At 47.5% G+C, this 285480-nt stretch overlaps 2 protein-coding genes and 2 long non-coding RNA genes across 20 annotated transcripts; 2 read left to right on the plus strand and 2 right to left on the minus strand.

The window, feature by feature from the left end:
- Nucleotides 1-1502: 1502 nt before the first annotated feature.
- Nucleotides 1503-133692, plus strand: LOC126538740 (globin-like). The gene is made up of 3 exons (XM_050185475.2): nt 1503-1882; nt 129617-129842; nt 132107-133692. The coding sequence occupies exons 1-3, from the start codon at nt 1737-1739 to the stop codon at nt 132248-132250; spliced, it is 516 nt and encodes a 171-aa protein (XP_050041432.1). The 5' UTR covers nt 1503-1736; the 3' UTR covers nt 132251-133692.
- A 20676-nt stretch (nt 133693-154368) lies between these two features.
- On the plus strand, nt 154369-210307 carry LOC126538731 (uncharacterized). Of its 10 annotated transcripts, XR_011896054.1 has the most exons (7): nt 154379-154510; nt 157945-158232; nt 160510-160594; nt 168349-168425; nt 169690-169741; nt 170623-170747; nt 175247-175351. It is a non-coding gene; the product is annotated as an uncharacterized lncRNA (long non-coding RNA). The 10 variants fall into 10 exon arrangements; XR_011896052.1 differs by having other exon boundaries at nt 154369-154510; nt 160510-168425; XR_011896053.1 differs by lacking the exon at nt 168349-168425.
- LOC126538689 (uncharacterized) lies at nt 161803-216181 on the minus strand. Of its 7 annotated transcripts, XR_011896062.1 has the most exons (5): nt 216069-216181; nt 210314-210478; nt 197778-197918; nt 184970-188552; nt 161803-163418 (listed from the first exon to the last, which is right to left on the minus strand). It is a non-coding gene; the product is annotated as an uncharacterized lncRNA (long non-coding RNA). The 7 variants fall into 7 exon arrangements; XR_011896063.1 differs by lacking the exons at nt 210314-210478; nt 216069-216181 and adding an exon at nt 200565-203883; XR_011896064.1 differs by lacking the exons at nt 210314-210478; nt 216069-216181 and having other exon boundaries at nt 161803-162153; nt 163316-163418; nt 197778-200513.
- A 5684-nt stretch (nt 216182-221865) lies between these two features.
- Nucleotides 221866-257690, minus strand: lic (dual specificity mitogen-activated protein kinase kinase lic). Of its 2 annotated transcripts, none has more exons than XM_050185458.3 (9): nt 257327-257690; nt 243159-243222; nt 242314-242479; nt 241498-241617; nt 238310-238426; nt 237226-237405; nt 229816-229893; nt 225907-226046; nt 221866-224637 (listed from the first exon to the last, which is right to left on the minus strand). In XM_050185458.3, exons 1-9 carry the CDS (start codon nt 257349-257351, stop codon nt 224478-224480), a joined length of 1050 nt encoding a protein of 349 aa, XP_050041415.1. In that variant the 5' UTR covers nt 257352-257690; the 3' UTR covers nt 221866-224477. The 2 variants fall into 2 exon arrangements, with proteins under 2 accessions (XP_050041415.1, XP_050041417.1); XM_050185460.2 differs by lacking the exon at nt 257327-257690 and adding an exon at nt 246167-247212.
- Nucleotides 257691-285480: the final 27790 nt, after the last annotated feature.

Raw genomic sequence — 285480 nt, forward strand, 5'->3', positions numbered from 1 at the left:
GGATTTAAGAAAATAAGGCAAGAGAAGGGGTGGGTGCAGTTTTTTCCAGAGCCTAGAAAACTTGCAGAGCTTTGCCTTAGAACTAATCCTGTTGCTAAAGGGCGTAGTTCTTGCAGTATCAATCACAAGAAAAAAGTATACGGATTGTTTGGAAGATGTAGTTTACAAGATACCCCTGCTATGCGGTCTGTTTTATGTAGGACAGACAAGTAGATGTCTTAATGTTAGACTGCAAGAACATAGCAATAAAGGGCGAGAAGGGTTCCTTGGAGGCCGTTGCACAGAATGCGGTTGTGTTCCGTTCTTTGAAAGTACTAGTAGCTTAGCTAGGCATCCTACTGAAAACACTAGATGTGTCATTGAAGCAGCTGCAATCGCTCAGGTTGACACGGTCAGTAAGCCGTCAATTGCATTAAAAGATAAAGAAATTGCTTTCTTGGCACCGCACACGAATTCTCGATTGTCTTAAGATGGTGATTGTGGTTCGCTTGAATTTAGAGTGCTTATTCAAGTTGGCCTCGCGTTTTGGAAGAGGCATTTTTGTCTTGGTATCTTGGTCATATATGTTTGTTATCTGAAATAAAAATTCAATTGGAGGTCAGCGTTTGTCCTCGTTGTTCTTTCTGCCCCCTTGACTTTGTATGCTCTGTAAGTCACTTTTGCAATTGGTAACTCAGTTAGTACGCGCATGTTTCCAAGTTTATACGGCCTATAAAAGTACTATCCTTACTTCGTATAACTGTCTACTAATTTGCTATCGCAATGGACGCTTCGCCTTTCGGCCGAAACTGCGACTTTTTCCTTACGAGCAACATCATCATACTTAGTGTTGCCACGAAATCTTTCTCTATGTCAAGACGTCCCGATAGTGTCAATAACGCCAGTCCAGGTAGTTTTAGGCAACCGTACTATGTTATTCAGATACCTTATGCGTTTTCCAGGTTTTCCCAGTCCAATTATTATTATTATTATTATTATTATTATTATTATTATTATTATTATTATTATTATTATTATGTTTTTCTTTATTCGTGTGGTTTAGTTCCTGCTGCTGCGAAAGTATGTCAGTACTTCTTCGATAGGCGTAGGGATTCGGAGGAATACGTGCGTGGCACCGTTATTCCAGCTTTATAGAATCAAACCACGCGCCGCTGTTTCAGTTCCACCAACGACCACCAGACGACGCCGGCGTTTTGATGACGTCAATTTTCCCGGCCGTGACGTAACACCCAGGTAGCAGATACGACGGAAAGGAAAGAAAAAGTGCGAGAAAAGGAGAGCAGCGGCGGAGTGCGTTGACGCGCAGGCAAAGGAGATCGAAACTAAATCAACGAAAGAAATAAGAAACGAGGCCGGCACTCAACAGGCGTTGGCCGTGACTTCCCGCTTTCTCCGGGGTCGCTCGGTCGGCCGCCCGCTCGCTGCCCGAAAAAAATTCTCGCGAACGCCGCTCGACTACAAGCGCGCGCGCTTCACCGCGCCGACGTCACACGTCACGTGTCGAAAGCGTCACGCTCGGAGCGCGAACCAATGGAGGCGCCTGCCGCTTCGCTCTCTCCCACCGCGGCAGGCAGCGGTACGGCCGCTGTCCAGGAGGAGGCGGTGGCGTCGTCGTCTGCATCATCGCTTCGGCGTCGTCTGCTTCTCCGATATAACCCGGGCCCGCGATCCCGGGCGTTTCATGGAGTACGCTCGCTCTTGGTACGGGTGGTGGTGTGACGACGAAGACCGGCAGCATGGGCAGCATCGTGTCGAGTCAGCAGCATCTGGACGTGGCCGACCCCAAGACGGGCCTGACGCCCCGCGAGAAAGGGCTCGTGCGTGACACCTGGGCACTGGTGCGCAAGGACGTCAAGGCTAACGCTATTGCCATCTTCCTCACGTAAGCTCCCCCCTCTTCTGCTCTGCGGTGCCTCGGCGCCGTGGACCTTCGTTCACGCGTGCCTCCAGGCGATCCTCCGATTCGGCCGTGCTCGTTTGCGAGCGAGCGCCACCGGGAATCTCGATTTCATTTTTTTTTTTTCTACCACTCACTTTTCTTTTTTTTTACTTCTTCCTGCAAAGAGCGTTCAATGCTGGCGGGGAGCTTCGAAACGGGGATGCCCTGTCGACGACGACGAAGAGCGGCTTTATTTTTGTCTTTGTTTCAGGTGTCGAGTTCTTTTGCAATATCGCCATCACCGTAGCCGGGGATGCCTTTGTCTTTGGCGTTTGTTGGCTCGTCGCGACGAACTGTTGCTTGGGTGCTCTTTCTTTCGATTCACCTTTCTTTTTTTATCTTCTGCCCTCACTTGTACGTGGAGCGAGTAAAGTCTCAGCGCACGTGTTTCGTTCCGTTCGCGACTCTCGAATGTCAAGATGTGCGCACGCGCGAGTTTGTTTAAAGCACGTGCTACGTAATACATTCGGTGCCGTCTTAAATCGCTAGCAGACGGCGCTTTTTTTTTTTATCGCGAGCAGACGACGCTAGTTTCCACTCGTCCTGCAAGTGTCCCCGCGATATATGGTGTGTACATTTGACACCTCGTTCTCGCTCTGTGATTGGAAATCCCGGGATAGGCGTCTAAGAAGATCGCTTTGCTGTTTTATCTGTCAGGATTCCAGACGGAGCTTTTATTTTGTCTTCACCGGTGCAATGACACCATTTTCTCTTTTTTGTAAATTTGCAACGCGCGCACGCACGTAGAAATGCTACGCGCGACGCCTTTTAATTATCCTGTCGTCGCTGAACGAGCCCAGCTGGAGAATTTCACTGCCCTATCAATTTACAAGACGCTTGCCAAACAAAATTTAGAGAGAGTGGTGTTAGCAGCTAGAACTGTACGATAGTCGAGCACTTTTAATGGGATGAATTTCCGGGGAAGCTGTAACTTCTCCGATAAAGCTAATTCTCCGATACGCTCTTTTTTATACTATGGGTGGGGATTTGAGGGTCTGCTCATCGCAACATACAATAAGTCCCTCTATTGGTTTCCGCACATATAGGGGTGACACTTCCTTTCTGAGTCGGTAACGGGACAGAAATTGGCTTTTCTTTCCTCGCCGATGCTTCCAGAATTCCATATTTTGTTACGGCTTATTTTGGCCATATGGTAATAATTGACAAAATAACCTCTTGCAGGAAGGTGTGTACATTTGTGTTCACGAAGCTAGTTATAAGGAGTTGCTCCAGGGCGGGTAGTACCGTCGGACTTGACATATTTACCTCAAATTGGCTTTGAAATACTTATGCATAAGGTGCGCATTAACTATCAATTTCTTTTTTTTTTACGTAAAGCTGAGTTATAGCTTCTCATAAAGTGCAGCGCCCGTTTGTAGAGCACATTTGATGAATTATCTTGAGTGCAGCCTTTACTAATCTCGTTAAACTCCTTCAAACCTGGTTGTTACTTTTAATCAGTTATTGTTGAAACCATGTAAACGGCTTAGTACAGAAGTGTGCCCGCATGGATTGCTTTCCGCACTTGTAAGACACAATTAACTTCAACGCTTCAGATCATCGTTTTTTTTTTTAAATAACACTAAAGAGCAAAAATTATTTTGAGTTGTATTAGTACATTGCCCTTCTGTTGAACAAAGAAAACCCCTGTTGTATAGCATCATCCGCTGCTATCAGATGTGACTATAACGCTCTTGCAAGTCACCGTGTTCGAATGTTACATAGAAGCGTAAGGAACACGGACATAAAACTGGCGAAAAAACAGCTAGTGCAAATGCAAAAAAGAAAAAAAAAAGAGAAAGAAAGGTATTTCTGGAATATCAAGAAAATTTAGCATACGTTATTGCAGTTGGTAGGTATATGGATGTCACGACTTTGTGCTTCAGCGCTCGAGGTCGACGGTTCGATCCCGGTCGGGGTTGGCCGCGTTTCGATAACGGCGAAATGCAAAAAAAGAAAAAGAAAAGGAAAGAACCGCTTGTGTATTTAGATTTAGGTGCACGTTAAGTTACCACCGGTGGTCAAAATTTGGCGTCTCCCGCTACGGCGTGCCTCGCAATCGGACCCAGGATTCCGGCACGTAAGATCCCAGAATTGAATTAATTTAATTCCAATTGAGGGCGACGTCCTGCGCTACTCGGCACGTCGTCGACTAGTATGCGTGAGACATTTGTGCTGACAGTGTTGGTCGCTCTTAGTGCTTTCAATATGCGTCCCGCGTTTCCATCATTCATAAGGGACCAGGTACATTTCCCCATCCTTGTGAGCCGATTTTGCAAGCGAGTCGGCTAATTGCTCGTCTGCTATTCAGCGGGTCCCGGGACCCGCTTTAATGCCACTTCGTTCTTTTTTTTTTTTTTGGTAGCCTAAGTTTATACTCCTTATTAACGCATACGTTACCAGGGCGTGTGGTTGGTTGTCGCGAATATTTTCGAGACACGCCAAAGCCGATAAGGAGCCTATACAAAGTAGTCGCTTTTTTTTTGTGTGTGTCTCGTACATTTTGATGAAACACGCGGCTTGGAGGATGGCCACTAATTCGGCTATTGTTGGCTGCGACGTGCGTCGATCCCAGCCGGAAAGCGGGCTCAACCTGTAAGCACGGTGTAGCGTAAGCTGCCGTCGCACTTCCTTTGTTTGCAGAACCGTACGTCCCTGCAGACGAGAACACATCGGTCCCGATACTTGTCGAATAGCTGATGCAACGCTAATGGTTTCGCTTGCTAGCGCGGAAGCATCACGTTTGCTTTCAAAGGCCTTCGAGTGGCGTTTCTATTTTCAGTGCCTGTATAGAAGGCCTACAGTGGGTATAGCGTGAGGTCTGGGTGCCAAAAAAAGAAAAGAAGAAAGAAAAGCGGATGGTGGAAGTCGTGATTTATGCTTTCGAAACTTGGCGCGTGTGTGTGCACCCGGACGGTTCTCCATCGGAGAAAGAAACGGGTGCTCGGAATGCCGAGCAGCAAGTCCGAAGGAAACTGCCGCGGCATGTTTCCAGGCTGCGAATTACGCCAGAGTGCGTCTCCGGCGCTTGTGCGATAGTGAGCTACAGTGTATTAAAGCGGAAAGTTGGGCGAGTCGGTGTGCATTCATAATGGTATAACAGCGCGAACAAGACAACGACGATGGAGTGGAATGACACAGGACGAGCGCTGTCCTGTGTCCTAAGCTATGTGACAAGCTATACAGTGACTGGACGTGGCTTGCGGGAGGCGCGCTCGTAAACATGCCGAGCCTGTAACAGCTGTAACCGGCGAAGGGACGTCGCAGGCTCTAGCTCGTTCGAAGCAGGTGCGGGGTAAGCGCTTCTCTGCCGGACAAGTGCTGGTGAGCGTGCGGTTTCTCGATCCGCTCCACTTCGTACTATAAATAGCTGCTATTCTGCGGAGAACATTTGTTGCAATTAACTTGGTTCTCCTGCAGTGCCGTCAAATAGCGAGTCCGTCGAAGTTGGCGGTTTAAAATCACGCGGAGAAAGTGTCCGAAGCAGCTCGCACTCCGACGACCCTCTGTCGTATGACCGAAATATCCCGCATTTTATTTCTTTTTTCCCTCCTGGAGAGGAGACCGCCAATTTCGCATGAGATATGTTCATGCCCCGCTCCTTTAAAGTAATCTCCTATTGCGTTTGAAGCTTCCTGTCAGCCGCTACTCGACGACCTCTAGAGACTTGTGCGACGTCCAGATGCAAATCTCATCAACATGCATAGATATCTTTGGCGAAAGTCCCGCTTCTTACCGTGCTATTACTGCATTGAACAGAAGGGCGACTTACTACACTTCCTTCGTTTGTTTTTAAAGAATCGCAAGCGGTTGCCAATTCCTTCAGCATTGCGTCGTTTCTTAACGGTTCATCGTATCTAAATATATGGCCCTTCGTCCAGACGGCATTGCGAAATCGAACTACCGGCCGATTTCTCGAGCGCGTTTCACGACGCTATAGGAACAGCGAAACGTAGCCGCGGCGCGCCAGTCACGTTGTTCGAGTACGCGTCGTGCGGGTTCCCCCATCAAAAGTGCCGGCCGCTCTTTGTGCGGGCCCGTTGTTTTGTGCGGGCCCGTCAGTCACGAATTACGATGGGCTGTCAATAAAGCTGTCAAAGATACGCGTACGCATGACATTCCAAGGTTGCTGCACACCCGACATAAAGTCGATGAGCTATAGGATGATTGGTGGTGCATTTGCTAGTGAGTATTAGTGATTACAAAGTAATTCAGTGTTGATTTAATTTACAGTCAGTAACGTCGCGTCTTTTTTTCCCTTTTCTGTTTTTTTTATTCATCAAAAGAATTGAACGAGAGGCTCCAAGAGGATGCACAAGTTATTCATTGCCTGCAGGCATTACGAGGAATACGAGGAAGGAAATGTTATTCCTCCGCCATGGGCGACGTAACGCGGCGCGTGGACATCTCGTCAAACATGACAGGGCTCTTAGTAAAAAAAAAAAAAAAAGTGATCGCGTGTATAGCAGTGCTCTGCGCGCAGAAGTGAAACTGCGTCGCACTGGGTAAGCGGATCTTTCAATTTACCGCCAGCTCGTGTGTCCGTGGTATTTTTTTTTTCTCGCCGCTAAACTCGACAGAATTGAAAAAATATATATATATGTGACCCACACAAGCGTGTGTGCGTCTTTACTCCAGGGGATGTTTAACTCCATTTCGTGCTTGGCGCAGCATAGCTTTAGCCGCTTTTGCGCCATTAAACCACGTTCAACTAACTCCATTTCCGAGAACGCCCCCCTCTCCCAACACGCACGCGCGCAGCCCCTCTCCCCTTCCCTCTAATAGATCCTAATCGGAGCAAACGTGCTTCAGAGGAAAGTGATGGTAGTGTTTATTCTACAAGGTCCACTGAACGATGGAGCGTTCCCATTTGGAGAACTACTTATGTTTTGCCACCGCTTAACAACAACAACAACAAAAGAAACCCGCAATTTCTTAAAGATCATGTAAAATTAGAAATAGACTTCACACGCCTTATAGCTTCAGTAAGTTCGTGGCGTTGCTCTGAGATTAAATGTTTGACTATTATAAAATACCAATCTACTGTCAATATACTTCGCCCCGAATGCACGTCTCCTATCATTCTGTATAAATAACCACATTACTGTCCGGTATACTATATTACTCATACACAGTTCACTGTACGCCCCATCTGTCTTTCGCTTTAGTTTCTTCCTATGGCATTTTCGTGTCAAGCACTGCTCTGCGGTTGCCATGTTGCTTACCACTGCCAATAAGCGGAACCAAGGTAACCTGAAGCCGTCGAGTAGCGGCTTTTCTGCTCGGTAACCACTTACGATATCTTGGGACAATTTATTTATCTTTATCTCAAAATACCTTACATGGCCAGAACGGCATTGCGTAAAGGGTTATATACAGAAATAGAGTGATTATAAGAAGACAAAAGCAGATCCGAACGCCACCAATTAAAAAAAAAAAGAAAACAAGCGAGGTATATTATTGGTGAGCAACACGATCGAGCGAATGTACTGATCCGCTATGCTAAGCTGCACCAGCTGCGTGCGATGCAGTGACAAAGGCAACTAGTGGATGCAAGAACCCCAAGAAGGACACGCCCATTGTCCGGCGCTAATCAAATCGTGCGCTACTCCACAGTTTAACGCAAGCATCACGCAAGAGAGAGAGAGAGAGAAAATGATAAATGAAAGGTAGGGAGGTTAACCAGGACTGAGCCCGGTTGGCTATCACGCAAGAGAAAGCAAGAAAAGGCAGGGAGATTGACCAAGTAGCAGCTGGTTTGCCAGTCTACATTGGAAAAGGGGATAAGGGGGAAGAAAAAAAGAAAGGGGGAGAGGAATTGAAAGAAAACGGAAGGATTAGCGGTGCACAGTTGACAATGGATGAACTCCTGTATATCTGGGGACGCCGTGCCGGTTGCCGTTCATGACTGGCTGATACGTCACCCCAGTTTTCCCGCGCTCCCTACTATTGGTGGGATCACGTGGTGCTCTTCGCCTTGACAGCGCGAAAAGGCAGGCCTTCGCCCGTTATCAACAATGAGCAGTCAACCACAAAAGTTTACGGACCACGGGATCCCGGGAAACGTTCAATTTTCGAGCGGCCTGTGTGTAACAGTAGTCAGTAAAACCGAACATCAGAATGTTGTTCACATATACTGGTAGAGCCTGAAAATGCGAATGCAAAACTGCGTTCTGAGGTTGCGCAGGTATTCAGCTTTTTCTCAGATTTCGTATTCCGTAAAAATTTTGCGGTTAGCTGCTCCAACTGGCTCAGTTTTAAACTATTTCGCTGGTCGCTGCGTTCGCACCGAAAAGCCCACCGTATCTTTCCTTATCTCTGCACGCGCGTTCGTGCGGAATACGCGGTTGCGAGCGAAACGTACTTGTCGCGTTTTTTTCGAAAATTTCCGGCACTGTCGGGGGCCCGCGAGGAGGACCGCCAAACATCGTCGCAGAGGTCCGTGCTCCTGCGTTGTGTCACACGCCCGAGAGAGAAGGCGAGCGTGCCACTCTCGCCCTCTGCCGACGGTGCCGAAGCCATTACCATTACTCGGTGACGGGACGTCGGCAGCACGCCCTCCTGTTCGTCGTACGTGTGCGCTTGCATAGATGCCGTGGCTCGGGGATAAAGAAGCGAAAGGACGACACACGCAGCACTACGCAAGAAAGAAGGAAAAAGAAGAAAGTTGCAATACGAAGAGCACCCTTCAACGCTGCTGTGGCCACCTCTGTTGTGTGCCAGCGTATCCCGCATTTGTGCGGATTTAACGGGCCGCCGAAGATGCCGACAGCGGGTAGAGCTCTGTTGGGACGAGGAGAATGTGTGCTCCCATTTGGAAAATAAAAATAAAAAGTAACCCTCGACGAGAGATCACGAAGCATCTTCGGACCGTGAAGTCGGTGCTATCTACGGCTTTATTTCTGCAAATTTCTAGCTTCGCGCGTTTAAGTTACTATTTCTTTCCTCTTGATACGACGCGTGTAGATAAATGGAGGCTGTCAATTGTGTACTAACATCGAGATCGATAGACTGGCTCATTCACTGAGTTTGACCTACCGAACCAACATTAGGAAAATGAAAGCGCCATATAGTAAAGGGCTCTGGAATAACTTGTAACACCTGGGGTCCTAAATATGCGAATATTTAAAATATATTGGGGCTCACACTCCCGTGGATATCTTTTCTGGCCGTCTACAGAAAATGTACAGGCGTATTTCCTTTTTTTTAATTTAAAGTCTGTGCTGTATGGACAACCCGTAGACTTGCATACTTCCACTTTTTGTCGGCTGTCTAATTCTGAATACAAACAGTTCTGCAGTCTATCTATCACAATAAGCGAAATAAGATGTATTTGGTAACGATTTTTGCCCGTGGACACCATATATAGACCGTGCATAGAGAAAAAAACAAAGAAACGACGCGCCGGTGGGATTCGAACTCACAACCTCCGCTTTACGCGTGCGTGGCGCTACCAATTCAGCTACGGCGAAGACAAATCAGTACGTCCAGCTTTCTCGGGCATTTATGTGTCTCTGCTAGATCTAGCCCTGGGAATGTTGGTGCGCGTCTCGAATCTGGCAGCCTTGATGTCATTAGGTAACATACGCGTTTATTGGCCACGTGTCTGCATCTAAGTTCACGTAGTGCGTGACGTCATCAGGTGAAAAAAAAAGTAAGGTAAAAGAAAGTTTTCCGCACCTGGGTGCTTGGTCGTGGCCGTCATGCCCATGAGTGACGCTGGATAACAATCCCAGGGCTAGATCTAGTACACATACACAGGGTGTCCCAGCTAATTCCAGCCAGAGTTTAAAAAAATGCAAATGCCACGTAGCTGCACAGAACTAAGGTAATGTTGTTGTACACGAAATGTGTGCACAATATATGTAAACAGATCTGTAAGAAATCTACATATATGCCTCACGTTAACAGGAAGAAAGAGCCTTTTTCAGGCTCTTTCGGCCATTATAATTCTTTCAGCGTTTTCAGAATAATAAGTAAAAAAAAAAACGGAACTGAAATTGATTACTTGTATTCTCACTTTTTGTTTCTCGTGCGCTGCCTCTCTGCCAATAAATGGGGGAGGGCGGGCCGGTCCGTCAAGCTCTTATTTATGGCAGCTTTTCCTGTTGGGCCTCTCGCATCATGCTGAGAGCTACTTGATGCGAATGAACTTTAAATTGTTGTAACAAAAAAAAAATATTTCTCTAGTTTGTTCAGTGACCGTGCAAGCGACCCTACGCAGTAGATCGCACCCTGTAAAGGACCGTGACCTCACGGACCGTATTCACTGACGCTCTCTGTAATGCCTCAGCCTTGACTGAAAATAAATTAAACGAAATGAAAACTTGGACAAGCCGAATGCCTTAGCCTTGGAACTTGTTCTCTTTTTTTTTCTGTACCGGTATGTCAGTCACTCACAAACGAAACTGTCGTTTTCGAAAAATATGTAACCCGAGAAGCGAAGGTCGCACTGCACTACGAAAAGCACCTATGCACAAAAGGAAGTTAAAAAAAAAATAATAATCTCGAGCGGAGCACTTGTGTACCGCGAGTGTTGTCCTGTCGACGCACTGTGACGGTAGCATGTATCGCATACACGCTGCCCCACCACTGCTGCTGATCGATTTCCTCTTTGTCTCGTCGCCTATTGTCTCGCGCCGACGCTTCATTCGCGTCGTAGCGCATGTTGACTGTGGAGAGCTGTCGACGAGCTGCGAGTGCAGGGTAGAAGAGGGTGCATATATACCGCGTGTTTCTACGAAGACCTTAAGTGATAGCTAAAGTAGCCGTTTGGAAATAAGATGATGGTTCCTTCGGATACATGCCGTCAGTGGTGGCTACCACGGGTGATACGTGGTAATCAGTTTCTGATTAACAAAAACATTGTTAACTTCAAACCTTTAGTTTCAGCGGGCTCACCGTAACTGGGAAAATTGAAGCGAGTTCTCCGTACAAGCCGTTTCAACGTCTGGATCCGAAAAAAATAATGCACGAAACTGTGGCACAACGAGTTTTTGTCTATCGGAGCGATATCAGAAACCGAAACTCGGTGGCTGGAGCGAGCGCAAAGCCGCGGCCCTCGAGGCGACGTTCTGCTTACGTCACCCAGCAGCTGGCAGCCGGCGCTCTTCATTTGGCTCCGGGCTCCTCACTGTCGTCACGACGACCCCGTGCGACCGGCGGGTTGGTCGCGCGCGAAATCGCACCACGTGTCGCGCGCTTTACCCGCTTCTTTTGCATTGCTACCGCAACACACGTGAATAAGCTAGCCGAGCAACAAGTAGCAATACCGTGTATACATAGTTCTACTCGTTCTTCCCATGCACCCCTCCCTTCGTTTCTAAGCATGTGTAGGCCAGCGCGCTACGAACGTTTATTAAATTCCGTTTCAAACACGAAAGCCGACACAGCGACTATCGAAGCGCTCTCCGGAGAGGAGTGGGGGGCACCCAGTGCGCGAGCGAATGTGGCAGTCGCCGGTCCGGCGCGTCGGGTGTCTGAGCGCGAAGGCCCCTGCCGCCGTCGATCGGTGCTGGCGGGCGCAGCCTTCGCGGCCGCTCGACGGCGCGCGCTCCGCAACAGTTGGTCGCCATCGACGGGCCGCATTGAGCGGTGGCGCGCTCTCACGCACACACGCACGGACCCTTGCGAACGCTTTTTGTATACACGAGGAATTCGGCGATGCGTGCTTGCAGCCATTAGAGAGCGAGACGTGTGTCCGTCGTCCCAAACTTGGGACCGTTTGGTGTGACACGTATCCGATTTCGTAAGAACCCCGGCCACGAAGATGCTCGAGGCAAAGACTCCGCGCGCGCGCTCTGTGCGTCCTTTCTGTGACTTGCGCTTCGTCTTATATAGCGCTGGTAGTGCGAAATCCGGAGCTTTGTCCGTCGTGCACGCATGGACAGCAGTGCTCTGCGGACGACGTTTAACTTCCGTCACTCGGGTTCACCCAGAAAGCGCTGTTGTCGCTAGCTTCATATATACACGGCTGGTTTCACGGATGGCCCGCAGCGAAGTTGGTGTGGCCGTAAATTTTCGCGGAGAACTTTACTAACGCTGTCTGACGTTGCACTTGCCGTCGTAAAGGGGCCCCAATTTAATCGAGTAACTAGGTCGTGAAGTCAGCGACAGCCGCGGAGCGTTAGATTGGATAACCATATACGATGGGACGCGATTTAACGCTCAAGTCCGAAATTTGATACGTGTATTCACATTGTCTATACGGGTTTGCCACGGCGGCCGCATTCCCATATAGGCGTGAAGGAATGCGCAGAAACGTGCACGGTAGAGCAGCATTGGTCAGCGGGTCCCGATCCAAAACGCACGTTGCCATGGAGACTTAATTTTCACACCGCCAGTGGCGGCGAGAAACGTTCTGTTTTCCCTTCCCCAAGGTGATGAGGATGGGGAGCAAGGCTGACGACGCGATAACGCCGACGACGGCACGTCGTAAAGGGCGGACTGACCCGGCAGACTCGGCTTGGCAGCTTTCAACTGCGGTCGCGGTAAAACTTGCGCAGTGTTTAATATACAACGGCTCGGTAAATGCTCCGAGATTTACCGAAGTCTCTTCTTTGTCCAAAGGGCCCAGCGAAAAAGAAAAGCCAAAACAAAATCCGCGATTTCGCGTGTCAAAAGTGCAATCTGATTCCGAGGAACACAGCATAGAGTTGGACTGTGGATCAATTTCGACCACGCGCGGGTTCTTTACATATCGTCCACCAAATGCACGTCACGCGGACGGTTCCTGCATTTCGTCCACGTCGAAACAGCGTCCGCTTCCCGAGTCGAACGCGCGACCTTGAGCTCAGCAGCGCAGCACCATAGCCGCTGAGCTATCGCGGTAACGCGCTTAGTGACCTAGTTTATCTAATCTTACCGTTACTATAGAGAGAGAAGGAGATTCTTGATGATGGGAAGGAAAGGTTGGGGTAAAGTGCAGCGCAGTAACTGTCTCTCATCAGAGGACGCATCACTCGGAACCGAGCAAAGTGTGCGAGAGTGTTACAAACCTTCCGTTAGCAACAGCTTCTTTTTATTTCTTAAAAGTGAGCGCTAAAGTATGCTGGTACATAAACTATAGGCCAGCTGACATTAGATAGCTTAGCAGAGCGTTGCTTACGCTACGCGTAAGCACAGGTTGCTGCACAGATTGCATTGACTTCGCTTATCTAACGAGCGCGTCTCCCAGAGGCGGCAGTCACGTGCTCTCAACTGGTCTGCAAAACGACAAAGAAAGCAACTAGACGCACCCTGACGCTCCGCAAAATCAGGTTCCTATGGCGGAACGCGGGCAGCGTTCTACGTTCCGATGCCGCTATGAGAGTTGTGCGCAGGCGCATCAGTGCTTCCGATAGCGTTCTGCTGAGCAGCTGTGCAAAATTTGTTATGATACGCCGGTCTGAGCGGAGCGCACCGTAAACGCTCCGCTAAAGCTCTCTACTGTATTGTTGCTCGCGTTTCCGAATCGCGAGTGCAAAAAAAAAAAAGAAAAAGAAAATTATGGGGTTTTACGTGCCAAAGCCACTTTCTGATTATGAGGCACGCCGTAGCGGAGGATTCCGGAAATTTTGACCACCTGGGGTTCTTTAACGTGTACCTAAATCTATAGGTACACGGGTGTTTTCGCCCCCATCGAAATGCGGCCGCCGTGGCCGGGATTCGATCCCGCGACCTCGTGTTCAGCAGCCCAACAGCATAGCCACTGAGCAACCACGGAGGGTCGCGAGTGCAAACAGCAGAACGGCGTGTAGCACCTACGGCGACGGAAGCAACCTCGAAAAAATCGCGAAGCCCGCATGGGCAGCGCGCGACGGACAATATCCGAGCGGCAGCGTAGCCCGTCTTCTCTTGTCCGCTTATAAGCGGCCCTCCCGACGCACGCTCCGTACTGCGGGGCGTCGCACGGTTTGCCGCGTATAACCGGAGGCGTGATAAATCGTGCCTCCCTCGGGAACGCGACGGCGTCTGTCTCTCTCTCTCTCTCGCGAGCCTCGGTGCATCATCTCTCAAATCCCGCCGTGTTTATGTACTTCTTCCTTCTCGGTACAACCGCGCTCTTCGTCGTTCCGGAGATTCCGGGGAGGCGTCTGTTTTATTTTAGAACGTCAGCTGCTTAACGAGCTCGTCCACGTGCATTGCTTCTGTCCGCAGTCCGTTCCGCCTTGGCTGGGCGCCGGGGGTGGGAGAGAGAGAGAGAGAGAGAGAAGTGATAATGGAAAGGCAGCAGGGACGTTTACCAGCCCAGTTGGTTACCCTGGGGGGGGGGGGGGGAGTATTCTGTAAGAGTCCAACTAGTGGACTGTCCATTTCTGCCGCTGCTGGTTGGATGTGGCTCTACGAGCGAGGAGGAGACGAGCAGCCCTAGCCAATCAGCAGCAGTCGAAATGGACAGTCCACTAGGTGGACTCTTGCAGAATAGCCCCCCCCCCCTTTTCATGCACTGAGGAAGAGAGAAAGCGGAGAGGAAAGTTGAGAAGGTAACAAATATATGCGTGCTCACACGTGCTAAAAAGCCGCATATCGTTCGATGCGAAGGCACGCAATTTTTCACCACTTTTACGAATGACGACGGCTACGAAAAATTCGCGTTCGCGTTGTTGACGGTGCTCACTTGAACCTGCGAACTCGGCAAGCGTGGGTTTCCAGCAATACTCGAATAGGTGGCTGCTAGGCTTTTCACTGCTTTCACTATCACTTCACTGTTTTCACGTGCTTTCACTATCAGTATGTACCACAATAATGTCCAGTGCCTATTCAGCGCGTTACATCGCACTCCTAACGGTGATAATCCTATTGTTAGATTATTTTCCTTTTTACTGACTTTTGTTCCAGTGTATATATTGACACCTACACGCAATAAAAGAAATATTAGTCAGCGCCCTGGTTTGTCTCGTCATCGTCCTCTTTTTCTTAGCGTTGTTACCTTCAGGTTCTCTGTACGTCCCGTCTCTTCACTGGTGTCCAAGTTCTGTACTTTCGTGCTTTCACTTTAATAACGTGCGACCACCTATACCGAACCTGCCGTCCGCTGCGCAAGAGAATTAAGCCCCGGCCTGGAGCCAAAGTTTCAACGAGGACGCAGTTGTCTACGTCATGCCCGATGACAGAAAGTCGCGAGTAACCTTCGAATGCAAGTACACAAGTAAACTTATACAGAGCGCCACTATGTATGGGTGACGCAGCTTCTCTTGCAAGTTCGTTTCGGGACTCGCGTAGGACAGCGGCGCCCATTAGATATAGCTGCAGCTAAACTTATGTGGTGTGCAGACGGTAATGCCGAGCCAGGAATACACGGCTGTAGCATAGTATACGATTTGCCAAGTCGTAAAATAAAAAATAAAATGGCACAGCCCGCGATGCTATATAACCTATCGTCAAAAGTAACGGCGAGCGTTTACTGCTGCTTCGGGCACGTCGTAATTCCGGGTCGAAGCGATACACAGTAAGGGCGCAGCTTTTTTAGCTTAGAATGTGTCCCCCTCCTCCCTAAAAAAATAAAAAAAAATCGATGAAGATGTACCGAAAGGCTCGCGTTTGCGCATGACATGACAAGAACTTTATTTGAGTTTGCACAAGTTTGAATGTTGTTCTAAACGGAAAGGTCACCATTTTACGGTATAAGTCGTGGCCCATGAACAGCTTATAACCTCAGTTACTGTGTACGGAAGGCCGTTTTGCTCAGTGGTTCACCACCGTTCGAAAACTGCGTACATTCCGCCTCAAAATTCAGCTGCTGTAATGGCTACCAAAAGTGTACACACACATTCGCGCTTACCGCGAATGCGTTTTCATACCGACGTAAAATTAGGGCGCCATCGGCGACATTCTTGATGTCAAATGCTGCTTGTTGGTCATTTATGTGTGTGTATGTTTACAGCTTCATCTCGTTCGTGGTTACTGGATTGGCATTACTGGCTCTGCATTATTGGAAGCCGACGCACTGCGGTACAACTATTAACAATATAGTCGTCGCTTACTCTGTTCTTGTAACAGCCTGTCCGAGTTACTTCCATACCACAAGCTGCTTCCGTAAGCCATTGAGGCTCTTAGCATTCTTTAGTATAACACAGGCTGCGAAGGGGCCCTTTGAACACGAACGTGTATCATGCTGTGTCGCAACCGGCTATCTATCCTCATCGTCCTTCCTTCGTTATCTCCACTTTATCATTCTCAGCGGAGCAGCAGACTGGAGCACTTTTGCCTCAGGCCGCGTCCTCTTTGGTCTTTCTCGGATAAATGTCGTCGTCTCTCTCTATATAACCTGCTTCGTTATCGCATAATATCGTGAAGGTTATAGGCTCGCTTTTAAGAAACAGCGCTAATTGTGCGCTGGTTACAGGCTGCAGCAGCGGTGGTGAAAAGGACCGCGCTCAAAGGCTACAGCTTGAATGCTAACTTGAGACACCCAGCACGTCTTACCAAGAAAGCCTGGGAGCTTTCGTATTAACGCAGACGCGTATACGTACGCAAAAAAAAAAAAAAAAAGAAGTAAGAGAACTGGTAAGCTGATTCCGTTGGAAGTAGTGGTGACAAAGAACAAAAAACCAAAAATTAAGTCGACTGTAGCATACAGAAAGGAAAAAGAAACCATTAATTTCGTTTCCTGAGAAAAAATAAAAACAAACGTTTGGCTGAATCTTCCGCAAGATAGAAATAAATTAGATGTAGTCTGCATGTTCGGGCTAGTGAGAAAGTGCGCTGATGTGTCTCGTGCAAGAGGTTGCTTTTTTCATTCTGTACTTCTCGAGGCAGGTCACATGCCCGCACATCGCAGCATTTTTTTCTTTCGTTCATATAGACCACCCTATGCGGACTACCCGCGCAGACTACTTATAATCCGCTAGCGGGGCCATTAATATGCATGCAAGCTGTATACGCGCAGACACCTATAGCGTCTACCTTATACTCCTAAAACAAATTCACGCAGATTACTTTCCAGTCCCGCTTATTCTACGTACGTATCCTACAAAAAATTAATAATAATAATAACAAAGATTACACAGCATTAACTGGAAGTTCTCTGGAAGTTGAAACCGTTACGATCATTCTGCATAATAGGCGATGTACGAGCACACGAGCATCAAAGCACATTGGAAGTGCACAGAACAATACACGAAGAAAGAAAGAAAGAAAGAAAGAAAGAAAGTTGCGGTAGCAGCCGAAAAAGATATTGCGGAAAACTCGAGAGCACCCGAAGCTCGATACAGCAAGCAGTTAATTGGTATAATTTATGGCACGTTCTTACGCATAACTGCATGTAGGGACGAATGAAAAAGAGAGAGAGTGAGTGAGTAAGAAACCTCGTTTCAAGAAGCACTTGTAGACACTCGGGCGATTTTCAGAGCAAGGGAACGCTTTTCTCAGATTGTGCTTTCCAACGCCGTCTGCAAAACGGAAGAAAAGCAGACGTTCATACTTGGAGCACGGAGGTGAATCCTTATTTATTTCGCTCGCATTTTATTCTCGGCCGGCGAACGCAGAAGAACGAAGGAACCTGCAGGACGCGCGTACGCAACGACGTTTGCTTATTCTGCGATTTCTTCGCTGCTAAAGCAGACAAAAAAAAAAGGGGGGGGGGGGGGGGGGGCTGGTAAATTGAGGACGAACCACACCTTGTATAGCATAAAAAAATAAAGAAGGGTCTCTTGATATAGAGGCAGGGGTTTCGTAGTTTGTGGATACGCATACTTTCTACTTAAAGCAAAATTGTTTTTTGCGACACGAACGTATAGCTCCTCCTGCGTGGCGCACTATTCGACATGCTTTTTCCAATTTCAGGAATAAAACGAGAGTCGTAACTTGGGCCATTTTTTTTTTTTTTTCTCTGAAGGGAAAGCGCGCGCGCATTTTAGCGTGCCGTACGTTGCCGGTTAGATTATGAGGCATGCTACTACCGGTCGCTGCAGAGTGTGTAAGTAAACAATGCACGCGCAATGAGGCGTAAGATCTACTGCTCAATTAACCCTTTCCGGTGGCGTTCTCGTTCTTTTTTCTTTTGCTTATTTCGTATTCTCTTTCGGGCTAGCGAATAGGAGTTGGAGGGAAGAGGCATAAAGCTTCATGCGAAGAATCCTATAGAACAGACGCATGTTGTTTCATTTGCGCGGAAATTGTAATATACGTCGTTTCGCTTTTATTTTACTCACCAGCTAGCACGGATTCATTATGAAATCGCATTGCTGCTATTATTTGTTCTTTTGGCATTTCAAATTGTCTTGCGTACGACAGGTAGAATCGCAGCGGTTTTCTTTCTTTTTTCAGGGCTTTGAAGTGCTAATTAACGGTCGCAGCTTATTCAGTTGTGTCGCGCAATGTATTTAACGCCACAAGGTATTTTATTCTGTTTTTAGTGAACGCGTCGCTAAATGTCGGCAATATGTAATTAACGGTAATAATTGTTTTGTTCCAAGTGAATAAATATATTTGTTCGCGTGTAACGTTCCGAAGACATGTTGAAACGCAGAAAGTAGAAGTTCAATGAGGGTAACCGCTTTTGGGAAAAAAAGATAAATTTTGCTCGAGAAACTTTTTTCGAGAAGATGCGTTCGATGCCAGCAGGGTAGGTATTCTGTAAGCGTCCACGCAGTGGACTGTTCATTTCGGCCGCTGCTGATTGGATGCAGCTGTACAAGAGAGGAGGAGACGAGCGGCCCTATAGCCTATCAGCAGCGGCTCAAATGGACAGTGGTGGGCTGTTGCAGAATACCCCCCCCCCCCCCCCCCCCCCGGACAAGGTTTAGACGAAGCCACAAATTGCGCGTCATTGCCACAAAGCTCAGCTGTTTCTCATGGCGACTTGCGCAGACACTAGCGCCCTCTGGCGTTCCCGTAGTGCGGAACTCTGTAGTGATGGACGTACGCGGAAGAATGACATGGCCTATTGAACGACGTAGTCAAACTAGGCCTGTATGGTTCTCGCTATAGGGGCAGGGCGAGGCGTATACACTACAATAGCTACCGGAAAGCTGGTCATATTTATAATTTACATCTAGCCTATGGCTGTGAACTAGTCTGGTGGTGACGGTACCGAGAAGCGTGGATTGCGCGGAGCCAATCGCGTAGAGGTCACGCCAGCACCTTCGAGCAGTCACGTCCTTCGCAGAGGTGGTTCGGGTTGCTCTCCGTACAAATAAATAATTGTCCCCGTGCACATACCGTTCTTAGTTTTCGTTCTGCACTACAGTGCGAACAAGCGACGGTCCGGTCCTCCTTAGGTATGGTGTCGCGTCTGCGTGAGCATTCGGTTGCTTTGTTGTCGGATGATAGCCACAATTTTATTTCTTTGGATTTGCCCGACGGGCACAAAACTGAACCAGAAGTTCGTCTGTCCGCCGTGTGGAATTCTATAAAGATACGGAGTGGTTCCCTGAAGAGCTCGTCGGTCCGAATGTGCGCCGACCCCCTCCCCCCGTCCCCTCCCCATCCTTTTTTTTTTTTTACGCGTTTCGCACAGAAACTTACGCTACACGATGTTCCAGCCTGGCGGTATGCATGTTCTAAGCGCTGACCTAAGTTGGCCAGCGCTTAGTTGGTCAATAAACGGGCACTTATTTCAACACAATACGCTTGAGAGGAGGCGTAACGAAGCTACTGCGAGGGCGAAATGCTTGTTAGCCGGGCTTGTCGGTATGGCGACGTAATGCGCGGTAGACAGAGCAACAGCGGCACAGGAGAGACGGAACCCGAGGGGGTCGAGCTGGGCGCCCGCGAAGAAAAATATATATAGGATGCGGAGTCGATGTCTCTCACTGTCTTCCTTTTTCATTCCCGACAGATAACTAAAATAAACTACACGAAAACTAAATTTTAACAATTGGCGGTGCTTCCATCCTTTAGATATCGAACGCGAGTTTAATGCTATTGGCAGTCTGCGTTATGGTTGGCGGGTAATTGTTGATATGTTTTGTAAAAGGATTATCGCTAGAGGCGGCACAACAACCGCTGACGCATATCCAGCGATCCAAGTTGTCAGCTGAAAGAGGCTCATTGGGTCCCAACGTTGCTACAACCAATCAGCGGCACAGTAGCGCAGGGTGTCGGAATGCGCTGACGATTGCCCAGTGCGAGCAGTGTAGTGAGCTGCACCAGTCGCGCGACACTTCGGTGCGGAGACGCGGCTGGTGCGAACGTCGCTCGCCGCCCGAGACCTGTCTAGGTCGCCAGTAGCGTTCGGTCGGTCGGTCGCCAGTGTGAGTTAATGCCGCCTCCGACCAGAGCGACCACGTGCAAACGTCTCTCGTGCGACCTCCGCAACTCGCCGGTGTGAAATGCCAGCTACGAGTGTTGTCGCATCGGACGCACGCCTCGCTACGTAGATGGCCGAGAGTAACGGCGCTTGTTACACGCATTCGCCAGTGCCGCACCGTTCCTTGGCATGCAGCGCAACATGTGGCGGCGTCGATGGGAATCTAATTGGCGAGAATAGCGTACGTATATAGTGTGCGGCTCTCACGTGTGCACACCGAAGAAACGAGCAAAGCCGTAAACGAAACGAGCGGACGAAAAAAAAAAAAAGCTGTGAAAGGAGCGACACTATATAGGCGCGCAACACGGGAGACACGCGCGTGCCGGGAGTTTCTGTGTTTGCGCATCGGGCGAACAATCCATCTTGCGCGTACCAGGCCCCGTCCGCTTGAAGAGTGCGGCAAAGATAATTAAAAGAAAGGGACGGCAACCCTGCGGCCCCCCTGTGCGTGTCTATATACCTGTACGCGTCGTCGTGGGTGGGCTGCACTCGCCTGATGGATCGCTACCGAGCGCATGCATGCGGGAACGATGCCGCATCGAAAGCTTTGCGCGAGCCTTTTCTCACTTTTCTTCTTGAACTTTTGAACTGTTTTTGTCACTTTATGGGGCTTCTGTCATCGCTGTTCGTTCGTGTCTGCGCAGATGGTGCACTGATCCTTCGATTCGCTCGCCGCCTTCCAAAATGTGCACTGCTGGAGAGCTTCCATCTATGCAACTATATATATATATATATATATATATATATATATATATATATGGCTGCATACTACTCTCTCGACACGTGCGCGACGCGCACGACGTCACGTGAGCGCGAACTGAAGGAGTATTCTTCTTATATCGCACCCGCCGTGGTTGCTCAGTGGCTATGGTGTTAGGCTGCTGAGCACGAGGTCGCGGGATCGAATCCCGGCCACGGCGGCCGCATTTCGATGGGGGCGAAATGCGAAAACACCCGCGTACTTAGATTTAGGTGCACGTTAAAGAACCCCAGGTGGTCGAAATTTCCGGAGTCCTCCACTACGGCGTGCCTCATAATCAGAAAGTGGTTTTGGCACGTAAAACCCCATAATTTAATTTTTTTTTCTTTTATCGCAACTGTAATTTTGTTTTCGTTTTTTCGCATCTGCAATTATAATGACGGCGTTGCTAAACATCGTTAATTTTCTTTTATTTCGGTCTACTTGCCACTCGGCATAATGACTGATATAAATTAAGTGCATTCAAGCCCCCCCCCCTTTTTTTTTTGCAAGTTGTAGGAGTGAACTCATGGTAGCTTTCAGCGAAAGAAGAAAACTGGTGGAACGCGTGAGCGCTGATTTCTCTTCATGTGGGAGTATGCTGCGCTGAAAGCTACGCCGTGGGTTCGTAATCGCAAGTCGCCCATGCAGATCAACACCCCGTATTATGTAGGAGGGACGTATCAAATATGTTGTCTATTGTGGCCGTCGTTCCGAAGTCGTCAGGTTGGTCAGTTAGCAACGTAATCGATGTTGACTAAGCGTGTACCATACAAGTGTACCTAATTCTCGAGAACGAGTCAGTTGCACAACGGTGGTTTGGGCGTACAGCGGAATTACTATAGGACTATACTGCTAGGGAATGCCCGGCCGCGGACGACATTGCGGTTGCCTTGCTTCATGCATGTGATGATATATACATACTTGATAACAGCGACAACTTCATGAAGAACGGTCACCGCCCCCCCCTCCTCCCCCCCCTCCTGCCAAAATAAATGAAATAATTTGAGCGTTACAATGCGTGCTGGAGCTGTCGTGCTGCATAAGGAGAGGGAGCCGCCAGTGCTTGCTGTTCCCAGCTGCTCTCCCTCCCCATAGACTAACCAGGGCCGGGATCACGTAATGATCTAATTCCATTTCTTTACCTTTTCACCCTTCGTCGTTGCGCTCAGCGGTGCTACGTCTGCGTTATCACCAGTATCGGCTGGCAGGTCAACGGTGGATTGTAAGGAAGGAATGCCACGAACGCTACACGTGCTGTACAGACTGTTGGAATCTCAGCGCTGACACCCGTTGTTGCAAATGGGTCGCAAGCCCCAAGGGTAGCGTTGGCCTGGCGGCCTGGGGCACAACTGGAAGCATCCGAAGGTCCTGGCAAAGCATGAGTCGACTGGTAACAGAACAACTTGTTTATTCTAGCATCGCAAAAGAGCGGGCGGTCAGGTCGACCGAAGTGGAGAGACAGGAGAGCACGTAACTCAACGGAAGAAATCGGAGCCTCTCTCTTGGCGTCCGGGGGCAGCTGCTCTTATACTCTCGGAGTTGAGGGCAAGAGGGAACGTCTCGTCAGAGGCGCACGTGACTGGGCACGGACAGGCTGAGAGACAGGTTGAGACGAGTGTAGTGACGCATCCGCCGGGCCGGCGCCGGTCAGACCTCCTTGCTTCACACTTGGGGAGCTCCTCTCCCCGGCTGCCGCGCTTTGACAAGCGTGGGCACCAACATGCACACACACACACACACGCACACTTGAAGACACGGGGCATTGAAACATGTCTGGACTCGCTTGGCGGGGAGGCGTATCGGCGGCGCTGAACGGGCCAAAATGTCCGCCGCTTTGAATGAAGCCCCGGCGTCCGTTGCATCCGCGCCGGCTATACCGCGCGTCGTAGGCGAAACGTAACAAGACGCACACAACGTCACGTCAGAGAAAGTGCGCGCAGTGTCTGAATACACACCTACGTGCATTATGCGCAATACACGCAGGGTTATTTGCCCCAAACAAAACTCGGATGCATGTATTCCAACAACTGGACAAACAGGCAAAAGAAAGAAAATGTCGCTTACATAAATGGGACATTCTCAGCTTCCATTAAGCGCTTCCTCTCTCTCTCTCTCTCTCTCTCTTTGCCCAAATGTGTACACCGCCAACTTTGGTGACCTGACGAGAATTGTAGCGCACTGAGAAAAAAATACAACCGACGGACACGTGTGTAAACAGCTGCATCGGTATAACGCAAGCTGTCGGTAAATAAAGATGAAGACGCGTTCGCGCATGCTCGTCAAATCGTGTCGCTCGACAAAACTATAGTATCGCAGACAGCAGACGAGACGCTTCCTATCTGATGGCAAAAGGTAATTACAGCTGTCTGTGTGTCTGTATAGCACGTGACCCAGTGTTTAGATCCAGCGTTTTCAGCGGATGTGCCCGTCATCTACATTGGGCACACCCTGGGTCAAAGACGGTCCGCGGAAATCCACAATGATGAATGTGAAGGTAAGAATTGACCAACCACGGCGACTATGAGCAATGGCTAACGGACAAGGCATTTCACGAATCGCTGTCGCACTATCTGCGTGGAACAGCCTCTATGCTTACATATCGTAATAATTCTCCCTTTATGCCGTGTGAAGCTCCATGCGAAATTAACGAGAATGTACCTGGGCAGCCAGTTTATCTGCTACTTTATCTACTACTTTATCTGCTATTTTACCTGCCTACTTTGTCAATACGAATTGGAATCCACTGTGAATGGATCTGATTATACCGGAAAATTCTGTAAGGGTTAATGCTTTAGTGATTTATTGAAATGAGTGAGGAAAAGTCACGTTGGAAACAATACTGCTTTAATATTTCCAGGGCTCCATTGGAGCCGGAGAATGACCCATTTGCATGCTACATTATCTTTAGGCAGCAATTTTCACAGCTTGAATAATTCCTGGTAGTTCTGCCACTGTAGACGACGTATTTCGACACATAGTCGCAAGAACATCTCGTATATCGAGCTCCGGGATTTAACAAACAGCTACCGAATTAGCATGTGTGGTAGATCCACGCCTAAATGCAAAAGTAGCGCCTTCTTGCAACTCGCTCATAAGCACGTAGTGGTCAGAGAAATCGTATAGTTCACGTCATGTTCAGACGACACCCAACTATCGCCCGATTTTCGAGTCAACGCATCCACTATATAAAATTGCACTGGCTGCTGTCGACCTACCACGATGCGTTCTAGCGTCGAAAAGCGTAACGCAATAAACATGGTATCTTTCGCGCTTCATCTCGCGGTGTCCGTGTTCTTCATTTGCGCAAGTCCACTCATGCGGGCACTAATGCAATCTTCGTCGCACTGTTGTTGGAGTTATCCTGTCCGAGTACGGCCAGCGTGTTATCCTGTGCGACACCTCCCGCATCGTTACCGCAATACTACGGGTTTCTCGTCGCAGTACTTGCTCGGAGTTGGTAGAAGCGGCAGAGTGCGTGGTGTCGTGCAGCCGCGTTTCATTCGGATCACGTGGCTGCTAACACGCAGCTCTAATGTCGGACGACAAGGAATTCAGAGTGCAAGATTTCCACTGGAATTTGCAAACAGCCGCGGCTCAGGCGCGTCTCGTAAGAGCGCAAATTGGTGCAGATCCGACGCCGTATGTTAATCGGTGTAGACGCTACTTTGACGAGCTGCCAAGAGGCAACACAGTTGCCAAGACGCAACGCAGTGGCGCAGCCATGAGATCTTATCGGGAAAGGAGCACGTGACAACCGCCTCCCCCCCACTCTCCACTTTCCCTTTTGGCTACGTCCCTGGCGCAGCACGATCTGCGCGGTCTTTGCACCGCGTCTCGCAACCGTCCTCGACCACTGCGGATGGACTTCGCGGATGGACGGACGGAAAGACAGACGCGTGCACTTAGAAAAGCCAGAAAATTCATGCGGTTAAACAAGTGAACAAGGTGCGTTCTAATGGTTTTTTTTTTTTGTTAGTTTGCGGACATGGTGCAAAACGAACCCCTCGCCACGAGGCGGTCACGTGTAAACAGACCCTGCAAACCGCGCAGCCACCCGAAGTCCATTAGGCCGGTTGTCTGAGCGGCGCACGCCCGCCCCTTGACGGTGACCAAGCTGATCACCGTCGACATCAGCTAGGGATGCCGCAAGGCGTCGTTGAACCGCAATGACGTAAGACTATAAAGTCGGGGTGTAGTCCGAGGCGCCTCTCGGTGGACGGAGTTGCTTTACTGTGAACAGAACAAAAAAGGAAGGGAGAAAGAAAGAGAGAGAGAAATGGTTGTATACGCATATAAATAAACCTTCCATGTGCGCCACACGAAAGCTCCGGCAAACGTGCCCTCTCTGACCGACTGTAAATGAGCGCACTTCTGTTCCGCGTAATCAAACAATAAATTACGACATGAAACCTCACAGGTGTGACAAGCGCACCAACCGCTTAATGGCATAGCGGATGACATTCAACGGTTGTTTTCATTCTTTTATTATTATTGCGATAGCAATAATAATAAAAGCCTGCCAAGGGGAACTAATTGTTCACGTAGCTCCCACATGAAATCCGCTATTCAAAATTTAATCGTTGCGATATGTAGCGTCGAGGACGGGCACCAAAGTACTCATTTGCTGTAGCCACCTATTGTTGACAATTAGAAAGTCAATTACCGTAACTTCGCTAATTACGCACGTATATGCGGAAATTGCTCTGTATCAAGAGGCTGCCAATCCGTACACTCTAATGGTAAACATAACGTTACCGTGATTTATATTTTTCTCATTTTAAAAATTTGATGCCGCTAAAAAAAAACACCCTGTATACGCGAAATGCGACACGCGACGATCACCTCAAATAGCTATTCGTCGTTTGGCCCGATAGAATTACACACGCGCGATTATGGCCCAATGGTTAGTAGAGGATCGGGCTGCGCTGCTGCGCTGGCGGACTGACGTTCAATCCTACCATCGGGCCTTTAAGTCGGTCTTCTTTTAAGTGCGAGCTATTCAGCAAGGCATCAGCGCCCAGCCACGGTCACGAAAGTCGGGAACGATTCGCGAAGACTAGGAGAGAGAGAGAGTCATATGAAAAACGCGCTGTGGTCACGTGAAGACTTATAGGCGAATAAGAATAAGGAGGCGGGGGTCCGAAGAAGTGAAAAAGGTGAATACTTCGCAAGGGAGCAACATATTTGATTGCTAGTTTCGTTCACCGACTACCTTTAATTAGCTATTGGCGAAGATACCCTGCAGGGGCGTGTAGATTATTTGAGCGCTCCCTGGCGGCAGTGACGCTGCAGCCGCAAGGAATTTCCGGCCCCGTGTCCTACCAGCTTGCGATGAATATATCGACGAGAAGGGAAACCTAGCAAGGGGCCCGATTTTAATTAGTCATATCACTAGAAACCAACAAAGAATGGCGCCAAGGGCAGCAGAGGGGAAATTGTCTGGTCTTCTTAATTGAATTAAAGAAAGGATAAATAAATGGAAATGAAAGTGCTGGAAAACATTCCTGTCCGCAAGTGGCGTATGAACCCACGTCTTCGCATTACGTGTGCGTTAAATAAATAAATAAACAAATAAATAAATAAATAAATAAATAAATAAATAAATAAATAAATAAATAAATAAATAAATGTGTTCGTCGCAGACAAGTGTATTACCCTGCTTTCCTTGGTCACATTGCTATTTGACATATCTTACGTTTCTATTAAAAGATGTACATATACGATATGACAGATGAGATGTTTTTTGAACTAGTGCTGCTTTTAATGCGTTTCCATGCTTAGGGTACATCACACACTTCCGGGATATCTATCTAAACCTGGGTAACTGTGTAGTCCATTGTCAAATAGTTAAAATATCAGGCTGCTGCACTGAGGGAACCGAGTTTGAAACCAACCGTTCGAATCAACTTCAGTCACTGAGTATGTGGCAATGTGTGCATACGTGCTGCGCTCTTCAACGAACCGCTTTCCCGTCGACGTGGGTAACTGTAGATGCGGGACTGGGTATGTACCGCTATTCAATGAAGCTCTATGACGCCCACTTGGAACGCTTGGTACGTGTCAATTGGTCTGTGCTATTCTTCAATGAATCTCTTTGATGTCAACTTGGTTAACTAGGTATGTGCCACTGCGTGTGTCCCGTTCTTCAACGACAAAAAAAAAAAGAGCCCTTAAATTTCTCCGGTGCTGGACGGAATCGAACTCATGACACACAGGTTCTTAAAGGGCAGCAACCCGACGAGTTAGCAGGTGGCGTCTCAATTTGAATGTGTATGTGCCGCTTTTCGATGAACATCCTTCGCGCCAGCGCTTTAGCGATCTGTATCGTGAATACAATGGGTATGTGCCGCTCTCCAATGAACCTCTCGCCAAGTCGGGTCACTTAGCATTTGCCACTCGGCGTGCGACAAGCGAGCGAACACTTCTCACCGTTCGCACGCACTGCCCCTTGTCAGGATTGGGGGCTCAATCCCAACGTTCGTAACTCGTTGTCAAGATTGGAGTCGGGCATGAATTAGAAGGTAGCTGGCCCATGCCGTCGTCCAACTTACCCACGCTGAGGACGTTGTTGAAGGGAAGGACTGCTTCTCAACGAGAACGAGGAATATGGGTTTATTTACAGTATCTACATCAGGACGTTGTAGTCCATCAGTCTAGCATGACTGCGAGAGAAAGTGCAATTAGCAGCCGCACAACAGCGGTTTATAAACACTCGGTCCCGCCTCGATCCCAAGGTGAGGGAAACGTTCGTCCAGGCATCGTAAACAAGCCGCCTCTATGTGGAACGGCTTTTACACACACACACTTCCGCACAGGTTCACGGTCCGGAACCGACGTCAAACGGACTCCGTAGAACTCGGGGCTTACTTCAGGAAAGGCGCCTTTTATTCCCCGAGCTGACCCCCGCAGCGCGGCCGCCGTGGTGTCCATTGTCCTGCGTCTTGAACGGCGCGTGGGAAGGGGTCTCCATAGACGTTCCCGTGGCAACTCCCCCGCTCATAGCAGATCAATTCAGCGGTTGTGGCGGGTTCAGTTAAAATAGTTGGTCCGCCGATCGCATTTAGTCACAACGGCGACGAGGCTAGAGCGTAACGTTGGCGTTCCAAGAAAAGTTGCTGCCGCTGTCGCAACTGGCTGGCAAAACTTGCACTTCAGCGGGCCATTCTTAACACCCTCCGCCACGCTTCTTGTCTCGGAGACTTCGCGCGGACTTCTCGGCAGCGCCACTAGATGGCGCAGCGTGTTTAGAGAGAAGCGTGACCGAGGAGCCCGGCTGGCCGCGTGGCGCGTTTCTCGGCGTGCGCATCGCCAGGCGCGCCACGCATCTCGGACGCCATGCTCGGGCTTCGGGGCGCCGCTGCTGTGTGGCGCCGAGTGTTCTTAAGGAATCGCGAAAGAGCAGTGCCGCTGCAGTAGACGCCGTTCAACGTTAAATGCATACCGTCGACAGTTATCGTGACATGGGTCCTGCCCATTAGTTTTATTATGTGTGCGTATGTAAGTGAGGCAAGAGAGAAAAAAAGAACGCAATCTAGATGCATCGCATACGCATCGCGTCGTACGTTTGACTCGCCAAGCGATCTTGAGGTTACGGGCGGAGCTTTTGGCTTCGTGCCTAGTTTAAATCTCTTATCGTGCGTAAGTATGTGCGTACCGTGTCCGTCGTCGGGCTCCCCCTTTCCGCCCGACGGTCCCCGCGATCACCCGCACGATCGTTAGCGCGAAAGAAAACAGCCAAAGCGCCGTGCTTCGTTTAGCGAGCAGCAACGTTTGTCGCGCAGAGAAGGGCGCAGGGAAGGCAGAATGTTTAATCTGGCACGCGCGAAGGCTTGCATAGTGAACGCGGCATCGTGGGCCTTCGATTAAAGCGTGTGCAAACGATATAGCCGGGAACCGCGCTCCGATGGCATGTTTGAGCGTTGCCTCCAAGGTCGATTCTTCTTTGTCTTTGTAAAATAAACGGCGAGTGACACTGATTGCTTTGTTTTTAACAATCTGTGATCCAAGTACCTCGCAAAAAAAAAAGAAACAACTCTGCGCGTAAATATTATCCCCAGTACCTCTCATCGTGGGAGAGTCGTTCAATTAAACCTGACCTAATTAACAAACCTCGTGTGCTAAAGTACACTATTCTACAGATTTTGCTCGTGTTTCTTCTCCGGGGGGGGGGGGGGGGGTTACGTAGTGGTCGCAGCTTGGTGAGTGTAACGTAGCAGGTTGCAAACGATAAAGTAGGAACTGCACTTTGGCGCAGAATACTACGACATGGCGCATACGTGACGTGTTAAGAGAATGCAAAAAGAAGTTCTGATGAAAGCTGGCAGGTTTCATCGTTCGTTTGTTTTTGAGGAAGGACGAGCTTTATTGTTATCTAGCTTGGAACTGAGAATGGGCATCACGACTGTCGTTTTTAGTGCTCTACCTTAAAGCTGCCGGTTATAATACTGCGAATGCAGCGAGGTAATTGAAAGATGCAGCAGGCGGGACGTGTATAACCGAAACTATGTTACCATATACCGTCTTTGAAGAAAGTTGTAAGCAAAGTGCGCGTACATGTGTTACCGCATCTTGGCGGGAGAGGGTGTCAAGTTGTACGCGCAAGTAACTTAGTCACCTCGTGCAGTCTGTGCTCTTTCCTTCTGCAAGCGTCTTCGCTATCTACGCGGCGTCTTCAAGAAACAATTCTCGTGCTTGCAAGACGAAAGTTCTGAGCGTTTTCTGCTGTGCTGAGCACAAGGTCGCCGGTTCGGTTCCCGACCGCGGCATCGATATTTCCACAGGTGGAATATTCCGATTACCTTAGCGCATGCAAAGAAGGTATATTCAGAATTTACTCCATACACACATTCCACTGAGAGAGTGAAAGAGAGAGAGGTAAACTTTACTGGAAGCGTAACTTCGTATTTGAGATCCTGGCAGAAGAGCTGGCGCGGAGGAAATGTGGCCGCGACGCGGTTAGCCCACTCTGCCAGCATGACTTGACATTCTGGGTCATCCATCTTGATCGCACATCTTCCAGACCTCGAGCGCCACGCTCGAGGTCTGCCGAAGAATCAGCCTTGGCGGGGCGTTGGATGGGCACCATCGAGGTATGTGACCTTCGTCTACGGTTAACGCTTAGCAGTGCCTGCAGTTGGGCTTTGAACTCCTACTTGGAAATGTGAGCCAACCTTTGGGGGCTTAGCACGGATCGAGTCTGTACCCGTCGTAGAGTCGTGGCCTGCTCCCGGGATAGAATCGTACTCGGGAACGGATACGCCATGAGCGCATCCTTGTAGAATTGCGTGAGTTCGCGACAGGGGAGGAAGGCCCGAAGCCGGCCATCCTGGTCGAGAGATTCCATCTCCCGGTTATCTGCAACCGGTAACGAAGCACCTTACATTTAACTGAACTTCTCTCGCCAGATGCGTCAGAGGCGGAAGGTGTGTAAGACTTCACCGCATGGTGGCATGATAAGGAATAACGTGGAGGCACACAATACGATGGTAGGCACAATGATGCACACCCGTAGGTAACGTCCACCTTCCGGAAGCGCTGGCATTCAAAGCGGATCCGTGGAAGCATTAACCGGACAGCAATCGAGATAAACAAGATACGTTAGAGTATAGTTGGAAAAAGAAAGGAGGGAAGAGATTGATGGGACCAGATCCGTTAAATACTTAGGTAACTGCGCAACGGAGATTTAGGAACAGACAAACTATTAAGATGATGTACGCCAAATGCTAGATTGATAAGCATTTATGGATAACTTAAGTAGCCCAAGCAGGCTAGGTGAATATTTGTCAGCGGTCCGTTTCGAAGGGGATGCCGATATATCATCATCGTCATTATCGCTGCTTATCCTGTAAACCTAACTTGTCAAGAGACGCGTTTAATCATTGCATTGTACCAGTACTAACTTGTGGGGCGGAAGCTTGAAGGTTAGTAGAGAAAGCTCAAGAAGCTGAGGACCGTACACTGGAACGACGGAACAAAAGATGATTGGGGTAACGTTGAGAGGCAGGAAGAGAGCAGTGTGAATCAGAGACGAAACGGGGATAGCCAATATTGTAGTTGACATTAGGAGAAAAAAAAAAAGGAGTTGGGCAGGCTATGTAATGCGTAGGGTAGATAACCGGCAGAGCATCAGAGTTACAGAATGGGTGCCAAGGCAAGGGAGCGCCGTTGAGAACGGCAGAGAAGGAGTTTGTTTGATGGTAATCAGGAAATTTACAGGCATGGGACAAATTCAACCGCCATTTTTCTGTATTTCAATTTCTAGCCTTGTTTATTACCATTGATGTAACCACTCCTGCTTGGGCCCGAATAGGGCCTGCAGTATTTGTAAATAAATAAAAAGAAAAGACAGGGGTAATTGAAGATCACGGGCAGAGGCAGTCGTCCTGCGACGGTCGTAGATTGCGCTGATGACGATAATGACAATCTTGGGAATGGTAGTCAGCGTCATTTCTTACTTGGTGAGTTGTATTTCTAAAGCTGTTACATATATTTCAGACAGGAAATAGAACAAAGCTTCTCGATAAAAAAAAAGTCGGATCTTCTTAAATAATGTGGAAAGCAAATTTTTCATTATAGGTTTGGATTGGATATATCATGTGATCTCGCGCGCAGCCTAATTAGGCTTATTTTGAGGCAACCGTGGGTTCCTTTCTACACTACAGGTCTGCATGATGCTTGGTATAGGCGTACGCAGAGCACCGATCCCTTAACATCAACGCTTTGACATGGCTGCTAGTGAACAAAAAAGAAAAAAGAATGCCGTTTCTCTTTTGAGGATGCTCGAAGAAGCGGAGTGTTTTGCGTACTGCAGAGAGGATCGACCCAACATATGAATAAACTAAATATTGAAGCGCTCGAAGCAGCGGACAGGAAGAAGCTGTGTTCCTTTTTTTTTTTTTCCTTATTCTTATTTTGGCCCCGGTGTGCCGCTTAGGCGGCTTCGCGAGTTTTTCCCATTCGTATGCGTGCAACGGTTCCGAACGAATCCATTATGCGCTTGAGAAAAGTTCGAAAGATGAGGACCTTGACTTTGAATCAGTCTTCTTTGGTGCTGCGTATGAAGAAAAGCCCGTCTCTTCGGTCGCAAAGTCTTTGTGCCAATCGAAGTTGTTTGTGCCAATAGAAGTTGTACAAAAGCTAAGAAAGGAAACCGAGGGGTCCAATTTTAATTAGTGAAATCGTAAGAAGCCAGTGAACAATGACACAAAGGAGAGCATAGAGGAAATAATTGGCAATTCTTTATTGAATTAAAGAAATTCTAAATAAACGTAAATCAAAGTGGATGAAAAAAAAAACGACTGGCCGCAGGTTGCATACGGACCCACGTCTTCGCATTACGGGTGCGATGCTCTAACCAATTGAGCTGCCTTAATTAGCGCCGTTTTCCCGTCCACTTTCTGGGGCATTTATGTCTGTCTACTAGAACTCCACCTGGGAGTACTAGCCAGCACCGCTCCACAAGGCCGTGGATGTAGAGCATTGCATGAACATCCTATGCGACGCCTGCGGTAGACAGGATGTTCTACATGGAAGGAAGAGCCACGGTGATAGCAGGCGGCGGGCAGACACAGAAGGGAAAGCAAAGTCACGCTGGGAGTGCGGCTGTGCAAACCGCCTGCGTGCCATTTGACCAGAAAACAGAACACACGGAGAGAGAGAGAATACATCTTTATTGAAAAGTCCCTGCTGGCTTCGAGAGGGGAACGGAGAGGCTGGGAGGCTATCTCCCCGTAAAGCTCCCCTCTCCGTCAGACGCCGGCTGCAGGCCTTGAACCGCAGCGGCGTCCTCCGCCAGCCGGATACAGAAGCGGCTGCATCGATCTCACGATGAGGGAGTAGTACCGTGTGGCGCAGATTGGCAAAACTCGCATTGGCAAAACTCGCAAAAGTGAAACGAAAGGGATCAGTTTCGTTTACCTGTCGTACGTATCCAGCGCAACTTTTGCTCACCCAATATAAATGTAAGGCCCCAAGGTCCCCTCACCATGTCCTCGCAGAAATTATGGTTACGCAATAAATACTTACCGAGGGGACTGTAAGCCTCCTAGGGATAGACAGCTCACTCATACACACGTTCGCTCAAGGTGTGAGCGTGCGTGCGAAGCCGCTCTAGCAGTGAATAGAGCGCCTCGATATAGCAGTGCTGATGGCGAGGAGCAGTAACGTCGAGGCACCGTACGGCAGGGAAATTTTTAAGGCCTCGTCCGAGGAGCGTCTCACCGCAACAATATTTCAGTCTGGTCTAGTAAGAGGGGATGGAAATTCAGTGGCGATTAAGCGGTAAACGCGAGAGAAATGCGTTAGCATTACGTCGCACCCTCTTCGAGGCCTCGGGATCCACGATTTTAAACCGCGTTCATCTCGTCGTAAGGTGTTCAGTTCAGGAGCTCGCTCGACACACGGTCCTGCCTCTCGGAGGAGTGCGACCGACTGTGGTCCAGAGCGAACCACCACCGTTGTCGTTTATATATTTCCGCGCGCAATATTTTTTTTTTTTTCTATCGCGCTGATTTTTTTTTTTTTTTTTTGCGTTTTCATTTTGACTTCCGTTGTCATTCTTACTGTTTTCAGTGTTGTTGTTGATTGTCCTATCCTGCGTTGTATATCGCCATCCTTTTGCTTCGGCCGTCGTGGCTTGCAGTATTTCTATAAATAAATAAAAAAATAAAAGTAAGAAAAAAGGACGGGCAGCTTGAACCCGTCACATCCGGGAAGGAGGCGCAGCAGGGGTGATGCGTATGAGGCACGCGTGAGGAGAAGCAGCAGGTTATACTTGTACGGTTGCGCGGCGAACGCGTTTGACTGCGCAATTGTCTTTACCGCACTGCTCTGTGAGGAGGTAGTCGTAATAAACCTGCAGGTATCGTTTGCAGCAATATGTGCATGTGTAAGAGGCTATACACATCGATGTAGGTGCGACTAGTGTGGACTTATCGATATAGGTAGCTACATGAAACCAACGGCCATTGAAGGTGGGAAAAACATAAGGGGAAGTTACCTGTGCCCAAGCCTTGTGCCTTTATTTAAAACGTAGAACTGGTGAGATAAAGGGAAATTAAAGTGGGCGAAATAACAACCCGCACACCAACTCGCATCCTCCGCATTACGCTGGCGATACTATACTAATGTGGTCCCGACGAGGGCTATTCCCGAGTCCACTTCCTCGTGATTTGCGTACGTGTAGAACATCTCACGCTGGGAGGATTAGGCAGCGTCGCTCGTGGTCACGGCAGCGGAGGATGTAGAACGTCCTCTTAACCGCAGGTGAACACTAGAGCAGGCAAACTTATTAAATTTCGACCACTTTAATTTCCCCTTACCTCATCATTCCTTGCATGCCGGTTAAAACCACAGGTAATTTCTCCTACGTTTTCTTTGGCTTCATTGTCTGTCGACTTGATCTGATTGTCTACCAAAAAAAAAAAAAAAAAACGTCAGGTCTCCTCTCCCCTCTTTCGTCCGTAGCGATAGCTGTGGTTCACGTGTGCCATTTTTAAAGCAAGTATTGTCTTGAAGAGTTTCGACTGCCCGTGGGCGATGTTGTGGACTCGAGGACAGCAGCAGGTAGACAGCAAGAGCAGATGATCACGCCACAAGAACTCGGAGATGGCCATGAGGCAGGAGGTGTCATGCGGATCAGGTCGTTATGGTATTGTAGAACGATATTATCTCACAATACCACTGCGTCGGAATCATCCGAGTGAAATGACCTGCTAGTTTTCTTATCTATTTTAAAATTTGGATTCCTCTCTTTGAATAGAGCATACTGACACGCATCTCCTTTTTAATCCATACGCCAAGCTTCTCTGTGAAAGCCGCGATCCTGAGATAAATATGTACTGCTTCATCAGCGCCTATAGAGGGAAAACGCATAATTAGTGCTTAGAGGGTTGTTATTGCCACACTTCTTTTTACGCAAAGGGGAAACGCAGAAAGACAGATGCGCAATTGTACATACGCGCCTCAATGAAATGTTGCTGTGTGTAACTTCATGCTTATCCCCGTTTTAATAACAACAACGATATTAAGTTTGAGCAAAGGAGATCCTATTTTAACCTCCTTGGTATGCACGGCCGTTTACATTATCAAACTGCTTTAATTCGGATGCGATTTCGAGTTTGTATTCCTAGTAGCCTTTACAGCGCAATATCTTTGTTCAACACACGATCAATTTGCAAAGTCAGAAGCGCATCGTATAAGACACAAGGACGAAGTTTAGCGTGTGCTGGCCGGACCGGCCATACCCGCAGCTCCAGTAGACGCTAGGGTCGGAGTTCCCTCTAGTAGCGTTTGTACGAAAATTCTGTCGCTTCGAAATCCAAACAAGAGAGGGGTTCACGGGAAGATGGATGCTTGATGCGGTCAACTGTTGAACTATATGAAATGACGATGGAGCCAACGCGTCTACAAGGTGTCTTCGTCAGGGCAGAAAATGCAGGTGGTGCCGCCCATAAAGTTTCCTACAAAAATTACTAGAGGGAACTCTGGCGCTGCAGTCGTTGCACCACCATGGGAATTATGGGAACTACATGGATTTGCCTGATCTTCGTGCTTGTGGATTCATACGCTTGTGGATTCATACTTGTGGATTCATAGTTGCGGATTCATACGAGCTCCACTGTGGGTCATTAGTTTACGGGAGGAGGAGGGAGGGGGGGGGCAGCGCGCGCAGCTGGCGAAACGTGTCTCCCGCCTTGGTCCGTGACGTAGGCACGGTTGCGTCGCAGTGCGCTCGGTCAGACGCATCGGGGACACGCGCGACTATCGACAGAGACCCCGTCTCCGTCGAGGCATATGCGAGACGGGGGGGTTGGCGATTCCCGACTCTCTCACCGGCAGGTTCCAGAGATTCGCGTTCACTGAAGTTAGCGGGACAGTGAGCCAAATTATTTGAATCTCCCACAAAGGGGACGTCTGTGTCGGATATCCGAGGAATTTGTACGACAGCCTCCCTCACTGTGGGATTTTCTTGTCCGTTTCTTTTAACCAACCACAATCGTTGAGGATAACAGCAACGACAACCAATTCCCGGGGACAGCACAGTATGCACTCGAAGGTGAAAATGAAATATATCTCGTTGTTTTGACAGCCACCGTACTTTGCCGCTGCAGCGTGTCAGTTAAAAAAAAAAGGTTGTGTGCTTTACGTTGTTTACATGCTGTATAACGTGTACATTCAACCTCTTGGAGTCTACATGATGAGAGTGGCGCCGTGAGCTTCTTGCACGTTCGTCTTTGAACGAGCGAATTGTAGCGTGGGCGGGGAACAAAAAGACACTAGAATGCGCAAAAGAATACGCACACGCGTAACTGCGCTCACAGCGCAAGGCTTCGCGTGAACAAAAGAAGAAAGTAGGATTAACTCATTTACATCGCTGAATGCGCACACGTGGCCCTATAGTGACCACAACATAGTGACCACAACAGTCTATAGTGGCGCCATCCGTGTGCATTCCTTTGTGCATAGTCGTGTCCTTGTTCTCCGTCCGCGCTGCGTAACTCACTCCTTTCTAGTCTTGGAAGCGTGGCGCTCTTAGCACCCGCAAAACTGTTGAAGACTGGGAGATAAGAAGAGATGAAGAGGAAAAGCAACGAGGGTTAACCAGATATTAGTCTCCGGTTTGCTACCCTACACTGGGCTTGGGGGATAAGGGTTAGAAAGAGCACAAAGAGGAAAGGGTTAAAAAATATTTTAAAAAATTTACTCACGCACAGAGACACGCACACGAGGTGCGTTCAAGACTAGGAAATGCCCACGAAAGTGAGCGTCCGGAACTTGCCGTTGGCGGAGCCCAACTGGTAAAGCACCACTCGCGCGACGTAGGGGTTGTGGGTTAGGTCCCCCAGCTCCCCACCTGCGGCAAGTTGTCTTTTCACCCACTTTCGGTTTTCTTTGTTAAGAACGCGAGGTTTATCGTAAGTTTAACCGCAATCCTTTAATAAAAGTGTACCTCATTAAAAAAAAAAAAAAACATTTTGCCAGACACTTTTATTTAATTCGTTTTGTGTGTTGGCTTCGTATGGTCGTTGGTATACGTAGTGACCTTACTCATTAATCTTTTTTTTTTTCTCAAGGCATGAGCGTCGTATTATAGAGAAGAGTGGGCAGATTGGGCTAAGCAACAAACAGAGGAGATACCAAAACGTAGCGCCCTTACACACCTTCCCGAGCAAACGCTGTATCTTGAAAGCGTTGATTCGTTGATCATGACGATGTAGGTGTGCAGATGATTTCGCTAGAAAATTTCGGGGAATGACCAATTCAGCTTACAATGTAGCGTGGCTTAAAAGGCACGCCAGCCTTGAACTTAACCAACATTACACTTAACTAATGTACTAACGCTCTTGTAAAGCCTAAGTCCCCCCCTGCTCGGCAACCCCGGCCCCATCACTGGGAGTTCTATTTATAGAGTCGTGCTTTAAGCTTCGGCCCGTGTGTTCTTTGGCGCGAAGCTGTTGACGTGCGGAGCCCAGTTCGCGCACCCGCTCCTCTTGACGAGCTCGGCGCTAATTGAAAGCGCCGCGTCACCTACAGAGCGCCCAGCTGTCGTCCTTCTCTCGTCGCCTCCTGACGTTTAATTACTTTTCAGTTTCCCCGTTTTCGAATCGTCTCGTAGGCATTTCTGACACTCTGTGTATAGCGTGTTAACATGCCGAGAAAACTCGTTTCGTGTGTTTTGCTTTCCTTGCCTTTTCCTTTGTTTGGTTACCACCTCTGCATGCACTTGTCCCGCGATGAAACAGGTACGCGGCTGTTGTCATAATCGACGCTGCTCGAACGGCGAAGAATATTGCTGATGCGTCTGCACGCGCGGGCGGCACCTTTAGTGCGTTGTTCCGCTGATTGTCTCGAGCTCGGCCGTTATACCCGTTTGTTATGTGAGACGCCGCTATGCGCGCCTGTTTAAGAACAAAGGTGAAGTTTTCCCTGTCGATCCTCTGTGACGTGCGTGTTCTGGGGATGCGTTCTTGTTATTTCTGTTTAGTATGCACTGTAATTCTTTGTATTCTTGTCGTATGTCCTGCTTGGTCTTTTTTTATCAGCTTACACTTGTTCATTGATCTGTTGTCAAAGCGCAAAGCGTGGTGGCTTCTATACCGGTTATTCTCGGAGCGCACCTTTAGACTCTCTCTGCATGCGCGCGCACTCACCCGAGGACCAGGGATTCCGCGATAAAGGATTTTCTTCTCGGCCTGTCATTACCAATAAATTTTCTTCCGCCGCGCATGCGTTCCACATGCTCACCGGAACGTGAAATCCACAAAAGCGGGAGTAGCCGCTTGTCTCTCTGAAATTAGCCTGTCGCGGTCGTGTGTGTGTATATATATATATATATATATATATATAAAGCAGGCATGTGTTGCGTGCATGCATGCGCATATACAAGCGCGCGTTTGCATGTGTATAGTATGTATATAGTATAGTACAATATAGTTGCGTGTGCACCGTACGCTCACACGCGCATAAGTCTACATGGAACTCACGCGCCTGCATGCAATGCTCTCCAGCTGCACGTATACGTGCAGCTCGCGTCGGGCAGTCGCTTGCGAGACAGCCGCGCAGCTTATCGTTAACAGCTTGGCGAGAACGTTATTAACCCGTCCTATTCGCGAGAGAGGCGGATAACTATATAAGAAACGTGTAAAGATAAGAAAAATAAAGGAATAGAGAGAGAGAGAGAGAAAATAAATTGAAAAAGGAACAAGTATCGGTATATGCATCGTGTGTTCTCGCATTGCTGTGTTTTTGCGAGCTGTTATCGCCTCCCCTGCCTTTTAATGCGATAGTTGAAAAAAATAAAATAAAAAGAAAGCGTTTCTTCGAACAGACAGAAAGATAGAGAACACAAAAACAAACAACTACACAGTGTACACGATTGGGCGCGAGGTTGTATCGCTGTGGGGCGAAATTTAATTAATCGGCTATTACCGCTGCGCGATCGAGGTAATTAATTGCTCGCATGCCTCGCTCCGCTAGTGTGTGTGTGTGTGTGTGTGTGTGTGTGTGTGTGTGTGTGTGTGTGTGTGTGTGTGTGTGTGTACATATAATGTGTGTCTGTGTATGTGCATGCAGGATTCAGGGCACGGCTCCGCGCGGAGTTCATATCGGCACCTCGCTCGCTCGCAACATTATTTATTATTTCGTGTGGCCATTAGCGCTGCGCTCGGCGTTGCTTAAACGAAGCCCTATAGTGTTCAGATATCACTGCCGTTCTAACTAAATATTACGAAAAAAAAAAATGATACGGGTACACGCTCAGGCCGTTCCCGCGCCCGGTAATGTATACAGGCTTACCGGTGATCGTGGAGCGTGAACCTTTGAACTTTAAATCCAGTCTCTCGGGTCGCGGCCGGGGATTCCAGCCGACGTCTGCGACCCCCGCGCGTCTTGTTATAGTTAAGTCCAGTGCTACTGCCTGTTGTACTATATGTCTTGTATGTATTACGTGTGCTGTCGACATAATTGCAAACACGATCACGTCTCAACGAGCCGTTCCGTTGTTGCCGGCACATTCCCAGAGCATGTGTGGCAGCGTTGCTCTCCGTCCGCAAGTTTTACACGCGTCCGTTGGATATAAACGCGGATAGATATGCGGGGCTTTTTTTATACGTTAGCGAACGCGCACGAACACGTCGATGGGATTTGTTATCTGAAAGTTAGCTGGCCGCAGGGGACTTTGCAATAGGATGTAAATAGATAGGAAAGGGTTGGGAGGGGGGGGGGGGGCAACGTTTGGCATGTTTATTCAATTCCGCGTACAATAAATATAGCACGTTTTACGTGCTATATTTAACGCGTTTACAGTCACCGTGCTACAGTGAAGATAACAGCGTCGTTTTTATTTTCTTTTTGATAATGAATTTTTTAGCGACGGTGGACATCACTAAGTAGGAGGTAATCCCCATTTAACAAATCCTTTACCTGTTAATCGCTAGTTAAGTTTTTATTATTTTAATAAAGGGCTCACATCGCGGTTGTACAATCGGAGCTGCATAGGGCGTATATAGAAGCCGCAGCGGGGAGGGCTTCGGAATAATTTTTGGCGAACTGAGGTTCGTCAATCGCATCAGCCGAACTTATAAATACGCGAGCTGCTTTTTTTTTTTTTTTTTTTTACTCCGCGTTCATCGGAATTGTGGGGACCCAGCGCTGCTGGTAATCGAACTGGCTACCCGAGGTGCAGCAGCAAAACGTCGTAGCCGCTGAGGCGCAGTTGGTGCAATGTCCCTTGCAACATCACTGAGGTAAGCCGAGCGGAGGTCGAACGAACTATATAATTTCACGGGGAAGCCGAGGAGGAGTCGACGCGAAACTCAGTTGCGGCCTGTTGGATAGATAACAGACCATTTTCGGAGGCTAAGATTCTCGGACCATGGCCCCATGCGTCGCAGGCTTACAAAGCGACGCGGGCACTGCTAAGCGCTTCATGAAAGCGACTGGCCTCAGTGACCGATTGTAGGCGTGAAGTTACGGACATCCGCATGTACTCACACCGATAGCGCCCTTCTTCCCTCCCTCTCCTTTCTTCCCATAAACCCCTTCCCCTGTGTAGGGTAGCAAACCGGATGTTCGTCTGGTTGACCTCCCTACCTTTCCTTCCTTCCTTTTCGTCCTCCTCCTCCTGCTTCCGGATAAAGCACCGGCATTTGTGCAACCCGCCACGCGCGAATCTTTTCCTCGGTACGCTCTCTCTCGAGAGAGCGTCATCTTGCAGCGCGAAACCGCGAGCGCGACCCAAGAACGTGTTCGACCTGCGTCTCCAACTTGGCGTGCCACCGTTGGAACGATAGGCCGAGAGACTTTTTGCAAGGTCGAGCGATGCGCGAAACCGGCAATTAGAGCAACCGGAATGGGAGCTGTCAGAAGGAAAGGAGAACGCCGAATAGCGCAACAGGATTGGTGCGCGGTAGCCAATGACACTATATACGGGATCGAGTCGGTCGACGCGGGTATACCGGAGATAAGTCGGACGAGACCTGCGTTCTGCACTGCACGTTGTGATGATGATAGTGACGGTAGTAGGGGAGGGGGCTGTTATTTCCAACGAGAACCCTTGTTATTTATTTTTTTTTCCCCGGCGCAGCCGTAGTAACGCCATCTGGACCAAATGGCGAGCGCGCGTCAGGATCTGCCATGAATCGCCACCGGGAATTGCGTCAACAGGTGCGCTCTCCGGCCGCGCGCGGAAGTCCGGCAAGGAAGCCCTTCTCGATGCGCCGGATGTAAACGCGGATGTCTATATGCGCCGTGCCTTTGCAAAGATTTGGACGAGGACTGGGGCCTGGCAGAGAGTGCGCTCTTACAGTGTTTTAATAGAACTTGGCACAAAAGTGTGCACAATATATTCTTCAAGACCGTCTTATGAGACGAATTTCAGTTTTGAGCGGTTCTTATTTTGTCCACGAACCCTCTTGCACACCGCCGTTGCAAATACGGTAGACGTTTCGTTTTGCCTGCGCGAAGCTTAGACTTTCTTAATAACCAGCCTGTCCACGGGAAAGTCCACGGCTATTATCAGGGAATAAAGTGCAGCGTCACAAGCCTACAGGTTGTCTACATAGACCCTCTTTACAGATTTCAAAGGAAATCTTCTGTAGCCCTTTCGTAGGCTACCGAAATGAGTTTCCGTGAGAGAATAGCGTGGAGAAATCAGCACCGCTCACATTGCCGCTCCTCTTTGACGCTGTCGCTTTGGGTGCCGCATCCAATAGACGAATAAATCGGCACCACTCGGCCAGAATCCAACTCGAAGGCCTTTTGATTCCAGAATGACGACTGCATTAAAATTTCGCCTCCGCTCGTGTATTTTATTTCTATAAACTTCTCGTACGCAGTAAAAAAAAATGTGACAAATATTCCCCTCGGATTTACATCTGCGCACGATCGGAAACATTATAACACCACATGTGCCCAGACGTCGTCGCAGGCGACTGCGAAACAGGTGCCTCGCATATGTCAAAATTTGCGCGCTCTTAAATGAACAACGCGGTGCGTCAGCAAACGCGCAAACCTGCGAAGTTGAGGCGTCACGCGATGAGACAGAGAGGCAGCTCCGTTAAGCGCAGTGCTTTTCTTTCCTTTACGCCTTCGTGTAGGCACTACTCGAAACGCCGTTAACCCACTTGTCTTAGTCAAGGCGTACGGCATAACAAACTGCACGTAATCACAATGGCAAGTTTTCCCGTATTCATTAGCAGGGAAAAAGAAACACAAGCGTCGCAACTGTGGGATAGGGCCGCAGAAGTGCTTAGCGCAGAGAACACTTTGTGTCCATCCATTCAACGCCGGCATCAACGAACCATCGCGTGCGTGTAGCTTGCGAGTGGTCTGGCTTTATATACCGTACTGTTGGGACTGTAGTCCGCGGGCTGTGTACAAGTTAAGACTTGAAAATTCGTGTGGTGCGAAATATCTAAAGGTGCGTACTGTGCACCATAAAATATTTCAAGATCTATAGAGATACACGCGGAAAAAGAAAGCAGGGACTGACTGCGCCTGGTGCATTTACCGTGCGTTTAAACGCATGGCCAGTTCAGCTAATAAAGTCTAATAATATGCTCTCTAATAAACGACAATGGGCCTTACTGCCTGACAGTAATTGCTTTTTGCTTACCTACTGGTCACAAAGGATGTAAAGAAGAAATGTGCTTTCAGCCGAAATTTATTCCTGTTGTCTGTTCGTAACCGTAAAGATCTTTACATCCTTAAGGCTAAAGGTGCAACAGGATGAACAAGCGGGATAGTTGATTGACGTTCATCTGGACAAATTTCTGAATGCGTCTCTCGGAGCGCCTTGTGCTGTCGTTTCCGAGTCTTTCGTCGTTTCGTTGCGCCCCAAAAAAGTTCTCACAATAAAGGTGTTAGCCATGAGTCAAACCAAAAAGCACCAAGAGCACGGAAAAAGAAAACTTACGGGTATTTTTAGGGCTTTTTTACGCCCATTTTTTTTGTACTCCCCTGGAAGGAGCTTTTGGTCGGCCCCATGATTAACACGTGCACCCTCAACGGGTGTAAAATGTTTTCGCTGAGCAACCGGTGCGGGGTACAGCTCTGAAGATGCGGTGCAATTGCCCCGGACCCGGCAGTGTTATTTTTCTAACCGTTTCTTCTAAAACCCTCCCGCGCGCACCAGGTACGACACCCCGCCGCGCAAACAAATGCTTTCCTCACACTTCGCCGCTCTCTCTGTGCCGGCGTCGAATAAGCGTTTTCGCGTCCCACCTTTCTTTGTGCGTGCGCGCGCGCATTCTCCTCTTCCCGAAAGAAACGCGGTCCCATAGGCACACGCATTCTCTCTGAACTGGTACGAGCGAGAAATGCATTAAGCGCGCACGGAACGAGGGGGGGGCACACGGTCCCAAAATGCAGGAAGGTTGAGCTTTCCCGCAAGGCTCAGTTCGGTTCCGTGACTCCCACAGAAACGCGGGGTAGTCGGGGTGTATCTCTCTCTCTCTCTCTCTCTCTCTGTTCTCTGTGTACCTTGAGCTGGCTCGACGATATGAGTGGGAGTGGGAGTGGGGGGGAGTCGACGCATGCGCCAGGTAAAGGTATGCATGCAAGTCGCGGTGTATATACCTCTGAAGGGCGTCGATGTTGCGGCCGCGCGGAATCGATAGTGGAATTCTCTTTAGCCTGCGTGGCAGGAGGCTGGGGGGTGGCGGCGGGTTCTAATTTAAACCCCCCCCCTCCGCGCACTTAGGGCACCCCGCCACGCGTCTCGGCCGTGGATTTCGGCACTCGGCAACCACGGGTCGTGTGCGTGTGTACAGCTACGAGCCTGGCGGTGAGAGCGGGGTCCGTTTGCCTAGTACGCCCCGCCGCAGCGAAAAGCGAACGCGAAACGGGGATGCCGAAATCCGAGAAAAAAGCTGATGTAAAAAAAAAAATTGTAAGGACAAAAAAAAAAAAAGAAGGTTGTGCAAGAATACCAAGTTGGAAATGCTGTGAAAAGCAACTAAAAGGGAAACGACTGCGAAAAAATTGGAGGCTTATCAAGGTTAAGCCCAGTGGATGCGAAGCGCCGCCGCGTCGCGCGCGACGGCGCGAACCGAAGCGTGGAGGCCTCCGCCGGGCGACGTCCGACGGCGCGATATGAGGCCCCATCTGCAGCCGGTGTGACGTCATCACGTGACGTCATGTCACGTGACCCCACTTCAGGGTCAATGGTGGCCACCGCCGGGCGTCGCGCGAAGGCCCGAAACCTACGTTAATATGCTTCGCATAAAAGAAAAGAAATTCTGGTAAGAAGGAAGTACCGAAAGGCGACGGCCAAAAATTGGCCAGAAAAGCCGTAAGGATAGGAATGCGAGAAATCGGTGAAAGAAATGGTGTCGCGTTATAAAGCGATGTAAACGCGACGCGAGAGAACCATGGAAGGCGGACGCAAAAATAATAATAATAATAATAAAATAAACATGCAGTAAATAATAATAAAATAGGAAAGAAAGGAAAGCGACAATTAAGCGGAACGGGCCATGAAATGACGAGTGTTGTCGATTTTGAGAGTACGATGCGGCACACGTGCATGAAGCGCTCACGGGGTGCCTCGACGTCGGAGCACACGACGGTAAGGCCGGGGTAACCTTTCTCCCCGAACGGAAATTTACTTCGTCAGAGTACGAAAGTCTATCGGAATATATGTAAGCAGTGTATACGGCTCTGCGGGCCTACGCTTATGACTTCCGGGAAAGTAGTGGCACCCCAGCCCTGGCCGGCCGGCTACATCCGCGGCGGTTTTGAACGCCTTCTCCTAAAACCGCGACACCTACACTGATACAAGTAAGAACGAAAATGACATCACAAATCTTGATAGTCGCTCAACAGTTAGATAGTCGGATGTCAGCTCGACAGATATAGATGCGGACATTTGACAATCGACGGCTGTGTTTCTTTTTTGTTGTTGCTCGTGTCCGTGTCTGCGCGCCTACTTTTTTTAGTCCTTTTAATATTGATTTATCTCTGCTGACGGTATAGGCAGCCGGTATGTATACCGTGCAAGTTTTCTGAGCAATATCTACTATTAGGCACAAACTAAGTGTCTTATCTGTTAAATCTATCCTGGTGAACGCTGCACATCGGGCTCGAGTTAACTATACGCGGAATGCTTTGCGTGTACCCCGCGCCTGCTAAATACGCAAACCTCAAGGACAACACCTCGACTACGGCGTGTGTCTAAGTAACGCGCGAGTGCCGACTTGCCCAACACGCAGTGGTTGCTCGTGCTATTCGCGCACTGCGCGGTCACGTGTCCACGTAAACGACCGTGGAGCGTCGTTGCCCATCCTCCAGGCGGTTACGGCTTCACCGGCCTTCTGCCACCACGGACTCGGGACAAGGTCCGGAAGCGTGAGTGGAGCCCATTAGCTCGAGTGTAGGCCTAACGGCGTCGAACGTGTGCCCGTCGGTCCTCGCAGCCCGGGCCACGTGACCAAACCGGCCGCGACCCAACGCGCGACCTAAATTTCACCGCGTCTGGCGTCGCGCGGTCTTGCGCGATGAGACTGCAAACGAGGCCGCGCATTTCGGTGAAATTTCATCGTCATCACCGTTATTACCGTCATAATTTTTCCCCCTCCCCGGTCTTCTCTTAGGTGGGCAGTGAAGCCAAATGATAAGTAAAGCTAAAATGATAAATTAGTCGTCTAGAACGTGCAGGGCGTCAATATTATCGCCAGCAAAGCTTTATAGTAATCGAGAAATTGTGGTAAGTGCAGGACACAATTACAGACTCCCTCGGGACACTCAAGTTGATAGCCCGATGACGAAGGCACTCCTCATTACAAGTCTATCACTATAGTACTCAACCACTCCTAATAAAAATATCGTTGTATCTAATTGTAAGACGAAAGAGGATGCTACTTGTCCAGTTATATCTGAGTTTTAGGAAGAAGAACCCGTTTACGTTATCCTCAGCAACGACGCGATTGGTTGAAGAGGTTTCGTTTTCTTCACCACGAGCCGCCCGCGCTTTCGCGTTACAGTATACTATAGCTTCGCTATCGCGTATAGTGTTGCGCTGGTTTTTCTGGATCGCGAAACGCACAGACTGCAAGTGCAACTGTCTTTGCTCAGCTTCTCCGTGGCCGCATGTTTTTTGTTTTGCGTAGAAAACTGCGGCGCCAACTGTCGGCACCATATTTACTCACCAAGATGGCAGTAAAGGGCGGCGATTCACAATTTTCTCGTAAACGAAGTCTTTTCTGGGCACGAAACGAGCGCTGAGAGGTTTCTGGAATGAAATTTAACCCTGTCTACTTAGTATTTGCCTTTAGTGCCACTTGAACAGCCGTGGTGGCTCACTGGATAATCCGTTCTGCCGCTTAACGCGATCTCGCGGGCTTGCTTCCGCGACCTCCAGAAACGGTAGCAGCAGTGTGTAGAAAGCGTAGCGGACTATATATAGCTTAACAGTATGTAGAGTCACGATCATCATCATCATTATGATCATCATCTCCACTACAGGGTGAAGGTGATCTCCAACTACCTCTTCCTCCAGCTGACCCTGTGTCGTGCAATTCGTTTGTAAATTGAATTAATTATCTTTTTTTTTTTACAAGCTCAATCCTGCAAGTTTTTCTGGCAAGAGTATATATGAAGGCAGCACATAGCACAGAGACTGTAATAACAGCCTTCGGTTTCCACAGCCTTTGTCCGGCAACCTGAAGGTTTCAGGACAAAAGTTTGGACGTTTCGATTATATTTCGCCAGGTCTGAAGTGCAGTGTATGCGTACAGTTACAGTTACGTTACAGTTACAGTTACAGTTATGCGTACACATGCCGCCTCGTGGCGTCCGGTGCTGAGATTGTCTATACTTTGCTTTCGTAAATTTTACTCCGAGTGCTTTAATTTATTCCTGGCGAAAGCTACCTAAAACGTCCAAAGTCGTGTGGATGTTATCGTTTAAAATAAACCACACTGGTATAAGTACTTTGAGAAAGTGTTCGTCTTAATAGCCTGTTGCAGTGTTTATAGTGTAGAAATACAGTGTCATTAATTGCTCTAATATAGCTTTCCCATTATACATTCCAACTTTCACTTGGCTTAACGATAGGATGCCGCTGCGACAACGGCGATCTTAACACGGCGAATCGCAGCAAGAAAATCATTGCGATAGCTGTCGTTCTAAACCGAAACGAACTTTATGTCTTGTCGCCACTTCGCTGCTTTTTTTTTTCTAAAAAGAAAGAAGAAGAAAGAAAATTTGGAAACAGTCCTTCGCAGACTCGGCCTTGACTTGACCTATTCTACTGTTCTCGCTTCTTTCGAAGCCTAGACTCTAAAATTCGGCCACATGGATGTCTGCTCTGCCATGCAGGAATTTTTTTTTTTTATGGGCCGTAACCGATTGCCCTACTAGACTTGTGTCGTGTCTCCGATTCCATTTATTTCTTTAGTGCTGCCCTTTTGCATGTTGACACGTGAATGCGCGCTGCTCTCGTTGCTTGCCTCTTTATCGGTCCTAAAATTTTAATTGCTGTTTGTCAGTTTGAATAAACTACCACCCCATTTTTGGTCTGTGCCACATAGTGGGCACATGAGCCGTACATTTCTTCGCTGTTGTTATCTACATCGCGATCAAGGCAAAAACACCCGATCGTATGGAACTTCCTGTCCATTTTTCGTAACCAACCAATTGTGAGCAACTACACCTGCGCGCTGGAAGCATAGCGCGGGAAAGACGATCGACAAAGACTACACAGGACAAGCGCTTGTCTCGTGTAGTCTTTGTCGATCGTCTTTCCCGCGCTATGCTTCCGGTGTAACTATGTATTACCAACCAGCCCAAGTCTGTACTCTTCTGTACACCTGCGCAACCGACTGATTCTTCCTCCTCCCCAGTAACTTTCAAACTGATTGGGCCACATCCATAAAGTTGACATTCGGCCGTGCAGAACTCGTACCTTGTTCGACTAGTACATACCACGTACGTCGAAAGAGTGACATTTCCTTCTCTCCCAAATAGCTCAAGTTCAGATTCAGATTTATTGGTTCCAAAAGAAGAAGTAACTACATGACAAATATACAGACGAGGGTCCCAAAGTGAGAGAACTGTAGTGAGACCCTCGGTTAATAACAACAACATTGATGGTGATATCAATAGTCAACAAATTAGTGTTATTATAAACAACATCTACAGATCAAATACATCATTAGACATGTCATTTACAATCAAACACGAAAAAGCACGTTATAGAAGAAAGTCGGAAAAAAGCATGGATGAAATACAAGAAATGACATGCGAGATAAAAGTCGAAGGTACACCGCCAGATCGTAGTTAGGGTATCGCAGGAAATGATGCTTAAGGTGATTTTTAAAAATTGCAGGAGAAGTACAGGATATTATGGTTGATGATAATTCATTCCAAAGAGAAATTTCAGTGAAGGAAGATGTTTTTTTGCCGTAATTTGTATGAACCATGGGTGACAAGAAATTGTTGTTAGCCGCAAATCTGGTCATATTTTTATTCTGCAAGACTTTGAGCTCTCTCTCTCTCTCTCTCTCTCTCTCTCTCTCTCGTTATTGCCGTATGTTGTGCAATGAAGTCCACTGTTTAGTACTTGCAGCATCGCTGACGTACCAATATACATCCGCATTTCTTTCCTGCCATGCTTCTTTCGACGTTCCTCTTTATAAAGATATGAATGTGAGGACCGCACCAGGAGAGCATTTACCCTTATTCTTGTCATTCTTTTTTCTCATTCCTGAACAACAAAGAATAAACCGTTGCGTCTGTTTTATAATATCCGAGAGAAAAAAAGAAACCCTGACGCTGGGGCTGCGTCACCTCAGAAAAATCCCGACACTGATAGCGTTAAGGTAACATACGAGCGCATAGAGCACTGGGGAATTGTCCCCTCAGACATTTTCGCCCGGCTTTGGAGTAGATGAGTCGTGGTTGGTGGTGTCAGAACATTTCTTCCTACATACCTGTGCAGCACACTGCAATAGCTTCAGCCGCCCTTTGCAACTGGAGCACCTTGCTCCGTTAAAGCCACGCATTATATAGGTACGCGTTCCCTTTAATAGCGGACCGCGTTGTACAGTCGCGATCAATTTGAAGGTGATCGCTCGAGCTGCGACCGGCGGGCCTTCCAAGCAGCATATCGGCCGATTTCGGAACTGCGAAGATAAAAATTGCGCTGCCTTCTTCCCCTTTTACGCTCGTCCAGGCTGCAACCGTCACCCCCAAGAGTAACTGGCCACATTTTTGTGCTTGTTAGCCTTTCATGGCAATGATGTGTGTGCGTCCCTGCCTCATGCATACATTGGCTAACAATGGCGCTTCTGTGCAATAGCTGATAAGGCAGTCGAAATGAATTAGCAGGTTATGTCGTGAAGGGGGACGAAAAGCTGCGAGTTGCCAGACGGGAGTGACAGCTGCTCAGCGAACAGCAAAAGAGAGAGAGGGAAGCTATCTGATGTTTCCCTCTTGACTGACGGTGATGACGTAACGTGGCGCTGCTCCTAGTTTCGGTCGCCGCTCGAGCGATCACCTTCAAATTGATCGCGACTGTACATGCAAACCTCGGTACTCGCGCCGGTGCCCGCAAACTTGCATAGCGTTGCAAACGTGGAACTACATTTTCTTGCGCGTAGCGCCGGGGGGCGGCGCAACTTCCATTTCCAACCGTCTTCTCCGACGCTCGGAAATGATATGCGCCTAAGTGCGGCGCTGTTTACAGCGCGTCGAACGAATGCGCGGCTACGAACGGAAGCAAATGGCAAGGCAGCGTTTTTTTTTTGTCTTGTCGTGCACGATGTGCCGAGCCACGAGTGCATATACGCGCATGCACAACTGTATGGGCTGTCGAGGACGTTACTTTTACGTGCCAGGCGATATGTGTGTAAAAACGCCATCTCGTGGTGCCGTAATTGAAGGGAGCCGGTTTCAGCGCACACAATACAACAGGTGCGCACTCGCGGCTGATTACCTAAGGCCGGGCGCGTTGCGCCGATGGCGACTTTTCTCACATACTACCTTGTTTTTGTTGTTGTTGTTGTTTTGCCCTCTTGTATGTATAGTCTCGTGAAGTTCCGACATTTTCCGCCTGGAAGCGCTTTGGTTCTGGCGCTTGCCTGCTATAGAAGCGTGGGAACCAGTTGATGGGGGCGTTTTGCGCTCGCTCCGTTAATTGATCCAGTGCCCATGGTGATTCCTTTCTCTCTCTTTTTTTTCTTCTGCAATCGCTTCCTTCTATTTTAGGAGTTTTAGGATTCTTGCCGGGTTACAGGGACCGCTCGGGTCCTAGAAGATTACTGGATGTTCGTGCGATTACAAACAAAATGTGGAAAGTATAAACCGCATAAACTGCAGTGTCGAAGGAGATGTGTCTTACGTGCATTCTTGCACGGCATGGTTGCTTGGGATAATAGCTGAAGTACCGTGTTGTTTGGCAGATAAGCGAAACAGGAAGATGGGTGCGCACGTAAAACTATAATAGCACAAAAATATGTGTTTTGTATAAGTGGTAAAGAGGGCTTCAGACCGCTTCGCAACGCGGCTAGATTTGGAAGAAAATCTTCGACCTGTGTTTTATTTTCCACGCTACAAAACAACAGACAAAAATAACACTGTTCGTGCCTGGTCTCGACAATTTCATCCGTAGGCTGACTTCGCCATTGAATATTGATAGAAATGCGAAGAATAAAAGGCCGAGAGAAAATTCAAGCAAGGCACGAATACTGCAGACACAACACAGCCTGCGCTATACAAAGAAGCTCAAACATGCAATTCTCTGATATAGACTTACCACAGGCCATGACGTCATGCATATAGCTTTCTACCGTCGTCTATCGCGAACTTGCTGGTCCTGCCCGTGTGAGTCTTTTAGTATTGAGCCTTGTATCGTCGTAAAGAGGAAGAAAAGCTAAGTCGCAGATTGCTGCCACCACGAATGGAAGTGGCTCGATGAGAAACCGCGAAAACGGATTCTTTTTTATTCAGTCCGTGAGCCTGTGCGCTAGTGACGTCATAGGTTTCTCGTTTACACCTGTGAACCTTGTCTATATATAGGCAAGCTGTACAGCGTAACGTTGCGAAGAAGCGATGACACTGCCGTCAAGTTCTATGCAGGCAAAACGAAATTCCTGAGAAACATTAACGGCTCGAATTTTCCCTGCAGGCTACCTGATATAATCAAGCTTTCAAAAATAGTTGTTCTAAGCGCCTAATAGCAAATAAGTGTCTGTAGCGATCAGTAATTTTCCCCTGCATTACGCCCGTTATTTAAAACATGCATAGGCGGCGTAGCTAAGGAGGCAAACATTTTTGGCTTGCTGTGTGCGTCGTACATGCTAAGCCGTGTGTTTTCAAGCAAACGTGCATCTTATCTACACAAAAACGAAATCTTGGCTTGACGTTCCGAAGCAAGGCGACCAAGCCATCGAGAGCGCCCAACAGCTATGACATTTGACACCTAACGTTTAGTGCACCTAACGCCAAGTGTATCGGGCCGATTCTACCCTTGTAACGTTGCCAAAATTTTATAGGTGCAACGAGGAATACTGAACTCGCGGTGCATTGAACTTCAGATAAATGAAAGTAGTCCCCTCCCGCCGCCCTCATCTCCACTCATACACAGAGAAACACCCAAGCAAAGCTTATATCAACTTGGTTGAATTGAGGCTGCTAACGACTCGCCGCGGCTGCTTAGTGGCTATGGTGTTGGGCTGCTGAACACGAGGTCGCGGGATCGAATCCCGGCCACGGCAGTCGCATTTCGATGGAGGCGAAATGCGCCACCACTCGTGTACTTAGATTTAGGTGGACGTTAAATAACCCCAGGTAGTCCAGATCTCCGGAGTCCCCCACTACGACGTGCCTCATAATCAGATCGTGGCTTTCGCATTTTGGCACGTAAACATCCCATAATTTAATTAATTTATTTATTTGAAGCTGCTTACTGAGCCTGGCGAAAAAGACAGCCAAAGATTGCTCGCGGGGACTCGTAGTGAGTGGGCGAGCAAATGGGTGGGTTGCTGATAGATGTAGCGATTGGGTGAGTGAATTCAGTACAATGGGTCATGTTTCATCCTTGACGGTCCAACAGATCTTCAAAACTGCCTTTGCTATAGCGTGCGCTCACATGTGTAACAGTAAAAGAGTGAGACAAAAAGAAAAGGTGTTTGGGTTAGAGTATTTTAGCGTAGCGTTAGCGCTCCCGCAGTTAGCGCCTCGGCCCCCTCGACCCCTTTACGGAGCATTACCGCGCACGTTCAGTTGGGTCAAGCGGTAACGGTAATTGTTGAACGGCAACGCCACGCCAGTATACTGAGTGGGCGAGCGATCGGTTAGCTACAGGCGAGCGAGTCACAGGGTCGTCCTTGCGGTTGCTGGCCTCGGATTCCGACCGCGTGAGCGAACGCGCCGGGAACGCGACCGAACACACGTCGTCGTCGTCGTCGTCGTCGTCGTCGTCGTCGTCGTCGTCGTCGTCGTCGTCTGTCTGTCTGTGTCTGTCTGTGTCTGTCTGTCTGTCTGTCTGTCTGTCTGTCTGTCTGTCTGTCTGTCTGTCTGTCTGTCTGTCTGTCTGTCTGTCTGTCTACGCAAAACAGGCGTTCGCGCGAGGAATGGTGCGTGGTCGATTGCCGGAGCGCGAGCCGTAGTCGTTCCTTTCCTCCTGGCGCCGGGAACGAAACGTGAGCGGGCGCCCAGCCAGCGGTGGCCGACCCGTGCCTACATACATCGGCGCCACGTGATCTTTGTTGTAATTGCGCGTGCCGGCTTTTAAACGTACCGAAAGTGCGGAACGCGGCCGCCGCATGCGGCCGGGTATCGAACGCGAGACCTCGCGCTCTTAAGCAGCGCTGTACGCCACGCATAGCCGCCGAGTCACCGTGGCGAGCACGGAGGCAATGGAATCGCGACGAGAGTAGGTTGTACAACAACAAAATGCTTGTGTGCCGTGCTTTGGATATGCACGTTATAAGGAACTACGGATGATCCAAAATAAGCGGCACACCTCGCCTGTAAGCCTCCTAATTTCATCTTAAATCGCGTGAGTTTAACCTTATCTCCGGGAGAACTCTAGTAAACCGGAGGGCTCGATCGACTCGATTGAGAATATTGGGGCTCGATGGGGAAAATCGAACATCAGAAAGTTCATGGCGGAATTTATATTCCTAATTTATTATTATTTTACCGCTTAATTAAGGAATAATGTAACTTTTCGTATGCTTTTGCTAGCTTAGTAAAATAATCTGCGGTCGTCTTTTTCTTTCTATTTCTGTTTCTTTTTTTTTTTGCATTCATTGCAAGGCAGGTGAGATAAATAGAAGTGAGATGGACACATTTCACTTCTTCTCCATCGGTAAACCCGTGGCTCCTGGACGGGCTTATTGTATGTGCGATCTCGTCAGTATATTTCGCACGAGCAGTTAGTGCCCGTGCTAGTGGCGAAATCGTTTAACGAATACATTAGTGAAGCTGTTTGAAGACTTCAGAGAACTTCTTGTTGGGCAAGTCGGTGTCGATTAATGCTAGCTATATTAAGGCTCCAAAGACCACACAGCACACGAGAGAAGGGGCTCTCTCCCGTTGCCTTCTCTTGTGAGCTGTGTGGTTTTTGGCACCTTGATATAGTTATCGTGTTTACAGACATTGCAGCGCATTGGAACACTTGTTTCCAGCAGGGCGTCTCTCCTTTGCAACTGGTGCGCGTGAGTCAAGGCAGTACTTTTTGACGATAAAAATGTACTGGTTGGATTTAGAGAGAGATAGAGAGAGAGAGAAAGAGAGAGAGCTGGAGGTTAACCAGATGGACGTGCGGTTGCTTACCCTGCACGGGGAAGAGGGAATGAGGAATTGAAAGAAGGCGAAAGGAGAGAGCAAGTGGCTCACGCGCACAGCAGCATACACAGGGCGACTGCAGTGACGTTCGACAAAAGCGTGCGAGAACATTGGCCCCACGTTTCCATGGCCAATCACGTCCAGCGTCCCAAGGTCGCGTGTCGCAAAGCGATCCGTGCACTTTCTTCGCCGCGTTCTTTTTTCTTTCTTTTTCTGACAGAGACAGCTTCGCCCGTCAAAACTCGGGCCTGTTAACGGCGCTTCTATTATTATTTTTCCCCCGCTTGGCTGCAACTCAAGCACGCTGCTCCGTCACGGCTTCGTTTTTGAACTCGCGTGCTTTCCAGCCGTGATTTCGTAACCGACTTGCGATCCTTTTTAACTTTCCTCTAATTGTTCCGCGCTCGGGAGCGACGTGTCGTTGCCGCTCGCGCACGTCGACTTCGAAGGAGCCTGACTCAACCTGCGTCGCATGGCAACGGCCGGAGGAGCACGCGCAGTCATCATCCTCGGCTGCGCGGCCAGGTGGTGACAATTACAGCGCGCGCGATCGTGTCTGGCAGATAGGGTAGCCCTAATTAGCGTGCGAACGTGATGTAAGCGCTGTTGGCCAAGACGAACGGAGCGACGGAATGCAATAGCGAAAACAGGTAAATTGAGACGGTGCAGCGCAAGAGAGATAGAGAGATTCCTTCGGTTTCGCTCCGCCGCCCACAGCCGCTGCGTTATCGCGCTTTTTGCGAGGGCGCGCATAATTGCACTGCGGCGCGGTCTGTGCACGTGCCTCCAGGGATTACATATCGCGAAGGGCACACGCAAGGCGCACTGGTACACGCGCTCGCGTTCTTTGTTTTTCGACGGTGTTTGTGTGTGTGTGTGTGTGTGTGTGTGTGTGTGTGTGTGTGTGTGTGTGTGTGTGTGTGTGTGTGTGTGTGGTGTGTGTGTGCGTGCGTGTGTGTGACGAAAGCTACGGCGACGGCCGATGGAAGGCGCGCGCACATTAGCGAACGACGCGGCAGAAGGTGACAGTCGCAACGGACCAGCGGCGACGTAAATTTTGACGCTTAAACAGTCCCGTGTCGCGTGAAATCCGGCGTCGGCGCTGGCGTACGCGGCCGACAAAATCGTCCCGAACCACGTGTATTCTATACTGGACCAAAAATTTTCTGTCACTAACGTTGCTCATACCTTGTCCTACGTTCTTTACCAAGTTATTCCTCGAAATCTTGAGAACGGCAGCCCACAAACAAGTACCGCGAAGCGAAACACCAACAGCGCATGCCCTTTATGCTAAATCCCTGCCTTTCCGTCTTCCCTTCTCTCTCTCTCTTCTCGGACTCAAATATCAAAAGTGCGAAACAATAATAGATGATTGGCCCACGCGAGAGGCCGCGTTTCTGCCAGAAAAGCTCCCCTTCGTGCATGGATATCGCCTCCAGCGTTTCCCGGTACACCGAGAACACCGCAACAGGAAGACCGCGCACTTCTTCCGCTTAGCGTTCGAAACAAAATTCGCATGGCATATGCACCCTAACGGCATATGCACTCTGACCGTCGTAAAGGCCCGAGTCTGGCAAGAGCACAAGCCCTGGCTCGACTCTTTCGCGATGACACATCGGACACACCAGTTCTATACACCGGCGTGGCCCGGTACCCACAGAGACGTGCCCTGGCTTTGCTCCACAGTAGGGACAGTACGAGAGATATTGTGTGGGATGGAAGAGGTGAAGATAAATGAGGCAGGGAAATGACTTAGTTTGAAGCTGTCGCCACGCGACGGCATCTTTTCGATTAAGGGAATTATGTGGTGGAGGGAAGTGTCTCCCGGTATCCCTGTAATATTGTAGAGTTTCAGTGTAGTTCAGTGGTTCTGTCGGTGCGTCGTCTGGTTGGACCCATCACTGACCACTGTGATGGGTCCAACCGGTGGCGGTATGGTTGAAGCGTGTACGATGGCTAAGGACGGTAGCAGCCTCTTCCGCCGTGCTATTGTCCACAGTGTTGAGCGTGGCCGAAGCATATCACCAACTAGCCCAAAATTCAAAGGATTTAAGGCGAGACATACGGGACAAGCTCAGACAAAGACTGGAGAAGTCAGGACCGTATGGTCGAGTACGCTCTAAGCGGAAAGGCAGAAAACGTATCCTTAAAGAACATGGGAGTCAAAGAGCCTGTATCCATTGCTCACAAATTCCTTGTAGGCCACTTTCCCTCCTCACAGACCTTTCATTTTCTCTATGTAAAGGTGTGTATACTGTCCTTAATTGCACGAAACTCTATAACAAATCCATTTCGATGGGTCGTTCCTTACACAAATTTCCGAATGAGCTTTTGAAGTCTTTCCAGGTATTAGTCGAAAAAAAAAGTGCGAAGCAATAAGTCTGCAGGGTGTAAGATTCGTCGGACGATCTCGCCGCTGCCACCATTTGTTAGAGTTGTCGGACGATCTACGAGCTGTAGGCCGATCTCACCGCTGTCATTCAGATGTAAGATTTGGCAGTCGTAGCTGTAGGAAGGAGCTTGACTCTTCGTCGGGACTTAGGAGAGCAGGATTTATTTACATCTTATTTACAGTTGAACATGAGATACATCGACAGTCTAGCGTGACTCCCAAATGGCGCCCGCAAGACGAACATACAGCAAACAGCTTACGGGCACACAGCTCACGAGTACTTTTCGAGCAGGACAACGAGCACCCTCTAGCAGCCGACAATCGCTGCTTATATGCACTCTGCTCGACGTCATAGTTCGACGTCATTGAAGATGACCCGCCCTTTTGGAGGAGGCGGGCTCTCGACTTGGAGGAGGATGAGGGCTCACACACACACGCGCGCACACACACACACACACACACACACACGCACACGCACACGCACACGCACACACACACACACACATAGGTGCAATGGTCCGGAGCCGACGTTAGAGGGGCTTCGTAGAACTCGGAGCCGTCCCGGGTGGCGCGCCCGAGTAGCACATTGTCTGGTGTCCCGAAAAATGCATGGGAAGGAACCTTCGACGGCGTTCCCGCGGCAACTCCCCCACTCATAGCAGAACAGGGCGGCGTTGTCGTGTTGCGCACAAAGGTTGCTTCGTCGAACTCGGAGCCGTCCCGGGTGGCGCTACCGGGTAGCACATTGTCTGGTGTCTCGAAAAGCGCATGGGGAGGTTCCGCCAATTACCTCCCCTCGAGAACTCCCCTGAGCTGACCCCTCGCCACGTGGCTGCCGGTTATCCGCAGTTCACTGAAGTGCGCCACCGTCCCGGTTGGATCGGAACACGTGCAGCGGGCTGAAATAGCTGCAGGCCGATCCTAACAAGGGTGTCGTGGACAACAACGGGATGCGCGGACATTCTGGTCTACGCAGTGATCACCTTACTGGTTCCGAGGCGGGCTCTCGACGATTCGTTGGCACTGCCTTTCAGGAGCGGACGCTAACTGCCTTCTCTCGGGGTCTCGTACCAAACGCGACGCAATGGCACCGAGGGACCATCCAGAAAATCACCGCAGGATGCTTCCAGATACCTGAGGGTATCACTTAAGCTACCACCGAAAATCCAGCGCCGTTTACGTGTATAGTTACGCGCACTTCACGCGGGCGCATTTGAGTTTCCGTACCGCCAGCCGTGCCATGTGCCCGAATCTACAAATCGTGCATGCACTTGGAGAGACATATTCCATACCGCTGCGACGCTATAACCACGCGTCGGATGCACCCTTCTGAAGTCTATATAGCCCGTACTATGTCAGTGACGGCTTAATTTGGGCTATAGTTATGTATACATTGCAGGACAGAGCGCTGTCAGCGCTCTTATATGCACACTTCATAATTGCCCCGAATAAATGTGAGGCCGACGGAAGTTGGCCCTTTTTTCTCTGTAGGCCAACCATTGTTATAGGACGTTATATTGGGGCCCTTGACGCGACTGGAAACTTGGTTTCTTTAGGCCACCTTACTTGATTTTTAAATGTCAAGCATATATATACTTTGCCTCATTCCAGGCACACTGTGGCAGGCGTATATATGTTTCTGTATATCGCCTCTTTTCGGGCCTCTTCAGTGAAAGAGAAACGCGTGTCGGACGGTATGCGATCGAGCTTCTGCATTGTAGCACAGTGACCCGATGCTGTAACCGTTAGGACACGACAGCCCTCATCCTTCACTCGTGCCGAGGACGGCCAGCTCTTTGAGACGTTCGGCGCGTGCGTAAGGAAACCAGCTTCACGCATTCTTCCCGCGTGTTAGGAATGGCCTGCCGAGGTGGCAACATGCAAGTTTTTCTCAGCCAGCTGCGAGCGTTTCGAGCTTCCCCGAAGAGAACCATGGAAGCCTATAACAATTGCTGCGGTGACTCATTTCGTAGGGACCTCGAGGTGCCGCTTCAACACCCCCTCGGCGCCGTTGTGACTAAACGCGATCGGCGGACCAACTATTGTTACTGAACCCGTCACCGCCGACATGGTCTCTCTGCAGCAAGAAGAGCTTCCCTAACAAAAGGGTGCTTTGCAGTACGTGGGCCCCAGGATTCGTCACAGTCTGCTGACACTCGTGGTGACTACAGGACGCAAGACAATGGACAACCGGCGGCCACGCTGCGGGGGTCAGCTCGGGGAACCAACGCGCCTTTCAAGACGTAAGCCCCGAGTTCTGCAAAGCCCGTCTCACCTCGGAGGGGGCAGTGAAACCTGGGCGGAAAGTGTGTGTCTAAACCCCCTTCCCTCAAAGGCGGGCCGGCTTTCTACGCTGACTGGTCGAACGTCTCCCTCACCCAGGGATCTAGGGAACCTGGAGTGTTTATAAGCAGCTGTTTGTCGCTGCTGGAGTGTGCTCTGTGCTCGTCATCGGGCTCGACGAGCAGTGTTCTGGGTGTGTTTGGAGCTTCGTGCTCGCATGCTGTATGCTTCGTCTTGCGTGCACTCCACTTGGGAGCCACGTTAGACTGTCGAATGTATCTCTTGTTTAAAACGTAAATACTGTAAATAAACCCTGTACGCCTAGTTCCTCCCCAAGTTCGTCTCTACGACCTTCAACCCTTACAAATGGTGGCAGCGGCGAGATCGTCCGACAACTCTGACACGCGTGAGAGCTACGGCTTTGAGACGTTGTCTTAGGCACGCTCCGCATTAGGAAACGGCCCGCACGAGCGGTGTGCTTTGCCCTTTGCAGCCATTGCGCTACACGTGGAAGCTGTCTGACATTTTACTGCGCCTTCGTGATCGATCCAGGTGGAACAGTTTCTTTCTTTAACGTTTCATCGCCGAGAGTGCAAATGCGATTGTCGTCTTAAACAAAGACCACGCGACGTTGACGTAGGTATACGTGCGATTACGTAACGCTTTGTCGCAGATGACGTAACTGTCCACGTTTCTTTCGCTTACGGCCAGTCCAGCGTATACCTGCTTAGAATCCAGCAATCGGCATCTCGCAAACTCGCATCGAGCGGCTGTAGTGTATAGTATATGGAAACCGTGCCTTTCGGCATCCCACGATCGTCGTCACCGTCGTCTTGCTGCTGTCCTCACGCACGAGTATGCTCCCGTCAAACGCACAACTACGCTCGATTTGCACAAACGTGTCGGTCCACCTGGTAACGCTTTGCGGGGACCCCGAACGTTGCTAGATTAGCCAGCTATATACCTGAGAAAAAAAATTGCTTCGCATAACAATGGTTCCCACAGAGCGTGGGAGCTGCATAATATTATTTATTTATTTATTTATTTATTTATTTACTTACTTTTGGCGCTCGACTAATACCCCTGTCACACGGGAAGATTTAATGTCATTCGAAGCGAATGGCATTCGATTCATCGAATGCCATTCGGTCTCTTGCGGTGCTACACAGTAAAATATAATGGCATTCGCAAATGATAGCGATGACGATCGGGAACAAAATTTGTGAAATTCAAAGAAATCGTGTGCCTATTAAACGCGCTTAGGAACTTTTGCGAGTACTTTTAAAACGGACGAAAAGATTTTGACGCCAATTATTCACAACTAAGAGCACTTCGATCATCACAAGCCAAGCCACAACTAAAGCCAAGCGCAAATCCGGTAAGTGTAAGCAAGCAATATAGCCGACGGCCGCGACAGACTCCTGATGCAAAGAGTAATAGCGCTTGAGCACAGCCCGTTGTGAAAATATCATCGCGGCAAAAATAATTACTCCTTTTTATAAGTCTAGAGAAATATCTTCTGACTTTGCTGATGCATGCATTATTTTTTCTCGTTGCGTGTCGCTGTTGTCTATCTGGGGTCAAGAGTATACATTCGGTTCGAAATCGAATGCGAATGAGTTCCCCTAACTCATTCGATGGCAAATGTAATTCCATTCGAATGCGATTAAATTTTCCCGTGTATATCCCGATTATATATAATGGGATTATATGCCAATGTCATTCGATTCGAATGACATTGAATCTTACCGTGTGACAGGGGTATAACTTGTTTCCTAAACAACAATCCATTCAGGCCGTGCAGTCAGTAACGTATTTCATTAAAGGCAGCCAGGACGCTGTATATTTCGCTTCCTGCGATCCACGGGTCCGCGAGACAGGCTGTGAGATAGTGACGTGTGCTGCCTCAGAATTTGTACGCAGATTTCTGTTTTGATAATCCTCTTTCGTCCTTGCTCTTTGAATCCAGTTTCCCCTTTTCCTCGTGCAGGTTAGCAAACCTGTTTTTTTTTTCTTGTTGACCTTACTCCATCTCCTTTGCTTCTGTCTGTCTCTATGCTCGCACAAAACGGTAAATGTCGAGAAATTATCCCAGAAAGCGAACGCGTTGCTTCTCAAAGAGGAACATAAAGGAATGCCCCTTTCCAGCTCATCAAGATGTCGAAGAGGTGCATGCATATGTGTATGCGATGGCCGAAGCAAAAACTGCGAGTAAACTTGCGTCTAGCCTCGTTGCTTAGCTGGAGTCGGCGGCAACGTGTATACAAAATTCACGAACGACTAGTGCTTTCACTTGCTTGTCAGTTAGCGCATACAGACCGTCCTGCGCCGTCTGTTGCCCTGGTGACAGTGTAAACGGTTTAGTTTCTCAACCTAGAAAGCAAAAAAGAAAAAGAAAGAAAAAGACGCCATTTTGTCACTATGTTGTGACGACGAGGCGGCTCTGGCACACTATACCATAAATAGGGAATACTTGTGTAGATACAGTTCAGGAGCTTGAAGTATTATAATTATTGTTTCTTTCGAAAACGTGTACACATTTGACAAGAAAAGGAAAGCGAGGAGTAGGCTGGCAACCGCCACCGAAAGGGACACAACGCCTGCCAACAAAACAACTCGTGCACAACTTGTCTTCGGAAGGGAGGTGACAGCAACACAGAAATGGAAGATGGGGAGGAGAGAGGAAAGAAAGAGCAACAGGGCAAATAAGAAAGAATAAAGCAGAACAAGCAGTACAGGTCACACACAGTAGGGCCGGTCACTGAAGGTCGCGCTACTGGAGAATTTTAATATTGAAGAAATAGTATCGACGCTGCAAACTTGAACCTAAGTTAATTATGGAAAAGTAAGTAGAGCGCGATGAGCCTGATCGGCGCCGAGATGCGCGACCACTCGGGTACAAACATTCGTCCAGTGTCGTACGCCGCAGGCCAAGGAGATGATAGAAGCCGCCAAGAAGAATGCATAGCAAGCACCTATCATTAGTTTGACGCATTTAAGGTGAATAAAGGCGTACTGACACAAAAGAGCTTTGTTTGCGTCCCCCTATAATCAGAGCAAGTAATATAATTCTTTTCAATTTCAATAATTTATTGTTCATAAAAACTGAGATCGTACGTAGAACACTCATCGCATGGCGCGCATCTGATTAGGCCTATCTCTCTATACCGTGTCAAAATTAAAATCTGGGGTTTTACGAGCCAAAACCACGATCCGAATGTGAGGCACGCCGCGGTGGGGAGCTCCGGAATAATTTTGACCACCTAGGATTCTTTAACGCGCTCAAATTAAGTACGGTAGACGAACGTTTCTTTTTTTTTTGCATTCTGTATTCCGGCCTGGATTCACACCCTCGACCTTCTCGCGTGCTCAACAGCATGAACGCCATAGTCTCCGAGCCACCGCGAGGGAATGCGCGCGGATGCAGATTTTTGACCGTGAGAAGTAAATAAGCGCTGAGTCAACTAACAGCTTAGAGATCAGCTTTATAAACGGCTCTGAGTCGTCGGCGCTGTTCTGCATACATACATAGCACAAGGATTGCCAATTCAGAGCGTGAGTCAACCAACGCGCGTATTTGCTCATGCCCATCCGTATACAACCCGCCCCCCGTCCCCCCGGGGGTCCTGCTTTGTTTCAAGCGCGTGCTGGCACGATTAGCGAAAATGTCGGCGCACCGTTTTCTCGTCCCACTTTCTCAAGGTGAGAAAACCGCGAAGGAAGTGAATCGGATGTGACCTGACTCAGGCGCGCGGCAATCCCACCGCATCCGGTGTTTGTATGACACACACACACACACACACACACACACACACACACACACACACACACACACACACACACACACACACACACACACACACACACACACACACACACACACACACACACACACACACACACACACACACACACACACACACACACACACACACACACACACACACACACACACACACACACACACACACACACACACACACACACACACACACACACACACACACACACACACACACACACACACACACACACACACACACACACACACACACACACACACACACACACACACACACACACACACACACACACACACACACACACACACACACACACACACACACACACACACACACACACACACACACACACACACACACACACACACACACACACACACACACACACACACACACACACACACACACACACACACACACACACACACACACACACACACACACACACACACACACACACACACACACACACACACACACACACACACACACACACACACACACACACACACACACACACACACACACACACACACACACACACACACACACACACACACACACACACACACACACACACACACACACACACACACACACACACACACACACACACACACACACACACACACGCACGCACGCACGCACGCACGCACACGCACACGCACACGCACGCACACACACACACACACTCGGCGGCATGATTCACGCGACGGGCTGGCATAATTGTAGCGGCTGCAGGTCAGTGCGGTCTAGCAACGTGAGCGTATATATATATATATATATATATTCTTTAACGCCAATGTTTGCTCCCACGCGCGGATGTGGGGAAACAGCGCTGGTCACCGCGAAATCCGGTTAGTTCTCATTCATTCCTGATGTCAGCTTCAACTTATATACGGCACTCGAAACTTCCTTTTCTTATTTATATTTTTTTTTCGCTCGATAGACAGTGCGTTCGCGAGTGGGAGTTGGTGAGGTTCGGCTTCACTTTTACCGTATTCTCTTTGTTCTGACAGCTAAGTTTAAAAGGACGAAGAGAATAAAGGGTTGTAATTCGCAGTTTCGTCAGAACTTACAGCCTGCCACCATAGCCTCGTATTGGTAGAGCAAAAAATTCGCCTTGATTCGGACTTGGAAATCTAAGCCATTCCAACTCCGACCTCTTTCCCAGGATCGCCGCACTAAACTAACTATAATAAGCTATAGGTTGGAGGCTGTATAGAAGGCCGCAGGGTGAACAGCGCATTCGTCGACACGGCTGACGGTCTCGTTCCACCTTATTCACAGCTGCGCGCCGATATTTTTTTTTTCTTTTTGGCATCCACTTCTCTGAAACTCTGAAGAACTGCAAAAGCTTCCATTGTTTCTCCTTCTGCGTTCCTCCTCGCTCTGCTTAAACTCTCACTGCTGCCCAAGCGTCTTCGTGAAGCGTTCATTAATTTGATCCTGACCGCGAAAGAAGACAAGCGCTACGCACGCATGCGCACACTTGGACACGTAACGTGCAGATAATGCCGTCTAGGGAAACGTAAGTTGTGTATGGATAGATGGATGGATGGACGAATGAATAAATGGATGCAGGTACCGTCAACAGAATGCTCGTACACAGCCTCTCTCTCTCTCTCTCTATATATATATATATATATATATATATATATATATATATGCGAGCGAATCATTCGGCATTTTTTTTGTCGCTCTACAAAGCCGATGTCCTCAACAGTTTGACAAGTAACAAGAGACGCCGCGCGTTGCCGGGTCAGGGCAGGCATAGATCTTACGGGAATTGACTAGCGAGACGTTCAGCTGGGTAAGACGCCAGATGGCGGGTATCACGCTTTAGTAACGCCTGCTTCGCGCGCATTCGTCTTATATCTAAAGCGCATGCGGGGAACGAGCTTTAAAAAAAGTTCATTGCTCCGAGTTTGAGATACGTAAGACGTTGCTGCTATACGTACATTACCGTAGTCGCATTGGTTTTTGGTCTGACAAGCAGCGCTCCATGATTTGTCGCCACACATTGAGGGAAAAGTACTTTCGGAACGGCGTAGATTGAAATAGTCGTACCTGCGGCATGGGAAGCTCGTATACGCTCTTTTGCACACTACAAATGGACAGGGTCTTTTCGTTTTTCGTGTGACGTTTTCTCGCGTCATAATCTTGCAGATGGTAGCCTGCTCTTAATTTTGTGTTATTACTCGTAATTTCTTTTCGCTTAGACCCCCTAATTTAGCGTTGCGGGGAAGCGACTACAGCCGGGCGTATCCATGGCGAAGAAGTATACCGTAAGGATCCGCGTATTATAAAAGGCGCGCCGTAATTATACTTTCGATCTCGGGGGGAATGCCTCAGTAAATCGCGCTACCAAAGCGCGCGCGCGAGAGAGAAGGTAGTGTGAAGAAGAAGACGCGCCTCGCGGCACAGCCGCATCGCCAACACGCGGCTTGTCTCCGCTCGCGCTGTTGATTGCTGGCGTCCGTTTGGACAGTGCTTCGGGCTGCCTCGCCGTTCCCGGTCGCTGTGCCTTCGCATTAGGCGCCACCAATAAACCTTTTCACAATTGGTGGAGGTGCGGGGAATCAAACCCCGTCGCTTGAAACCCTGGAGCTGAGATCAAGAACGCTACCACCCGCCATGACCAACAGCTCCTCCCAAGCGGCACCGACGCCACAGTCCGTCACCTGCACCGGCGTTCCACGACAACGGGACCCCAAGATCTTCAGCGGTGCAGACGAAGAAGACGTAGAAGACTGGTTTGCGTCATATGAACGGGTGAGCGCACACAACAAGTGCATGGGATGATCCAGCCAAGTTAACGCACGTCATCTTTTATCTGGCTGGTGTTGCCCAACTGTGGTTTCACAACCACGAAAGTGACGTACCCACATGGTCACTCTTCAAGACAACCTTTACGGAAGTGTTCGGCCGACCCGCTGTTCGCAAGCTGCGCGCCGAACAACGCTTGCGCGCCCGAGCACAGCAGACGGCAGAAACGTTCACAAGCTACATAGAAGACGTCGTGGACCTTTGTAAACGAGTCAACGCCGCAATGCCCGAAGCTGAGCGAATTCGCCATATATTGAAAGGCATCGATGACGGCGCATTCCAGATGCTCCTAGCCAGGAATCCGCGCACTGTGTCTGAAGTTGTCAGCCTATGCCAAAGTTACGATGAGTTAAGGAAGCAACGCGCTTCGACTCGGCGTCCTCTGGGAAGCGACGACTTGTTGGCGAGCCTTGACAACATGTACGACCCATCCTCATTCCTTCAGCGGGTCAAGGACTTCGTGCGTGAGGAAGTTGCCCGCCAACTTTCTTTAGTCCCCTTCACTCAGGAGCCCACCTCCCGTATTCCAAACACGCTCCGCACCCTCATTTCAGAAGAGGTCGCCCAAGTTCTCCCTTCCGCACACCATCAGCCGCCTGCAGCCGCGAATCTCAACTCTGCGCTGGCAGTGCAGCCTGTCGCCACGCCTCTCACCTATGCGCAGCCAGTCCTGCCTGTGGCCGCGCCTCTCACGTACGCGCAGGCAGTACGCAGGCCTCCACAGGCGTCTTTCGCGAACCAGTCCCAACCGCTGCCACCGGAAACCCATGCTGCATCTTGGACCGCACCGCGAGCTAATCCTTGGAGGACACCTGACAATCGACCTATCTGTTATTCTTGCTGCACTCCCGGACACGTCGCCCGATATTGCCGCCGTCGCCCTCAAGCGTTCGGCGACGCCTCGCGGCCCTTCCAGTACGGCAGCCAGCCATTTCGCCAATACGCCGCTCCTTCCCCCCAACCGTACGCTCGTGCTGACATCCCAGAATTTCCTTCACGTCGCTCGCCATCCCCTCGCCGACGCTCGCTCTCCCCAATGCGTCGGCGACCCGCACCACCTGACCAGGAAAACTGAACGTCGCAGTTCAAGAGGCAAGAACTGCGCCCCATTCGAACTGTCTAAGTCCTCGCGCCTCTCCTGCTAACGTGGTCGAAATTTGTGTAGAAGGTGTTCCTGCATTCGCTCTTGTGGATACCGGCGCAGCCGTTTCTGTGATAGCCGCCAAACTGTGCCGTTCGCTGCGCAAGGTGACCACGCCGCTTTCTGGACTGTCGCTTCGTACGGCAAGCGCGCAGCACGTCACTCCGCACGCAGCCTGTACTGTACGTGTGCTTATTCACGGCATTGTTTACATCGTCGAGTGTATTGTTCTTCCCACCTGCTCACATGACGTCATCCTCGGATGGGACTTCTTATCCAGCCATAAAGCCGTGATCGACTGCGCACGCGCCGAAGTTGAATTTTCCCCTTGTGGCGCACCCTTGGACGAAGATTGCGACCGCCCTTCTAAACTTACCGTGCGCGAGGACACACATATTCCACCTGGCTCCTTCGCCCTCGTACCTGTCTCTTGCGATGCCATCGCTGATGCAACGGTCCTCTTCACACCGTCCGACGTCTTCACGAGCCGTAAATCTCTCCCACTACCCTTCGCGACGCTTGACATGGCTGGCGGCTGCAGCAATATATACTTTTACAATCCCCTCTGTGCGCCTATTACGTTGCTCGTTGGCGAATGCCTTGGCTTCGTGGACCTCCTCGACTCTTCGTCTTTGGTTGACGTCCCCGGAGACTCTTTTGATGTCGACTCCGGCCAACCGTCTTCGATGTCCGCGCTTGAGGAAACGTCCAGGGATGCGTTCTCGAATGCCATCGCCGTTACCCTCACACCTGCCGAACGCGCCGACCTTCTTGATCTCCTGCACAAATTTAGAAATTCATTCGACGTTTCACAACCTCGCCTGGGCCGCACGTCGGAAGTGCAGCACTACATTGACACCGGTTCACATCAGCCGTTACGTCAACGACCGTACCGCGTTTCTGCCGAAGAGCGTCGTGTTATTACCACCCAAGTCGAAGATATGCTGCGCCGTGATGTTATTCAACCTTCGCACAGTCCCTGGGCATCTCCTGTCGTTCTCGTTCGCAAGAAGGACGGGTCTATTCGCTTTTGCGTCGACTACCGTCGGTTAAATAAGGTAACGCGCAAAGACGTCTATCCTTTGCCGCGCATCGACGACGCCCTCGACAGTCTTCAGGGAGCAGAATTCTTCTCGTCCCTTGACTTGCGTTCAGGGTACTGGCAGGTCCCGATGGCTGCTGCCGATCGCCAGAAAACCGCATTCATTACACCTGACGGCTTATATGAATTTAAGGTGATGCCTTTCGGGCTTTGTAACGCCCCTGCCACCTTTGAGCGACTCATGGACAGCACGCTGCGTGGCCTCAAGTGGTCTATATGTCTGTGTTACCTCGACGATGTCGTGATTTTCTCGCCTGATTTTCCTACTCACCTGCCCCGCCTCAGACAAGTTTTGACCTGTCTAACGAACGCTGGCCTTCAACTCAACCTCAAGAAGTGCCGCTTCGCCGCGCGAGAGCTTGCCATTTTAGGCCACGTTGTGTCCAAGCATGGCGTTCTACCCGATCCTGCAAAACTTCGAGCAGTCGCTGAATTTCCGAAGCCTCACACCATCAAAGAACTTCGAAGCTTTGTGGGCCTATGCTCATATTTCCGGCGCTTTGTTCGAAATTTCGCATCGATCATGGCGCCATTGACTCAGCTTCTACGCGGTGACGCCGCCCTCTCCTGCTGGTCCCCTGCATGTGACTCCGCCTTTGCGACGCTGCGTCGTCTTCTCATCTCCCCACCTATTCTTCGCCATTTCAACCCGTCAGCTGCAACTGAAGTACATACAGATGCCAGCGGGGTCGGTCTCGGCGCCGTCCTCGCCCAACGAAAGCCGGGCTATTCCGAATACGTAGTCGCCTATGCGAGTCGCACGCTGACGAAGCCTGAGGCCAATTACAGCGTGACCGAAAAAGAGTGCTTGGCTTTAGTATGGGCACTTGGCAAGTTCCGACCATATCTGTACGGGCGCCCATTCGACTGGGTCACAGATCACCATGCGCTTTGTTGGCTCGCCAACTTGAAAGATCCCACTGGCCGCCTAGCCCGTTGGGCACTACGCATCCAGGAGTACGATATTCGCGTCGTATACCGCAGCGGATGCACACACTCCGACGCAGACGCCTTGTCTCGTTCACCTTTACCTCCAGACTCGGCCTGCGGAACAACTTCCGCACATTCCGTGTCATCTCTCGACATGGACTCCTTTGTCACCGCACAACGTCGTGACCCGTGGATCGCTTCTCTTTTCAACCATCTATCTGGAACATCGACCATCCCTGTATCCCGACCCCTCCGACGCCAAGCAGTTCATTTTGTCATTCGTGACCAGCTGCTGCACCGACGCAATTACACTCCTGAAGGTCGTCGGTGGCTTCTGGTGGTTCCCCGCAGCCTAAGGTCTCAAATATGTGGCGCTTTCCACAACGATCCGCAGTGTGGCCACGCCGGCGTCTTCAAGACGTACGAACGAATTCGCCACCGCTACTACTGGCGCGTCATTTACAATTTTGTACACAAGTTTGTTCGGTGCTGTCTTGACTGTCAACGCCGCAAATCGCCGCCTTTACGCCCGTCTGGTGCCTTGCAGCCGCTCCCGTGCCCTGCCGCACCCTTCGATCGCGTCGGCATCGACCTATACGGCCCGCTTCCTATGACGCCAGACGGCAATCGGTGGATCGTAGTTGCTGTTGGCCATTTGACACGCTACGCCGAAACTGCCGCTTTACCAAGTGCTACAGCGCGGGATGTAGCCTCTTTCGTCCTACATCGCTTCGTGCTTCGACACGGCGCACCTCGCGAACTCTTCAGCGATCGAGGTCGCGCCTTCCTCTCCGAAGTCGTCGAAAGTTTGCTTTCGGAATGCCACATTATTCATCGGACAAGCACGGCATACCATCCACAGACTAACGGGCTCACAGAGCGATTTAACCGCACACTTGGTGATATGCTCTCTATGTACGTGGCATCTGATCATGGTAACTGGGACCGCATCCTTCCATTCATCACGTTCGCGTACAACACCGCGATCCAGGCCACTACGGGATTTTCACCTTTCTTCCTCCTGTATGGCCGCGAGCCCACGCATACCATCGACACGCTCCTTCCATACCGTCCTGACGCCTCCGAGTGTCTACCTGTGTCCGACGTCGCCCGACAAGCCGCAGAATGCCGCCAGCTAGCGCGCTCCTTTACGCCAGAGCAACAGCAGCGCCAGAAAGAAAACTGCATCGACACGCGTCCAAACACCACCTACGCTCCAGGCGTTCTTGTGTGGTTGTCGGTCCCTTTCCAAACGCCGGGGCTTTCCTCGAAACTCGTCCCAAAATTCGAAGGGCCTTACCGAGTCTTGGAACAAACGTCCCCGGTGAATTTTCTCATTAAGCCCCTGTCACCACCTGAAGACTTGCGCCGGCGTGGACGTGACATTGTCCACGTCTCGCGTCTCAAGCCCTACCACGACCCTCTACCTCCCGATTCTTAAGGCGCCAGGATGGCTCTTTTTGTCCGGGGGGAGATTGTGAAGAAGAAGACGCGCCTCGCGGCACAGCCGCATCGCCAACACGCGGCTTGTCTCCGCTTGCGCTGTTGATTGCTGGCGTCCGTTTGGACAGTGCTTCGGGCTGCCTCGCCGTTCCCGGTCGCTGTGCCTTCGCATTAGGCGCCACCAATAAACCTTTTCACAGTAGGTATATGTCAACCAGGGTTGACATCCGGCTGTCTACCCTACGCTGGGGGAAGGGAACGTCCGGCTTTGTGAGAGAGCCTTTGACTCTGTATAGTGCTATTCGTCCAGGCCTTTCCACAAAAGCACGAAAATTCACTTGTGCATCAGTGGTGAGGCGAGTTCCGTTACGCATTAGACAATTTCGGAACGACGTACGAGGTTAATGCAAACATTTCGCGGGTCCTTAATAAGCGAATGGTGCAGAAAGACGTCAACAAAGTGCGAGGGAATGTGGCGCTATCTGACCTCGGACTTGTAGACGATGCTTCAGTACCGGACGAATCTTATCGACTCCAAGGCGTCTCGTCATGCAAGCTTACGAACGCCAGATCATCCAACGGTCTCGGAAATCGGGCGGGCAAGCCGCTCGTAACTTGCGATTGGGATGAGTTTTGAGCGGAAGCTTAACGCAACATTCAGTGGTGACCACCACTGAATGTTGAGAGTTACAGTTGACTGTTGACAGTGAGAGTGAATAAGCTATACGGGAACCGCCGTTTTTGTCTGCAACGTTAACATGACACGCGGATCTGTTGATTGGAGTTTTACATGCCAAAAGCACGATCTGATTGAGGCACGCCGTAGTGGGAGACTCGGTAATAATTTGGGCCACCTGGGGTTCTTTAACGTGCGCCTATATATGAGTACACAGGTGTTTTCGCATTTCGCGCTCATGGAAATGCGGCCGCAGCGGCCGGCATTCGATCCCTCGATCTCCTGCTTCCTGACATGCACGGAGCATGCTGTTACGATCGGCCTGCAGGGGTACTGAACCGCAAACCTTTCACAGCCCGCTGCAGTTGTTTCGATCGACCTGCGGTGTTAGCGATCTTCGGAGAAGCGACCTTCGAACCTTTCCCAGTCCGCTGCGACGAGTCGTTTGGGAGAGCCAACAGTGCGCCTCCTGCGGACAGCCAGCGGCGCCAGCGAGTCTAGCCACGTTCGGCGGACCGAGTATTGTTAGTTGATTCGCTGTCGCCTTCACGGTCTACTTGGAGCAAGAGAACTCCTGGAAAAGGATGTTTTGCGGTGCTTTCTCACGGGCCCCAGAAGTCGTCACAGTCAATGGACAGACGCGGCGGCTAGCTGCGGGGTCAGCTCTGAGATCAAGAGGCGCCTGCTTGGCTCAAGCGTGTCAACCGCTGTCTACGACGACGCACTCCGCTCGGTATGTTCAATGAAACCAATGTGCGGAAGTGAGTGTGTGAACCCTCCACCTCAAAAGGCGGGTCGACTACGATGACTTTGGACGCTCCCAATGGACGAAGGTTAAACGGCAGTTTTCCCTCACCTAGGGATCTAGGGAGGAAAGAGGGTTTTTAAGCAGCCGTTGTCGGCTGTTCAGTGTGATTTTCTTTTTAGAGCGCAGCTCTTTGGCGTCCGTTCCTGGGTTTCGCGTCGTCGTCGGCGTTGTCGTCGGCCTCGTAACCAGCTCCGCCCCCCTTTCATCCCCCCAGCGCTAGCAGCGACCGACTGATACCGCTGGATGCCGCTGACGCCGCTAGAGAGTCAAGATAACGTGACTGCATAGAACACCGTCGCCGCCATGCAGAAAGAGGAGGAAAGGGTCCCCTCCCCCCTGTTCTTGTGTGGCGGATAGGGTGCTCTTCAGTTGCCGACGCGCCGGTTATTTCACGTAGGCCCCGGCACGTCGACGAATACGTGACCACCTTCCCACGGCTAGACCTGGTTCTTAGCGCTGCGGAAGCGAGGGTATCATATTGTTTGTATCGGCATCGGCGGCGTTGTCCCTGAAACCAACTCCGCAGCTGGGGTTGACTCACTATCGGCGTCAGCGGCATCAGTCAGTCGCTGCTATCTCTTCCCTCCTCCCTTTATCGTGTTGTCCGCTTGCTGCGCGCGCTTCTGCCCCCATCGTTTGCCGCTGGGTGTACACGCCGCCCCCCTCCCCCCTCTTCCTGCGAGTCTCCGGTTGTCAAAGCGCCGGCTACCGCACTCACGAAAGACGTCGTGCACTTCCTGCAACTCGCATTAACCGTCCATCGATCCACACCGATGTTAGTAGTGGGGGACTTTAATGTTGACATAAAGACAAACAGCAATTTCCTAACACTTATGCGGGAGAACATCCCGTTCCTCTCGCTCGTAACGCGTCCCACGGCTGTGACAACCTCGCGAGGCACTTGTATAGATCTCGTCTTTGAGAATCAAGCATTGGTGTACCAAGTCGAACATATATCAGTCTATTTCTCCGACCACAAAGCTTCCTTCATGACTGTCAAGAACTGTTAGTGAAGTCTTTGTTAAAGGAATACGTGTGAAAAAAAAAAAAAATTCTGTGATAGCGCATACATGTGTTGCTCGATTTCTTTGCCTCAATCTATCGAAAAGGTGAAACAGCTTATTTGCTGCGCTCAAATTTCGCATTAGGAAGTAACGTAATCGTCGGTAATTTTTTAGTCATGCTAGACTGATGCAATATAACGGTCTCCAACCTTCATGTAGATATTGTAAATAAATCCCATATTTGTCGTTCTCGATGAGAACAAGTCCCTCCCTTCAACAACGTCCTCAGCGTGGATGAGTCGGACGACGGCATGGGCCAGCTACCACTTATTTCATGCCCGACCCCAATTCTTACAATGCGCAGAAAAGAGAACGCTATAATACTTTCGCGCGTGAGACCTTTACGTTTGCTTGCGTGTGCTACTCAAAAAGGTTTCTGTACCCGGCGCAAACAATTTGTAAGTTGCCGACAAAAAAAAAAAGAGCTTCACCGAGCAGATCGTTTCATTAAATACTCCTCGCACATACCGCTGTCCCTAATCTCGCTACGTAAGTGCTGTATACGTAACTGGTCAGTGCCGCGCACCACGGCGGTCAATTGGGCAACGCTCCTACGTCAGAGAAGTTTTGCGAGGACTGACCCAGGATTCAGCCGCAGGGATGCTTTCGTCGCAGTACACAATTTGATCAGAGACACGAAGAGAGTACCTTGCTGAATTTCTAAATTTATTAATTATTTCTGTTATTTCACTTCATTATATTATTTTATCTCAGAATTCTTAACAGCATCCTTTATTCTAATCTACAAATCTCGACCATCTCTCGGCTACGCAAATGTGTTTTTCGTTTTAAACCTAACAAACGTACTTCAAGGTGCCGGCTTCTTGGCCAATCCCCCGTAGTGGGCATGAGCCAGTACTCGGGTTAGAACGCAATACAATTACACGCTGTAAGACAAGAAACAACGTCCTAGGGCCAAAAACCGGCAGCACACACTCCTAACAAAGGCATCAAACATCTCCCAAGCGTCACATAATATTAATAAACAGGTACGATACGCACACACGAACACGCAGATATAGGATGCGATGGCAAGTCTCACCACACTGCAACACACTCGCATAGCGAGCTCCGGCATACTCCCACTCCCTGCAGTAAAGCCACGCCACGCAAGAACTACTGTTCGTCCTCCATCGACACCGAGTGGGCTTTCGAACGAGAAGGAGGATTTCGCCGCGAAAAGCCGCGATAAGCCCTGTCGCGCCCTGGCACCCAATTAAGCAAATAGGGCAACGCGCCGCCCGCACACCCCCACACCGCGCGAATCGTTCGAAAGCGCTCGAAACATCCCTCCGCCCGACGCACGGCAGCTGGCTCCACAGTCAAGGCTTGTTCCAAGTGTCCCCCGCTAGACGCGGTTCCTGCCTTCGTGAGCCTTGATTTAGAGCAACTGATTGGCTTTCGACGACGAGGACACGGAAAGGCGCTGTGCCCAGCAAAGGTTCGTAGAGGAGAGGGAGGGAAAGGGGGGGACAGGCTCGGTTAAACCGTCGCTCCGAATATAGAACCCGCGGGGAAAAAAGGCTCGTGTGGCAATCCACCCTCCCCGGTGGAGGCAGTCCCATTCCTGCAGCCGCGCGTTTACTTTAGATTTGTAGCACATCGCGTGTACCTTCGGGGACGGCGTAAACCTGCCGCTTATGCTACATCGCGAGCTGTTTCGCAACCTCTCTCTCTGTTTATATATATATATACTGTGGTGCCTGCGCGCTTACGCTGCATTCGTCTGTGCGTGCATGCGCTGTCATTTCGTCTAACCCTCCCCCTCTCGCCATTCCTCCTCTCTCACTCGCATTGAGCGAGTCGCAGGGAGAAGCCGCTAATGACCGCTCTGCCAGGCCGGACTGTCACCATTTCGCGCGGACCTGACGCGTGCGGTGCTGTCCAGAGTGTATTAGCGGGCGTGTGTGCGTTTCTTGGCGTGGTGTTTCATATGTAAACGTCGGCGTCGTTCATTCGTGCGTGCCACAGTCGGAGTGCGAAAGATAAGGTACGAGAAAGGGAAGGGCCGGCAGCTATACCGGGGCGGCCGCCGAGTAGCGCAGTAATAATTGGGTCGAGTAGACCCAGGTAAATACGTACGTGCACGGACGGCCGAGTGTTTGGACGTGTACGTCATCGGTGGTTTTATATCGGGACGTGCTGACGCGGACTTTGTCGGCGGCGCGGTCGAACGGTTCGAGGCCAGTCAGCGGTGGTCGCGTGGAGGCGGTCGAAGGCGACAGGTGGCGCTGATGCGAGGGAAAGAAAATAAAGGAAAAGGGGAAAGATCCTTCTCGTGGCAGAGGCGCTCGCGATACTACTCGCTGCGACTGAACGCACTGCGACCAAGACGAACCGCGCAGCGAATGTCCACGTAAGAGCGCTGATTAGCAGCGACGTGTCTACTGAAGCGAATACACATAGATACATACAAACTTACACGGAAAAAGCAAGGCAAATAAGACGAATGCGTGGCAGAACACACGGGTGCGAAACTTGTGCCATGTCTCGATTGCCACAATCTGTCACAACCATGTCACAACCATGTCACAACCATGTCACAACTATGTCACAAAGGCGTGAAAACAGCTGGACATGACGACACAGCGAGATTAATAGTTTCCAAAAACACGCTCAAACCAATATGTCTATGCTCAGATGAAAATTAATCGAAGAACAGGAGGCAGAAGCCGTTGGAATTCGTGAACGAGGGGCTTAGCGGGGCTCCTCGATGCAAAGAAAAGTAGCTGCACCACACAGAAGGGCGCTATCTGTGCTTGTGTGGTTCTATTGCGTGCTCTGTCGCGCTAACAGTTTCCTTTGCTAAAGCAATTATTCCACGACACATCCTTGTTGAACGCAGCCACAGTACGCAAGGCCAAGACAGCGGATGCGCGAGCGGTGTGTGGAAACTATGGCAGGAGGTTCTTATCCACAGACATTTCTTTCTTCAGTGCGCTCACTGCTCTTGTCTTCTCGTACGTAGAGAATCCTGGAGAGAATGTTCGTGTGTTATTGGCTGTTTTGCCGGAGTGCTCAAATGTGACCGAAATATCTTGTTCCATTCGCGGAGCGCGTTAAACAGCAATTTCATGATGGTTACTATAGAGAAATCACGAACCATACATATGTATTCTCTGTATAGTCACATCTGCCGTGCAGGGAAGTTGGTTGGTCAGTGAGGAGATAGAGAGCTTCAGAAATAGCATCCCGAGGAATAGCGTCAGTGTTCCAGGTATGCGCAGAACGCAGGCAGCGCTTGGGTTCTTTTCTATTCTTCGTTGGTTTCTCTTGTTTGCTCGACCAATAGCGTACTCCAACTTTGGGACACCACTTCTACAGGTCGCTAACGTTTCACCGCGCAAACTGTTTCCTTGCTGACGGCGTGGCCGCGAAAATAAAGCATGGTGCTCATTTAGTTCCGGAACTTTATTTGGCTTGGTAGCGTTCACGACTCGAAGTAACCAAGATATTCATCTCGCTGGACAACGGACACAGCCTCTGTATGCTTCTTGTCGGAACCCGTAGCTGATTTCGCAACTGATTTCGTAGCTGATTTCGACACGTATAGTGTTGGGAAAGTTGTTCCAGTCTATTTCCGCGAGACAGCGTCGTTCGTTCTTACTGCAGACGTCGCGTCAGTGTTGCTACGAATCCGCCTGGACGATCCGTAGACTATCAGTAAGGACTTCGTTATTATGGCTTGTTGGTGGGCGACTTGGTTCTGGATCGTGGCGAACGTTCAACGGCGCGAAATGACGAAGTGCAAGACGAGAAGGCGACACGCTTTGGCGCTGTGCGTGGGTCGCTTTCTCGTCTTGCACTTCGTCAGTTCGCAATGTTGGACGTTCAATGCTGACTCTACACTGTTTCGCCCGTTTATGAAGGGGGCGAACGTCTGGCGTACGCGTTAGCTTCAAGGTTTCCTTTAGCTCTATGCGCCTACGCTGTCAACACTGAGGATGTAGAGGTAGTGGAACATCGAAGTCGAAACAAGTAAGTTACAAAAGGCCTGCCGACACGCCCAAGTGACTGCGCGTCCCAGCGAAAAACAGCTGTTTATGTGGCCAGCTTCAAGGGGAGGGCAGCACATTTGCATCTCCATTGTGAGTACTGTGTCGTCCGTCCGACGTCGGGACTGCACTTGCCGTTCCTGTCCTTAGACTGTAGGCGCACGAAATAAGAACTAAAATTATGTACACGGTACTAATTCTTTTCTGCTTCTCTTGGTTAGCCATCCTACCTTGGCCACAAAAAAAGAGTGGTCCTTCTCGGCACCCATTGTACGGGCCTTCCGTATATACCGGAAGCCGCAGCGTCACCCACCAAAGGAAAGTGCGCCGAACTCGAGGCGCAGAATTCTCGACAAGGACGTCGGAAGCTGCGCACGTACGGCTCCGAGTAGAGAGCAATGGATGGATATAGGCGTGTTCCTTGCGGAACAAAAATGGAGGCGGGGTGCACCCGTCCATGGTAATGAGGACCCGCGTTCAAAAGGAAGATATTCGAGGCCGGACGACTCGCGCGTTCGCTCTTGTTGTGGCCGGGAAGGGGCTCGTTCGAGCACGCAAGCAGCAATATGCGCGCCCCCGCCGCCGACAACAGGAGCGACAACTGAAAGGAAGCTAAACAAGGTGCTGCCAAGCGGACGAGGAGAAAGGCACGCGCGCATTGCACGCCTATTAGTCCTCGCTCCCCCCCCCCCCCCCCCCCCCCCCCCCTGACGAACCAACCGTAGGCAGAGGCACCAGCGAGCGTTGAGTTGCACGCTAAGCGGTGCGCGTAACTCGGTTTGCACACGTGGTTGGCTGCGTGATTAGGGCGAGGGGAGCCTCGGGGGCGGGGAACAAGATGGCGGCCCAGTTTGTAGGGGTGGAGGCCATTTTTCTTCATTGCGCAGTCGTCGTTGCCGTCTGCTCTCTCTTGTTGCGTGCCTTCCGCTCGCGCTTCGTTTGGTTTGATTCTTGCCATCCTCATGCTGGGGCGTCTTTTGTTATTTGCTTACGCTTACGAGGTCTCTGGGATCTCTCAGGAAGTCTATTTTTTTCCGGCACGCCTTCCTCACATTGCGATTCTTGCGCATCTACAGCTCGTATGCTGAAGAACCGTGAGCGCTTGCTTTTTTCCGAAAAGCTGTTAGTTGCAACAGTTGACAGGCCCGCTTCTGGGGCTGTTTTTTTCTTCTTTTTTTTCGATAATTCTGTATTTCTGGGGTACGGAGTGAAACTTTCAGGTATCGTAGTTGCACTGAGAAGTAAACGCTGGCAGTAGCTGTGATGAAGCAAGGAATAATTGAAGATCACTGGGGAAAACCTTGGATCGTCCCGCAGTGGGCATAACAAAGGCTGGTGACTGTTCTACGGTGGTCTTGCGGTACCCGAACGGTAGCCTCAGAAGACTAACGGTACAATCGAGCCCAACTGCAACAAACACCTTCATTACACAAAATGTGCCCTCTATTTCAGAAGTTTGTTATAGATGGGCTTGTCCTGGAGACCAGCGATACAGAACTCTACCAAGCAGAAGAGGCGCTTAAACGTCTCTTCGGTTTGGAAATAAATTTATTTCCAAAAATGACGGGCGTGTTTACTGGCAGAAATTGGTGATTGAGCTCGGTTTAGTTTCCAAACGACAATGGAACGCTGCAAGTTTGTCAACCTGCCTGCATAGGTCTAGATAAAGCAACTAGTTTATACAGAATGTTTAAGCAAGCTACGAAAGACCGCTGGGCCAATCTCCTGCTCGTCGTCCCTTCCCCGGTTCGTCTAAAGGATGCCGCGCTACGGTTCATCGCCTTCGTTGTAACCGAACTGAGCAGGACACCGGGCCGTTATAAGAGCATGATTCTCTCACATTCCTTGCGAAACAATTTGCTTGTTGAGAAGCTCTTCGTATTAGCCGAAAGTTCGCTCTAAGCCGGACTGTTATACGTGGGCTCGATTCCATGAGGTTGTTATGATTTGGCGTTATTTTCGTGCTAATACGTTACGTTCCTATAGCAACAATTATGTAGTTGGAAATGCGCAATGCTGAGTTCCCATCAAGTGCCGCTCGGTTCCATAACTTGCCTTTCTCATCGAGACCGCAACATGACACTTTTCAAAAACGCTGTATGGGGCTGCCAGCCGCCGGTTACTGCGTGACATAAGCTACGTTTCGGGTTGTATACCACGCATCGGTACAACTATTATAGTTAAGTATATGAGGTTTATGAACATCTACAATGCCACATTGAAACTTTTTTTCTATCTATATAATTCAGCAAGCTAACTTAGACTGCCACACGATCATTCGACCCTGGCTGGCCAGTTCACATGGACCCTTACTACTGGCAAAATTACATACTTATCGACACGTTCTTTTTATAGACCAACAGATAGATATAGATAAGCGAACGGAAGATTTTATTTCTTCGCATTTAGCATTAGTGAACATTTCGTGCTGACGTACTTTCGCACTGCCATCAGCACAAGCAGCAGGCCTCGACGAGGCCAAGCGAAGACAGAAGGTAACGAAGCGGATTCGAAGTCCCGGTGATCGTTTGTGGCGGCATGGTTTACACAAACCTTACGTCTTACTAATGCCGACTGCGTCGTCAACCATCGATTTCGTTATTCTCCCGTTTGCATGCTCTACAAAGCCAAGCGGCTCCGAGAGCGTAACTTTTGAGCGCCCGTCTACATTACGTTGCTCTCGACAAAGTGTTGCGCCACCAAGGTTTCTTCTTATAGACATCCCACGCGCCGCTGAAAGTGTGGAGGCGAAGGAAAACAGGGAAGGGAGAGATCGAGGCACGGACTCCGTACTCTGCACGAAGACAAAGACTCCCTTCACCCCCCCCACCCCCCTCAACTCGCAGGCTTGTGCATGCGCCTTTCGCTATCAATGTATTTACGATCGGGCCATGTCGTCTCCGGCGGTCATTTAGGGCAGTTTGCTTTTATGGTGGCCACTCTCCCCTCCCCTTTCTCGCCTATATACACCACCACGCATGGCACACTCTGTGAAGCTTCAGCTCTCTGCTTGTTTGTGTGTTCGGGGTCGGCCTCGGCTAAACGAGGCTTCGTTGATTATCGCCGGGCGGCCGAGGGTCGGGCCCACTCCAGCATGCGCGAGCTCCAGCGCTGCCTCAAAGTTGAGAAACAGTTCGTTTCTCCCTCCTGTGCTGTGCCTCTGCTTTCCCTCGTGGCTCAGATGGCTGTTATTGGCATCGCGATGCTTGTTATTGTTGCCGTCGCCACGGCGTGCAATTGACTGCACGGGCGGAGACTGTTGAGAAATGTGGGCGCACTGTTTTTCTTTCTTTCTATCTTTCTTTCTTTCTTCCTTTCTTTCTTTCTCTCTTTCTTTCTTTCTTTTGTGTTGCTTCTCTTTTCAAGGCAAGAAGGTTGGATGAAAGAAGCTTATTTGTCTCTGAAGTATTCAAGAGGCTCTTTCTTCTTCATGGGCTTGTGGAAGTGACGTTATCGAGGAGGATCCGCGTTCTGCCTTTCTGGCGTGCAATTAAACAAATAAGACAAATCGCTATTAAGGATGCACTCTTCCCTTTATGCGAGCTAATTGCTTGTTTCTTAGCCTGCTGTCGCTCGTACTTCTCTACGGGTGTCTGGAATAAATTAAACGCCAATGAGCGAATATGTTTTGATAAGCTTATAAGCTGCGCTTCTGCAATAAGCCTACAGGAAGTTTCTTCTTTCTTTTATTTTATGTTTCTTCCTCGTTAAGCTGAAGAGTGTGAACGGAGACCTGGTATGAACAAAAAATAAGTGAAGTATTGGTGACGACGCCACGTAGGAATTTCGGTAGGATCAGCTTGTGACGTGAGATAATGTCTGACTGAGACTAGCTAATTGTCTACTGGGAATTCGCCTCTAAGCAAGAAAGGACGAAAGACAAAAAAGCGCACAGGTTCAATGCAATGTTGGAATCTAAATGACGCGAAGTTTGTTTAAATTAGCTAGGTAGCACACGTAGCCAATGAGGTGAGAACACCCTTGTCACCTGTAGCTGCTAAGTGTTCGCATCACGGGGTCGAAGGCGATGTGTGGTGTTTGTCGAGGGAAGAACGTCTACTGCGGGTGTATGCAGAGAGAAATGCGACACACATCTAAATGAAGGCTTCGTGCCCCTTTGTCACTGCGGCACGTTCATTGTCACATGCCCAACGACCCAAATTGTCTCTAGCTAGGCCGGGCAATAGCCAGCAGAAGTTGTTGAACTCTTTTTCTAGATATATTACCTAGACATAGATATATTTGGCGAGAAAATGAAGATGAACACCGAATCTCGTGGAAGATGCCGAGGAAAGCTTCGCTTTAAAGGGACACTAAATGGAAACAATAAATCAGTTTAGACTAATGAAGCATTGTTTGAGAACTCTGCAGGCAGTCATTTCAAAATAATAGTTTGATTATTAGATGAGAAAATGAAGGTCCAAATATCAGTATTTGAATTTCGCGCCAGAACCACATCGCCGGTACGTCAGCGTGACGTCAATGATTCCAAAGTATGTTTTCGCATTTGGGCCGCGTTGGCTAAGTAAAGGTTCCCGAAACTTGCCATTTTTAATATTTGGTTCCTTTAGAACGCAATGTCGTCAATGTGTATCGCTGTATAATAAAGCAGGCCTTAGAAGTTGCCATCAAAATCCATGACGTCACAGCGAGCAGGTGCGGGAACTTCTAGGAGGCGTCGCCACCCGTATTTAGTTCTTGCGCTTTTTCTGGTTTACCAAGCGTCTTATCGTTGTAAGAGTGGTGTTCTCGCTGTTGTAGAAAGGTAATTTACTGATGCAGAAGAAATCATTTTTCACTTTAGTCTCTCTTTAAAGAATAAAAAACAAAATCGCGGGTCGTGACGTAATCGTCACGTGAGCTCTCTGTTTCGATAACGCAGAAAGCCGGGAGTAATGTCGCTTTCGGGCGCCGGTCGAGGCAGTGAGAGATGCTGCGGGGAGGGTAGCTCGCGTCGTCGCACCATTGCTCATGACATTTCATTTACCTTTATCGCGGTTGCTCCTAAACGCTCTGAAAGTTCTTGCGCTAGAACACTCTCTGGACAGTGTCTTACAGGTTCCACTGTATAACCGCCTGGTGAGCGAATATACAAAAAAGGTGGGAGATCTCAAGCAGTAATGTCCGCCTCTATCTTCCTATGTTCACAACCACACCCACTCAAGCGGGTCACGCTGAAACACTTTCAAGCGTCACTGCGGAGCATTTTCTTCACGGGTATGATCAAAACTGATTCATTTCGTATAGTAAGTGCAGAAGATGTGTACAGAGGTCGCATAATTTCATGGCGAGATTTCATTTCAGTGGTTTTCTAGCCACCGTGGGATCCCGGGCAACAGAGGCGTCGGTAACCTATAGCACCTGCGGTGCATGCCGATCGGGTGTATGTCGGTGCATGCACCCGATCCCTCCTTCAAAACAGTGACCCAGCAGTTTACGTCGGGCGAAATCGCGAGTTTATTGTCAGCGTTATTGTCACTTCCCGTAAGTCGATTTGCGCGTGATTATCAAGCGATGAGTATCGCTCCTTTTGAAATCATCAATTACGGCTTCCCCGCGTCTGCCGATTTGCTTACTTATCCACACAGTGGCATTTTCTCCTTACCGGCGCGCTTTGTTTTTCACGCCATGAACCGCTCTGTACCTCTGTTGCCCTAGTCTATATGCTATTTCACTGCCTGGACGGGTGTGCTATTCCGGCTGTTATGACGCGCTTTCCGAGTATTTCAACCTTTCGGTTCCGTCACATCACCACTTTTCTCCGAATCTTCTGTTTTTTTTTTCTTTTACGCCACAGTAGCCCCGGCGTAGTGTCGGTCAAATGCGAGCGTCAGCTTTTCCCTCGAGCCATCGTAGCTGCACGCGCTCAGCGCAACGTCCCGCGGCGTTTCGTATGTGAACACTGCAGTCGCATTTCGTGTCCCCCGGCACCGGGAAACGTGCCTCACGATCGCCGCGCCTCCACGGCAGCTCTAATGACAGATGGAGAAAGAGAGAACTGGTGGAGGACTTCGTACTCCGGCTGCATGGTTTGTTTACCTCTAACCTATATAGGGTGTCATCATCATCAGCCTGGTTACGCCCACTACAGGGCAAAGGCCTCTCCCATACTTCTCCAACTACTCCGGTCATGTACTAATTGTGGCCATGTGGTCCCTGCAAACTTCTTGATCTCTTCCGCCCACCTAACTTTCTGCCGCCCCCTGCTACGCTTCCCTTTCCTTGGAATCCAGTCCGTAACCCTTGATGACCATCGCTTATCTTCCCTCCTCATTACATGTCCTGCCCATATGCCCATTTCTTTTTCTTGATTTCAACTATGATGTCAATAACTCTCGTTTGTTCCCTCACCCAATCTGCTCTTTTCTTATCCCTTAACGTTACAACCATCATTCTTCTTTCCATAGCTCATTGCGTCGTCCTCAATTTAAACAGAACCCTTTTCGTAAGCCTCCAGGTTTCTGCCGCGTACGTGAGTACTGGTAAGACACAGCTGTTATACACTTTTCTCTTGAGGGATAATGGCAACCTGCTGTTTATGATTTGAGAATGCCTGCCAAACGCACCCCAGCCCATTCTTATTCTTCTGATTATTTCACTCTCATAGCTAACGTTATATCCAAGCTGTTCCACGAAAAACAAGATTTAAAAAAAAATTACCAGGTGTCCTTAGCTACACCATAATAGACCCAAAGGCGAAAGCCTACTGTGATCCACCATAATTCACCATATTCCCATTAATCGACCTTAATCCACCTTAATTCAATCACTAATCAATCGATAATTAACTTTGGTAATCATTAACCATCTTTTACACGCGGCTGGACATGCTTTGGTTCGCTTCTGGCCTTCCTTAGGTCACGTGGTGTTTTCTGTACCTCACAACGCGACCTTGAAACACAGAGGTGTAAGGTTTTCGGCTAAAGAAAATATATATGGTGCGAGATTTATCTATACGACCTACGGTGTTCGGTCATCAGATCTCTGACGAGCGAGCGCCGTAAGTCTTAAAATCGTATCTTGCACCGACTCCTTCTAAGCATGAAATGCTTTTAGCTCCCGTTGTCGGCGACCTTCGAGTGACCATGAGCCAAAACGCAGAGCCGTTATCCGAGCGCTCAAGCGAGAACATCCAGGAAAATTGCGCGAACAAACGAGATTATCCGGCCAAACCAGCCAGGATGTCATTAAAAAATGCGGTCTCTGGCCCCTAAGCCTTTGTACACGACCGTATTACACGCGAAAGTTACTGCCCAACAAGTTACAAGAAATATTGCTTCAGAGATCTTTCCTAATGTTTGTTCATGATGTCACTCAAGCTGTTACTTCTAGTACGCTGGCGTTTCATTTGTCATTTCCAATAGCGACGTTCAAAAGGCAGATACAGGGCGCTACAAACTTTCTTGTCATCTTTTGGCGCCGCACGCCAGCGGTCCGCTAGCTCTGAGGCGCGGGTTTTGCGTCGCCTCGAGAGATGGCGCCACGTTGGCGTCCTTCAGGCGCTTTTCTTCTTCTAGTAGGACAGTGCGTTCTGTCTCCCTAGCGTCTTTCGCTGCCTGTCGTGTGGCCTTCAGTCGGTTTTCTTCTTCAACCTGGACAGCGTCCATGCGGACCAGTGCACAGTATATGGCGTGGTGCGGTGTGGCGTGGCGAGATGTGCCGTTGCGAACATGCACTCTACCCATTTTAACATCGTGGCTAGCATCGTCTCCAACCAATCTGCTCTGTTGGTTGCCATTTCATGCTTACATCTACTCTCAATTACGGGAGAGCCAGCAATTTCTTAAATCTCTAATATCTATATCTCTATACCTCTATCTCTAAATGTCTATAACTCTAATATATAAAATCAATTATTCCTTTATTTTCACTGTTGGCACAGAAAGTTCCTTAGCACGTCACAGAACGATAAGTATTGTCACATGGTGGTGACGTTGAATAACACAGTAGGAATACTGTGGACGACAAAACTAACTTTTATTGGGCGAACCTGTGCCCACAAAACAGGCTACACTTATAGCACAACGATAGCGGCGAACACGCTCGGTGATCGTCGAAAATCTGATCAGCGGGTCAAGCGCGCCGGCTTTTATACAGCAGTCGTCGAATGTTCCAGACTAACCGTTGGGACCCGCGTGCCTTCCACAAAGTTCTACACCATTCGCGTCAGGCGATGAAATCAGATAACATAAGGTTCGGCGACAACAGACAGCGGATAGAAGCATCGACAACATTCCATAAACTTCGATACATGCAGGGGCGTCCCGCGCTGTACGATAACATTTGTTAGACGGCGAAACGTGGTCGCCCGATAAAGATAAGTACACATGTCAGTATTTACTGCACAACAGCCTCGCCAGGCTTAGCAAGGTGCTAATGCCCGCCTGAAATGTATGCGACCTACCGCGCTTTCGCATCCAACGTCGCTATGCAACGCTCCGACCGGCTGTCGCATTAAATTAATTAACTTCATTCTCGCCCCGTGACCTGATGGCTCCCCGCATTGTACTTTTCGCGCGTGCAGTATACCGCGAAGTCATTCGGGCGATCTTCTGCAACAGGCGTGTTGTACAGCGTCGGTCAGCGCATACATACATGGATGCGATTTCCCTTAGTGCGAAGCTGTCTGGAGAGCGTGAAAGATTCAAAGCGCCCGCCCCGCCCTCTGTGTTCCGACAACGCCGTTGCCCCAACGCACGAGCGACGCGCAAGAGCGAACGAGTGCGTCGTTAATGACCCACCTGTACGCTATACCGAGTCCCGCGCGGATAAGAGGTGTAGGGCCGCTAAGAGCCGAGTCTCCCTGAGGTCGTTAGATCAGGCGGCGCCGCGTCTGCCCTACTCTATAATAGATGGTGCTGCGCCCGGGGCTCGCAATCGCGCGGACACGTCGGCCCTAATGAAACGTTTAGACAGGCCCACAACCTCTCTTACAGAGAGCTGTTCCATTTGTACGAGGGCTAGCGACTGCAGTGCAAGGTGTGACGTCACGAGTCCGAGGCGGCGCTGCCGGCGCATTTTGCGAAGGCAGATGAAATTTCACAGAACCCATTGTCGCTAAACTTCTATGGAGGTAAGATTAACAGACGGGACTAAGTTTACAGAACTTTCCCTTTGGAAATATTGCTCGAAGCGACGAACAACGAATAAAAAGTAACTGTCAACGTATACGACTGCTCCTTTTTTTTTGCCTGCGCATTACAAGCATGCAGCTTCTATAGCCGGAAGCGCGATGACGTGTATAGGGACGCCATTGTCCCGTACAGGGGGGAGGGGGAGGGGGCTTCTTCGACAAAAATAAAAGCGACATAGAATCATGCGTAGCTAGGCCAGTGTGTGCGACGTGCCTCAGGTTATAAAAAAAAAAAACTCGTAGTTTCGCCCCAATGGCGAAACATTGATTGCGATTGCAAATTAGTAGACAGCTATACGAAGTAAAGATAGTAGTTTTATCGGCCATATAAGCTTGTAAATATTCGCTTACTAACTAAATTACTAAGCACGGTGTCACGCGCGCATAGGTAAATATGAACGCATCTAGCTCAATGACTACGGAAGCACGTTGTCAGAACGCTAGAGTAAGTGCGGCAGCAGCAGCGAGCGAATTTACCTTCGTGCTGTCTCTCGCTGCAATGCGAACTAAGCGTCGAAAGCACAGCGCATACGAAGCTACTGGCACTCCGCGCACTTTGTCCACATCGCAGATCGCTTTCGAGATACGGCGGCCGCGCTTTAAGCAGCAGCAGCCGCCGGCCGTAGGACGTCCCACCTCTCTATGGGCTCCCCCCCTTCCCCGGGCCTCGCGCGCGACAGATCACGACGCGCTTTAGGCCCGCCTTCCTTTCTTCCTCCCTCCCTCCCTCCCTCCCTCCCGCGCGCGAGATTGAGCCGCGATCCTCGGATTACCCTCGCAAGCTTTCACTCGAGCATACAGCGCACAGCGCGCGGCGACTGTTATCGTGTTTGGATTTTATACAGAACATCACGGCGACGGCAGAAATTTGCTTTGAGTGTCCATATAATATAATTTCTATCGCAATAAAAGAAAATCGCACACAGAGAGATATGTTCATGTTACGTAAGTCCCTTAGCTGGGCGCCTTTCAGATAAGGAGTTCACTTTTTATTTTTACTGGGAAATCGTGCGTGGCAAATGGTGATAAGTTGCAGTATGCGCACGGGTCGCTAAATGTAAACCTTTGTTTGTAGTTTTGCTCCCGCACAACTGTTTGTGGCAATGAAAGGAAAGCTGCAGGATGCGGAGCTTCGACGCACGTGTTACTGCGCCAAGCAGGCTGGCAGCGATATCGCGGTTTCTCGGAGCAGAAACGGCGGAATCGACGTACTGAACTGGCGACGGTGCCGCGTTGGGCAAAACGCGGGAAAGCGAAGCGAAGAAGTCAAATTCGAATTAGGCGGGAACGAAATGCGGGGAGAAAAATTACCGACGATTACGTTACTTCCTAATGCGAAATTTGAGCGCAGCAAATAAGCTGTTTCACCTTTTCGATAGATTGAGGCAAAGAAATCGAGCAACACATGTATGCGCTATCACAGAATTTTTTTTTTTATTTTTCACACGTATTCCTTTAACAAAGACTCCACTAACAGTTCTTGACAGTCATGAAGGAAGCTTTGTGGTCGGAGAAATAGACTGATATATGTTCGACTTGGTACACCAATGCTTGATTCTCAAAGACGAGATCTATACAAGTGCCTCGCGAGGTTGTCACAGCCGTGGGACGCGTTACGAGCGAGAGGAACGGGATGTTCTCCCGCATAAGTGTTAGGAAATTGCTGTTTGTCTTTATGTCAACATTAAAGTCCCCCACTACTAACATCGGTGTGGATCGATGGACGGTTAATGCGAGTTGCAGGAAGTGCACGACGTCTTTCGTGAGTGCGGTAGGGGCGAAGTAGGCAGCTACTACCAGCAAGATAATTTCGCAGTGGCGAACGGCAGCGGCAATTTCGGCTCGGGCGGTGCACATATACAGATCCGCCGCCACCGATCTGGCTCTCTGATTGCCACCGCACAGGGCTTGCATTGGAGGAGGAGCGAAGAAAGGAATTAAGTTCGAGCCGGCGCTTTGACAACCGGAGACTCGCAGGAAGAGGGGGGAGGGGGGCGGCGTGTACACCCAGCGGCAAACGATGGGGGCAGAAGCGCGCGCAGCAAGCGGACAACACGATAAAGGGAGGAGGGAAGAGATAGCAGCGACTGACTGATGCCGCTGACGCCGATAGTGAGTCAACCCCAGCTGCGGAGTTGGTTTCAGGGACAACGCCGCCGATGCCGACACAAACAATATGATACCCTCGCTTCCGCAGCGCTAAGAACCAGGTCTAGCCGTGGGAAGGTGGTCACGTATTCGTCGACGTGCCGGGGCCTACGTGAAATAACCGGCGCGTCGGCAACTGAAGAGCACCCTATCCGCCACACAAGAACAGGGGGGGGGGGGGACCCTTTCCTCCTCTTTCTGCATGGCGGCGACGGTGTTCTATGCAGTCACGTTATCTTGACTCTCTAGCGGCGTCAGCGGCATCCAGCGGTATCAGTCGGTCGCTGCTAGCGCTGGGGGGATGAAAGGGGGGCGGAGCTGGTTACGAGGCCGACGACAACGCCGACGACGACGCGAAACCCAGGAACGGACGCCAAAGAGCTGCGCTCTAAAAAAGGCCCCGATGTACCGTGCATTTGAAGGGCGGCAAAGAACCCCAGGTGGCCAGATTGATCCGGAGTCTCCCATTACGGCGTGCTTCACAATCATATCGTGGTTTTGGCGCGTAAGACCTTTCACAATTCTTTAAACATTTATATTAAACGCCGAGTGCTCGATTTTATGTCATGTATTAACATTACTGCTGTAGTAAAGAAGATCTGTTGTCCGTTCCGCAGCTTAAACAGGCACGAATGACGTTTGGGAGCTATATTGAGGAGCACTTTGTACCTGTGTAGCTTCACTGCCACAGAAAGTTGTCCGTGTCTCGCCACACGTCTTGTCTCCTCGAGGAGCGAGGTACAAGTGACGGTGGTCCGGATATATATATATATATATATATATATATATATATATATATTGTGCTTGTGTGTGCACACGCTTACACACACACACACACACACACACAAACGACGCTTTTCTAAGCTCTCCCATCCTCTGTCTACCACCGCCCAGTTTCCCACACTTGACGCACACTTTTTTTCCACTTGGGGCTCCTAATGCTAACGCATTAAAAAGAAAAAAAAAAGGAAAAGGAAAGGCGCGGAGTGACTTTGATCGAGGAGCACGTGGTGTGGCATGTGATCTTTGGGTCGCCTGGAGGTCGAGCGGCTGTGGTGGAACGCCCGGGAAGGACTGCGCTCCTCTTCTCTCGCCGCCGGTAGCTTCGACAGAGCGGCCTGCATCCGGCGCTGGATGGGAGGACGGCAGTCGCCTTCCACACCGACGCTCCCAGCGCTGGAGGCAGCATAGGCTTGACCAATCGGACTGCGTGTATAGTCACCTGCACTACAGGCTACAGATGCGCTGGTTAGCGGCTCTGTTCTCTACTGAATTGCACAACAAAACAAATATCCTCGCTGAAACAGATACGCGCCTTGAAGAGCGTCAAATGAATAGACTTCTCTGGTCGGTGAGAACTTACAAGGATAAAAGCGTTTACGTACGCCGTCTCGCTCAAGCGCAATTCGCATAGATGCGCCCAGTCAATTAGGTTCGCTTGATCCCGTGACGTCAAGTGGTTTGGCGTGTTTAAAACGGTTCTTCTTTTTTTTCCAGTGAACACCTTATAATTCTTTTTAGGTGATCCTAATATGAACGCTCGGCCAATTAGGATACTCTAGCTTGAAACAGCGAGCTATTATTTTCCAATTACCCTAACCTTTGCATTAGCAGAGCAAAGTCATTACACTCTGAGCAGACTCCTCCAACTGGCAACGCCCTCTTTCACAGGTGAAGGGCAGGTCACGAGTCTCGCGTCTCGTAAACTTTTGCAACCGACTCTGCATAGTCGCGCCTTCTTCCGAAAAGAAAAACATAATAAGAAGTCTGAGAATAACCGCGTCATCGAGACGGTGGTGCATTACGATTTACCGCGAACCGCCCAGAGGTGCTCGCCGGATTCTCTCATTGTTATTTCTTCCGATCGCGTTCGTGTTTACCTTCGTTGCCACTCGTTGGCGCTGTACTGTAATGCGGTCAGCTGTGGTACGGCGTCTCCGACCGAGAGCGCGGTCCGCTGAGATTGCGAGGCTAGAAGAGCATTGGATAAACAAGAGAGAGGGGGGAGGGGGGCAAACGAAAGCGAGCTGGCAGCATAAATAAGGACTCCCCTTTCGCACCTGGCCGGGACCGGTTCACTCGAACGCAAACCAGACGCTTTTTTGCATGCCTGCATGCGAGGCTGTGGCCGCTCAGCAGTCGCGGCGGATTGTAATCAGAAACTCCCGCGCGATCGCCGAAATTGCCTGGGTCAACACGCGCGTTGGAGAGGCGATTGCCTCCGGCGCGATAAACAGGGCTGGCTCGGTTATCTGCGAGTCGGTCTCTCTCTCTCTCTCTCTGCTCAACCCCGGGCAGCGGAGGGCGAACGAGTCTGACGGAGATAAGGGTTGGGGGGAGCTTCCAAAGAAGGGTTTTCCTTCCGTATATACGCGTACCAGCGCACTCGTAAGAAAGACGACGCATTCAATTGTGACATAGCTGACAAGATCTATATACTTGGATTAGAGGAGGGCGTACGCGACGGGCTGACGTCGTGCAGGTCAGCGCTCGATTTCGTAAAGACAAAGCGATTGGCTCTGTAACGTACTTGACGTTTGTGCACCGGAATGAATGAATGAATGAATGAATGAATGAATGAATGAATGAATGAATGAATGAATGAATGATGGCTGTTAAGAACGACCCGCTGAGGTGCAAGTTTTGCCAGCCAGTTGCGACAGTGGCGTCAACTTTTCCTGGAACGCCACCGCAACCCTCTAGCCACACGGCGTCACTAAGTCTACTGTGTCCGCAGGACAATGCGCTACGTCCACCACTCTGCGTCGCAGGATTGCCGAGATGAGTTCGATGAACCAAGCTTTATGACTGAACACGCCACCGCGGGGGAGTTGCCGAGGGAACGTCTTCGGAGGCCCCTTCCCATGCGCCGTTCAAGACGCAAGACAATGGAGCACCGGCGGCCGCGCTGCGGGGGTCAGCCCGGGGAATAAAATGCGCCTTTCCTGACGTAAGCCCCGAGTTCTGCGAAGACCGTCTGACGGCGGTGGGGACCGTGAACCTATGCGGAAGTGTGTGTGTGTCCCTCCCGCAGAGAGGCGGCTCGTTTACGATGCTTGGTCGAACGTTTCCCTCGCCTTGGGATCGAGGGAGGACCGAGTGTTTATAAACCGCTGTTGTGCGGCTGCTCAGTGTACTTTTCTCTCGCAGTCATGCTAGACTGATGAACCGCAACGTCCTTATGTATAGATACTGTAAATAAACCCATATTCCTCGTTCTCGATGAGAAGCAGTCCTTCCCTTCAACAACGTCCTCAGCGAGGATAAGTTGGACGACGGCATGGGCTAGCTACCATCTAATTCATGCCCGACTCCAATCTTCACAACGGGTTACGAGCGGTGGGATTGAGCCCCCCAATCCTTACATGGCTCGTCGGCCTAGCTCTTCGCTATGAAAATGTTTCCCGTGAGCTTTGTGGTTGGCCCGATATGGCAAAGACATATTTGCGTTATGTACTGGATACGACTATTGGGTCTCGCCGATATTCGTTCTGCTCTGCAGATACGCCGAAGCTTTTATCTGATGTACCATACGCGGATGTCCGATAAAAATTGACTTGATTCCTCTTATTAAAATGACGATTAGCTGTGTATATCCCAATTAAGTGTTTTTTCCCTTGAGGATAAAAAGTGGTTACCCCTATGACAGCTTTCTGCGACCGCAGTAAATGAGTTCGGAGGCGGGCACGAATTGCTTAAGTGTACCGTTATTTATTTGTTTTGTTTTTTTATGTCCTTGTGTTCCCGAGCAGGTTCCTTATCGACGATTTCCCATACCGTGGCGGCCTCATTTAATCGGACCCACGCGTCAGTTGAAGCAGTAACTTAGCGCCATAAAAACCAGAGACAAGAAAGGTGGACGAAGACAAGCGCTTGTCTTTGTCCACCTTTCTTGTCTCTGTGGTTTTTTATCGCGCTAAGTCACTGCTTCAATTATGTAACACGAACTAGCCCAACAGTCAACTTTTCCGGAATACATTCCAAGTTTTGAAAGAAGCCACGCACCAAACACGCCCGTGTCGCGGGTGCTCGCACCATGTCGAGATGGCTGAGAAATAAGGTCGACTCAGCCGTCGATGCTTTCTCTCTCGTCCGCGACGAAAGAAAACCGCAGCGCGATGCGTGTGGGTGTGGGTATCACGTGACCTTCGGGCACCCAGCGAACCTCCGATCGTATCGTCTTCGATCTCGCGCCCCACGGAAACGCACGAGGACCGCGGCGGGGATTTGAATTTATCTGACGACGTGCGGCGTTTTGTGGCGCAAAGGGCCACGTATACGGCCGCAGCGCGCCAGGACAAATCGGGCGTATATACCGCGATCTGTAGAAGCAGCTGATGCAGAAGGGGAGCGGGGAGGGGGGGGGGGGGGGCGTGTGCTCATCGCCGCGCCTGCACGGACGAAGTGTTCCGGCCTTGGGCACACTGACACACACACATGGCCCGCGCGAGTGGTTGTGTACTATACGCGCCTTGCGTAACGTTGCCGCTTTCGGTGCTTGTCGGCGGCTCTCGGGAGGACGATCGGGGTCGTCGAAGGGAGGGGCTGGCTGGGCGCGATGTGTCTCTTCGCGCGCGTGCGTGTTTGTGCGAAGCGCTCGGCGAGCATGTCGTGCCGAGATAAGAGGACCTTGGTCGGTTCTGTCGGCGTCTCGCTTTTCGGCGTGCCACGCGGTCGCTCGTGTGTGTCCCATCTGGCGACACAGCCCCGGTCGGCAACAACGGCTTCTTCTTCTGCGGCACGTGTACGGCTCAGCAGCCACGCATTCCTGCGAAAGGCGTGCGTTTAAGGGCGTAAGCTGTATTCGAAGGCGTGGCGCAATCCAACTTGCGGTATGCGCGCTTCAAGATACGCCCCGCGCGTACGAGTCGGCTGGGACTGGTATTCTTTCGAGGCTTACGATTGCATTTGCTCGTATGTTGCGGTAAACGGGTTACTAACGAAGCAAAGTAAAGCCACGGAGTTGGTTTTTCTTTTCTTTTTTTTAATTTCGCGGCCGAACCGCCGCATCGGTCCGTCAGTGCGACAGCACCGATTGCGTTGCATGGGCGTTCTCAGGGTTCGTTACAGCTGGAGGCTTTGGTTCGTTTCGTGCAGTTTCGTACAAAAGTCGCTAGGGGCAAATTGTGGCGCTGAGATCGCTCGTGTAATGGGGTGCCTCAATAGCACGTCTGCGCTGCCATCGAGGCACCCTATATCAGCGACGATGGGAATGATGGTTAGTGTACGTGGATTTGTCTAATCTTTGCGCTTGCTGCTTCGGACGTTCTTGCGGCAATATTTACTGCCGGTTTATCTTGACGAATTTACCCGGTTATCACAGTTTTCTGAACGTAGTAAGGCAACAAGTCTCTGCGCACATGAATGATCACTGATAATCGTTGCATTTTTATACGGCAATATTTTATTGAAAATTATCAGTTTCCAAAGCCACAAAGCCGTTTGAAGCCACACGGTTGAGGATCATGCAAATACAGGTATTAATCGTCATTTCCATGCCGACTTAACTGCCATGCTTGCAGCGCTCGTAGACGCTGGTTCCAGAGTTCCCGCTAGGAATCTTCATGTAGGAAACTCTGTAGTTCATTTATAATGCAGTAAAGAATTGCTTACCTATAAAGAATTAGCTATAGGCTACACCAAACGCTGTTAAAACCTACGACGTCACGTGGGAACTTTAAGGTGACGTCATCGCGCGTCACTCTTTCTTCATGCTGTTCGTGGTTTAAGTTAAGCATGCTGTTTGGTTTAAGCATGCTGTTCGTGGTTTAAGTTGAAATTATTGTTTTAATTTGTCACAGAAAGTCGCCAAGAACGGCATATGGTGTCACTTTGTAGTAGAATCTTTGGACTAGAACTGAATCTTGACCACGTAACCACAGATTAGTCGGCTGTTACTAAGTGTACCATATGTGTTTGTAGTCGTAGTCTTTATGTTATATGGGAGTTTGCGCTTTGTTCTATGCTGTGCGAATCCTACGAACAAGGGAAATGTGTGAGTGCGACATTGTTACGTTGTGTACATTTGACAGACACGAGTCTAAGTCATTACCGCGACAGTGCTGAGTTAAACAGCGTTGCTGAAAGGAGTCTGGAGCTAGGAAATCTAACAACGAGCTAATAATAATCAATCAATCGTTCATTTACCCCGACCAGCCATAACCCTAACGTCTGAGTACTGGCGCACGCATATATATATATATTAAAAACAATGAATAAAAAGAACAATCGCGAAAGGAAGCGCAATGTAAACGCAAGACAAACAGGAGGAGAAAGGCGCAGTTGAATAATGCTGGAAACTACGCCACAACGATGGCAGCGAGTTATGAAAAATATAACGATCATGAAAATAAGCATTATAAAGACACTGTATTCTGTGGACGGTTGCACATTGGTGATGACAGGCAGGAACATGGGAATGTCAATGTCTGTGTTCTCTGGTAATCTTGCGCGGTATACGAAACATGATATGCAACTGTGGAGTTCGGGGCAGGCGAGGAGTTGGTCGTGAACGGCTGGTGGCGACCAAAAGCTTGAAAACCACCGACCCTGATAAGCTTGAGTCGCCGCCAGAAATGATTCGCAGAGCGCGTTTAATCGCGCCGTAAGCATAGCCTCAGAGCCGTGAGCAGCCTGTGCGCAGTAGGTGATTCACGCGACTGCGCATAGACTGCTCAGGTGTGACCGCCGTGGTGAGGGCAACACACTCAACGTGTGAGAGCGAAAGTCAATTTGCGTTGTGCAAGCGCGCACGCCGGGGTGAAGTCGACCGTGTAACAAGTAGCAAAGCCACCATGTGCGGTTGCGGGATGCCTTTGTCACAGAGTGCAGCGAGGCGAAGGAAGGCTTGCACGACAGATGAGCGTGTTGTTTGTTCGTTTTTTTTCTTCAGAAAATTAACCAGGCATCGCTCGCCCGAGGCATCTTGACTGCACGGCAAAGTCGTCTTGCGTTAAGCTGTCAGCGACCGCGCTTCTTGGAGGCCGAGTGTAAAAACGCGGCCATGCCGCTGGAGCGCAGCAGCGTCTTTTTCTTCGAGCGTGCAGATAATTAATATAGATCTGTTATCCCTTAGGTACACTGAACTGCCGAGGATTGGAGAACAAATGTTTGACAGGAAAGGTCACCCCTGTGCGTTTCACTTCGTCTGCCGGCGCATTTTTCCTCGTTTGCCATTCTGCTCCGCCAGCAGTTAAAGAAGGGTGCGTCAACCAAGTCTGCGCGAAAGAAGACAACGTCGACGTACATGCTGCGTGTGTAATCAAATTAGGGGGCATTAAAGGTTATGCAATATTGCACATTTTCATATTGCTTGCATTATTTTTTTCGTTCCAATGGCAGGCATTATTTTTTCCCGGACGCTCTATTTATTTCGTTCATGTCGCGTTTTCTCGTCCCCCCCCCCTTTCTTTTTTTCTTGACCAAGAGGCCAGGAGGGCGGAACCCTTAGATAGTGCAGTCTATGGCGTAATGTGTTTAATTTCCGACTGTACTTGGGCTAATTACTGCCGTACCGTTCATTTTTCCTACGCTGCGACTAATTCTGCCTTCTTGTCTCGTTGATACCTAAATTTGAATACCTTTTGAGACTCGCTATACGATAACAAAATCGCTCATTTTGTTAAGAGGTTACGTGAATGTATGGCCACATCCCAGATAACGCCAAACCTGTATGAGAGGGAGAAAGATAGACGGGGTGTCGGAGGCAGTGAGGGTAGCCCGAAAAAGATTCTGGTTTGCTACCCTGCACTGCAGAGGAAGGGGAAGGGGAAATTGAAAAGCGGTAGGAACAGTGGAGAGACCAAGCACAGGAACCCGCATGAAGTTATCAAAGAAGATTCAAAAATCGAATTTGGTATTGCCGTGTGCGTTCGTGCGCTTTCCGTTGCGACGCCATCGTAGCCATCAGGTCCCCTTTGTGTCTTCGGCTTCGTCTTCGCCACATTGCTAGAAAGAAAGACTCCGCCATGTGGAGTTTTCTACAATAATTACTGGAAGGAACTCTTGCACTATAGTGTCTACCTGAGCTGTGCAAGCAACTCGGTTCAGTTAGCACGAGAATGATGGTTAATGGTACATGGATATTTGCCCTAAACATCGTACTTCTGGCTTCGAAGGGACCTTGTGACTTTGCGAGTTTCATGATCATTGTAAATGGTATGTTGCGTTATTGTCGCAAATATTCGCAGCGATTATGCATGTTCGCGGAGCTTTATTGCCTTCTGCATTCAGATAAGTGTAGATTGCTTCCGAATTTGGGCCAATAAAGGCGCATAGAGCGTAGCAAGCAAAGTCACGAGGACGTCTGGTCGACGTCAATCCAAAGTCTCTCATAGCCACGCGGTGGTTTTGGAAAGTTGATTTCCGCCGAAAAACATTTAGAAAAATGCGATGAAGCAAGACTCGGGGCGCAGGGCTTTCCTGCGCGTTTGTGTTGCTTTACACAAGACTGCCGACCGCAGGCCCTCTGCAGCGCCAATGACGCTGACAGAGTCGCGCGTAGAAATGCGAGGTTGGAGTGAATTGAAAGGTTTGGCGAGGGCGCTGTCACAGGCTTCTTCTTCTTCTTTTTTTTTTTTTTTTAATATGTGATGTTTAGGAGATGATGCCGTTTAGTTGGGGCCGGATACTCCTCACGTAGAAAGGCTTCATTTCTACTTCCGGCACGACATTCGCCCATGTCCACAACATTGGACATGTTCCTTCGACATGCCCCTTCGACTACGTCATCACCGTAGTTTACAAGCGTGTTTTCAGTCGCTTTCAAAGAATAATATTTCGAAATTCCGCACGAACATCAACACCTTTCAGTTACCAACGTCGACAGTATACGCCCACTTATTAACATGCGTATGCAGGACACGTGATAATTCGTGACGTCATTGCTGCGCTATAGCTGAATTTTGAGCGGATTAGAACACTGCTATAATGCAGCAGGAAAGTTACGGATAATTGTCGTAAATACGCACGTCATGCATATAGCCTCTTTGCGTTGTTAACGCGAAGTTGTTGAAATTCGGGCAGCCTTTTGAAATATCGTGCTGAAAAGATCCTGCCGATTGAGTTGCGCTCGCGCATGGCGGTGAAGTTCGACAGATGGCCGCAGAGGCAATGTCCAAAATTCCAGAGTATGATATTCTGTATGCCAGCAAAAAAAAAAAAAAAGAAAGAGTGCGGCGAAACGCACTTATATAATTTTGCACATCTGTAAATTTCTTTTTTTTTTTTTTAGAAAAGGTCGATCTTGAACACAAGTTTACCTCTGGAATTCCAATATACAGAGTAAGTCGGTACGATAGATACTCTACATTTGGAAGCAAGAAACCATTCCTTTGCTTTCAACTTCTGGGCCGTGTCGTCTTCTTTTTTTTTTTTTTAACACGTACACTCCTACGTAATCGCAAACAGAACATCCGCGTTCCAGAGAGCTTAACGTTCAAGCTTTCAAGAGATCGTCTTGAATGCAGCCATTGCTCTTCCGAACTCCTCGCCGTCTGGCACGAGTTTGGCCACGCCGTACGATTTATCTTAAGAATGTTCTCCCCGTATTTTTTTTTAGAAGTCGCACGTACTACTTACAACAGATCCACGATTCTTTTCTCGCGTGTCACGCTGTAGAGTCAAATGATTCAGCATTGACTTGCTACACACAAAGAGCAAAACGTTCAAATTCACGAGAGAAATTCGAACCCCCCCCCCCCCTCTTCCAGCCTCAGTAAACGAAACGTCAGGCAAGCTGACATTTCCGAAGCTGCTGCTGTGCCGGTATACACAAGCGGTCTTAACGGGACGCAAGCGGGAAATCGAGGAAGCGAGGTGACAAATAGGTTCGTGCATTATAGAGAACATCGCGGCAATGTTGTCGACTTTCCATCGCTTTCTCCGTTCTCGTGCAGTGAGAAAATTGAAGAGCGTAATGGTTTTTTTTTTTCATTTTTCTGTTCCATCTCCGCGGTGCTGACATGCGTCTACTGTATTTCCATTTCCGCGTCACGCGACCATTGAGCGGCAGCGTTCGATATGCACGCGCATTAAGGCACGAAGAATAATACATCGAGGCCGAGAAAAAGCGGCCGGGAGTCTGCGGCATCAAAAATGCAGGTTCTCAACGGGATGCGTTTATATAGATTTAGAGTGCGCGTGTATATGTTTGCAGCGGCGCGCGGGATATTCCAGCGGCTAAAAACGTTCCTATATTTTTTTTTTTTCATTTTTTTTCTTGACTCGCTTTACATAACCCGTACCTTTAATTTCAGCCCCTATACACCTACCGCAGAGACTCGAGGTACATGGCGTCCTGCTGCTGATACCGAGGTTGCGGGTTCGATACAACACCGCGGCGTCCGCGCACTCCGAAGGGGACGCGACGGACACGAAAAGCTCGCGTATTACCGCAATTTTGGGTGCGCGTTATTTCAAGTAACCCCCGGGTGGCTAAAAAGAATTACCCAGAAATCTCCTCCCCCGCTCACCCCCGTCTATATTACTATGACTCTCTCAGCCCCGGGCGTTGCATTGAGCCGTCAAAACTCATCAATCAATCAATCAATCAATCAATCAATCAATCAATCAATCAATCAATCGATCGATCGATCGATCGATCAATCAATCAATGCGCGTCGCCGGCGACACGCATAAGAGAGATACACACACAATGCGCCTATACTTCCAACAATATTTATTCCGAGAAACCGGCGCTATTTTATACACAAAGCGCTGTCATAGTTCATCATGCTGTGCAGTCGCGTTCAAGTGAAGCAGTTCATTTATTAAGCGGCGATGACACCCATTCTACACTCGCTCAATTAATAATCGCCTGCTTCAGTGATCCTTTTTGCCTTAATTAGTCGTCTTACCCGTCTGTCACGGCTTCTGGTGATCACAGAGCATGCGCGACGACGGTATTTCACATACCGCTCCCCCCTGACACTTGACGTGCTTGCTTTCGTGGTTTATGACGCAAGCCGCTGCTTTGCGGATACAAGGGTTTGTCATTATGCAGAAAGTTTCAACGGGGCAGAGAAGACCACCTTTACGTCATCTCTCCTCGCGATCTTCTTTTTTTAGAGCGCAGCTCTTTGGCGTCCGTTCCTGGGTTTCGCGTCGTCGTCGGCGTTGTCGTCGGCCTCGTAACCAGCTCCGCCCCCCTTTCATCCCCCCAGCGCTAGCAGCGACCGACTGATACCGCTGGATGCCGCTGACGCCGCTAGAGAGTCAAGATAACGTGACTGCATAGAACACCGTCGCCGCCATGCAGAAAGAGGAGGAAAGGGTCCCCCCCCCCCCCCTGTTCTTGTGTGGCGGATAGGGTGCTCTTCAGTTGCCGACGCGCCGGTTATTTCACGTAGGCCCCGGCACGTCGACGAATACGTGACCACCTTCCCACGGCTAGACCTGGTTCTTAGCGCTGCGGAAGCGAGGGTATCATATTGTTTGTGTCGGCATCGGCGGCGTTGTCCCTGAAACCAACTCCGCAGCTGGGGTTGACTCACTATCGGCGTCAGCGGCATCAGTCAGTCGCTGCTATCTCTTCCCTCCTCCCTTTATCGTGTTGTCCGCTTGCTGCGCGCGCTTCTGCCCCCATCGTTTGCCGCTGGGTGTACACGCCGCCCCCCTCCCCCCTCTTCCTGCGAGTCTCCGGTTGTCAAAGCGCCGGCTCGAACTTAATTCCTTTCTTCGCTCCTCCTCCAATGCAACCCCTGTGCGGTGGCAATCAGAGAGCCAGATCGGTGGCGGCGGATCTGTATATGTGCACCGCCCGAGCCGAAATTGCCGCTGCCGTTCGCCCTGTGCGGTGGCAATCAGAGAGCCAGATCGGTGGCGGCGGATCTGTATATGTGCACCGCCCGAGCCGAAATTGCCGCTGCCGTTCGCCACTGCGAAATTATCTGCCAGTTCTTTCTGAGCCATGAGCGAGACGACCGATGGAAGTCCTCCGTCTGCTGCTGCTGCTGCTGCTGCTAAACGAGTTGCCAGAGCAGAGGCCCAGCGCCGTCGCCGTCAGAATCCAGAGGTGCGTGCCGCCGAAGCAGAAGCTTACCGTCGCCGCCGTCGAGATGATCCAGGAGTACGCGTCGCCGAAGCAGAGGCTAAGCGCCGCCGCCGAGAAGACCCTGCCGTTCGCGCCGCCGAAGCGGAGGCTCATCGCCGCCGTCGAGAGCAGCGAGGCTGAAGCAGAAGCTCATCGCCGCCGCCGAGAAGACCCTGCCGTTCGCACCGCCGAAGCGGAGGCTCATCGCCGCCGTCGAGAGCAACCAGCAGTAAGCGAGGCTGAAGCAGAACAGCTTATTTGCTGCGCTCAAATTTCGCATTAGGAAGTAACGTAATCGTCGGTAATTTTTTCTTTTTTTTTTTCAAATTGTGCGACACGCGATGTACTTGTGGTACCGCGGCTATACCGTTAGTTTTTCTCGAGGCTGCTCCTCATTCGGTTGGCGAATGCGCGACTTCTTGCCAGCTACGTGCGCGCTTCCCACCGGGCATGTTCTTGTTTCTGTGTAGCAGAACAAATTCCGAAGAAGTCGCGAATTCACGTAAAATACATGTGACGCACAGAAATGTCTTCGATGCGTTCACATTCTTAGGGTACTTCGCGCACTTTCCGGGGGCTGTCCGTCTAATGTTTCTATCTCTGTATGTTGGTGTTCTTATCTAACAACATTCCCGCCTACCGTCGTCACCAGATAGTCAGTGGTCCAACGGGTACGGCATCGGGCGGCTGCGCTGAGGGAACAGGGTTCGAAACCAATCGTCGGGCCAACTTGGGCTGCCGAATATGTGCTGACGGGTCCATACGTGCCGCTCTTCTACGAACCCCTTTCATGCCGGCATGGGTCACTGTAGAAAGCCTCAACACCACTGCACATGACGGAACTAAGAAGTTGCTCGCATATATTTCTGGCCATGGAGAGTACATTTGTACTAGAAAGAACAGTGAAATGGTAATTGAAATAACATTATTTTGTACAGTAATTGATTACTTACTTTTTGTTTTCGAAGAGCTGTTCAGAACTGAAATTTCGCTCCACCGTATATATGAAACGCCCCACGGGCTTTGCGCTAAGTCTCCCACGCCTAAATCACAAGATTGAGGTGTCGAGCTCGGCGTATGAGAATGATACGTTTGGCTTCGCGAGCTTCACGATGCGAACGTTTACTATTAGACGCCGAAACTTGGAGAGAAACAATAAACCAACGCACTGCTCACGATACGAGGTTGCATGGACAAAATGACAGCAGCGCCGAATTTCTTCCCGTGAACCGTGGTACGAAACTCTCTCGGCAGGAGAGCGGGTCTTCTGTAGGTGGAGCGGAACCCTCGACCCCGGTGTAAAAAAAAAAAAAAAGACGTTGGCCGAGGTGAGGGAGTAGGGAAGGCCTGTCCCCACTTTGCATACTTATTGATTTTCCCCAGCGGCAGTCGCCAAGAAGCACCGGGTCTGAGCTCCTGGCACCGTGCGCTTTATGTATGCGAGCTGGTTCGCCAGCGCCGACTGCATGTGACACGCTGGACTCTGGACGTGGAGCGACGGCCAACGCTGCATGCATAGCGCCCCGGTTTCAAGAGCAGCGTGGACACGCGCCCGACGCGCTATATGATAACACGGCCCGTGGCCGAAAGGTCCGGTAATGAAAGAAGGAAAGTGGGGCGAACGATCTCTGGAATGAATTATGCGCCGACGACATCCGAGCTGCACGTCTTTTCACATCGCGTTTGTAAAGCGAAGCTGTCTTTGTCTACGTCCCCGGAGAGCTTGACGTGGCTGGATTTCTCGCCGAGTTAAGATGTGTCGATCGCAGGAAGTCGGTGCGGGAGATGGCCCTACCAAAACTGGACCGATCCCTACGGGACTGATATCGAAGACGGCGCACTCGAAACTGGGCGTAAAAAGTGCGTAATCGAGAGTCGTGACCCGGTGGGGCGGTCATGACGCCGGTGCTCGAATTGGGTCCTTGCAAAAGGGTTCTTAATGTGTTTTTTTGAAGTGAGCCGATCCTGGAGGAAGTATACAACCGAAGACGTGGTATCCTCATAACGCTATCGCGTTACAGCTCACTCGTTTGTAACATGTGGACCTTTCTTCTTCGCCTCCTTTCTCCGGGTTTTCACTTCGGTGTCTCGCTGACGAGTTGACGTAGAGGAGGGGGGGGGGGGGGGCGCACAATACACCTGAGGCGGCGTGAAAGAAAGCGCGAAGAATAACTGTGGTGAGGGGGTACGAGCAATATCTTCATGAGGGCTAGTTGGCTCATTTAGAACTGAGGTTGAACAGCGCGAATATAAGACGAGGACAGGAGGAAACAAATGCCTCACTATGAGCGCAGCCAGAAAAACGCACACGGGACGGGAGGACAAGCGCTACCTACGAGCGTTCAATAGCAGGAAGTATTTTATAGACATATCCCTCTCGTCACGCATGCGCAAAATAAAGGGGGGAACACAGCGCTATCGCAGGATGACGCATGTACAGGCGCGGCCACAGCTAGCGGGAACAAGGAGCCCGCGGCATCGCTCGGCGCTGTGCCCCACGACCAGCGCCTCGTGAAATCTCGCGGTGGTTGATTGGTTGGTTACAAACTTTATTTCTTCTATTTACAAGAGAGCTGTGAGCTGAGCCCTAAGGGCCCAGCCCTTACAAAGTCTAGGGGGCGGTCCCTAGTCCGGGACCCCCGTGGCTTCTGCAGCGGCTTTGGCTCGGGCCACCAGGGCACGTTGTTCCTGGAGGGTTGAGCAGCCGAGCAGGGTGGCCTCCCAGTCCTCTCGGGTAGGGTGGGGGTCTGGGGGGAAAGCAGGGTTAGAGGGGCACGCCAACACCATGTGGTATGTGTCCGCAAACACCTCCCCACAGTGCGGGCACTCGCCCAAAAATGCCGGGTTGAAGTGTTTCAGCACCGCCGGGCACAGTACTGTATTTGTGTAGAGACGGAGAAGCCAGCGCTCCTCCGTCTTATTGAGGCCTTTGCAAGGGGGGAAGTATCGGCCGTGATTAAGCTGATACAGCTGTACGATTTCTTTAAAGGTGATTGCCGGTTTGAATTCAGGGACTTCGTCGACGGGTGATGGAGGCGACGCCCGGAAATGAAGCGCGCGGGCTGTAGCGTCGGCTACTTCGTTCCCCTCTATTCCCTGATGAGCTGGGGCCCAAATAATGGAGCGCCGGGGTTGGAATCCCTGGTTCTCAATTTCTTTAAGGATTTGGAAGGCCCGATATGAAATTTGGCCTTGTTCTATATTGCGGCAAGCACCCCTCGAATCAGTGATGATGACCTGAGACGCTGGATCTGCAGCAGCAAGTGCGATGGCCACCTCCTCCGCGTAAGTAATATTGGGGGCCCGGAAAGTGAGACCATTAACGGGTGTGTTTTGATGGACGACTGCCGCCGTAAACCAACCCCCGTGGTGAGGGCCGGCAGCGTCCGTATAGAATACTCCTGGGCGATCTCCATATGTTCTGGTGATCCTTGTAGCGCGCGCTTGGCGGCGGCCCTCGTGAGTATCTCGTGTCACGTTGTAAGGGAGAGGGTTCACCTGTAAGGTGAGACGCCATGCGTCTGGCAGTGAAACTCTGGGTTCCGTGTGGGTTATATATCGGATGTGCAAGCGGGACAAGAGGCGGCTTCCCGCTGGTGTAGGCGAAGTCAAACCGATTGGCGAAAATCCCGGCGAGTCGTCTACTGTGGCGAGTCACGGGCTCTGCCGCCACGGGCTCTCGTGTTCCCGCTAGCAGTGGCCGCGCCTGTACATCAAAGGCGGGCGCGCGAGATTTCATAATCCTGTGACTGTATGTGCTATATCACAGGATATTCATATAGAGGAATATTGCGTACTTTCACACACGCGCACACGCATGCACACGCACACACGCTCGCATGCATGCATGCATGTGTTCAACGAGCTCCTCCACAAAGGGACTTTTACTGCGGAGAAGCGAACTAGGCGAGCGCCCACGGCTGCGCGAAATGAAAACACGCACAGAGCTGCGCTCAAATTTCGCATTGGGGAGAGTGGAGTTCGGCGTTGTTTGTGCGGACGGCTGCATGCAAGGGTCGCGCGGTGTGGTCAAAAGAGACGCGCTGTTCGACACCAAGACGGCGGCGATTTATAGCCATCGGGGGTGGGGGACCCGCGGTCTACGAAGAGCGCGTAAGCGGGGTTACTGTGTGTCGGGCTTCCGCCAGTCGGTTCGCGGAAGCAGTGCCCTGGCCTTGAAGTCAACCCCTCGTCGCTGAACCGCTCTAGGCCGAGACATTCGCAAACTGTCCAGATGCCCCAACGGAGCGTGGAAGTGCTTTCTTCGGGGAAGTGTGTCTTTTGCGAGCTTGTGAGACAAAAGGGGACTCGTTGCACTGCAAAGGATTTGTGGAAACGGCCTGGACGTATTGGAACTCCCGATAGTGTCACCTTGGAGCCCCGTTGTGTGTACACTGCGCGCACCGCAGTGTGATTGGACGAACGATGGGGCGAGGGGGTTGCTGGGGATGCTTTTATGTACGTGCGGGGCCGTTGGAAAGGATTCGGTGGAGATTCGGCTGAGAAAGAAGACCAAAATTCTAACATGTTACTCGTAGTGATGTCCGTGTAAATACTTTCCTTTCTATCGCTTGCCTATTCTATGTTAATAAACAGTTAACCCCATTCCAATCAGCGTCACTGGCTTGCCCACTGTAATGTGACTTCGCGACATCCATAATATCTTCAAGTTTCCCTCACTGACATCGAGGCGAACATCAACTGGGAGTATGGTAATAATCGGCGATGTTTTAGAGCGCAGCTCTTTGGCGTCCGTTCCTGGGTTTCGCGTCGTCGTCGGCGTTGTCGTCGGCCTCGTAACCAGCTCCGCCCCCCTTTCATCCCCCCAGCGCTAGCAGCGACCGACTGATACCGCTGGATGCCGCTGACGCCGCTAGAGAGTCAAGATAACGTGACTGCATAGAACACCGTCGCCGCCATGCAGAAAGAGGAGGAAAGGGTCCCCCCCCCCCTGTTCTTGTGTGGCGGATAGGGTGCTCTTCAGTTGCCGACGCGCCGGTTATTTCACGTAGGCCCCGGCACGTCGACGAATACGTGACCACCTTCCCACGGCTAGACCTGGTTCTTAGCGCTGCGGAAGCGAGGGTATCATATTGTTTGTGTCGGCATCGGCGGCGTTGTCCCTGAAACCAACTCCGCAGCTGGGGTTGACTCACTATCGGCGTCAGCGGCATCAGTCAGTCGCTGCTATCTCTTCCCTCCTCCCTTTATCGTGTTGTCCGCTTGCTGCGCGCGCTTCTGCCCCCATCGTTTGCCGCTGGGTGTACACGCCGCCCCCCTCCCCCCTCTTCCTGCGAGTCTCCGGTTGTCAAAGCGCCGGCTCGAACTTAATTCCTTTCTTCGCTCCTCCTCCAATGCAACCCCTGTGCGGTGGCAATCAGAGAGCCAGATCGGTGGCGGCCGATCTGTATATGTGCACCGCCCGAGCCGAAATTGCCGCTGCCGTTCGCCCTGTGCGGTGGCAATCAGAGAGCCAGATCGGTGGCGGCGGATCTGTATATGTGCACCGCCCGAGCCGAAATTGCCGCTGCCGTTCGCCACTGCGAAATTATCTGCCAGTTCTTTCTGAGCCATGAGCGAGACGACCGATGGAAGTCCTCCGTCTGCTGCTGCTGCTGCTGCTGCTAAACGAGCTGCCAGAGCAGAGGCCCAGCGCCGTCGCCGTCAGAATCCAGAGGTGCGTGCCGCCGAAGCAGAAGCTTACCGTCGCCGCCGTCGAGATGATCCAGGAGTACGCGTCGCCGAAGCAGAGGCTAAGCGCCGCCGCCGAGAAGACCCTGCCGTTCGCGCCGCCGAAGCGGAGGCTCATCGCCGCCGTCGAGAGCAACCAGCAGTGCGACGCTGAAGCAGAAGCTCATCGCCGCCGCCGAGAAGACCCTGCAGTTCGCGCCGCCGAAGCGGAGGCTCATCGCCGCCGTCGAGAGCAACCAGCAGTAAGCGAGGCTGAAGCAAATGAGGAATGTCGTACATCTCGTCTTTGAGAATCAAGCATTGGTGTACCAAGTCGAACATATATCAGTCTATTTCTCCGACCACAAAGCTTCCTTCATGACTGTCAAGAACTGTTAGTGGAGTCTTTGTTAAAGGAATACGTGTGAAAAATAAAAAAAAAATTCTGTGATAGCGCATACATGTGTTGCTCGATTTCTTTGCCTCAATCTATCGAAAAGGTGAAACAGCTTATTTGCTGCGCTCAAATTTCGCATTAGGAAGTAACGTAATCGTCGGTAATTTTTTGAATCCCAATGTTCTTCTTTTATTTAAGAACCTTGCTTGTACGCTTTATCCTCACGACATCAGCACAGGGTTTCTCAGCGTACACAAAATCTGCGGTAGTAATATGCACACTCGTTACAACAAAACAAAAGTGTTAACAGAAGTGCGCGGATCGCAAAGTTTCCACAACTACACACGTAGAAATTACACTGATGCGCAATATCATTCCGCTGCATGTTTACAAGATGCCGTACAAGTGATAATGCTCGAAGTGCAACAACTATGCAGAACTACAATAATAAAAACGAAAGAACGATAACTGTCATCTGTGTGCAAACAACGTACACTCAATCATATGCGCTCCGTATAGTCGAAGCTCCATATAGTCGTCCATATAGTTGTATTTATTTGGCCACTCAGTGTATGTGCCGCTGTGGGACGGAGCCTGTTCTTGTACAATCCTTCGGGATGCGTATGTCCCACTGTGACGCAAGAAATACAGAATCTTTAAATACTGTTTGATACGTGTCGTACCTTTGTGGTCACGCACCTGTCATCACCAAATTGTACGCATCGCCGCTAACCGTGAAGCATTTAATTAATCGCTTTACTTATAAGCTTCGCTTCGCGTAGATTCCAGCTCGCGCGTGGGAGCAGCATGTACTTTTTATTTTTAATTTGGTATAACACGCCACGTCAATTTATACCTCCGCACGTCACCGAAGGTCATGTTTTCGTGTGCATAATGCTTTCACATTATAGAACTCTCGCATCAACGACCGTGCGCTATATACTGCCAGGACCGGCTCAAACAATCTGCAACATCTGCCGGTGCAGCAAGTGCGGGTACAAACTCCGACAGCCCTGTATAGACTGTGTGATTCTATCGCATTAAAAGCGGTATCCACTGCGTATAACTTTATCAAATTGTAGCAGCTCGCTCCCAGATAGAACACCTTACTTTAAGCAAGTCGTTCACCCCGTACACGGTGTCGAGCGGCCCGGGACTGCGTCGGTATATCCGGCCATTCTATATACTTGCTCTCGTCGTTGGAGTCTCCATCCTGTTCCCTCTGTTTCACCTTCATTTTCTTTTATCCTTTTTTTTTTGTGCTTTTCCTTTCGTACCCTCTATGCTACAGACCGTCGCTATCCCTAAACTGCCAGCTCCCGCCAGCTGTCGACCGCGCTCTCGGAGGAATTAAAACGGAGAAGGCGACTTTCGTCCGCGGAGCTGGATTACGAAAGGGCTTAATTCTCGCCGGCTGGACGACGCGCGGGTGGATTAATTACGAGCTTCGCACCCGCCCCGCACGCTTTATGTGGCCCATGCGCATACAGACCACGTGACCCTTAATTCCCCACTGTCCCTCTTGCGCCGCTCCTATTATATATACCCACGTCGCCGCTGCTATACGCCCTTGCCTTTCTGCGGATTCCCTTCTCCTGCCCGCGTTGTGCGTGCGGCAAGGCTCCCAACGGGGAACAGACGATCCAGCTGAGAAAGTGCGTGTGCTACTTGGAGCCAAGATATATGTATACTTCGAGAAAAGAGAGAAAGAAAGAAAAGAGGGGGCGGGAATGTCGTCGCGCTGTCTTCTAGATATATACGTCTCTAGATGTAGCTCCGCTGCCGACCAACGTCGTCGACGTCGTCGGTCGAGATGTAATTTCGCCGGAACGTGCTACAGGCTCGCACGCGGTCGATTCGGAGCTCGGGCGGCATGGGCGCGAATTGCAACTCGCGCTCTGGCTGTATGCGCACGTGCGCGAGCTTTCCGGACAATTTCGTGTGCATGCGCGCGCGCAAGCGCGGTAGTCGAGCTTTATATTCGTGCTGCCTGCGGGAATAGCCGTCGCCGTATATATAGGCGGTGTCTGCGTGGGCAGTGTTATTAGTACGGTCACGGCGCGTTCGGTTCTCGGTCTGAGCTGGAATGTGTATCTCGGGGTCAGTGACCAACATTCGGTGCACATTATTCTTTTTTCTTGCTGGTGAGTGGATAACCGGCGGCACGTACGTGAAAAGAGAAGGTATCTCCACGTCGGCGCGTCTTCCTTTTACATAACGCAAGGAACGTGCTGCACGAGAGACCGGATATATATACGGTTTGGTTAGGATTCGTGATCGATATAACCCGTCAGGTAAATCGCAGCACTTGAATTGGAACGCATTAGAAAAGAAGGGACGGAACAGGCGACTGTATTCGTGCGAAACGATGAATCTACGCCAGCTATATTCGAAGTGCCTGTTTGAGTGAAGCGAAGTATATACGCAGTAAAGGTATAGGGAGTGGCAGCACACCTCGCAGCTGAGGTGCGCTTCATCAACGTTTAGTTTTCGTTGGCGTGGTCTTCCGGAACCGACAATAGCTCTGGGATCGGCCAAGTCCTGTTCGTACAGATCTACGGTGGGCCGTCACCGTTGTGTCGACGACGACGAAGTTGCACCTCCGCACGCTCTACATGCTCTATAGCCGCGAGGGAGCATCCGGGCCAGCTCGGCAACAGCGCACCGCGGCTGATTGTCCATTCCATTCCAACGGCGATTCAATAAATATGTTTGAAAAAAAGTTCGTCTCATACCGTTCTGCGGAACTACAGTGAAACCGCGGGGTTGCATATGTCGCGGGGCGAGGTAGTGGATATACGACGCTGTCCTTATATGACGCGGGTTCGGTTCTCAGTCATGGCAGCCGAGTTTTTTTAAGGGGGCGGAATTGTGCGGGAAACGAGTAAAGATGTTCGTTTCTTAACATTTACCCATACATTAGAGGAGAAGTTGTGGCAATTCGGGGCTCTCCACGGGGGCTCCGGCGTTAACTTCGAGACGCGATGTCGTCAGGACTTCAACGGAATCCACTCTGGTCAGGTAAAAGGTATTGTCACGAGGGAAGCAGGTCATGGCCATAATCAAAACAAACTTTTACGTCACTTCTTTTGACTACGATCAGTGTGTGTGTGTGTGTGTGTGTGTGTGTGAGAGAGAGAGAGAGAGAGAGAGAGAGAGAAACAACCTTTAACGATGTGCTGAAGATGAACCGTCAGGGACTCGCTTAATTCGAAGCGATAGAAGCGTGATACAGGGCAGTGTGATGCTGAGACAATCGCGCTTTCTCTGAAGTGTGCCTTGATCGGAGTTCTTCGCACGCACACCACTAGCTAAATTCGAGCGCCCCAATCGTATCCAACATCCGCCTTCGTCCCGTACCAACTTTCTTCGCCAAAGAGTTTTGGCGGCCCTGCACCTTGATATTCGGCTCACTTGTTGTCCGATTATTCCAGGCCTTTCTTTCCTTTCTCATTTTTCGACGATTCAGACATTTCTTTTTTTTTTTTTTTTCGGCGATTACAATAATCACACGCCAGCGCACTATACCACCCTTCCGTTACTCCTGCTTGACAGGAACTCGCCGGAAAGGCTGGCATAAAACGCTTCTGCGCTAAGCAAAAAAAAAAAAAAAAAAAGAAAGACTAACAAGCCCGCAAGTCTTTCTCGATATATATACCATCCACCGTCGACGTGCTCCCGACTCACGTCTCAAGAGAAAGAACGGGGCGGCGGGCATACAGCGTCGCGTATTTCCATGCCAAATGCAGCACCGGACTATCGGAGTGCTCGTGCCGTTCTGCAAACTTGCATACGAAAGTAGTGCCGAGGTAAACACGCGGCGGCTCACTTTTCACGCTGCGCGGACTCGGGAGACCTCGCCGCGTCGGAGACGTCACTTTGCATCGCTTTTGTGCGAGCGCGCGCGCGCGTGCGGTCGACTCGAATTCACGGCGAAGGCGAGCAGCAAGCACCCTGCAAGCGACGCCCGCGTCAAGGTGACGAGCGCCGCGCGAGCGTCTTGTTGGCGCTTAAGGCGTTGCGCGGCGGGGAACCAGACGGAGCGGCCGTACGCCGAATGCGGTGGGTGAAGGCCGTAGCTGAACTGAACGTGAATTGCTGCTAGGGCCTCTGTTATTGGCTCAAAATGCCGCCGCTGCAGAACTTTGCACTGTGGTGCACTCATTGTCTAGAATAACGTTCCAGAACGAGAGCAGTTAAAGTAATCTTTTGCGACCGCACGACGGATAAGTGATTCAATCAGCCAGACATGGTAGCGAAAGGACATGAAAGTCATGATGAACGACGCACGCCGTGGTATATAACGGGGCCAGTACTCGCCTAGCATGTGAAACTGAGAATCAACGGGATTCTGGTTACGCGATCGAGGATTTGGCAGAAACTAAAAAAAAAAAAACAAGAATGGTAGCAACGTCGGCGAAAATATTTCCCCTTCCGTCATTAGCTTTGTAAGGTAATCCATTCAGTAGGAACATCGCGGTACAGTTTGATCATCTTCGGAAGTGAGACTGTGTTTTCGAAAATGTCGGGAAAAAAATGAAATTGCCTTGCGACAAAGTTATTTCTGAGGCAGAAGGATCCATAACTAGGCGAGTTGGCACGCTTGCGTCGTGGAGGCGGAAGAGCCAAAGACGCAGCGCGTGGGAAAAAGAACAGCAGGAGAGTCACTGAACTCGTAGCTGGGTTTTGATGTGACGCGAATTAAACAAGATAAGGTTCCTATAGATAAACAACTTGCGCTTATCTAGGGACCTTAACGGCTTGATTAGGAGCGCCACTATGGTGGCGTTGCACCTCTAAAGGCGACCGCCATCCGGGCATTCTTTTACGGCGAAGGTGTTATCCTCAGGTTGGTCGGGATTTTTCGTAAGCGCGTGCTCACAGAAAAAACAGTACCGCCATTAGCGGCCGCAGCCACTCAGACAGAGCTCAAACGGCAGCTGGGAAAGGGCTTTGTTTTTGAGTTTCCGCGTTACAGAATTAAGTTTTCTCGTATATTTGAATTACAAACCAAAGCTGTTATATCTGCAGCTCGTGTGTAAGTCGCACTTCACGAATTTTATGACGCAATTTACTTTGAAAAACTCAATTGGTTCAATAGGCCACTTGCGCTTGGCGGAGCGCCTAGAATAATGAGGATAGACAGACAGACAGACAGCGGTAGCTCCATTTTGTGGTGCTTCCGTAACATCGCAGAACGATCTCGGCAGTCAACTAGAGCAATGTACCCCAGAATGCGGAAACTACGGGTGATAATATGGGGTCATCTTGAAGAACAGTTGTTCAAACTCGGTGAAGCCGAGTTTCTTCGCCGCTGGTCTACGCGGTACATAACTGTCTCCCGTGGCAAAGTCTTTCTACAGCCAGAATAATGCTCAATTCTGTTGCCTGAGTTCAGACTGTATCTGTATGTGCCCCGGGTACCTTTCATAAATTCGAGGCCGACAATAATGCTTTTGCGTGGATGCGGTAATGAGTTTCGTTGTTGTTGTTGTAGTTGTGTGCGGCAAAGCCAGTGTCAAGTAGACACCATTTATTATTTTATTTGTTAATCTGTTTTGTTTCCATCAAGTATGATGCATTACATGTGATGTACTTTATATTGTACTCTTCTTTCATACAACAGTTGTAAGCGTGCCTACGGGTCAATAAATTTCCTTGTCACCTCCCTTTTCAGGGAGTCCCCGTAGCCGTCGCGCGCCGCACCTACGTCAGGGTAGGAAGATCGTGGTCCTCCGCCCTGTCGCAGGCCCTCTGGGCAGCCCGTAGCTGCTCTGAGAGGTCGCCGCTTTTAAGGGCTGCCTCCCAGTCGGTTAGAGTTGTTAGCGATGAGCTGCGTAACGCAGGGCATTGCCAGAGCATATGGGATAAGGATGCATGCTGCACTTCCGCTCACGTGCGTGCGCGTGTGACGTACGTCGCTTGTGGTGGCAGTGCTTGTCTAAAGTCGGCGACAGCTTCGCTGTATGCATTCACTTGCCCAGGGTGGAATGGAGGATGATTTTTTTTTTTTAGACGTCGGCACCTCGATGGGGCCAGAGATAAGATCGGTGGGAAACTGTCGACGTTAGTCAGCGACCAGAGAAATGTCAGAGAACGTTGGCTTGACGTTTACTGCTCAGACCAGAGTGTAACCACGGCAGCTCTGCAGGAACGTCGGATTATAAAGTATGCCTGCGCGCAACGGTCACACCAGGGAAGGCACAACGCTGGCCCAGCTCCACCATCGATTTGATTTAGCGAATCGTTGATGGCGCGTCCACTTCGCTTCGCCGTTTATGCGGCCAAACTCACGACGCGTCTCTGGACACACTACTCTCCGCCCGTGAGTTGGCGCATGCGCAGTAGATCGCAATAAAACGTCCAATGCATGAACTGCCTTTCGATCTGCGACGTCCTTCGCTGACTAACTTTTTTGATATATAGGAGCTATAACGTATGGAGTTAATGTTACGTCAACTAGCGTATCATTTGTATGACTTCATCTTGCAGCATGTGATTTACGGTGTTTTGGCCGCGGATGCAGGTTGTGGCCTGTGGAAGATATGTAAGCCCACCGCGGTTGTTTAGTGGCTATGGTGTTGGGCTGCTAAGCACGAGGTCGCGGAATCGAATCCCGGCCACGACGGCCACATTTCGATGGGAGCGAAATGAGAAAACGCCCGTGTACTTGGATTTAGGTGCTCGTTAAAGAATCCCGGATGGTCCGAATTTCCGGAGTCCCTCACTACGGCGTGCTTCATAATCGTCGTTTTGGCACGTAAAACCCCATACCTTTAACATATGCAACGAATGCCTTCACGCTGTTGGGGGCTCGGTGCTGGCGCCCGTTATTGCGAATGGGTCGCAAGCCCCAAGGGTAGCGTTGGCCTGGCGGCCTGGGGCACTGGAAGCATCCGAAGGTCCCGGCAAAGCATGAGAAGACTGGTAACAGAACAACTTGTTTGTTCTAACATAGCAAAAGAGCGGCCGGTCAGGTCGACCGGAGTGGAGAGACGGGAGAGCACGTAACTCAACAGTACAAATCGGAGCCTCTCACCTGGCGTCCGGGGGCAGCTGCTCTTATACTCTCGGCGTCGCGGGCCAAAAGGAAGGTCACGGGATGAGCCCACGCGACGGCGGAGCATGAGCCCACGACGGCGCGCACGGTCGAGCCGAGAGACATGTTGAGCCGAGTGTAGTGACGCATCGCCAACCCGCCGACGGACAGACCTCCTGGCACCTCACTTGGGGAGCTCCGCTCCCCGGCTGCCGCGCATTGACAAGCGTGGGCACACACACACACACGAAGACACGTGGCACTGAAACACGCCTGGACACGCTTGGCGGGGAGGCGTTGCGGCGGCGTCGAACGGGCCAAAATGTCCGCCGCTTTGAACGAAGCCCCGGCGTCCGTTGCATCCGCGCCGGCATTACCGCGCGTTGTAGGCGAAACGTAACAGACCGCCCCGCCGGGGGAAGGAGATCCCGATGGTCAGGGGACTGCATCCGCTGTCCGGAGGGATGTCGCTCGATGATGCTCATAACCGAAGTCGGGCGTCCTTTGGCGTTTCTTGAGCGCAGCGCACAGAGAAGGCCTCGTTCTCACGTTCAGGTGCACACAGGACACTGCAAAGTGACTTCGGGAGAGTTGACATTTTTGTTCTCGTTTCCGGCAAGCGTTAGAACTACGCCGAAAGTCAACCGCTCAGTCAGCAAGCACGGCACAACCCTCACTAAGCCCTGCCAGGCTCTTTCCCCTTTTATACTGCTGCCTAGTTCCTTACAGTAGTTTAGCAGCACTCAGAACGCGTCCACAAATCGGAAAATTGCACTAGAAAGCACATCATCACTTTGAAACACTACACGAAAGTAATAGGTTAAAAATCCTGCCTCAGGAAGAAAAACATCAGTAACAAGCAATTTTGAGGCTGATTCCCACGTTAGGGGCTTCGACTTAAGCCATCGGCGTTACCGTTGAGACTCCCCTTTTTGTAACGCACCTCAAAGGAATATTGTTGCAAAGCGAGGCTCCAGCGCAGGAGGCGGCCATTTTTGGGAGAGATGGTCTGCAGCCATTGGAGAGGGCAGTGATCCGTTTCAATGATAAACCTCGAGCCGGCTAGGTAACATGACAATTTCTGAACGGCCCACACGATACACGCACACTCTTTCTCGGTGGCGCTATACGCCTGCTCACGACTCGTCAGCTTACGACTAGCATACAGGACGGGGTGTTCTACTTCTCCATTTTCCCGTTGGCACAGTACAACGCCCATGCCTCGCTCACTAGCATCACACTGAACAACGAACCCTTTTGTGTAGTCGGGCGATCGTAGCACAGGCTGGCTTGTTAGGGCGCTCTTTAGGGCGCTAAAAGCTCTTTCCTTTGTCTCGTCCCAGACGACTGTTTGCGGCTCTGTCTTTCTTAGAGCATCCGTTAGGGGAGCCGCGATATCAGAGTACCTGGGGATGTACCTCTGATAGTAGCCGGCGACACCTAAGAACGACCGAATATCGGTCTTCGTGCGCGGTTGCGGGAAGTCTCGCACAGCGGCCACCTTTATTTCAGAGGGGCGGCGACGACCCCGACCAATCACGTGTCCGAGGTAGACAACCTCGGCCTGTGCTAACTGGCACTTGGGAGCCTTGACTGTCAAGCCCGCATCGCGCAGGCGGGTTAGCACTGCCCGCAAGTGCGCCATATGCTCAGGCCAGGATGCGGAGAATATCGCTACGTCGTCTAGATACGGTAAAGCGAATTCTTGCTGTCCCCGCAACACTTTATCCATGAGGCTTGAAAAGCAGTATGGCGCGTTCTTCAAACCAAAACTCAAAACTTTAGGACGGAATGTCCCCATTGGTGAAATGAACGCCGCATACCTACTAGCCTCTTCTGTAAGTGGAACCTGCCAATAACCCCTGACAAGATCTAGGGTGGAAATAAACTGAGCGCTACTCACTCTCTCAAGGCGCTCCTCGATGTTAGGGATCGGATAAATTTGATCCTTAGTGATGGAATTAAGCCTGCGGTAGTCGACGCAAGGACGAGGTTCCTTGCCCGGTACCTCAACTAAAATCAAAGGGGAGGTATAATCACTCTCACCCGCCTCAATAACACCGAGCTGTAGCATTTTCTTTACCTCAGGCTCCATAATATCGCTCTGGCGGGGTGACACCCGGTACGCCTTGGATCGTACTGGCTCTGGGGAGGTAAGTTCTATGTCATGAGTAAGGACAGAAGTCCTACCAGGCCTCTCAGAGAACAGACCTTGAAACTCTTGTAAGAGCTGGTGTAGTTCGGTTTTCTGCTCAGGCGACAGCGATGCTTTACTTATTAAGTCACTAATGACTTGATCGGTGTCTTTCCTGTTCGTCACTGAGCCTAGTCCCGGAAGCTCGACCGGAAGCTCTTCGTGAACGTTTACCATCATGCACACCACTGCTTCCCGTTGCTTATAGGGTTTGAGCAGATTACAGTGGTAAACTTGCTGTGCTTTCCGCTTTCCTGGCAGACTCACCACGTAGTTAACGTCCGACAGTTTTTGAACAATCCGTGCTGGGCCCTCCCACTGCACGTCGAGTTTGTTCTTTAGCGATGTGCGCAATATCATGACCTCATCGCCCACCTCAAAACGACGGGCCCTGGCTGTACGATCATAATAAACCTTGGCCCTCTGCTGGGCCTTTGCCATTGCTTCACCTGACAACTCCTGTGCCCTTCTTAAGCGTTCGAGGAGCTTAAGCACGTACTCTACCACGACTGGGTCGTCGCCCCTGCCTTCCCATGATTCTCGAAGCATGCGAAGCGGAGATCGCAGCGAGCGACCGTACACCAGCTCAGCTGGCGAAAACCCCGTAGCCGCATGCGGCGCGGTCCTTAATGCAAACATCACTCCAGGCAGACACAGCTCCCAGTCAGTTTGATGTTCAAAACACAATGCTCTCAACACGCGCTTCATGACGGAGTGGAGCTTCTCAACGGAATTCGACTGGGGGTGGTGCACTGAGCTGTGTAACAGCCTTACCCCGCACCTTTCGAGAAAGGCTGTCGTCAAAGCGCTAGTAAACACTGTACCCTGATCTGACTGGATTTCTGCAGGAAAACCAACTCGCGCAAATATGGACAGTAGTGCATTGACTATCTCAACTGAGCTGAGTTCTTTAAGCGGCACTGCTTCAGGGAACTTTGTCGCTGGGCAGATCACAGTCAAAATGTGTCGGTACCCCGTGGCTGTTACCGGCAGAGGTCCCACTGTATCAATAACGAGCCGTCTAAAAGGCTCCGTAATGATAGGTACCAACTTCAACGGCGCCCTCGATTTGTCCCCTGGCTTGCCCACCCGCTGACAGGTGTCGCATGTCTTCACAAAGTGGTCTGCGTCCCGAAAACACCCTGGCCAATAGTACTCTTGCAAGAGACGGTCCTTAGTTTTCTTAACTACTAGGTGTCCGGACCACGAACCCCCATGCGACAAGCGCAACAGATCCTGACGATAGCATTGAGGCACGATCAGCTGATCGAACTCCACTCCCCTGCGGTCTAGATACTTCCGGTACAGGACCCCACCTCTTTCCACAAAGCGAGCATTTTTCTTGGCGATACCTTCCTTGACAATGCAGCGTATGTTTTCTAGGCTGCCATCCTTCTTTTGCTCGGCTATCAAAGCCGACCGGCTGACTTTTAGCAACCTGTTTAGTCCGTCTGACGTAGGCGCGATGAGCAAATCTGGAGACAGCTCTTCTAACCTTCCCGTGTCGGGATTTTCCTCTCCAGTATCTGGTGCCTTTAACGCTACAGGCTCAATTTTATTCAGTTCGGGCGTGCTCTGAATACCAGCTTGCTGCGCCTCTGACCCTTTCTCATCGTTCAACAACGTCGGCCCCGCAACTACCGCCTTTGCAGCGAGCTCCCGAACCTTCGATCTGGTTAAGGCCTGAACGCTAGCCTCACCAAACAAAAGCCCCTTCTCGCGCAGGAGGTGATCGGACCTGTTCGAAAATAGGTACGGGTACTGGGGGGGCAGCATAGATGACACTGCGGCCTCCGTCTCAAGTGCTCCGAAAGGTCCTTCAATAAGCACTTTTGCTACCGGCAGACACACGCTATGAGCTTCCACTGCTTGCTTGATCCATGCGCACTCGCCCGTGAACATATCGGGTTCTACGTAAGAGGGGTGAACTACATCCATTGTAGCTGCGGAATCGCGAAGCACTCGGCACTCTTTCCCGTTCACGAGGAGGTCTCGCATGTAAGGCTCGAGAAGCTTCATGTTCTCGTCAGTGCTGCATAAAGACAAAAACACGACTTTTGTTTTTGTTTCTGGACACTGCGCCGAAAAGTGACCCGGCTTCTGGCACGTATAAGAAACGCGCGCTTGCCTCGTCTCGAACCGCTTTCTGCGTTCGGCTTCGGTTGCCGCCGTCTCCGTACGTTCGGTCGGACTGCTTTCACTCGCATCCGCACTACGTGTATCCCCCTTTGCTCTCATGGGTGTGAACTTCGGCCTCTCAAACTTGGAGCCAAATTCACCCTTTTGACCGTCCTTAGCTCCGCGAGCCCGACGCGTCACAAACTCCTCGGCTAACTCAGCGGCTCTAGCCACCGTACTAACGTCTGGCCTATCCAAGACCCAGTACCGCACGTTCTCAGGTAACCGACTATAAAACTGTTCCAGCCCGAAACACTGCAGAACTTTCTCGTGGTCACCAAACGCTTTCTCTTCTTTGAGCCACTCCTGCATGTTTGACATAAGCCTGTACGCAAACTCTGTATATGACTCACTTCTGCCTTTCTCGTTTTCCCGAAACTTCCGACGGAACGCCTCCGCTGACAGCCTGTACTTTTTTAGCAGACTCGATTTCACTTTGTCGAAATCCTCTGCCTCCTCTCTCTCCAAGCGAGCGACTACGTCGGCCGCCTCGCCGGGTAGCAAAGTGAGCAAGCGCTGTGGCCACGTTTCCCGAGAGAACCCCTGCTTCTCGCACGTTCGCTCAAAGTTAACCAGGAACAAACCAATGTCCTCTCCAAGCTTAAACGGCCGCATCAGGTCAGTCATTTTGAACAATACTCGTTCTCCTGCACCGTGTGCCTGACTTCCATTACGAGCGCGTTCCATCTCTAACTCGAGACGCTTCATTTCCAAAGCGTGTTGACGGTCGCGCTCTTCTTTTTCTTTCTCTTTTTGTTCTTTTAGTTCGCGCTCCTGTCTTTTTGCCGTCTCCCTCTCCTCAATGGTCTCAAGGCATTCCGACAGCTCGTCATCCTCAGCTTCTAACTCAAGAATAGCCCTTAGCAGTTCTGGTTTTCTGAGTTTGTCTGAGACATCCAGACCCAACTCTCTTGCAAGCTCCAGCAATTTCGGTTTGCGCAACGACTTCAAATCCATGGCTGCTCTGAATGCTGCTTTCTCTACTGCCTACTATTGTCTTGCCGCAAACTAACCCGGCAGCAACGACAACCACAATTACCAGCTCTGTTTCTGACACTAACAAAAGCCTGGCAAAACTCAGAAGAAGAAAGTCCCGCACTCACCAAACCTCGCAGCCAAGAATTCAGCGCAGTCGTTCCGCTGCAGACAACCAGTCATCACACAGGGCTCGTTGCACTGCTCCCGGATGGTCGTTGTGCTGCTCAGCATACAGTCAACCGCATCTCTTCGCTGCTGGCCTCCGTTGTCGCGATCTCACCGCTGGCAACCAGTTGTTGGGGGCTCGGTGCTGGCGCCCGTTATTGCGAATGGGTCGCAAGCCCCAAGGGTAGCGTTGGCCTGGCGGCCTGGGGCACTGGAAGCATCCGAAGGTCCCGGCAAAGCATGAGAAGACTGGTAACAGAACAACTTGTTTATTCTAACATAGCAAAAGAGCGGCCGGTCAGGTCGACCGGAGTGGAGAGACGGGAGAGCACGTAACTCAACAGTACAAATCGGAGCCTCTCACCTGGCGTCCGGGGGCAGCTGCTCTTATACTCTCGGCGTCGCGGGCCAGAAGGAAGGTCACGGGATGAGCCCACGCGACGGCGGAGCATGAGCCCACGACGGCGCGCACGGTCGAGCCGAGAGACATGTTGAGCCGAGTGTAGTGACGCATCGCCAACCCGCCGACGGACAGACCTCCTGGCACCTCACTTGGGGAGCTCCGCTCCCCGGCTGCCGCGCATTGACAAGCGTGGGCACACACACACACACACGCACACACGAAGACACGTGGCACTGAAACACGCCTGGACACGCTTGGCGGGGAGGCGTTGCGGCGGCGTCGAACGGGCCAAAATGTCCGCCGCTTTGAACGAAGCCCCGGCGTCCGTTGCATCCGCGCCGGCATTACCGCGCGTTGTAGGCGAAACGTAACAACGCAAATGTGCCCCTCTGATCGTCTTTCAGTGGTTAATATGAGGTATTTCTTCTGCGTGCAACTTGCTCCATGTACTGCGACTCTAACGTACGAGGTTAGCGTTACGCCAAATTAACGCAGCATGTTGCTATTTCTTCCCTTCGTGTGACTCGCACCGTTTTCAGCCGCAAACGCTGGTAGCTTAAGTTGCTCTCGCCTCCTTCGCGTTGTGTACTATGTATGAAACGAAGTATTCGCACTTTCCAGCACTTATAGGTGGCGCGCACCTCTAGAAGCAGACGGCTTAAGGGGTCTTCAGTGCTTTTCAGCGCATTATTTGGCTTTAGAGGTGTCTTATCGAAAATGGTGAGGCTACCACGCTCGATTCTTCGTTTTAGAGCGCAGCTCTTTATGGCGTATTCCTGCAGTCAGCGTCGGCGGCGGCGTAACCGACCGATGAAGGAGCGAACGCGGATCAGCAAATGAAAGACGCGAGCCGCGAACGGCGGGTACCAATGAGAGTGGCCCCTTCAGTGACGTGCGCGCGGGAAACTGGTGTCATGCGGACCCGCCCGACCGCTCGATGCGTGTGCTCGTATCTGGTCTCAGCCGGACCGCTCGTTTCGTACTATAGTCTGCTCGCGTCAGCCCTCGCTCTAACTTGTTTGGTTTGCTCGGCTTCGTCTCGTTCGCTATTGTTTCGATTGTCATGGTTTGCGATTATCTTGTAATGTGCGTGACACAAATGGTGTAGTACTTTCTGGAAGCCGAGCGTCACCATGGATTACAGCGGAACCATCGACGAGCCATGTATAACAGCCGACGCGCTTCATCCGCATATCAGATTTTCGACGATTACCGAGTCTGCTACATGTCTCTCTCAAATTCTTTGCCTCAATGTGTCGCCAAATGAAAACGCGTATAGAGAGAGCTGCGCTCAAATTTCGCATTAGGGAGTATCGTAATCGTCGGTGAATTTTGTTGCGTTAAGCGAAGGTCTTTGACCTCGAAACACTATAGTAAAAATAATGGCAAGCCTCATAACATTTCAAATAATATGTTACAAATTATTTCCTACGAACAGTTTCGGTTTCGTTTGCTAGACGGTGTACGTGTCGTGACGCCATGACGCAGAAGTGGTCACGTGGGAGCAGGGCATCGCGAAGTTCTGGCCCTCGCTCTGGCGCGCTTGGTCATTGGCTAAGCTGCTATCGCACTTCCTCCGGCAGATCCCCGGTGCAGCGTAAACAAAGGCGAGTCTTGAACGATTCTGATAACGCTATCAAATCAAAAGCATTTCGGGTGCATACCGTAAGGGCCTGTGAAGTGTTCCCCCCAAAAGTTCGCCCGTCTTCGTCCGCAAAGTCCGCGCGACAGCCTAAGGTGGGGGAAAATGAGAATCGAGGTTTCGGCCGGAGATTTGAAATTTGAAAAGCTGCTCCGAAGCAGAAGTGCGCGAATGCAATAGACGCCGGCGTCGTCCGAGCGCCAGACGATATGCGAAAGCGACCCCTAGTGGCCGCGGACCTATCGAAGGCTTTCGCTCTTCTATCGTATGCATGGTTTCACATATACGCAAAATGAAAACTTGATGTGACGCTTCAGTTGTTTTCACGCTGCCATGGGAGGACGATTGCTCTTCGCCCGAAAACAACCTAAAAAGAAACACAGTGTGCATTGAGGCATACCCACAGTGCGGACAGTGCCCGAAGGCCCTATGGCGAGAGCGCTACACACACACACTAATATATATATATATATATATATATATATATATATATATATATATATATATATTTCCGAGCGAACGAAGAGTGCCGGGGAATGATGCATTCTGAATGAGCAGCGCACGCCTATTGTGCAACATTGAAGAGCGTCATAACGTGCCTGCAAAAAACAAAACAAGAAAAAACAAACGCAAAAAAAAAGAATAAAAGAACGATGCGAAAAGTGACCGAGAGTAATACGTGACAGAAAGAAAAGGTAATAGCAGACACCAATTCGTCGTCTGCTTCGTGCCATCTGCGGCACTGCACTTACGTCATTACATCCGTGCTGAAGCGTCATACTTGCAGCTATTATACAATGCTTACTTAGACGGAGCTTTTTTTGAGTTCGGCGCTATTCGCCGAAGGGCCAACGTGACAATATACCAATTTTGGGAAAGAAACAGGCGGATAGTCCTCCCGTGCAGACAAACAATTACAGATAAGCGACGAGGCCCATACATTATAAACCAATATAAGTGAAACGTGCACACAAGAGTGGAACGTAAAGACAGAGGTAATATTCGATAGCCTGGCAAGAGAACAGAAATTCATGATCGCCAGAGCCTCTAGAATCTATGCAAGAGTACTTTTATCTATGTGATTTGCTCACACGGGACCAAGGACCAAGGACCAAAAAAGGGGGGTTGGAGTGCATACGGCAGGCATTACGAAATGACGATCGGCAGCTTACCGCTATCTTTTAAAATAAAAGTGTGCAAACATTGCATTCTGTAGCGCTACTAACGTATGGGGCAGAAACGTGAAGGTTAACAAAGAAGCTTGAGAACAAGTTAAGAACCGCGCAGCCACGTTGTGTGTTAGGTCCTTGACCTAACAAAAATGTTAGGCGTAACGTTAATAGAGAGGAAGACGGTGGTGTGGATCACAGAGCAAACGGAGGTAGCCGATATTAAGAGGATAAAGAGGATTAAGAGGATAAAATGTACCTTGGCATGTAATGTAACGCGTAAGGCAGATAACCGGCGGACCATTACAGCTACACAATGGGTGCCAAGTGCAGTCGGGAAAGGCGAAAAATTAGGCGGGGTGATGAAAATAGGAAATTTGCAGGCACAACTTGGAAGCAGCTAGCGCAAGACGGAGGTAATCGGAGATAGCTTGGAGAGGCCGTCGTCCTGTATATTAACCACCAAATTAACCTACGGTAATTGTTCTGAGGAGTTCTGTGAGCTAAACCATGGCCTCCGATACCGGGCGGCGCAAGCTGTCCCTCAAATCTCGGAGGCCACGAGAAAACGAGCCTCGCGTCGCTGAGATGTTTTCGCGCTCAGGTGGCGACAGTTTTGCAGCCAGCCTCAAGTTGGGCCGAAACTCCCGCGTCCCGCGTTTACCGTTTAGACTCGGTGTCACGCCGCTTCCATAGAAGTGGCAGCGTTACACGGTCAAGTCATTCTAAGGATACGCACTAGAGACGATACTATAGACTACTAGCACCGCTAACTACTTGAGCGAAGCTGTACAGAATAGGTAAACGGTAGGTAAACGGAGCGGCGGCGTGCTGAGAATGGTGCATGCCTTTGTTGCAACCACCTGCACACAGTGCAAAGTCCTTGAGAACGTATACCGTTATACAGCGTGCCGCCACCGCTCCTCCTGTCACGTGCCTCTCTACGTGACGTCGCTCAGGCTACGCCCCTTTCTCCATTCGGTCGCTTTCAGCCTTCCAGTTATTACGCCGAGAGGACATCCCTCCGTACGTCGCTGAAGCTCAAGTTTTAATATACCTGTGTTAGGCTACTATGGCGGTTGCGCTGCTATGCTCGAGGTGGCGGGTTCGAACCCAACCGCCGGAACGGCATTTCTACGTGAGCGGAATTAGAAAACGCTCGTGCGCTTAAGTTTAAGTGCACGTTAAAGAACCCCAGACGGTCAAACTTAATCCGGAGTCCCTCACTACGGCGTGTCTCATAATCAGATTGTGGTTCTGTCGCGAAAAGGCGCCCGCCTCCTCCTGCAGAAAGAAAAAAAAAATATTTTAAGCATTTGCAGCGAGGAATACGTCGGCACCGCCACAAATATGAAAGTAGGTGGCCATAATTAAACTATAATAGCGCAAAAGTAGAACTGGCACATAAAAAAAAAGGATGAAGCACGGCGCTGACTTCCAACTGATTTATTATTTTCGAAACAGACGGTTTCATGCGATTCATGGGAAACTACACCACAAGATGGGTAACAAATATAATTTAAAAACAAAGCTCGTGTGGACAATATAAACAAAATTGGCACGAAAGGCATAAAAACAAAAGGCGAGCGGAGAAGCATCAAAGCAACCTTAATTGATACGCATGCTATATATGTTATGAATTAGTTTCCACGTTCGAAGTTTTAAAAACTTCGATTCCTTTTCAATGCGGAGCAATCGACGGTGTGTACGTCATTTCTCTTGCCCCCTGTCCAAGTTATAGTTTCGCGCAGTGAATTTAATCGCGTCCAATTAACTACATAGCACAAACCTTGACCTACATGTTCACATACGAGGGCGAGGGATCAGTGCCACATTCCGTGGCATTTAGCCGCGTTGCACCACGGAGCAATGAAGACCCAGACTTCGTCCTTGTTACATTTACTCTTCTCCGTAAGGTGTGGTCAGCCATTCTCGGAATATATCGTATACAGTCAAATGCATGCCGTCTTCATGCACGCGCTTGCAAGGCGCACAGCGCGGGCAACGCCTATATAGGCCTCTGAATTATTCATCCGCGCGAGCGGCACTTGGCGGTTTTCATGTTGCGAAGAGAAGAAAGAATGCGTACATCGCGCTTGCATATACACACCGCGAAGAAGGACTAGGGAAAAGAAAGCTGAGATAAGCGGGCGGCGATTCCATCCAAAGCGCATTCACTACATATACAGTCGCGCGCGGTGTGCACTTCCGAAGGAACGGGGCTCCATTCGCAACAGATGCTGCCTCGTTGCCGTCTGTCTCGTATGTATATGTGCGACCGACCGTGCAGCGGGAGCGAAATCGCGGCATCTGCGACTTCCACTGGTGCGGTTTTCTGCACGCGTATACGCTGCATGCTGCCGCGAGCGAGCGCTTTTCGCGCAGCTGCGGCGCCAGCCGTCGCGCAAAATGTCTCGCTCGAGACTTCTTTGCGTACCGCGCCGCACCGACCAAAAGAAAAAGAACCCGCGTCAACTGTCTCGCGTCGAGCTCCGCGTTCGGCGGGGATTCAGCGAAACGCGATTTGTCGGCGACGGCTTTGGCATATATGTGCGACGTCGAGGAGCGGCTCCGTCCCTCGCTTCGTCCTGTGTGCGTTATCCCTTCTTGGCTTGTCGTCTGCTCATTCGCTGTTTTCTTCTTTATCTCGATGTTTACTTGCTGCTTATTTCCGTCGTCTGCTCGTTCCAGAGCTCTTCTTCTTTTTCTTTTTTTTTGCGAGAGCTACTGACCCTCCAGGCGCATTTCTGCCATCGCCGTCGCCGTGAGGTTCCGTGTAGAGTGCAAAGGCGATAAAATCGTCGCCGCGCGCGTATGCTTTATGTGCGAGTGTAAGCAGGCGATCGCAGCTCAATGTCGCGCACGCAACGGCGGAAAGCGGGGAGGAAGTGCGCCGCCTTTCGTCGCGCGCAAGGTTCCGGGGGAAGGGTAAGCAGGGGGGGGAGGGGGGTGCGCCCGCACGGGCTGCTGTATCTTGATAGCCATCTGCGACAGGGACCCAGTGCGCCCGTGCGCTGTTTTCGCGGCTTGGTTCGCGTTGATATGAGACGCAGCACGAAGGTCACTTCGCTCGCCGCTGCTGCCGCACTTCCTGACTCCAGCGTTTTGACAGCTAGTTTCCGCGGTCGTCGAGTGAGATATGTGTTCATGTTTGCTTGCGGGCGCGTGACACCATGCTTGTTGATTAAGTTAGTGTGCCTACGTTTATAAGCTTATACGGCCGATAAAACTACCTTCCTTTATTCGCATAGTTGTCCACTAATTTGCTAAAACAATCGATGCTCCGGCTTTCGGGGGAAACTGCGACTTTTCTGTTTCCATCGTCCGCTCTTTGCTTGTTCTTGCTTCTGGTTCGAAGCTAAATGGTATCATTAAGATTCTAAACATCATCATCATCATCATCAGCCTATTCATGTCCACTGCAGCACGAAGGCCTCTCCCTGCGATCTCCAATTACCCCTGTCCTGCGCCACCGATTCCAACATGCACCAGCAAATTTCCTAATTTCGTCGCACGATCTAGTCTTCTGCCGTCATCTATTGCGCTTCCCATCTCTTGGTACCCATTCTGTCACCCTAGTGGTCCAACGGTTATCTAGTCTGCGCATTACATGACCTGCCTGCCCAGCGCCATATTTTTTTCTCTGAATGTCTATTAGAATGTCGTCTATATCCGTTTGCTCTCTGAATCGAACCGCTCGCTTTCTGTCTCTTAAAGTTATGCCTAGCATTCTTCGTTCCGTCGCTCTTTGCGCGGTCCTTAACTTGTTCTCAAGTTTCTTTGTCAGCCTCCAAGTCTCTGCGCCGTATGTCAGCGCCGGTAAAATGCGCTGATTGTATACTTTCCTTTTCAGAGATGACGGTAAGCTCCCAGTCAGGAGCTCACGATGTCTTCCGTATGCGATCCAACCCATTTTATTCTTCTGTGAATTGCCTTCTCATGGTCAGGGTTCTAAACAAGCAGATGCAACGGGTGAGATACGCAGTATATGGGAGGTCACGCATGCCAAAAGACTGTTCGTAGGACTGTATTGTTTTTCCTTACGCTTTCCAACTGTCTTGGACCTTTCCCTGTGCTTTAATGCTCGCTTGTTTGACGTCATTCGCTTTCCTGTATGCTGAATCGCTTTCTCGGTACTGTCTCATATTCAGCGTGCGCGCCCACCATCGCTCGTCGCTTTGGGGGTTCGGCTCGTGGCTTGCGAAAGCAAACGAGACAGGCGCGTGCGTGCTGAAGTTCTATCAGTTTACCAGTGTTGTTATTTCTGCGTTTTCCTTGGGCTGCTAAGCACGAGGTCGTGGGATCGAATCCCGGCCACGGCAGCCGTATTTCGATGGGGGTGAAATGCGAAAACACCCGTGCACTTAGATTTAGGTGCACGTTAAAAAACCCCAGGTGGTCCAAATTTCCGTAGCCCCCCACTACGGCGTGCATCATAATCAGAAAGTGGGTTTTGGCACGTAAAACGCCGTAATTTAATTTCTGAGTTTTCCGTTCAATTAAGACACGGCAATTGGGTGGGTTCGCGGCAGTAACGGACCTTACGGCGGGACAAATGTAAACAAGATGCGCAGCCGCGTTGCCGCAGCTGTGTGCCCCGTTTACCACTGACCGCTTTCTATGCTGAAAGTTATCCAGCAATGCTGCCGACAATCATGGGGTGGCATGAGAGTAAACGATAGCATGTCACGTGGAGCGTGTGCTGATTGTCCGGGAGAGTTATTAGCGCTAAATACAGGCGGGAAAACAGTGCAGAAAAACAGCGACGACTCGGCAAGATTGGAATCTCCATACATTGTTGATTTCAATACGAGCCTTGGTGTATAGTTAAATTTGCCTTGTAATTTGTAACGCTTTTTTTTTTCTTTCTTGTTGGTAAGTGAAGAACCACGGGACATTTGTTTTCAGTCTTGATTATTCTCTTTGTATATAATACTAGCTGCGGTGATCTTTTGTTCTTGTTGTTGCTTCTGCCGTACTGTATACTTTTTATTCTCTTAATTTTTCCCTTTGGGGGGGGGGGGGGGGGGGGGGCTCAGTGCAGGGTAGCCAACCGCGCTCATTCCTGGTTAAGCTCCCTGCCTTTCATTTATCATTCTCCTCTGTCTGTCTTGTAATTCTTTACTTCAGTTGTTGAGATCCGCCGTGTTCCTTCCTTCCTTTTTTATTTCCCTTCTTCAAACCATCAATTTTTATGTTATTACATTTTTATGCGCCAGCGCATTTATACCAGCAGCTGAGCAGTAGATAGCCCGTTATTGGAATAATAGTCTTGTGAGCTATGTTTGGAGCTCAACGTCACGATATATGGCGCCACCACAGCTACTGCTCATGTCTACGTCACCGATATTCTGTACGGACAAGCTAAAACTCTAAAGGTATCAAAAGCATGTAGCAATGTCGTCTATTTCGCGTCGCGTCTGGTGAATTGGCCAATCTAACGAACCCCAGCTGGGAAGCCTTCATGAACCGCTTTGTCTCGTGGTGGTGCTGTTTACGGTGCACACCCATGACACCGTCTGCAAAATTAAATGCGCAGGTCTGAAGCAATATGGCGGTGTTTCGAGACGACAAAACACTATACGGTCAATCCTCTGACTGTCGGTATCGACGTGAACACGATACCATGTTGATACCGTGTCAACTGCAGATATATGGGCAGCTGCTGCGGCTAACTATTAAGGCGAAATTAAGGGGCTCGTTGCATTGGCTCGTACCCAAAAAAAAAAAAAAAGAAAAAGCGGCGTCTAGTCCAGTGAAGCAAAAGAAAAAAAGAACACCTAGGCTTATAAAAAGTTCGACAGCATACTACACTACTGTAACACGTGAAGGCGAAAGCCTGCAGCACACGTGGTAATGCGTTAAGTTATGCGATCGAAGGGGTCAGACTTCTTGTAAGACATCAGGAGCCGCAGTGTGAAGTAAACGTACGGCGCTGTAGGTCGAGCTCCTCAACGACACATGCGAGCACCTAATGCACTACCTCAAGGTTCTCTCGTTCTTTCTTTCTTCCCGTCTTCCTTCCTTCCTTCCTTCTTTTATTTATTTATTCCTTTCTCTTTCTTCCTGTTTATCCTTTTCTTTCTTTCGTTTCTTCATTCATATTCAGCCATGGCATCTTTGCTTGCTTACGGGGGTATGAGCCATTCCTGATTATGATATTAGGGCGAAAGTCTTAAATGGCTCGTTGCAATCAATGTCTCATACCCGAAAAAAGCGGCGTCTAGCTTAATGAAGCAAAATGTATAATCAGGAATGAATTCATACCCCCGAAGAAACGAAAGAAAAAAAATGATAAAAAGAAAGGAAGAGAAAAACAATGGAAGGAAGACGGAAAGAAAGAGAGAACGAAAGAACCTTGAGGTAGTGCGTTACGTGCTCGCACGTGTCGTTGAGGAAGTCGACCTACAGCGCCGTACGTTTACTTCCCACTGCGGCTCCTTATGTCTCACAAGACGTCTGACCCCTTCGATCGCATAACTTAACGCATTACCACGCGTGCTGCAGGCCTTCACGTGTTACAGTAGTGTAGTATGCTGCCGAACTTTTTTTGTGTGTGTGTGATATACGACGTGTATAGTAGCTGCTTGCGCGTTTTGCGACCAAACTGGGATAGCGAGGCCCGTATATATACGGCGCCACCGCGGTGCGGTGGCATGCACGCCACGTCGATCCGTGTACCACTGTAGCCAGCCTTCTGTGTGTGTACGCGCCCGTTGCTTTGAAAAAAAGACAGCCCCCATCGCCCGGCTCACTCCGCGCGAGCGCGTCCTCTGGCCCCCAAATGGTGACGCAGGCCTTGACTTGTCAGCGCGAGTAAGCACTGAATGGGGCGGGCATTCACGGCCACGTTCTACGCGTGCCTCCCGAGGGCCTCCTTCAATCTTCGCTTTCTTCCGGCCGCTGCTTGTGGCCGCCAGTCGGCGTATAGGCCGCCCCGTGGCAGGCAAACATCCTTCCACGCGCGACTGCTTTGCTTTTCAGGGGGTGCGCTGGTGGAGTGTGGCGTCTGGTGGAGTGTTGACGTCTCGAACGGAAAGCTCTTTTTTTTTTTTTCGAGCGCAGTTCCTGAGCGTGTCGGTACTCTAGAAAAAAAAGTCGTAGTTTCGCCCGAAAGGCGAAGCACCGATTACGATAGCAAATCAGTGGACAGCTATAAGCAGTAAGGATAGTAGTTTTGTCAGCTGTATAAACTTGTAAACATAGGCACACTAAATTAACAAGCATCGGGTCACGCGCGCACAAGCCAACGCGTGAACACATCTCACTCGACGATCGCGGAATGCTCGCTGTCAAAGCGCTGCAGTGAGGAAACGCGGCAGCAGCTGCGAGCGAGTTGACCTTCGTGCTGCCCATCGCATCAACGCGAACTAAGCCGCGGAAAGACAACGCAGCGCGGACTCTGTGCCCGTCGCAAATGGCTTTACAAATACATTCGCCCGGCCGGAGTAAAACACCCCCCTCCCTCCCTACGCTCACACCGAACTTGCACGCGATGGAAGGAGCTGCGATTCCTCCCCGCTTTAAATTCCGCCGTTGCGTGCGCGAGATTAAGCTGCTATGAACGGTTCACCCTCGCAAGCTTTCACTCGCACATACAGCACACGGCGAGCGGCGACGATTTTATCACCCTTGGACCTTATACGGAACATCACGGCGACGCTTACGCCGACGGCAGAATTGCGCCTGCAGTGTCCATATAATTGGCGTCGCAATAAAAGGTAAACTTGTCTGTCGACGCTTCGGCAAAAAATGCGCTGCCACAAAGAACAACAAAACACTCGTCGTGATCGTACTTTTAATTCGTACGTCCGCGACGTATGGCTGCATGTGTGTGTCTTTTGACGGCGTCTGTCCGTACCGAGCCACGGCCGCTCGATGGTTCAAATAATGCGAGATACGCTTGGAGGAGCTGCTGTCTCAGGATACCTGAAGCAGAACATTGTTCGCACTTGCTTCTCCGTGACGCAATGCCGACGCTCAAGTGCTGCACTGGTGTGCCTTCCTCGTAGTGCAACGAAATGCTTCGGCACCACTCACTGATGTTAAACACTGTCTACAGTTCTGCCAGGAAAAAAAACTCTAAACAATACACACATCACATCCTTAGCGTTCGTTACTGCGCAGTGGCAAGTGTTACTCTTTATAAAGACGGAGCAAGAATATGCCGTTTCGGGTGTACTTTGTCCCTGGTGCGTACGCACGTTAAACGATTGACGATCCAACGTGTTGGCAGGTGTAGATTGGTGTATATATGCGCATGTGACTAAACATCTTCTCTGTCCCTCTGTGACGTGCAGGCTGTTTCAACGGCACCCCGAGTACCAGAAGCTGTTCTCCGGCTTCGCGGACGTGCCGCCGGAGGCGCTGTCCACCAACCCTCGCCTCGGCGCGCATGCCATGTCGGTGGCGTACGCCATCACGTCGCTGGTGGACACCCTTGACGACGCTGAGTGCCTGGTGGAGCTGGTGCGCAAGATCGCCATCAGCCACACCCGACGGCCGGTCACCGTCACAAACTTCGAGGTGCGCCCCCCCCCCCCCTCCCCACCCTCCTCCGTAGCGGGCGGAGCGTTTTCAAGAAAGGAAACGGAAGCAAGACAGATGACGATTATTGTTGCGTGGCAGAGATACACCCCAAAGGGTGTAACTTTGCCTAAGAGTGTAGACAAATGTACACACTCTAAAAAAAGTTTGCACCCTTTGGGGTGTATATCTGGCACACAACAATAATCGTCATCTGCCTTGCTTCCGTTTCCTTTCTTGAAAACGCCGCGCCCGCTACTTTCCTGTCGGGAATGCTTGTGATGCTGATGACGCGCATGCCGATCGTTACTGGAGAGTACCGGGCTCGCAGCGTTAAAGAAAGGAAACGCAAGCAAGGCAGATGACAATTATCGTTGTGTGGCAGATATACACCCCAAAGGGTGTAAACTTTTTTTTAGAGTGCAGGTCGGGATGCTCCCCTTGGGGAGCATCCCGTAGCGAGCGTATACAATAACTCGCCTCATTCTATCAGCGGAGAAAATCCGGCCACCAAACAACGAAAACCGGGCGAACGAGGTAAGAAATAAAGCTGTTCGCTTTTAAGAGCGCCCGCACTCCTCTTGCGCTTATGACATATTCCGAGAGGCATAACCTCATGTTTTACAAAGATAAAGCTGCTCTGTCCAGTTAGCAAAAATCCGGAGGCTTTGTCTCAGGTTTACGGATATTAGCCACCGAAATGTACTACGAAATACAATGGCACTTCTCTCGTTATTTCGCTCTCATCGTCATCGCGCGAGCGCCAAGGAACAAGACGACAAGTGGTTCGCGAATGTATTTCGTGGCACATTTTTGAGGACAGATGCCTCGAAATCAGTAGATCCGTATATACGGAGCGTGTCAGTGCCAGAAGTCGCGGACTGCCTTCAAATTCCATTCGGAACTATTACAATGAATCGATTTTTGCTAATTGGTGAATTTCTTAGGCTGTAGTGCGTTGCACAAGTAATATTCGCATTTTCTGATAATCCAGCTGAAGTGGCACTGTCGCGTCCGCGACAGTCCATTTCTCGAGCAGAAACCGAGCAATTGAGGAACGGGACGTGAGAAAAGGGGCGGACAACAGAGCCGTTGTCTCTCTCTCTCTCTCTCTCTCTCTCTCTCTATTTACGCCATGTTGTTTTACGCTATTTCAAGTCACGAACCAGCCTTGCAGCCCAAGTGCGTACGCTTCTGCAGACGATTTCTGCCTTTTATGTATAACGAATCCCGTTTCGTGGCATATAGCCGCCTTATCAGGCGTCGTTAACCATATGGTACGGCCTAATCTCGGTCTCGCACGGCTGCCCTGATAAAGACCGCTGGACGGCGCTCGCATGCAGGTACCCTCGTAGAGTCACTCTACGCACAGTAACTGCAGGCACCCTGTTCGGGAGGCTTAAGCGAAAGTGCTGCCCGCCCGTCACATCGTTCAGTTCGCTGTGAGGAGTGACGAGAAAACTGGCATCATTCTGGCTTCTCCTGAATTTGCCAGGCTGAAAAGACACATCCGATTTCACGAAGCTAAAAAAATGAAATTCTCCAAACCAACGCAAAATAATTTACTCATATAAAGCATATATATCAACGACAAGAAAGGGGGTTGACCGAGGGGCCCGATGTTTATTAGTCGCATCATAAGAGGCCAACAAACACTGACACCAAGGACAACATAGGGGAAATTACTTGTGTTTGATAAATGCAATAAGGAAACGATGGATTAATGGAAATGAAAGTGGGTGAAATAACAACTTGCCGCGGGTGGGGAACGATCCCACAACCTTCGCATTTCGCCTGCGATGCTCTATCAATTCAGCTACCGCGGCGCCGCTTCCCGATCCACTTTCTTGAATATTTGTTTCCACCACCCACAGACCTTGGCGGCGGATGTGGAACATCCTTTCTGCCGCAGGCGTCACGGGAACGTGATCTTTTTGGGTGAAGGCAACCGGTCAATAAAGCCACACATGCTACCTGAAGGCATCAATGTTGCCGCATTCGGCTACATTGTTTTTTCATCCACTATCATTTCCATTAATAAATCGTTTGTTTACTTCATTTCTTTTGCGCAAGTAATTTCACAGCATAGCTGCTGTAGTAAATAATTTAAGGTGCTCTGAGGCTTAAGTAGTATCTCGTCTAGATTTCCAAGTTTTTTCGAGGTCCAGAATCTTTGTGTATAATGCGGAAAATGAAAAGCCTGCGCTTTTCTTCCTTTGCTGGGACTCGCACTTGACCGTCCTCCCTACCCGTCTCTCTCGCAGCACACGATGGCCGTGATCGTGGACACGCTGAAGGACCGGTTAGGAAGCAAGATGACGCCGGCGGCCGTGGCGGCCTGGGAGAAGACCCTCAGGCTGGTGGTCACCGTCACCGCGGACGTCTACAAGGAGGCCGGCAAGAACTAGGCCGCACAGCGCTGCCCCTCCTCTCTCGCATCGGCTCGCAGAAGACGCGAGCAGACGGCGTCGTCACCTCTTGTATACACTGCTTCAAAGCGCGTGCAGACGCTGGTGGCTTCTTCGCGGTTGCGACCGAGAACGCGAGTCTTGGATGGTCCACGGAAACGTCACGGTTGCCGAGCTCTTGTGGTTACGCTTAGTATGCGCAGGGCACGCATTGTTACGAGGGCGTCGTAGGATCGAGTGTATTGTCCCCGCTGGAAGCACGCATGTGTTATATATAGTCAAATGGAACAGCCGCGGTGTGATGGCGGTTTGCCCCGGTCGTTCGCTATGCCGAGTCTGGCACAATCGCTTGTCTGAAGGCGTATTCGGCAATGGGTCCCGATAATGCACACTAACGTGACCGACATATGCGCATCCGACTCGCGAGACTGCGATGTGAATAGTACTGCGATGAACACGGATGAGGCGCGAGACATGCATTCTGTGTGCGCAGTAGCTGTTTCAGAGGTGTCCTCGCTTTCACAGTACAGTTGGTGACGGCCGCTCTTAGCAGCCGCGTATAGTTCTGGGCGATTAGGCTTGAAGGTATTGGAGCTGCTATATTGATGTCACTCAAAGTTACAGAGGCAGTGCACACCTAACTTTAGCACCGTGCAGGCGCCATGTTGTACGTGTCGTACGTAACCCGGCGCCTCGCTGTGCCGTAACCTACAATATACTGGGTGTCCCACGTAACTTGTGGCAAAATTTAAATATATATATACATTACTAAGTAATCAACTTCTCTAATATTATATTCAGAGCAAAAGTGTGAATGAGAAATTTGCTGACCATCCTCGAAAATTCCCGATCCAGCTTTTTTTTCTGTTGCTTTAATACGTGCTACATAAAAGATTTTTTTTTTTCGAAGTTTAAAAAAAAGTCCGCAGAACACGAAAAAATATCAGACTCCAGAAAAAAAAAATTCCAGAAAGTCCCAGACTGATCCCTCAGGACCTAAATAAAGTTCTTCATACCATACCATACCATACGAAAAAATACCGCGCGACTAGTCGCACGTATTTAATTAAGCGAAATACAAAAAAAAAAGAAAACGGAAAGGTCTGACTTGCTCCAAGCGACAGCAAACAGTATTGCATCGGTTCTGCCCAGCTACGTGGCACTGGCATATTCTTTTCCTTTTTTTTTTTTTCATTACGGTGTAAGTTACGTGGGGCACATGGTATGTGGTTAGCTACTGTGAAAATTGGTCTGGTTCATATCAGCCTTAGGCGTCAAGAAAAGTTTTCAGAATGTTCAAATTGGTGCTGATATAATTACCGTAATTTCAACTCGAGAGCACCGGTTACCTTTATAACGCGTAAACGAGCACCTTAATGAATGTTACCGTGTTCAGAGTGAATATATCTGCGGGTCAATGAATAATATATATATATATATATATATATATATATATATATATATATATATATATATATATATATATATATATATATATATATATATTCAGTCTTACAGGTCGAAGTGTGCGGCAACTTTTTTTTTTCTTTTGTCTGGAATGGTAATCTGATGGCAACCGATGATCTGATTCCGGTATATACACGTGTACCGTATCGCAGGAAATCAGCGCGCGGACAACGCAGACCAAGAGTGAAAAGACACGCCACTTCGCGTTTTCTCGGTCCGAGGTGTTCGTTCGCTGGTTTCCGACGATGCAACCACACCGGCTTTGCCCAGCTTACCGTTTTCCTGCGATATGTACATGCAAATCCCATAAGTTGGTGCAGAGAGATTGGCGAACATGTTCACGGTCGGTGTTCGAATGTAACTGTTTTGACGTTCTACGAGGATACGTGTTACCAACGGAGCGTATAGAAGTAAATTTGTGTGTGCAACGTCGGGTGCATGGAGACGGCCCTGATGAAGAATGAGCTTTTGCTACGCCACCTTTATCTCATGGAAAGCGAGCCTACCTGTTGTACGTCTTTTTTTTTTGTCTTTTTCTTCTTCTTCTTCTACTACTTCTATCGACGCACAGCATCATACATGCAACGCGGTCATCGCTATTTAGGTATCGTTCAAGCAAACAAAGTCTTCGCCTACAAAACTTATCGCCCAATAAGTCGTTGCGATTTTTTCGTTACATCCTCCAAGATGGACGGCGATCGTTGAAGATATCCGAGGTTATACATAGTTTCATCTGCCTATCCAAAAATGTAGACTGCAAGCTGCAAAGGTCATGGCAATAAAAGCTCTCGCGTAATGAAAAATAACACGTTTGCAAAAATTCCCTAGGAATAACGACGCGCGCGGCGGTTGTTTGCTTTCAAATGTACCGTGTCGCCTTTATATATATATATATATATATATATATATATATATATATATATATATATATATATATATATATATATATATATAGCGTGCCCTTTTGTATTTCCGAATACATTTTTTGCCTTGTTTCTCAGCCTTCATGTAGGTACACTCTTACACATGCAAGCAAACAACTGCACCAGTGAAGCATTGGGGCTGTCATCGGCTTTAGCAGACGCTCGTATTTACAAGCGAGAACGGTTCAGTTAGCGATCCATAAGGACTTTTTAAGCCTACATTTTGTTTCTTTTTAACCAATAAATATAAACAAGTTTCTTGAAACAGAATTTACGTGCGTTGTTTCAGTGGTGTCGCCGAATACCATTTCGTGCGAGAACTGACAGACGTAGACCTATTTTACAACGCTTTCTGCGCAGCGCGCTGTATAGGGGTCGCCACAGGCCCGCCTTCTTTGGACGTCTTCTGATTCGAGAGCAAGCGGCCATCAGCTGCCGCCCGCCACTCACGCGGCGTTCTGCCGAGAGACCGGGAACCGCTTAGTCCTGTTTACTTAAAACGTTGAAAAAGCAGAGAGAAAAACGTCTTCTGTCTGTCTGTCCTGAACAGCAAGAACTGCGACGATAGAGACTTGAAGGTGTGTCACACGAGACTTGCTGGCGAGCTTCGAACGCCTCAGATGCACGAGCAGTGCTCGCATTTACATACGTCCGTTCGTCACGCACAACCTTGCGCGCAAGGCGAGCCCGACAAGGTCTACCGCCAGTGCTGGATAGCGAATTGTCGGCGATGGCTGGCAACCCATTGCCAGGCTAACGCCACCTGGGCAGCAACAGCACAGCGATACCGCCACCGCTGACGCAGATAACGCGGCACGTTGAACTTCGATGAGCTTGCAAGTCAACGCCACGCCCTCTCCACGCAAGTACGACCGACGTACTAGAGCAGCTTCACTTTCCACAACGGCGAAGTCAAACGTGGAATAATAATATTGAACTGAGAGCTAGTTGGTCAATAATTATATACGGCGAGTTTATAATTATATGCGGCGAGGGAGGCAGACAAGGACGTCCCTTTGTTGTTTCAGTTAAGCTGTTCAGGCTCGTCTCAGTGCGATTACATATAGCCTGTCACCGCTAGTTTCCTTTCTGCGCCGGGATTCAAACAGCAGGCTCTCGGCCACTTGAAATATTTCTGTCCACGCGCGCGCGAATACATTTCAATCTGCCGCTGTAAGTAATCCGAAACCATTCCCATGTTATTTGATCAGCGCTGGCAATAAGAACGACGCGGTCTGATTCAGCCGCCGCGGCTGGAGCAGGTCTCAAACACTTATTTTCTGCGCACGCGCACACGCCTTTTCGGAACGAAGTTGTTACGCACACAGTTAACGACAACAGGCGCGCACGGCTGTATCAGCCTTACAAATATGTCCCTCTGCAAACTAGAACATAAAGAGTAAAATCAAACATCGAGTTGCCTTATTCGTCGCCTTTGGCCGATAGGCTTGCAGAGTGTTAAGATTGCAGCTAGCGCAGACAGTACGGGTAAAAGAAGGGTGTATTTGCACTGCCTCTGCATTTTAGGCCAAAGTCTGTTTTTGTCTACTCACTTGAGGCTCACCGTGATAGCCTAAATAGCAGGTTTCTGAGCCATGCCTGCGGCCGCGGCGACCATTGTGTAAACAAGCGAGGAAACGCCTATCAGAATTATGGAGCTCAATGGCGGGCGCTGTCACGTCATCAAATATGGCGGCGCCCATGGATTTGGTGCTGTAAAGGGTCTGCAGATGATCTGCGACGTTCTACCTTTTCAAAAAGCGTTTCGTGATTACCTAAAGCCTATCTTGGCTGTCGTCTTGTCTTGGCTGTACTGTGATCGGTTTATGCGCTGTGCAAAATGAAATCCTGCTCGTGCGAGAAAAATGAATGCATGAACAGATCCACGAAACTTCGATCGGCCGGAGCGCTGGCCGGAGTCTTGGCTGTTGCATATTGGCTTACAACTTTTGTTTGAGAACTTTGTTTTTAAAGGATACTTCTGCCTAGAATGGCGTATTCGCTGGCAAGCGAGTGCCACCATATTAAAGAAAAGCGCTCTGCCATGTGAAAAAGCTTCGCGTCTGGCTTCTCGGTCCAAACAGAATATGTCGCCTCTTTCGCGGTTTTCGTTTCCGCTTCGACGCCGCCGCCTAGCGGACGTTGGGCACAGCACAGACGGGAACGAGGACGCAGACGAAATGAAGAAATTAAACGTAGCAGACGACTGACCAAAGTAGCAGGGATGAGTTTTTTTATGCCCGCACACGGCGCCCCTGCGCTGTCCAGACTTAATGGCGTTATTAGCCACGGCCGGATGGGAAACGAGCGCTGGCCGCTAACGGAGAACTAATTTCCTTTGCGATGCCTCATGCGTGAATTCTTGCAGCCGGCACAGAATCGAAGGCGGAAAAACCAAAAGGCATAATCTCCCAGAACTGTACACGCAGTCTATTGAAGATGCATATATCGTCCGACTTTCCACTGTCATTTTCTTCGTGGCAACGAGACCATGAAGAATTTAATTATTTCGACTGTGGCTGCGCACTTTATTTTCATTTCCAATATGGTGTCTCTCCGAGTGTAATGTGACAACCCGGCTTATATGTGTCTTTCTTTTTCCTGTCCGCTGTGTGCATGAAAAGTTACATTTGGTATGACAAACCTACTTCTTTTTACGTTTTAACTAGCCACGTTTCTCTCTCTCTCTTTCTCCCTTACTATTAAGGCCCGATTTATTACGCAACGAACACCCTCGGCTCAAATAAAAAAAATTATTCAAGCTGTAGGCACACGGCAGCTGTGGTGAATTGCGAAGCGTACAGAACGTCACAGGAATTACCTGTCGCTTTTTTTCCGGGCAGTGGCCCTTTTCTTTTGACGAGCACAGTGATGCAAAACGAAAACATTGGTAACGCATTGAAGTTCAGCAGAGAACCATAATGTGTTGATGCGCCACTACCGCCGTATCAGGTATGTTGTAAACGGCGATAGTAGTTTTAGCGCTGCTAGCGGCATCTTGTGACGGTTTGTCCAACCACTACAATGTTCTATGGGTGTTCTCGTGTTTTAACGATTACGTTTCATGAAACTGAAACGTGTTTGGTCATTGCAATAACAGCTCTGCGACACCTGGTTAAAGGGACACCAAAGCGAAACAATAAATCAGTTTAGACTAATGAAGCATCGTTTTGAGAACCCTGCAGGCGGTCATTTAAAAAAAGTAGTTTGATTATCAGATTAGAAAATGAAGGTCCAAGTATCAGTATTTGAATTTCGCGCCGAAACCCCAGTGCCGGTACGTCAGCGTGACGTCATGGATTCCAAAGTATGTTTTCGCATTTGAACCGCGTTGGCTGAATAAAGGTTCCCGAAACTTGTCATGTTTAATATTTGGTTCTTATAGAACACAATGTAGTCAATCTGTACCGCTATATATAATTAGTAGGCCCTAGAATATGCCATCAAAATCCAAGACGTCACAGCCCCCAGGTGCGGGGCGTCGCCACCCGTATCTCGTTCTTGCGCTTTTTCTGGCTTACCAAACGTCTTAGCGTTGTAAGAGTGGTGTTTTTGGTGTTGTAGAACGGTAATTTACTGATGCAGAAGAAATCATTTTTCACTTTAGTGTCCCTTTAAACTCTGCTCCCCAACATGGCTCCAACAACGCAGCTTCAGTACAGTTCACTACAGCCTGTCCGCAAACGTGCCACCAGCGTAGCGCACATTTACGAAATGCCGGAACATCGGAAAAGCAGACGTGCTCGGCATGGTCGGTGGCACCATCGTCTCACGCTGGCGTCAACTAGAGCACACAGAACTATAAATGCGGCGACCATGTCCTGTGCAGCTGCATGGTGCAAAGGCGCCAGCAGCAACGGTCATTAGGGTACGTGAAACTAGCTTTTTCTCCCTTCTGTTAGAATTATAATGCGAGGCAAGAACGTTTCTAAGGCGCTGCGGTTGTAAAAAGCCGCCATAAGATGGCGCGTCCCAGCGCTGACACTGCTCTCCCCTTCTCCGGTGTTCCGTGTACTGTGGCAAGGCTAAAATTCTGTAATGACTGTCGCTGCACAGCCATCCTGTACGTTGACTCGTATTTTTACCCCTTGGCACCACTGACGAACGATGGCAGTCCGAAACGGGAATCAGCGCGTTTTTTTTTTTTCGCCGCAGGGTTGGACGAGGCCTACAGCAACAGGAAAATAGGATTTGATGCGCGCTGTGTGTTGCCTACAAAGCAACGTGAGAGTCAGCGCACATGCTTTGGATGTGAATATGGGGCGTATACGTGCACACGGCACTCGATGAAATGACAGCGTGGCGTCACCGGCAGGACGCTTGCGTATGGCTCGGCACCTAGCGGTGGGCAGTGAGCAAATTTGCCACCATGGCCTCCGAGATTGTCCCGCACAATGGTACGGTCCCAGTAACCTTACCACGCGCAGGAGTTACTCATGAACACTATGCCTGCACCAACGCATTTATTCTCGTAATGACAAGGGAAAACGTACAAGCTCGTGTTGTGAAATAGGTTACGAATTTTTTTTTTTTTTCCCTCGTGTGCAGCCGGCTTGCATTTACCGAACCGGAAATTTGACATCTCGTAAAAGTCTGGGGCCAACAGTGCATATAACGCGGAACTTGAAATTTCGAGTTGCAACTGCTTCTACATAGAAACGAAGTTCGTGCTATCGGCAAACATCCTTTCCGGAATACATGTTTAATGTGTACGTGACCACTGCTTCGAGATAGCGCCCGTCAGCGGGCCATTTAATTCATATCACACAGCTTACGTTTGGAGGACAATGCGAAAGGCCAGAGGAGGACCCTATCATTATATGTCTGTTTTTGTTTGCGGAGCTGTCGTTGCTAACGGCTTCTCGGGGCATTAATGAGTACAAATTAGGCATGTGTTGTTCTGTTTAGTGTGATACCGATTGTTTATTGTGCTTTTGTTGTTGTTTTGTTTAGTGCTTACCTGCTATGTTTATTAACCCACATAAAACAGCGTGTTTGTTGTATAAAATTTCCAAGACCTGTCTATACATAAAATTGCTCTATACTTGAAATAAATAATTGTTTTTGAAGAAAGAAATTATCACGTGTCCAAGTTTTTCTTTCTGTGCACCGAGTTATCATCTGTGGCTGACGGAATTTGCGAAAAGAAGTTATATACGTTCCGGGATGTATTATAGAACTACGTAAGCTTCACGTCGCTGCTAACTGCTGCTAATAGTCTGTCGCAAGAGAAACAGTGTCATACAGTAAAATCGTAGCGCAAAGCTACAAAAAAAGAAAGAAAGAAAGAAAGAAAGGAAACAAATGGGTTTCTGGGAATAGCAAGGCCGAAACAATCGACCACTCGAAGGGACACAAACCATGGCAAATCTAGTTCTGCAAGAGCCCGCAATGCAGACGAAGATTCATCAAAGTGAAACCGGTCACCCACCCGGCTGTAGCACGAAGCTACGATCGAGTTTCCTCTATACCTTGGGGATAGGATAGGATACACTTTATTGCTCTAATTTACAGAGTCGTTCAGCAGTCAGACCGAGCACTTCCATTTTCTTGTCGATGGTGACTTCCGTATTGCAGGGTTGGCGCCCCTATTCCAGGGCACCACTGGGCGTGGCTGCTCGTCGGGTATGGTTTACCAGCCCCTGTTGGAGGCATGGGTTGCCGCTGGAGAGCACACTCTACCACTGCTCCGCACAATGTTTCGTTTTTGCTGCATTCCCACGTGACATGATAAAGGGTGAGTTTTGCGCCACACCACGGGCATATGTCCGTCGTCGCGACAGTAATTGGCTCGGACTATAAGGAGATCACTTGCGCGTCGGCACGGGACTGTACGGTAACTGAGGGAGAAGAAATGACTGTTGCTCTAGCGGCCGCGGAGGGTTACCACGCAAAGAAATCCCTTACAACATTAACGGATTCTAAGGAAGCATGCCGTAACTACATCAATGGTAGAATTGGCCAACTGACACGCAGATCGTGAGGAACAAGCGAAAGATAACGGTAAGATTAGGGAAGGACTCAAAGAAGTTCCATTTGGCGATAAATTCCAGGAACTCCAGGCAACGAGTCTGAAGACGATCCAGAGAATCCCACTCGTGGTTTTTGACGGCCGTACTTATGCAACGTCGCTCTCAACGAACGCTTCGCCGTAAACGCGAGCGCCGGGCACGCTCGTTGAACGCCCTCTTGCTGCTGTCTTTGTTCGTCTTCGCTGCGCGTTCTGAACGGAAGAGGGACCCAAGAGCCTCAACGCCTTACAACGCCTGACTGTGTGTTTAGCGACGCCTGCTCCCAGCATGAACGCACGGCACGAGCGCACCCCACGTGAAACGTTGCTCTAAGGCGAGTAGTTTAGCGACCATTTTGCGAATTACATTTTAAACTTTACTGGCCGCGAACTTGCGATTTCGCCGTGGCCGTGCTCCGAGGAGGCACATCATGCCACACCGCGTTCCTCGTCGTTGCGTTCGCCTCCGCTCGCTTCGCCAGCTGCGTCGCATGCCTGATAACATGTCGGAGGATTGAAAAGGAGAGTTCGCGTGCGCCGCAACCACAGTTGAGGCGGCAGTATGGACGGCGACAATTCTGATAAGCAGGAAGAGGCCTGGAGTCGACATCGGAACGAGATGAAGAGGAAACGAATCGCCCAGGAAACAGACGAACAGCGCGCCGAACGACTGGCTAAACGCCGCAACATGGCTAGACAACCAGACCAACCTGGACTTGCATTCAAGATTAACCAACGCTAACCATGCTATGCCTTAGCTTTCACTACGTATATCCTGGCATAGCCGAGCTAAGCCACTGCCAATTTTTCTTGCCCGCACATTCGTGCAATTATTTCGTGGGGTGTTGATAGAGCTGGAGCTTGACGACAATTCTGCGGCGCAACGCAACCGGTACATGAGCTCGGGCTACTGGATACCGGAGCATTCTTTGCCATTTGCGCCCAGTCAAGCCGGCGGAAGGGGTGTCTTCAGACGTATATGACCCTCCCCCCTGGCCCCCTGCACCCCCCCCCCTCCCGTTGCTACGCCACTGGTAGTAAATATGCCCTCCAGTTTCTTTACTGCTTCAAAAAGCAACTTGGAGGGATACAGCAATCCTTCCCTGTCACAAATTTCGTGAATTTTGAGACTATGCTACTGACACTAAAGTTATGCAGAAGAAGAGAGCGGCAGTTCTCACATTTGTTGCGAGTAAAAAATTTCTGCGCGATATACCTTGCCATATAGGCCTCAGACTCTGCCCAGGCGGCGCTGCGGAAAAACCCGTCACCAGCGCCCCCATCGCAGCCTTGGCGCGAACTGAGTAGTGCAAGGAGAGCTTTCCGCAAGCGAAAGTGCATAGGCCGCAATGGACCCTTCTCTTTCGTTTCTGTTGAGGCACGGTTTCCTAAAAATCAAGGACCTGGAAAGCTTCTTCCACCCATCCACACTTCGGAAAGGAAGCTCAGCAGGGCGAAGTATGTGTACAATATAAAATAAAGTCTCAAGTGTTATTTCGGCGTGCTGCAACTCGCAAGTACAGAGAGCATCAGGTTTGTCTATAGGCATATCAGCATAAAAATCGAAGCATTTCAAATTAGTTCATATTGAATATGTCCTGGACACAAGACTTAAGTATCTCCTATATATTTATGTATTTAATCGTAATGTTTTGTCTCGCAATTATTTACAGAGAGTAAATCCTTTCATAGCCTTTTCCAGGGTAGCAAACAGAAAACGTTTTCCAAGGCAGCAAACAGCGTGCTATCATAACGAAAGTAAGCTTCCTACAGTGCCTACGCGCTGCATCTTTCTTTCTCGCATGAGCTACAGCATCGCTCAGTAGCTTAATTTGAACTTTTCGCGCAGACGCTTCGAGCAACAAGCGCGCACAAATAAATGTAAATAAGCGCGACATTCTTTTTTTCTTTACACACGTGCGTTACTTCGCAATTACTCGTCCAGTGCTCCTACAGCAACTTTATTGCTCACATTTGAAAAACGCAGTCGAGCAGGATCAGCACATTGCGAAGCGTGCTTGTTGTATTGGCGCAGGACATACAAAATACCGAAAGTAGAAATGAGCTCGCGATACAACGATGCTCTAGAACAGGATTTTGAATTCATAAACGAACCAAAATGTTTGGTTAAGCTGGCCTGCCAAATCTCTCCGTTCCACTTGTTGAGTCAAGCGGAGGCGGACGTCTGTTAAAAGGTGGAGATATCGATGGCACATAGGCAGGATGGTTCGCAACGTTGTTTTTTCTCTTACCAACGAAGTGGCGGCTGCAGATTCATGAGTTTTCGCTTGGTTACCACGGTCCTCCGTCAGGGCTACGCAACACGATTACAGAAGAACAATATTGTCGCACTTTCTCGTGCGAGCCGCTGTGTTGCAGGGAATGCAAGTAATCCGATTGCCCAACAGGTTGAACGGCCCGAATCCAGCGCTCTCGCCTTTCCCCATCATACGGTCGCGATGGGAATCGGTAAAACTGAACGTTGTTATTCCGTCCTTCACGTTCATGGCAATTTACGACACAACAGTAGCATCGATTGCGGCGTTTCTTCGTAGAGCGCGGAGCTATCGCGGTTGCCGTCGTTTCCGCCATCAGTCTGAAGAGTGAGCCAGCAAGCGCTTTATGACAGTTCGGTGGCGCGTCCGACCAGCGTAGACATTCATAGTTCTCTGTCTGGGTGTTAAATGCGCAAAACACTCGTCAAATGGACCAAAATCTAGTTAAATCGTTGTTTCGCAGTCGCTAGCTGCAAGGCAACTTAGCAAGGGAGTCAGACTTCGCACTACTCAATTACTGCCTCTTCGCGCCGGCAGGTGGCGCTACGCGTCTTGCAAAACTCCAGAGTCTGACGTCCATAAGCCCAGTGCTCTGTCGTAGTACTGTTTAGCCTTTGCTCTACAAGCATCAGATTTCCAGCTTCAACTAACTCATGAAGTGACGCAACGTCCCCTTCCTTGTCAGAATTATCAGGTAAGTGAAGTAGTGATACCAAGCCTTCAATGACCTCTGTGTTCTCTATTTGCATTGCCTACGCCAAGTTATAGAAAGACAGGCAATTCACGACAATCAAAAATTGAGACGGCGTTGAGTGATCGTTGGAGCCGCACGACTGCCCCACAATACCAAAGAAGTTCTCCAAAATATCTTGGCTTAGTCTAGATGTCAATAGGGTCAATAGGTATTTACGGGCACCTCCTTCCAAGTATTCTAACAGAGTCAAAGTGCTGCACAATGTCACACGGCGCTCACCTACCGTCGACTGGCTCAAGAAGCCGCCAAGTCATTTTGCATGCGACTCCTAGCGAGACAAAAACTCGAGGAATTCCTTCAGAGTGCTTCAGAGCAAGCATGCTGCAACTGGCCGCAACACACGGAGAACGCGTCTCTAAAGCCCATGCGACTGCAGCGCCGCCGCATACATTCGGGACCTGTCTACGCTCCCAGCTTCAAAGCAGTGCGTGGCGCGCTTCGCTGTCTGAACACACTGCCCCTATTAACGCGACAGCGTTAAGGAGCTCGTGTCGCAGAAAAGCCGGTGTCGTCGGCGTCGTTGGCCGTGAGCGATAAATCCCAGCAGGCACTTCATGAATAAAAAACAACTTGCAAGATGGGCTGGGTGGGAATCGAACCAGGGTCTCCTGGTTCGATTCCCACCCAGCCCATCTTGCAAGATGTTTTTTATTCATGAAGTGCCTGCCGGAGTGTGAGACGGAGACGTTGCCACTGAGCCACGAGTTTGATACTTCAAAGCGGTACAAAAGCGCCTCTAGTGAACGCGGTGTTGCCTTAGAAACGAGCTGTTTCTAAGGCTCAGGCGTGCGTCGCTTGCTCAGGCGCACATTTCGTTGTCGCGCCGAACGCTGCGTTGCTCGACGCTCACCGCGTCCGATGCGGGGCGCGTAGTCGCTGCGCCGTAGCGCGTCTTACACCCCTTGGCGGGTCGACGGGAACGCTATCGCGTTCCACTCTTGAAGGCGAAGCTTAAGCGTCCTCCAATTTTTTTAGTACACTGTAGCTTGGTGCCGCCGTCTGTCGGGCGCCATCACCGACGGCAGCAAAGAGCGGTGATGGCGTAATGCAACATCCCTCCCCCCCCCCCTGTTGCGTAACGGGAGATTTGAATTTCGAGAAAGCTATTCGGACCCTTCAGTTGCAATTTTCTCGTAAACTAAGTCTTTTCTTGGCACGAAACAAGCGTTGCGAGGTTTTTGGAAAGGTATTTAAACAGTCCACGTCGACTTAGTATGTGCCTTTATTTGCACTTATTTCTCAGACTCTGGAAATTTTATCTACAGATTCATAGTCAATCTGTATTATTTTTTGATAATGTATGTATTTCTTCTGTATTTCGCGCTACTAATCTGTTCAGATTTATTTGGATGACATGTTTACCTCCGTACTGCACAAGTAACAATGATTTGATATGAGGTCTCCAATGCATTTCATATTATGTACCACAGTGCTGAATGCCAATAGGAGCGGGAGCCACTTGTCAGGCCTTTGGAGCTCTTTGCTCCTACTTCCATTTCTGTAATAGAAGCAAATAAACTTTCACCTTCACCTTTAGTGTCCCTTCAAGGCGAAAGCCTTATATGCCCCATGAATCGAAAAATTCGGCGTCCGTCGTTAACATCGGATAGCAAGAAAACTCACGTAACCAAGTGATGACGGCGCGTTCCCGGTGCTGGACCTCCTGCGGCTCGCACTGTGCAATCCCCAGTGAACAGCCACAGCGACTGCGCCCCGCAACCAGAAATCCGGCCTGGCCCACTCCCAAAATTGGATTAAGGTTGGTACAAATTACAGCAAGGTGGATTAAGGCGGAGTTTAAATATAAGGTGATGACTTGTCAGACAGGTCCCCCTGCTTTCGCATTCAAATCACGACTGTCAGCTTTTTTCCTGAGGAACTCTTGACAACAGGATCAATGTGACAGGAAGAGTTTATTTACCACATTCAAAAAGTGCTTGAAGGGCTCATTTACATAGGCACCCCAATAATTCATCAGAGATCACGCAAGCTCTGCAAACACATCCGTATACCGCCTTAGGCTTGTCTGGATCACAAATTTGAAGTGCAAATGATGCACGAAAATGCAGACAAAAAGTACCACATCCGTTTCTTACTCTCTTGCCATTTAAAGAAATGTGCCTACCTGTAGCCCACTACCATAATTTAACAGCCCTGGGACCCATCTGGTAACAATTCTAAAGGGATGCTTAAGGACAACACTAAATGTGCACCAGTGTTCTTTCGAAACACTGTTTAATTAACTCAGCCAGAGAAGGTTGATTAGTAGCAGAGAAAACAGATACCAATATTTTCGTTCCTGTCTTTTCAATTTTGCGCCAAAGCAGCAGCACCGGTACGCTGATGACATCAACAAATTCAAAGTATTTACTCATATGGGGGCTGTTCTAGCGCAGGAAAAATTCTGAACACTTGCTTATGTTCAATCTTTGGGTGCTTAAAACGCAATTCAACGTTTTTAGACATTTAGGGCGCAGCTTTTAGGTGCCCCTTCCTATGTTTCGCGTCGTCCCTCGGCGTAACTGAGCAAACGGGCACAACGACGGATGAAAGAGCGAACCTGGAGCGCAGCGGGGATGAAATACGGTGATGGAGAAATTTCAAAATGGTGTCGCCACCTGCCTTTCACTTTTTGCACCCTTTCTAAGCAAGCTTCCTCTCAGGGTAGGAGTAACGGATGTGCTATTGCTAAACTGCAATTTACAAATACAGGTTAACATACCTCTTTAACATCCCTTAAATGTCCCAAAACAATGTACCTGAACTACGAGAGATTCATTAGTGGACAACTATGGGTCAATTTTGATGCACGAGGGATTGTTTAACGTGCTCTACAGTCACCTCGTGCTCGCCAGCAGGCTGCTACTTCAGCTCCGTACCACTATGACAGCTCTGTACCACCAAGTGCGCCATCATAAAACACACAGCAAGAGCACCGCTCAAATAAGCACCTGCTCTCAATTTCTAAATAATTTTCAACGTAATTCATTAACTCAGCAAGCGCGTACATGCTGTCTTGCAAAGCTATCAAAGTCCCGAAATGACACTGCAAGCAAAACCACACCCTCTGCCCCAACAATTCCAAACAGTTAATGACACACCATGTTTCCAGACGTGCGACACTGTCACACCATGACAGATGCTCTGCACGTAGCAGCTTAAAGGGCATATACTGTCTAACCAGCTGAAGGTTTATACACTGGTGAACCACGAGCGAAACTCGGTCACTATCTTCACAAAGAATGTCTTGTGGCTACCTCCACCACTACCATTGACGTTTCCCATAGACACGCTCTGCTGTGCCCTTTCCGACTTATGTCAGGATATAAAAGGACATAAGATAAACCAATAGCTTACACATGCAGTTCAATATGGACTGGTGCCACCATGAGTGGAGGCTTGTTATGTCAGAAAGCACGCAAAAACTAAACATAGGTGGTAGTCGTCTTTAAACAAGACTGTGCAGTCTCCTAGCAATGTCAAAAATTTTTAAATCATAAGTTTCAGGTCAGATGCCTGTTTTATGACTAAAAAAAATTATGCTGCATTTGAAAATAAGTGAGACACTAAATGCGACTTCTATTTGCTTCTGAAAAAAAAAAATGCACGAAAGTATCATGAAATCTACGACTTCAAAAATTCAAAACAGTGTCATCAGCAGTGCTGTTGGGAAGTTTTATCTTCATTTTCTCCACCAAGGAATGCTTGATTACCTCCGATGAAATGCAATGACAGTTATCAATTCGAGAAGGACCAATTGATTTACTCATTTTTGTAGGCTTACTTCAATGTTTTCCATTACCTGAATGACTCAATGAATGAATGAAATCAATGAATGATTTCTACAAAAGAAATGGAGAAAACTTGCAAAGCAGTTTCAAAGGGCGCTAGTTTCAATGGCAAGGTTTATTTATTTGTGCCCATGACATGCACCAGAAAGATGACCGGAAATACTTGGTATGTGTGAAAAAGGGCTGACATGACGAACTCTGCCCGCCCTAGCAATTAGCGCAGTATACACCTCAAACGAGCATCCACACACCTTCACCACTTCCTTGAACTCTACAAATTTTTGGCGGGCTAGGTACTTCATGGCCCATGCAAAACCCCAACAGCCCATTCCCTCCTTCCTTCTGATGCAAATGTCCCATTGGAAACAAGGTAAGCAAGGTGCTGAACTCGTAAAGCTGCAGCATGTTTTGACTAGATAAAAACTAAAGCAACTGCTGAGAGATGCAGCGCTTATCAGGTTTGTACAGAACCTTTTCCTTCTTTTATTTAGCTTTGGCTGACCGAGCAGAGGCCCAACATGCGCAGCTCTTGGAGATTAGGATCACCCGCCAGTAGAAAGTTTGCGCTCACACAAAATTATGCAGGCCGCTAGCAGCCCCTGGTGAGAGAACTAGACACTGCAGCAAGTCCTGCGATTGTTAACTGGTGTGCAACACGTCTTGTGCAGCAACGTCTTTTGCAGTTCCACTCTGCAGCCAACAGCACGTAGATGTTGCACTAGAAATGCACCTCATGGTGCATTTGTCTACTTCGCAGTTCTTCACTGTTTTCTCCCTAATACACACAACCATACCAGCTTCCCAGAGGTATTTAGTCATTGTCGTCAGGCGGCACCACACACAGCTTCTTTGTTTTTTAAAAAAAAACGACATAGCTATTGAACAAGAATCTGAAAGCGAGCAATCTGTCCCGGCAGGCTGCATACAAAGCAAAAACTAACAAGTGTCAGCGATCACAGCATCGCACAGACATTGCTAAAGGGAAGGCTAGCACTAATAACTGCAGCAGCTACCAATATGGCAGTCCAGCCAAAACAGTCAGAACCAATTTTTTTTAGACTGAACTGGACCTAATTTGAATGCACAAGTGGCTTATATTAACTTTCATGAATATAACCTGTATTGTTCATTCATCTGTTTTTCTTGTCTCCCGATTCATGCCCACAGATGTCACTTCTTGAATATCACCACTATCTTTAACCTATCGCGAATTCAACGCTAAGCAATGAATAATTTAACCACTGAACTAAAGATTGGTCTCTTTTTCAAAGATGGCAGCTGAGCATTAGCATTTAAAAACTGCCCAATGTCCTACTTTCAGTACGACTATTGTGGGACCCTTGCAAGTATACATATTTTGACATTTTTGTGTTATGAATAAAATATCTCCTCTCTGCCTCTCTCAAACAATTATCGCTTATTCGATGCCATGATAACTCTGTGGCAATTATTTCTGGATGAAAGGTCACTAAAGGCAAATAAAGAACAAGTCTAGATTGTGAGACTACTCTAGAAACCTTAGAATGTTATTTTTAATGCCAAAAGATGACTTAGTCGCTTAAGAAATCACTAGCTAAGGAGTCGCAGAATTCAAATCACCTGAGACAAACGGCATGGCTAATGTGAAAATCCTATGCTTTACCAACACCTGAAGCGGCAATCTGCCAGCCCTTCCACATGTTTTGATATGAGAGCTCAGAGGCACAATCCCCAAACAAAAGATTGAATGGTGCCAACAGGAGTCGTCAGTATGTTTTGTAGAAAAATACAGTAAAGTCACACAAAAGGCATTTCTTTTCATATTAAAGCACGCCATAACTGCATTACAGTTAAAACTTGATCTAACAAAACCCGATTTTACGAAGTTCCCAATTTATCAAAGAAATTTCCATTTCCCAGCAAGTCCACATAAGGTTCCATGTTGTTCCAAACCCAAATTAATGAAACCAGCTTGAATTAAAACCAATTTAACAAAGCTTTTCCAGAAATTAGTAAAAAAAGCTGCGATTTCTTTCTAACTTTGATGCAGACGAGTTTTTATCACTATCGCATTAAAACATCTAGGCACCCTAGTCGCAGCCCTAGCTTTATTTTGATGAGGCTGCAAGCCGTGGCCATGCATGAAAAAATGGACTTGGCAGTCTCTAGCGTTCTTAAATACTAGATGGCGCTAGGGGCGGCGGTAGTTGGGCCGCCCTCACGGACTTTTTACATACACAAGTGTGGGTTAGCGGCAAATACAATGCCGCGGTACCTTTTGGGTGTGTCTACATTACGATTTTAGATTTCAAAGGTCCAAAAAATCCCTTACTCGATTTTCCCCAACTTCCAGATTTAACAAAATAGTTAGAGCGTGGTCATCACTTTGTTAAATTCAGTTTCAACTGTATTATCTGTGGTTGGTTATGATATACAAGAGGGACATCATATAAATTTATCTATACATAATGCGAGTCAGTGCCAAATTTTCAGTGGAGCCGCCAATCCCGTCCAAAGTTTACGTCATTTTCTCAGTTACCAAAGTTTTTTCCTCAGCAAAAGTGATTCTTTGGATAAACGTACCACTAATATATCACATTAACTTGACTTCATTTGCCTTTAGTGCCCCTTAAAAGATTTAAATACTCTAAAAAACAGTGTACCAAACTAATTATCGGTTTCTGTATCAATTTGCACGACAGCTGTTTAAATCTTAAATTCACAGCTCCTAGCATCATTGCATGTTGCTTTTAACCTATGGGTGCCGAGTATTTTTCTGAAGTGCATCAAGTTCGATTTCTAATTGAAACATTAGAAGGCTTTAAGTTCAAACACTATTTATTGGTGATTTGCTGATGAACATTTCAGAGTCCTTAATCTGGAATTTCAAAGAAAAATGAGGAAATGCTAATTTACAATCTTAAGTTAAAATTTTTCAAGCAAAATGGCCTCTTTGCCGTCATTGTCCCTTGAAGACTCCTCATATTCAAGATAGAAGGCTTTTAAGAGTTCATAAAAGATTCTTCAATTCAGCATCGTTCAAAAACATTTTGGTAATCTACCATGTCCGAAAACGAGAGAGATGAGCAACACTGACTGTAAGCTTTGGTGCACCGTCTGTCACAAAAAAACAAATCCTACCATAAAATGTTAGTTGACCAGTTTCTGTATAGATGGCTCAACCAGTCTATGGACGACTTGTGTTCACGAATTTCCTCGAGCATAGCCAAGGGTGTCTGTTGGCAGCCAGATGAGTACTCTGGCATGCACTTAAAGGGTTAAATAAAGCAATAGAGGAAGCCAGAAGAGCACCCTAAACAAGTCCTATGCACAGGTCAAGAAAGGTCCTTGTACTGACCATGGTGCTTGCAATAGCTGAATAACCACAATGTCAAAGTTCCCTTCAACAAAATCTGCATGAAGCAATAGTAAATAATAATGACGGACAAATTTTTAGGCACTTTGACAAATGGTGCAGCAAAGATCTTATACAATGCTGTTATTTACTACACTATAACCTTATTAAACAAATTAAACATTTTTTTTTCCATTAGGGCACGTCATGCTGTAGTCATACAGCATAGTGTGGCAAAATGCATGCAGCAAGCTGTTATAGTTCTCCACCAGGCAATATGAAACAGCTGCCAATGTCCTAAATGTCAAATGACATGCATGCTAAATCAGTTGAAGTCAATGTTAGCACAGATAAAAAAAAGCAACACGCTTCAGAACATCCAATCTACCTGAAATTTAGCCACAGTGCTTGCCATAATTCTGACTCCAGCGCTACCAGCATTATCAATGCAACTATGTCAACAGCAGCAATGCTACTTTCTCAAGATAAATAATGAAAAGCCTGCAACATCAGTGAAGACAGCTGCTTTTGTTCAGTAAACACAACTGCAGTGCCAGAAATAGTCAATACGCCGATGGGCCATTACAGCTGGCAAATGACATTCACCAATTTTAAGCACGAATGACAGATACACCTCAGCAGTGTTAGAGGAAGGTCATTTGAACATGTCGGCTACATCACAAGTCATGTTATTTATGCACGCAGATAGCACCCAGGAAATCAACAGCACAAAGGAACCTCCCTTGTTCAAACACATTGCATGGCATATGGTCTTACATCACTGCACCATGGATAAGGGCATAAACCATGAAATCTGGCTCTCAGAAACAATAGGTGCCGGACCTGTATAGTTGGGCTCGTACACAGAAAATCAGGCACACCAACACTGTGGATGCGACTTTCACATCACACCACACCTGAAATTAGACCCTGTTCAAGTGCACACTGTCAACATGCAGTGCAATGTGTCCTCAACACAGCACACATTCAGAAAAACTTGAGCTGGTGGCATTACCGAAACATGGTGCTCACTTTCCGAAACGTCTTTCCCTTCCCCAGCCTGCCTGCGGTGGACTTAACCACCAGTCCCTTCCTGTCCATTTCCCCATGTTTCACGTTTCAGTTCTAACCCCACTTCTCGCAGTGTGTTTCTGCGGCAGTTTAGACTTATCAATGGTGGACGTCGTGGGCGGGTTGAAAGGGTTCGGCAGGCTAGCACAGAACTTGCACTGCGTCTCACCACCGTAAAGGAGAAGCGGGCATCGATCGTGCCTCCAGACGCCAGTTTTGTCCAGCCAAGCACGTTCGAAGCGCGCGCCGGGCAGGTCCCTGCGGGCCAGCCCTCCCCGACACACAGTCCTGGCATGGAAGTCTTGCAGCGTCTCGGCAATCTCCTCCACGGTCGGGGGCGGGGAGCCCGCCGGCAGCACGGTGACTTCGACCTCACGGTCGAGCACGTAGCACCTGATGCTGTAGCCGGACGAGGCCGACTGGACGATCTGCAGGATGCGACGCGTGAAGGGCGGGCCCGACGTGGGGCTGCTCTGCAGCTCCACGAAGCACAAGCTGCGCGCATTCGTGGACTCGATGTCCACATCATGATGGTTCCACGATGGGCTCGGCAGCAGCACCTGGTCTGCACCCAGGGCCATGCTCAGGGGCAAGCGGACGGTGCCCGTGCTCGGCTGGCCCGGCTTAGGCGTCGTTCTCGCTGCCGACGTTTTGGCCGCTGCAGTGGGTTCCGCGAAGCTAGCGCCGTCGTCCGACGAGCCGCCGCCGCTGTCTCCCGAGTCGTCTGACAAAACTTCTTCCTTGACCACGACAACGTCGTCGGGCCGCCGCCGGTAGTCCTCGCGCTTGGCAGGAACGACGGCGGGAGCCGCGACGGGCTTCTTCGTCGCCGTATGGCCAGGACCTGTCACCCTGAACGCCAGGGCGGTCGTCACCTTTCCGGGCGGGTGGTTTCCGGGCAGATTGTTTCCGGGCAGCTGTGCACCGCCAGGCACCACGCGCATCGCAACGCTTGCGGGGCTGTTGTCCCCCTGCTTCGGAATCAACGCCACCGGCATGAGCAGCAGCGTTGACGACGGCGAGCTGTTCAGCGCCAGGGGAGGTAATGCGCGGTTCAGTGCCAGCGTGGACGGTGCACCGATGTGTGCAAATGGAGCCAACGTGCTCCTAAGCATCACAGGCGCGGACGTGGTCATCGGCGAGACGGGAGGCATCGTGCTCGACAGCGTAAAACGTGCGGGCGAGGTGGTCTGCATAATAAAAGGCGACGAGCTGTTCAACGTCACGGGAGAAGACACAGTGCTCTTTGGCGTCGACGTAGATGGCGCGTTCTTTGGTGCTGACAAAGAGGACGATAGTGCACACGGTGCTCCAGCGATGAGCTCTCTAAGCGTGCGCGGTGAAGCATCCGAGTTCTTACCTGGCAGCCCAGGCTTCTGATTAACAGGCGTGGTTGTACTGTCCACTCTCGCAGCTTTCTCAGGAGAGCCTTCAGCGTCGTCTGGTGACTGATCGTTGCTCGTATTGGCGGCCGACATTTCACTCGGCTTGTCACTGCTCCCAGAGCTTTCCGTCTCGGGTGTCACCTCCAGTGGAGGGCAGAGATTCAGGGTCGGTACGGCGTCCATCCCCAGCACCGCCCTCTTGCGGTGGTCAAGCAATATGTTGCCTTTGTATTTGTATTCGACGCACCACTTCTGTGGACTCCTGACAACGCTACTTGGAAAATGCCTCTCGCAGACGTAGTAGTCCGGCGTGAGCTGCCTGTCTGTGCGTCCAATGGCTTTCGCCCAAGCTGTCAGGCGTCTCGGGTCATTTGGCGCCTTGAAGAACCGTATTCGTCTCTCGTTTGGCGCATAACGGCTCTTGCAGTTAGGCACGAAACACTGGCGGCCCATGTCATGTCAGTGAACAGCGTCAGATAAAACAAATTGCTATGGGAGGTCCACCAGCGCACAATTCAAAAGTCGCGCCAAAAGCGAGGTGCCTAGTACCGTGGCGACATCTGGCGGGTGGCGGCCAAAACGGCAACACTCCTACGCGAAACTCCATAGCACGAAAACCGATAATGCACGCGCAGCTCGACCGTTAAGCCGTTTCACTCACAAAGACGTCGACGACTACCCATGAAATCAATGCGCCGGGAGCCGAACTGCATATCGGCAGGAATCCCCGCTGCTCGTGTTTCTTTCTTTCCGAGAGAACCCGGCTGTGGCTCACGCGTGGGCTACTTCGCGCAGCGATCGATGCGATACGTCGTCCAACTCACGCTACATGTGCGTCCGTTATTTTCGTCGTGGCCAGCGATGCCCATGCTGTCTCCGTCCTCTCACGGCCAAGTTCTACGACGCTTTGTCACTCTAATCGCAGCGATGCTCTGCGAAAAAAGACACGAGACGGTCATTAGAGGAAACGCCAGTTCACGGGATTGGCCAGTCGTTTCAGCGGGTGCGAGAGAGAAAATCTGGGGGCTTTCGCGCTTGAAATTTCTCCCTTTGCCTAGGTACCACGGAGGAGCAGTTTCTTTGGTCGTTCTGTCCCTAGGCGTGCCCTGGCGTGCCGGCATGTTGCGATGTGTTGGCTGGCGATCTGAGCGTCGCGTACAAGTTTTCCTCGTGCGTCTCCTTGGGTGTTGCTGGCGCAGTGCACTGGCGCGAACGATTGTTGTCGTTTGGTCAGTGGTCTCCCGTGAAGGCGAGTATGATATGGCGTTGCCCTGTCACTACCAGTGTCACACGTATACTTCTCATCGCGATCGGCACCGATCCGGATCGAAATTCTCGACTGTTATTGGGTCTCTCGCTCATTTTGTCCAAAGAAGGCAATCACGACCGCGAAATTCGATCAGGATCGGGCGTGATCGCGATGAGCAGTGAGCCGGAACACAAGATACACACACAGCGCACACTGTCAACAATTTCATTGCGAAAGCATTGCGACCTTTGAAGATTATAGCATGGCACTAGTCACTTGATAGATATAGCATATATTACATATATAGCAAAATATATAGCATCTTCACAGTTTGCCCTGTGTGTGCGTTTTCGTTCCTTGTTTGTGCCCCTGTCACACTGGTATCTTACCGTCCTCGCGAATTTTTCCATGCGTCGAACGCTTCGAGAGGGCTCAGTTGCGCGTTATTCAATTGCCATAATTTAAATATTAAAATACTACTAACTTGTAGCGTGGGGTCTCTTTTTCACGTTTCTGTGTCTTCGTCCGCTTCCGCTGCTGCCTTAGTATGTCAAACGGCAAACTTCTGACTGCTGTTGCAGAAGTCTTGGCGTCACAAGTTGGCGGCTGGACGTAATAATATTTATTTTAAGTCCAGCACGCTTAGGCCTCCGCCACTCCAATCCTACAGGCCATCCTGCTTCCAGCTTTGATCTCCCCACTACCCCTTGGGTGCCCTGGGGATCCTGCGCCGCCTGCTTTATTATAACCTCAAGTCCTCTCCTGAGGCCTCCGGTTGCATGTGCCCTCCTGGAGCAGTGCTTGTAAAAAATCCAATCTATCGTCGCGACTTAAAAAGCGATCCGCGACAACAGTCACAAAAAGCGACAACACCAGTCAGAACCTTGCCTGTCGAACCAAGTCATTCTCACCTAATTATTTAAATGATTAAGCGACTTCTGTAGGTGTCGGTCAATGTCATATTAAGCGACTGGCGAATTTGTTCCCTTTACTGGATGGATCCTGCATCACGGCATGCATTTTGTAGCTGTGTATTCGTATAGATGTAGGAGCTCGGTGGGAGATCTATTAGTGCAGGCAGCATGCGCTAACACCATGTGGCAGATGCTGCTTGATGATTTCTAGTATATCATACCCGCGCGCAGCTATCGTGTGCGCCACAGCCCTTATAAGTTATTTGGCTGAGCCATAAGTTCCAGCTTTGCTGCGACACCACGTGAGTGCTGGTTTCCCATGTCTGTCTGTCCACACAGTTCTTTAAGCTGACAATGACCGCTGTCATCATTGATTTTCATTTTTCGTTGCCAGGATCGTGATCCCCATCTTCACATTGCATTAGTACAAATAATAAGAAAACTTTGACCACTATTGTCACCACTTTGATTAAAGTTCAGGTCCCTGCAATAATGTGCATTTCACTCTATATATATCTATACATTTCTTTTCTTGGGAGTTCTTCGAAAGTATATTTTTTTCACTAGAAGGTTGGTAACAATGAGCAACTCACCGTCATGGGCTACCAGTTTGGTGCAATGTCCCACTCATTATAAAAATCTTATAGATGGATCGTCATGTGAAGAAAACCAATTCTTTAACAAATGGTCCATTCTGCATTATGGTTCTACCTACCTGTCTTCTACAAGCTATGCATTCACATATGAAAGAACGGTATATAATGATAGTGATGAAGCGGTGTATCTGAAATAACCTTTGACATCATCACAGGAACTTGGAAACAGGTACCACATAGTGATAACTCTGATAATCATTAATCATGTCTTATACATGGCTGGACATGTTTTCGTTCGCTTCTGGCCTTCCTTGGGTCACATGATATTTTCTGTACCTCACAATGAGACCTTAAAGCATAGGCATCTAAGGCTTTCACCTTAAAATGGAAAGACGCAAAATTGATTGCGTCAATGTTGCTTCCCATGAAAATGAACTACGTGTACTTTGTTTAATTTATTCACTTGAGAAATGCACATATAATACCATCCATGTTAACATAGCAGTATAGATGGTGACTATGTGGGGGCCTCCGGGGCCCGAGCCCCCTCCGGAGATTTTCAGGGGGGGGGGGGCTGAGCCCCCCACCCTGAAAAAAAAATTGTAATCTTGGTCCCCCACTTGATTAACGGCTAGCGTCATTACTATTGTAGTGTTGATAGCTCAGATATGTTGAAATAATTTTTGCTCTTCAAAATTAGAAAACACATGACATTGCTGAACTGTGGCTGTTTGTCAACTCTTGATATTAAACAATAGAGAATCTTCTTACCGCCCTCAAATAGTTTGTGCGTGGTTTACAAGCTGGAACATACATTCAACAAACTTTCTCCTCAAAACTTAATAACCGCTTCTCAGAATTACAATATTGAAAATTGTTCATGGCAGAACAGCCCTTTTTGCATCATTTTGTGGAGTCTTGATAATAGCAATCCCTTGCTATTGAAAGTTGTAACATTCTTTTCATTAACATTGAAGTTCGAATGCTTTCAAGTCCTTTTAAATAAAAAAATAGGAGGCTTGGGACATTGTGATATAGGGCCTGTCCAGACATTTTTAAACTGCTAGAATAAGAAGTTAACATTCACGAATGTTTGTACTGAGAAAAAGGTACCGAGTTCGATTTATCTAAGCAGTGGTTCATACGCACCTCTAACACCACCCCAGGAGGAGCCAGACACTGCCAAATTTTTTCCAATATACCCCCCCCCCCCCCCTCCTTACTTTCTCCCGCACGCAAGAGGTATTCGCCAAATGCCAGTTAGGTCGGAAGAGACAAAATAGAAAGGCGTCTTTTTGCGCCTCTTGTTCATCGAGCAATGTTTCAGAAAAAATGAGGACATACAAGGCACTGTTTCCAACTAAATCTTTTATCCAAGAAAACCAATATACAGTAAACTACCACTTGAACGTCACTTAAGCAAATTATTCAGCTGTACGAACTTTTTTTGTATCCCCCATCGAAACCCCGTTCAACCCAATGCAAATGCCTTTCAGTTTAACAAAATTCAGTACAGTGGCATTTCAGTTCTGTGATCATATTCTGCTACATCATCATCATCATGATTTTTATTTTTACCACTGGATACAAGGTGAAAAAGGGAGAGCCGGGAAAAAAGCCGAAATCTCTTCGGCTTGACAAAGTTCCGGTCTCCCAGACAGGCACGGAAGCGGCTGGTGTAGCAATACAATTACGCAGAAAGTGTGGATATAAGAGTTTTTTAAACACAAATACATATAGAAATTTTCATGTTATTACATGGAAACTAGTTGTAATACAGTTGTGTCAAATGACTCCCAGTATACAATTATAATCTGTTATCTTGCATATTATTATTTAACACAGACTCAGTTGCATATATCATAGTGGACTTGGAAGCACCGAACGAGTACGGATGCTGATCAAATTTTTTCTGATCGCACAGATCGTGCTGTCGAGGACCGGATTCGTCAACGCAGGGTCTGAGCATGCACTGCATCAGGCCTATCTACTGCTACCTCCGGCTGTCTGCCCTGCTGGCTTCATCGGACAAAACAAGTCGCAGGAAGCTGTACCACGTGCACTGCACTGGGACCACCTGACCAGCACGGTAACGTCGACGGAGACATCGTGGCACCCGGATAAAAGCAGCAGCCTTTTCGACGTTCCCTTCAGTGGACTTGGAAGCACCTAACGAGCACGGATGCTGATCAAATTTTTTCTGATCGCACAGGTTAGTGACCAGCATTTAGTCTCTTCAGTTAGAGACAACGGCGTAACGTTAACGGTGCTCCCAAGTCCACAATGCTGTGTTGCTATTTTGCGGGGTTGTTTTAATGTTGTCCGCTTAATGTTACTAACATCCGGAGACGAACAAAATCCAGGCCCTTACTCTGATTCAGATAAATGTTCGCAGCGGGAACTAATGAAACACATTCTAAGAGAACAAAAGGAAACGAACAAAGCACTGAAACAACTGTCTTCAAATGTCAAGCATGTGGAGACAATAGTTGCAGATTTGCAAGGAATAATGACAGTTATTGAGAATGAAAGGGGATTATGGAAAGAATGCGAAGACAGGATAGTACACTGCGAGGAATCTTGTAAATCTACCATGATGCAAGTAGAATTTCTGGCATCGAAGGTCGATGATTTAGAAAATAGAAGTAGGCGGAATAACCTAGTAATTTATGGATTAAGAGAGAGCTCTGATGAAGATGTTAAAACACTTGAAGAAGAAGTGCACGGTATACTTAAGAAGACCCTAGGAATAGAAATTAACTCAATAGAACGAGTTCACAGAATTGGTACAAAGCAAAGCCAAAGGACACGCCCCGTTATTATCAGGCTATTCAACTTCGCTCAGAAAAACAAAATATTATCAAGCTGCTTCAAGGTGAAAAACACCCGGATTTCAATATCCGAGGATTTCTCAAAGAAAGTATGCGACACACGTGCTAAATTATGGTGTTCTGCAGTAAGTGACAAGGCGAAAGGGGCAAAGGTATCTCTGTCATTTGATAAACTAAAAATAAATGGCAACACCTTTATATGGAATGAGTGTGAGGTCAGAAGAATTGAACTATCTAAACCGAAAACTTCTGCACACGCTGGCCCAGCAGCTTGCGATGGCACGTGACAACAACGTACGAAATCTATCAGAGTGTTATCACTGAATGCGCGCAGCGTAGTCAATAAGTCAAGCCTACTTGAAAGCATAGTTGCAGCCCATCAACCGCACGTTATAGTCATCATGGAAACCTGGCTTCAGGAAAGCGTCCAGGATTCCGAAGTGTTTCCACCTTCTTATCGGCTCATACGGAAAGACAGAGAATCGCGGGGGGGGAGGTGTAGCTGTCGCAATTAAATCTAACATAAAATTCACAGTTTTAAACAGCATACCTGACCATGAAAGCGTATGGTGTAACCTTACATTTAATGGAAAAAGCATATTTCTGGGTGGCGTATACCGACCTCCGAATGCGCCCCCTGAATACCTAGACGTTATGCATGATTACATTGCACAACACACTTATTCACGTTTCAATATTATTATCACGGGTGATTTCAATTTACCAGGAATCAATTGGTCTAATCTTTCGCACAACAGCTCCGACGCAAAAAGTGCTGAATCACTATTGTTCATGTCATTTACCTTCTCTCTAGACCAGCTAGTTTCCGAACCGACTAGAATAGCTGGTCCGTCATGTTCTGTGCTTGATCTGATGTTCGTAAGCAGTCTATTTCAAAATAACACATTAAATGTTGAAAATAGCATTTCGGACCATAAAACTATTGTATTCTCCTGTCCGATTTTAGGAAACTGTGAACGCGTTAAGCCATCGATTGCTGTTATCAGGGATTACTCAAGAGCGGATGACAATGCTATCTCAGAATATTTAAACGCCTGCTTTCTGCAGGTTTCATTACTTCATGACGTAAATGAATTATGGTTACGTTTTAAGCATATTGTACACTTTTGTGAAGAAAACTACATTCCCTCCAGAAAGAAAAGAGTGAACAGAGAACATCCTTGGGTATCGCGCGAAATAATACATTTAAAACGAAAAATTAAAAGGAAGCGCAGAAAGAAAACCACACGTGACCTTCAAGATCTTGTACGCTTATTACAATATAAGATAAACATATGGCCAAGGAGCGTTTTTTCACTGTTACTCTGCCTTCTTACATGACGAATAAACCACAAAAATCCTGGTGCTACCTATCGAGGGAGTGGCACACCGTATCGCAGATTACTGCTTCAAACGAGACGTTTGTTCAGCCTGACGTCATAGCAAGCAAATTTAATGAATTTTTTCTATCTGTATTTAACAGAACTACATTATCATTTCAAGAATCCAATGCCTGAAATAGATATCGACCAACAAGGAATTCTTTGACTCTTACAAAAACTGGATGTAAAGAAACCCTGTGGCCTTGATCTTATATCAGATGCATTTTTGCAAAAACATGCAGTTTGGACGTCAAAATACTTATACGTAATTTACAGGCGATCTTTGGAAACTTCAGTGATACCTGACGACTGGCGAAGGGCCAAAGTAATACCTGTGCACAAATCTGGCTCTAAACTCGACGTAAGTAACTATAGATCTGTTTCATTAACATGTGCATCCAGTAAACATGTGCATCCAGTAACATGTGCATCCAGTAACATGTGCGTCCAGTTTTTTTTTTTTTTGTTCGAACATATTATTTATAAGGCCATAATATTGCACTTAGAGAATAATAACCTACTATACAGCCGGCAACATGGATTCCGTTCAGGTCTAAGTACTATTACTCAGTTAGCTGAGTTAACCCATGATGTAGCTACCACAATAAATAACAGAAGCCAAATAGATGCCATTTTCTTAGATTTTTCAAAGGCCTTTGATGTTGTTCCTCATCCAGATCTTATTACTAAACTAATTGCCATTGGTGTACACGAGAAAACAGTATCATGGATCAAGAACTATCTCGAAAACAGAAAGCAATGCGTAGCTGTGAATGATATTACGTCTGATTACGTCAACGTTTTTTCTGGTGTTCCACAAGGCTCGGTTCTTGCGCCCCTCCTATTTCTGATCTACATCAATGATATTCGTTCATGCGTTCAGCCGCCTATTCGTCGATGATTGCGTAGTGTACGCAACAGTGAATACCAGAGAGGATCAGGTAAAACTAGATGATTCGTTAGCTGCTGTACAAAATTGGTGCAACATTTGGGGGATGAAACTGAATGCATCAAAAACTACCAGTATCTCCTTCACTCACAAGAAAAATGTGCTTCAGTTTACATACACAATAAATCACTAAGAAAATACGAGGAGGTCACATATCTCGAGGTCACTCTTACAACGAAATTAAATTGGGAAACTCATATAAATAACATATATGACAAGGCCCTAGGTAAACTACATTTATTGAGAAGAAAACTTGGAAACACACCTCCTAGTGTTAAATTAAATGCATACAAAACCCTCATTAGACCCTCTTTAGAGTATGCTGACATTATTTGGGCCCCGCACCAAAAGTATTTAACCGAGAAACTAGAACGCATACAGAACTTAGCATTGAGATTTATATATTCACAATATTCACGTCAAACGAGCATTACGAACCTGCGCGTCAAGGCTAACATTAAATCACTGGCTCAACATAGAATGATTTCCAGATTAAAATTTCTATACTTACTTTATCACGGCTCCTATCGAATACCACAAGCAACATACATTCAAGCGCCATTCAGACTTTCTGCCCGAACCAACCATAATAAATCAATACGACACCATCCCAGCCATAATAACACTCACAAGTACTCTTTATTCCCACACGCCATTTCCCATTGGAACACACTACCCTCTAGAGCCGTAAATTGCCCATCTGCCAACGCAATTATTGACAGTATTGAGAATCTGGAATTCGAATGGTGATATTACCTGTATTTCATATGCAGCCTCTGTAGATGCATTCTTATGGTAAACGCTGTTTCTCCTGCTTCCCGGACGGCTCATTTAAACAGTGTATATATTTATTGAGTGTGTTCTTTTTTGTGTGTGCTAATGCTCTTTGTTTTGGATACACTAGTTTCACTTTATTCTTTTTTTGTACTGTATTCCATGTTGTAACCACTCTGCATGGGCCCGACGATGGCCTGCAGTATTGTAAAATAAATAAATAAATAAGAATGCAAAAGCAATATATGTATACATATATATACATATACACACATACATATATAAATATAACAAATTTCACAGAAGTTTACAATAAACACAAGTTAAGTTACCATCAGGAAACATTCTTTTTTTCAGAAATTATTTTACATACTTGCAAATATATATGTGCATCTATGTTAAAAAACATAAAAAAAGAAAATCTGCATATAGGCTGCTGCTTTCGCGACAGACATCACGGCAACGTAGCCCAGGGCGTCATCACATCCTTGAATTTTAACAAACGCGAAGACGCCCTTTGCAGCATCCAGTTTACAACACGAAACCCTGCCACGTGGTTCGGGCACAATCACTGCAGCGGAAACCCGGATTCTAGGAATAGTAGTTACAAGTGTGAATGTATAAACAAAATGAGAATATATGATAAGTTCTGCGGAACTGTTGGAGCAGTTAACAATACACATCTATAAGAACAAATCCAATATTTTAGTTTTGTTTAGAGATAACACATCAACATGTTGTTGGTTAAAATAGTTAAGTAGGGATGGTAGTGTATGTTTAAGGCATTGGCAGCCATAATTAGTATGTGAGAAAGGGATCTGCCATGGTGCCTGGTGACGATATGAATATGCACTTCTATTTTGTTGTAGAGTTGCCGGGGCTAGGAATGAATCGAGTTTTCCCAGCATAGCATTTCTATAGCTTAGTAATGTTTTGAATTTATATATGTCACGGGCTCTGATTATTCTGTTTTGTTGGAAAAGCTCTTGCGTATGCTCGAAAAAAGAAACGTTCGCTATCGCCCGAATTGCTTTCTTTTGAAGTATTTCCAGCATTTGAATATTTTGCGCTGTAGTGTTACCCCATATAAGTGAACAGTAACTGAGGTGTGAATGGAGAAGAGCATGATAAATGAGACACTTAACTTGAAAATGTAATGCACTTCAATTGCAATTTAACACACCAACAACTTTTCGTACCTTTGAGCAAACATGACTAACGTGTTCATTCCAGGACATATGCTTAGCGAGTATTATGCCTAGGGTTTTTATGGATGACGTAAGGTTAATTTTATACAGACCCCACACAATATTATCTGGCAATGTAGTAGAACTTCCCAGAGCATGAAAAATAACGCACTTTGTTTTGGTTTCATTGAGGATGAGGCCGTTTGCCTTAGACCATGCTCGAAGTCCATAACAAACGGAGCTTGCTATAGGCGTTATTTCTTTTAAATCTTTACCTGTAAAGAAAACAGAGCAATCATCTGCATACGTGACAAATTTACACATATCGCTCACTTGTACAATATCATTAATGTAATACAGGAAAAGTATCGGGCCAAGAATGCTACCTTGGGGCACACTCGCTGTCAAAGATTTTATCTGCCATCTGTTCTCATTAATTTCAGCAAACTGATGTCGGCTTTCTAAATAAGATCAGATAAGTTCAAGTGTTATTCCTCGGAAGCCATATTTTTCCAGCTTTATCAGCAGCAATTTCTGGTTGACCCTATCAAAGGCTTTGCTGAAGTCTAAGTATAACCCTAAAGTCAGAAATTTTTTGTCAGTGTTCTCTAGAATAAGCTCCTTCTGTATACTTAAAGCAGTTTCCATAGACCGCTTTTTCTTAAACCCGTGTTGACAGTCGGTTAGCAGGCTATGTTTTTGCGAAAATTTATTAATACAAAAGTTAACAATTTTTTTGAGTCTCTTTGATAGCACAGGAAGTATAGATACTGGCCAATAATTGCCCATATTATTTTTGTCACCTCCTTTGTGAACTATTACTCTCGCTACCTGCATATTACGCGGGAAAACTCCGGTTGACAAGAAAATATAAAAAATGTGCATTACTGCAGGTGCAAGTAAGTCTATGACGTACTTAATTGGCCTAATTTCTAAATCATCTACGTCTCGACTATGGCTATTTTTCAAGGATGAAAATGTTGTAATCACCTCAGGGATGCTAGTAATCTTTAGGAATAAAGATTCTCTTAATGAAGCGGCATGCATTGTATCTTGAATGTCGTGATCTATGCATCCTACTTTAACAAAAAAATTGTTAAAACGGTCTGCAAGTTCTGTACCACCTACAAAAGTGCAATCAATGTTCAACGTATCTGTTTGTGTATCGACTGAACGATTTAGTGCTTCGTTTATTTTTTTCCATACTTTGTCACTTCTGCTATTACCTCCATGGAGTTGTTAGTTGAGTTTTCTTCTCTATTAGTTGCAGGGGTGCCTAATACAGTGTTTTCACTTTAACCTCCTTATTTGCCTTTCTTCACTCTCATTTCCACTTGAGAATTTTGAACTTTGAGTGCCTATAACCTATATTAGGAAGTAGCCGCTAGCAACACTTGGGAAGCAGTGTTTCTTTATTTTAAGCATGAATGACATTGTCATTCACTGAATTTTGTGTGTAGTGCACAAAGCATCACATGGCAATAATTTCTTTGTTGAAAGAACTATAAAAGACACTGGTAAAAAATTACTGCATAATTCATTTGGGATAAGTAAGTTGAAAACCCTGTATTGTTTTTAGAATGCTTTTCTTCCCAATTGGATGTTTTACTGGAAAACATTTTGCAGCAGAAATTGTTCCTGTGTCATCCTTCCAAAAGGCACAGTAAAACTTGTGAGCCCACTTAGTGTCTGCAAAACTGAATGAATTGGTTTTATGTGTAAGATTAAATTGCCCAAATTATACAGAATTTTTTAATGTTAATTATTAAGCTCAAGGATGTAATTAATGCTTTGAAACATTTGTTCTATGCTTCCATATATGTAAATGTAAGCTTTCACCCAGTGAACACACTAAATTAGAAATATGCCTGCTATCCATGCTCTTTGCGCGTTAAAGGAACTTGCATGCTTTTGCATGTTTAGGAAATTGCCTTTCATTCTGTTTATACAGCATAATTTTCTCACCTATACTAGTAGCTACAGTGTACTGAGGTTGAGTGCCCAGGCAAGGAACCCGGAAATTTTACGGGAATAACTACCCAAAATTACTGTGGATGGATCTGGCAGTGGGAGCGGTTCAGGAAGTGCACTGAAACTTCGAAATTAATGTTCAGTGTGACCTGCAGCATCCTGGAGTGAGGGTCTGCACTGGAAGGAAACTATGAAATATGTTAGCAACTAGTCAAACATTGTTTTAACCCCAATGAGTGCTTTTAATGGTGCATAATGGGAAAGGACAACCAGTGACATCGATGCGAGCCTTCAGACTCTAAAGTTTGCTCTATGCATTCCTCTGTGTCATTTCATCAATGGCAACAGAGCAGGCGCGTATGCAGTAACTTTTTGGGGGGGGGGGGCAACCATAGGTCTCCTTCCTATGCAAATTAGGGGAAGGGTACCTTTATTATACAAATATGAATAATGCCGACCATTCACCATAAAGACACATAAACCCGAAAAGAGAAATGAAATAAGGTGCATCTCACAGGTAGGCCTGTGAGATGCACCTCTCCTTTACATGGCAAACAAGGAACCCCATCAAATGGACTCACACTGGAAAGAACCGCACGAAGAACACTGCCAAGAACAAGTAAACAAGTGAAAATGTAAATTAAAGATTTCTATAGTAGAATACATAGCAACCATGGCACATGAACCGCGCGTGGTTGTGTTACTTAGCCAGCCAATCACAAAAGCAAACAAAATCATCGTCATGTGGCCTTTTCAACAATGCGTCGTACTTGATAGATCTGGAGAGTCTGCTGTTCTTGAAGAGCCGTTTATCGGCAGAAGCAATGAGGTGTGCAACAGACATGGACAAAGTGTATGGAGTCTGAGCATTTCACTCTTCAAAAGTCTGCGGTACAGTTCATTTCACTGCTGAACCAGTTTTACTCATGAAACTTCACTGCCAACTGCACTGAAACTTGAAAACAAATAGTTGCAGCAAAGCAAGCATTTTATAATTTTCAGTTGAATAAAGAATTCGACTTTCGCCATTATTTTATTTATTTATTTTATTTACAATACTGCTACTCTCATTTGAGAGCGTGGCAGTTGGGCGATACAGTAGACATGTATATGAATATGCATTTAGGCAGAACAGTTAATTGAAAAAAGGAAGAAAAAAGAAAACAATTACCCGAGGATGGTAATATAAGAAAGAAGCTGAGTTTAGAAACAAAAATGCAAGTTTTCACATGACAGTTAATTAACATGATTCTGGCAGTTAAGAACACGTAATTAACTAGCTTATACATAAAATAGGAGCGAACTGAAAGATAACACTTAACGCGTGAAGAAATTTTAAAGTTGTGTGAAGGGATACGCTTTAAAGCATACACTTTGAGAGCGAGAAGACACGAATGGAAAAAGAAAGAACAATCTAGGCAAGCAATCAGCAGCAAATGGCAGTTATAACAATTATCTTAGCAGTAGTACAGTAATGAAAATTTATTTTGGGAACACAGTGTACCATATGTCCACATAACGACAATCAAACAAAAATGGAAAAAGAAAAGTGGGAAGTCGAAAGCAACACAATGCGAAATTTCTGACGATGACACGTGCGATGATAAATTGTTTAATTTACGCACTGCAGCTTCCACTTGTGAAGTAAATTCGGACAACGATTCGATGGCGGTTATAGCAGGATCAAGTCAGTTCCATTCAGCATTGTAAGGGGGAAGAATGAATACTTAAACGTGTCATTGTTGCATGTGTATTCTGTTAAAGTGTGCGCATGTTTGTTACGTGTTTTTCGAGCCTCAGAAAATGAAATGTACCTGGACACATCTATCTTATAGTTATTTTTTAGAAGCTGAAACAAGAACTTCAGGCGAGCGTGTTTTGCCCTGGTAGATAGCATTTGCAATCCAGACTGCGTTAGAAGATTAGTCGGTGAGTCAGTGCGTATATATTTGTTGTGAATGAACCTTATAGCCTTTCTTTGTACTGCCTCTAATTTTGTTATGTTAGTTGTTGTATGAGGAAACCAGACTGTATTTGCATATTCGAGAACCGGCCTAACGAACATTGTGTAGGCCAGTAGCTTCGTTGATGTTGTAGAGAGCTCAAGGCTTCTTTTGAGGAAGAATAGTTTGCGTATTGCTCCTGCCGTGATATTCGAAATGTGTTTATCCCACCTGAGGTCTGAGGTTAATGTAACTCCCAGGTATTTATGTTGTTCAACTTTAGTTAGTGGTATGCCGTTAATCTCACATGTAAAGTTAGATGGTCTTGTTTTCCTTGTTACGGTCATGACCACAGACTTTTTTACGTTAATTGACATCTGCCAATTAGAGCACCAAATAGCTAGAGTGTTGAGGGATGTATTAAGTGCGATGTTATCGTTATAATTAGTGATTTCACTATAGATAACGCAGTCGTCAGCGAACAGTTTTATATTACAACCAATGTTAGCTGTGATGTCATTAATATAGATTATTAAGAAGAGTAAGGCCCAAGAACTGAGCCTTGGGGAACTTTGGAAGTAACGGTGACAGTGTTAGGTGGCATTTTTTCGTAGGTTACAAATTGTGAACGATTGGCTAGAAATTCTTATCCAGGCTGAAAGGAGCCCTTTCCCAACAACACTTTCAACTTTAGCGATTAATTTGTTATGGCATACACAATCAAATGCCTTAGATGGATCAAGTAAAATCATGTCAGTCTGGCCGCGGTGATTGATAGTATATGCAAGATCGTGGATTCGTTCTGTTAGTTGGGTTATTGTTGATAAACCACTGCGAAAACCATGTTGGTAGGGAGACAAGAAGCCAATGCTCTCTAGAAAAAACGTTATGTGCTTTAAGATTATGTGCTCTAGAAGCTTACAGGATGTACTAGTTAATGAAATGGGTCTAAAATTTGAAATTTCTGTTGTGTCGCCTGATTTATGGATAGGTATTATCTTTGCAATTTTCCAGTCGTTCGGTAGCTGTGAAGTCGTGAGTGATTTACGAAAAATTATGCCGAGGTATCTACTGCACCATTCTGCATACCTTTTCAGAAAGTCGTTAGGTATGTTGTCAGGACCGCTGCCTTTTTTAGGGTCAAGATTAAGCAGAAGATTAAGTATGCCAGCGTCCGTAATGTGTAATTCGCCAATGCTTACGCCCTGTCTCGTTAGAATGGGGGGAATAATGTTATTGTCTGTAGTAAATACTGATTGAAAAAAAATGTTATATGCGTTGGCTTTCGCAGTTTCTTCCTCTGGGCTTAAGTGGGACGCTTCTCCATCATTGGTGCGAAAGTGCCTCCAGAACCTTCCGGGATTATTAGTAAGAAAGCTCGGTAACTTTACATTAAAATAATATTTTTTTGCTCATTTGGCTGCAAGCTTGAATTCCGCGATGGCATTAGGAAGTTTCGTCACCCTGGATTCGTCTCCTCCTTTAATTTTTATTGTTCTACGCAGTCTTTTCAGACGGCGCTTTGCCTGAATTACTTCTTGGGTTATCCAGGGATTATTTTTTGGCGGCCGCTTGGTTTTAGTGGGCACGTAGTTTGTGACGCAGTAGAGGACGATAGATTTGTACTTATACTCGCCTATTATACTTTAATAGGCGAGGGAAAATGTATAAAATTATGCGCTAATAATATTATTTTTGGGATTACCGCCTTATTTGCCTAACAGGAAAAGTTTGAAGTATGAATTATTTGCAGCCTCGCAGAGGAACAGTGGCTGGCGGTTATAAGGCCGTGGGCGGGGCTTCGCTGCATACTTAAGTTGCATCCGACTATAGTTTCGTTTTTTGAATTACCTCTAGAAGAATTATAGAGAAATATATATTTGCGGAACAACCACATTTCTTTTGGATCCCTCGTTTACTGCTCTACCAAGTGCCAAAACTGACTCTTATTGTTATTTGGGAGTTGTGTAACGATGCGTGGCTGCCAGTCCCGTGCAACCGCATAGAGCGCAGGACGCTGCGGCTCTAGACATGCTGCACCCACCGTGAAGGTTAGAAAAAAGCCCACATAAGCACAACAGAGAAGTGGCAACATTAGGCGGTTTGACTGATAACTGTACAAGCGTCATTCAAGACACACGGAATTGCTCCCCACTTCTGGCGGCGTTTACAGTAACGAACGGCACACGCGTTATCAGCATGATAGCATTGCCTGTTACTTTCCTGTCGGGAATGATAACGCGCATGCCGTTCGTTACTGGAAAGTACCGGGCTCGCCGCGTTAAAGAAAGGAAATGCGGACAAGCAGATGACGATTATCGTTGTGTGGCAAAAGGGTGTAATTATGCTTAAGAGTGTATGCTAGCCACCATACCCTTGGTATAAACATATCTTCTCTGTAAAAAAAAAAAAAAAAAGTTTAACACAGTGATTTTCGTCTGGCGACAAAAAAAAAGTCGCTTCCAAAGATTGTGCGCATCTATAGCCAAGCCGATCCATGCCTAAAGCTTCCCAAAATGGCCGACTGCATCGTCGAAATCGTTAATACACTCTAATCGTTCACTTGATTTTTCGTTGCATTGGAAATGCAAGCGGTTAATTTCGCCGAATGAAATGTCTCGACGCTTTTCAGCGGCCGTCTCGTGCTTCTGAAAAGAGCTTGCGGTATTGGCGTGAACAGACAGGCAAGTGGACGTATTTATTCTACAGTTATTGAACAGTTACTTATCGATACATCTTGAAGTTAGCCTACAAGCTGTCGTTAAAAGTTCCGTCTTTCAGTAGACCTTGTGCAGCGTACTCTCAGCTCAATACGAAATTCTTGACTGCGTTCTCGAGTTTTGTTTAACGGTAATGAGAAGGAGTTAGATAATGCACAGAGGCAAGGTTTTGTCTGGTCTTGCAGGAGTCCCAGGTGCTTTTTCCGCCGCGTACACTGTCGCAATCGTTACACGTCTGAGGAACCAGACTGGCGGCGCATAGGTAAAGCCGGCTGCCAGTGCAAGCCGCAGTCCCCTACATTGTCGCTATAAAGAGGAAATTTGTACGTGTACTAAGTGTACGCAACGTTTCTTTGTTTAGTATAATTTGGCGGTGCCTCCAGCCTCCGCGTGGCGGGCGCGTTTAAGAGAAAGCTTTAGCTCGGGTGTTCCAATCTAAATACATGTAAACGCAGTATTCGTTTTTCTCGGCAACCACTGCACCAAATTTGACGAGGTTTGTTACATTTAAAACAAAAGCTTAGAATCTAGAACTTCTACTGGGTACACAAAAGATTTAAGCGAAACAACTGAAGCAAAGCGGGGCATGGTGCTTTCAGTGCCCAATTTTTTTATAGAACATGTAGTTTTCAATTATAAAGGGGACTGTAATGTGATGTCTTTAAGTAGGGGGTTGTCTTATATTCAGAGTCGACTTATGTTTCAATATGAACGGGAATGAAGTATTACGCAATTCTATTAACGAAATTTACCTCTGCTGTTTAGTTTCCATATTGTGCGTAGAAGCAACAGTGCATGCACTTTCAGCTGCTCAGTTTATCTTCAATGCTGCTCTCATTTTGTAGAGTTCATCACTTGTGCATGTGCAACACATTGGCGGAGGCAATACGAACTGCATTTCTCACTAGCTGGACAAGTCGGAATGGCAATGCACCTTGGAGAACAAGACTCGAATTGTGAAAGTCTGGTGGTAAGTCTGAATTAATATATTTTCATTTATATTTGGCGTTAACTTTCCAACGCACTTTCTATCCTATTGAAGAAACATTTAGCCCCGTTTGGCCTGTTTTTTGAGGGCCTTACATCAGGCCCCCTAGCAAGTTTTAGTTTACACTGCAATTTAAAGCTTCTTGAGACCCGAATACAGCCATGGGACATAATTACTTTTCAAGCTGGTTATTATTGCCTCCAGGCATGTTACGAACATGAAAGACGTTTTTTTAATAACATAGTTTTAAATAACTGGCATCTTCTTTAAATGTCACAGTCATACGTAGACAGGCTAAGAGCTGCATCTCCAACAAGTGAACATCTCATGTTCGCTATGGTAAAAACTGTATTTCATTGCCTGAACACAGAGGTGAAGATGGAGTTATGTGTAGTAGACTGTTACTTGGCTGCTGCATCCTGGATTTTCATGCATTAATGAGGAATTCAAAACAGGCTTCAAGGTTGCTTCCTGCTGTTTGTGACAATGCAGAGGTCTAGATCAATTTAGTGTGAAATTTCTTGAAAGTAGATGAGAAGAATATGAGTGAACCACTTTCGACAGTTCCACATGCATTGGACTTCATATCCATGATGAATGTTTGGAGTAATGACTTCAGACTTCTGGCATTGCTTTACCGAAATAATCTTTTAAACTGGTTTATTATTAGAGGACACAGAATAAATTGAATGCCCTCTTACCACACCACCATGAGGTGAGCGTGACTGCCAACAGAGACACACTCTCCCTCTGCCTTGAGTAGCATCCGCAAGCGACGTTCCTTCCTCGCCTTGTCACATACTTGAGCCGAAGAACCACATCGGGTTCACGTGACTAGCACCACCCGCTTTTTTTTTTTTTTTTTCTTATCCATTTTTGTTGCGTGGCACATTTTCCACAGTGGCATTGTGCATTCTGAATTGGGCGATTTACCGAAGTAATGCGTCATGGCGAGCGACACGACTGTGTTTTGCGTCGCAGTGTTTGTTTGTGTTGCCTTGACTCTGGCTGGGTGTGGCGCTTTCTCGAGAGGGAGGAAAGTGGCGTTTCATTTGACATTTCAGCTGTCTGTATGACATGCACAGATTTGTCATGAATATCTGTGTCATGTGCTGTAAGGCTGTAAACTTAAGAACAGCATTAAATACATTCTCTTAGTGGTGAATGCAACGCATATTTATCTTTTGCGCACAAAGAAAATGTGAACAGTGTACAGTGCTCCCACTTCTGCTTCAGTCTGATAATGTGTTTTGCGTCGCAGTGTTTGTTTGTGTTGCCTTGACTCTGGCTGGGTGTGGCACTTTCTTGAGAGGGAGGAAAGTGGCGTTTCATTTGACATTTCAGCTGTCTGTATGACATGCACAGATTTGTCATGAATATCTGTGTCATGTGCTGTAAGGCTGTAAACTTAAGAACAGCATTAAATACATTCTCTTAGTGGTGAATGCAACGCATATTTATCTTTTGCGCACAAAGAAAATGTGAACAGTGTACAGTGCTCCCACTTCTGCGTCAGTCTGATAAAAAGGCCAACAAAGAGTGATACTGCACTAAATCAAGTATCTTGAAATTTGGAGACATCCTAGGGATGCTTCTGCAGCAGACATGATTGACCAGAGAGGTTAACAATGTACAGCTGCTTGCGGTGACCAAATGCATAGCACCATCAGTTTTGTGCCATGCTATAATTCTATCAAAACCGCCTAAAATTCTTGCAGCTTTTTAAGAAAGGATTAGTGGCACATAACAGTGTGCCTTTTTTTCCCTGTTTTTTGAATGTATATTTTGCTCCCACATAGCTGATGTGACTCAAAGGCTTATAGTCCTGAAAGCTTGTTTGCTTTGTTATGAATGTTACCAAAAACTTACGTGTGCAAGCTTACCTCTGCCCACACTGAACGCAGACACAGTGAGTTTATTTAGTATGGAAAGCTAAAACAATGTAGTGGCTGCACTATTGTTATGAATCTGTCGTAGTGATAGATGTTGCTGATTTTATGTAGTGCTTGTTTTCATCACTCAGGATATCACCCGAAATTCTAAGAGGCAAAAAAAAAAATGTATATAATGTTCACAAGATATGGTTATGTGACGAGTAGAGACTGGGTGATGGCAGCCGATTGAGGGAACAAGCTCGCCTGCGGATCTTGCAACCACAAGAGGTTTAAGTAGATTTTATTGCATTAAAGTGTAACAAGTGACGAGAAAAAAAAAAGCCTGGGCATGTCATCAAAAGATACCACTGGGAACAAAAGTCTATGGATCTACACGCACCGTGAAATACCCAATTTGTTTTCTTACTTGCCATGTTGGCATACACTGGTCCACAGTAAAGTTGCAGAATGGGGCAGGCCCTCCATTTCATTCCTGCTTGACAAAGTTGAGATCTCTTAATTCCACTCTTTTTAACTCCCCAGAATGCCAAGAGTTGTACCATTCCTCCAACTTTAAATGAAATTCTTACTATACTGGCTCTTTCAGTATCTACCTATAGGTCACTATCTCTGCCGTGGTACTTGCCAACAAAATGGTATTCTACTTATTGTGAAATCCTGAAGTACTGGAGACTGTTCCAATGACGAGCTTTAATTGCACCTAAACACTAAGCTTTAGTTGCCAAGAATGATTCTATTTAGCAAGAGCATGCTTGGACTATGACACAAGGATGGAGGCCAAAAAGTTACTGCCCTTCCACTGCTGCGAAGTGGGGTGCAAGCGAAACTTGGGATCTGCGGCTCTTTGTAACGCCTCACGGCGAGGGCGGCACGTCAATGTCGACCCCTTTCTCAAGTTCCCGGTGGCATCAATCAAACACTGCCTGTTCTTTGGCCAAAGGCACAACACGTGGCCTGCTCCCACTGCCATTCCTTCAACACAGCCTGCTCTTCAGCAGAACAGACCAAACGCAGCCTCCCCATCTGACTGCTGGGCCTGAACTGGTGTGGGAAACTGCGGGTGTCAGGCGAGCGAACACACCCTTTCCCTCCTCTGGAGGAAGGGGACGCCCGTGATTGGCTCATGCCTTGCGCTGCTTCTACTTACCCACCTTAAAGGCAGCGTTTGATGAACTGACAGTGGCTGAATCGGTTAGCATGGTGATCTCGCAACCCAGAGGTCGGTGGTTCGAATCCGCAGCCTGATAAGCAATTTCTATTTTTGCGCAGCTTGGGTTTTTTCGCGTGGTAACACCGACACCAGTGAGGCAATACAAGCTTCTGTTAAAAAGGTCACAAATGGTTGCATCTTATGCCAGTTCCTGTTCATGTGGACATTCAGTGTTATTTTTCACTGTCAGAAGTATCCTTGAAGAGAAAAGGGGAGGGGGGCCAACGAAGTATCAACACTAAAGAAGCAAGGTCGACGTACATGGTAGTTGAAATAAATCGATGATTAAATGTTGATTATGCTGTCATGTACGACACACAAATTGTGAGATGGATCTGGCGAGCTTCAAGCTCACCTGTCAGCACTCTCATTGGCCTGTTGAACATGTGTAGCGTTGGTAAGATTAGCATTTCCTCTCTTCAGCGTTGACTGCTGCATTGTGGCGTGGTGGAGCACTGCCATTACGAATCCCCTCACAAACTATGAGCTACCAAGCTGCACTAAGACCAGTGCACCAGTTTCACGTCTGTGCGCACTCAAGGATGACAGCACGCATTGCATGCGAACTCAGATGTGCATACATACAAATTCTTGATTACGTCTCTCATTGTACTATTACACTAAGGTACGTTTTAATACTGCATAAAATTACTGCTTAATTTGCACATCACATAGCATTAATTATAAAAAATTCAGCATGTGCATATTATAGCCGGCTATAAAGAAAAAAAGTTACAGAGCTCCTTCCAACATATCATGCTATGTTTCGCAAGCTGTTCCAACAACGAAATAGATGATTGCACAATGGTGGCCGCTTTTCATAAGTTAGCTTCGCTGGAATACATCTGTGTTAGTGGCAAAGCATACGAATTTGGTTTCGTGTCTTGGTGAACTGTGCAAGCTATTTCCGGCCCAAATTTCTTTTTAAAGAGTTGCACGCATTCATCATCATCCTATTTTAAAGTTCAATGCAGAATGAAGGTGCCTCCCTGCAATCTCCAATTATCATTCTCTTGCACTAGCTGATGCGAACTTGTGCTTTCAAATTTCATCTCACCTAGTTTTCTGTCATCCTTGACAGAACTTCCCTTCCCTTGGCACCCATTCTGCAACTCTAATGGTCCACTGGTTATCTACCCTATGCATTACATGGCCTGCCCAGCTTCATTTTTTCCTCTTAATGTCTACTAGAATATCGACTATCCACACTGCTCTCTTCCTGTCTCATTGTCATTTATCATTGCATTGCTCTTTGTACGGCCCTGAACATGTTCTCGAGATTCTTCGTTAACCTCCAGGCTTATGTGCCATACTGCATGCTTAGAAGAACAACGTGTCTACCAAGTTGACATTTTCAAATTCCCTGATTTTTTCAGGTTTCACAGAACTTTGTTTTATGTCAAGATGGGCTGACACCATGTCACCTGATGCTGTCACTCTCTGGTAAGCATGTTAAAAAAATAAAAACAATCCAGTTTGAACAGTAAGGAGTAGTGTTTATTTTATTCAAGATAGAAAACTGAAAAGAGGGGTTTGTAAAATGCACAGCTACTAAAATATCTTCGAAAGAAACTCGGTGCCCTTTTACTCTGTGAAGGATGACCAGCAAAGCTGCGTACGTGGGCCCCTTAATGGTGAACTGCACCTCTACCGCGGGTCGGCCTGGTATTGCACTACCTATGGGATTGGCCCATGTGTGGGGGAGTGCTTAAAGCCTGCTTCATCTCCGCCGCAGGTTTGACTGGCATTTCACGACCTTCGGGATCAGCCCACATATGGGGAGTGCTTAATGCTTGCTTCACTTCTGCCTCGGGTTGGCCTGGTATTGCACTTTCTTCGGGATCGGCCCACCGTATGAAAAATTGTTGGTCTATGCGCAAATGCGATCTGCCAGATCCTCACCATAGACAGCTTCACTGTAAAAAAAGTGGTCTAGCTCACGGCAAATAGAGTCAAACATTTTAAAATGCGAATAAAAAGAGATGCATACAAAAGCAAATAGCTATTTGTATCAACTGATAGCAAGCTCATTGGTATCATGCCCGAACTTTGTCACATATGAGATTCTCCAAGCAACTGGAAAGTCAACCTCAACTGTCTTGACATACTCTCAGCCTGCCCATAATGCCTCAGTGTTGCATTTCATTGCTTTAAGAGATTTATTTTGGTTTGGATGTGGGTAACCTGCATCTTAGCGTCAGCCAACACTTTGCTTTTTGAGCGCAAGCTCCTTCAAAGAGGCGGCGGCACAGTTCCTTTCCAGATCATTCCTCGATGCAATGGTCCTTCCTATTCTTGTCCTTGTTACGCTGCGTGTTCGCCCCATGGATGAAGCATCCTTTTGGTCAGTTGTACAGTCCGATTTTTCAGACTCCCTAAGGGCCGCTACAATGTCCGAAAAAAAAAATGAATGCATGTCTTTTACTGCCCTTAAGGGCCCAAATCGCTACAGGCACGTCCGTAAAAGCTCTGAAGGTCTGCCAGTACACTTATTGGGCATATAGGTGCTTGCAGTCTGACAGGAGACGGCAAGTGCACGTGAGTCTAACAATATATGTGCTGCGTCCCATACACTTCACCGCGTAGCATCACTGTGCTGAGGCAAAGCTGCGTTTCGAGGACTAGCAATATGCAACGCGCCCCGTGCTTTACGAGGATTGCAGAGGCAGAGTGGGTACCTTTGCTGACAGCGGTGAATTCTTTCAATGAAAAAGACAGCACCGAATGTCAAGAACCGTAATAGCATACCTAGGCCTAGCGTTCCCGCCATGGTGATTACAGTGGCCAGTGGATCTGCGTGTGAGTGTCAGTTCAAGGTGGTGAGATAACACGGCGGTGTTGGCTTTGATTAATGCCATATCAAATCTGCAGTTGCAGCACATTCGGAGTGCGGATCAATGGTGAATATCTCGGCAACAGTGGGGACAAATTACTAGTGATTGAGGACCTTAACCAAAAAAGTGTTAGAGTGGGTTTGAAGATTAATATGCAGAAGACAATGTTGAAGAATTCACATCGCCAGTCAGCCTCTAGAGTCTGTACAGGAGTAAGTCAGTTGCTCGTAAGGGACCCTGATCATGAAAAGGCAATTTACCTAAGAATAAAAATGGGGTGGAATGCATATGTCAGGCATTACCAAATCATGGCTGGGAGCTTACCACTGTCATTGAAAGAAAAAAATTAAATTATGGGGTTTTACTTGCCAAAACCACTTTCTGATTATGAGGCACGCCGTAGTGGAGGACTCTGGAAATTTCGACCACCTAGGGTTCTTTAACGTGCACCTAAATCTAAGTACACGGGTGTTTTCGCATTTCGCCCCCATCGAAATGCGGCCGCCGTGGCCGGGATTCGATCCCCATCCTCGTGCTCATCAGCCCAACACCATAGTCACTGAAAAGAAAAGTGTACAACTATTGCATTCTACTAGTGCTAACTTATGAGGCACACATCAGAATCGGGTAAATACCGTAATTAAACTTTGTGATATATGGTTCTTGCTTCAAAAGTTTCCTATGGCAAGCATAAATGGGAGTTGTCGACACGCGATCACACGTGTTGAATGCATACATTGTTTCCTAAGCATCGTCGAGCTAGACGTGCTGCCACTAAAGGAGTCGCTATTGGGTTCACCATAGGGGTCAACAGCGAGTCACTGTTCCAAGTTAAAGTTATCCTGTGAAGGCCAATTTTACAATCAAAATAAGAGATTCGGGACCGTAGAAATGTATGACTGCCGGCCAAGACCTTTGGCCAGGATTGAATTACTCGGAGTCGAATTAACAGAAGTCGACTGTACCATATGGCAGTGGAGTTTGCAGCAAGAATGTATCTCCTACTACACATAGCAGTATATTGGCATGCTGCAGTGCTCAGTGGCTGCAGAACAGTAGACTCCTATAAATTTGATCCCGTCTGAAAGTCTCAGACGACACACGTGCATTTCTATAGGTCCAAACTTCGGTTATTTTGATACTAAAATAGGCCTTCACCCAACAATTCCAACTTGAGCAGTCAGCATGCATGCTGACCCCTACAGTGAACCCAATAAGCGACCCCTTTGGTGACATACCTTAGAGGACAGTAGATGTGTGAAACAGACTTTATCTCCTGCAGGAAATGCCTATTTTCGGCCTGCCCAGGAGGAGCTCCAGGCAATAATCACAGATCAAAACGTCTGATTGTGGTATTCATCATCATCATCATCAGCCTAGTTACGCCCACTGCAGGGCAAAGGCCTCTCCCATACTTCTCCAACTACCCCGGTCATGTACTAATTGTGGCCATGTTGTCCCTGCAAACGTCTTAATGTCATCTGCCCACCTAACTTTCTGCCGCCCCCTGCTACGCTTCCCTTCTCTTGGAATCCAGTCCGTAGCTCTTAGTGACCATCGGTTATCTTCCCTCCTCATTACATGTCCGGCCCATGCCCATTTCTTTTTCTTGATTTCAACTAAGATGTCGTTTACCCGCGTTTGTTGCCTCACCCAATCTGCTCTTTTCTTATCCCTTAACGTTACACCCATCATTCTTCTTTCCATAGCTCGTTGCGTCGTTCTCAATTTCAGCAGAACCCTTTTCGTAAGCCTCCAGGTTTCTGCCCCATGTGAGTACTGGTAACACACAGCTGTTGTACACTTTCCTTTTGAGGGATAGTGGCAACCTACTGTTCATAATTTGAGAATGCCTGCCAAACGCACCCCAACCCATTCTTATTCTTCTGGTTATTTCAGTCTCATGATCCGGATCTGTGGTCACTACCTGCCCTAAGTAGATGTATTCCCTTACCACTTCCAGTGTTTCGCTACCTATCGTAAACTGCTGTTCTCTTCCGAGACTGTTAAACAGTACTTTAGTTTTCTGCTGATTAATTTTCAGACCCACCCTTCTGCTTTGCCTCTCCAGGTCAGTGAGCATGCATTGCAATTGGTCTCCTGAGTTACTAAGCAAGGCAATATCATCAGCGAATCGCAAGTTGCTAAGGTATTCTCCATCAACTTTTATCCCCAATTCTTCCCACTCCAGGCCTCTGAATACCTCCTGTAAACATGCTGTGAATAGCATTGGAGATATCGTATCTCCCTGTCTGACGCCTTTCTTTATAGGGATTTTGTTGCTTTCTTTGTGGAGGACTACGGTGGCTGTGGAGCCGCTATAGATATCTTCCAGTATTTTTACATATGGCTCATCTACACCCTGATTCCGTAATGCCTCCATGACTGCTGAGGTTTCGACTGAATCAAACGCTTTCTCGTAATCAATGAAAGCTATATATAAGGGTTGGTTATATTCTGCACATTTCTCTATCACTTGATTGATAGTGTGAATATGGTCTATTGTTGAGTAGCCTTTACGGAATCCTGCCTGGTCCTTTGGTTGACAGAAGTCTAAGGTGTTCCTGATTCTATTTGCGATTACCTTAGTAAATACTTTGTAGGCAACGGACAGTAAGCTGATCGGTCTATAATTTTTCAAGTCTTTGGCGTCCCCTTTCTTATGGATTAGGATTATGTTAGCGTTCTTCCAAGATTCCGGTACGCTCGAGGTTATGAGGCATTGCGTATACAGGGTGGCCAGTTTCTCTAGAACAATCTGACCACCATCCTTCAACAAATCTGCTGTTACCTGATCCTCCCCAGCTGCCTTCCCCCTTTGCATAGCTCCTAAGGCTTTCTTTACTTCTTCTGGCGTTACCTGTGGGATTTCGAATTCCTCTAGGCTATTCTCTCTTCCACTATCGTCGTGGGTGCCACTGGTACTGTATAAATCTCTATAGAACTCCTCAGCCACTTGAACTATCTCGTCCATATTAGTAACGATATTGCCGGCTTTGTCTCTTAACGCACACATCTGATTCTTGCCTATTCCTAGTTTCTTCTTCACTGTTTTTAGGCTTCCTCCGCTCCTGAGAGCCTGTTCAATTCTATCCATATTATAGTTCCTGATGTCCGCTGTCTTATGCTTGTTGATTAACTTAGAAAGTTCTGCCAGTTCTATTCTAGCTGTAGGATTAGAGGCTTTCATACATTGGCGTTTCTTGATCACATCTTTCGTCTCCTGCGATAGCTTACTGGTTTCCTGTCTAACGGCGTTACCACCGACTTCTATTGCGCACTCCTTAATGATGCCCATGAGATTGTCGTTCATTGCTTCAACACTAAGGTCCTCTTCCTGAGTTAAAGCCGAATACCTGTTCTGTAGTTTGATCCGGAATTCCTCTAGTTTCCCTCTTACCGCTAACTCATTGATTGGCTTCTTGTGTACCAGTTTCTTTCGTTCCCTCCTCAAGTCTAGGCTAATTCGAGTTCTTACCATCCTGTGGTCACTGCAGCGTACCTTGCCGAGCACGTCTACGTCTTGAATGATGCCAGGGTTCGCGCAGAGTATGAAGTCGATTTCATTTCTAGTCTCACCATTCGGGCTCCTCCACGTCCACTTTCGGCTAACCCGCTTGCGGAAAAAGGTATTCATTATACGCATATTATTCTGTTCTGCAAACTCTACTAATAATTCTCCTCTGCTATTCCTAGAGCCTATGCCATATTCCCCCACTGACTTGTCTCCAGCCTGCTTCTTGCCTACCCTGGCATTGAAGTCGCCCATCAGTATAGTGTATTTTGTTTTGACTTTACCCATCGCCGATTCTACGTCTTCATAAAAGCTTTCGACTTCCTGGTCATCATGACTAGATGTAGGAGCGTAGACCTGTACAACCTTCATTTTGTACCTCTTATTAAGTTTCACAACAAGACATGCCACCCTCTCGTTAATGCTATAGAATTCCTGTATGTTACCAGCTATTTCCTTATTAATCAGGAATCCGACTCCTAGTTCTCGTCTCTCCGCTAAGCCCCGGTAACACAGTACATGCCCGCTTTTTAGCACTGTATATGCTTCTTTTGTCCTCCTAACCTCACTGAGCCCTATTATATCCCATTTACTACCCTCTAATTCCTCCAATAACACTGCTAGACTCGCCTCACTAGATAGCGTTCTAACGTTAAACGTTGCCAGGTTCAGATTCCAATGGCGGCCTGTCCGGAGCCAGGTATTCTTAGCACCCTCTGCAGCGTCACAGATCTGACCGCCGCCGTGGTCAGTTGCTTCGCGGCTGCTGGGGACTGAGGGCCGGGGTTCGATTGTTGCATTCATTGGTATTCACCCATTTCTAATGTGCCATCTTAACAAAACTTCCTTGGCGATTTTTTTATGCTTTACCGCATAACCGATGGGTATTGCGGCGAAGCTCACTTTTGAAAATTGGTTGCAATGTGCAACACATTGGACCCCTGTCCATTTCTTTTTTTAATAAAAATTGTGTGCGCATTTGATTTCTCTTTCATTTTAGGGGCTTTTGTCCTTTCTATGCTAGTTTACACTTCGGACACAGAGACAGCGGGCGTGTGTTTCACTCTGGGGCATGTTAGAATCTGTACGTAAACCATGGCAAATAAATCAGTCATGTGTGTTGGCATTTCTTCTGCATCTTCTTAAATTTGACCCACCAGATAATTCAATCTGTTTCGTCAGTCCCGTCAGAGTCGAATTAACGGAATGAAGTCAACTGCATTTTGCTTGCTGCTCAGAAGTATGAGCTTGAATAAATAACATAGCATTACAACACATAGGAGACAAATGAAGTGCTGCAACATGTGCCAACTTGCCTAAGTTAGCACTATATAAGCTTGAACCCAGATGTGCCAGCTACATTAAGGTTGTGACAAAATGTAAAATCGCATGTGTTGGAGACTCAGTAGGTTGGCTTTCCTTCTTGAAAAAGTGTTGCAGAGTGCCTGTTAAGGATTCACTGATTGATGCTGTCAAACTGTCAACAAGGCTGCCAAAAAATTATTCTTAATACAACCCTTTCATGGACACAACAAGGTAACAAATTGTTTTGTGTGTGAAGCATTAAGAGTATATTCGTGATCAAATATTGTTCTTAAAAAGTGACCTCAACGAGACAGCACACGAGACTGCACAAGATCTAACTCACCGTGTGAGCCCGGACTCCCTCTCGGCAGGATGGGCAAGCGAGTGCGATCTCCTCGTCACAACGATCTCACCCAGCATTACAAGTTAGTCAAGAGAACCATGCTGCTACCGCACAAAGCACCCAATAAAGCACAAGAAGTCACGTACAGGTGGCTTCAGACAGGCACCTACGCATGCCCGGCCTTCCTGCACAAAATCTTTCCGGACGTGCACCCTCACAATGCGTGTCACTACTGTAAGGATATAGCTAGCCTTGATCACATGCTCTGGGCTTGCCCCCTGGTGCCAGGGCCACCAAGGAAGAGTGGGACCGAGCTCCACACAGCTCGGACCTTGAAGCACAGCTCTGGGCTGTCCATCGGGCCCGCGACGCGGTGGAGGGGCATGGCCTCTCTGTCTCGACGTGGGAGTGGCCCACTGCGCGCTAATCGCACGTACCGACGGACGTCAAGAAATTTATTCATCCATCCATCATCAAAGCAGTTGTCAGAAAACATTCTGCAGGGAACAGCTAAAACACTATGCATTTCTCATTATAGTTATATTATGTGTGCGTGAGTTTAATAAATAGATAATTGCAGGTGTGTGTATGGCAAATTCAGATGCTAACTTCACCGAAGTCATAAAAGCACACAGCACTCAACTTAAAAGGAATCTGAGCATTTGGCCACTGTTGTGTCACTAATGTGCACTGTCGTAGCCGTCTTCATTACCAAGCAGAAATACACCCAACAAACTATTTTTCGGACATGCATGAGAATTCGGGTATCCTTGCAACACTGCCACGTACCTCACAGAGGCAATTAATTATAAGCACAGCTGAAATTTCGGATGCTGAAATGCTTTGCCTTCAAAGTGCGGAAGGCACAACCATTGTAGAAAGTGTTGTATAATGCCGGTTTTCAAGCGTCAACTTTGCTGCAATATAGCTTGCTACGGGAAGAGGCTTATGCAATGTATCGTGGTGGAGCATACCAGCAGTGAAAAGGGGCCATTGTAAGATGGCATGATTTACATTTTTTTATTTACACACATACATACTCTCTTCTGTTACAGCACAAGCGCCAAGAAGCCTGATAAGTGTTGTGGTTGGTCTACAAAATTAAGAAAAATTAAATTATGGGGTCTTACGTGCCAAAACCACTTTCTGATTATGAGGCATGCCGTAGTGTGGGACTCCGGAAATTTCTACCAACTGGGGTTTTTTAACGTGCACCTACAGTAAATTTAAGTGCACAGGTGTTTTCGCCTTTTGCCCCCATTGAAATGCGGCAGCTCTGGCCGAGATTCGATCCTGCGACCTCGTGCTTAGCAGCCCAACACCACAGCCACTAAGCAACTAGGGCGGGTACAAATTAAGTTCCTTGCCTACCCAAACAAAAATGTTTGCAACATGATGTGCGTGGTATACCGTCCTTGGGAAGGCAAGCTTAATTGGTTGCTGTTGGCTTTGTGTCTTGCTTCACTCTTGAGCAGCGCTTACTGACTGCACAGTAATAATAAGCTCCACCAAATGGCTAGATTACTTCTGTACTACTCCAAGTGTTCCAAGAAGACTTTTGGAACATGAAGTAGAAAAAAAATTTCTGCTCCTAAACTGCTCCAGAATGTCAACTTTGTGCTTGAAACCCTAAACTGTCTTGACCACCACTGAGGGGTTGATCTTGAACATCACTTATATACTTAAGATAAAATTTTGAGTAACACTTACTGGTTGTCTAAACATTTTGAAATGGTTTCACAGGTTCTAATTTAACACTTATATGCACTTTTTAAAACAACAGTGAATAACGATTTCGGTAACATATTTCAGTATTCTACAGTTGATTTGGAGGATTATGCGCCATCACTGGTCTGCAATTATGGAAGTTTAGAGATAAAAAAATGGGGGCAATAATGCCTACGTTTTACACATTGTCATTGTACAGAACACAACCTATGCAACTTGCTATAAAACTGATTTATATAGTATTTGAAATTACCATAAGAGTATGTAAACAGCTGGGGTTTCATAGTTCTAGGTTCTTGTTATGTTTTAAACTAGCACCTCCCTTTAAATGGCAGTAAAAGGCATGCATTAATTTTTTTTTTGGACTGCCTGATTTTCTAAATGTTTTGTTTTTGCAGTCCTCAGGGAAACACCCACCGCCACCAAGAAAAAGCACTTTTGACTGTAGCAGTAATCAGTGATTCGCCTAATTGGCAAACAGTTCAGGATGCCAAACAGCCTCGAGACAGCTGTACCTCTGACAGAAGGCACTAATACACAGTGCAATGCACTGTTTCTGCACTCTAGACTGTGGGATTCTCATCCCGTACCTTGGGTCAAAGGAACGACAATCACAAGGGCATTTATTGCACCTTTCATAGATCAATGCCTGCTAGCCGAGTTGCTATCCACAAAACATGCCGATGGGCGCGCGACAAATCGCGGAAGTCCGACTCACCGCGACCGGATAGCGAGCGAATATGTTCGCCCCTTGCTGGATCCCAATGCCTGGTCGTTCACGCGTACGGTCACGCGAACGGTGGCTCTTTCGCACAAGGCCTCACGAGACGATCTCGCAGAAGCATGGATCGGCGCACGGGCGGCACGTCCGTGCTGCTTGCCGTCCCGAACCAAAGAGGAAACGTATTCTCCCTTGCGCCCCCAAGTAACCCTGCCATGAGGCGGCGTTAGCAGCGCAACACTTGCGCCATCTCTCGCGTGGCCTGGGGCCCGCGGCGAAGCCGCAATGCAGGAGACGGAAGCTATGCGGGAAAAACAACATATCAGGGGACGTGTGACAGTTGCGCATCCCCACAAGACAAATGTGATAAGAGCTGTATTATGTGACCTATTGTAACTCCGTGGTGACAATACAGACAGGATATGCAGGGCATGTAGCGATGAGGACAGTAGCAATGGAATGATATCACCAGTGTACAGAGCGCTGAATTCATTCTTGCTCCGTTACTGATGATTGAGAACTCTATCAAATGAAAAATTAAGAGAAATATCATGTGTGAAGGAATACTACTCATCATCTCTATTGCAATTATTCTTGGACAGCATTCCCTCTTTCTTGCTTTTATTATTAAGGCATTTATATAGTACTGCTCACCTGCTGTTCCATGTGTTCCATCGACACATATACGATCAGTTCCAAGCCTCTTGAAAAGCTCCTGTTGTGGTGTGGTAATGATGACTAGCATAAAATCTCTGTCATCCAAAAGGTCCTCATTTTTTTCTCTAAAAAAATGTCACTTTTTGTCAGGTTGTCCTTGGTGTTTAAAGAAGAGCAATGGGTTTTCCTTTTCACTATGCATCCTCTCAACCCAGAGTTGCACGCTCACATAGTCATTATCGTGCAGCCGCTCGGTCTTCGAGACTCTGGCATCCCTCATTATTTTGCGGAGATCCTGCTTGCTTAACAGGTTAATGCGGTGGAATGTCTCATCCACGTTGGACCGCACATTATCCAGTACTGCACTGCATCCATGGACACGCCTTCTCGCAGCTTGTCTTGAGAGAGTAGAGAAAAAGTGTATATTAGTTGAAGCATAAGTAAAAATTACCGAGCACGCAAGGAAGTGAAATGGGCACTGATGAACATTTTTAATATCATTATTTAGAATTCCTTTAATTGAATAATGAGTTACATTAACTTACAAAAACCTTTTGCAATGGTGTGTGTTAAATAGTTCAAGCTGTCGCAATTTTTGTTCTTTTTAGGTTAGGTTAGGTTAGGTGTTATGCAGCCTTCAGCTGCTGAAGAGGCAAGATTACATTTCTGAATTATACTACACGATTACATTACATTTGAAGAGGCAAGATTACATATTAAAGTGTTTAAATGTTTGGTGTCATTGATAAACCGTCATAGGGATTATCTGCACCAGTGTTATCAGGTACGTAAGTGAAGAAATTTATTGTGTGTACCAAGTTTACAGCTAGGCTGCCAATTTCATCCTTCACTGTTGGTAACCTTGTTCGCACAAAAAACATTACTGAACCATTGTAAAAGCATTGCACTGGACTGGACATGTGCAGATTGTGGTTCAGATCCTACCCAGGGCAAAAATGTCTTCCACTTTAGTTCCTTTACTAAATATTGCCATTGTTATCAATTTCTATCCTACAGTTAGAACTTAATTTTCCAATTACATTCCATAGCATAAGTTATTGCCACTTCCATAGTGGCATGCCACCATAGAAGGGCAAAACAGTCTGCAATCGAAAACATGTGCAGCATTTCCAGATTAACTTAAACATCACTGTTACTGACTGAATTGATGCACATAATTTGATTAATGTCAATATAAAAATTGTCAATTAAAGCTTTCAGCAATTATTTTTAATGGTTGATTTATCAGTCATTCATCCATATTTACAGAGCAGACACACCTGTGAACGTATGCTTTGAAGGCTATGCAGTCATGTGGGTTTTTGAGTTAAAGGTATTATTTCAGTCAAGTAGAGTACTGACTGGACACTTGAAGCTGTTTTACGAGTTCATGTCTAATACCCCTGTCACACGGCAAATCTAATGTCATTTACAACGAATGACATTCGCTGATAATGCCATTTCTTTGGTGTCACACGGTAAAACGTAAGGACATTTACAAACAAATCAGTTCGCCAAACTCATTCGCATTCGTTTGGAACTGAATGTGTATCCTCGACACCACGAGTTTACCAGTGTTTCGCAAACAGTACGTGCTTCTTTTTTTGTTTTAACAAAAAATCACTATTCTATCTATTTTATTACCTAATTATTGCTTTAACGACATTGAAGTCCATCACATAGGTAAATACAGAAAACTACTCTCAGTCCAGTGACCAGACAGCCATCTTTAGCTTTCGCTGCAGCAGTCCTGTTGGTTCTCACCGGAGCATCGGCCGCGGCCACTTCAATTGACTTGGCATAAAAGCGTGCGCGTTTTTTCCTGTGGCACGCGCCAAGAATGAGGATATTAGAAGCTCGTATGCACATCAGAAAGGCGATGACATGCAACTGCCCTTCTCGTACCTTTTTTAGCAGATGTAGCGGACGCGCCTATCGTTCTCTTCGCCCTGTTGCTTGCCTTAGCTCGACTCGACTTCGTTGGCAATGTCGACAAGTTCGTAATCGAACACTACGGTTTGAAAGCAGTGATCACATATTCTAGTGGAATTTAGCATACTGGAAAATAATTATTGGACAAAAGTGGGTTTGAGGCGTGTTTTTTTTTTTTTACTATCGTCATTGTCATCATTTTCAAATGACATTAGTTTTCGCCGTGTGACAGGGGTATAAGCCTAATTATCGTGATCGTTTCAATCATGTTTCATTCACATAGCTGATTCATGAGCATCCAAGTATTAAGGCACCATATTTTCCAAACCATAGGTGCCACCATTTTCTTTTCATTTTCGTCCAAGCGTATTGTAGAACAGTGTAACTTATATATGCAAGACCAACATGAGACATTCTTTTTCTCCAGCAATGTACTTGCAGTTTACTTTGTCTGCTAGAATGTGCGGCTCATAAAATTTTTTTTTACTGAAGTTTAGTGCCCTGTAATGGGTAAGTACGACATTTTAGGATAAGTGTATAAACATGCACAATCGCACTTCACGATGCTGACCCAAGTTAAGATAGATGCATCTTATACAATGAGTTATATACACATATTTTTTCTTTGAAAGTTGTGAAAAGAGGGGGGCAAGGGGGTGACTTGTACAACAGTTCAAATTATAGTCCAGAAAATATGGCACATGGTTTGTGAGCCCTACATATAGTAGAGTAAAATACAACTTGAGCTGATGAAAGTTTCACATGGAAAGCACATCTGCTGTGGATGACCTACAGTAGTGGCGAGAGGTCGCAGTTTCATCGATGTCTGTAATACTTGCACTTCAGTTTAGGCAAAATGGCAGACATAATTATGTACAATGCACCTTAAGTAATCCCAAGTGGAAATTATTCCAGCTTACTGCTATTTTGAGACATTGAATCCCACTAGGATCATAAGTCATACCAATACAGTTAACTGAAAGCCTGAAAAATAAAACAGAAAAAGAAAAAGCCACAGTCTGCTACGTGGCCTACAGTGCACCAGGAGGCACTACACCTTCCTGCTTGGTACATGAAGTGATGCAAACAAGTATAAAATAACTAAAGTCGTTGCCTGCAATAAGAATAGCCATATAGGTCAAATATAGGCCACTGGCTGTGCCAAGGTAGTTGTTACCGCTGTGAAATCAGAGAACGGTTCCCTTTTTTCTCTCTCTCTCTGAACCCTTCAGGCATTGATACAATGTAGCAAAATGATAAACATGTTTATGATGTCATTAACTATAATGCCCAGCAGTCAGTAAAGGTGGCCTCGAATTATGTGGAAATTATGAATTATAAATGAATTTCATGTGCTCCAAGTTCATTGCATGGTCTGGCATGAGTATTGCCTTGTATTTGGGATGTTGAAAACTCAACAACCACTCTTTATGTATTATAAAGCAGGGCAAAAGCGGTTTCTTACCAGCAATAGCAGCTCTTTCCGACTTGGACAGAAAAACACGACCCAGTTCAAAGTCGTGGCCTCTGTGCTTGAATTGGAAAACCACATACACACCTGTGTTGTCTTCAGTCACAGCCATTGCCGCAAAACATCTTTTTCCACACTTGACACTTGAAGGCCGCTTCAGCTTTTGTTTACTTGTAGCTGTGGAAAAAGATAACCGGGTAGTTTATTCTAACTTAAGCACTGGACTTCCAACACATGCTTAGTGGTGGTTCTACTACACCATTTACACCATTTAGCTACAATTCAACTTGCCTGAAACCTGGCTACGCGAACTGTGCAAAGGTGTGGTATTTTCACGCTTTCACCAATCGAAGCAATTACTATATGCAATGCTAACAGGGTACGGTGACAAAAGCAGCATTCATAGCAAGCACAATGGCATGCACTAAGACCCATTGACCACTGGAAGGCACACAGTTTGCATTGCATACATGTGTTCTTGCATGTGGTTCAGAACTGTATGGCAATTTGTGATCTTTTAAGTACAGGAACTAACTTCTGTGCACACTTGTGATAGTTGCCGACTTGTGAAAAGAGGGGGAGGTTACTTGTGCCAGGTTCAAATTATTGTCCGGAAAATATTGTATATGGTTTGTGAGCCCTGCATATAGTAGAATAATATACAAGTTAAAGTGATGAAAGCTTCACATGGAAAGCAGATCTGCTGTGATCTTGTGGACTCGTACAGCAGTGCTTCATCAGTTATCAAAAACTCGTACTAATGATCTCGGAAACAATTGCCAATCGTACCAATATATTAACACCAAGCTTCCTGTAACTGCTTGCAGCCCATATCACAATCACCAAAAGCTAATTTCATGGCACACTACCCTGACCATTGGCCCTAATCAGCACTGCTTCATCAGGTCGGTTGCGTATCAGTAACTTGAGCTACAGTTAGCTGATGAATTGACTCATATCTATTTGCAGTTGAATCGACTCATATCTATTTGCAGAGGCCAGCAAACCACCTTGTAACAAAATTGAGTGCATGGAATGGTAGCAATGTTGTTTGTGTCCACCACTGCCATCTTTGCATCCATTTGTGCTATGGCACCTCCTTCTGGACGCCGTTCATAGCCTCGCGGCAGTCTCTTGCATTGTTATCGGGTGTAATACACTTGTGCATGTGCCATAGTGCATATGAAAGCACATGAGTCATTTGCAATGCACATAAGACATTCACCTTCAGTTCTTTTGTTATGTGTGACAGAGCAAATTGTTCTAGTGCAGTTGTAATTTCTTGCCTCTCCGACACCTAGGCACACAGCTGCTTTCATTAGCCCACAAAATTTTTATTTATTTACAAAGGCTTTCTACCTACTCAAATGAAAGTACTTGCAACATACTGGCATGGTAATAATTGGCTGGTTCTGGGTGTTAAAATTTTCTTAAATGTGTAAGCATTTCTATGCTTACCAAACGTCCATCACGCAAGATAAAAATGTGGGCCGATCCCAGAGATAGTGCAATACTGGGCCGACCCACGGCGGAGGTGAACAGCCTTCAAGTACCCAACAAAGTGAAAAGTGCATACAATATAGATAGAGCATGGAGCAGTGAGTGGCTTTACCTTTGTTCTGCCTGTCACTACCACGAGATCGAAGCAGCGCTCGCAAATCTCTCGGCACACACCGCACCCTGCACCTTTCGCAGATCGCTTTCAAGATATGGGCCCGCTCTTCAAGGCAAAGCGACGAGAACACGGAGTTCAAGATATGGTCCACGCGGCGCATAATGGTTTGACATGGATGGATAAGGCACTAAAGAGCAGTATCAGCTTATAATGATCAGAACGTCATCAGCACACCTGGCGCCGCCGTCTGCAGCAGTCCGTGTTGCTGCGACGCTGCTGTTTATACCGGTCATATTAACTTCCATAACACTTTTTTGTTCAAGTACCCTAAAGAGCCCAGGAGGCATAGGGGTGGGGGATGTTACGATTGGCCAGCGGGGATAGTGACCTTCTGGCTTCACTGCAATGAATCGCTTCGTGAAGCCAACAACACGCCCCCTTCGAATAGCCCTTCGGAGCCAGTAAGGCTAGACACGTTTGGCGGACAGGATTGTTAGCTGGTTCGCTGTCACCTTCAGGGACCAATTGGAGCAAGAAAACTCCTGGAAATGTTTGTTCTATGGCATTCCCCCATGTACTCTGGTAATAGTCACGGTCATGACAGATTCAGCAGCAAACTGCAGAGTCAGCTCAGGAACGACATGCCAGCTTGAGTCAAGCGTGACAACACCTGTCTATGAGGCCTCACTGGTTTTGGTGTGTTCAGTAAAACAAAAGTGCAAGAGAGTGTGTGAACCTTCGCCCTCAAAGGCGGGTACTTCGACGACTTTGGACGCTTTGATTGGATGAAGGTTGGATGGCAGCTTTCCCTGGCCTAGGGATCTAGTAAGGACAGAGAGTGTTTAAGCAGACATTTTCGGCTGTTCAGTGTGCATTTCAGTCATGCTAGACTGATCAGATGTAATGTTCTCCACCCTTCATGTAGATATTGTAAATAAATCCCCTACTCCTCATTCCTCCTTTCAACAACATCCTTAGCATGAATGAGTCGGACGATGGTATGGGCCAGGTACCCTTTTCATGGCAGACACCATCTCTTACAGGGATTACAATGAAAGGAGCAAAACATACCAAAAGTACACAACTAAACAAGAAATATGAATTGGAACAACATGAATTAGTGAAAAAAAAACGACCTATTACAGGGTATATACAATGTGTGAAAAAACATAGTAATGACAAGGTTCAAGGTTCCTAAAATACTTGACTTATCACAATGAGCTGTTTTACATTACAAAACAATGGAAAAAAATTTAAGTATACATTACTAAACAAGAAAACAAAATTGCATATTAAATAAGAACATCAAGAAATGCAACTGGAACGGAACAGCAAGGTAAGAGGTAGTTCAGATTTCTAGGAACAACTTTAAATTATGTACAAATGAGTCGTGACAAATAGCGAGGAGAAGAGGTGAGTGGAAAAACGGATTAGTGTGGGCGAAGATGGGTGCGATTTTAAGTTGGTGATCAAGCCGTCAAGACACATGTCACGAGCTAGTCTGATATTTAGAGTCACGTGGGACAACCGATTGGAGTAAAGTTTATGAAAGAAGGACAATAGTGTCGGAAGCCTGCGTATATTGAGAGGAGCTAAATTAATCTAATATTTGATTTCCGTAACTAGATGTATGCGAGTAGTTTCTTGTGATGAAGCGAGCAACATTATTTTGCAGAGACACTAGTTTGTGTTCGAGGTAGGCCTCATGTGTGGATTCCAAATTAAGAAGGCATATTCGATTTTAGAGCATACTAAGGTGGTGTAAGCCAGAAATTTGGTCTCGGAGTTAGCCGAGTGCAAATAGTGCCTTATGAAGCCAAGTGATCTGGTTGCTTTAGTAGAGTGTTCTAGTTTGCCGTTTTTACACTCGGCTAAGCAGCTGAGCGGAGCGAAAGCGTGAATGCGCATGCACCCTCCGCTTAGCTGCAAGCAGGCTGGTGGAGTCAGAAACACGGTCCGCTTACAAGCTGCCTGAACAGAAGGTTGCTGCCATTTTTTTCTAGCAAGGGTGGTCGATGCACACACCCACTCTGGCACGTGCATCGAGGCACCTTGCCTGCCTTGCTCTTTACAAGACAGATTTGCACAGACGAAGACTTATGTCTGCTAGAAGGTGCGCATGCTGACCCATTTGAAAACCTCGCAGCGCGGTAGTATGTGATGCATGCTGTGCAACATGTTGGCATCAGAAAGGATCAGATTGGATGCAAAATGCAAGCTCGCTGGCTATCACGTGGCATTTCCCAAGATGGGGCTTTATTTTCCACTGGATAAAATGGACCAGTAATGCATTACAAGTTCACGTTTAGATGCTTTATGGACAAATAAGCTATATGTATTCATTTTACTTATAAAAGCTTTACTTACAAGTTTTACTTATAGGTGCTTTTATTTTGTTTCATTACCCTGAATTCGGCCAGAAGGCACTGCAAATACGAAAGGAACATCAAGCGGAAAGCCAGAGAGGCCGAGATAATCTCGTGGCTGGCGGCAATGGAAAATAAACCTGCTATGAGTAACTACTGAAGAGGAAATAACAATATCGGGAAAGAAACAATCTATTATAACTCAAAGAGAAGCTTATTACTTTCTGAAATGAGCTCGGGATGCCTTAGAACACGCACTTATACAGCAAAATATAAGAAGGAAGAAGCATGTGCTTGCTGCGGTAAAGCTAGGGAAACAATAGAGCATGCTTTACTAGAATGTGAAATATCTCCCCAGCAGTAGATTTAGGCACCACTGGCCTATATACCATTAATAAAATATATCCAGAGAGGGAGATTAAGATGGACTGCAATGATTGTAATGGCATCATTGGAATCAGACATATGCTGGCGGGGTGTCCTGCGACTCTCCCCAAACTCGTTGAAGAATGGACACAGTGGGAGAAAAGGATTCAAAGCCCATTGTTTCAGGACCAACTAAGGGCAGTCCAGGGGGCCCATGATGTCGCTGAAAGGCTTGGCCTGAGTGCCAACATGGGAGCGGCCCGCCTTGGCTTGAGAAGTCTAGCCTCCGGACATCATTACAATAAAAGTTTTCACACACATACACCACTGGCCTGCTTGAAGCCCTTGGGTTCAGCAAGAGCAGAGGGAAAGTAAAAATGTATGCAGTAAAGATTGGTAAGCAGCGAATGGAAGATTGGTGGACAAAAAGTAGGGAAACGTCAAACAACAGAGGCTTTCAAAGACAAAGTTCAGAAAGTTTGGTTATGGGAAGTCATCGTGGGTTTTTTTTTTCTTTGTTAACATAGGTAGAACATTAGGCAATACAAGAGCTTCATGGCGCAACCCACACATCTTTCCAAAGGGGACACTCGTAGCACCTATCCACCTCCGCTAGGCTAGACATACAACTAAAACATGCAATCACCCACCACTCCACCATGTGGCTTAGCGGGGCAACTTGGAGCGGGGTGGACCGTAATGACACTAAACTAAAACATTCTAGTGAAAATCACATCTACGCAAATGTTCCATGACAGATCGGATGACAAATGAACACCCAGATATTGCGAATACCGAGGCTACGGGCATGTTTTATAATTATGCAATTGCATAACACGGGTTTAGCTGTAGTCCCGAATCTGATAGCTTTTGTTATATTAATGTTGATTTCCGCTTGCTTACTGCCCCACTTACGGAGATTGTCTAAGTAAGATGGAAGGTAGCAGGTGTCCTCAGGGTTAGTAGATCACGCAATCATCAGCAAATAGTCTATGAAACGCCTACCATTACTAATATCGTTAATATAATCTAAAAACAAAATAGGCCTGAGCATGGAACCTTGCGGTACTCCAGATTTGACATGATTTAATGGAGACAAATGGTCATTGATGAAAACTGATTGCTACCAGTTAGTTAAAAAGATTGTAGTCCACCTAGTTATCCTCACATGTTAAGATCTGTCAGTTTATGAATAAGCCAGAATTGAGGAACCTTGTCAAAAGCCTTCACGAAGTCTAGAGATATTACATCGATTCGATAAAAAGAATGAGTGGAGTTATGCAAGTCATTAATTCAAATCAATCGTGTAAAAGTCCATGCCGACTGATAAAGAAAAAGTTATGTTCTGTAAGAAACTTCATTAGAGCAGATGAAATGATGTGTTCGAGAAGTTTGCAGCACATGCTGGTTAAAGAAATTGGTCTGTAATTTGATGGGTTAGACGAATCACCATATTTAAATATGAGAATTATGCAAGCTGCCTTCCAAACATTTGGGACGCATCCCGTGTCAATACATTGCTGAAAAGGCTTGGCTAAAATGCGACATATTGCAGGTTTGGATATCTTAAGTTTAGGGCAGATGCCATCACGGCCAGGAGCAGAGTTAGTTGGAAGACAATCGATACAGGACTGTACTACTTCAGAAGCGATATTAATGTTGTGCATGCTTGAATGCAAAATAGGGGCCTGAAAGCTACTAGGTACAGGAGTCTCGTCCGTGAAAACGGATGAAAAAAAACTTGTTGAATTCAATAGCAACACATGCCAGAGAAAGAATGTTACCATCCTTAGATAACGGTACCGTCAAGTTCGATAATTTGGGTTTCCTAAATTTTTGTGTCATTGCTAAGCATGTCTGAAATGTCATGGTTGAAAAATTTATCTTTGGCTGTTGTTACGGTCCTGCATAAGTGTGCGTGCTCACGATAGGGCCTTATGACGAGCCTTATGGATCAATCGGGAAGGCTATCAGCAGCAGGGTTTCCGGAATCAGTGCAAGTTTCGGTCGTCGAGGGGCTGCTAAAAAGGTGCAGGTCGGATAGCACAATTCAGGACACGGCAAATCAAAGGACGGAGCATAGAAGGAAAGTAGCGGTAGTGCCCTACCTGCATAGAACGGCACATAAACTTAAGAAAATGGCTAGCCGGGTGGACACAAAAGTGGTCTTTTCCGCACCAGAAAAGCTGGCAAAAATATGTCGATTGACAGACCCGTACCGTAAGCCAGCTGCCGGGTGCTCTACGAATCATCGGAAAGCGCCAGTGGGATGCGCAGAAAGTGTTGTATATGAGCTTCCGCTGTCCTGTGGGAAGAAATACATCGGACAGACAGGGAGATGTCTTAATGACCGATTACGGGAGCATTGCAAAACTGTGAAAAATAAGCAAATCGGTCATCTGTCAACCCACTGTCAAGAATGCGGCTGTGCGCCGGTCTATGAATCCTGTCGGGTTCTTGCAAAGCACAAAGATAAAGACGTGCGAGAGATCATTGAAGCGCAGGCTATCTGGCGGAATAGAGACACGTGTGTTAGTGCCCCTTCAATCGACCTGTTAGATAAGGAGACGGCTTTTTTGGATGGATAAGATTTGGATGAGGTGGCGCCACTGTGCATGGTTTATATAGGTGTACTTCCTAAAAATCAAGTTGTTGAAGTTAGCGCATTGTGTTGTCGTCTCCCTTCCGTCCTTGTTTGCTGGCGCTAAATATGCTTTCGAATTGACACACATGCATCACAGCGTTCATTTTTTACATCACTGGGTTTTCACGAGGACGTGACGTTTCGGGAGGGCGCTTACTTCATTAGTGGTATGGTCAAAGACAAATCGTGTTGTTTAGTAGAAGCTTGCCAAACAGAAGTTTGAACCTTTCAGTGGGCTTCTGTTTGGAACGTCCGAAATCTCGGAGTTTCTGGACTGCATCCTCATTGAAAAATCCTTATCAGTCCACATGAGACGATTCAAACCTTTTTTAGTTTAAATGCATTTTTCAGTATGTGTTTTCTTCTTTAAGTTTAGGAATTTCACAATTACCAGCCAAGTATAGCCTTGTCTTTTCTGTCCTATTCTATGGGCACGCTCAATTTCACCAGCTGCAATGCCTAAATATTTAGAAACTAACTCAGTTACAAGCCCTTCCTTTTCCTGCCACGTCTCTGAGTCTTGCTCAATGACTGCTTTAAAGATAAGGTTGTTGTGACGCAATCTGTTACTGAGGTCGTCTACCACCAAACTTGTGTTGCAATTGTCCTGATTTTATGCTTTCCAGTTTGTCCTGGGTGTCAAGCATATGAATTACCTCGTGACGCCAGAGGTTCCTTCCATTTAGGAAAGAAGTTCAGTAACATTCGTTTGGACGTCTTTTACTTTCCCTAGGATGTCTTTCTGAAATTTTCCATTACAGGCTGCTGTATCCTTGAAAATGAGTTGATAATGACATTGGGCTGCGTGGAGATGAGCAAGTGGTACAATGCTTAAGCGTACTTAAGTCCCAGAGGAGTTTCTGCATGAATTTTTCAATCGTTTATGAAGGTTTCTTACCTATTCAAAGAAAAGTGTTTGCAACATACTGACGTGGTACTAATTGGCTGCTGCTGGCTGTTGGCCTTGGTGTCTTCCTTTGCTGTTGAGCAGCATTTAGTGAGTGCACAGTAATAATGAGCTGCACCAAATGGCTACACATTACTGCTGTACTACTCGAACTATTCCAAAAGGGCGAATTTTTCAGCTCCAACATGCACCATGACTACTTATTTCCTAGCCCAAATCCTTAACTGGCTAGGCCACCGCTGCATGCTGACACACCACCCACTGTGGGTGTGGGCTGTATTGTATTAGCCAAGTCTCAGTAAGACAAAAATAACTGTGGCACTGTTCTTTTTGAGCTTTGTTATTTAATGAAAAGGCTTTGAATTCAGGCCACCAGTGCCACAATAAAGTATTCCTATTCCAGCCGCACTACTTGTTAGAGCTGCATGCCACCTGCACTACTAGCTGGGCCAGTCACTTGAAATCCGTGGACTATAAGGTTAGAGTAGAATCAAACAGAAGACATTTTTTTGATATACTGGCTTTGGACATCCCCAAATTTTTGGGATGGGCCTGCTATAAATTTTACGTATTCATAACATGGGAAGGTTATGACGACATGTAACCCAGGCAGGCAATGCTTTTGGAAACGAACTTTAAACTTTGCCACTCCGACAGTGGTGAATAGTGATCTGTTGTCATGTTGAGCAGTACTACTTGCATCTGACCGCTGGATGTATTGTGTCACTGTTCGTTATTTATTACATGTGCTTATAACATGTGCTCCAAAAAGATGTTCCAATCATTGGTGCAATCTACTAATACCAGCTACTTTCGCAATGTCTCTGTAGGCATCTCTTTAATCCTTTTATGTCTAACACGATACACGAGGACTCCCCTGCAATCACTGACACAGAAATAGTACAGTGTAGTTCTAAAACAAATGTGCTTAACTCATATTGGTGACAACAAATAGTTTAACATTGGTGCTATCATAGGTCTGGTTTGCGATTACAGTCGATGTCTTGTGGTTGATTATAGGAGTTCTTTAACAGCAAGGTCCAGCATTACTAGAGCTTTGTTTAAAGGGCAGCCACTTGGACAGTGGTACGCTTGGACTCGGGTGTAAGTAGTTTAATATTGATGCATAGGCTTTGAGGTGACCAGGGTCAGGCTAGTGTATACAATTTTTATCCTGTTCTATTTTCTTTCGCATCACTCGCACTTCATTCAGTGTTACTGCATACATGGTGCATTGAATGATAGGAAGGAAATAGAATAATATGTATAATCTTGGCCAAGATGGCCTTGGAGTATGTTTAAGCCCAACTTTAGGCACACATGATTCCCAGCTTGGGTGAGCATACCGAGATAACTGTCCAGGTTGAGGTTCATTCCGATATGCTGTTAACGCTTCTTTGAGTAATCGTATAAACATGACTGAACAAAAATCTCTGTGGTTTTTAAAAACCCATCAAAGCCAGAGACTCAGACTGGTGGTCATGATACGGGCATTTCACGATACCTTGTGAAGCATAACTTCCAGACCGGTGACAGACGAAGTAGAAATGCTTCTTTTTCAGGTGGCCGCAAGTCTCTGTACCTGTCCTTGCAATGAAGTGACTGCGTGTGTCTTTCTCCACCTTTTCCTTCAATGACTTGAAAGCTGATCAGGATAATAAAATAAAGCAAATGTTACATGTATGCAGTGTGTCAAGGGGAATCAGTTTATTGTAAGCCCACGTTGGCTGTGCAGAATATCTTATGGGGTAATTTAGAAGAAGAAAGAAGATTAAGTACCCTGGACACTTGTTATGTTCAGTCTGCATTTCAGGGTGTGTAATGCACAGAACTAGCGTTACAAAGTTGAATCGTAGACATGTTGTGGAACTCAGTAGTTATGAAGAAGAGGTTCAGTGACATCTTTTCTCTTTTCCTGATGAGGATCAAGCATTTGTTTTTCTCAGGGCAAAATTTTAGAGCGAAGCATAATGGAATTGAAGAAAAAGAAGATATAAAAAAGTGACAAGAATGATGTTGCTTCTTGTACATATTTAAACTATGCTTTGTTTGAGTACATTTTGCAGCTTTCATACAGAGATCAAACTCCTGCGAAGACAGTATGTATAGAAACTGTAAGCTAATTTGCTTTATTAACTTGAGGTTGACACTGTGACATGGCATCTAATTATAGCAGCACAAAGTGACTGCCATCAAAATTTTTTTCGTGAGCAACGCCAAGAACTGCATGAAATGACAACTGAAAATGACAACTCTACATCTTACAAATTTCCGTTCTGAACGAGAAAGAAAATACAGAGAATCATACCTTATCTATAAGTTCAAGGCATTGCAACAAATAGGCATAAACATTTCAAAAGGAGCTTTATAATCTATCCGCTATGCTAAATTTCAAGCTATAGGCAACAACACTTAGTTTGGTTTCTTGGCGTATCCTTTTTTTCTTTCCTCTTCTTTTTCTCAGCCGGCGTGTCAGACGCCGTTGACATGTTTTAACTGAACAATTAGTAGATTTAAATTTTTTGCACATTGGGAATTCAGGAAATATAAAACTTCGACAGGAGCTATCATTAGAACTAGTGTACAGTACTTCTAGCACTTCTTTAATCAAACAATGCAAAATTTGCGCTTTGGTTGACTCAGCATTTACTTATTGTGTTAAGATTGATATGAAGTGCTACTTTGTTTTTTCTGCTGTGTGTACATGTTTTTAGACGCAATCCTTTCCATTGTATGGAGTTCTCGCTCACACAAAGCCATGTACTCGATTGCAGATCGACCTTAGGCAGAAGTGCAATCTCATACCTGTGCACTTGCCTCTATTCATTAGTGTGCAATACCGCGCAAGCCTGTGCATAACTATACGACGACTGTAAAGCATATGAAAGCTCCAGCACCAGTTTAGGGCACAAGATTAGACCAGATTTCTTGAACAGAAAAGCTGATTTAACACATTATTAATGTACAAGGAGGCTTGTCCATGCTACCTAACCTGACAACTATTGCTTCTAGACCCTAAAGAATGCAGTAAAAAAGAAAAAGTAGGTGCTTGCTGCAATGGGGAGAAACAAATTTTTCCTGTACCATACTATAGGTGCTTACCCATTTCCAAGTTTGCAAAGCGAGTGCTTTCCTGCATGGCATGGCCACCACTATGGCTAATATTCATGCTACCAAATCTGCATATATTGTATCGCATGGTTTACCTTACAGAAGTTGGGAACTAGAAGCAGGGTTCATACTTTGTATATTTGTTTTCTTTCTTTCATTAGTTAAAGTAAAAATAGCAAATCATTAACTTCATTCATGCTCCTCCAGTCACTTTTCTTTTATAGAATGTATTCTAGGGTTTTAGCGCTAAAACCACGATTTGATTATGAGGCATGCCATAGTGACGCAGTCCGGATTAATTTTGACCACGAGGGGATCTTTAAAGGGACACTAAAGCGAAACAATAAATCAGTTTAGACTAATGAAGCATTGTTTGAGAACCCTGCAGGCAGTGATTTCAAAAAAATAGTTTGATTATTAGATGAGAAAATGAAGGTCGAAGTATCAGTATTTGAATTTCGCGCCGAAACCCCAGTGCCGGTACGTTAGCGTGACGTCAGGGATTCCAAAGTATGTTTTCGCATTTGGGCCGCGTTGGCTGAATAAAGGTTCCTGAAACTTGCCATGTTTAATATTTGGTTCCTTTAGAACTCAATATAGTCAATCTGTACCGCTATATATAATTAGTAGGCCCTAGAAGATGCCATCAAAATCCACGACGTCACAGCCCCAGGTGCGGGAACTCAAGTAGGCGTCGCCACCCGTATTTCGTTCTTGCGCTTTTTCTGGCTTACCAAACGTCTTATCATTGTAACAGTGGTGTTTTTGGTGTTGTAGAACGGTAATTTACTGATGCAGAAGAAATAATTTTTCACTTTAATGTCCCTTTAACGTGCCACACAGGCGTTTCTTGCATTTCGCTCCCATCTAAATGCGGCCGCCGCGGCGGGTACATTTTTTTAAAACTTAAATATGCGATTCCTAAATAAGATCCATCAGCAATGATTCTGCGTTGCTTCGATTCAAAACAGCAATGATAAGCATGCAATTTAATGTATGATGGTATAAGTTGCAGCCAGTGCATGGTCAGATAAAATGTTAAGCATGAAAGCACCATAAATGAGCACATTTAAAGCAATAAGTGAACAAGTGAATCGTTCACTCTGCAAGCCCGTAATGCAAAAATAACAGCTGCAGCGGTAATCACGCGTTGCTTTGAGAGAATAAGCAAGTGTCTTACCTGGCATTGTCAGAAAGTGATACCTCTCATATTCTGGCTCGAAGAAATGCACGCTGATATGGCGGTACTCCAGTTCTTTCAAAGTCAGGGCTACTTCACACTCGTCGCAGTTGTACTTCGGGTGAGTGATTTTGTGCACAAGTTTTATGTGCCTCTGCAGACTGCGATTGTTCGCTAACCGCAGGTCGCAGTACTGACATTCAAAGGAAGCAACTTTCGCCATTGCGAGACCGCGAAGAGAAGCATGGGGTTTCCTAAAAACCGATTACGTAACTATGCTCAGTGCGTGCAAGCGGGCCTTCTATATCTGCGGGTGCTCTGACCATGGAGGAAAGAAAAAGCTGAGAGATGCTGACGTCACTCTTTGCGAAGCATGAGTGACGTCGGAAGGTGTGGCAGATATCCTCTCTTGTGCATATCTCTCTCCTCCGGCCCGCAACCACGCACGAACTGCGTGGGCTGCACGGGCGCGCCTGTAGCAATCCGAAAGCATCTACTATTCTGACAAAAGATGCAATCGCGATGTAACGTTGGCGAAGTCTGACTATTCTGCCCTGGCATTGAAACAAGTTTAAAATAAACTCCTCACATTAGACCGTCATGTTGGACTCCGCAACTTTTGCGGGATTTTGTGAAAAGCAATATGGTTTATTGGTCCAGCCAACTGAAACTGTCCTGATGGCTTCTAGACCCACCATGTTGTATTAGTGGTTTTGGCGTTGCGCTGCGAAAGTGAGGTTGTGGGATCACATCTCGGTCGTGGAGGCCGCATTTCGACGGGGTTCGACGAAGTAAAAATGCAATGCCCGTGTACCGTACGTTAAACACATGTTAACGAATCCCGCGCGGTGAAAATTAATCTGCAGTTCACCGCTACGGCGTGCCTCATTATCAGTTCTCGGCTTTGGCACGTGAAGTGGCTGCCTAGTTCCTGCGTCATTTTAGATTACCTTTATCGTTCATTTCTACCTTCGTTTCCTCTGTTTGGGCTCCCTGGGGCTAGACCATAGTGGTTATGGCTAGACGCGGCGATGAAAAAATCAACGAGTCTAGAAGTTCAGGACAACATTCATTTGGGCTAGATGGTGCATACTTGATTTAGGAAGGAACAGCGCCAACGAAGACGTTCACAAGTGGGGAGAACGACACAGGACAAGCACCATGTTAAAATTGGCTCCAAGGCGCTGTCAATACAGGTTAAGAAAATGTTAGTAAGCACCGGGGCGACGCAGGATCCAATACAAATCCCTTGTCTTTGTCGATAAAACTTGTTCTCGAAAGAGATTAACGTCACATCAAGGTAAAATTCTAGCATTTTCATAAAATTATATATTGACACGCCAGAGGAGTTTTGGAACTCTACTGCACTGTTACTTCCTATAGCATCTCTGACAGAACGAAATAAGGCATCGTGGGACACAGAGTAAAACAAGTCTTCAACATCTACTGAAAACACATAACCATTGGAAGTACATCCCTCAAGAAACCTAACAACATCTTTTGAACTCTTTGTGGCGTACGGATCTTGAACTTTAAGGGATGTAAGGTGCTTTTGAAGAAACTTGCTTAACACAATCAGCCAAGTTCCATTTTCGCTGACCACTGTTCTGAATGGCACGGACAGTTTGTGCGTTTTGGCCGTAAAGAACATCGAAAGGGCATTGCTTTGGTGTTACCAATGTCATTGGCCAGCGTGCTCAGATCTAATTCTTTGCACATCACAGCTGCCTTGCCTCTCACTCGCGTCGCACTAGCTTTCAGAGGGATGAAGTTCTTTGCAATTGCTTCGCCGGCTCTTTTTTGAAACTCTTCCTCGGTGAGCACCACAAACCCACCATCCTTGTCAGCTTGAAAAAGCCGGAGTCTATTCTTCCTGAAATACGACACGACTTTTCCCATAGAATCTTTGCTAGTCAACGTGTTAGTGCTGGTCGTAGATCTTATAAGCGTATTCACACCATCCAGAAGGCATCTTTCACGGTTTTCTTCCAACGCCTTTCCTGCTATGCGCCTATTAAGCGCCAGGAACTCATGTGCTTCTATCCGTGGCTCGTGGCTGAATTTCGGACCTTTGTTCAACACATGCCTGACATCGTTGGGAAGATCAACGTCTCCGATGACCGTCACCAGCCTTTCCGGGGGCTTCTTGTCCTTCTTCAGAGAAGACGACCGTAAACACTGGTTCCGTGTCTGAGCCCATCAAAATATATATGTATATATATATATATATATTATAGAGAGAGAGAGAGAGAGAGAGAAAGAACAGCGCATTAGTAACTCCCAGTTATGGATATCCATACATTTGTTCCCGCGAGCAGGCATCATGTAATGAATGATTGTAGACCAAAAAATATTTCGCGTTTCTTTCCGGATAAATACATGAACATTAATAATGCCTTGGTTTTCATACTTATTAAGAAGTAAAGGAACATTACAGGTTAGCGATTGCATTAGATAAATTGTTAGCCTTTTTGGCATGAGCCATCTATCCTGGCTGTAGTCCCGACAGTGATTTTACAAGTGAAGAGACTTTGTTAGAGGAAAAAAAATATGAATAGAGTAAAGGAAAGCCATACAGATCTGGCAGTTTGAAATCGCGTTAAATTTGGTGAAAAGTGGTGATGTGTGGAGGTATGGAACGTTAGCAATAATTCCGACGTGCACGTTTCTGAAGAAAAAGCTTGTGTTAGTGTTCACAGTGGTGCCCCACACATGCATGCAGTAGTTAATATGAGACGCAAATAGTGCCTGGTAAATTTGTAATTTCAACTGTTCTGGAAAGAAATAATATTTTTAAGGCCGTTGTGGCTGGACCATCCCAATGAAGTGGAAAGGAGCGCGTTCGCTTTAGGAATGACATCGCAAGCCTCCAGACCAGAGACAAACAGGCTGGTATGATCCACATATAGAATGGTTGTTGCCTCGCTTTCTGCAAGGGTTCATCGAGCAATAAGGTTCCCAAAGAGCTCCAGCCGCACGGGAAGGTGCGAGGTGAAATCCGGCAACACTCATGCAGGCGGCTGTTCCCCCACTCTCCATTCCCCCCAGCCGCACTTTGCTTCGCTGCACCGCTCATTCTTGGCTCAGCAGCCGTCCGATATGGAGGTTCCCATTGTTGATCGCGCCAAGTACGAGATTTGTTCCGCAATTCGCTTTTTGCACGCCAAGGGGACTCCCCCGTGGATATTCATCATCAGTTGACAGAGGTGTATGGCGACAAGTGCATGTCCGTTCAACACGTCCGAAAGTGGTTTAGGGAGTTTAGTGCCGGTTGAAAGAAAGTCCACGATGAAGAACGGAGTGGAAGACCGTCAGTTTTGAAGGTGGTTATCAAGATGGCCCGACGCAAAGTGCTTCGGAAGAGGAGGATCAACATCTGTGAACTTATTGCTCAGATTCCTGGAAGTTCTTACGGTACAGTGGAAAGAGCTTTGACTAAAGTATTGGGGTATCAGAAGTGTTGTGCTCAATGGATACCGCGGCTATTGACATCAGACTACAAGGAGAAACGCCTTGACTGTGCTCGCCAGTTTCTTCAAAATTGTCAAGAAGATAAGGAAGGATTGTTGGACTCCATTTTTATGGGAGACTAAAAGTGGGTGTTTCATTTCACTCCTGATATGAAATAAAAATCCCAAGAGTGGCGTCACCCAGAGTCACCAGTTGCAAAGAAGTTCAAACTCCTTCTGCTGGCAAAGTCATGGCCACTGTTTTTTGGGATCATAAGGGAGTACTGCTGATCGATTTAATGGAACGTGGGACAACAATCAACTCTGAGAGTTATTGTGCAACACTATGAAAACTCAGGCAAGCTATTCAGAACTGCCGGCGAAGACAACTGGCAGCCAGTGTAACACTGCTTCACGACAACGCCCGACCTGACGTCTCCTGTCAAACCCAGGAACTTTTGACAAACTTTGGGTCGACTGTCATGCCCCACCTACCGTACAGTCCGGACCTTGCACCTAGTGATTATCACTTGTTCCCCAAGCTAAAAGAACATTTTAGTAGCCAACGCTTCCGGAGCGATGAAGTCGAAGAGGTGAAATGCTTCCTCAGTGGGTCGGCGGCAGACTTCTACGACACTGGGATACAGAAATTGGAGCACTGTATACAAAAATGCATAGAAAAAGATGGCGATTATGTAAGTTTCATCTTTCCAATAATGTAAATTTCTATGAGAATAAACAATGTTCTCTACTTCTAAAATTGATGGGAACCTTATTTCTGGATCAACCTTCGTATGTCTATCATGTCATTAACGTAAATGTCGAAGGGGACCTAAAATGCTGCCCTGTGGGACACCTAACAATATTGCCGTCCAAGGAAATACTATTTCCAATGACAACGCATTGCCTGCAATCAAGCAGATACGAACACAACAAAATATGTCATTCCATGTACACCGTTTGCAGTCAACTCTGTTATTAGAATCTTGTGTTGCAGACTGTCAAAAGCCTTGCTGTAGTCAATAAATATCCAGACTACTAGGTTTCATTTTTCTAGCTTCTTGATTAACACCTGCTGAACAAGCAGTGCAGTTTCGGTAGAGCAGGTCATCAAAGCTATTTCTCCATCGCCAGGGTTTGTGTCATGCTCTCCAACCATGATTCCTCGCTCCTTTGTGCCCTCCAGAGGGGCACGGTCATGGCCCCCCAAACAAGGGGCTTAAATCACCACAGCAATGAAATTGCAATTTTTCGCTTTTAATATGCTTCAGTGCAATACATTGCATAAGCTTCCCTGCTTAACTCAACTGTAATGCGGCAGAGGTGACTTTAGGAACACTTTCTAGACATTGCAAACAATATGTGCATTCTGGTCAGAACTACACCTGACTTAACATTCCGACACGTCGGCATATGGATGGCCGTTGTGCAGTTTAAGAGCACGAATACGCATGCTGGTTGTGGCTTGAGGAAATGTGATTTCTTAAACAAGTTTCAATGCCAATGCCCTAGACTAAGCTTCACCGCAATGCAGTTGTGTTATGCACTGGAGCTTCTGTAATGTATTGCGGTCCATCATTGCAGCAACGTCAGAACCAGCTTTGAATGGGTGTCATGTGAGTTATTAGATGTCTCGGTGCTCATACTGTGACAGATGACGGCACATGTGCGCATGTATGGTCGGGAACATGTGCAAGGCTGTGTTGCAGTCTCGTATATGGAGCTTGCAAGATGGGCGAAGCAAGGGCCCAAATCACCACAACCCTGCCGGAAATAGCTCTAAATCCCTGCCTGTACACTTCTTAAGGGTTTCGGTGCTTTTACCGTAATCGGAGATTGCACATATAATACTATATTTTCAAAACTGAGCTCATTGGAACATCTTCCTGTTCATGCTATGCACACAAAAATGAGGAATAAGGGAAAAATTATGCAGATCCCACACCCTGTGGGAATTGATGTAAGTGAAGCTTTCCATGCTGGATGCTCTGATTGACGATAATTAGCAGTGTTGATGGCTAAAGTGTAATTTCTTCAACGTTTAGGCTAACACGAGATTGGCGAATTGATGGTAAACGTTACCTTGTGGGCACCACTGCTGTTTGTCTGCGTAATAGGCAGAACACACAGGGAGAGGTGTTTGCATGAGGCATTGTTGTGGGCCATATCTTATAACCCGAGAGGGTTAAGTGTTGTCATTTCCTCATATGGCACATCGCGTTATGGCAGAAGTTTTAAACTTGAATTGGATTATGGGGCTGTACGTGCCAAAACGACACTCAGATTATGAAGCACGGCATAGTGGCAGACTCCAGATTAATTTTGACACCGTGATGTTCTTTAATGTGTCCTAAAATCTAAGTGCACATGGGTTTTCTATTTCGCCCCCGTCGAAATGTGGCTCCCGCGATTGGGATCAAATCCATGACCTCTCGCAATGCCATAGCAGCAGAGCTAATGCAGCGGGCACAGAAGTGTTGATTTGACGGTCAACCACTTCTGTAGTGTTTCCTGGACGCTGCAGTGTGCTTTAATTAATGCGGCTCTGCTTCTGCACGCCGTGTGAATTGCCCGCTTGACATATTTTCATTGTGTTTATTTTTTCAGAAATAGCAGCAACGTATTGTATTGTGCCTTGAACATAAGCACACCGCAACCGCTGTTGTATGTTAGTGGAGTTTCCTTGCCTTCTCATGTCACTTCCCCCATCTTATATGGGAACTGCCTCTTCTCCTCCCTCTTCTTCTCTCTACAGTTCTATCTGTGTCCCCTCTCGCCTCGCACATAAGCGCTGCAGTTTCTTCAGTGCTTCTGAGGGGAGTCACGGATAATTGCAGCTGTCAGGTGGCTAATGTGACAACGGCCAGGGAGCTCCAGAGGACATTGTGCACATTCGATGCGGTGGGGTGAAAACAAGCTTCTCCCATCTCCTTTCTTCTCTTACTTGTGCCTGTCATGTATATACACACTCTGAACCCCCCCCCCCCCCCCCCGATGTGGTGTGTGTGACATCAGCAGCAGTCCACAGCAGCAGCTGGAGTGGGAAAGTCAGAGGAAGAGACAAAGAAAGCTTCACTTTAAAACAAAATGCGTAAAGGTTTCTATGCTTACCCAATGAGGAAACCCGTCCATCACGTAAGATGATTGCTTTCAAGATAAGGCCCGCATGAGCGAGCGAATTGTAAGATCGGGCCTGCGCAGCCGTGCCATAAGCAGCGGCCGCTGATGTACAGTTGATAATGGTTTGCATCGAGAGGAGGCAGCATCATTGACCACATCTACGTATGACGTCTACCTAACGTGACAGTTCAATTACGTCACGTAGAACAGCACGCATTGGCCAATGCTCATCTTCCATGAAGCAGCAACATCATCCAAATGCACCATAATATAAAAGGAGTGAACAGTGCTACTACTGGCCTCTGCTTCATACTCATGCTGGTCTCAGTTTAACATTTTGGTGTTGCAAATGCGCTTCTCCATTTCATGATTTTTTTCGTGGAGTTTCTCGCAATTATATGAAACGCAGCAGCATATGACGACACAACAGTAGGTGATCAGTCGCAAATGCTTATGCATCATTTAGATAACTCCCACAGGATACTCTGCATGTAATTTTATCTTTTTCCACTTTCAGTATGCTTCAGCGCTATGGTATGCTTGACCGCGTAACCTTGCTATGTCCAGTGTTTGTGACCCCTTCCCACTGTTGGTATACTTCATCACAATGCTAAGTGCATGGTTGAATGCATAACACCACTGTATTGGGATGAAGCTAACTTATGGGTCTGACATTACAGTTTTAATTTAGCGTACGCAACTATAGCGTATGCTATACGCTAAAGTATATATAGCGTATGCTAAGCAGCACGCATTTCTTTAGGTTGAGTTGGCCTGTGAGATGTTCAGATCTTAAAGGCCATGTGCCGTCATTGCGGCTATCTCCCGACTGTAGCTATAGGTGGTGCTAACATGTCGGATGTTTCTTTCGTTAGGTTTCAACTCACTCGAAACGAGAAGCGATCTCGAAAACACCACAAGGTTATCCATAATACTCTGTCGTCGAAGCAGCCTGAGACTAAGCGAAAGCCATTTACACAGTCAGTTGCAAAGAACGAAGTCCATTTTACAAAAGCAACGCCAAATTCAATTCGAAGCTGGCAGCCGGGGCCGCCGCCATGTTTCACGCAAATTCCGCAAACCACGCAAAGACACTAATGCTAAATCTGAGAAATAGTGCGCGTACGCTATACGCAATGGGTCGTTTAGCGTTCTGCGCATGCGCAGTGATGACCCACTATTTTATAGTGTACGCTAAACTAAAACTGTCTATTATGCAGCACATTTTAGATGCTTGCTGGTTTTAAAGTCCGAAAGCTGAGATACAACAGCGTCGCACACTATCACGTGAGGAAAACGAACCGCTGCATGCAGCAAGTAGCATCAGCATAAGCACTAGATTACAGTTGAACAGCGCTACAATGAAGACCACAATTAATTTGCCTGTAAAACAAAGAAACTTATGCGTCCCTGGCGGCTGATTTACGTTTATAAAACGAATGCCGCACCAGTGCCGCCACTGCCCCGCGAAGATGTCACCAGGGTAAGCTGTGCGCTAGCGCTAACAGCAGTGTATTTGAAGAGCATGCTGATATTACTAGTTCTGTTGCCCTGCTCCAGGATTCACTCACCTCGTGTGCTACTTGTTGTGACGGATCAACGGCTGACGAATGCATGGATAGGCCGCGAATGTCAACGAAGGCGACCAAAAATTTTGCAGCAAGGGAGGCTTAGGGGCACTAGACAATCGGGGGCTTTGCTTTGCATGGTTCCTGCATTTGGTTGGAGAGCAAGCTGGGAACCTCAATGGAGCATAGGGTGGCTACAGTAGAACGTGCTGTCAGGGATATCTTGCAGAGAAAAATTAGCGGTCTATTTCATTAAGTCTCTCTTGAATTCTTGTTAAAGATTTTCTTTTGTTGAAAGTGCTTAGCTATTGTGAGCAGTGAGCTGCGCAACCTTTAAAACAAAGTGACCTGCATAGCAAAGGATTTTGAAGGTGCGAGCACTTTGTTAAAAAGGCGTTTGACTACATAGATACATTCAGAGCAGCGCTTTCTACCCTTTAGCCCATGCAGAATTTGTAGGTCCTATTTGCGCCACCAGGATCTGCCGATGTACTGCAGTGAAGCCTTTAATATGTGTCCCAATGTCTAATGCTACGGAGTTCAATATATCCATTTAATGTCTGAGCAAGTTTGATGTATGAAGTTTCATATACATGTAATTCTCTTGGTGATTCACCACCTGTTATTTAAGCACTAATTCTATTTATAATTGTTTCATATAACAAGGTTGAATTGTAATGAATTATTGCTATACGACATTCTTTCCATTACTATAACTAATACTCTCAAGCTTGGAATCTCCCAGCTTCCTCATACAGTTGGCCAATGGGACAGTGCACCTGACACAACAAGCCATGTCGTACACTTACTCTGTGCATATTCACAGCCCATGCAAGCTTGTGCTGAAAGCTTGTTGCTGCTTGCAGAGGTAAACGTTTCACTTGACTGTTGTAATGATATCGCTGACTATGTGATGGAATAAACAGTTACTCCACAATAAAACATAGTATGAAGCCATTTTGTAAACATGAGCTTGAAGTAAAACTGTGCCATGCATCGTCGAAAAAGGAAAACAACATTACAGGGATGAGGATACTTATCGTGGGCTTGTCTCTATAGCTTTTATGTCTTGCTTTGTCCACATTATGCTGCACAGTTTTAGTTGAAGCGGTTATTGGCTGGCAGACGTCTTCCCATCATGTTACTACGAGTTTTGATGAAAGCAGTCTTGGCCAGCCTCTCTACCCCTGGTTCTCTGGCTTAGGTGCTGGTGCCTCCAGTAGTTCAGATTTGAATGGGTGCAAATTAATTTTCCCTCTCAGTGAAATCATACCAACTTTCCCAGGTTACCGGGCTTCTACAATTCCTCCTAAGTTGAACTTGTTCAACAGCTTTACCGAGTACTTTAAGTAGGCAGTGTATTCTATGTCGTAGGGCAAACAGAAAATTAGCATAAGCACTCTTGCTTTCAGGCTGCCATAGACTTCGAGTTAAAAGTGCAGTCGAGATCAACATGTCCAACCTTGATCCCTCCAGCCAATGTGCCAGCCTTCCCTATGAGCCACTACTTGCGAAGGTGAACATACCTTCTTTGTTCCATGCAAAACATTTTGTTAACTGTTTCCAGGAAAAAGTAGTTCAAGCATAAATGGCCAACGCATGCTCTTCATACCAGGTTGCCATGTATAATGGAGACGATAGGAAAGTACAGGCCAGCGTCGCTGTCCCAGATCCATCCGGCAGCTTTTCTGTCACAGGTCCATGTGCCCTAACTGCTGGTCTTCAATGGGAGTTGACACTGTCTCCTTCTATAGGGGGCATTTTCTGACATGCTCTTCTGTGAGAGAATGCCGCATTCATAAAAAGAAACAACAAAGATTGGACACAAAGTGGTGCAGCTCATTAAAAGAAAATTACTTGCTGGGTTCGCCACTGGGCCGTATGCGTCGGCGCTCGTGACTCGACAAAAAGCAGCCGCAGCGGCACGCGCAAGCTCAGGCTTCACATAGTTTCGCGCCCATCGCAAGAGGGGCACCTCACGGCTACATTCGGATATCGCCGGCGCACAAGGAGGAAGTGCAGAAACATGCACGCTTGTAGTCTCAGAGGGACGCGCATGCGTGCAAACTCGATACCATGGGTGCACAGCTAGAAGGGAAGAAGGGTCGTTTTGCCACACGCTTGCGCACCCTGTAACATTTTGTGGGCGAGTGTACATGCTAGACATGTCTGTAGTGCTTATTTTTGAAATGTGATCCTTTGGGATGTATAATACATATAATATGCATCTTAGCTTTGTTGTGCATTAAGAAGAATTTTTTTTACAAATACTATATAATCTGAAAAGATGAATGTTTCTTTAGATTTCACACATTTCTTTTGCTACATTGTAAATGTATACCCTAAAAGATTAGTGTTTCGTATGTTATACGTTTGCCGATAGGAGACTTACTGCTGTCATGCGAGGGCCTTCAGGCACATTAAAGCTGTATGTTGCAGCTTTTCGCCTGGAGGACACCCAACAAAGTTTGTTGGAAATAAAACCATTTCTGGTATGGTAAGTCGAAAATTCTATTTCAAGTCGCTGCCTCTAGACCCTTCGTGCCAACCGCCATTTTGGCAAGGCTGTGTGATGTCTGGGAATAAGGCTGCTTCGATGGATTTCAAGACCAGATAGCAGCCTTCCTTCACACACTCTGGCACCAAAAAGGGCAGCACAGGTGTCAGTGTTACTTGTGCTACAATTCCTTCACTTGTGCTATAAATAGCAGCAGCAAACTGCCAAGATGCAAAAGCAAAACAATGAATGAGGGCCATAACGTATTTCCCAGCTCCTGAAATCAGTTCCAGTTTTTCCAATAGACAAAAGCATGGCCTTCAAGATCAGCTTCGATTACCAGTGGGAACAGTTTCCGAGGGTGCCAATTCATTTCATCAAGACTCAGTGTTGCCACACTGCTTTTGATTGAAGTGTGAGAAAAAAATATTGAAGTGAACGTTTTCTAACACATTGAATGCAGTCAAATTTTCTTTCTGTTATGCTTTCCTTTTATTTCAAAGCAAAAAAAAACCAAAAATCTAAGAAAGCAAGAAGCAAAACAGAAAGAAAAATATCTCAGTATAGGGCATCATTGCACAGTGTTGTGAAACCAGATGTGCACGCCTGTGAGGGTGATGATTGGCCAAGTGTGTGCACTATACATTCAGTGATGCTACAGGCATGCACTCTGCTGTTTGCGTTTCATTTGACGCTGATAGTACATCCACACAATGTAGCCACAGGGACAAGTGAGCAGTCAAGTGAAGCTTTTTGAGATCATGTTTAGTTGGATCATGCAAATAAAATGCATTAATTAATCATATGCCATTAAAGATACAAGCACAAGTACACAAATTACTGTGCATGACAGGAGTGGCTGCGAAGATGTATAAGGCTCACACAAAGGCCGGACAGCAGACAAAGGACGATGATATTTAACTCATTTCGCCAGGAAAAATGACTTCGAAGTTTGTGCATTAAGTACGAAGAAAATCCGAGGATACCTAAGCACTTCTTATGAGTTGTGAATACTTTAATGTCCAACTGAACGCCACTGAGCAGTCCGAGTTATGAACTCCTCGCGGGCAAGCGGGCACGTTAAGACGCTTGGCACATATTGATTTAGCTTAGCCTCACCGAGGCGCAGTTAGAACACACACAAGAGCTTGAGTAGACAAGGAACAGGTGGTAACACAGGCTTGCGAGAGGGAAGGTGATGTTTTGTCGTAACAATGCACTCTCCCCTCGCGAAGTAGCGCAGCAGCAGATGTTCCCCTTCACTCGCTTTCCTCTGCTGAGACACGAGCCAGCAAATGCAAGCTAGTGTCATGAGCGCGCCTCGTGTGCTCACATGGCGTCACAGTCAACGGGAAATTAGGCACCGTTTTGCTGCTACAGGTGCTGCCGGCTTTTTCACTGAAGGAACCATTTAACATTCTTGCATAAAAAAAAATCCTGTCACTGACCACATAATAAACAGCAATAAAGAAATTCCGTTAAAAGTATTGCATCAAACCAGCTCAGAGCACGAAAGATTGACCAAAGCTGTCAGGCTTGGCTGCTGAAAATTAATGTCTTGTAGCAAGGTTTAACGAGCTAAAATGATATGCAAGAATACTCAGAATGATGCGAATGCTCAGATGCTAAGCTCTGCTCTTGTGCAGGAGCTTGGCAATGCAGCTGGCATAAATGCCAGTCTTCTGACTACTACTCTGGTTTCATGAAAAGTAGGTTATTCTGGCAAGAGTATCACTGCAACATCACTGCAGTGCATTTTTACTTCACAGTGAGTAAGTACACTTTTACTTCACTGTGTCAGATAAACAAGTCGACAGACGCTTGAAGTGGTTCAACCACGATTCACAGCTGGAGAACAGGATAGCAACCATAGAATTTGGCGAGATGATTAGACAACAGGCAAAGGAGAGTGGACAAAAGTTGGAGGTGAAAGCTGTTCTGTTTGACTGTGGCGAGGTGTAATGGAGTCGTCAAGCAACAGGCAATGGCGATGGTGCTTCCTAGCGTGCTGATATTGTTCTGGCTGCAAGGCACATAATGGTGATTACTGCATTTTATAGTGTCCCATTTTTCTTTAGAATGACAAAGTATTTAAATTTGTGTATTGGTTACATTTGCAGTGACATCCAAAATCCAGATTTGTACTGGGCAAAGACAATACTTAAAAATTAAGTTCAGTGGTTTTACATGCCAAAATCATTAAATGATGATGAGGGATGCAATAATGAGAAACTGGATTAATTCTGACTACCTGGGTTTAACATGCACCCAATGCAAGGCGCACAGCATTTTTTGCATTTTGCCCCGATCGAAATGTGGCCGCAGGGGCTTGGATTTGATCGCACGGCCTTGGGCTTAGCAGCCAACACCAAAGCCACAGCACCAGTAACATTAAAACAAAGCAGTGATTTGATAAAGCGTGTAAGAGCACAACGGTTTTTAAGCACTGCTTCATGCTAAGGTCTAAGTTCGGTACTGTCACACAACAACCACAATAATGAGATGAACAACGGGGGTAAAATGCTAAATTAAGCTGCAAAATTATGAAACAAAAGCCTTTGAAGCTGTGAAGTTCTTTAGGAACTTGCAAGGTGTGGACATTTGGACATGCAAAGGATGTAGCCTTTGGAAACAACTTGCCAAGTTAATTAGTTGTTTTTTACTAAAGCAATACTTCATCACAAAGCAAATAGCTATAATTTCAGTATGCTCCAAGACTGAATGCCCTATGATGAAAATTTCTATTGCATTTCTAGCAAGTTATATGGAGCAACCAAAGGTAAGAGACATTTGATGCTAGTGTTCAATAAATTTCAGTTATTAGACAGCACTCGTCCAGTGCCCTTCCATGTGTCTTCCATTGCTTCCGCACTGATTAGTAAGTATGATGCTAGTGACTGCAATAGAATACGCAAAGGCCGAGAAAATAGCAATGGCAATGAAGAGCTATTGCTTGAACAAAAAAAAAAAAAAGAAAGCATAGGTGTAGTGCCAAAGCAGAAAGGAGAACATGAACGAAAAGTATGTGCAAAGTCATACATGACAAGAGAAAGCAGCAGGCAAGATGTGGTGAGCAGGGGGGTGGGGGGTGGGGAGGAGTATTCTGTAAGAGCCCACCTAGTGGACTGTCCATTTCGGCCGCTACTGATTGGCTAGGGCTGCTCGTCTCCTCCTCTCACAGAGCTGAATCCAATCAGCAGTGGCCGAAATGGACAGCCCACTAGGTGTACTCTTACAGAATACCCCCCCCCCCCCCCCCCCCCAGGAGAAAATGATGAGATGGATTCTTGCCTTGTGAAGTGCAGCAACTGTTCTTTTTTTTTTTTTTCTGTTCAGAGCGAACGTGAGTGAGACTGGAGATGTAATGGTGATATGAGGCTTTGATGTGGAGATAAGCTGTGGTCTGGGATGAAGCACAATTTTGGTTTCCAGCTGTGGATGAATTTCCAGGAGACCCTGCAGATAAAAGTTTTTTTAGCAATTAATAATTCACGTATCTGGCGAAGGAAATCATTACAGTGAACATGCGGCATAAGCAATAGACAGCCAGGCACATATAGCAAAAGACAGTGCCACTGTAGAGGAATGGAGACAGGGAAGAGCAACAAAAAGTGATCAAGCATGTGCAGGGAGAAGGGTACAGAAAAACTACAAGGGATCACACAAAGGAGATCAGTTTGACAGTGACGACAAGAGCAGCACTTATGAGCACAAATTTCAGAAGAAAGTAGCAAATTAATTGGGTCATAAGTTGCCAAAGAGCAAGCACTTTCTGTCACGAATGCTACTGATGCCAAGCATCAGTCCTGGCGCTGTTAAGGAAGTGACGGCGCAGTTGTGGCAAGGGATAGCAGCAGGTGTCTCATAAAAATGGCAGTACCGGGCAGTACTGGGCTACAGTGAGCCAAGTGTACCAGCCTGTGCTTCTTGAAATCTGTCGCCTATGTCGAGTTGAAATGTACTGCTAAAGTGGGTGTACGTCGGAAAGACTTTCTCGCCCGTGCGGCGCTCGTGCCGAGTTGGTGATGACGGATTATTGATTTAATGAGCCATCTTTCGTCTCATTAAAGATGTTTTGCGTCTCCTCCCGGGCGAGGAATAGGGGCCATAGTGTAGACCAGGCATGCTCTCCTGAAGCAGTACCTTCGCTCGTGCAACGCTTTTTGTACGCTGCTCTCTGACTTTTAAATGGAATATTTGAATGGTCCCCTTCGATATAAATAAAGGTTCTTCAGCAAAACCATGTGCAATAAATCGGTAAGCGGGAGCCGCAGAGCTAGCGAAACGGAAGCAAAGCAGGCAAGTCGGACGTACATTTAAATTAAATTATGGGGTTTTACGTGCCAAAACCACTTTCTGATTATGAGGCACGCCGTAGTGGAAGACTCCGGAAATTTCGACCACCTGGGGTTCTTTAACATGCACCTAAACCTAAGCACTTAGAGCGTTATTATAAGCTCAGGTGCTCTCGTGAGGGCTCCGTTTGCCGGTGACGTATGCCGTTCTGTCGCAGTACTGGTAAAAATCCATTGTATCGTCGGGACGAAAAAAGCACCCCGCCACTTCTATAACACCAGTCGGAACACTGCGGCCGCCATCACGTTTCAGAGTGGTCTACGGCCATAAATTGCATAACGACTTTCGCTTTTCCCAGCTACAGGGTGCTAAATGTGTTTCGACATGCAGACATGCATGTTCACGCGTATCTCTTGAAGGGTGCAGTATGCACCGATAACCAACACATCATTGACACGGCGTAATGCTTTGGCATTACGCCGTGGCATTAAGTTATCCGATTGGTCCTCGATATCACAGGTTCACTGATCCCGTCGCACGTTCCGTATGTTACCAAAAAGCGCAACAAACCTACCGGCAACATCCAAGGAGACGCAGGAGGAACACTTATGCACGACGCATGGCACGCACGGCTTCGTCAAGAAAGGAGACATTGATTTGAAGGATCGCCAGCCAACACACGCCAAAATGCGCGCCTAGGGACAAACGCATACGGAACAAGCAAATCGGCTTCTCCTCCGTAGTACCTAGGCAAAGGGAGACATTTCAGGCGCAAACGCCCCCAGATTTTCTCTCTCGCACCCGCTGAAACGACTGGCCAATCCCGTGAACTGGCGTTTCCTCTAATGACCGTCTCGTAAAAAAGACAATCGACTGTAGCTCCGTTCATTCACTGCTTTACCTATTCACCGCATGAACGCTTCCCTTCCGCCATGATTCGCCGCAAGAGTCCGCAACCAGTGTTCACAGCGTTGCCAGATGGATGAAGCTTGTCGCGCTAAACTGAGTTAGCCACTGAATTAACTGTCTGGAAAAAGGCCCTCATCGTTCCATTGTAACTTAATGGAGCGGATGTTTGTTTGAACAAAGTCCTATTTTCTTGGCACTCCCATGCAACTTCCAGATTAGGTTCAAGCATAATACAGTTTTTAACGCCTACTAGGAGTATACTAACAAGACATTGTACACTTTTCTTTTGTCTTTGTTAACCGAAGGTCCTGCACGTCGAAACCCGTTTCTGCTAAACCGTCGGAATAGGTGGATACTGGCGTTAACAGCGCAAAACGTAGACGGGACACGAGACGAGAAGGCGACACCACAAGCGCTGACTTTCAACAACGTTTATACGTGTTTCTTTCAAATAAACGTCGTTGAAAGACAGCGCTTGTGCTGTCACCTTCTCGGCTCGTGTCCCGTCTACGTTTTTCGCTGTTAACACCAGGATGAAAAACCAATAAACCCAAGCTGCTATTCTAGGTGGATGCTGACTCACCATTATTTTTCATCAATTCTACCAGAGACGAGAAGGATAAAAGGTGTCGGAATGGAATCGACCACCATTTCGCAACGGCACCGGTCGGGTCACCCCGTGTCTTAAAAAGCACGCCATACTCGACAGCCGCACCGCCGGGCATGTCTACGGAGTACTCGTTTAGAGCATATATGGAATAAAGAACTTCAGAGTGCAGCAGCGGTCCCCGCCCTCCAACAGATGGCGCAGCGACGCTGACAACTTCCCAACTTTGTTCCGCACCCCAGCCTGCGCGTACGCTCCGTCTTCCCCTTCAGACGTCGCCTCCTGGCCGTGGCACCATTCTCAAGGCGCACCCCACTCGTACTGACACTAAAACACGTGTCCGCACTAACTTGCATTCACACTTAGCGGCATGCATGCAAGGGCTCACACTCATACCCGCGTACATGCATGCACTTCCCCCCATTCACCGGCACTCGCTCTCATATACATGCGTTCACTCACGTTCGCCGACAGACCCGGTTAACACTGCACAGGGTCCTGCATAAGATTTTGCGCTTACCGCTGCACTACTGTTGCTGAAATTTTGCAGGAGAATCGCATTTTGGACTCTCCGTAGTTCAGTGTAACACTTGCCGCAGTTATATTTGCCTGATTTTTATGTAAAAATTACCGCCCATCACTTCGTACATGTGGTTAACCAGCGAAGCTGAAACGTGCGTCCCGTGTACTTAGATTTAGGTGCACGTTAAAGAACCCCAGGTGGTCAAAATTTCCGGAGTCCTCCACTACGGCGTGCCTCATAATCAGAAAGTGGTTTTGGCACGTAAAACCCCATAATTTATTTATTTATTTGAAACGTGCGCGGCCCCGCGGTGTTTATGACTGGGTTAATCCTGACGGTTCAGTTGCTGCTTGCGCTCGGCTGCAGGAGCCTGTTCTTGTGCCCGGGCTGCAACATCGGCACGGCGTAGACGAGCTCGTTCCCGGTTTTGCTCGCGGCGTTGTTGATCGAAAGCTGCCTGCTCCTCTGGAGTACGTATGACGCATGTGGACTAACCATTTCGGAGCTGGAGAGAAACCGCTGCGCGCGCGCTCGGCTGCGACGGAGAGCAACGACGTCACAACTGGCGAAGCCAAACGCGCGACTCTCTCTCCTTTCGCGCATGCGCGCGGCGTTGTGCCGGATGAGTTTTCGGAGTACAGGCGACAGCGCATTTACATTCACTCGCCTGTGCAGCCGGTAGACTGCAGCGCCGCCCCCGCGGCACCAACGGGAACTATATATTAGGTAACTTTTCGCCCTAGGGGAGCCTAGCGCCCTAGGTGTCGTGTAAAAAACGCGCCTAGCTCCTGAACGCCCTAGTCCCCATGTGCCCCATAGAAATATGGAAATATACCATAGCACAGGGTAGCGCGCGTCCGGAAGCCGTCCCCCACTTCCTTCCGCGCTGCCTACCCGCTTTCCCCCATATATGTAGCGCAACATTGAGCCGCGATCGTCGGTTCCACATGCGCTCAGTCGCGAAATGCGCAGGTGCTGCCGGAGCACAATGCCGCCCCCCCCTACCACCCCCCTCCTCCCAATGGCCTTTCGCGCGACGGAAGACGGCGCGTTTGCTCTTTTCTCCTTCGCGCGCGAAAGATAGAGCTGCGATCGTTGGCTTCCCTAGCGTGCTTTCGCTGGCACATAGAGCATACGACGCGCGGCGACGGTGTTATCGCCTTGGGGCTTTATACAGAACATCACGACGACGGCAAAAAATTCCCAGGTGTCCTAGGCTATCACTTAAAAATGCGAAGGCAAAGGCCTTGTAAAGCCTACTGTAATCCACGGCGCATCGGGGCACACCGGTGCAGTTTGCCGAATTTACCACCACCAGGTGAATTCGGCACCTAGTTATATATATCTAGGTATATCTAGGTGATGTGTGGTGCGCGACATGGTGCGGTGATCGGGACGGTCAGGAGCAGACGACAAGGAGTGCGCGCGCCGGGGCAAATTCCGTGCTGGAAGTCGAAAAAGTTACCTAGATATATAGTTCCCGTTGGTGCCGCGGGGGCGGCGCTGCAGTCTACCGGTTGCACAGGCGAGCGAATGTGCATTTATAAGGCGCATTTTAAGGCTTCCACCTTAAAATGCGCCTGCAGTGTGCATATAGTTGCTATCGCAATAGAAACGCAAATTTGCCTTTGCTTATCGGAATGCGAGCTGCTGCCACTACAGCGCAAGCAAATTTGTGTCATCGCCTGCCGGTAACTTCAGAAAGCAACATTTCATGAAGGGCTGCCACGTGTTGCCCGCTCCTGGATCCAGGAGCATTTCCAGGAGCCAGCGCCAATGGGGTCGGCAACACAAGTCGGCCTTTTTACACGAATGTCTCATATCAGGAATTGCTAGACCCTACCAGATGCTGCTAATGTGTGGCATCGGCTTTTGGTGTGGGGTTGTGCACAGTTATGGCTGCAAACTTCAATGTATTCTACATATTTATTCTACTTGCATTAGTTTTCAGGATAAAATGTTATCACTGAAATGGAATGTATATTCCCAAAAGCCACTAGCATATGGCTTTTTATCGGTTCAGTAGTTGTAGGTAGAAAAATAGGATTCGTACATTTCGTGCGCATTTCATGGAGCAGAGAAAAGAAGCTTAGAGATGGAGCCCCTATCTAAATTCATGGGAACGGAGAAATCATTTTTCACAGCAACCACTGAATCTACATTGATGAAATTTGTTGCATTTAAAAGAGTTAAAATCTTGTGGAGTGTTAAGTTTTTTAAGCAACATTCTTGAAAACCGCAAAATTTCGTGAAACTCTGGTACAGTGAAAAGCTTGTTGATACAATCTTCAATCGGAAAATAAAATGTATCATCCGAAATTCGTATTATCCAAAGCAAGCTCCCAAAAGTATGAAAATAGCCGTATTCAGTGGCAAACTCAATAGCAAAGGTTCGTATAGCATCTAATGATACTGCTCCACATAATACATTATGAATAAACGGAAAATAATACATTATGCAGAACAGCATCACTCGATGCCACATGAACCGTAGCCAACGCGCTTTTATTCGGCAACGTTGAAATAACTTGTCAGTATGCGTCAAACTTTCTTCTTTTCAATGTCGGCAAAAAAGTTCTGGAAGTTTTCTGAAAAGTTCTGGAAGGAAGCCACCGTTGCCTCACTCAAATGGGCAGTGGCACACGGCCAGTCGGTGTGGCTGCCCAACGCGTTCACAGCTGTATGAAAATACATTGCTCCTATGGGACGTCGGCTGGAAAAATTGTTAAAAATGTGTTATCCCGGAAAACATACACAGAATCATATCGAGATTCCACTGTATCAAATTTACAACTCTACAACTCGGCAATAAAAAGGATATCGCAATTTTGGAAACTGCATGTGATGATAAATCTAAAGTAGATCAAATTGATGTAATAGATAGCTCTGAAGTATATCACTAACTTGTGAGTAGGGCTCTTGCAAGACGTTGCTAGAAATTGTGACGATTTGACGTAAGCTGCAAAATTCATGCATGAAATTTGTCCTGTCCATTTTAGATGCTCTAACAAGTGCAATTTACAGAACCGTGACATCCGTTTTTGGTGCAGATTTAGAGCTTTGCAAACCTGGTGCTTCTATTTATTTTTCCTACTTAGCAATCTTTTAGAATTTAAAAAAAATAACCCCATGCCCTGAACTAAAATATGCTTCCTAGCGTCACTAGAATACAACTTTCCCTCTCAACTGCAACACATTTCACTCAAATCATTCCAGTGGCTGTCTCATGAAAGCATTTCTGCATTTTGCATGTATTCAAGTAGAAAATCGAAGTTAATGAAGCTTAATAAACATATTAAGAAACACTGAAGCAGTTTAGACAGATGTGGTATTTTTTCAAAGATCTGTTTTCGTGAATGTTGCAGTAATAGGTTGGTTATTATCAGAGAAAAGGAAAGTCGCCATTTCATTTCTGAATTTCGCGCTGAAACCACAGAGCCAGTGCACTCAGTATGATGCGATGGATTGCAAACACTTTCTAAGTACTTGAACCGTTGTGGCTCAGCAAAAGTTCTTGAAGCCTGCCAAGTTCAGTCTTTGGCTCTTTTTGGATGCAATGTGGCCCAAGCAGCTGTTGTCAAAATCAATGACATCACGACTGGCTGATGCAGAAACTTCAAGACAGTGGCGTCACCTACTTTTGTTTTTGCATCTTTTCTTATTTACCAAGCATCCTCTGACGGTAAGGGTGTTTCTTTTTTTTTTTGACACCGTAGAAAAGAAACTTATAAATGCAGGTCAACTTACATTTTCTTTAGTACCTTTAATATGCACCAAAGAAGTACATTATGTTAAATAGCATTAGTAAATTGAAATCCTGCAATAGCAAAGTGGCCACTCTTAGCATAAGAGAAGGCTAGATAAGCCAGAATTGACATAAAAATGATCGAAGAGTGCGAACGCCACCTTAAAGTTCCTGTAACAGCATGCCATGACATCATGGACGTTGACAGAGCACAATTGGGCCCAGTTAACCATTCATTGGCAAAGACTACAATGCAGACTAAAGGAATTAAAAATCAAACCCAGCAAGTTTCGATAATTTTCCTTTTATCGAACGACAACAAAATACTTCGAAATCCACAACATCACACTAGCATAATGGCACTGAGGTTACAGTGTAACTCAGCTTTGTTTACGAAACAGAAAGAAAAAAGGATATAGTTTGCGCTTCATTCTTTTCAATAGTAATAAACCATTTTCTTCGGCCAAATTAACAAACATAAGAGTTTTGAAAGAATGCCAGTCTCAATGGACTCAAACACTACAAAGGAACCTCCTGGTTTTGGAGTTGTCGGCAGCATTTTGCCAACACAAAATTTTCTCAACAAGTATGACTTTGATGCTTTATTGCCACAAAGTGGGTCAATGGCAGAAATCTCTAGAAACATTTTCTAATATAACAACAACTTCCGAAAAAGCAAGAAAGTATAAATTTACAGGCACTTTTGTAAAGGCTGTAAAGCAGGCGCCGTATAGCAAAATGTATGCGGATGGCAAGCACCCAGAAGTCACGCGTGGCAATATTTCGCTGCCGAAAGGTGCAGGCATGCACAGCTTCACCTGTCAAAAGGGTGCCGCTAGTGTAAGAGCAACTGTGGTACATCGTCCATCCGCACAACAGTCGCCGAACGGTGTGTTAGGCCTATCTCGTTCACCTAACTTTGGTTGGTGCCAATCACAAATCCTAACAGGTGAACCTCAACATAAAGAATAGGGATATAATGAATTATTGCATATAATGAAGTAGCTATAAAATTTGGTCGGCCATGCTTTATTTCCTTGAGTAGTATACTGCTATAGCTGAACCAAGAATGTGGGAAGCAACACAGCATGCTATAGCAACAACTGTAAATGAGCCCCTCTGGATATGAAAATAAAGTGTTTAAAAGCTGCAGGCACTGGTCGAAAGAAAAACATGCGCTGCTCACGTTGGCTTTCCGCAAACATCTTGACAACAATCTGAACTTTGAGACAGAAAATTTGAACAGGCCTAGGAGCAACCCATGCTGCGAAGACCAGCAGGAAACGTGTTAAGCCTTGCAAGAACCCGGAGATATAATGGCAAAGCTTTCGATTCCTTGTTCCTTAGAACCAAGTCCGGGTGACAGGTAACTACTATATATGCATGTTTAGTTCGAAGCAAGAGTTTTGCAAGCAAGGATTCCTTAGCGTTATTTGTGTAATCAGTTGCACGGCCTCAACTGTGATATGGTAGGCACCAATTTTTGTTCATTCTTTTAATACTGCTATAACAAACAAAATATTGCTCCAAATGCAACTTCATCATTACCGAGGTTTATTAACACTGTTATTAGAATGCTTGTGTCATGGTATAAGCTGTGATAAGCAGTTAGGTGTAGCATTTCAACCGGGCTAGTTACATTGCTGTTGGATGTCTCAATAGACATCCGTTACGTTTGCCGACGTATTTAAGAAAGTGGGAGCGAGAATGACACTTGCACAGTTTCAGCTGGCATACTTCATGCTTCCTTTGCAGATGCAATCCAGAACTTCAAGTGCTATGTTCAATGCTGCACGCTTGGCATGGATCAACACATGGTCCATACAGCCAGCGCAATGCAGTCATAGCTGCATGATGACTAATGAAGCATTGTGTCTTTTAGCAATGCTTCAAAGCCAGCCCGAACTATAATGCTGTCTCCAGCATCCATTGTCTCCAAACAAAGGTATTGCACAGATTCGTTCTGACCACAAGCGAGCGCATACCGAATTTCATTCAGCCACGACTCTTTCGCCTCGCTTGGCTCCAGAACCTTACAGCAACGGTTTGCAGAAACCACGCAAAGTTCCCCTCAGATCTAAACTACCACATCGATCCTGGACAGAGAGAAATAAAGTCCATTAAATGGTCCTGTTCCTCCCCTACAAAAAAAAAAAGAAAAAAAAAGCTCCGAAACAACAGGCCAACAGAAGGATTCAAGAACAGGGGCAAGAACAGGACATGCGCTAAACTTACGTATGGTATGCGCGACCTAAGTCAAGCTGCATTTGAAACCGTTTCAATCCAGGAGTAGCCCATGATTGGCATGGTATACCATAACACACACACAAACAGCACACGGAAAGTGCCACTATGTCCTGGCACCAACATTTGCTCACTTGGTTCAATGAGGTTGTTGCTGCTTGGTGCTTAGCAAGAAACCATTCTAAGTGGTAGCTTAGGTTGGTGTCAATGATGCATAAAAAACCAGCACCACTCCACTGAAAATGGAACTGAACAGTGAATTCCTGCTTCTTCCCAGCAGAGTATGAGCTCTCGTACAGCAGCTTCAGTCAAATCCAGTGTAAAGGTGTTTCACCATCGCTCCTGGCTGGCTGCATTCCTCCAGGTGTTCTCTCACAGGAGCTCATCAGGTGTGTCTCGAGAATCCAAGACATGTGGCTTAAAGGCAGCAGTGTAAAGCTTGCACACAGTCAGCACTGCGTCTCGCTACGTCATCAAAGACAGATGATCTCTTACGGAGCTAGGAAGTACTCGGGCACACCAAAGCTCGTTTGTACGATGGCAAATCACACAATGCCACAGACGCACAGAGCTGAGTACCTTAGGGAGCTCCACTTTGAGTTTTGTGAGACTGCAAAGAATGCTGAGAACTACCGAGAATGCACAACACTCGCTGCTCTTTGTGGCAACCGCAGGCTCTCCTTCGAGGTTCAGTCTCGTTGAGGTTGAGGATCATCGCTTGCTCAACACTTTGCAGCGTCACTGTGAGCCCTGCAACGTTGGCGAACCGTAGTGACTCGTCACAACGTGCGTTGGCAAGTCCAATCGGGACTGTTGGCGGTGTTGCACTTGGGTTATGCAAGACCTGGGTGTTTGGCCAGTCCTTGAAATATAGGCATCCAGTAGTGTTGCATCCCCAGGTGAGGTCGAGTGGTAACTGAGTCTCTCTGGTTAGCCTACAGCATTGCTGCTGTGGCTAGTCGGACGGTGAGGGCTCCTTCTTGGCGGCCTCTGTGCCATCGAGGATCTCGGCAATGAACTCGGAGATCTCCTCCGAGCCTTGAGAGTGATGCTGAAGGAATGGCATGTTGAGTAGCTGTGGGTAAGTCGGCCTCTTTGTCGGGTGCTTTTGTAGGCTGACAGAGAAAGAGAAGAGGGAAAAGCAGATAGGCAAGTCAGTTTACTGCTACTAACCGACTGGTGACACAATAAAGTGCATATTGCGAACTTGTACAAACGCAGAGGCAACTTATAGAACTGCACCTGAGAAGCCACAAGGACATCAGATGGAAAACGGAATTTTCTAAATGTGTACACTGCTGATAGGCCCACATTCCCACAACAGAACACCAAATGCCAGTCTGCTGCTTCTGCATGCAAGCAGACCTGCCAACCTTTCAAAGCTGAAGGCTACTGTAGCAAAAGCTAAAAAATACCAGAATTTGGTGAGAAATACGACAAAATAGTTTCAATACACAAGATCCTGACTGTATATTCTTAAACTGCAGACTTTGTTCTGTAGGAATGCTGTGAACGGGCACTCTGTCCTAAAGTAGCAGCAAGAATTATCTGCGCGACAAACGGAAATGCTCATGAAGCTTTTCATAAAAATATTCATGGAATAGAGGCCGAAATATTGGTTGCCATTATGCATTGGTTCCATGAGAGGGTGACAAGCAAAAAACAAGGAACACTGTGCTTTGTAGGCGACATGGAGTTACCTTCTTGGTGGTAATTTTCTTGGCATCATTGTATGGTTTACGCGTGTCACTCTTATTATACGGTACTTTGTTGGAGCATGGCGGCGAAATCTATGGAAAATAGCAACAGCGCGTGCCGAGAGCCAACAGCAACATTTTCGTTGACAGCTCATATGGTGACAACTTATGAGCTGATGGGTTGATGGGCACAATGATTAATTTTGGGGCTTTTACTATAATGATCTTTCAGAACAACGAACAATTCACCGTGGTCTCTTGAAATGAGTTATGTCGAGATTTCACTGTATACATCGACTCTCCAGCTGGAAGCCGCCAGTGAGGGGAAGGGCAAATGGCTTTTGGTTTTGAAATTTAAGCACTTTCCGCAGCACATGGGGATGTAATACTCAGCAGACACAATCGTTAGTGCACATTGTATGCACGGCGCTTGTCAGCTCAAAATGGCCAGACCTGGTGAGGGGCCCTTCAGTCTTCAGGTTTACTGTTTCTTCAAACACAGACAGCAGCTGGCAACCAATAATAATTTACAATTGCAATGGATCCACTGGCATTTTAGTTACTTTTCTTACCTTGGTACTTGGCGTACGTCTAAGCTTTCTGCAGCAACTCTGACCTAAAGGAATTTTACCGTCCAAGAATCCAGACCAGAACAAAACAGCACAAATGACAAAGACCACAACTCACCAGGCGTCAATGAAATCTTCGTACTCGGGTGAGAACTGCCCTGTCGGCAGCCTGGGAGGGTCATCCTCGACCACGTGCTTGAGCTGCTCAAACGGAGTTCGGAAACTGGGATACGGGAACCTGCCTATAGACAGTTCAATCTGCAAGGTACAAAGTGAGCAGCAAGGTTAGGGACAATCAACACAATGGTACCAACGCATGAAATAGGAGACATGCACTTTGTTGCTGCACAGATGCTGCAAAATTGTCACGCAACTTCTCATGCCCGCTGCTGCTACCCCCGAAGCTTGGTCAGCAGAAACTACCATTTCATCACATAATGCAATTTCCCATAATAATTGACAGTCACTGCCGAATAAACGTGCAGTGTACACAAAGAACAAGCTAACACATGAGCATTCACATTGATTTAGCCGACTGAAGCAGTTTAATCTTTTGAGGGTCGTTGGCATACAAGTATGGTGGTGAAAACAAGGTTGAAATGGTCATGGTCGTACCCGTACAGTGAAAACTGAATGTTCGGAAAAAATGTGCATTTTCAGAACAAAGCACCGCTTAGAGACCCTGAAATGATTTTGACGATGTTGTACAAATGTACTGAGTCATTAGGGTAGGTCCTTCTGGTCATTGACGCATCCAAGTGCTCTGCGTAAAGCGTGTAAATTATTATAAGGTTTTAAAAATGTACATTGCTGCCAATCGCAGCACACTGCTCGGCGGAATTTTCAGCCGCCCCTACCCATATGACGTAAATCACCCAATTGACGTCAGTAGGGTGAGCTATCCGATTGGCTGCCCAGGGCTAGTCATTGACAATTTTGCACCTTTATGGGGAACAAATGTTGTTCATAACAGCTGGAATGTTAGTTAATTTGTTTCTATAAAAAGAAAGTAAGAGAAAGAGAATGCACTAGAACAATTTCTCACTAGACTTAAGCACTTCCGGCACACAGCAAGCGTCATCTGCTTGTGTTAAAACATGCTCCATTTTGACGAGAGCTCCACGGTCAGTGTCAGTCTCATTCTTTTCACAAGCACCATGATTCGCCTTTTTTGTGTTGTGGGATGCAAACGTAGTGACTGGCGATGTCAAGCGGTGACATAGTGTCCCTCTGCAAGGCAGCAGACGAGTGGAGTGACTGCAGCGCATCGGACTATCGCTATCTGATTGGCGCCAGGATTTGCGCGCTTGCGGCTGTCACTTTACACCGGAGGATTACTACCACAATAGTGTTTTGCGAGTCCGGTATTCGGGTAAACACAAGTGCAAGGGGACAGTGCCTGGCAGTTTGACCGTGCCGTTTCACAGGATGAGCAGAAGCGTGTGAACGGTCTGCACAGTGCAGCCATCTGGTGGAGCGGGAGCGTAATCATTAACACGTTACCAGACACCAGACACGTTCGGCGCTGTGACAGAATGCTCGCAACGCATGCTCCTTCGATAGCTTTCGCTTGGGGTCGACTGCGAAGCAGCTGGTGGAGAGGTTGGAGAGGCTTCGCGTGCTCACTCCTAGAGAACCGAAAGTAGACGACACACTATGTCATCATGACGCAGAGCCAGTGGAGGCGAATCAGCCCCGATCACTCGGTGAACGAGTTAGGGAGAAAATGCATGGCTATGGAGGAGGGTAAATTGTAATCGTCTGTAGCTCTCTTAATGCGAATGATTAACTTTAGCTGTACCCTGTGCGTCTACAAAATTTTTCCCAACCATTTCAGGGGCCCTTTAGTGCTGCAGCCTTTCATGACTTCTAGAAAAATGTTTTATTGTGCTGCCACCTTTTGGTTTCTGTCAAAACTCACTCTATGGTGTCTGCCACAAGCATTTCTTGATACTGAAATTAGCGCTTGCGGGACAACGCAAACTTGGTTGGCATCACGCATGCGCCCGACCCCAATGGTGACCGCAGTGGTGACACCAATAGTCGTGGCGTCCACCTCGGCGGCACCTAAGGTACAAGGAATGCGTCAAATGTGGTGTGTCATCTGCCGTCAAAGACGCCCATTGTTGGCCTGCCTCAGGAAGAGTTCAAAGCAAGGATGTTAGCTCACAATGAACTATTACAGTATTTATCGTAATCTAACACCCACCTTTCTTTCCCCCGCATGAAAATTGGTTCCGAAATTGCTTGGGTGGTGCAATCTGACACAAAACTGGAGACTAAAAAAAAATTGAACCCACGTTCGCAACAGCCTACCGCCACTGCTAGCTTAGCCGGCGTCATCACAACTGCTGCCAGGAAATTGCGACCAAGGATGGCGACAGATCCCGTTTGGGCACGGCGGATGAGGATGCACCCCTTTCAGTCTCATTACAAAAGCACATTTAAACGATAAGTTATTTTACATGTTAAGCTAGCAGCAACAAGCCACGCCACATGTTTCTTGGCGTTTTGCAGAATCGCATGCATTGCAGGATGAAGTGGCGAAGTCCTTTCATAAATGCAGAATGTCGAACGTGCTGTGGACTGTACAGAGGACGAGCTGTTGTGGTGCTTCACAGACAGCGCTAGAGTGATGACAATGGAGCTTAATAAACCAAGTTCCATTCTCTGAAGGTAAATTTAGCTGATATCACTGTTCCTTTTGCTAAAATATCTAATAATGTGAATTCCCCTTCTACTTTGTTTGCGTGCTCTAATGTAATGTGTAACTTATTCTTCTACTTTCAGCCCATAAAATGTGGTTGCGCATTACATTTGGGGGGCTCGTTAGGATGGGGGCAAATACTACCAAACGAATCGGCAGTGCCACTTGTTTAATTCGACCCGCCGGATAATTACACCAATTTCGTTGGTCCCATCAGGGTCAAATTAATGGAAGTCGACTGTACACTCTCAAGCATGTGGAGCACTGTGTTTTTATTTGCAAAATATTTAAGCATTAAACTTCACAACAAGTTTTCTGTTATTGGACATTCGACTCAATCTTTGGTTTTGTTTAAGAATGGACTGACTTAAAAGCAGTGCAATAAATGGGTCTATTTCGTTTATTTAAAAATGTGCATACATAAAAGCAGTACATGAAGAAACAAGACGGAAACACAAGCTGACAGGACAAACGAGCTTAGTCCTGTCAACTTGCGTTTCCGTCTTGTTTCTTCGTGTAGTGCTTTTATGTATGGACATTTTTAAATAAAAAATTAGCCCATATATTGTTCAATACTTGTTCCTCTTTTTGTTACCCGATTCAATATTTGACTAAAAACCCACTATTCGGTATTCGCACACTCCTAGTAAATTCCAATGTGTTCCATGAGGTAATTAGTTAAGAACTTAACATTTTCTTAATTAGTCCATTATGGATTTCGGTTTATTGTGAAATTAACACCTGCCCCTTCAACTTCAGTTCAAGGATTAGAACAGTGCTATCTGTCATGGGCAACTTTTTAAAATTCTGTAAGGAAAGACAGAAAAAGGACAGAAAAAACAACACTTGGTATAAGCATGAATGCTGCGCACCTCATCTGTTTCAAACAAGGCCCTCGTGCTGGTCATCAAAATATCAATACATGCGCTGTTTGATTCTTTGCTTGTGAGTATGCATTTTTTTCAACTGTCTTCTCGCGTGACTGTTAGAAATGTTGACAAGTTGAGTGTTGACACAGATGACAGACTGTTCTAGAAAGCAATCATCCCGAGACCTTGACCACAGAACTTGACCACAGTGCTTCTGGAAGGCAACTGGATTTGCGACTATACATGAGTGAACATTCATCTACAGGTGTGCACACACTGACTCTCCTTCATGCTTTTCATCTTTCCCTTTCCCCACAGGTAGCGTAGTCAACCAGACGCGACCTTGCTTAACCTTCCCGCCTTTCCGTCTTTATCTCTCACTATTAAAGTGGTACTAGTTGAAGCGAGAGTCAGCTGCAAGAGGTAATGGCTGTCTTCCACGAGTTCTCACCATGGTAATGCCCAAGCTCCAAACATCAGACTTGACGTCGTAGCCCATGTCCGAGTGCTCTGGGTTGATCCGTTCAGGCTGCACAAAGAGAGAGAGAGAGAGACTTGTGAAAAATCACGGTCACAAAAGCACGCCACAATGTGCCCAGAGATGAGCAGAAAGTATAACGTTTTTGCTTGGAAAGTTAACAGTATTACAGTTAAACCTGGATATAACGAAGTTGACAAAAGCTCGCAATTTTTCGTTACATGCAGGTTTTCGTTACATGCAGGTTTCGCGTGAAGGCTCGTACGAATGATGCAGAAACGAAACCAAATAGCTCAATATATCCGTGAAGGTGAACTCACCCTTCAATCATTTATTTTACACTAAAAAACTGCGTAATTTCCGCTTGCTTCTTCGGCACGAGTGTAGGCACAACACGCCGCTCCAAAGAGGCTAAATCGTGTAGAGCTCCTTCATCGTCGAGCGAGCCGACGAAACGGCGCATAACGTCCATTGCGTTCATCACCTCCTTTGCAGTAGGCACGTCACACGGATCTGCCTCACAAGCACCATCATCACCGCCATCCGGATTTTGCACGCTTTCAGCTACTGCTGCATCAGACATTTCTTCTGTAGTCACGGCGGCGTTGTCGGCAAACAAAAAGTCAGTCAGTTCAACGTCGTCGGGTACACCACCGTTAGTACATAGCTCGTTCCACGCTTCGGCCACATTGGACGGAGTAGAAAGGTCTTCCTCCTCCTCGTCGGCACCAGCCCGTGCGTTTTTGGCTATTCCGGCCTTTAAAAAGCAATTCGCGATAACTTCTGCCCTGACCTCTTGCCAGGAGGCAGCAAGCATCTCGACTGCTTGATAAATGTCGATCTTCATCTCCCGTTCCAGACGGATGTCGAGAAGTATTTTCAGGATTAGTCGGCGCCGGTAACAGCATTTAAAACTGTTAATGACCCCTTTGTCCAGGGGTTGTATTAGGGACGTGCAGTTGGCCGGGAAGTAATGCAGTTCGATGTTCGACAGCTGCAGGCCCTCGACGTGGTGCGCCGAGCAATTGTCCAGCAGTAGGCAAACTTGACGGCCTTGCCGCTTGACGTCCTGGTTAAATTCTTTTAACCACTCAGAAAATATTGGCCGAGTCATCCACGCTTTGGAATTCGCCACATACTTCACGGGCATACGCTTCGTTCCCTTAAAACACCAAATAGCGGGACTCGCTTGTCTGTGCCGTCGAGGTTGGCACACAGCAGAATCGTTATGCGGAGCTTGCTCTGCTTTCCACCGCGGCAGTCATCGCCTTTTAACGCTAGCGTGCGGCCCGGAAGCATTTGATAAAATAGAGCTGTCTCGTCGGCATTGTAGACATCAGCCGCCTCGAAGCGACTCAGGATTCCAGGCAGCTTGTCAGCCACCCACGAAGCAGCAGCATCGCTGTCTGCGGAGGCAGATTCGCCGCTGATTACTCTTCCGACGACACCGTGCCGGCTCTTAAATCCCTGCAGCCACCCGTTGCTTGCCTTGAAATCGTCATGACCCAAGATACACGCAAAATCCTTTGCCTTCTGTTGCAAGATCGCGCCACTTATGGGTACATTTCTGGTTCGCGTGTCCAAAAACCACGTGAACACTGCCTTGTCCACATCAGTGTATGTGGACAGCTTCAGTCTTTTTTTCTTCGAGCTTGTTCCCGACTCCACTGCGTTTCTGATGCTGTGTTCCGCACTCAAAATCGTTGATAGTGTGCTCGCTGGAATGCTGAAACGGGTGGCAACGTCCTTCTTCTTCTCGCCCGCGGAGACTGCATTTAAAATTGCGAGTTTGTCTTCAAAAGACAGAACTTTTCGTTTTCTGGCAGTAGAACTCATCACAACCAACCGACGACGCAGTTAGAAGCGGAGACGCACGACTACACGCCGACAGGCAGGCCTAGCACCTCCAAAACAAGTCGGACAAACCAGTACCAGAGCACAGTTGACACACGCACACGTGCAGAACGCAGGACAACACTCAAGATGGCGAATGCAACGCATCCATAGAGAAAGAAAAAAAAGTGACGGATATCGTTCGTCATCGTCCCTCCCCCTCTCCCTTCCGGCGCCTTGGCAATGAAAGAACCGGCTATCAGCGTTGCTTTTCAAGTGAATTCTTACACATAAGTGTGTCTAAGCCGTTGAAACAAATGAAAATCACAAAATAAGAATGCTTGTCCTCAAATCCATACGAAACAAAATAATTCTGCAAGAGAAATCAGCTGCCGATACCAATGCCACCTGGTGCCACGCTAGACAAGCAAAGCCTGAAAAGACTGCTACGTTAGGCACGGAGCGGCGCTAGTTGCCGCCATCATCATCATCATCGCTAACTTTGCTCGGTCGCGGCAATCCCTGGCGTTCGCGTAGCTGCTGGCTCCTTACAGCATTAATATTCAATAATCTAGAGCATTTCTTCGGCCGAATTTTTCTTAAAGGGACCCTGAAACGATTTTGGCGATTTTCTACAAACGTACTGAGTCGTTAGAGTAGGTCCTTCTGATCATTAATTGACACATCTAAGTGCTCTGCGTAAAGCGTGTAATTTATTATAAGGTTTTAAACATGCACATCGCTGTCGATCGCAGCGCACTGCTCGGCGGAATTTTAAGCCGCCCCTACCCATATGATGCAAATAACCCATATGACGTCACGTGGGCGAGCTATCTGATTGGCTGACCAGGGCGCGTGATCGATAATTTTTCTAACTTTATGGTAAACAAATGATCTTCGTAATAGTTGGAATGTTAGTTAATTTGTTTTTATAAAGAGAAAGTAGCAGAAAGAGAATGCACAAGAACAATTTTTCAGTACACTTAAGCACTTCCGGCACACAGCAAGTGTCGTCTGCTTGTGTTACAACGTACTCCATTTTGACGAGAGCTCCGCGGTCAGAGTTGGTCTGTCTTTTCGCGAGCACTATGATTCGACTTTGTTGCCTTGTGGACTGCAAACGTAGTGACTGGCAATATGTCAAGCTGCGACATCGTGTCCCTCTGCAGGGCAGCGTACGAGCGAACTGGCTGCTGCCACGGCCGCCTCGATCACGCGCGCACGGCGGGGCTCGTGCGCGCGTGATCGAGGCGGCCGTGCTGCTGCGCATCGGACTGCCGCTATCCGATCGGCGCCAGGATTTGCGCGTTTGTGGCCGTCACTTTACACCGGAAGATTACTGACGCACTAGCGTTTCGCGGGGCAAACGTAAGCGCAAGGGGACAGGGTCTGGCCGCTTGACTGTGCCGTAACGGGATGAGCCGAGATGAGCAGAAGGGCAAATGTGAATAGTCTGCACGGTGCAGCCACCTGGTGGCATAGAGCTCAACCATACACAGTAGCAGCAACGAAGCGTATTCTTTTTTGCTGCTGGTGCGTATTTTTCGCAGGAGTGTAATCATCAACACATTGTTTTTATAAATGTTTAAAATGTTTTACACTTGGTTAGAGCAATATTAGCGCTGTGTTTGGCTGGTTAAGCGCTGCGCCAACAAGTGTCTAGACCGTGCAGACCCATCAGGCCGCTCACGTACGTCTGCGCCAAAGTTCCTTCATCAGCTTGAGTTTATGCCTCCAGTCATTTGCCGATATGACCGGCTTGCCTGTGGCTAACGGAATACCAGACACGTTCGGCGCTACGACAGAATGCTCGCAACGCACGCTGCTTCGATAGCTCTCGCTTGGGGTCGACAGCCAAGCGTCTAGCGGAGAGGTTTCGCGCGGGCGGGGGCGGGCTTAAAACAACCGGAAGTGGACGATGTGACATCGCATCGTGACGCAGGACCAGTGAAGGCGGAGCTTAGCCCCGCTCGCTCGGCGAACGAGTTGAGGAGGAAAAGCATGGCTGGGGAGGAGGGTAACTTCTAATCGCTTGTAGCTCCATTAATACGTAACGCTTCACTTAAATTGTGGTGCGAATGTTCTACTTAAGCTGTACCCTACCCGTCTACAAAATTTGTCCGAACCGTTTCAGGGGCCCTTTAAAAGTGCTAAAAGTAATGACTGATCAGCTTTGGGAGTTCGTTACATCAAGGCTAACCGCCGCAACGCGTTCGTTACATCAAGGTCGAAAATACATGGGCTTCAATGGGGGCAGCGTTGGGGAATTTAAAAACTTCGTTAAATCCAGGAATTCGTTACATATAGGTTCGTTACATCCAGGTTTAACTGTACCTCCAAACTGGAAGTAGCAAAGCCTAATCGATCCAGTAGCTGCCAAGAGCACCCTAACGCCAAGATAAGCCAAGCTCAGAACCATCAAGCAGCTTCAAATTGTGCTAACTCAACTGTCGATGCACGCGCCAATAAGGTGGGCAATGACTGTTGCAAATAAACCCCGTGATCATAGCGTGATCTGTTCAAGTTGACAAGGAACCAAGATTTGGCAAATGCATTGACTGTACTTTAGTCTAACTGTAGTTGCCGCATGTCAGTGGTCGAAATAAGGATTGAACAGGTCGCATGCAACCGTATGTGCATGCAGTAATGCGCTGACAAGCCTTTCTGGCCACTTTTGGAATAAAGACACTTATTTTCTGTTGGGTCCATTATTTCAGACTTTTGATTATGCCGAGATTTAGGCAGTCCCACAGAGTTTAAATTATCGGTTGGCAACTGCACGTCAGCATTATTGTAATCACAGGCATGGTAGGTCAGAATGAACACAAAATCAAAAAGACGAGAGGTGAACACATTTTGAAGTCTCCACACCAGTTCACAATACATCATTTGTTTTGGTCATGTGTGCTTGTGGCTAGCATAGTTAATCGCTTACCAACTACATAACAACAACAACATTGCACTACACTGCATTTTAGACTGAGTAAAGATGCAAGCTGGAATTTCCGTAAATCTGTTCTGTCCAAAATCGATTCAGATGTGTGAAAATATTAAGAAAATCGTGATGTTAAGACTGTAAGACTGAACCCATCGATGCCACACCTGGTGTCTAAAATCCAAATAGGTGACAGTTTTTATCATATAATAAACCCTCATTTGAAAAAAAGAACAACACTGATTTCGGACAAAATATTCTACCAGTCTATAGGCTGGTCTAGAGCTTTATACAGTGCACCTGCAAAGGTATGGTTCAAATTGGAAGTGCACAATAAAGAATGCATGAGACATATATTTAAGAATAATTTACAAAACTCTACTTTCTTTTAAAGGAAAAAGGAATTGTCCGTGGCCATGCAATTGCTTGCAAAGTAAACTAGAGGTTCATTTGATTTGTTCAAACTTCATGAAATACCATAATCACTCTATTGTAATGTGCTCCCGAATCTAAAATTTGCCGAATTTTATAACAGGAAAAACAGAATGCCTCTAATTTTTGCACTTAGGATAATATCAGGCCTGCAGAACTTACCTAAACAGAATGTGAATTTTTTTTCATGCTTAAAATGTCTGTTGTGGTCACTATCAGACAGCTCTTTAATGCAGTAGATGGCTCACATCTCATCTTCCGCACAATCCCCTGCATTTGATATTCTGTTTTCTTGAATGGACTTCATGACAATCACAAAAGGGACGGTGGCCCATGCCTAGACTAACAATTGTGACACCTAGCACTGCGGTGCATACAAGTTTCTGCAACACCAAAAGGACACGACCCGGCATGGTTATTGTAAGCTTAGCCTGTAACAATATCTTCTTAAATTGAGCTTTCATAATGCATACGACACATAGTGTTTGCCATTTTATGCCATAACATGCAAAAAAAACTTTTCTCGCCATCTCACGATCACTACGGCGATGATGTATGGCTGTAACAGCAAGCTGCTGCCAACACCTCAGACGCAGTTTTTGTTTTGTACCTGACTGTAGTGCATGGATGGTTTTTAGACCCACTCTCTTGGAAATAAGTGTTTGCATTAAAATCGTATAGCTGCATAGTCCATTATATGAAAGACAAGTGCTTATATGAAGCGCAAGGATAAGAATGACATGCACACTGCACTGACCGGCAACAGTACGAGTTCATTCCTTCTCGCTTTATGCAGTCAAACCTTGGTATAATAGCATCGCATCTGACATGAAAATGCATTTGTTATATCCAGCATTCATCATAAGCATGTACAGTCAACGACCAATTATTTGAACACCGATAATTCGGAGATGTTTGATTATTCAAACAGTCCCATGGCACAGCCACCAGCCCCATAGACTTAATGCATAAGGATGACCAAAGTGTTGGACACCTTACAGCCCGTTGTGCGATAATTCGGACTTATAATTCGGAATTTGCCCACATTAGCATGGCCGTGTGCTAATATGGCCACCGAGTCAAGCGGAAATAACGTTATTTGCATTTTGAGACATCGCCGGCACGCTCGTCAGCCATGTCACCGGCGCTCCACAAAACTGAAACCAGCAAAGCCTCACTGATCTAGTAGTCGCCGATGAGAATTCGGTGCACACGTTGATTGTACTTTTGTCCACCTGCAGCAACAGCATGCAGGCCACGATTTTGTAGCCACACCTTCCCCTTGATTCTATGCCACTCTTATCATCCACTATGCCCGGTCGGATGGTTCCGCTGACAATGTGTGCAGATCATCGCTCTGACCAATGAGGAAGCGCGAAAAGCATGAAAAGGAATAGCATAAAAGGCATTGCTACAAAATCACAGCCACGATATGTCTAGGTCAAGGGCAAGCATATATGTGAGTGCGGCAACAGGCATTGACAAACGTGGGACACATTCATGAATGATTACTTCCTAAAGATACTTTCATTTTCACATTATTTCGCGCGACTAGCATATTTTGTGTCGACGAGGGGCAATGTTTCCGCACAGCTATAAGATAGCATGCTTGGCACCCCGCGAAGAATGCCGTCGCTCCTAGACGCTGATGCTAGCCACATGAAATTGAAGGCACCTCTGAAAGCAACGATCCGAGAATATGGCACATTCTTTTTGGCCACTAGTAAAGTCACATATGTTTGGGCAAATCTGGTATTAAGGACTGCCGATCATTCAGACATCTGGCGGTCCCTACTGAGTCAGAATTACGAGTTGGCGACTGTATTAGTCACATGCTGATAATCACGACAAACATGAGATTCACGAGATTTAATTCATCATATCAAAATAATTCCTGATATCATTGTTTGTTATAATGAGGTTCACCTGCATATACACAATTGCTAGTCAGTGCAATGTGTGTTTCCTCCTTATCCTTGAACTTTGTCTAATAAGGGCCGCTCTTTCAAAGCACGGTCTATGCTACACTGACTGGCCTAAGTTTCTACCTTACAGAACCTAAAAGCAGCATTCTTGTGGGTCACAGACACCTTCAACAACCGCCGTCAAGCTCGCTTGCACCTGGGGCAGCGCAGCATCACCAGCTGCAGCAACTGCACCGCCGCAGAGGGAGAGCCACTCACTGCCATGTATGGCTTGCAGCCAGCGTTGACTGTCTTGGCCACCGAGTCGACCAGGTAGCCGGAGATGCCGAAGTCGCACATCTTCACCTCTCCGCGTCGGTTCAACAGGATGTTGGACGGCTTCACGTCTCGGTGGATCACGTGCAACTGGCTCTGGAGGTAGTGCAGGGCACTGACCACCTGCACATTGCAGGGAGCAAACAGTTGAGCAGGAAACTAAGAAAGGAGGAGATTGTGTGCTAAGGTCTACGCGGGTGCAAACTGTGCTCCAGCAGATGCACGGGTGCTGCCATCAAATAAATTAACCTGCAAAGGACTGGCAATGTGAAATGTTCATTAAACCCCTTCCGTGCCACGCTACTATCCTGAATTCTAACCAAAAGTTACCAAATTACTTTTAAGAACCCCAGTTGCCGACATGTTTTACTTTCTCCGCCAGAATAAACTTGCTCCTGCTTGTGGTGCGCCATGAATTGTGTGCTACCATCTACCAGAAGCACAAGGAAGCATTGGTACGAAACCAGTTCGTCCAAGGCATCGCTATAAAATGAAAAGTACCGTCAAAGAGCTGGGCTCGTCGTTGGATGTTTTTTACTGGAAATGAGTGGACGAACCCAGCTCGTCCCTAGCACAGAAGGGTTTCATTCCTTTAGCAAAGTGACAATTGTAGATGAGAGATTTACCAAGCTACGTAAAAATTCCACAGCCTGGTAAGTGCAGCACGTCATAACAGAACCTAGTTCGATGATAACTGCAGTTCTGAGAAGTCCACCCGGCCCACAAAGACTATAGCGACTATAAGCTTGCCGCACATATAGGTCAAGGTGTCCACTTCACCTGCTCCCCACATGCATCTACCCAGCGATACCCACGGCATGAATCTAACACAGCTACCGATCTAAGAAAAGGCTGACACGGCCATCGTCACACTTCCCTCGCAAACAACGCTCAATGGCAAACCACAAGGTGTCTGCAGACAAACAGCAAGTCTATCTCTTTGATTTCTGTGGTATGGTCTGTATCAAAACATGACACCAGATCGGGACGTGACGATGTCAGGGCAGTCAATTACTGTGCCACTCACCGAAAAGGCAATTGTCCCCAAGATGCTCTCGGGGACAGTCTTCCCTTTGCTGAACACCTTCTGGTAGAACTTGTCAAGCGACGTGTCCATCACTTCCATGCAGATCCACACGTCCCCCTGCAAGGTAACAAGGTCATCTACAAGGTCATCGCAAAGTAACACGAAAGCATTGTGACATACCGCAAAAAAAACAATTCCCGATTTGACTTTGCACATTTCAACTATCTTCCGATCAATGACTTGACCAGGGGCTGCATTTTGTAACAATTCACACAGGGCCAATAGAATAATCCCACAGGTGTCTCAACCAATAACCAAGGGCAAAAGAAATGGGAAATGAAATAAATCATCACAGCACATGGCTCCTGGTCAAACCACTAGTGAAGGACATTTACAACTGCAATTCAAGCTGGCAGAAATGCTGTGCAATTGCAGCTCATCATTGCCTACCCACATTCCCAACAAACACTGCAAGAACAACATGTCATAACCATGTCGTAACCATGGTGACACTGTCACAACAGAGCTGTTTTTGTACAAGCACGAATATCAGACAGTGTGCAAAATGGTCTTGTGCGTTCTTCTTTCACAAAAATAGCTGAAACATGTACAAATAATGTGAAACTACACCAGGCACATCGGCTGCCATACCTTCTCAAACCTGATCTGTCAAGCAACGGCTGCCCATGACGACGTATACAGTACTACAAACCATAATGGTGGCTCGGTGGCTACGGCATTATGCTTGTAGGCATGAGGTCCCAGGTTTGTGTCACTACAGTCATATTGTGATGGGGGCATAATACAGAAACATATGCATGCTTAGGCTTAATTTTTTTCGTGCCGAATGTTTTCTTTATTAAATAAAGCTGCCAAAATTTCCCAAATTTTATGACAGCTGATTATAAACAGCTTTTCATATAGAAATATTAGCAGTTAATTTCTTATTTTCTGTTGTCGGTTACTGTCAATTTTTTCATGATTTGAGTCTTGGAGGCAAAGTGTGCTCTGCTGACTTCCATGTAACGCATAATACAGTTGAACCTCGCAATGACGAAATTGATGGGGAACACGCCCAAATTCGCTTTCGCTAGAATTTTTTTTCGAGAAGAGACAGCACAGATAGGTAATGCATTGCAGAACAAAACTTTAGCATCAAAATTCTGTTAGCTTACTTTGGCAAGCTTTGCTCGAGGATATTGAACCGCATTGCCGACAGTACAAAGTGCACTGCATGCGTCGATCAGCAGTGGCAGCACTGCCGTGGAGCAGTATTCTCGGTCAATTGCTTTCGGAGATACGATCACTTTTGGGAGATTTTGCATAACTCGGCACCGGACGCAGAGCAACAGCGCATGCAGCAGTATTTCTCCAGCGCACGCTGTCGGTCGTAGGCGCCGACGCGTACGGTGCTGAACACAAAAGTGATCGTATCTCGTGTACCTGAAGGCAAACGATCACAGTTATGGCCCCTTAGAGCAAATCTATGTCCGGCGCCGAATCCGCACGCGATGCCTGTCGGGTGGCACCAAAACCAGCATTCTTGACACAAGGGATGCGTATTCCCGGACGGTCGCTCAACCACGGCCCGATGCATGGCACTCCATGCTGCGACCGCCATATCAAATGCTATAAACAATTCCATGACAGTGGGACATGGGTTTCCTTGTTTTTGGTGCATTTTTCTCACCGAGGCGCACATTAAGCAGTGCACTGGCACGATCGGCTATCATTGTTCAAAACACACATTCAGTTTGCGTTCAGTTTCGCCTCATGCAATTGACCTAGGCCACGCAGAGTCGTCAGCCATGGGGAAGGCAAACTGAACGAGCATTTCGAACAACAATCTACGATCTCGCCTAGTAGGTGTGCAAAACTGTCGTCACATGTCAGCAGCAACATGCATGCCGCTTCAAACGGGCGATCAACAGACAAGATGGCAGTGATGATGTGTTTCCAGCACATGTGATCGCTTCCGGCGCTTGGTTGCTTTTATAAACAAAAATGGCGGCACCCACGCATGTGTAATGTGGTGGCACTTTACGCAATTTTAGTGCAAAACAACGCATTTGAGCATACTTTGCAGCCTGATAGCCCAATGCGAGCAGGTAATATGCGGGGTTACGCTCCAGCAAATTTCGTTGATGCGGGATTGTTGTACAGCGACATTTCGTTACCGAGAGGTATGAAATGCATTGAATCTTATGGGCGTTCCCCGGGGATACGAAAATATTTTGTTGCCGCGAGAATTTTGTTGTTGCGGGATTTCATTATCGTGGGTTTCGACTGTATATGGAGCTGAGAGGAAAGGAGATAGCAGTGGCAAAGTGTTTTCTAGCAGTGGCAAAGTGTTTTCATCAAGCCGAGTGCGTGCAAAAGAGGCTGCTAGAGGCTCAAATTGTTTCTCGCAATCGTTCGTACTAAGTTGAAACTTCAAACACGATTCACTATAGTTTTCTAGGTCAAATTGTTTACTCGAGTTGAAGAAACATCCAAAAACAGCACGATACTGGCTTTGAAAAAGGCGGCTGGTGTTACTGCAGCCTCTTAACTCCATGCCACCTTTTTTAAAAAACCGGGGGAGCCATATTTAAAAACCAGAGGATTCCTCAGCCCGAGTGCTGGTTCAGGACATGAAATGCCAACAATCTCCAATTCTGCAGTGCATGTATTCACAGTCAAGTCAGCAAATGGAATAGTGACATACACACATACCTAAAACATGAGATTTTTAGTTCATTCACCATACAGCAAAGAGCCCTATGAAAGGGAACGGTGAGCAGTCACCACTCTGCACAATCAACGTGACTCACTGATCACCAGCAAGGCATGTTCCACAATATAAGGGCACCCATCTACCCTGCCCATTAAAATACAAACTGCATTCCTGGAGAGCCAATGATCAGCCACCTACCAGCAAAAGTACTTCGTTTAGAAAGTGCAACGTAGTATGAAACGCGACCAAAGGAGGAAACATGACAGGATAAGCACTTAAACTCGCACATTCTGAAATTGTTCGGTCCCACATCTGTTTTCTTGTACTTGTGCAATCTTTGCACATTCTGCAATTTCTGGTCGTACAAAGTCAATGCTGACCGACCACTGTGAGCTGAGCCCCTTACTGTGGTGAGCCAGCACCTTCGATGACAGCAATGCACGTGATGATCAAAAGGAAGAGAAATGCCCACCTCTCGGAAGAGTGCGCCATAGAACTGCACCGTGTTGGGGTAGTCACTGGTGCGCATGGAGACGTCAAGGTCCATCAACAAGCGTTTCTGCTCCTGGTTGCACTCGGTGAAGGTTATCCTCTGCAACATCAGAGAAAAAAGGGGGTTAAACGGCGGAAGAGAAGGGCGCAGTACACTGCTGCTTGAGGAAGGTACTGTGAATACAGAATATCAATCAATCAAAGATAAGCTTATATAACACATCATCAGGAAAAGTCTGCACGGAGATGTCAGGGCTGACAGCCTAAGCAAACAGTGACCGGTTCGATGCAGACAATGACTAGCAAGACAGTTCAAACGTTTACTAGTGATAAGATACTTTTACAGTCAAACCACTATATAAAGAATACGGATACAACAAATCATTACATGTAACGAAGTAAACCTAAAGTTTTTCTTGGTGATATCAGAATGTCATGATATACGCTTAAAACAAACATTCGACACAGTGAAGGTATATTCATGTCTGATCTGACTTTACTATAATGAAGTTTGATTGTAGAATTACTATGCAGAATTACTAAATAGTAAACAAGATGTGTTTACTAAATATATCACGATATAGACGGCACAGGACATACTGTATCAACCGACCGCACTTCATATCTCGAGAACTTGTCAGACAAGGTGTCATAATTGCTCTGTCACGCATCCGCAGACCTTTGCAATGCGTGGCCCTTTCTTAAGTGTAAGCGAGTGCTCTTATCATGTTCACCTCTCTCCACGTCTCACATTTCACTCTCCCTCTCTCATCAATGTTAATAAAAGCCATCTAACCTTGACAGCCATGATGGTGCTGCTGGGTACATGGACCATCTTCTCGACAACGCCATAGGCGCCTCGGCCAAGCTCCTCAATGACCTGGAGGTCATCTGTGGAGACTTCGACTTCCTGGCCTTCCACAATGAGCCTCGCGTGGGAGTCCAGGTTGCGCGGAGGGGTGCTGTGTGCATGAACGGTAGGGTTAACGTGTGCCTTCTCAGCATCAGCAGAGAAAAGCCACAACAACGAGCAATCCTTGACGCGGAGAACGCAGACACTGTCTACAAAGGTAGTGTCAGCTTCCTTTCGAACTGTCCAAAGCTAGCGTCTCCTGAGAAATACACAAAACAAGCGTCGTTGCTAGTACTTTCCATGCTGCTTGCTCCATCCATTTCCAGAGAAACGGCAGCACAGCACCGGCCAACTGGCTGGGTAGAAATTTTTTCCTTAAATGCAAAGCTTTCATCGCCTCTTTCCTCCACTGCCCAGCACCAATTTCCACACTACCCACTGAGCCACGGCACTTGCTTCTATGTAATGCTAGGTCTCCATAGATTAGTGCCACAATGACTCGACCATTGTGAGAGATGAAATGACATTCACCAGAAGCATCGTCAAGGTATCACGGTAAAAAAAGATTGACAATCTGGAAAGAAAACCCTTCCCAGAATTTCCATGCTTACAACGGCACTACAGAACCACTTTCCTACCACAGGTAATTGAAAGAAGCTCTATGTTGCCCTCACTCGTTTAAAGCCAGCTTAAGAATTGCACCTTATAAACAGACAGACATGTTAGATCTCCCCGAGGTGCTGAAAGGCTCATGGCCAAACAAGGACACAAAAAAGGCCGACTCTTACACTCTCTGTTGAAGATTCTGGTTTGCCTCTGGCATGATGATCTTCCCCACCGTCCTTTTTCCCGCTGAGAAGAAAATAAAAGAAAAACAGGATTTTAACGAAACGAAGCTTCGGAGAGGTACTTTCAAACAATGCATGTATCCAACTATGGGTAGAGACAACTAACCAAACTAAGTACAGAGAAAATTAAATGCTCACAATACAAAGCTCACAACTAGCAGGTGATTACAGCTATTGTACGTACGAAAGACAACCACCAAAATTATAGTACTGCATAAGCTGAGAAGCTTTCTTGCAAAGGAAAACTGCAGAAACACTATTCAAGTCTGAAAAAAGAAATTATGCTGTGTTTTTATGCAAGTTTAGCCTCAAAGCACATGCTGTGACAATCCATACCTCAAGGTGCAAGACAATGTTATCTGCACCTGATAATCGCAGCACAATATAGATGACCTTAGTGTTTCACAACACAATATTGGGGGTTTTCATTATCAGTGCATACCAGCATAGTGCCAGAAAACAATCTTGCCTGAACTTAAGCTAATTGCAGAGAGGTTTCTAAAAAATCGAGCTACACAGGCAGACAAGAAAGAATAAATGTGCACTCAAAATAAGCACCCCAAAAGTAATAGCAAATATCACTTATCAAGAAAACACAACAAAACTCCACCAGACATGTGCCAACAGAAGTCGGGCAACTAAAAAGAAAAGATAAAGTGCCAATACAAATAGCGCACTTGAGACACAAGTTACACAAGCAACTCTGACCCGGTTTATCAGTACGACAGCCTGCAGCCAAACATTCTCGTCGCACCTTTACAACCGCCTGAAGCAATAGCAGACACTAAACTGCCTCACAGTGTGGGCTTAAAAAACACAAACTGCCTTTACAGGCACTCCGGTGATTGCCAAATATGCATCATTTATTAATAGGGTTCAAAGCCCACGTGAATGTGCAGCCAAAGTCAAATTCATGTGTGCATCTTTAACACTCCAAAATCTTTGGAGGCTGAGATCGAAAGTGTAATGCTTATTAGCATGTCATTTGCATGATGCATCTATAAATTTGGACAACTACGCCTTACTGTATTTTAATTTTCCTGTTTTGGGTATTAATTGCTTATCCCACATTTCTTTCCCTTTGAATGTTGCAGCCCACTAGGATTTTCATGTATTCCGTCAATACAACTTTCAACTAACCTCTGGCTGTAGGTGCACATTTCTGTATAATGTTCTTGCATTATGATGAATAAAGAGAAAATTTCAATTTAATGGGCTTTCCAACCTCACTATATGTATACCTGGGTGATGTCCGCAATAGAATGTCCAAATTCCAGCTGGAAGGTAGACAGCTAAACTAAAGTCACAAATTTTTTATGGCTCTGAAGGCTAACGTATGAAAGTGAAGCACATATAAAATACCACTTCTAAAGATAGTGTCAAACTTGTTCACACATTCCAACATGCAAAACATAAAACTGAAGTTTTGTTCGCTACAACGCACAATTTAAGATAGAAGTAACGAATGCATGTTAAGTATGCACATTTTGAACACGCGAGCTGGCAGCCCAAATTTATGCATCCCTGAACAGCAAACCTCTGTTTTTGTAGACTGTCATTGAAAAGGGGGCACTTTCTCCCTGAAATGTCTAAAGCACAACAAATTCAAGCAAGAATTCACTGCTTGTTGAGGCCGCCTTTGCAAAACCTAAAAGATTTTTGTCAATTGTCACCCAACATGCAGGCCTTAGGCCTTGGCCATGCACGGCACATTCGAAAACGGTTTCAGTTGGTGAAGAGAAACACATTGCAATAACCATATAAGGGTCTTCAAAGGGAACACTATATGTGTTATCTTTAACCACTGGCTGCATGCTTGCTGCAATTCAAAAAGAAAAGAAATGCGGTGAATATGATATTAGAGAACTGCATATTAATACAGAGAGGTGCCACTCCAACTGGGGCAACGCCTTGAAATGTGAACCCATGCCTCGCTTGCAGCAACCTACACATACACACACGCACAATCAAATAAAGCTGATGCCTGCACAGTAAATGAGCTGCTGCTCACGTGTTGTGTGCTTCCTCCCTTGTCTCCATTTTTCTTTGCACAGTAATAACCCGAGTACTTCTAAACAAGCAAGTTTTTACACGCAGAGGCTACCACAAGCCATATCAAAAGCCACCACAAACAATTTTTATGACATCGTCCACCGATTTCACTCGAAATAACCTCTCACAACTGCTTCGGCATGAAGACGCACGGAAACCTGCAAGTTCCAGTACGGTGTTCAAATGTAAGTGCACGGCCTGCACTTATGGGGCTTCTCGCTCCCTAATCAGGTTTAGTAATTGCATTTGGTGCCCTACGCTGGTCGACATCCACCGTCGGTGCATAAGCATAACAGACGCAACAAGCAGTGACATCAGCACCTTAGGTGGCCAGCTTGAAAGATCGCGTTACGTGGTTGGTTGCACAAAGCTCATGTTCGCATACACGAAACTCAACTGCCACTAAGCTTGCATGCCTTTACACCCAGGCTGAACTGTAGGACAGATGGTGTGCACATGCTGTGAAACATCCATTACAAAAAAAAAAAAAAAAAAAAAGAAAGAAAGAAGAAAAACAAAAGGGGGGGGGTTGCATTTTGCCAAGGGCAACCTCGTCTCAAATGACGAATGGGTTGCTCTAACGCCACAAAGCGGCATTCTTTCGACATACCCAACTTGCGTTTTGCGGTTCCCGAGAGCCGATTTCAGTGGCCAACTATGATCTGGCACCCTGCGCCAAACCGCTACTGCGTTCCAGCTTCGCCTGTTTACACGCAAAACGGTTAATTGAACTGGTCATTGTGTTTGTCGATTCCTTTGACTATCACCGCAGTATCAGATAAAAAGAAAAGTCGCCAGCTGGCCCTAGATAACGTGTCGTCGGCACAAGCCACATATCAATGCGATCGCGGCAACAAGCAAAGCACACAGACCCTATCTTTCGTTTTCTCGCTCACCTAATCGCTTCATTTTGCCGACTGTCCACCACGGAACGCGAAAAAATAAAAAAAATAATACGACGAAATACGTTCCTCGGAGCAGGCCGCTGAACTTTTGGGAGGGACGCACGAGGATCACCACCAAAGTCGCAACGAAGAGGAAACCCAGCGACCGCCGGTGAAGAAGAAAAGGAACACGTCGGTCACAGCACTAAATGCTATTCAGGACACGTCGGGAAACGTTTCCGCACTCACGGCTGCCGCCGGCGAGCTCCACGCGACAAGCGGCTACTACCTCACGCACAGCACACCACACGCACAACACGAGCACGGGCGCGCGCGCGATAGCAGATCGGGCTGTTCTTCCTTTCTTCAGCGGCTTTTTTCTTTTTTTCTCTCGCTCACTCCTGCGTTTTCTTCCGTCACTCGCGACGCTGAACGACACCACCACACAACTTCTCTTCCCAGCTCCACGACGAACGACGAGCTTTCGGCAGCCAGAAAACAAGCCGGCTTGAATTCACGCAAAACTGAAGGTAGCGATCTCTAATTAGGCTTAGATCCGGTCTCTCTCTCTCTCTTTCTCTCCTGCGCTTCTCTCTTTCTCGCAAGACTCTCGCACTGCTGCAGTTGTAGATCACAGTGAAGAATTTCGGTTTCGGGAGCTCCGGTCAGCTGGCTCGTCGAGCATTCTCGGATGCGACAGTCGAAAACCGCGGTGCCCCGAACGACGGCGACATGATCGCCACGTTCTCTCCTTGTTTTGCGGCGGAGAAAATTGTCGGCAGCGTTCTCCCGCCGTCGCTGCTGCTACGGGCTCTCCGCCATGCGCGCACACACACACCGCACGCTCCCGACCACCGCCGTACTGGCCGTACTCTGGCTGCCGTCGATGCGTCGAATATTTCTACTACACTATCGCCGCAGGACACCGGAGCAGCAGCAACGCGTTCCGTTGCTCTCGCGCAGTTGGCGGCAACGCGTTTGGGATTTGCTGCAGCGGATGCAGCTCGCCTCGAGAATCGAGCCTTCAGTCCGTATGAATCACGCAGCGCACAAACAACCGGCCGACCAACCGCAGCACCACAACTAAACTCTGGCCTTTTCCAGAACAAACGTTAAGCAAGAACTATGTACACTTTTTTAAAAACATTATCATAATAAACATTAGTTTACTTGTACATACACAGACTTTTTATTATGTGTAAAAACATGAATAGTGGTGCTCAAGTTGCGAAAACTAACCTCGAAGCACAGCCTCCGAGATTGGCACAAGTTTGCGACCTGTATGTCGCGTGCGTCTATTTGTCGTACAAAAATCCCTCACGTGACCTGATCCTAGGTGCCTAGGGACAGCATCGTTTAGGGATTTTTGAGAAGGCGCGATGCTGGCGCCGAACGACGCCGTGGCGTGTTCGTCCTCGGCATGATCGTTCTCTGGACCGCGCGTTGTTCAACATTGCACATGTGATTGTGCTTGCGTTGCTTGTGTGTTGGTTGTAGGTTCTGTGTTACTTGGCGGAAAGCCGTGAGTAGTGGCGGTGCGGCAGTGCGGCTTTGGCCTCGGTGAGCTCTGGTAGTACAGAATCTGCGTTGTGTGACCCGTGCTTTCCTGAGAACCGGCGGTGGTGACGATTGAAATATCGAAGTGGCCTAGCGCCTCGGCAGCGAAGTTCTGCGAACCGCGATGTGGCGTCGCCGTGTCCGACTTTGCTTAACGGACATCGAGGCATGTGCTGCTCGCTGCAAGTCATGTAAATGCAACTGCGTCGACCGCCCACTGTGCTGTGCTTGAAACGATTGATGCAGCCGTGCAGAGGGGGTGGCGAAGGAGCAGAGTGGCTTAGGGGCTCCGTTTGCGTGTTCACAGACATGTGCTCCCGTCTTGGTCTCATTAGCGGCTGTCGCGGGATTGTGGTGTGCTAGCTCCTTGCCTAGTATGAAGTTAACGACGTTAACACACAGCATGTTCACGTTTTTCCGCGCTATATGTCATTTGCGTGACGGCCGAGTTGAAAACGAGACGTATGTCTGTGTTCTTTGCGTTTGTGTGTTGTAAATTACTTTCTATTGTGGAAGTTCTGGGAGTCTTGTTACGCAAGGAGTGCAAACGTAAACATAAACACATGTCTGTGTGAATCAGCTACCGTGTGTTGCGACGCTCTTCCGTGTGGTAGACTGATGCATGGTGCGCGTTTATTGCTGTACTGTTGTAAAAACCATTTGTTTATTCACTCAATAAAAATGTACGGCTTCTTCGCCGCAGTACATTTTAATTACGCGGTGAAGCATACTAAAAGTTGGAGGGGGCCGCTATCAGCCAGCATAGTATGTCCACTTAGGCGACCTGAGAGGCGGCGGGTGCGCGAGTGTATAATTAAAGAACTCTTATTATGTCCGGTGACAGTGGCCCCTTTTCACTTTTAGTATGTTTCACCGCAGTACATTGCTTAGGCTTCACCGCGAAATATTAGTGTATTGCGAGAAAGATAATCGTAAAAAGCCTAATTATGCAACGTTTCTTTTGTACCTTGCTACACCGCAATACAGGGGTGTAAATAAGCATCATGCAGTAAAGCATAGTAAGAGTGGAAAGGCCACATAGGTTTACACTGTGCTCATTATTTTAAATTGTGACATAATTTGCAAGTGCATCTGTGCTCGTGGTAAGCTTCATTGACAATTCTTTGTACATTACAAATTAATATTGCAGGGAAGCTTACTAAAGCACATTCGCCATTATGGTATGTGTTATTCACCTTCAATGCAGGAGCACAATGTGGATTCTTGCCCCTGCTTTTGGCTGGACTGCACATGCTCTTTGAGAAATGATTCATTTCATTGATTCATTCTTTGATTAAGCGCGAGACCTAGCAATGGGTAGCCCAAATATAGATTTGAGAACACCAAAACGAATTCAGCAGTAAGAAGCTAAAGGGTTGTTTCGGTGTAGAGCAGTGGCCAAGTCTGGATATGAAAGAGGAGGAAGAAAAGCCGAGTCTTTCCACTTCAACACTGGGAGGCACAACTCCCACAAATAAATACAACTCTTACTTATTTTACTTTTGTGATGAAGTGATGAGACAGTTTGACAATTTTAATCACTGAAAGCCTTAACGAAGCCTTTTTCAGGTTGCTTATTCTTGGTTTCAGACTCTGCACATTGCATGTTTTCTGTGTTTGTTGCTTTTTCTTTGTGGGTAGGGCATGTCAACATTTTTTACACCATGTCAAGTATGTGGTGCCATAGACTGTTCTTAGATGAAGTCTTGCCCTTTCATTCTGTACAATATGATGTCGTTTTTTGTTGTGTCCAAGGCCGTTTTACAGCGTGATTGTAGCATTTTGCTAAGTTTTGCCTCTGTCACCCAAGCTTGAAAGATTGCTACCCACTGCAGGTGGCATGACACATGTGACATTTCTTGAAAAGAATATTAGGTAAATTTTGGTGTGGGTGGGAATCGTACCCGGGCCTCCGGAGTGCGAGACAAGCACACTTCCCCAATGCCACGGTTGCTCCACGGTTCTGATGGGCTAAATGAGCGCCCAGTGTGTGCATCCTTGTGCACGTCGCAGCGCTAGTGCGTGCGTCGTTGTGCACGTGGCAGTGCAGCCAATGGGTAGGAGGTGACGCCACGTCACGAGTGTATAAAGTGAGTGCGTATAATAAAAAGCATTAATGTCCAATTAAATAATGCTGAGTGGTCTATTGAATTATGAACTCCTTGTGGGCATATGAGGACACTAAGATGCTTGGCACATTTTCATGTGGTCTCACCAAGGCACAGAAAAGCGGCCGAGAGCTTGCACAGACAAGGAATGTGGACAAAAAAAAAAGCATTTCAGCAAAAGGACTAATGCTTTCGCATTCCCACACATAAGCAGTCATAAGTGTCCCTGCCGAATTTATTATATCAGTATTGCCTTGTGTGGGGCAATTCTAACTCTCCAATTATTGTAATGGCAATTCACTGCTGAATCCTGTGATTGAACCCTTCACTGATATATAGGGTGTCCCAGCTAACTTTGGACAGAGCTTAAATATATGTGAATGCCACACAGCTGGACAGAACCAAGGTAATGTTGTTTGCCGACACTTGGAGATACTTCTTTTTCGTTCTACCTAAATACATAATTAGTCCTAATTAATTAATCAGCCTCTCAAATATTGTTAGATTAAAAGTGTCAATGAGAAAATTGCCATAAAAGGAAGTGTGTCACTTATCCTGTGCACTGGTTCTCTCTTTGAATTGCAATTTGTTGCCCATATTTGCTCTTTTGTTGCATTTCAGATTAGGAATGGCTATCATAATTGACATTTAACCATATTGCACACAATGTGGATGATATGTAATTGCTATATATGGCCACCATAAATATAATAGAAGTTAATAATTCAAGAATAGTGCCTTTGCATGGTGATGCAGCCATGAATTGTGGCTATAAAGTACCAGCACTGCAGGTAGCACTGTTTGTGCAGAATATAGTTCAACTCTGATACTTTCAAACATCATTGTTTTTATCTGCATTTATATAGCTCCAGTTTCTATGAACAACACACATCTGGTGGAAGAGTGGCTTGCACCTGCAGTTGGGTCCAATTAATAGCCAAATTTCTGCCCGTTTTCATGTTATTAGCATATTAGTAAATGCAGTCGTTTTTATAGTAGCCTGGTTGCCCAGTGTAGAAGCCACTGCAGGGTGTCAGGATCTCATACACATCTTCAGCTTTGCAGGGGACACAGCATCTGGCACATAGTTTGTCACAGGCCATGTATTCGGGGCAAGTTGAGTTTACTCACTAGCAAAGGTAAAACCAAGCTTGTTGGATATGAAGTAAACCACCTATATACTCAGTGGCCTTCTTCATTTCGTGTGACATATGTGGTTATAGCGACCCTTGTTTTAAGCACTTCTTGTCCAGCAGCGGTCGTTTGCTTTTGAAACACTCAGGATAGCTTTCAGCAAGCTGGACAGGAATAACACTGAAAAACCAGCAGATGTTAATTGTCGCACTTATCATGCGAAGCTTCGTACAGTATGATGAGGGCGTAAATAAATGAGGGTGTTCCTCAAGGCCTTGTAGCACATGTCACGAGATTGGAGGAACATGATTTATAGCACTTTTTTGATCGCATGCCATAGGTTTAGCAGGTGTGGCCATGGTTGAAGTGCGGTGCAAGGTCAAGAAAACAGATATCTATGAGCAGCACCCTGGTAAAGGAGACTCTGGGAAAACTAGTGGGAAGCCTGTTAAACATCTGGTTGACGCGCTTGCTGACTTCATCAGGCAAAGTATGATAAAGAGAAGGAACTCATCAACACATCAGGTTTTTACATATAAACACTGTGCTAAGGTCATAACACACCAACAAGTCTTAGTGCGCAGGCTATGCATGACCAACTACATATGCCTTCTGTTCGGACATTGCTCATTGTAACTAACAAGGATGGAGTGGACAAAAAAAGAACAGCAGCTCCATTAATTTGGTTTCACTGGTATCAACAGTTTTTTGTAAGTGTACATTGCCATACTCCCCAATGCCTTCTTGGGTGACATCAGCAAGGATCAGCTTGAGGCAAGGGGTAATAGAAGTCTTTACAAGCTAAACATGCATGCATGCATGGAGAGCACATTGTGTCCAAAAAGTAGGCACTTCACAGGAGCACTGGAGAAGGAACAGATTATTAACAGTGGGCAAAGACAAGCTACTAAACACCCAACACTGTTGCATGTAACGACCTCTGAAACAATCCCTCTTAAAGAGGAGATCATCTTTGTGTATCCATAAAGAGGGCAGATGGGCAAAGCCCCTTCAGTAATGCTGCCAGCTTCAAAAGCCCACTTTGCACATCCTGAATGTTTCCTTCTTACGATTTTGCTGGGTGCAAGCATTCTACTGTCCAAAAGCTGTCATTGAGAGCACTGTTGGTTTGGTGGCAATACAGTTCAGAAGCAATTGCAACAAACCTCCCTTCCTAGTTGGCCTGGATGCTCACGGTGCTTATGAAGCAGCACCATGAGGCAAGCAAGGTGAACGGATGCCTTGAAGCCCTTGTTTGTTTATCACACTGTTCTGTTAGTAACAACCATGAGACTTGAAACCAATAAGCTCAAGTTCGGCACTCGCGTGGTTACTGCGGAGGATCCATAAAAAGCACAAAAACAGAAAATTCAGGGAAAGGATAAAGCACCATTTAACACTTAGTATTGCTGCAGCCCACCCCCTTCTTTTATTTTGTCTGGTCGTGCTACAGCTTTTTACTATAGATAGGCATGAACTTAGGTGATGTTCCCAATCAGTGTCCAATTTTTATATACACTACGTGCTGGTTCAAAGAGGCTCGAAACACTGCAATGGAAGCTTCAAGTAGAAAAGGTGCCTGGAAGAAAAAAAAAAAGCTGTGCTGCAACCATCTCGGCAACATGTTGTCCCCTTAATAAAAATTGTGCTTTCATATCACTTCATACTAGGCAAGGAGCTAGCACACCACAGTCCCGCGACAGCCGCTAATGAGACCAAGACGGGAGCACATGTCTGTGAATGCGCAAACGGAGCCACTCTGCTACTCCGCCACCCCCTCTGCACGGCTGCACCACTCGTTTCAAGCACAGCACACCAAACACACATTCAGCGCTGAACAGTGGGCGGTCGACGCAGTTGCATTTACATGACTTGCAGCGAGCAGCACATCCCTCGATGTCCGTTAAGCAAAGTCGGACACGGCGACGCCACATCGCGGTTCGCTGCCAAGGCGCTAGGCCACTTCATTATTTCAATTGTCACCACCGCCGGGTTCTCAAGAAAGCACGGGTCACACAACACAGATTCTGTACTGCCAGAGCTCACCCAGGCCAAAGCCGCCCTGCCGCACCACCACTACTCACGGCTTTCCGCCAAGTAACACAGAACCTACAACCAACACACAAGCAACGCACGTACAGTGCTCACGGAATGAAATAGGACACGGAGCATTTAGTAGAACCCTACATATGTGCAAAGTGCGCGAGAGCACCATGTCATGTCGCTAGGAATTTGGTCACCAAAGGTGAAGAGGACTCCGATGTAAGTGTACGCGCCACAATTACGTCGATGTGGCACGAACTGCAGCCGGTTGAAACGAAAGTATGTGCACTACTTAGCCCTAAATTGACGCGTTTCATTCCGTGAGCACTATACAATCACATGTGCAATGTTGAACAACGCGCGGTCCAGAGAACGATCATGCCGAGGACGAACACGCCACGGCGTCGTTCGGCGCCAGCATCGCGCCTTCTCAAAAATCCCTAAACGATGCTGTCCCTAGGCACCTAGGATCAGGTCACGTGAGGGATTTTTGTACGACAAATAGACGCACGCCTGTATGTCATGGCCGCCATTTTAAACACAACAATCACGCGTCGCCGTTTTGGAGCACGCGCTCCTGAAATGTTAGACATGGTCCAATTCTATCAAATGGGTCGAAATATGGGGTGTCCAAAACCCGACATCTATGACGTGATACCGGCTCCTGCGATCACTTCCGCCACATACACGCAGCTTTTGCGATCCACGTATTTATCTAGAAGGCGTCACCACTTGGGCGTGAATTTGGTGTCCAAAATCTGACGCTCATGGCGTGCTTCTGACAATTTCTGCAACAGCTTCTGCCGCGTGAAGCGAAAAAAAAAAGAAATTAGCACAGCCTTCGAGACTGGTATTTGTAACCCACAGGGGCGCGCGGGGGGGTGGGGGGTCCTTTTTCGCTGGTACGCCACCTTTGAACACCAACTATTTGGTACAAGCAACACGCGCATAACTCCAGACTTGCCTGGCTTGCTAAATCTTGAAGTGTAACTGTTGTTTAAAACATGGCGTATATGAACGATTTGACTATGCAAATAGTCTTCTTTTCCCCTCCTCCCATACTACCATATCGGCTAGCTCTCCCTTGCCTTTGCTCATCCATCCCCGCTGCGCTAGCCGCCGTTTAGGTTTTAGCACCCTCAGCTTAGGCAGGTGCAGTATGCCCAGATGTTTCCTCATGTTTTAAAAACTGAATATACACACGCAAAGGATATAAACGACGGTACTTGAAGCTCAGTTTCTTAGGATAGTGCCTTAGGAAGTGACTGCAATGACCGCAAGTAAACTCCGCTTGCCAGCACGAGCTGTACAGTACAATATTTTTAAAGACTAAATAATTAAATTCTGGGGGCTCAGGTGCCAAAACCACGATCTGATATGGGGCACGACAGAGCTGGGGACGGTGCCACGAGCGTTCCTGCATTCCGCCTCTACCGGAATGCGGCCGCCGCGGCCGGGATGGAACCACGGAAGAGATTTTTTCTCAGAGGGCAGAGAGTCACCTCACACTGACTATGACCTGCCATAATACCCAGCATACCATTCTGGCCCCAGAGTTTTTTGTTTGTGAGTTTCGTTTCGTTTTCTACAGTAGCTCCCTTGTGTTTTGGTGCCCTATAGAGTCAACCAGCTCAAGTACCCAAACAATAAACCACCACCAAAAAAAAAAAAAACGTGGTATGATGGAATTATATGCCCTTGTGCCATTAACTAGCGGCATGCAGTACTTGGAAGGTTGGCCGAAACTCCCTAGAATATGTTTTAGAAGCTGATGCTTCCGTCATGTTGTAAACCTAACAATTGCTCTGCAAACATCTCTGATGTACGGTCTTCCTACCAAAGAGAAAATCTGTAACGAGAGCTAGAGGAGTTAGCGTAACAAAACGCCTAGCTGGCATGTTAGTACAGCCAGGGGCGGATCAGGGGAATATGGCATCACGGGAGAGGTTCTACTGCTCTATTAACAGCCTGACAGGGCCCGGGAACCCTTACAAGGCAGATGACCAAGATGATAGACGTAATAACACATAACTTCTAAAGTACAAACAATAACTGCGCTGATGACTGCTACATTATAGCTTCGTAGCTGTGTCTAGACATCATGCAATGAATTAACAAAAACTGCAGTAGTACGACATGAAGCTTTCAAATGTGAAAACGAAAACAAAAGAATCGAAAGAACTAAAGGAGATCAAAGCAAGAAACACGTACCTCAAGAGGAAAACGATATAACAGGATAGAACCGTGCGTTGAAACGCGACACAAACAAGAATACTATTACTCTATATATGTTTACAAAATACAAGTGTAGGTACTTCAACATAAAATTAATTACCTACTTATAGCGATAAGACATACTGTAAGTATGTCTGTAATTTGTATAATTATTTCGAAACTGTGTAGCATATCAGTTATAACTGTTTCGATTACATGAGGTATTACGTGTCCCCAAGCTTCAGGCAAGTTGTATCTCTTAGGACTACTTAAAAGGAACAGGAGCAAAATAAAAGGAACGCAAAATAAGAAACCGGTGCATGCATTCAAATTTAAAGATACCGTGTCTCTTTAGTGCAGGGTTTGTTGACGACGCGTGATCAATATTATCGATATGAGGAATAATACTGTTTTGTAAAATCTGAAGTTTTGCTGTGCTTGTTTTAGTCATACTTGATACCAGACTGCAATAATTTATGTAAGAGATGCAAACGAATGACTCGTCGATAGCGAGTTGGTACGCCAGCAACACCTGCAGAATATGCTTTCCTTACACGCATATTAGTGACACATGCTGATCCCAGCTCAGGCGAGTACAAAAGGTCACACCGACAATGTTGTATGCTTTTTCTCGCTGACGAAACCAACTTTCTTAAATAAATGTTTAAGAAAGACAAGGAAAAAATCTGTTCTAGGGAGATGTATAGGTTCACCGACGATTACGATACTCCTAAATGCGAAATTTAAGCGCAGCTCTATGCGTGTTTACATTCTGCGACATATTGGCTGGCGCGGACAGTCTCGTGCGGCACGTTGCAAGCGGAGCGAAGTGTGGCGCGACTGCCTCGCTAAAGCCTGTTTCACATGCAAGCGAAAATGCTCGCGAATCCTGCCGCCGCGCCGGAGAAATCTGTTTCGAGCGGCGACGGCGGCACTAGCGGCGGTAGCGGCGAGGTTCGGGCAAGTTGGAATTTCATCGCAGCGGCAGCACCGCTTCCGAACGGCCCGCATCGACAAGTGACCAGTGGAGGACTAGTGGGGGAAAGCCTGCGCATAGGACGATGTTTATTTACTTGCTGCACGTCGTACGGGCAACATGCCAAGAGAGTTTTTCAACGAATTGCTAATTGCTAAGCGCAGGATATGTATTTATAAAATAAAATTTGAGAGGCAGGGACAAAGCAGTGCTTTTGTTGGTAGTCGCAAACTACCGAAACTGGCTGAAAGTCCCGTGTTTTTTGCCAGCAACATTGCTATTCGCAGCGGCGGAAAACGCGCGGCGGCAATGCATGTGAAACGAAACCTCGCGAAAAGCTCCGCAGCGCCGCGCCGCTGTTCGCTCCGTTCGCTCAATCGCTTGCATGTGAAACAGGCTTAACCTGGAGCTCGCGAGAGGCAGCGCGTGGGTGACGCGTGGGTGCGATTCACAGCAGCCGCTGCCGACAGACCTTCCAGACGACGCGCGCTGCTGTGGCGCCATCTCGTAGCCATCGTTGCCGCACCACGCTTTTTTTTTTTCTCAGCCTTTTGCACGCCCTCGATCGTTCACCGCTTTCCACCTCGTTCTTACGCTGCGCCCTCCTCCTCTTCCGCTTTGCTTTTCGCGTCTTTCATCCCCCGCTGCGCTGCGCCTTCGCTTTCATACCTTCGCTGTGCTCGGTTACGCCGACGCCGACGCTCGCCACAGAAACGGGCTCCTAACAGCTGTGCTCTAATATGATTACACATAACTAAAGCTACTTTACTACTGTAAGCTATAGGTCCCGATTCGTGGCGAATGCAATGCTGAAATTTAGGATCACGCGTACAGTGAACAAAAACGTGGTCTATAAATAATACCATTAATAAAAAAATGATTATTTGAATCACGCCCGGATAGCAAAAGCCCGGCTACAGTAAGGCTTCTGTTGGCCATCCCTACTAACTTTAATATTGTATAGCGTGTATTCGAGTCACTGAACAGCGCGCCATGCACTCGAAACCTGCAGTACGCCGTTGAAATATACGGCAAGAAACCGCGTGCACTGAAAGCAAAAGTCTGATATCCCTACAGGTTGATTTAAAAAAAAAAAAATCTTCATCGCTTAATTGCCGTATGGTTGTTGTTCTCTCTCACCTTTTGTCAGCCTGCGCATGCGCATCGTGTACGAGAGACGACGTTCCGGTCGAGCTGCCCTCCGCCACAGCTTTCTTGGCTCGCTGCACCTCCGACACAAGTTTCGCACTCCGGAAAAAAATGATATCCCTCCTAAAGTGCCACCAGCAGACACATGTACCCGATCCGAACGTCACACGCGCATCGCACTGCCAGAACACTATTCACACGATGTCCCTTCAACTCCAGCTCTCCGACTGTTCCGCTGGCTCCGCGCAGAGCGATATGAAGTCATGCGCAAATTTGTAAACAGCGGTAGGCGCGTTCCTCGGGAGTCCTCGTAATACGGCAGTTAACATTTGCCGTGCTCGTCGTCTGCCCTTCCTCTTCCCGCTCGACTCGGTCAACGGAGGCAGCGCCCCCTACAACCTGCCTTTAGCGTGCATTGAGGAAGGAAACGGAGCCACCCGACGGTATTGCATCTGTGCGTCGTAAGAGAAGCGAAAGTGAAAACACGAGGATTGCCGACCGCTTCGCAATCGTCGAGTTCCCTCCAAGACTTCTCGCCTGTTAATTGTGGGCGTTTGCCTCAAGCGAGAGAAGGAAAAAAAGTAAGTAGAAGAAAAACAGCATATCTCCAGCGACCATGTAGATCCCCAATTTCCAGTTAAATCGTTTCCTCTTAGCAGTTGAATTAACAACATTTTCAAGCCAGTAATTAAGCCACATTAGAAACACTTTGCGCGCATATGACCCATGAAGTCGACCCAATTTCCTGCAAATTTAAACTCGGTGTGGAATTTCGTTCTCCCAGGTATACCGGCAAAACGTGATAAAAACGCTCGTACTATACACAATACGCCTTCTAGCGGTGCAATAAGCAATTTATTGCAAATGGCGTATTAAACTCCTGCACATTAAAATTTGTCTGCTCGTTAAACATAACGTGGCCTCCGTGTGAAGTCGTTAACACTCTGCACTTCTCCGAGTACACAGCGTTGGTGAGCATTTGCGTATAGCGGCTGTACGACTCCTTAGAGCACTCGCATTATATACTGCAAAAGCCGAGTTAACACACACACACACACACACACACACACACACACACACACACACACACACACGCACGCACACACACACGCACACGCGCGCACGCACACACACACACACGCGCGCACATGCGCATACACACGTACGCACGCGCACTCACACACAGGCACACACGTACACTCAAGCACATGCACGCAAACACATGCACGCACACACGCACATGCACGCAAACACATGCACGCACACACGCACATGTACATTATAGTACATACGCATGCGCACACACACACGCACACACAACATTTGTGCACATCAGCCATGACGCCTCTCCCCCCAATTTACAGCAGTTATCAGGCTCTCCCACAATAGCCGGAAACATTTTTGCGGTTCGTAAAACACGCGCATATAACGCATGGGGGCTTCTATAAATAATTTTCTACAAAATCTGTAACTTATCCGCATGCCCGAAGCTTTGCTACACATCACCAGCCAGCACCTATTTTCACCAAATATAAACTATAGATATACCACCTTTGGTTTACAAAGTATACCGCGGGTAAACTTCCGATACGTGCTTCGTATAATGCCTGCAAATGGAGATCGAGAAAACTAATATACAGTAACTATCAGAAAAGCCCGTGGTTATACGGAAACTTGTTACCTTAGGTCACACATTACATAAGATATATGCGCCCGATTTCCCACAAATGTGAACTCTGCAAGATTCAATTCTGTCAGAGGTCTGAGAAACATCGTGTAGCGTGCGATAAGCGTCACAGCAAAGTGCGTAATTAACTCGCACATACCTTAAACCTTTCCAGCACATAAAACAGAACGCATTAGCCCATTCCCAACAAATTTGAACTCCCGCGTTTCGCAAAACTCATTTATAACGCTCCATAGAGCACTTGAATCGGCATTCTACCGGAAATGCCACAACTAACCCACAAACTTTAAACTTTGCCTGCAACACCCTCGACCAAGTTAAAACACCTCTTCGGCGGTGGCACCTTCAAATCGCGTCCCAGTGATGCATGCACCACTACGAAAACAAATAGGACGTCTGTCGCATGACCACTTTTGGATATCCTATACGAAGGACGTCGTAAGAACGTTGAATGTTTACCATCCGTGCTAATCTAACTTATCCAATTCCGGGACGCTTCCATTCGACAGCGTCGGGTGGCGGGCGATAAAAAGTGGACAGCCGAGGAACACACTTTCAGGCTCTCTTAATTGTCGGCTGGTGCGCGGCCCACAACTTTTCGCCACACTGCGCACAGTTGGTAAGGCAGAGAATAAGCTGTTTTTTATGGCTGCAACAGCGCGACTAAAGACTAAGGAAAAGGAGGGGACGCAACGCGGCGCTCACTGTCAGCTGAAGTTTGTTGCATAAACAAGTATGAATACATGTATAAGGAAATGTTCCATCTCCGATGGTCACAGCCCTCCCTCCCCCCCGCCCCTGCCCTAGGAATTTATGCACAAATAATCTGCCAGGTGCTTCAAATGAGAAAAGAGGCAAAAAACGTGGAAAGGTGCCGAACAGCAGTAGAAAAAATAGGAAAAAGAAAAGAAAAACAGCTGTAGAAATGCAAAAAAAAATATTAAAGTAGTATATAAAAAAGGAAGCAGATTCCAGCGATTCCTTTGGTTCTCAACTCGTTTACTGTGGCAGCGCCATTTCCCGCATATGAACACTACCATGTTGTTTGTTTTCGTTGGCCGCTTCTTTCTCAGATAATTGTGTCCCTCCGTTACAGGGTACTGGTCAAGAATCAAGCGGTTATATGGCGGTTTATTAGGGGTTTGGTCGTATAAAAACTTATAATTTAAAATAAGAAGCAAAAGTAAAGAAGGATCATGATTTTTTAAAGACAATTATAATTGCGCGATAGTTCAGAAGAAATAGAGTGTATTAGATAGGTTCTCACTTTTTCTTCTTCGTTATGTACGCAACGTCCTTTGTGTATGACATAGTAATGATGATGATGTGTGGTGTTTTATGGCGCAAGGGCCAGGTATGGCCAAAGAGCGCCATGACAAGTGGTAATGTTAACGATGCATTGTGAATGGCGTGGACAATGAATTTCTCATGGTAGATGTGACATGGCTATAAAAGGGCCTAAAACTAGTCGCTGTAAATGGCGTAAATTATATAGGTGCTAATATAATGACACTGACTAAGTAGTTCTCTGGGCTATGGCAATGGGGTTTCGTTAAAAGCATGATGCAAGAAAACATAACAATGACACTATAGCTTCAAGAAAGCCCTTGAGTATAAGGGCTATTATACGTGCGCTAGGAATTCCCTGGCCAAATGATTTTCAGAGCGTCTGTTTCAGCTAAAACCTCTAAGACTAATTTCAGATTAAAAAGCGGTTCATTGCTAAGAAAAGATTTCGGGTGAGGAGGTATATTTTCGCGATATGCAGAAGTGAAATACTTTTTCCTCTGTGCTTCTATTGCAGGGCATTGAATAAGAACGTGCAGGACTGTGAGATTTTTGTCGCACATACTACAAGTGGGAGGGTACCCCCCAATCAAGAGGTAAGGGTGAGTGCCGTAAGTGTGTCCTATTCTTAATCGGCAGAGGAGCACTTCGTTATATCGTGATGTTCTCTCCGATATACAATGTCCTAATTTTGGTTTGATGAAGTGTACACTCAATGAGTCTGTGGACACAATAGCCCCAGTGAGATTCGTTTGCTTGATGTGCTTTACTGCAGAGAGTATTGCATATGCCTCCGCTGTAAAAATACATGCATATGGGTTCAATGTACCGGATATTAAAAATGCTGGTCCCAAGCAACTCCAGAAGGAGAGTTAGAGGCATCTGTGTAAAATGCAGGACCAAAATACTTCTGCTGAAGCTCAAGAAAATGTGAACGTATGTGTGCCTCAGGTGCTCGTTTTGATATTTCTGCAAACGAGACGTCACACTCGATAGTCTGCCACTCCCAAGGCGGTGGAAGCCGCGTAGTTGTCATTATGACATTCTCTAAAATTGAGGCGCCCGTTTCTTCGGATAATGATTCCAACCGAAGGAACAGAGGAAGTCTAGTGCCTGGGCGGTTACGGAAAAGCCTGGCCGCGGACAGGTCGTGAATAACCGAATGACATGGATGATGGAAATCTGATTTCACTTTCAGGGCGTAAGAGAAGCGTAAATATATTTTTTGAAGATGTATAGACCATTCGTTGGATTCAGCGTGCAGGCTTTCTACGGGGCTAGTCCTGAACGCACCAGTAGCAAGACGGATAGCCAAGTGGTGGACGGAATCCAGCATCTTCAAAGCACTAGGCGTAGTAGAGTTATACACAATGGCTCCGTAGTCAAGGCGTGACCGTATAAGACTTGTACAAGCTCAAGAGGCATCTTCTGTCACTTACCCAAGATGTGTGGGACAAGAGCTTCAGTAGATTCATTGTTTTCAAGCACTTCATTTTCGCATATTTCAAGTGTGGTATAACAGTTAGTTTACAATCTAAAATGAAGCCTAGAAATTTGTGTTTATGGCTCACAGATAGCCGTTCTCCATTAAGATCAATAACGGGCTCCGGTAGTACACCTCTCTTATTGGAGAAGAGAATGCACGTACTTTTTTGAGGGTTTAGTTTAAAACTGTTCTCGTCTGCCCACTTAGACAATTTATTCAGGCGAAGCTGCACTTGTCGCTCGCAGATACTAAGATTACATGACTTGTAACCTATTGGATATCATCTACATATACTGAATAAAAGATTGTACGTGGTATGACAGTATGGAGGGAGTTCATTTTTACAAGAAATAGAGTGCAGCTCAGCACTCCGCCTTGTGGCACACCAGTTTCCTGAGTAAATAGACGAGACAGGACGTTACCAATCCGAACACGAAATGTGCGGCTGGACAGATAACGTTGAATAACGTCTAGCAAGTTGCCTCGGACGCCCATTCCCGCTAGATCACGAAGGATTTTGAAACGCCAAGTAGTAGCATATGCTTTCTCCCTGTCTAAAGATACCGATAAGAAAAACTGTTTGTGCACAAACGCATCACGGATATTCTCGATGCGGACAAGATGATCTGTTGTGGATCTATGCTTTCTGAAGCCGCACTGCAAGGAATCTAGTATCTTGTTGCTTTCAAGAAAATGGACTAGGCGCCGGTTAGTAATTTTTCTCAAAAAGCTTACATAGGCACTTTGTTAGAGCTACAGGCCTATAGCTGTTGGCCAAATACGGTTCCTTGCCCTCTTTCAGAATAGGAATTATGACCGCTTTCTTCCAGGCGGATGGAATGTAGCTGGCAGAGAATATGGCGTTAAGAAGAGAGAGGAGTGTTTCGTGTGCTTCAAGGTGTAAGTGTTCAATCATCTCGAAAACTATTCGATCGTGTTCAGGGGACGATTTATTACAACTATGTAGTGCAGCCTGAAATTCCGCCATATTAGAAGGACGGTTGTAGGGTTAATTGCTTTTGCCTTTCCGATGCGTGTACGCGATGAGTGTACGCGATGCAATGCTTAAATCGATAGATCAGAATGTATTGTTTGCGACACTGTAGAATGTAGGAATCTTTCCCATTCAGCAGACAAGCATATGCAGTGAAGAGGAAGTGTTCTATTAAGCGTCCTCTGGCATCGCAACGACAACCTCCCCAAAGGGTGTTGTGGGCATTGAAATCTCCCACGACAATATAAGGTTCTGGCAGTTCATAGATAAAGCTGTGAAATTTTGTTTTTGAAAGGTGGCAGGTCGGGGGGATGTATAGGGATGTAATTGTTACCAGTTTATTAAACAGTATCGCACGGACTTCAACTGCCTCTAGGAGTGGTTTAAGCTGCAGTTGCTGGCAAGCAAGACCCTTACACTCTAAGCCGAAAACGGGGAAAAGGGGACTAACGGCAGCCGTTGGACCTTTGGATCAACGGTTAATCCACCGTGCGTGCCGTGTGAAGAGGCGAAGTGTCGTGCGCAAATTTGTGGGACTAATGTTCGTCCTTGCAAGGTAACGGTCGACGGTGGGGATCAACGGCACAATTTAGTCCTTTGACTTTAGTCCCTTTAGAGAGGGGGGCTCCGTGTCCCTCTCCTCCCTGCCTGGACGGGGTGGCAGCGGGTCATAAAACACTGTCGCTCTGCTGTCATCCCGCCCACACTAAGGTCAACAGGCTTTCGCCATTGGCTAACATTTTGGCGGGATTCGGGCCCTGCTTGCGTGCACTCCGGGTAAGCGCGCGCAAGTCGGGTCCCGGGGAGACCACATCGGGGCGTCTGAAGGTGCGTACGTGTTCCTCTCTGCCGGCGGCGGCCCCCTTTGTCCGCCGCCGGCCGATGGTTACTTCGGCTCGTCGGGGTACCGGCCTCGGCGGGCGCACGCGCACTCTTCCGTCGTCTCGATGTCCTGAGGCAGCGTCTGCCGATCGTGCCCCCGTCTGTTCGTCTGTCGTTTCTTTCTATTTCCCTTTTCTCTACTGTGGGGCGCGCGATGGCAGGCGCTCACCGAAGGATAGGCAACTTCTTACTGCTGGGGTTCTTTTTTCTTTGTTCCTCGTTTCTTTGTTCTCTCTCTGTCGCGGTGCGCCGATAGTGGCCACCGGCGACCATTCGGCCATGTTTTCTGTAACTAGCTTCAGATTCGGACGGGACGTTAAAATTGATGTTTGTATTGACTTCCACTTTAATAAATGTACTTTCTGGCTTCTCGAGAGCTTTGCCTAGGGTCTCCCTTGCTGCGCGCGCGGTCTCGCCTTCCCCCTAAGCTGGGGCCGGCGGGGCGCGTACGCGCGCAGCTGCGCGTCAGTACACGGAGCGGGCCGGAGCAGGCGTGGACGCGGTGCCCTGCACGCATGGCGCCTCGGAGTGCTCGAACCCGCGGTGGTCGCCCGGCGCGCGCGGAATCGGAGCGTGCGCGCCGTGAGCGTAGCGAGGAGACCACAAATGTTTCTTTTGTTCTTTCTGGAGGTGACGACATAATAGGTTTTGTGACCGCATGCGGCAATGAAAGTGACAAAAAAGAAAAGAAGAAAAAAGAACATTGTGCTTTGGAGGCGTCTGGGAGCTTGTCTGTGGTTTTGTCGACAGCGTCTCTTTCATGTGCGCCGTGGTGCTTTGGTGGTATATGGTGGCCGAGTCAATGGAAAATAGCAACAGAATAGGCAGAGGGCCAACTATAAAGTTTTTGTGGATGGCTCACACAGTCAAAACTTACACACTTATGGCTTGATGCACGGAATTGTTAATTCTGGGGCTTTTGCTATAATGACCTTTCATATTAACGAACAATTTATTGTAGTCCCCTGAAGTTTACTATATTAAGATTTCACTGTAGCATCATTTTCAGTATTCCTGAATAGCACTTTGGTTTGCCACCTAGCACCCTGCTGCTGAAGTGACACTCAACGAAGTAAATTAAATTCACTCAAGGTGCCCTAAGTTTGCCCATCTGACCAGGATATTAAAGAGACACCTAACTTATATTTGACTGTGACTGCTCCTGACTTAATTTCATTTTCATGATTTTACTCTGGCTATGACACGTTTCATCTGCTGTATATTTTGGAGTTGTTTTATTTTGTTTGAACTGCTGCATATTTTCAGTCATTTTTTTTATCTCCTGTATTTATATGTCATTACTGTATACCAAGGACTTGGCATTTGTATGCTAGTATTCCTTTCTTTGTTTTGTTAATTGTGGCTCAAGATGATGGTGGCAATATGTAATCAAAAATAAACATGGGTTACTTGAGTTCGATCATTGTTTTTGCTTGAAAAGCTATGGCAACCTGGAATCATTGGAAAAGTGATTTCGGTGCATGACTGAAAAGTATGATTTATTCCAAACACTATATTCAATCAGAAACACATTGTTTCGGATTGAATGTTAATCATTCCTGTTTGAACCGTTAGCCTTTAGAAGAACATTAAGGTTGTATAACCATTACCTTTATGGTGGGCAACATTTAATCTTGGGGGAACAACTGTTGGTTTAGTGGAAGTACTTGAAAGGAAGAACATTTCTCCGGAGAAGGGCGAACAGATAGTCTCTGGGCTAATTTAACCAGCCCAACCATTGGTCCTCCCTGGCTTAAAAGTTGCTCCTGCAGTTACTCCCTGTGGACTAACCTGAACAGACTAACCGTTGGTCCTCTAGGGACTAACTGGGAAGGACTAAAAGTTGCTCCTGCAGTTACTCCCTGTGGACTAACCTGAACAGACTAACCGTTGGTCCTCTAGGGACTAACTGGGAAGGACTAAAAGTTGCTCCTGCAGTTACTCCCTGTGGACTAACCATAACAGACTAACTAATGGTCCTCTAGGGACCAACTGGGAGGGACTAAAAGTTGCTCCTGCAGTTACTCCTGTAGACTAACTTTAACAGACTAACCGTTGATCCTCTAGGGACTAACTGGGAGGGTCTAAAAGTTGCCCTCACTTTTAGTCTGCGGTAGTTGCTCCCCCAGTTAGGCCGCTGCATTTGCTCCCGCAGTTAGTCCAAAATTGGTTCAAAATCTGTGGCAGGTCATTTAGTCCCCCAAGAGACTAACAGCCATACCCGTTTTAGTCCTTTTTGGCTTAGAGTGTATCTACAATTATTGCCACACCGCCAGACGAGGCAAGGGCGTCGTTGCGGTCTTTTCGGTAAATGGCATACTGCCGGAGAAAGTTTGTTTGTGAAGGTTTAAGATGTGTGTCTTGGACACGCAGCACCTTTGGATTGTACAGTGCTCACGTAATGAAACGCGGCAATTTAGGTCTAACTAATGCGCATACTTTCATTTCCACCGGCTGCAGTTCGTGACACATTTACGTAATTTTGGCGCGTACACTTAGATCGGAGTCCGCGTCACCTTTGGTGACCAGATTCCTAGCGACATGACATGGTACTCTTGAGTATACTTTGCACATATACAGGGTTCTATTAAATGCTCCCTGTCGCGTTTCATTCCGTGAGCACTGTACCTATGTAAAAGTTCCTTGACATCGTCTAGGTTGTGGAGTAAACCCCTGACATTCCACTGTACTATATGTGCGTCCATATTATATGTGCTTTGTGCTGTGTGTCTAAGCGATGTAGATTAGATTAGCTGACGAGACCTTTCCAGGCCCCGTGATACGGGATTTTTCTTTCTTCGCGGCGCGCTCGAGGGAGCTGCGCCGTTTCTTGGGCGTCTGAGACGCCGGAGTTGTGCTCGTATCCATCACCTCGTCTGAGGCAGTGGACACTGCCCGCGCGGCGGGCACTTTCGCCGGAGTGTTGGGCCGATATGCACGGGCAGTGGCCCTGTGTCCAACAGGCCCGAGGGTCTGCTGGTCCTCCTTTGCGGGGGCCGGAACAGCGCTGGCTGTTCCAGCCGAGGGGTGGCTGATGGCGTGACCGCCGTCGCACTCCGCGTGACTTGGGCGGCCGCCGAATGATGTAGCGCTGCCCCCCGGCGCGCCACACTGGTGCAGGACGGACTAGACTGGTAGAAGCGTTTGCGCGCCTCTTGGAAGGAAAGGTTCAGTTTGAGTTTGATTTCGATGATTTGTTTTTCTTTTTTCCCAGGATGGGCAAGAACGGGAGTACGCGGGGTGATCCCCTTCACAGTTAGCGCAACGGGTGGTGGAAGTGCAAGTGTCGGACGACTGCTCGTTTGATGGACATTTTGCACAAGTAGTGCGCCCTCGGCAGCTTTGCGAACCGTGCCCCAACCGCTGACACTTGAAGCATCGGCGTGGGTTAGGAATGTATGGCCTTACACGGTATCCTGTTTCTATGGGGTCTGGCAAGTTGCTAGTTCCAAAAGTGATGATTATATGCCTAGTTGGTATTTCTTTGTCATCTCGCCTTATTTTTATCATTTCAATATTGACGACGTTCTGTTCTTGCCATCCTTCTAGTAATTCACTTTCGCTAAGTTGGAGAAGGTCATCTTCCGAGATGACACCGCTCACTGTGTTCATCGACCTGTGTGGTCCTACAGAAACGGGAAATGTCCCCAAACGCTACAAGTTTTGAGAGTTTGTCGTATTGTGGCTTGTCGCGAACTTCGAACAGAAGATCGCCACTTCCCATCTTCGTTACGTTATAACCTGGGCATATTGCTTCAGTGAGAGATTTGGCTACAAGAAATGGTGATATCACTCGGACTGTCTTTGTTTCGTGCTGACTGTGGACAACGTGGTATTTGGGAGAGGACACTTTCGGTTGCATAATAAAGTTGAATTGTTCATCGGTGCGCACCCTCTTCAGGGAGCGATCAGGCAGTGGGGGAAAGCTTTTGCCATAAAAAATTGGAAATTCGGCGGCGATGGTGGCCACCCACCACCGAGCCCAACAAGACGCCAGCCATGCATCACCGCTATAACCTAATATAAAATACCCAAGGTTGCATAATGACTCCAGTTAAACCCTTGCCGCCCAGAATACGGAAGTGAGAAGAAGACAGGAAATAAGAAACAGCGAGAGAGACAGCAAAAGATCGAAGAGGGGGACAGGAAAAGGCGACTGCCGATTTCCTCCAGGGGGACAGTCTGGAGGTGCCGTCTACGTGAAGCAGAGGCCAAAGAAGTGTGTTGCCTCCGCCGGGGGGCCTTAAAGTCCATACACCCGGCATCGGCTCAACCTCCAGGATCCCCCTTTCCCCGGACACGGCTAAGCCGCGCACGGCTACACGCGGGAGGGTCCAACCCTCGTGTGCTCGGGTACGTGGTGTCGCAACACACCAAACGCCTGCTGACGCAGACACCCCTGCGGGGCATAGTAATGCATGTAGCGGAATTAAAACTATGATTTTCACGCTTTAGCACTCTCAGACTGCCCCTGTCTTAGTAGGCCGTAATTATTTAGTTAAGATGCGTATCTTTATGTAATCATTTATTCGCAGTTTATTGCCCGAAGGCTTACTCTAATATTTCTTTCTCTTTTTGTCGAGGCGGTTCAATATTTTACTAGTAAAATATATTTCATTCAAATAATCTTCGTGCATCATGTTTTTTTAATGCAGTTATTTCTTTAAGTATAGACAGCTTCCAATAACTTACCTGCCCGACGTGACTGCAGCGTGTCATTTGAGATGACCTTCGAATCTGAAGTCTCGCCGCACCATTTTTTAAATTCAGTTCTTGTGTAAATGAATGTTTACGCCGCAGGTGAGGAGGTAGTTGCTGTGTCATAGAAGGCTTCATGATTTTCAGGCTCGATCACTCGTTTTGAAGGTCCTGCCTGGGACCTATCTCTCTCTCGATTCGGTTAGCAACGAGGGCAAGTATAGCAGTAGTAGTAGTAGTAGTAGTAGTAGTAGTAGTAGTAGTAGTAGTAGTAGTAGTAGTAGTAGTAGTAGTAGTAGTAGTATAATTTATTTACTTATACAAAGGAAGAGAGGTCTGCCAGAGCTTGTGCGCAATCTAACCTGGTACCCGACACACAGGAAAACGGGAACGAAGATGAGAAAATTTTCACAGCAAATGACAAGTATACATCGTACACAATTCCGCAACGAAATTCCCCTAATCAACATTCGACTTACTTCGAGCCGCACTCGGTTTTGTCCGACGTTATATTTGCCCCGAGCTGCTCCGTTGGAGATTCCAATGCCTCGATCGTCGGCGCGGCGTTTCTGATAGGATCCCCACGCCTGGCCGCGTTCGCAGCAGCGGGAGCAAGCTGGTAGTAAATTCCTGCGGTGAGACTGCACTGTCACGTGTCCTTCTGCTCCTCGATGTCGTAACAATTACGGTCAACTTGTATCTTTAGACGATAAATGGAAGTCGTCTACGACCTGCCCATCGTGGTAGTCGGTGCTGCGACGCAGGACGTGTGCCGTATAGCCCGGCACTGTATATTCTCGCAACGTCGTAAAAAGCGACGGCTGGCAGAAACTCTCCGAGACTGGTCGACCACGTTGCTCACAAGATGGGACACTGGGCAATATGTAGCACTTAATTGCGCTCACCCAGACTCTCTTAATGCGAAGCATTATATATTTGACTCATTCTATAGACACTCTGCGGTGCAGGTGTAGGTTCCCATCTCGCTTCGTTTCGGGCCTCTTGAAGGAAAAGAAAATTCAAGCGCGTTATGGCTGGATCGAACCTCTGGCTCCCGGCACAGCAACTCCTCTCGTGTCAACGCCAAGCTCTTCGAGACGACTGGCACGTGCCACGCGTATTAATATTTGTGTGAGATTTGTTCTTACTTGTCCATGCGCGAGTGACGGCGAACCTGTTATTGCGACAGGATTTATGTGGACACCAGTGGCGTAGCCAGAAATTTCGTTCGGGGGGGGCTCACGTTGCAGGTGGACCTCCTCCTTAAGAGGAAACATTAGGTCGGATGCTCCTATCTAAATACATGTAGAAGGAGAATTCGTTTTTCTCGGCAACCACTGCACCAAATTTGACGAGGTTTGTTGCATTTAAAAGAAAAACTTAAATTCTAGTGACAGTTTGTTTCGAATTTTCGATTTACGTCGTCAATATTTTATTGAAAAGTGGCAAAAATTGAAAATTTTCAGAAAACGAAACAATTAAGTTTACAACTCTGTAAATCAGCAATGAAAACTGATATCACAATTCTGTGAATTGCACATAATAGTACATCTACATCGGACAAAATTGATATGTTACACATGAGTCTCAAAAAATTAAGTATTATGGAAATACGGCTTTTGCAGAACCCTTGTACGTAACATAAACAATTCACGTAACATGCAAATTGACATATCGAATTTGTCCTCTTTGAATGGTGTAATGGATGCCGTTTACAGAACCGCGATATCTGTTCTTGATGCAGAGCTATTAATATTTAAACTTCGTGCTTCTATTTTTTTCGAGCCTTCGAATTTTTCAAAATATTTTAAACAAAGTTCAGGCCCTAAATCGAAATTCCGCTTCCAACAGACACTAGAATTTAACATACTCTGTCAAATGCAACAAATTTCATTAAAAGCGATTCAAGAGTTATCTCAGAAAACCATTTCGGCGTTTTACATGCATCTGAATAGGCCGCGTCGGAGTTGGGCCCGAGTTAAAGCTTCCTCTTAAACAATTTACCTAGGGATCAAATACACGAATAACTGCATTGCCATTGCCAAAGATGCTGCAAACGAATTGTTGAACGCTACGCACTGTCAATACAAGTAAAATATGTATTTTTTCATTAAAAAGTATACTCGTATGTGCCAAAAATTGTACCCAACATAACTGATGTCAATGCTTGCATGTATTTTGTCTATTTAATAAGTAAAGAAAATATCACACGAACTTTAGAACTACATCAGCTCGAAGCCAGAAAAGCAGTGCATGCCGCTGATATGAAAAATGTAAAGGCCATGAAATGAACAAGTTGAGGACAAATATGTTAATGACACTTTGTCATTCAAGATCCTTGTTTACATTCTTGTACATATGCAACGGCCAGTGAAAAATCTAAATGACGCTGCCATTTGTTCCACTGTATTACGCAGCAGCAGCTGTCACCGGTCGTGTATCGTGAGCAATTGCACCGAAATTACAGTCGTAATAGAGAGCACGTATAAAAAGCAGGTGTTCTGCAGAATATACGAGGGCGAGTCAAATGAAAGTGAGCCAATGCGAATATATAACAAACGGGGTACTTTAATTAAAAGTAGCCCCCATGAGCATTTTTTTTAATGCGAGGATAAATGCCTCAGGGCATACAAGGGTATGTGATGGGGGTGAATAAGGATGATTAAATGAATGAAAAAAGATTTGCTGACTTAATGAAGTCCAAGAGGGATCGATAATGCGGTCCCTGCGTCCAAGCAGTGTAATGGCTCAGATTAAGCGGCGAGAGTCCCGCTGCTGCGAGGTGCCGGAGCCTCGTCGGTACTTCCAAAGTACATATACTAAAATTGGAATGAGCATTTAGACATTTGTCCCATTGACTAAAGAGTCACGCAATTCCCGTCTCAAAGCTCCTTGGGTTGCTGCTTCAAAACGTCTGCAACTGACTTTCACGACATCGTCCGAGACGAATCTGGTTCCCTTGAGCTGTTTTTTCGGTTGCCCCAAAATGTGGAAGTCGCAAGGCGACAGGTCTGAGCTGTATGGCGAATGTTGCAGCGTTTCGCGCTTGAACTTTGGCAGTTTTGTATTAACCACATCAGCGACGTGGGAACGGGCATTGTCGTGGAACAAGATGACCTCATTCGTCAATTTTCCATGTAGTTTGCTCTTGATTGCGACACGCAGCCGATCCGGCGTTTCACAATATCGGAAACAATTGATAGTCTCTCAAGATTTAGCAAATTCTACCAGTAATGGCCCCTGACGATCGAAAAATAAAAGTCAACAACACCTTTCTGGCGGAAATGACGGCTTTTGCGTTCTTTGGGGAAGGTGAATTTGAATGTTTCCATTGTAAGCTTTGCCGTCATGTTTCAGGCTCTTAGTTGTGGCATGATGGTTCGTCTCCGATCACAATTGCAGACAAGAAATCGTCACCTTTGTTGTGATACCGGATCAGATGAGTAAAGGCAGCGCTGATATTCTCCGTATTTTGGCGGTGGTTCAAAATCTTGCGCATCCATTGAGCACACAAGAGCCGATAACCGAGATGGTCATGAATTATGGCGTGAACCAAACCGTGGCTGATGTTCACACGCTCTGCCAGTTCATCGATGCTCTGGCCCGGTCTGGGATCGTCATTGCAAATGTCACGTCCTTCTTTGAACCGCTTGTTCCAACGCTTTACAGTGGCCAATGAAATGAAATGTTCCATGTACACGGCAGCCATACGGCGACTAATTTCTTTTTGGGAAACACCTTCAGCTGTCAAAAACCTGACGGCACCACGCTGCTCAACTTCTGGAGAGTCCATTACGGCACGCAACCATGCTCAACTCAGTGTATGAGAGCATTAAAGAACATTTATCCTCACACCTGCGTGTTACTTTTGTAAATGAGAGATGCCTGTGTGCTACGCGCAGGCCTTGCAGATAATGAACAGAACCATAATTGAGCGGGGTAGGTAGCCTCACTTTCATTTGACTCTCCCTCATACAATATAAATGCGAAGATGCAATGGAATATACATATGCGAAGATACAGCTTGATAAAGGGCAAAAAAGTGCCACTGGAAACGAAGTTCACTGCACGTATACACAAAACCTCGCAACAAGATATTTAAACATACGTATAAGTAAGTTTCCAATAAATCTACGTATCTAAGAAAAAGTCATGGTATGTAATGCGTCAAACAAGGCAAATAAACATGTTGCGCCATCACAGATTCACAGAATCCTAGATCCTGCCCCCATTCCATCCACTCCCCCCGATGTATCGCGCGCGATGGAAGGCGGCGCGCTTGCTCCTCACTTTTCTCCCTTGCGCACACAAGACTGAGCCACTATCGTCGGCTCACCCATTCCCCTCCCCCCACCCTTCACACGATGTCACTCGCACATACAGCATGCGGCGCGGGGTCACGATGTTATCGCCCTTAGACTTTATGCGGAACATGTGGGCGACGGTGACGGCAGGAATGCGCCTAGAGTGTCCATATAATTGCTATCGCAATAATATAATAAGAGTATCCGGCAACTGAAGCGTCCCATGGCCCATTACTTCCCGCAAAAGAAATAACAAAATAGCCCTTTCACCATGCGACAATTCGCTGCACCGCAACAACGCTTCTTTTTTCCTTTTGTGGGGCGGGGGCACCGTAATGAAAAAAAAAAGCAAAGTATGTTGGTCAATATAGAATGCCGACTTTGGGCAATTGATATGGCTATTAAAGGAATATCGAAGAAAACACGAGACACTTGGTCCACCAAGAACCATGCGCACACAGCTCGGTATCCTATACACCGGCGAGACAAGACTTTCTGGAGAGGTTGCGCTCAAGCGAACGCGCTGCAATCCATCGAGTTCCCACAGTGATGGATGCTAGCGACAATTGTTTATTTTTCTCGTCTGCTAGCTAGAAAGCGTCCAAAGCTCTGCCAGGCGAAAATGCACTCGGCCAGAGAAAAACCGAACGCTCACCGAAGTGCGCCGCGCGGTGGTCGGGGCAACACGAGAAAGACGCATGCGCTCTGGCTGGCTCTGGCAGCGCGCGGGTAGGGGAGCGAGAACAAAAAAATTGAAGAGGCTCAATCTGTCCTCGCGATTAAAAGTCAAAGTAGAAAAAATAAATAAGAACGTAGTTGCCTTGGCTGGCTTTAGTGTCTTCACTGGATGCTTTGGAGCAGGTGAAAAAAAAATATTTTCTTATGTGACATGACGGCACGAATGAACCACCACAACGCTTCGTCTCATCGGGCCTCGCTTCGGGCTTTGTCAACTTGTCTGATAGCGTGTTCATTTGGCTTGTCTCGTTGTATGGCCCGATGTGCGACTTTGCAAAAGTCAATGCACCTTTGGCGTCAAATATTTATGGGAGCATTAAACTTACAAAGTACCGCAATTGAAAATCTAAAGCACACATTTGAAAATGTCAATGCACCTTTCACATCAAAAGTTGATGAGAACTTCATACCCATAAAGTTTCGGAGTTGATATCCACACACTCCGTAAATTCCATGATAGAGTGTAGATTCCGCGGCCTCCGCGAAATGCCGCGGCGAGCCCGTTCGCCATGAAAACATCCTTGAAACTTTGTGCTCGGATGGGGCTGCTTGCGTTATGTGACTCCCGGTGCATGGGCGTTGCCGCGAATTCAGCCCGAGTTCGCAATTTTCGCGGTGAAATGGCTTTTCGAGCGTGAAAAAGTCGTTCTAGACAAAATCCAGAATGATTTCTGGCGCCGGGGGTTGATTTTGTCGGCGGTGCATGGACAGCACGAAAAAATTTCGGGGGGGGGGGCTGAAGCCCCATGAGCTCCCCCCCCCCCCCTGGCTACGCCCCTGGTGGACACTACAGGAGGATTGGTGCCGTCGGCACGTCGTCGGCGTCTCCGTGTTCTTCCGTACAAAGTCCAAGGGCGATCATCGTCGCGTCGCCGCGCGCCGTATGCTGTATGTGCGAGTGCGACTGTTCGAGGTTGGCCCGCCGGCTTGATGCTCGGCGACGTCGGGGCGGCCCACGGAGTTCGCGTTCCTCAGTCAGTGAGTACGCGCGCCAGTTCGACAGTATACCAGCGACATTCGCAACCCGCACTTTACCCGCGAAGGGCGGCGCTGGTCAACAGATGTGCATAGTGTTCCTGTATATGCAGAGTCGTATACGTTGACGTGCGCTTCCTTTCACGACAGACTCTGTTGAGACGGCAACTTTCTGAGAGGCTAGCGTGCCCGACGTGTTGAGTGAGGTGCCCGAAGGTTGTATCCCAAGTGCGCGCTCTGACAGCATGAACGCCAAATCTTCGTGGCGTGCGCTGAACTGCTGCATATGCGAGCGTCCGTTAACTGGAGCGGCGTCGAGGTGTGCCGAGAATCAGCATCGAGTTTGCATATACACGGTTTAACGGCCACGTGATTGTTTCTTTCGTCGTTCTCTAAGAGTCCTTTGTGGAATGAAATCTGTCAGTTTCATATCTGATGCTCATTTACGAACATGAATGCAGTACAGTCGAATCCGAATACAGAGAACCCGGATAATGCGAATTATTGTGCATCGATGCGAGAGAAATGTAATGACCGATACTGATGTGAGGCCTGCTCCACGCAGGCGCCGTCTGCCCCGTCCCGTCCGACGTCCGTACTCCGGTGACGCATCGGGAGCATCCCACCGCGCTATGCCGGATTTTCACGGCGAGAAAACGACCTCCCTTGAACGAAACCGGTGCTGTGACAGTGACGGGACGGATGATGGCTATGAGAATTGGGTTTAAGATACCTCGCTTATAATGAAATGGGCATACGTAAAACTCGGCAGGTTCTCTGCCAGTTCCAAGAGCCGCTTGCATGCCGCGAACCTAAGTTCAGGCGAGATATTATTGCGATTAGCATTCTTAGCCTCCTTCAGCTACTTTGTCTGTACGCAGCCTCCTTTCACCGCTGTTCAATTAAAAAGAAAACACAGCCTGTGAAGGACGTCTATGTAATGTGAAGCATTCCTGATTTGTGTAGAGAACGGTTATATGAAAAAGACGCTGTTTCACCCTAATGGCGAGGCATCGATTGCGATAGCAAATTAGTAGTAGACGGCTATATGAAGTAAAGCTAGTAGTTTTATCGGCCGTATAAACTTGTAAACCTTCGCTTACTAACTAAACTAACAAGCATAGCATCACGTGAGCACAAGCAAACATGAACACATCTCACTCGGTGACCGTGGAATTAAACTCGCTGTCCAAACACTGGAGCGCGGAAGCAGCAGCGATCGAGCGAATTGACCTTCTTGCTGCCTCCCGGTTCAGCGCGAACTAAGCAGCGAAAGCACAGCGCACACGAAGCTATCAGCACACGAAAATATCAGCACTATCATCGCTTTCAAGACAGGGCCCGTGCGACCGCGCCATATCCAGCAGCCGCCGGAGTAGAACGCCCCTCTCCCCCCCCCCCCCCCGCCCACTACGTCCCCTACTCCCGGTGCCTTGCGCGCGAAGGAAGACGGCGCGCTTCCTCCCTGCTTTCCTCCCTTGGGTGCGCGAGATTGAGCCGCGTCATCGTCGGGGCTCACCCTCGCAAGCTTTCACTTGCACATACAGCATACGACGCGCGGGGTCGACGTTATCGCCCTTCGACTTTATACGGAACATCACGGTGGCGACGACGGCAGAAATGCTTCTGGAGTGTCCATATAGTTCCATATAGTCGCCATAGCACAACTGGCAGTGGAACGCACATGTAATACGGAGGTTGTGGGTTCGGCTCCCAGCGGCGGCAAGTTATCTTTTCGTCCACTTTCATTTTCCTTTTCTGCATTATTTTATAAATTTCAATATCAACCACAGCTAATACCCCGATGCTTTCTTTGCCCTCATTGTCTGTTGGCTGTATGTCACTATATATAAATTTATTACGTACGTCGATCCTCACCTGCATGTTATCATCATCGTATGTTTGCCCTCCTTCGGCTGTGGAGACGCATCATCAGTGTGGACTGTGGTTTTCAGTTTCAATAAAGCACGGCCTAACTTCTACGTCACACGTGGTCGAGGCATAGAGTTTCATACAACGGGTCGAGGTGCGGGTTTACTGACCAATTGCCTTCACCCAAAAAAGTTCACGTGCTACAGTGCGGGTGCGAACGTCTGTTTGATGAATTAGCACGTATGGTGTGTGTCTACGAGTGCACTTCTGTCGCGTTTGAGCTAGCGCAATGAAAACTGAGAAGCCATAGGCAGTAATTGTAAAAATTTGATTTTTTCTTGTGTATCGAGTGTGCGCTCAGTTTGCACGCTGGTCCTCTGCACGACACCTGCATGCGATGTGAAAAACCGTTTACACAAAAAACCGGTAAAGGTGTATCATGACGGCATATGTATTAGGCGCTGAGAATAACACAAGTTCGGAATTATTTAAGCTGCAGATTAGAATGATACACTGCTATACCAAACGCAATCTTATAAAATAAGCGATTAGTACCTTTATGAGCCAAGTCTATTCTCAGTGACGTGATATGTATGGCAGCCATTGATTCATAAAAAACAAACAGGAAAAGGTATGTCAGTATGAAAATAAGGTGGCATTATACATAATGTGCAGCCCGCAAACAGGGCAAGTTCACCTATAAGGCTGCACTTCAGAGGGCGGAGCAATACTCGGTCCTGAAAAGGGCCTGATCCTGCTTGCAGTTAAACAGCGACGCGAATTGAGGCACATTCATGACTGCAATGTTGCACTTCAAGTTGGACCACCTCGTAACGTCGAAGGGATCTTCGGCACGCACGCAGAGGCGGTAGCAGTAACGCGCGAAGAATGTCTGCAGCATGACCGACTCCACAACCTCCAGCGGCGCCCTGGCACGCTCGAGTTTACTGGCCGCCAGCGCGAGCCGGAATCCGGTCGCCCACGAGATCACGTCGTCCAGGAGCGTCTCTCTCTCGCGCGACGTGCCGCCCGAATTCAGCTCAGACCCATGCAGTGATGCAATCTCCGCGGCAAAGCAGGGCCTGACGGGGCGGACGCCGCCGATGCCCGAGGCGGTCGTCGTCGATAGACGTATACCAGCGTCCGAGAACAGCCCGCCGAGTGCCCTGAAAACCTCCAGCGCCACGGAAACGCCGAAAGTGGCGTAATTCAGAAATCTGAATGCGCCCTGGCAGTAGGAAGGCGGCGCGAGATCTTCCACCGGGACGCGCAGTTTAGCCGACTGGTTGCGTCTGATGGCGTCCTCATTCGTGCTGTTCATGTTTTCGTGTCGCGGCAACCGCCTCCGGAATATGGCAATCTCGATGATGTTCCTGTAAAGGCTTCGAACATCCATGCTTCCCAGGGCCTCCATCGATCTCAGTTCTACGGAGTTCTTGTCACGTGACAACGACGCCATAAGCTTTGCGATTTTATCCGCAGTAACCGACGCGGAGTGGCGGTTGTCGTCGCGACGCGTTGACGCGTTTTTCAGCGTCGCCAGCACGGCCTCGGTGATGAACCGCGCGTCTCCGGTGTGGTTGACCGCAAGGGATACGCGCGTCGCCAGGAATCCCCACACGTCCCGGAAAGCGAACCGGAGCAGCTTGTAACAGATGGTCTTGTCATTTCTGTTTGCGTACGTCAGCAGCAGGTCCTCTGGCAGAAGCATGTAGGCGAGGAGATACGTGGCCGATTCGGCCGCGTTCATGTCCACAAACAGAGCGCGCAGGGCTCTCCGGACGGGTCCTAAATCGCCGACTTGAACTCTGTACTTCGGAGGCGGAAGAAAGGTTTCAATGACGTCGCCACCTGCTGAAGAACCAGAAGAATCTCGCCTGCTTTCTTGGGGGCTTGAACTCACCTCCGCGCCACGACTGCCGTGGTATTCTTGACTGTTCCTCGGGGATACAATGACGTGCCTTCTGGTGCCAGGAGTTCCCCGTTCATCTTTTCCTGGAACGGAAGTCATCGAAAATTTAAAGTTGCCCGAAGGTTCTCTTTCGTGCTGGCTTGGCGAAGCCCGGTCCTCACGAAGGTCGTGATCTATCTCCAGGAGTCTCTGCACGGTGTGTGCGGCGACGTCGTACGCGAGCTGCAGCATATCAACGGTGTCGACCAGCACCAGGCGCAGGTCGATCTCGTCGAGGTGTGTCGACAGTGGAGGGCGGACGGCCACCAGATTCCGCGTCTCTTCCGGACCAGGGGCGAAGGACAAGGACCCCGAGATGCCGTACTTGAGGGACACTACAGCCAAGAGTTCTAGGGTCCTTTCGGGTCTGTTCGCTTGTCGAAGAAGGTTGACGCTCACCTCTGGGACGACAGCGAAGAACACGTCGGCATGTTCTTTGACGTAGACTGTGGGCGCGGCGACCAGGCGTCGACACGACCTGAAGAATCGGGCCGCCTTGTTCTCCACACCCTGCCTGTCCGTTTCCCACGGGACATTCATAAGCTTCCATTGAATATCCTCCCAAACAAACGCCGCGGCTTCGCCGCGTACGGGTCCTTCGAAATCCCTGCAAGGCGAAGGTGTGGACATCATGAACGCTTTAGGGAAATTTACAATGAGTGCTACATGATTGAGAAATCTGGTGCATTCAAATCTCAAACTGTCCTAAAAGGAATCAGCGACTAACGAAAAAGCTTCTTTTTTTTCCCCCTAAGCGGCTTGATTCATCTGCGAGATTTGGCGTCCCAAAAGAACATACGGGCTACAACAGCCACACGCTGTGGTCGGCGGAAGTTAGGGAAGAAATAAAGTGCGGGGTTTAAGATTCTTAAACAGCAAAGCGAATTACGAGGCAGGCCATAATTTAGGACTCCGGATTAATTTTCACCACTCAGGGTTCTTAATAGTGTTCCGGAAGCACTGTTCTCGTGCGCTGGTGCCCATTCAATTCTATATACTCCCTTCCTTTCAACGGAATGCGGCGGCCGCTGCGGGGACTCCAGCACGCAAACTCCTCTCCAACAGAACCACTGAACCATCTCCGCAATTGTTTGGAATAATCCCGATCATGCACCGGCATATCCTCAACTTGCACAGGAACATCAGTGCATAGGACATAGTGGTGCGACAGCGAATCGAAATCGCGACTTCCTGCATGCCAGCATGAGCAGCGACCAGTAAAATTTGCTATAACCGGATAGCTGGCTTGATAACTGTGTGACTGACTGATGCATTCATTCAATCCATTTTGACGCCTACAAAAATTGTTACCTATACGCCGGCTGCCGTTGCATTTGGACTTCTCGAGGCAAAATATGTGCCTACTGAGATTTTTTTTTTTATATGGCCCCTATTGAAAACCAGCATTTCCGGCGGGTGCTTCAACATGGAGCAATGTATTTAGCATTATAGCTTCTGAGTCAGTACGGGTAGTTCTAGGTCATCATCGTCGCCATCTAAACTATTCAGATCCACTTAAGAAAAATGGCAAAGGCTGTCCGTAACTTCTCCAGTCCTGCGCCAGCCGAACGCATGCATACTATTCCGGCGAGTTTGATTATTCTATCTAGTGCTTATCCACCCTTGACTGCTCTTCTGCCCTCCCCGCCCCCTCTCCACCCCCAAACACACACAAACATGACAGGTCTTTCTCTCTTCAGCGAGTAACATTTCTTTCATAATTAACTGTACTTTCGAGAGTCCATTGTGCTAGCAACAGAGTTGAGGTTACTCTGAATAAACACCATACTTATTAAACGTACTACATTAAGGAGCACCGGAATTATGGAAAACAAATGAAGTAAAAAATCTTCGCAATTGAGCTCCGCAAAACATAATTACGCACGCGAAATGCGGTTACTCTCGCACGAACTGGGCCTTGTTATAGCACTCTGCGTCGTTTTTGCGACTCTCCAGCACCTGCCGGATCGTACGTGGCTTCAGCGGCCAGCGCGTATTCGTTCAATCAGTCACCCAAAGCTCCGACTCGCCTGCCTTGTCGCTCCGCGACGTGACTACCCGCACTGCAGACGAACGAGTAGAAGTCGTCGCAGGGATCGACGGTGAAGTTGAGGGTGGCACGGACCTCCTCGGCCGCCTTCGAACAGAGGTACAGGGACGGCCGCCCAAACAGCTCGCTGGGGTAGAAGATATCCTGGCGGAGGTAGGCGAAGACCAGCACAGCCGCGGCCACCATGCCCAGTGCGCTGGTCAGGGTGCAGCGGCACATCCAGATACGGTGTCTCTGTAGCCAACGGCGCATGTACACCACCGACGGCGACTCCCAGCCAGCAGTGGCAGGCTTGCCAGTGGCACCGTGGCTGGCGTCCGGTGCTGAAACCTTACGGGCTTTCGAAGGCTTCACTGGTACCGTCTGAAGGGGCAATTCGGGTGACGACTGTGAAGGCAGCTTAGGCGACGAGCTTGGCGGCGATTTGGACGGCGACTGTGGCGTTTTGGACGGTTTCAACGTCCTGGGGGTCGAATGGGTGGGTGAGCCTGGCGGAGGTGTAGACGCTGACCGCGGCGGGGAAGAGGACGACGTGGACGACGCCACTTTGAAACGTGCCTCTGCGGCCTGTTCCGGCGGCGAGCACTGCGGTGGCTCTGGAGTCGGATGCTTGGCTCCAGGGCTACCGGCGACGCCGGCAACTTCTGCTGGCGCAAGACCGTCGGTCATTGGGGGCAACGTTCAGTCAGAATATTTAAAGAAAACTTGTCCGCGAAAGCGCAGTTGCAAATGGCCTTCCCTCGGCAGAAGCACTTCTTCTTCTTCCTCGTCTTCATCTTCTGGTGAGGACGATAAATGACGGTCATTTGGCCACTCCGGTTATTTGACGTTTCTTCTGAAATTTGCGCATCTGCTTATGTTCGTCTCCTTACTTTTTATTTTTGTTCCGTCGAAAGCTGCATTAAAGCATGGTAAAAAAGCAATAAAAACGGCAGAACCCACCTTACGGTGACTGTCGACGGTAATGAGTTAGAATTGAATCAACATAAGGACACAACCAGGCACGTGCCCAGGATTCTTATTCGGGGGGGGCAACCCAAGGTAACTTTTCTATGCAAATGAGGGGGGGCACCTTTACTAATACAAATGTTAATAACGCCCGCCATTCGCCATAAAGACGCGTAAACCCGCAAAATAGAAATGAAATAAGGTGTATCTCACAGGCGAGCCTGTGATATACACCTCTCCTTTACTAGGCAAAGAAGGAACAACATCAAATGGACTCGCGCAGGAAAGAAGCGCAGGAAGAACACTGCCAAAACAATTTTAATAAGCGAAAGTGTAAACTAAAGATTTCTATGGTAGCGTACAACTTAAAAAAAAGAAACAGCAGTTGACAATCAAGGCACACGGGCCACGCGGGGTTGTGTTACTCTGCCAGCCAATCACAGAAGCAAACAAAATCGTCGTCATGCGGACTTTTCAAAATGGCGTCGTACTTGATACCTCCGGAGCGTCTGCTGTTCTTGAAGAGTTTTCATCGACGGTAGCAATGAGGTGTGCTACAGGCATGGACAAAGTGCAAGGGGTCTGAGCATTTCACTCTTCAAAAGTCTACCTGCCATGGTTGCTTAGTGGCTATGATGTTGGGCTACGAAGCACGAGGTCGCGGAATCGAATTCCGGCCACGGCGGCCGCATTAAGTACATAGGAAAACACCTATGTACTTAATTAGGTGCACGTTAAAGAACCCCAGGTGGTCCGCAGTCCCCCACTACGGCATGCCTCATGGTTTCGGCACGTAAAACTCCATAATTAATTAATTAATTAATTAATTCTTCAAACGTCTGCGGTACAGTTCATTTCACTGCTTAGCCCGTTTTAGTTATGAAATTTCACTGCTAACTGAAGTGCAACTTGACAATATACTGCATAGTTGCAGCGTAGCAAGCATTTTATTTCAGTTAAATAAAGAATTAGGCATTCGCCATTCCACTATAATAGGCGAGGGAAAACGTATAAATTTACGCGCTAATAAATTTATTTTTGTGGCTACCGCCTGATTTGGGTAACAGGAAAAGTTTGAAGTACGAATTATTTGCAGCCTCGCGGAGGAACAGTGGCTGGCGGTTATGAGGGCGTGTGCAGGGCTTCACTTCAGACTTGAGTTGTATCCGACTATAGCAGCGTTTTTTTTTTAATTAGCTCTGGAAGAATTATAGAGGAATATACATTTGTGGAACAATCGTAGTTCTTTTGTATCCCTCGTTTACTGCTGTACCATGTGCCACAACCGACTCGTATTGTTATTTGGGAAGGTGCATACGACGCAACGAGCTATGGAAAGAAGAATGATAGGTGTAACGTTAAAGGATAAGAAAAGAGCAGATTGGGTGAGGGAACAAACGCGGGTAAATGACATCTTAGTTGAAATCAAGAAAAAGAAATGGGCATGGGCCGGACATGTAATGAGGAGAGAAGATAACCGATGGTCATTAAGGGTTACGGACTGGATTCCAAGGGAAGGGAAGCGTAGTAGGGGGCGGCAGAAAGTTAGGTGGGCGGATGACATTAAGACGTTTGGAGGGACAACATGGCCACAATTAGTACATGACAGGGGTAGTTGGAGAAGTATGGGAGAGGCCTTTGCCCTGCGGTGGGCGTAACTAGGCTGATGATGATGATGATGATGATGATGATAACGATGCGGGACCGCCACTCCCGTATAACCGTGTATAGCGCAGGACGCTGCGGTTCTAGACATGTAAACTAAGCCCACCGCGGAAGGTTAGAAAAACACCTATACATAAGCACAGCAGAGAAGTGGCTACGTCAGGCGGCTCGACTGATAACTGTAGAGGCGTCAATCAAAACACACGGAATTGTTCTCAACTTCCGGCGGCGTTTTCTCTACTTCCTTTTTAAATAAAAAGATATTGAACCATACAGATTTTCATAAACAACGGCTAAATTGTTAATATTCGCTTTTTCTTCCTGTTTGGCCTTTGCATTGGCTCTCTCCCTTAGTAGATCGCTTAAAGGGACCCTGAAACACTGTTTATCGAAGTGGAGAAAGACATTTGAAGTGAAGATAGTCTATTTCAGAACCACTTTGCCGCAAAAAGTACTTCAATGCGTTCAGTAGAAGCGGAGTTATCGGCAATCAAACACGGCCTCAGCTGTGCTCATCTTCCTCCTCCAATGCCTTGCACTGCGAAGGCTAGGGCGGAGACGTCACCGTGGCGCGCAGTTCAAATTTCCGATTTGGTGCCTATGCCGCGCTAAACGTAAGCCAAACGCGGCTGTCCTCAGAGAGCCGCAGCGCGCTTATCCACTGAACTCGTGGCGGCACCTAGCGGCGGCCGCGGTGTAGCCGAGCGCAGCGACCAATAGCAGCCGCGTATTGGAGTGTGCTTTATGACGAAATAGAGCACACAGAAAAGAGCGAGGAGCACGGGGTTTTTGAAACGAGAGCGTTTGAGAAAAAGGTGACTTCGCGCTCCGCTTGCGAGTTCCACGGACCGTGTACGACAGCAAAACTTGGCTGAGATGTCCAACACAGCGTATGCTACCCGCGGACTATGTTATTTCATCAAGCTCGAGGGGTGGTTAAGGGCCCCTTTAACTTCTCCACTACTTCCGACTCTGTTTCCAGTTGCCAATTTTGCACGAAAAGTGCTGTACAATTAGGGAAAAACCAGACATTCATATTTAATTATTTTAATTACGGGGTTTTACGTGCCAAAACCACTCTCTGATTATCGAGGCACGCCGTAGTGGAGGGCTCCGGAAATTTAGACCACCTGGGGTTCTTTAGCGTGCACCTAAATCTAAGTACACGGGTGTTTTCGCATTTCGCCCCCATCAGACATTCATATAGCTTATAGGTTTAAGAGGAAGCTTTAGCTCGGGTGCTCCTATCTAAACACAGGTAAAATGAAAATTCGTTTTTCTCGGCAAAGATGCACTTAGCCAAATTTGACGACGTTTGTTGCATTTAAAAGAGAAACTTAAAATCTAGTGACTGTTGGTTTCCAATTTTTGATTTAGATCGTCAATTTCTTATTTAAAGATTGGGAAGAAATCAAAAATTTTCAGAAAAGAAACTAGTGTGTATATGAGAGCGAGTGCCGGTGAATGGAAGTGGACGCGGGTAGGAGTGTGAGCCCTTGCATGCGTGCCGCTAAGTGTAAATGCAAGTGTGGACAGGTCCCGGCCGTCCTTCGAGTACGTAGCTGGACACAACGTATTGCCACCGTGGGAACGAGTTATGTATGAGTTATGCATTTAAAAATTAAAATTGAATTATGGTGTTTTAGGCGCGAGAACCGCGATCTGATTATAAGCACGTCGTTGTAGGGCACTCCGGAAATTGGACCTCCGTGCTTGCACCTATGCATTTCGTCCTCACCGAAATGCGGCCGCCGAGACCGGGATTATGTCCCGTGACCTCGGGCTCAGAAGCAACCACGGCGGGTCTAGTGAGATCGCAAGGCATATCGACTTGGAATTGATTTTAAGGATGTCAATGGTTTCGAGATTAGCGTCGTCAAAGCTGCGGTAAAAATGCACTGCTCCGCTAACCTTTTTAAAGAAAACGACTGTTTCATAGACTGAAGCGCAGGAACGCCAATGCATTTTTTGGACACTTTGAAAATGTATATTTCGAAACTGATGGAGTCCTGAGAATTCGTGCTAATTAAGTGATCATATTGCCTGGCGAACTACATATATATATATATATATATATATATATATATATATATATATATATATATATATATATATATATATATATATATATATATATATATATATATATATATATCGAGAGAGAGAGAGAGTTGAAGGAGGCGAAGGGGTGGCAGTAGACGGCCAAAAATAAATTTCTGGCTGCGCCATTGGCCCAGGAGTATTCTGGCGTCCTCGTTCATTCAGCTGGTTACCACATACAATCAAATTGCCCGTCGAGTCGCCAACTTTTCGAGTCAAATAAGACTACTAAGTATATTGTATATACTATACCACTACTGTTAACGGATACACTTGCTCACAGTTAATTTTTATATGCGCGCAAACGTACCGTCACAGCATTTTGGCACGTAGAAGCAGAGGTAATTTCTTAATTTTCATGCCTCAGAGCGCCCGCGCGTTGCAAACCCTGCAGTTTATCCAGGATGTTAATATATTTGAGATGAATTTCACTGCACAATGAAACGGCGCTGGAGCGAAACGGCACCGCTCGACCCCTGCGTAGCAGACAAGGTGCGACTGCACCACC

Source organism: Dermacentor andersoni, chromosome 8, assembly GCF_023375885.2.
Source record: "Dermacentor andersoni chromosome 8, qqDerAnde1_hic_scaffold, whole genome shotgun sequence".
Lineage (NCBI taxonomy): Eukaryota > Metazoa > Arthropoda > Arachnida > Ixodida > Ixodidae > Dermacentor > Dermacentor andersoni.

What these genes read in the sequence shown, in the direction of transcription:
- LOC126538740 (XM_050185475.2), top strand. Translation starts at nt 1,737, where the DNA reads ATGGGCAGCATCGTGTCGAGTCAGCAGCATCTGGACGTGGCCGACCCC. An exon ending in GCTATTGCCATCTTCCTCAC is followed by an intron (nt 1,883 to 129,616) that starts GTAAGCTCCCCC and finishes TGTGACGTGCAG; the next exon opens with GCTGTTTCAACGGCACCCCG. An exon ending in TCACCGTCACAAACTTCGAG is followed by an intron (nt 129,843 to 132,106) that starts GTGCGCCCCCCC and finishes TCTCTCTCGCAG; the next exon opens with CACACGATGGCCGTGATCGT.
- lic (XM_050185458.3), bottom strand. Translation starts at nt 257,351, where the DNA reads ATGCGCATGCGCAGGCTGACAAAAG. An exon ending in TGGGGACAATTGCCTTTTCG is followed by an intron (nt 237,406 to 238,309) that starts GTGAGTGGCACA and finishes TGCAATGTGCAG; the next exon opens with GTGGTCAGTGCCCTGCACTA. An exon ending in GCTGCAAGCCATACATGGCA is followed by an intron (nt 229,894 to 237,225) that starts GTGAGTGGCTCT and finishes CTCTTTGTGCAG; the next exon opens with CCTGAACGGATCAACCCAGA.